Below are 243,588 nucleotides of genomic sequence, written 5' to 3'. Positions count from 1 at the left end.
CTCGCATGGTTGCTGACGAGTGGCGAAATTAGGAAATAACCGGAAATAACCGTTTTTGGAAAATAACACCGTCACTTATATGATTTAAAACACTATAGAAAACCTGTGATTTAAAAGTATGTTTTGATGCGATTATAAATTTTCCGTTTTTGCAATAATTTTACAAACCATTTCATTATCTCGAACTACAGGTCTGTAGGTATATTTAAATTTATACAATCACTAGCGGTTCGCCCCGGCTAGGGCTTCACCTGTGGTACCTACATGTTTACGTTTTTTTTCATAAAAACTATCCTATCTCTCAAGCTGGATCGAATTGCACATGGTGTGCGAATTTTATTATAATTGGTTAAGCGGTTTAGGCTCAGATCATTAAGTAAGTTACCTAGTGATCTAAGGGTTTAGGAGTACATATTTGAGGACAAACAGATGAAATCATAAATTCATCACTCATGCACTCACAGTTCACACATGTACTACATGTTTCCTAAGAATTATAAGATCACATAATTATGATCACATAAAAACTTTAAAAGTCTCTGTAACAAACTTAGATAGGTTGTGATTTAGGTACATCAGTAGAAGATTTTTGCAAGAAGCTTATATCTAATACACTGGAGACCTCAGTATGAACCCTAACCTGTTACAAGAAAATATGACCTTGAATGACGCCTGTATGTTCCTTCATCCCTTTCACACCAACTTGCCAAGTTAGGTGTGAAAGGGACAAAAACATACAGGCGTCATTCAAGGTCATACCTTCCCGTGACAAGTCAACGTTCATAGTGCAATCTCCAGTGTATTAGATAAGCTTCTTGGATTTTTGCGTAAGCCAATTTGTCATCCAACGGGCAAAATCACGGCAAAATAAAATCCGATTGGTTTAGGTTTAATTATGTAATTCAGTACATAATATGTTGCATTAAACGATTAAAGACATCACCCAATATGTATTCAAATAAATAAACAAAATACTGTGTTCTACACGCGGTTGTTATTTTTTCCGTCTAACGACCCAAAATCATGATTTCGTTCGAAGTTCGTTCGTAAATTATATCTATCAAGAACAGTCTGTGGATTTAACTGAGTCTGTGCTTCTTCCATTTTTCTATTGACTGTGACAGTTACAACTGACAATCAAACGCGGTGTATTTTGACAGCTTTTCTCAATCCTCATTCCTCGCATTTAAATTAATTTTCCCGATCCTTGTTCTTTGATCTTTCTAATTGATTTAAAACTTTTCTATGATTTAATGAATATTTCTATATTATTTTATTCAAGAATAATTCTTGACACTTCAAGTCAATGACCTGATACAAAAACAAGTATAGAATCAGCTGAAAATGAAAGAGAAATGGAATTGTATTTTGTATCTTATCTGGTTCTCCTATTTAATTATTGCCGGGATATTAATGTTTGGGCACGGATTTCTACTATCACGAAAAACTCTTGATGATGTATCACAATGTGTATCTTATGAAAAAGTTGGTTGTGATGGGCAAGAAAGTTTAACCGCGCCAGTCGATTGTAAATCTGATAATTTTGAACTTTTATTGAATAATCCTGGTGCGCCCTTAATATGCTCTTCATTGCGGAACAGAGTTGTGCTTATATTAGTTGACTCGTTACGGTACGACTTCACAGAGTACGACGAAAATCTAGAAAGCCCTTTGTATTATCAAAATCGGTTGCCTGTTATATATAAAACCCTAAAGAAATGGCCGGAAAGATCCAGGCTATACCGCTTTATGGCAGATCCACCTACAACTACGTTTCAGAGAGTTAAGGCCCTTGTAACCGGGTCTCTTCCTACATTTGTTGATGCAAGTTCAAATTTTGCAGCATTAGAGCTACATGAGGACAATATCATAGACCAGGTATGATATAATATGTCATCATTATTATTGTATCATGAGATGTCTTATATATATAAAAAAAATTATAGTCTAAAGATTGTAATTTTCATTTCTCTTGTAAGGTGGTTAAAAGTAATGGTCATGCTGTTCTCCTTGGTGATGATACATGGTCCAGGTTGCTGCCAGGGCGCTGGCTTCGATCACACGCTATGTATTCATTTCATACTTGGGATTTGGATACTGTCGATACAGGTAAAGTGTGTGTGTACTGTAAAGAGGATCTTTTCTAACAAAAGTCTTAGAAATATATTTGAACTATTTAAAAGTTACTGAAGGTATATATAAAGGATATGGAACAACATAATTATTCAAAGAGAGATTTGAAAGCCGATTTATTTCTTTAAAATGGAAATAATCATACTGTTAAAATATTTTAAGCCAATATTTAATAATTAGTCTTAAAATATACTGTAAGCATTTAATTTCAGAGGTTGATTCAAAAATCTATGATGAGTTAAAGCAAGATGACTGGACGCTACTACTAGCACATTATTTGGGAGTAGACCATGCCGGTCACAGATATGGACCAAACCATCCAGAAATGACGAGAAAACTGAATGAAACAAATAATAGACTGGAGAAGATAATTGATGCACTGCCATCTGATGCTATTTTGTACGTCATTGGTGATCATGGAATGACTGAAACAGGTATTTTCTATTCATTATATACTTCAACATGCAACTTGTTGAAAATTTTAATAAAAAAAAAGTAGATAAATCTTATGTTCTTTAAATTGATCTAGTTTTTAAGAATTCACATCTATAAAATTTTAATCAGTAATACTCCATATTTGGCTGTTATTTTCGTCCTATGTAAAAAAAATGTAACCTTTGTTTTTCTTTGGTCTTCCAAAATTGTGAAAAAAGCATATTGTAGTTTAATTTTTCATCAAAGATTAACTAACAATGATTAATAAATCTTTTACATGCTGACGAAGGCGCAGGTAATACCACATCAATCCTTAATTTTATTCCACGAACATTTATCCATATTGTAACGTCAAACATTATTCAGGTGACCACGGTGGTGAGACGAAAGCAGAGCGAACTGCAGCTTTATTCGCGTATTACAAAGGTGGTCTAGCTGGTGAAGGCAGTGACATTGAAATCGGTAGAGAGATACAGCAAACTGACTTGGCTCCTACGGTCACTGCGGTTATAGGGAGTGCGCCGCCAGCTCCGTCCTTAGGCAATGTGTTGATGCCGCTACTGCCAAAGATGTCGAAGACTAATACGTTGTTGCATTTGAGCAATAATTTGAAACAAGTGAGTATTTTAAATTGTTTTTGTGCTAAAGCTAAAAGTTGTTAAAAAAGTTTGTATGTATAAGAGTAAGTGAAAATGCTTATTTCTTAAGTGGATGACATATTTTAAGTTGTTTAGCGAGAAAAATATGTGGTAAAATTTGGATGGCTTTAATAATTTATTTTATAGTGAGGAAACTTGAACAATCTTTCTTTATTGCTAAAAATGTTATCGTGCTTAAAAATCGTCAAGTGTAGCTATATTGTATTTTCAAAAAAAAGTAGGGTAGTAAAATATATTATGGTTTGCAGGGACTCGATTGCATGACATTGCTTGGAATGCCGCAATTACTTATTTATTTATATTGAAATATTAAAATTATTTCCTTTGTTTTAGATATCACAATATTTAGTGAGATATGGAGAAGAATCTCAGCAAGTGTCCCTAGATAGATTGGCTGAACTGATTAATTCTACAAGAGACCAAATAGAAAAAACTTTTAATGTGAAGACACAAGAAGACCTTAAAACTTATGTAGCTGATGTCAGGTAATAATATTATTGATAATTTGATATCTCAGTATCTTCAAAATTTGAAGAGTGTGTGATAAACTGATTTATGTTTTATCTTCTAATGTAAAAATGACTTTTTCTGAGCATTGTTTATATTCAAAAAAATGTAAATCAAAATCTTGAATCTACGATTTATTTTTTTGATTTAATTTTGTAGGTACATAGGGCATTTTCTAAAAGAAAAATTATTCTTTTAACTCTAAGTATATTCTTATCTGATGATTAGAAATGTTGACGCAATTCATTGCAGTATAGTGATAAAAAAACTATGACGTACATTGAATATGTACTACTTACAGTTTAATATATTTTTGAATTAATTTTAGAAATTTGAGCAATCGTTTTTTTTATATCATAAAATTTTCGTCATTTCCTTCTTTTAGAGTTCCATATTTATTCTTTCTAATCTCATGAAACAACATAATAATTTCTATGTAAATAATTACCTATGAAAGTAAAACAGCTTAAAAATTAATGTTATTTAAAACTAGCTGCGCTTCGCGGCTCACGTGGCTCCGCTCCTGTTGGTCTTAGCGTAATACAGCTTTCAGCCTTCCTCAATAAATGGGCTATCTAACACCGAAAGAATTTTTCAAATCGTACCAGTAGTTCCTGAGATTAGCACGTTCAAACAAACAAACTCTTCAGCTTTATAATATTAGTATTAGTATAGATTAAAGTCTATTTCCTACAACAAACTATTCTTTTTACATTGTTTCAGGACCCTAATAGATACCATAAGGAACGTATTCAGAGAAGTGTGGGTTGAATTCGATTCGCTATCAATGTTAAGGGCTCTTCTTTTGCTCCTTTTAGCAATATTTTTCAATTGGATCATAGCTGAAGGAATCCCAGTGGAACGAATTCCTCATGTATTTGCCAGTTCCTTTGTCCCTACTGGTATAATATCCAATGCAGTGTGCATTTCATTGGTGTACACTGGATATTATTTCGAATTATATGAAGATCTGGAAAGTGCAATTATTCTGACGACTGGGTTAGTTTCTGGGGCAATAACTTGTGCGTTGGCTATGCTCCATTGGGATGGAATTACTCAGAAATGGTACGAAGGTCGTACGCAGTTTTACGAGCGATTCGCGCGTTCTGCTTTATTCGCATCTGCAGCTGTTTTAGCATCCAACAGCTATATAATAGAAGAAGGTTCGGTACTATCGTACCTCTCTTTGAGCGTTTTGGGCGTAATTGCCTGGAATATTAGTAATTTGAAAGCGTTAGGTTTATGGGCGGGGTGTGGGGCAGTTTTAGCTTTATCTAGGTCGTATAGAGGTTGTAGGGAGGAACAAGGGGATTGTTGGACGTCCGGGGGAAATTTGCCAACTGGGCAAGCGTCTAGGGCAGCGTTAGTTATAGCGTTAGGTTCGGTAGCAGCTGTTGTAGCGGTTGCTAGGCGACACGTGGCTTGGCGAGGATATGGGATAGTTATAGCGGGTATATTTACTTGTGCTCATTGGGCGGTGGGGTGGGGTTCACTTGGGTCGCCAACTCGTTCTAGATTATTGGCAAGAGTCGCTTGGCTGTTCATTGTGACTATGTTTGGACTTCTTTTGAAGAAAGATCGCAATGGTCCGACGATTCCTTTAGTAGTGGTTGGATTGCTGTTTTACTTGGCGAACTGTTTGGTGCTTGGCGCCTCGTATGCGCCTGCGGCTGCATTCGCGTTGTTGACGGGATTTTTGGTTCTGAACATCGTCGCTTTGATGAAGATTGAAGGATCTACGAAATATTGTAAGTAATTTGGAATCTAACTCAATAAAATGATAAATAACATTCATTCTTTAAATTTTAACTAATGTAACCTACATATTAAAGACATAATGTTTTTACGTAATTTAAGTCTATTTTTTTTTCATCTAGCTTTTCTATCATATAAATAATATTATACATAATATTTTTGCAATTCCAGTTTTGTAATAAACTAAAGTGTATTTTCCAGCTTTATCCTCCCGGTGCAGTTCAAGCCTAGCCTGTATATGGGCACTACTAGCATCCTACCACTTCTATGGGGCTGGTCACCATCCCACGTTGAGCCATATTCGTTGGACAGCTGTCTTTCACGCTGGTGACCCTAATTACCTGCCGTTTGGACATGTTATATCGTTTGTGTTGATGACTGTCAGTTTGTTTGGTGAGTTGAAGGGATTTTTATATGGGTTGATGGTTATCGAAGTTTCCAGAACGTTTATTTATGCGTAAAACACGTTAATTGTCAACGGAACGATTATATTTATTTAATATTCGCTTTTTTTGAAGTCACCTAATTGTAAATTAAATAAAAAGAGCGTGTGTGCTGACCGCACGTGTCAGAAGTGAAAGTTCTTGTGATTCAAAGATACCAAAATAATCGCTATCCATGACGTGACGGTATTGCCATGTTGCGACCTTGAAATTTTACTCTCAACGCGCCTAAAGATGTTGCAGTTCAAAAAATAATTTGGGTTTATCGCATCTTTCATATTTTAAATTAGGAAATTACGGCATTAAGGCTAATATTTATAAATGCAAAGTTACTATGGTATTTAAATAATTCTGAGCAAACAAAATACATCAAACATTTTTTGAATTTCATACTTTCTTATCACAGTTTGCGTTTAAAGCAAAATCTCAGTTCTACTTTTTAATTATTTACTTAAACTTACTATGACACTATTAGATAATGCTTATCTTGATCAAATACCTACATTGAAAAATATGTATGCTTACTGAATTCCTTGGGATGTAACTTGTATTAAAATAGGACAGGTCTTAATTTGCATTACATGTATATATTATGAAAAATGATTTCTGTCCGATGTTCTAAACGCAATAAGAAACGTAAGATAAAATAACTATGAGTCAGCTATTGGGTTATAATTCTTTCCGCGCTTAGTTTTATGTACAAAGACATTGAAATGGATGTATTCTTGTCTTTTATAAATGGGATTGGGAAGAAATAATAGATTTTTGATAACATGTAAAATCTTTATTAAAATTTATATCTGCTATTTATGTAACTCTACGTTACACAAAAATTTATCGAGCTGTTACACAAATAACGTGATAGGAAATGTTTATATAAGGGGGATATTTTTTGAATGATGTTAAATAAAGCAATCATTAAAATCAGTTCAAAAGTTTTTGAGTTATAAGTGCTAACAGTTTACACCACTTTCTTATGTTCTTATTCAAATTATGTATTTAAATATTTATTTTCCCAGGTATGCCAATGATGTACGGTGCGACGGTGCCTCTATTAGCACTCTGGGGCCGCAATGGCACTTCATTGGGCCCCCGCTCGCAGTTGGCGGCCGTTTTCGCGCTTTGCCTCAAGTTTTCACTTTGTTTTGCTATCAGGGTAAGTTATTGCAGAATGAGGTCCTAGTTTTATGTATAGAATTTTCGTCAGTGTAGTAAAATTTTGAATTCTCTCAGCTGCATATGTATATCATTCGATTCCATGAAGACATGATTCTAATTTTTAATGAATAAATCATTTTATATTTCTCAACAAAATATTATCCTGTGTGGTTTCATAAATCTAGTCTATCTATTATCACTTATGTAAATTTAATTGCCGATAAATGATTTAAAAAAAGTTATATAAATTTACTTTATTGCACACAAAAACATTATTTTTAATTTTTTTTTTTTACTTTTTGCAGGTATTCGCATGCGCACTATCAGCCACGATCCATTGTCGGCACCTAATGATATGGGGCGTGTTCACACCGAAACTAATTTTCGAAGCCGGTGCCTGCGCATCGGCACTTTTCGGCACTTTACTCGGCGCGGCACTTAGCGCGTGGCACTTGCCAGCACATAATAGAAACAGTTGACAAAAACGGAACAATGCTTGATAGACTGATTTATTTTTTGATAATGCAATAATTAGGAGGTTGATGTGCTAAATAAATTGTGCAAGTGGTTTGACAGGTAGGTGACTGTGCCGTTTTTTGAGTTATCTGTGGATTTTTTTTTATTATTTTCAGGTTTTTTATGGGTACAAATGCAACAAATTGTAGGTAATAAGAATCGAGCCAGCCGTTTTTAGGTTGTTACTTGTAAAAGAATGATATCCTAAAAGAAAAGTGCAAGATTATATCCTTGTCTTTTTCTAATAAAATCCTTCATATTAACAATGTGAGTCACAAAATATTTAAACTATTTATACAAATCTATCTGAAAATATTTAGTTATGCGGCCCTAATAAAAAGAAAAGTTTTTTAATGAGATGTTACTTACCATTAAAAAGTAACAAAGTGACTAGTGACTACTGTTATAAATACAAAAACAAAATATATATTCACCGCTTGTTTTCATTGCAAAAGAAACAATATTATCTTTTTACTACGTTTTATACAACCTTTGGCTGTATTGCATTAAACCCTCGTCTGTCGGAACACAGATCTGTGCCAAAAATTTTGTACCCGTAGTCTGTCGGGGCACAGATCTGTGCCAAATCACCGCCGGTTGGAAATTGGCTCATTGTAACGCAAATATAGTTCAAATCTGCATAAACGACTATTTAGTTGATAGCTTATGAATTACTGAATATTTAAAGTCCATCCAATAATAATTTGACCGATAAATATTCGAAATATAACAGTAATTATGTCATACTTTAGTCGAGTAACTTTTAACTTTTAAAGTTTTACAAAATGTAAAATTTTGCGGAAAGTTGAAAAACGGTAATTATTTATTGGTCTTTTTATTATTATTGACTATATAACCTAATGTTTATGTGCCGAAATAATGAAAATTACCAACAATTATACCATAAATAATGGTTTCAAATATGTATCTATCACTTAACTGTACGTTGCTTAGTTTTTGACCCCTGGTAAATCATATTTTTTTTTACATATTGTATTTGTTCTTTACATCATTTTACGAGAAATTTTATGAAGATTTTAATGATATAATTCAAAATTTGATGCTGTGTTCCATTTTAGAGATATTTCGTTTTCAAATCAAAACCGACAATAATTTCCCCGTAAAATCCGCATACAGGATGTTCACAAATTCAACGTCACTATTTTTTAAATTTCGTCTTCAATTAAATTTTTCATTTTCATACAAAATAAAATGTACATGATAATATGTTTTGTTTATATTGAAAGGTATCGTTTTTGTGGTATTTATAATTGTCCTCAGGTTAAAAACGATATACTTACATAATCAACTACATTACATATGGACATTATAGTCCGTAACCTGCTTACGAAAAAATTCCAGAGACACATTTTCTTTCTTAATTCTTTTAGTTTTAGTATATTATGGTTAAAAGTGTATATATGCTGGAAAAATAGTAAAAAAACCTACATGGGGAACAATGGTTTTCACTATGACCTATATATAGGACAAAGTGATACTATGTAATTTGTGTAGGACAAACTCAAAAAGAAATTTAACACTTTAATTGTACAACATATTCTTACCTTCATACAAATACAACATATTATTATTTATTGGGGAACCTTAAGTTTCAGAAAAAATAAAAAGCCGGCCAAGTGCGAGTCGGACTCGCGCACCGAGGGCTTCGTACAAACTTATTTTTTTATTATGCTGTAGGTATGAGGTATCTTTTAAATTGTAAATCTGAGTTTTAAATGTGAATATCAAGTTAATACACGTAGGCGTTCATATTAGTTGAAAGTTGAAATTATTAAGTACTTTTTTTATTTGTAAATGGCAATTAAAAAATCATGTTCTTTGCAATTATTCTTATATCTGTTTAAAACATTGCTTTTTACCAAATTTAAAGATTTTATGTACTTGGGAAGTACCCTGTCGGTTTTGATTGCCTTGCAAATGTCAAAATTTGCTAAAAATTGCAGTATTAACGGCTGCATCCCAAAGGGTTTGGTTTTTAAGGGTCCAGAACCCTAATAAGATTACGTCTGTCCATCCCATCTGCCCATCTGTCTGTCTGTCTGTCAAGACCCATTTTATAAGGAGCGCGTAATGTGACATTTAGCTGAAATTTATATTGATTACTTGAGTCGATTGAAGCTGCGAAAAAATCAAACTTATAAACCAACGCAATCAAAAGATACAGCCGTTTATGCTGCAAATTTTCGCAAATTTCGACATTAGCAAGGGAATCGACACCTACAGGGTACTTCCCGTGTACGTAGAGTTTTGAAATTGGGGTAAAATAAGCTCTTATAGCGCAGATTGAGGAATAATTTCGAAAATCATAAAATTTTAGAGTTACAACATAATAAAAAGTTGGTTTGTTCGGAGCCCTCGGTGTGCGAGTTTTTTATTCTTATGCACTATATGTAGTACATTCGTAGGCAGAACGTTATAGATGTAGATCGCTTTCTGAAGACGATTATTTTTGCATTCATGACTTTAAATAGCCTTGGAACATTACAGATTTAATAAAACGAATTAAATGCATCATTTGAAGTACGCCTGAAAATATAAATCTATCCTCTCATTTTGTAAATGACTAGCGATAACAATTATTGTATTTTTGGTGTCAAAACTGCTTCTATTACCCAGAAGAAGAATGCAATTTTTTTATTTGAAGATATCACATTGCTGTCTAAAACTACATAATCAATAATTACTTATTTGTTAGGTAACCCTAAATAAACTTCCACCTTGATATTTTAATTTTCATTTGAAGATAAAAATATCTAAGTAACTATTTGATAGGATTACCTTTTTCCGATTCGTAAGCATTTGAGTATCAATAAAAGAGAATTCAAATGGAACAACGATCCTTGTGGCAATGGAAGACAAGACACTCCAAGGCTTACTTTAACAATAGGACGTAACAGTATTTGAAATCAAGAAAATATAACTCTGTATACTTTGTCAAATGAACAGATAATAATACTTACACGATCAGTGTCTGGGAATTTGCAGCTTTTAATTCCTGATACCAGGATTCTTCATGAAATTCTACACATTACGTTTTATTTTATTCCAATCAAAATATTTTTAAGTTCCATGCCGTTTGTGTACTACGGACTTAGTAGTTAGGACTAAACTATACTGAACCGATTTTAATACAATTTTACCGATTAGTTTATATCTTAATTACAATATGCTTGGAAATACTGCATGTATTGAAGTAAAATAAAAACTAGATTGGATAGCTTTCATCACTTTCCTGATCAAATTCAAGTGGAACCTCGTGGTAATAAATCGTCGTCTCAAGGCGATCGTTGTGTTCGATATATTACAAGAAATAATGAACAGAAGTTCGTTCTGTTCGACGTTATTTGTGCAAATATTGAATTGCAAATATTCCTATTAATTGGCCAATGTTGGCGTCAACATCACACATTACAACCACATGAGTATATAAATAGTACAGACACTAAGCTTCATAACAATTTTTTATAGTGCTATCAGTTAAATAAAATTTATTTAAGTATAATTATATTTTTTTAAGAATCTCTGTACTATTTATTTACTCATAAGCTAATTTAGCCCACGGACAAAATTATTTGAGTAACGCGTGGCTAAGTTATATATGCATAAATAGGATTGGGAGCGTTAATTTTATTAAGGCATAACGTTCATTTTTTTAATAAAACAATAATATGATACGATTCTTTCTTCTATACAACTAGGGACATAATATAATGATTTTCATTTTGTATGTTTTCTGATTCCTATTATTTGTTGATTTTTAGAATTATAAGTATAACATTTAGATGTATAATATCATTTATATGTAATTGTTTATTTATTATGAATCTTTAAGTTTATTGATTTTTATCCTTTACATAAGCTGTATTTTATAAAAAATGTTTCAAACTCAAATTTCCGTAAATTTTTGATATATAAATTAAATGTAACGGTTTATAATTAAGTTATGGTATAATTAAATGTAGATTTCACATTTGTACAGCTTAGACATTTTTCTGAATGGATACAGTGCCTTTCGATTTGTAGTTGGACAACATTTCATATTATACGATTACTAGCTTCCGCCCGCGACTCCGTCCGCACGGAAAAAATTAAGATTTTTTTCTACGTATTTTTCCGGGATAAAAAGTATCCTATTTTACGCCCAGGATAATAAGGTATAATTATACCAAGTTTCATCGAAACCGAAACCTTAGTTTTCACGTGATGCCTTCACATACAGACAGACAGACAGACAATAATTTTTTTAATCACATATTTGGGCTTGGTATCGATCCAGTAACACCCCCTGCTATTTATATTTTCAATATTTTCAATGTACAGAATTGACCCTTCTACAGATTTATTATATGTATAGATAATAATTAAAAGCATGAAAGAAAAAAAAGCATTTCTTCATAATGCTATTGTTACCACAAAAAATATTTTCTTAAATGCAAATTTTAAGAGAAAATAAATTAGACATGTGGAGACGTTATACATACAGACGTTCGAACAAAGCCCACTATAAGAATAACGTCATTTAGGAATAAGACTTTTTTTAAACATTAATATAAACCTAAATATTTCCAAAAAGTAAAAATTACTGTTAGTTTTTATCTAGTTTTGATTAAAATAAAAATAAAAACAAGTAGCAAAAAATTTTGAAATGTTGTCATTTTGGAGCACCCTGTAAAGTCTGTATTTGTATGAACATGATTGGAGATCGCGCCCGCTTATGCTCATGCGTAAACGATGATATTCATAATCAACTTTCTCGAATTTTTATTAAATAAACCTATGTTTTTGTTATATTCACTCAAAAGATTGTCTATTCTAGTATGAAAATACAAAAATAAAAATCTAAAATACCTTGATATTATTTTTTTATGAGTATTTTTCTTTACAATGTAACATTTATTCAAAATGTGTGGGAAAAAATGCTTCTAATAAGTAAAATAAGCATGCCAGGGAGTAAGTAAGGTAACTAATATAAAGTTTGGTTATCTAGTTAGCATCAAAATTTACAAGAGTCTCACAGGTTAAAGTTTATATCACAAATTTTAATATCGAAAAAAATCGGCAAATCAGCGCCGAAAGCTCGAATTTGCCCGACAGACAGCACCTTTTTGAGGCGGCGCGCCGCGACAGCTGAGGGGTTAATTACATTTGAACTTTATTAGAGCAAATGTGTGAGATTATTGCTTATTTATTTTTATGGAATGTTAATATTTGAGTGAACTGTGTGATGTCTAGATTTCGAATACAAACGATTTTTCGAAACCAGTTAGACATAATATTTTACTATATCTAATATGATTTCATTGAGATAATATTTCTACGTATGGAGGAGACACCACGAACAAAATCTGTGCGCCATTTTTTTGCTCTAACTAAGTTTTAAAAATTATTATCTAGTTAGGTACTTACCGATGAAAGTTATTCCTTTGCACTTTTCCGTATTATTTGTGCAATATCGTAACACACACGAAGGCATATTTGATGCGTTTCACTTTAACGCGAGGTATTTCAACGCGAGGCAAGATTGGAGGTGAGGTGTGCGGGGCCGTTCGCGTGACACGCGCTCCTCGCGCTCCTCGCGTCGTTTGTTTTTCGTAACGTTAGCGCTATGCCACAGTGTAAAATACTTATATCAAAAGTAAATTGTGATCAATTTTTATTATGTAAGCAATGTAAAAGTGTTTGTGTCAGATTGTAAATATAAAAGTAAATAAAGAAATCATTTACAACTTTATAAACTGAGATAAGTAGGTACTAGGAATTTATTAATTAGCACAACATAATTATGGAAGTACTTGGTGTAACTAATAAATATTACTTGCTGCTACCAGTAGAAGCTTAGAGTATTATATTAGAATAGTATAGAGCGCGTGTATTACAATATAACTACAATACTACAACAATCTACAAAAATGGTCTGATATTATTTCTTCGTAAAATTATAAAAAAAAAAAGTTTTATTGAAAAATATAAATATCGCTAATTTCTGAACATTTTCACTCATAACATTTTTATTTATAGTTCTATGACAAAAAGTTACTGGACCAAAATTGTAGAAAATTTAATTTGCAACAAATAATGTTGACAATTTTTTTTTATCAGATTAATAGTTTAAGAGATATATCATAAAAACCATATTAAGCGCTATTTTTAAGATGGCGGCCGTGGGACAAGGGTGGCGACCCCACAAACTTGGTGATAGCTTCACACTAACCCCCCCTACACATCAAAAAAATAAAATGCGTCCTCCTAAAAAACGCAACCCCAAATGTAACTTTTCAATGAACTATAATAACAATGATTATGAACTAACTATTATCATCTATTATACAGTAAAAGTTCCTTATTCGCGCTTCCTTTATTCGCGTTTTCACTATTCGGGAATTAAAAAAATGCGACCCAATTTCTATATTCGCGACTAAAAATTTTTTTATTCGCGGATTTAATAAGTACATACATAATAATAAAATTATTCCAATAGGTATCTAACACAATATCCTTGTCAAATGGACTAATAAGAAAGTAAAATAGATCTTATTACAAGTTAGCCTAAAGTACATAATATTATGTTGTTAATTAATGATATCGCCGAGGCCTTTGACCCAAGCCGCCTTTGTCGCAAGCCGCCTTTGCCGCGATTGATGTTTTTGAGAATGTAAATAAACAGAATGGAAGCAACCTTATAACTCAATAAATAAAGTATATTTTTAAATGTAGTTCCGTTTATAGTAAAAGCCGCTTTGCGTGTTTTATAGGTTTCGTCTTTCACATTCGTTACAAAAATAATTGTGATCGAGTAACGTCTACTGCACTCTTCCTAGTTTATAAATTTATAATGTCAACTAAAAAAAATGAGACACGAAAAAAATCTCAATCGTCACCTAGGAACGTATAACGTAGAACCTATAATCCCATATAATAATTACCATTCCGTATTCACGGTTTCTGTATTCGAGGCATATATTTTATGGAACATATACCCCGCCAATAAGGAACTTTTACTGTAGTGATTAATAATTATTATTAGTCAATAATCATTATTATTTGACTATTATCAATTATTTTTTAACAAATAATCATTATTGTTTTTTTCCTTAAAATAAACAACTGTAATTAATAATTATACCCCAAAATTATGCAAATAATACACCAATTACGTAATAATAATCCATACTAATATTATAAATGCGAACGTAACTCTGTCTGTCTGTCTGTTACTCAATCACGCCTCAACTACTGAACCAATTTGCATGAAATTTGGTATAGAGATATTTTGATACCCGAGAAAAGGCATAGGCTACCTTTTATTGCGAAATATGTACCACGGGCGAAGCCGGGGCGGACCACTAGTATTATATATATAAAACAAATTATTATAAACTAAACTCTTATTTCACAGTAACGCAGCTTTTATCGTTTTGAAATAAAAGCATACGAGGTGAAACTTTATGACCAACTGATATTTTTATTCTGTGGCATCAAGTAACTACGTTTTTATCATATTACTCAATTTACATACTAGTTCTCTTTTCCTGTCCTTTTTTGTGATACTGACACTGCTTTCTTCCGAATTTTGTTTGTTTTGTTACCCATTTTCAATAATTTATCTTTACTCAAAACTTAAAATCGAGCGGAGATAATTTGACACAGGTCCTACGTTAGCAAGCGCCTGATCAGGACTGGCGGGGTAGCGGGCAGCGCGGTTTGTAAAGAAAACGCTGGGCAACGTTAAGTTCTGAGATATAATATGTATTTAATAATTACAGGGCTTCAGTAGAAAACCAAAATTTAGCACGTTTTCTGCAGTACATCAAAATACATATCCTTATATAAAAATTATTTCCAAAATCAGAAATTTCATTAATAAATAATTCGTTTTCGATCTTTATTTTAGCCTATTTTTATGATTTTATATGATCGAACAAAATACACGTGGTTGTGTAACAAATTAGCACACTTTTTAGGAAATATCTTGAAGTGTATTGATTATTTTTTCTAGAAGCGTCATATAATTGCAAATACATGAAAAATTTGATCTTGCAAACCAATTTTACTCCGCTTCGCTGAAAGGACTCCCCTTAAAACAAATAAAAAATGAGCGTGCAGTTACGCCTTATGGCGTATGTTGAGCGGAACATAAGTGATGTAGGCGGTGTCGTCTCCATATGTATATCTCAATGTATGATTTGTATAAAAATAGAAAATTGAACCAATTATTTTTGTCGCGGATAGTTAAAATGCTAAAAGAAGGTAAATTTTTAGTGTATGTTTCAAAAAATCCCAGTGTTATTTTTTATCTATAACACCTAGTAGATATTAGTTACCGGTTTCTTGGCATTTCTTATGCATTTAGAGCATGCCGCGTATTTTTATTATTATAATATTATGTTAAAAACACAATAAATAGTTAATATTTACTTAGCAAGGTTTGTGACTCCAAATGTATTAAAGAATTATGATGTATGGAACAGATTTGTAAGTTTATTATAACACGCTTAATAATGTTATAAGCCTGATTAAGATATAAAAGCCCTCCTTGGCTAACAGCGACACTATACAAAAAAAAAAAAAAAGAGTTGAGTGACGGAGATGCGAAATATATTTTCGTATATCTATCCCTTTCACTCGTTTTATGTAATACCTACTATGGTTCTAAAAAGGTCCGTTTGTAATATTCTACATAATATTAAATTGTACCTTAAAAAATATTGTTATAATCATATACAACTAATGCAAGTTACAGATATATGAAATGGCAGCAAACAGGTATTTCAACATGTAAATTTAATAACAATATATAAAATAATGTTTACTTTCAGTATTGTAATATTTTACACAAAAGACATGACCAAATTAAACGAAAATTGTGAGTAATTTTAAATAAAATAATAGGTATCTTAGGTATATTGTAGTTTTTAAAACGTCCTTGTTAAAGTATTATTTTATTTATTTTTACAATAATTGTTATAATAAGTAGATTTCTTAAACAGATCAATATTTTGCTTTTCAATACAAATTTCTAGTCTTATGTAAAGTGCAATTCAAATGTTTGTGAAAAATATGATTTATGTATGTGCTATAAGTATATGTATAAAATAAATATCACTGCCGTATTGCAAGCTATAAATTAGTTGTTGTTTTACAATGAAATAATGTTGTTAATTTTATAGTTTTTGAAATTTAGAATATATAAATAAATTAACATGAAATTTCTTTTATTTTAAATAAACCCATGTTTGATAAAATGTTTCTCTACAGACCAATGACCTATTATACTAGTAGCACAGACTAATAATAATATACTACGTATACTAGTAGACGCGGCATACGCCAACATCATTGCACTAAAAAACAGCGTAATTAATACATACCTACTTACTAACGCATTATCACCAATACAGTTGTTCTCTCTTTCACTCTCACGCACGAGACATAATACATGTCTCACTCATGTACTTCGTAATAACAACTGCCGATTAAAATACAAAAAGAACGTCCAGCCACGACGCTGAATGGTGCGTGACTAAGTGAAACTCGGGCACTTACCTGAGTTTTTTCTTGCCAAAATAGAGAGCGGGTAACGTATCTAGCTCTTTTATATATCATAGCTACAGACAAAACATGTTTGGAAAAAAAATTCTGTTAAAAAAGAGTTAGTGGAAAATAAAACAAACTTATAACAATTATAATTTATTTCAGTATGTATACAAAGTCTTTTAATATATATTACACTTTGATATTCTCCTAATTATTACTAGCAGAGACACCTGATATACATTTTACAATTATTAGGTCAATGTAATACAAAAAGAACATCACGCATTGTTAATCTTTCACCTTCAATTAAATAATTTAAAATAAACTTAATAAATAATTCAGAAGTCTTGGATCGAATTGAATTGGCACCAATAAAAGCGGCACAAATCATGTGGGCTTGAACCAATTATAGTAATTTATATAGGTATCGTAATTTGTATACATATTAACAAAACGAATCAAGTTCTATAATTATATTGTATTTTTACTAGGTATGTTTGGAACCCCAAAAAACCTAAAACCTCATTCCTGCTTTCAGCAAAAAATGGAATTCGAAGAATCGCAAAAGAGGATTAGCCTATATTCTTATAAACATAAGACAAAATGCTTGTCATGAATGAATAATAATATTATGATAAAGTTCATGACTCATGTAGTTTTTACTTATGAATAAAAATGTTTTATGATAGTATAGTATTGGTAATTCTATAAATCCTATAGCTTTAAAACTACATGTTATAAAAATATATCTGATAGTATTATTATCTTTACAAATGGCAGTGCTGCGGCACGAAAATCTTTTGTATGCTTTTAAAATTAATATTATAGGCTATAGCCAGACAAAAAGTGTATATCATTTTCTTCAGATACATTTTTTTCATTAAATATGTATCGATTTTATGCAATAACATCTGCCCTATATTAAAAAATGAAAAGGAAGTACTAAATAGTAATTCCTTATTATGTAATATAATTGATTTGTTAAATTTCTCTGTAGTAATTCAAATTCATAATCATTTTTATTCATAAGAACAACTCAACACTTCTATGACGTCGCGGGTGGTGGTGGTACATATGGTTTGAGCAAAAATTCAGAAAACGAGTTCACAGCCGACGCACCTCGCACTTCTTTATCTAGCAGCGGTAATTTGGTCACATGGAAGTCTTCATACAAGTCTGCAATTTGTTCTAGATACTTCTCTTGCACTTTATGCCTCGCGGCGCATAGTTCACAAGGCGCTGACGTTTTCATCAACAACTGGTTGACTATAATGTTATGTGTGTCGATTCCACACCTCGTCAGTTCTTGTACAAGCCTCTCAGTTTCGTATAGCGAGAGGAATTCCGCGATACAAACACAAACAAATGTCGTCTGATTGGGATCTTTGAACTGTGTGTTCACTTGACGAATGACTGACAACATTTCATCCATTTTGTTACTGAACATGTCCGAGTTGAAGTCAGCGAGGCCAAAGAGTGAAGCGATTTGGTTGATGAATGGCGCGACCTGTGTAAGAAAATATAATTACTGGTACCAAGTATTTGTTTTTTAGATGAAATTATATAAAGAAAATGTACAGGAGTTGAGAGATATCATGGAGTTATGGATTTGTTAAATTTGTGTGGTTTTAGATATTTACAATTCGAATTTTCAGAGCAATGTGCTTGTGTTCACTTTTGGGTCATTGCGCCTTCCAGTAAGTAATGTGCTTGTAATACAACATAATATTATCAGCTAAAAAGTTTCAAGCAATATACTAAAATGATAAATATGATAAATACAACAAAATTATAGTGTTCAATAAACTATAACCAATGTTTGATTATCTTACCTTAGATTTCAAGCGCATCAGTTTACCAAGTCCCTTCTCTACAACCTGCGGGAATGAGAGCAAACGCAATGTGTGCCCAGTGGGGGCTGTGTCAAACACCACTGCACTGAAATTCATGCCTTTCACTAGTTTCATTACCTGAGAAATTATAAGAAAAACATTTTTTAACTATACATGAAGTCAGTTAAAAAAAAACTTGCACTTGCTGAATTTGAGACAATTGTAACAATATTTTATTAATTTTATTTTGAAATTTATAGGAAAAGAATATTTTGTAAATCATGGTGTTAATTGGTGATTTGAAATATTTGTTGTGGAATTAAGTGAAGGAACAATATTCAAGAAAGTCAAGAAACAATATTCAGTCGATAATCAACAATCAAAACTTGGAACACATTGCAATTGTATAAACGTAACTAGCAAGATTAATTACATAAATTAAATTATGTATGCATTAGCCTGTTATTTCCATTTCAGAGCATTGTTGATTTCAAACATACTATATCCAATTATTTCTTTATTTCTTTATTTCTTTATTTTTCAACACAAGTAATTTACAGGTATGTATACCCAAAACATTACAAGGCAGTTACTTAACTAAAATTACATCATTTTTTATGACTAAGAAAGAACAAAATAATATTTTTAAATTTATATAAACTTAAATAAAATATATCGCATTCATTGCTGTGAGCGAGCATGTCATTGAGCAGCTTTATTCCTCGTATAAGGGGAGCATTCCTACCACTCTTCGTTCGCCCTCCCGACTGGACGGTGAACAAATCGCGAAGGCGTCGCAGGCCCACGTCCAGAGGACCCGCCACGCTGTACATGATCTTAGGCGGAACGTTTAAACAGATCTGCTCTAGTGCGTCTGGGTTGTCCACGCCCCCGTGTAACAGTTGGTACATATGTATTAGCATATAATATTTGCGTCGCGACTCCAGTGACATAAAGCCTGTCATGCCATAAACAAATAAGGAGGGATAAATGTATGGATAGTATCCGTACATCTTTTTATAAATAAATCTGCAAAATTTCTTTTGTACTTTTTCGAGCTTTAAAATATATTTATGTTCATAGGGGTCCCATATAGTACAATTATACTCGAGGCTGCTTCTTACATATGCGGTATAAAGAGAGATGGCACATTTAATATTATCAAAATTATGACTAGTACGGATTATAAATCCTAGCGTTTTTAGGGATTTGTTACACAAGTTAATTATATGCTCTTTAAAATCTAAGCGAGATGTAAAGGTGACACCTAAATCTTTTATATTTGAAACGCGCTGCAAATTTAAATTATTTAGTTTGTAATTGAAGTTTTGTTGCACTAGAATGCGCGAAAAGCTCATTATTTTGCACTTTTCAGTGTTGAAAAGCAAACTATTTTCTACACCCCACCGGGCAACAGAATTTATATCGTTTTGAAGCAACTGGTGATCAGTAAAGTTATTAACTGTCAAGTATAACTTGAGGTCATCAGCAAACATCAGACATCTAGCGGTGCTGACTACATTTGGCAAATCGTTTATTAAAATTAAAAACTGGGTTGGCCCTAAATTCGAGCCTTGACTTATACCCGATCTCGTGTAATACATATATGATTTATAATTTCCTAACTGTACATACTGTTTCCTATCTTTTAGGTAATTAGCGAAAAATTGTAAAAGCTTCGGATTGAAGCCAAATAGAGCAAATTTATGTAATAGTATGTCGTTGTCTATTTTATCAAAAGCTTTTTGATAATCAAAATAGGCGACGTCAACTTGTTTCTTTTCATCCATACGTGCGTTTACATAGCTTACAAAATTTGTGAGATTAGTTGTTGTCGATCGCTTGGATCTAAACCCATGTTGACAATCACTCAAATGAGGTTCAATTTGTCGTTTAATTCGATTATTAAGTAGCATCTCAAATAACTTACCAAATGTCGACAACACGGCTATGGGTCTATAGTTAGTTATATCACAGTTATCACTATTTTTTTGTATGGGAGTCACACGGGAAATTTTCCATACAGCGGGGTATAATGACTGCTCTATGGATAAATTATATATGTGTAACAAGGGACTCAGAAAAACCGATATACAATCCTTAACTACGAAAGGCGGGATACCGTCCGGTCCGGCGGCAGAATGCGACTTTAATTTTTTACTGACCTGTTTTAACTCAGAAGGTTTAAATTTATCAATTTGTACATATGAAGAATCATTAAAGTTTGAATCAGAAATTTGTAAAGCTTCTTCGACGTTTAAGCGGGGAGAATTTTGCAAAAATACAGAACTAAAATATTCAGCGAACGAATTTACAGCATCTTGTCCAACTAAGGTTTTATTGTTATAATTATATGAACCCGTAGCGCATCTGCTTTTACGAAGTTCCTTGACAAATTTCCAAAAATTTGCAGGATTATTACAAATCTCACTACCAATCCTATTAGTGTAATCTTGGTACGCTTTGTTAATCAATTTCTTGACTAAGGCACGATAATATTTAAAAAGTTCAAAGTTAACTAAATTACCACTTGTTTTGTATGTTTTGTGGTGATAATATTTATTTTTAATATTATAAATAATCTCCGCCGTATACCAAGTAGGATAAATGTAACGACTAGCAGGCTTGTTAACATTTTTTAAAGGTACGCAATAGCTTAAACTTTTGCAAATTTTAGAATAAAGAAAGTCGACGGCTTCATTTGCATCTTTTATAGCATAAAGATCAGACCAATCTATATTCTCAAAAATAGAATATAACAAACTAAAATCAGCTTTCCGAAAATTCCAGTCACAAAAATATTGATAAGATTCATTTATAGATTCCTGGGATGAAGGGGGTTCCTCATCCTTACTAACGAGGGCTGTACCTCGCCTACACTTTATTGTTATTTCGAGTGGTGGATGATGTGCATCCATGGGTACGAGAGGTGGTATATCACCGCTCACAGATACGCATTGCAATGACATGCTGCTCAAAACAAGATCTAACATTCTATCCGATTTATTTAAAACAGTATTATGTTGATTTAGTTTGCAAAAGGCTGTAAAACAATTAAATATCTCGTTTGAGTGCCTGCTCATGGAATACAAATTAAAATCTCCTAAAATGAGTACATCCATAGGTGAAAATTTACATACTGCATTTTCTAACACATATAAAATATTGGAAAATTGGTTATCATTATAACTCGGGGGAATATACACAACAGCACACAAATACCTAATATTTTTATATGATAACAAAGCGAGGATTATTTCTTTATCATTTGAAAGACCATCTACATCGTATATACGTTTCACTGAATACTCACTGCGTACCGCTAATAAAACACCACCATAACCTGTGTCATTTGCACGATCCTTCCTTATAACTGTATAATTATTGGGAAATAACTCCGAATCACACATAGAATCGTTCAAAAATGTTTCTGTCAATGCGAAGATATGTGATGAAGAATTAAACACCGACTTTCTAAACTCCGTTGTTTTACTGCGTAAACCTCTGCAATTTTGATAGGTAATAGTCAGATAACAAAACTTATTGATCACTACTTTGTTTACGAAAGTTATTGCGCCACGGCTTTATACAAACATCCTCCGGCCAATTGTTGACATCCATTATCAGCTGAGATACTTTTGCAAGTACGCCAATCTTAAACGACGAATAATTACCTCGCGATTTTAATACTTCAACGGTGCAGTTATCGATTTTACAAGTTTTCATTATATGTTCAGTGATTTTTTCGGCAGCGGTTCCCGCCTTTACGTAAAACAAATGATAGTATTTCCATCTTTCAGAAGCTTCGATCATAGAATTGCCGGGGGCTGCACTCCCGCGCATTACATTTTTTGGTCGTTTATGTTTAACTTGAATCCAGTTATTATTGTCCGTTGATTGTACGGCGTTTGCGTCGATGACAGTGTTCGCGTTCTGCATAGGTGCAAGGGAGTTAGCACAGTCGTCCTCGCTCGCACTCATCGCGGAAGCGGCGTCGCTCGCTGACGCAGCGCCCTGCAGCACATCACGTTTCTTGCGCACGTCGTTGGCGACCAATGGTACACGAAGTCTAGCGGCTCGGATTGGTCTATTTCTTAATGACACCTCATTGTTTTCTTGCAACTTGGAGGTACTTGAATCCGTTGCTTGCTGCTTTGTTAACTTCGATATTGAATCCGCCTGAGATTTAATAAAAGTATTTTGCTCGTTTATTATAGTTTCCAACGATTCCACCTTTTTCGTGAGCTCGACGATGGATTTGTGCAGCTCAGAAACCACTTTTTCGAGCTTAGACTGCGACATTTTGCGAAAATTGTATTAAAATTTACGGAGCGCAATGACTCGCGTTCAACAGACTTGATTCGATTAGATTACATTTATATTAAAAAATGTGTAACATACTATTTTGGTTATTCTCAGAACAACAATAATCAGCAATCCATAACAAATAATCTTAACATAACCTCACAATTGGGAATTTTGTACCACAAAGGCTTAAATACTATTTACTTATTAGGATATTATTACCTCTGCATAACTCATAGCCTCATCAATACCAGGGAATGCACCAACAATCTCCTGCATCACACCTTTACCGAGTCTCATGGCTTCAGCCTCTCCCTCGAAGTATTCTTCTGGTAACTCTGTTAGACCAACATTAGGATCTATTTCCATAGCAAATAAATTGTCAAAACCTTTCACTTTGGTTGGCACCTGCAATATAAACATTTATCAATGAATATATTCTTATTGGGGAAAAATGAGAAATAATGGTCATAATTACGCCATCTTTTATATTTGTTGTAGCAAAAAAGAAATGAGCGTAAACAATTTACCTTTGAAAATTTTTGATCAAATGCATCTGAAATATTGTGTGCAGGGTCTGTAGATATAATTAATACAGACTCCCGCACTTTCGAAAGCTGAACAGCCAAACTGCAACTGAAATTATTAATAATATCTTAGTACGTAACTAAACGTTGACATGATTTATTAAAGAGTGCGTGTTTAATTAAAATTTCTCACCTGCATGTTGTTTTTCCAACACCACCCTTACCACCAACAAAAATCCAACGTAAAGATTTCTGTTCTACTACATTCTTTAGAGAAGGCTCCAAAGGCTCAAAATCAACATTGTCACCCATACTTGAAATAATTTTCTGTATCTTTTTGCAAAAGCCGAGAAGAAAATTAAAATCTTGAACGATATTACAAAAGTAGGTGAACAATCAATGAAAAGTCAAATTTGAAGAGTCAAATTGACATTTGACTGATGAGTTTACTGTTTACTCACTTATTGCATAGATAATTTATTTCCAAGAATTATTGTCTGATCATAGATAACCACCTGAGACGCGTTTTGTCTTTGTGAACAAGTTAAAGTTATCGTGGCTTTGATTTAATTTTAATTTCTTTCTTTATACTGCTTATATAAAAATTGAGAAAAATAAGTTTTTAGTAGCAGAAGATGTTCTAGCATTTCAAGATCCACAAACCAATAACAACGTCCACTGGACACAAAATATACGAATAAAAAAATCAAAATGTCTGAAATGTCAAAATGTCTAATAAATATCAATATGTCAATGGTTGAACGAGTCGACGAGATTGTTTTTATTTTTAATTGCTTTGAATTAAAAATAAAATTGTAAAATATTATAATATGATTGAAATAATAAAATCTCAAAATGAGATTGATATTAAATCGGTTGTTCCGAGGTCGTTTTTCATTGAAAGTTTACATTTTTATAATCGGTGCAATAATAATTTGCGGATACCTTTTGCCGCATTATAAGCTTTATCCCATAGCTCCTGTGACTATAGCTCCCGTATTGGCTCAATCACGAATAACAAAGCACTTAGCTAAATTGGTTACAGTGGTGTTTCGTCAGTTCGAAGATTTTGAGAATGATGTTGCTGAAAGTGTTCAATCTTTCGTGGCTGCATATCCAAATATACCAGTGTTGATTCTCAGCCAGGGCCCGCAGTACCCGCCTTTCCAATTTTCCGCCTCTAATAATACACTGCGTAATGTAAAAATCGTGTCCTTAGAGCTTAAACTCGATTCTTCTCCAAAAGAATTGAAACCTTTATCTTATATTTCAACAGAGTTCACATTGTTCGTACCTGATTCAACGAGGGTCTCTCGTCGTTTATTACAGCAATTACTTACGGCTGCTACAAGCAACCCATCTCAAGGTATAGCTGTGGCAGTTGGTAATTCGCACACAGTTTGTCAACAAGTGAAATGGAATTTTGTTGATTGGACCTTACAATATAGAAAAGATGCATCAAAGAAATTATGTGATGCTGTGCAAGGACAACATGCTGTTATATTCAAAACATCTTTACTTCAAACACTGCCTGACCCATTTGTGCTGCCCTTTCCTGAATCTCTTTACCTTCAGACAACTGTTAAAAATATTAAAGTGAGTACAAATTATGACTTATCTGATAATAACTTAATATCAATTTTAGATACAAATGTGGGAGAATATAATATAACTATTGGGACATAATAGGCTTGAATTGTCTAATTTTTATTGGAAAATAGTAGTATATAAAAGTGGTTATATAGTGTTTTAATTATATTCCTTATTTTTAATGACTAATAAATTAATGTTAATGTAATTTTCCAGATACAAATATTAGATGGTAAACTCGCTGCTGGCAGGAGTGTATTAAAGACGCCTGTTGCAAAACAAAAGGCTTCAAGACGGATGAGAGATTACAGGATGGCTCTCTACAAGCAACTAGGTGTGAAGACTGTAATAAGGGATGATGGAAGGGTACAGTGGTATGGCTGTAAACGGGAATCTCAGGTAACTTCATATTTTGAGAATTTTTTCCAGCTTGTCTTGATAATTTTTTTTGGAGACTCTTTTGTGTCAGGGCTATAGGAGGCTACAGTTATGCTAATTACACTTGGGATTGAACATAACTAATTGCGTTAAATAAATAATTTATTTATAATAATGCATTAGTTAAAGACATTCTTGTTTCGTCTTGTTAAGATTTCAGAGAGAGTGTAAACTTTATCATGTTCATTTCATGAATTTGATATTTGAACAGACATAAATTGTTACTACAGATATTTGTTTATTTCAGCGATGTTTCCCACCCGTGCAAGGCACTCCATCATACATTCTAGCAGGGAGGAACACGCCGCCTTGTTGCAGAAGGAACATAAGACGCACTGCTGCACATGTCCTCAGGGCTTTGTTGCAAGCTGGAGCAAGGTGTTGGTTAGAAACCACATCACTGCTAGGCGCTGTTGCTAGGTAACTATATAGTGTTGATTGTGTGTATTATACTGTGTCTAGATTATTTCTTTGTTATTATCATCTTGTCTTTGAAAATATATGATAAAATTTATTGAAGTATATATATAAAAAAACCATAGGTTGGTATGATTTTCATTTATGCGTATACATTTTTTTCCATAGAGCCCAGATCCGTATTTTAATATGATAAGAGAAATGTATGGAAAATGTTGTATTAATCTTTCTTATATGGTATATAACAAATTGTTTCAGGGGTGACCTTCTGCCATGGGCAGAGTATGCCGAAATAGGCATTCACGCGGCAGATCTATCTCGAGTATCCTGGCTTCAGCGAGGAGGGGCTGATAACGACGGGTTCATATGGGAAAGAGCGACTAAAGGCCATTACTATAGAGTCGCTTATTCCGCGACGAACCGGGTGTATGTGTTGATACTGCCCTTTAATCCAAAGAATGGGACTATGTGGCCAGCGGATTGGGTGATGGCTCATCAACGGGAGTTCCCTGAACGACATTTGCATCCACTTGCTCAGGTATTTTAATAAAATATACAAAATATAAGCTATTAATTGAAGTTACTTGTATGAATCATAAAAAACTATACTTTTTTATTCTATGGCACTCACGTTAAAAACATTGTGTTCTTCATCAGTTTACTTATAATAGTATTTATTTTATGATACGATATTTTTTTATAATTATTTAATAATTGTAACCTCCTTTCAGATACAATTCGCGGGTCGCCAAGCACCGGCACCGAACGACGCGCGCGCTTTTCTTGACTTAAAATTAGGCGCCAATTCTCTTGAGAGATGTCAAAAAATCGGCCCTAAACTTATCTATCCATAAGAATGGCTTTTTAATACCAAAAAATGGGGAAAATAATATAGCATCGGACTATATTTGATAATTTTTAATTTAGTCCTTAAGCTACGCTTTGTATTTTTTACAGATTATCTTTTTTTTTACACATTTTTGTATTAATTTACCAAAGATTAGCACTTAGAAAAATAATACGGAATTTCTAAAATTTACCGTTTCATTTGAAGATATGTAAGTACATTTAGATTTGTTTTTTTGTTGGTTTATTATTTTGTGATATCTCAGTATTAATTAAATAGGTAATAAGTAGACAGCTATGTTTTTATGCCGAGGCATGACACGGTCGCGACACGGTGTAGTCACGGAGTGCTTCATCCTTTATAGTGTAATGATAATGCTATTTGAGGCTAAACATTTAATTAAATTAATATTTATCTAATAAATAAATAATAGTACATGTCATATTTTCATGTAAATTGTGTAAACTCAAATTGACGTGAATGTAACTAAGGAAAGGTGTTAAAATGTTGTTAATCTTATACATAAAATTCTCGTGTCACAATGTTAGTCTGCATACTCCTCCGAAACGGCTGGACCGATTCTCATGAAATTTTCTGTACATTTCGGGTAAGTCTGAGAATCGGCCAACATCTATTTTTCATATGTACCACGGGCGAAGCCGGGGCGGACCGCTAGTATTAATATATAATTAACCGTTTCTATATTCAATGGATTCTTTATTCCGTAAATGATGAAATAGTTATCATTATAAAATTTCCTAGAATATACCATACTATACCTATAATTCCTCAAATATTTTTACTTAAATGTCGGTTGAATATAGAAATTTGGTTAATTGCATAAATATGTATCTCTATCTAGTCAGTTAAGTTTAACTTCTAAATGTTAGCAGCCATTTAAAATGGTCTTGTTTTGTTTTTAGAGTTTATGAGATTATGATGTTTTGAAATTTAAAATTAACACAGCTACAATCACTGCATCTATCTTCTTTTGACAATAAATTTACTAGCCACCACTTATAAAATAAATATATGCTTCGTATATTCACTATACAATAAATATTCAAATTGCATTGTCTTATTAAGGATATTTTGATGCTTTATTAGAATAAAACGATAAAATGAATGTGTTCTTTTATTTATTATAATAATATAACATTAAAACTAAATAACACTAGGAATTATTAATAGTAATCAGTCATCATCGAATTTTTCGTCGACTACACCAGTTTGGAAGGGCGGGTCGCGAACCAAACTCAGCAGTTTGTCTAGTTTCATTATCTGAAAATATGAAAAAAAAAACATTATTATTTTTCACATAAAATAAAAACATCATAGGATGAGTTATATGTGAGGAAGTTACATAACAAGTTACTACACTATTTATCTTTGATATGTATAAAAAGAATGGTACGGTATAATTATTTTTACAGAGTTAAATTAGATTATTCAGAAGAAAATTGTTAGCAAAAAATGAAATTGGCATCATGATTCATGAAGGGCATGTGAGAGGTAAACTATTTAGTTACTCTGTCTACGACTAATATAGTATTATATTATCTGTGCTGGTATCACAGATAAAATAATTCTATACCTAGTTAACAATTATTAATAATAGCAAATATTGGATTTATATAATAAAAGTATAACCTGTAGAGTTCGTTGGTCAACGCCCTGAGCCTTTTTAGGTGGTTTGCACATAACCCTTAAATTTGGAGAAAGTTTCACCACGTGACAAGTTCCCCTGAAATAATATACTTATAGATTGTAGAAGTTAAATATATTAACAAGTTTCTTATAATATATTTTTCATACCATACTTTAGACCAAAATAATAAGCAATAATGAATTATTTATCATAGACGATCTGATAAAAGAAAAAAAAATGATCATATTCCTTAACATATTATATAAGTATATAGGAAAGCATTTTATTCTAAGGAAAGCATTTTATTCTATGCTTATATATTTTATGCTTTTATATGAATAGGTATTTTTGGCCTTATTGTTATCATAATATGTGGTAATCTAAAGTAATAAACAGCAACAAATATCTTTAGGTTATTTTTCATAAAAGTGATACATATTAAGTAACAACGATGAAAACTTTAAAAAATATTGAAATCAACACAAAATAAAAAAATAAAAAAGATAATTCCATGTCAATGCCCCCAGAGAGATTTGAACTCTCGACCCCTGGTTTACAAGACCAGTGCTCTAACCCCTGAGCTATGGAGGCGATGAATGCTGGAGCGAAATATTAGAATATAAACAGCGCAGAAATATTACTATACAATACACTTTTTTTCGTAACATATTACATAATTCTTTTCTCATACTACTTAATCAAATATTTATTTAAAATATTGAAACAATTGTTAGCATTCAATAATAATAATGTACTGTGAAACAAATGTTTTACTTTGTCATTGGATATTATGACTAATGAGCAAACTAAAATATTATTGATACAATGGATTATTGACTCTACCAATACTTATTTAAGGTCATTTAACATTTTTTTGTAATTAGATATATACCTAACATATAAATACATTGTATTTATTACTTTTCAAATGACAGTTATAGTCAATACATAATATAGAAATAAAACATATGGCTGGTGGGATTTTACCATCTAACGCAGTCTGTAAAAAGTAAAAACTAATAAATATTAATTGTTATAATTATTATTATCTTAGTTAACGTACTTGGTATCTCCACACACTAGAACCGGAAGCCGTGCATTGAAGTCAATTCTCGTCAACTTTTTGGTCTTCTTAGAAACGACCGCTTGTACACAAATCGGCCGGTATTTGTTCACATTCAAATCGTATACGTAGACCTAAAATTATATTTACTCTACAACAAGAACTATTTAAAAATGAAATACAAATTTTAGTTATGATGAACATATTAATACATTTTAGTAGATTATATTACTTTTGACTGCGCCTTTTAAGAATATTTTATCAAATGCATGACTCCTTACAAAAAAGTAGCAACATAAAGGAAGATGCGACTTGACAAAAGTATGTTAAAAGAAATTCTTTACTTAATCGAATATCATGTAGTTATAATATAATGTCTTACCTTTCCATCAGCGGTACAAGCCGCAAAGACTGTGCTAGAGTATGGTGCCCATTTCACGTCACCAACGGGTGAGCCCAGCTCGAACATGAATAAGGGCTCGCTAAATAAATTAAATAACTTGATGTAATCTATACTAATATGTATTATAAAGCTGAAGAGTTTTTTTGTTTGTATGTTTGTTTGTTTGAACGCGCTAATCTCGGGAACTACTGGTCCGATTTGAAAAATTCTTTCGGTGTTAGATAGCCCATTTATCGAGGAAGGCTATATATATCATCACGCTACGACCAACAGGAGTGGAAGCCGGGGGTGAAACCGCGCGGAGCAGCTAGTATAATATAATAATATCACTTTCAACTCTATTATTTTGTGAAGAGCTGCGTGATAATTACTTACGTATAAATAAATTGTTAAACATTCTTATGTACATATTTATATTTTAAATAGCTATCACCTATGCCCCGCGGTTTCGCCCATGTCATACATAATGTTTTATAATCTAGTCTTCCTCAATAAAGGGACTATTAATCAAAACAAAATTAATAATTTTTCAATTCTAAACAGTAGGTAGGTAGTTAGTTACCTAGTTCCTGACATAACGCGATCAAAAAAACCAACTCTTCAGAATAACATTATTGATTTTATTACAGACTAAAACTAACAATAATCATTTCTTTAAATAGTCTTTCAGTTATTTAGTTATTCGAATAACAACACTTGATATTTAAATATTTCTCTACAAAGCTACTTACAAATTAATTTCAAACGACTTGTTTAAAAAAATACCCAGAAATACTTACTCCCGTCCATCCTCCCATATCTTAACCCTCCAGTCACCCGAGCAGGACGCATAAATACTATTATTGAAGTAATTATAATGTATCCTGTACACCGGCATATGGTGGCCTTGTACTGAACGCACGTAGTTACGATTGTACTTGAGCGAACAAGTGTGGATCATACCATCCTCTGTGCCCACCATGAAAATATCCGCCTTTTCCGGGTGGAAGCAGATGCAACTGCCGCAACCTGGTTTGGGGGGCTTAGGTTTAGAGGAAATTCAAAAAATAAGACTTATGAAACTCTTGGGACTATAGCTAAGTTTTCCTGTTGAAGCATAGTTCTGTATAATTGTCAACAGAATATAATATGTCTATTTTAACGTTCTGTTATCAATATAAGTCTGTCTTGTATAGGTCTGTTGTCAGAATGAAGTAATGTTTATGCGAGGGATCTTTTCGTGAAAATAGATTTATTAGTAAAAATGTGATGTATAGTACTGTGATAGTACCTAGTAGTTACATGACTTGAGCCACCTATAACTTTAATAATTGAGGATATGTAATCAGAAAGACAAAAAAGGCTATAAAGGAACTCGTCTTACATATACTACAATGTCTACCCTTAAATACTTACTATTAACAGTGAGCAAAGTGCCATCCGGCCCCGGTATGGGCGGCACACTGGACTGCAACGTTATTATTGTCGTGGCTTGTAACTCGCCTGGCATTACTGCCCATTGGACTACACGACCATCCCCGGATATTGAGAAGAATGATGCTTCGCCATCTATTAGACGAGCGCCCCAGCGTATCTGTGCTTGGAGACAATATTCCGTCAGAAATATATCGTTTTGTAAGGCAAATCAAAAAATAGTCTTGTAAAGGCGATTTTCTTCATTTTAAAAGCTTCGATACAATGTTTTTTTGTATACTAAATATCAGGTATACATTATGGTAGTGGCTTGTAACTCGCCGGACATCACTGCCCATTCGACCATTCTACCATCTCTGGATATCGAGAAGAAAGATGTTTCCCATGTAAGCCCAGGATATCTTAAAAAATATTTTGCTCTAGGCAATTTCGAATGAAAAAATAGTTTTTTTAAGCCTATTACGAGTCAAAAGTAGTCTTGTTAGGCCATTTTATTATAGACGTTTAAAGCATAGAAGTAAACAACTACGTACCTCCCAAACAATATTGCTGTGTTTGTCTCTCACAGAATCTGATTTATACTGGTAGGAAGATTCCAGTGTGAGTTGAGCGTTATACACGCATACATTACCATCGTACCTGCCTGTTATACATATTGTTAATAATATCTCATAATATACAGGGTTACAGGTAAAGTCGATGTAGATCCGTTAAGGGCATGTAGTACACATCATTTCTGAATGATTTCACTATGTAACCTCCCATCCTAAACTTAACCGTTTTCGAGATATTCGAGTTTTAATTTTTTTTATGAAAATGCCCAATTTTTCGGCTATTCAATTGAATATTTTGATTTTTTTTTTACTCTTATGATTATTTTTTTGGTTTTTTACATGAAGAATGAAATGCTTAATTACCTCAATGACTAAAATTGCACGTAAGTTAACTAAATAGGTCATAGTAGACGATCGAAACTTAAGAAAATAAGTACAAATTATAAAAATATATTTTTCTTTTCTGGATATCTCAAAAAATTATTATGGCACTTGCTCTGCAGATGTGCTTAAAAACATCTACATTTTATCAGCTATCCAAGGAGGTATAACACTCTAGGGTATTTATTAACCTCAAAGGTGAAACTTAGTTTCTAAGGCTACATGGCAGTCAGAATAAATAGCCCTTATTTAATCTTATTAATTTGACTTAAGTTCAGCATCATCATTTCAGCCTACTGGCTTCCACTATTGAACATAGGCCTCCCTCGGCTAGGTACAACCTTCATGCATCCATCGATATCCCGCTATCCTGACCTAGGAGATCATTCAGTTTTATAGCATTTTTTTTGTTCACATCGTCGATCGTACAAATAATGACCGTACGCCAACTATTACTTGAGCGTAAGTGACTAGTTACTGGCTATTGTTTGGAAAATAACGTAATCGGTGCGTTGTTAACGCTAGTTGGCATACAAAGTCACTCACGCTCAACTCATAGTTGGCGTACAGATCGTCGGTGATTGTAGTAAGCTAAATGAAACAATAAATCAGTTCAAAATAACATTTATTCACCTAATGTTTTTGAATAAAATTTTATCGTTCATGTTCTACGTGTCCACCTCTATTTCGCACACATTTTCTCATTCCTTCACGTGGTCCACTTTTCACTACACCATGTGGTTAATGTTCTTCTTATGTCGTTAGCAGCATTTCAACAGCACACAAGCAGCATCCTTTCTTTGAGAACTTCCACTAACGATATGGGGTTGGGCTCACTGTAAACGAGGCTCTTCATGTGCCCCCATACATAAAAATCAATGGGGGTCAGGTCGGGACATCTGGGTGGCCAGGGTAAAGGCCAACCTCGTCCAATCCATTTGTTAGGATAGTTACGTGTCCAACCATTCGCTAACGCTTCTTCTGAAATGAGCAGAGCAGCCATCATGTTGAAACCACATGTCCCGCAGTAATTGTAATGGGAGATCATTAGTAGGTCACCTGAGTCACACACATAAGTCGTGTGGGAATCCGAAAGCACAATAATTCGCATCTACCATGGACGAATCGCATGAGCAGACTAAAATGGATGGCAAGCAAACAAACGACCAAATACAAAACAATGGGCATGTTGTATCCCCAAACTTGTTTTTGCACATTATTTTTCTCACTCTCATTTGCATAAATCGTAAGTTTTCTCGCTCACACGCACCGGATTAACTTGAAGGACAATAGCCGAGGGACCCGTTAGACCTACTACCTGAACCTTTTCAACTGTGTTTTTCTCTATGAGTTTAAATACAACCATAGGTTGTTATACCTCGTTGGATAGCTGATAAAATGTAGATGTTTTTAAGCACATCTGCAGAGCAAGTGCCATAATAATTTTTTGAGATATCCAGAAAAGAAAAATATATTTTTATAATTTGTACTTATTTTCTTAAGTTTCGATCGTCTACAATGACCTATTTAGTAAACTTACGTGCAATTTTAGTCATTGAGGTAATTAAGCATCTCATTCTTCATGTAAAAAACCAAAAAAATAATCATAAGAGTCAAAAAAATTCAAAATATTCAATTGAATAGCCGAAAAATTGGGCATTTTCATAAAAAAAATTAAAACTCGAATATCTCGAAAACGGTTAAGTTTAGGATGGGAGGTTACATAGTGAAATCATTCAGAAATGATGTGTACTACATGCCCTTAACGGATCTACATCGACTTTTCCTGTAACCCTGTATACGTAATTAAAAAACACTTAGATACCACTTAAATATTTAAAAAAAATTAGTGTGCAGGATATATTATGGTTCGTTACAGTACCTAATAAATTTATCGTACGTTGCAATCTTTTTCGTTACCTATATTATTTTTATGATACGAAAAAGATTGCTCTTTTGAGTTTTTACATACTACAACAGTTTTATTTTATTTTATTTCAATAAGTACCTACATAGTTTTATTTATTTTTAGAAACTTATTAAAAACATACGTACCAACACATATAAGATACGGAGTCTCGTGATAGACGTCTAAGCAAATTATTGGCGATTCAGTTATAACTGCGTACTCTGGGTACGCTGGATTCTTTATACTGTATAGGCAGAGACATCCGTTCTTTTGCTGTTGTGTAAAATCCACTAGAAAAAAATAATGGAAAAATTAAATATTAATTAGAGTCTGTTGTCCGTCCGATCTAGAAGGCAGTAGAAATTAACTAGATATTTTTATAAAACTATGTATACCTAGTTAATTATTGAATTAAAGTTTGCTGTTGTCTACTGTACCTAATTTCTACTGCAAAAATAAAACTTCAACAAAAATCGCATAGCATAGCATAAATCAGTAAGAAGAAAGTTTCATAAAGAAGCATATGTACAGATAATAATTTTTAAATTTGACATTTCCTAACCGAGATACAAAATTATACAATAAAAACACATTATACAATTAAATCCCTAATAAAAACAACTCATATATATGTTACATAAATATGTTATTTATCATATTTACTTACAAGATCCATAAGCAACAGCAAACAGATCCTGATAGTGTGGGTTCCATTGAACCTCACACACCGCATGACTCCTCATGGGTTCGAATTGGAACTTCCATAGCGGTAGTAAGGAGCCCATGCCTTCGCGGAATTCGTCGGACGGATCGTCCCAGTATCGGTAGTCTTGGGCTAAAGTTATGTGTTATTCCAATAAGTGAAAATATATAAAAAAGAGTGAGCACACATATCAGAAGTGAAACTTCTTTGGCAAGATATAAAAATCATCGCCTTATGATATGACGGTATTGGCATGAAGCGATCTTGAAATTTTACTCTCAACGCGCCTAAAGAAGTTTCACTTAAAACATCTTTGATATTTGCTAAAGTTTTAACTTTATACGAATATGAATGAAGAAAATAAACTTACCAATATCATCATAAATGTTCTGATTGACGAGTCTCTCGAGAATGGTCCAAGCCTCCCGTATTCTTTGCGCCAGTTGTTCGTCGTGAATTTGTTGCGCTGATTTCGCATGTTTCGCTGCTTTTTTGCGCAGCTATAGAAAAAATTATATTTATTTAATTCTTCTTTTCTTTTAGATAAAAAATAATAGACTGTGCAATGTACCAATTATGTATCATTAAATAATGTTTCCATTTATTTTAACATAATATTTTAACTTTTTTTTAATCTTACCCTTTTAGGCTTCTCGTCTTCTTTTTCTTTCATCTTTCGAGCGTAGTCTTCTTGGTAGAAATCAAAGATGATAGACTGCAGACAAGTTGATCCATAGTTCGCTCTCGGCGGTGGTATCGTTTGTGTGTCCACGGACTATTATTTGTAAGATAACTTTTTATTATATTACATAAGGTCTTATAAATTTCATCTGCTGGTCCGATTTGAAAAATTCTTTCGGTGTTAGATAGCCCATTTATCGAGGAAGGCTATCCATACTTATATTATAAATGCGAAAGTAACTCTGTCTGTCTGTCTGTTACTCAATCACGCCTAAACTACTGAACCAATTTTCATGAAATTTGGTATGGAGATATTTTGATACTAGAGAAAGTGTCTGTTGGGCGCATGCAAATTACGATGATAATGAATAATGATTAGTTACTTATTCAAGGCCGAAATGTGAAAGAGCACACTTGGAAATTTGCGTAAAGTCATGGGAGAGAGGTTTGAAAATATTTAATATCAAATAAATGCAAAAATATTTGCAAGTAAGTGCAATGTAGAGCACATATTTTTATTTTAACTAAGAAAATAATATGTATAATACTAACTCTTCTCGGGTTATTGTATGTCAGGGCAGCTCTTTCGCAGAAGTTGAACTGGTTAGCCAATTTCTTGACCCGGGGCTTTATTGTAATCACTTCTTCGATGAGAGGTTCTTCTCCTTCTGTAAGGTTTTATTTTAAAGCTATAGATAATTTTATTGAAGTTGGTATATTATGTACCTGTATCGTAACCACTTTAAGGAAAACATTTCGTCTTCATAGAAACTGCTTTCCGAATCGATGGTTAATGGTAAAACTATGACGATCAAAAGTGCTTCTAGAAAAAGCCTAATGAATAAATAAATGTTATTGAGTTTCATCTTACTCTCTTCCGGCGCGGCTTCTTCCCCACCCTCCTCTCCCACCTCAGCCTCTTCACCAACAGCCGCTTCATCAACTGGCGCTTCCACTTCTTCAGGTGCCGCTGGCTTCTCTTCTTCTTGAACTGCATCCTCTGTCATAAAGTATAAAAAATAATACTTTTACTGTAACAAAAAAATAATATTTTAATCACTCTGTAACAATGAGTATTTCCCTCTTTAATTCCATAAGTTGCATCAGGAACATTTAATGTATTATCTATAGCTTATGGTACTTTAACCACACTGATAAAATCGCGGGTAATGCTAGTAAAGCCTTTTATACCTTCTCCCTTAGCCTCCTCTGCTGGTGCTGCAGGCTCGGGTTCTGGTTCTTCTTCCTCTTCTTCTTCAGCCGCAGATTTCTTCACTTTGGCTCGCTTGGGACCAGCATCGTCGAAGCCGACCATTCCTGTTTCAATATAATTTGATATCAGAATCTATACAACAAAATACAATAAATAAATAAAGGACTCACTTACCTACATATATAAATCGCAAAGCCTTACTATTTTTTTTATTGATAAAATAATTTGATAAACCAGCTAGAGCTAGAATGAAATTAATTTTCATACCATAACCAGCAGCTATTTGCGCCTTCGCTTCTTCAGAGTCCTTCCGTATGGCTGTTCCTTGGTATATGTACAAAGGATACGCCTTTCCAAATGTCGGTTTTGGCTTAAGTACAAATTTTCCCTGTCCATAATGATAGGCTACTTCATCCGCCACCCATTGAGGGTTGATAGTAGTGAGAACACGCCCAACCTCCTCTTCAAGATCCTGCCAATATTATTAACTTATAGTGCATAAGAATTAAAATTGTTAATGATAGAAATTGTGTCCGCATTAGGTTAAAACAAAAACCGCAGTGCGTATATATAGCAGCAAGAATTTACTAACCGCCTCAGGAACATCTTCTTGATCGTCAGGTTTTATGAGCGTGCGTGGCTTAAGCCAGTCTAATGCTTCATCTTCCGCTAAGTTCGCGCGGGATTTATTACCTTCCTTCTGCTAAATATACAAAAAATAACGCTTATTTACTTTCACATAATATCACTAATTATTATCAAGCATAAGCTATTAAAGGTGCCTACATCAAATTTTGATAACGTTTTAGTCAAAAGCACTGTCTCCTCATCTATTTTCAACGCCCTCTTGACCATAGCTTTCAGCATTTTTATTAATTAACAGAACGGATTGCCTTCCCAAAAACACAAGCACGCAAGCTTACCGCAAATCAAGAACTGCTCAGTCTTCTAAACGTTTAAGCACCACTTTGATTTACGAGTAAATATTCCAGATTTGCATAATATTTTATGTTAGAATTTTATTGGTCGTGATCATGTAACAGGATTGTAAATAATACTTCCATTTTTAGTTCAGCGAAAGCAAGCGTAAACAAACTTTTAAAGATCATTGCGTGCCTTAAGCATTTGAAATGGATTTGTAATTTTTAATTCGTGGTAAGCTTGTTATTCATGAACACGCAACAAAGTGCGGGAAAAGCGGTACTCACGTCGCTGTCATCGTCGGACGACATAATATTTTGGATTTTATTTAATAGAGTATTTGAATTTACCCGATTTGTACAAGACTATGCCTCTAACTGCAGTATCCTTAGTAAGGAAGGAACAGTACAATTATTACAGGTGTAAACTGCATTGCATTGATTTATAATCACGATAGTGCTAGTTCAGTATCAGATACCAGAATAACCTTTATTATATTCAAGAAGTAGATTTCATCAAGGAATTTTTATATTTTTTATAGCGTCTATTTATAATTGAGTGTGTTTTAGTCTTTCAGCCAAAAGTTTTTATTTGTTACAGGCTAATGTTTAAATTTAGTTTCATTCTATGTGACCTAACTACAGTTAGCAAAATAGTTCAGTTTTTTTTTCATTTTGCGTGATCTAAGTGTTCAAGTACGAAAATACTTTGACTTTCTTTCGCACATTCCATCTACGAGGGCGATTCAATAAATACTTAGCCTAGAAAAAGTATACGAAAATTTTGGAAAAGTAGCAATTTATTTTTCAACATAGTCTCCTTTTAGTTCAATATACTTAGTCCAGCGATGCTCCAACTTTTTTAACCCGTCCGAAAAATATGTTTTCTCAAACTCTGTAAAATAGGCCTCCGTGGCAGCTATAACCTCCTCATTTGATCCATATCTATTCCCGACGAGGGATTTTTTCAGATTAGGAAACAGAAAGAAGTCACCAGGGGCTAAATCTGGAGAATACGGTGGATAAAGCAGTAATTCGTAGCATAATTCGACCAATTTGGCCATGGCAACGGCAGACGTGTAAACCAGTGCGTTGTCGTGGTGTAACAGCACCTTTTTCTTAGCCAGTTGGGGTCGTTTTTTCTTTAATTCGGCGTCGAATCGGTCCAATAAATTGGCATAGTAAAGCCCTGTAATTGGTTTACCCTTCTCGAGGTAATCGATGTAGACAACTCCTTGTGAATCCCAGAAAATGGTGGCCATAACTTTTGTGGCCGATTTTACAGTTTTCGCCTTCTTTGGAGTACGTTCCCCGGTCTGGATCCATTGTTTTGATTGCTTCTTGGTCTCTGGTGTGTACCAGTGAATCCAGGTTTCATCGACTGTCACAAAACGACGCAAAAACTCCCCTGGATTCCGCTTAAACAACGCCAAACACGTCTCCGACGTGGGCTCACTGTTGCGCTTGTTTTCCGGTGTGAGTAAATGCGGCACCCATCGCGCCGACAGCTTTCTCATGCCGAGTTCCTCGTGAAGATTATGATTGACTGTTCCTTCTGAAATGCCTACAGTCTCAGCTAGCTCCCGAACCTTCAATCGGCGATTTGTCAATACGAGATCATGGATTTTTTTAATGTTTTCCTCCGTAGCAGCTGTTTTTGGTGCACCTGGACGTGGTTCATCAAAAACCGACGTACGGCCACGTGCAAACTCGTTGAACCAATTCTTGAGGGTGGCTATCGATGGAGAAGAGTCACCGTACACAGCATCCAAGCGGCCTTTGATTTCGATACGCTCTTTCCCGTCCAAAAATAGGAATCAAATCACCGAACGATATTGCTCTTTTTCCATTTTTGTAAAACCGATCGATACGTTCGCTTCCATAGGTTGTCAAATTAAAACAAATGAAGGGATTGGGATGAAAATTAAAAAAAATACTTAAAAAAGAATGAGCTACATTGTGGTAAACCTATTTTGAAACAATAGCGCCCCCTGGTGATGAGGCTAGGTACTTATTGAATGCACCAGGTAAGTTTCACAAAACGGTTGATGATATTATAAATTTTATTTTATATGTGTGAAGGTTTGTGATAAAGTAATATTATACAGCACAGATAAAGCTTTTTCTATGTATTTAACTATAGTAAAATAGGATTACAACATATTATAGTGACAGAAAACTGAAAGGATCTTTAGGTATTCAAAATCTCATCGAGGATAGAGTTGTTATTTTGTACATTTAAAGTATTTAATGGCGTTTTCAAATAATTTAACTTTTTAGTCCCCAAAATATGTAAATCATTTAATGACAATGGAAACAAACACATTTCCGGCGAGCGTGTCACCAAATTCTAATTAGCGCCGGTGTCTGGCATTAGCTTGCACAGACGACAAGACAGTTTTATGCCAGTGCTATTTGTAACCCCTTTTTAAGGATGGATCATACAAAAAGCTATACTGTAATCAATCTTAATTATAAAGCTATCCGGCGATCAAGTAAGAATATGTTATCATGGTCATTAATAAAATTTATTGATAATGCTAATATGCTTCTACATGTGAATTTCCACGTCCCCTAGTAGGATATCGGGTAGATTCTTTTTTTTTGATCGATTTTCTTGACGGATAATATGCCGCTCAACCGAGACTTTTTTTTTTAGTCTCCACCGGGGAATCGAACCCAGGAATCTGCAGTTCTATGATTGCACATTTCGGTTAATACACCTTTTTTCATGTTTTTCACAAGGGGCTTTGGTGAACTATAAATTCGAAAACATTCGCTTTCGATGTGTATACAACTTTGTAACTGCGCACAATTTAAGCCTTCAAAACGACCTGCATTTAGTCTTCTGCGGTTCGACAGTATCATCGCGTTTGGAAAATGAGTTCACGAGTTAAAATTAAAAGCACATTGAGCATTGCGATTTACAGTGGGAACTATTGCACCATTTACAGTAGGCATTTCTTTGAGGCTAGAAATATTTTCAGAGATGGTTAAAATAAAATTATCTATCTCGTTATTAGGACTTTTGCTAATGGAAAGAAAAATAATATTATCAAAACTTTCGAATTTGATACGGAATTTACCATTTTATTTATTTGAATTCACAAAAAAAGACCGTTAAAATTTTGTGTGAATTTTTTATGATGTACCTATCCTTTTTTTAATATTTAGGAGAACAATTTGAAGGAGTAAAAATAAACATAAACACATAAACAGGAAAGATGTCAGGGTGCCGCGAAGAAGATTGGCATGTGAAGTTATAAAGTAGGTAAGTTCAGGTAATTTCATTTTTTTTTTGTATAACACTAACCTAATTTAAGGAGATCAGTAATTGTGATTTAAAAAATTTTTCTTAATCATTTATAGATACCATACCATACCATGTTGGATGGATGGCGCTAATATCTAAATTCTAATGTAATTAAAAGCTCGTAATTATTATATTACATACAATATTTAGAATACGAATGTCTTGAATATCGATTGGAAACAAGTTAATAACGGCAATAAACCCGTTTATGTTGACATTTCCTTTTTCCCGTTGCGTGATGGGCGTTAAAACCATATTGCCATTTGATCGACAATATTACTGTTATTATGAACCTTATCACAATAACGTTGATAAGCACACAATCGATTTATAAAATTCAATACAAAATTTCTGATAACTTTGTTAGAGAATGGATGGTAGGTACTAATTTAATTTATAGGCTTTTTGGGAGCCAAGTTAATGTTGAGTCGGTAGTTGTCGAGTTGGTAGTATGGTAATTAATATTAATAATTATGGTAATGCTTAACATGTAGCCTGGAAAACCGTATATTCATTGATCATATAAATGAAATGTTGTAATTTAAAATGAGAGAAGATAAGAAAGTTCGAGCTTTAACACTCTATCTCTATCTCGAAGTTCTTATGTTCTCTTGTCTTGGATGGTGTCATGATTGTGTTAACAATAGTTACAAAAACGTACGTATACGTAGTAAACTCTAGTCATAATTTCACTAATATGGTAGTTCAGAAAAACCAATTAATGATATTAATATGGAGGACTAAACTGTATTTAGAGAACTTATCAAACTCCGCTTTCGGAAGTTTGACTTATATAAATTCACCTACCTACTGCACTTTATTACTTTATTAGCAAATTCTTTGGAAATATCAATTTAAATTAACTATAAAATATGATTTGCGAGCAGCGAAGCGATATCATATCTAAGCTTTGAAGTACATGATTCGAAAAATCAAACACAGAAAAAGTTATTGTTATTTTCATAGCAGAAGATAATATATAAAATCATAAAAAAACACATGTAAGTATCGCGTAGTTCTAAATTATGGTAATACACAAAATTTGCATTTGCGTAAGCTTTTTGAAGACATGCGTAGACGATAACACAAGACTCTTCTATTCATATCGGTATCTTAGTGGTTTTGATATTTTGTGTTAAAAATAACTATACGTATTTTTTTTCAATACTATATATTTCGTTGTACATAAAGCCCCTTATTCATGGTAAACATTTATTTATCACACGTTGTGTGTGTTGCTTTAAAGATATTGATAGTAAAACTGCGTGTGGTAGAGTTAATTACGCATTTTGAAAAGTTACCCCAGAAGCTACCAACTCTAAACATTTTCTAGAAATATTGTTGATCAACCGTTACAGCATTTCAATTTGCAACAAATATTTTCCTGGCTGGCTGGTAATGAATACGAGGCTTTTTGGCTAGTACTTATTACAATATCACTTACAAGTAGGTATCTTTCCTCGATATAATTATCTAGTATACCGGTATGAATATAGGAGTCAAAACCCAGGACAACGGACACACACACAGATTGCCAAGGTCATATTTACAGTGAGATTTTCTTACACCTATTAGTACTTACTCTAAGGCGTTTAAGTAACAACCCAATTGATTTTTCTGTTGACTTACTGCGCCACAAGTCGGGTAGACGCACTGGCTTTGCCATTTCTTTCAGGCTAGGAATCTAAGTGGCAAAATCTTCTTTAGAATTGTAAGATCTTGGTTGTGCTGAGAGACACTGTAGTAATGACGTACTTTACCAGAATCATATCAAACATACCACATTTAATGTGCCATTCTTGTGTTATTGAGGTTCAAATTTACTTTGATTTTCATTAGCCTTTGAATTTACCTACATACACGAATGCTTTTAACAGCACTAATATAATGAGTGTGTGTCACATCAATCAAGTACCTAAATAAAGATTGGTCTCTTGAAATAATTAGCCTAGTAGATAGTAAAAACCAAGTATTCTTTTAGAGAGATTGAGCTTTCAAGCTATTAATTCGTATAAAACATTTTCGGTGACAACTATCCAAAAAAAAATCAAAATACAGCTTTATTAAAAGATTCGGAAGTTAATAGATTTTTCTTAAAGCTAATATTTAAAAACACAAATAATTTGTGGAAACGATGTCACTTGCCAATCTATTCTATACATATAATAAATCTGTAGAAGGGTCAATTCTGTACATTGAAAATATTGAAAAAATAAATACCAGGGGGTGTTACTGGATCGATACCAAACCCAAATATGTGATTAAAAAAATTTTTGTCTGTCTGTCTGTCTGTCTGTCTGTCTGTCTGTCTGTATGTGAAGGCATCACGTGAAAACTAGCGGTTCGATTTCGATGAAACTTGGTATAATTATACCTTATTATCCTGGGCGTAAAATAGGATACTTTTTATCTTAATTTTTCAGTTTTATCCATAGACGTTGTTCCGTAGAACCGCGAACACACGTTGCGTATTATTATAGGCCTAACCGTATTTGGGAATTGGGTCCAATAGATATTTATAAGATGTTATTGTCAGAGGTCTCAAAATGGAGAAATAAACCATCCACGCGAAGAACGACATCCGCGCGGACGGAGACGCGGGCGGAAGCTAGTCTAAAATAAATTTAGGGTCTGATTTTAATGAACAGGGAAAATATCATTAGTTATACGAAGCTTCACATATAAATGAATGAAGATTTAAGAGTACTTGAAGCAGTGTGTGACCGTTGTTATAAGTTATTTAGTTGTAGTCTTTATAGAATGCTAGCTGTCCCGGCAAACGTTGTTCTGCCTTACTCTTATCACAGAGGTGTGAAAAATAGATGTTGGCCGATTCTCAGACCTACCCGATATGCACAGAAAATTTCATGAAAATCGTTCCAGCCGTTTCGGAGGAGTATGGTAACTAACATTGTGACACGAGAATTTTATATATTAGATATTTATGAATTAATAATTCGCCTCCCTAGGAACTCTATTTATAGCTTAGAAAACGAATACTTATGACGTCGAATTGGTGTTTTCTTTATTGTTCATAAGTATTAACTGAATCTTCTAAGTTACGTGGTAGAGTTTTCAAGCATTACATTTATTTTAAGTATATAATATTATATACCTAACCATCACTCCACTTATATACCGTAGTTTATAACACGTTATAATATGCATGGTGTATCGCTTGTAATTATATTGAGCGTTGGCGCATTATTTATAAAAAAAAAGAACTATAGCCCACAGTTTTCCTTATGTGAAAAGATATCTTATAGGTACCTAATTCTCGTAAGATTAATCGGATAATTTCTTTGTGAAAGAACAATAAAAAACTTTCACAGTTTTCCACTTAAACTTTCCGATTTATACAAGTTACTACGAAACTGAATAAGTAACTTTTAGACAAAGTAATATGTACCTACATCTTAATTATTAAATAATCGCGTAACTATATTTACTATCGAGGAACTAAAACCTAAAATCAGTTAATTATACTGTAAAAGAAGGTTATAAAATAAAAGTATATGTTTGTACATATATGTAGGTACATATTTGAGATTATGTATATGTATCGCTGTCGATCTGTAGCAACGCATGTTAGATCAATGATTTTGTAAAATTGCATAATACTAATCAAATTTTTTTAAATGTTACGTGCTTGGTAGAGAAGCCTTTTTTGTATGAAACAACTACCCGTTAAACTAAGTTTATTTTTATATACGTAAATAATAATTCTAATATAGAGGAAATTTTCGTATGTATGAGTAAATGAAAACTAAAATACCTACCTTCTTGGGCGCCATATCAAGGCTCTACGCCTAACAAACACACCACAGCATGATGGTTCAAATTAATTATTTATTTTATAACTCGATGAAAAACTTTGATAATAAATAAATGTGACGAAACGTCTGATTTGAATTGAGAGTTTCTATTGCGCGCGCACGTGCCCGTTACCATGGCAACGCGGGGCGGGCGGCCAGGCAGCGCCGGATTTTCGTGAACTCCGTGGAGGTTCCATAACGTGTTTGCTGCCAGTGACATATTATTATTTTGTGTATTCAAGGTCCTGTAAGCATCAGGTAATTATTTTTCTTGTTTATTATGGAATTCTAAATTCATTTACTGCGTTTACTTATGTATTAAATGCGAATTGTATGTACCTAATATCCTTTAACCTTTAGAATTTATCAGTGACATTTAATTATAAGGCTGTGCAATTTGCCATTTACCTAGAAAAGTCGAATTGCATTTTATTGATTGATAAATTTCACAAATTACATCATTCGTCTTAATACATCGTTGCTAAATTATTGATGAAAATCTAATAGGAAATATAAATAATACATTTTATCGAGATGTTAGGTTTCAAGGTCCAAAATATCTATTTTCAATACCTTATGGTATCTAGGAATACGAACAATCTATATTATAGATAGGGAGGCGAGGTAGCTACATGACGTAATTCAACGGCGTCGTCGAGACTTATCAAAATCGAAAGAGAAAATAATTTCGAAAAGAAAAGCTTCTATGGTAAAAACCATTTTAGCGGTGGGTTTGGCGTGTACGGATTTTCAAAAATGTAAAAAAAAACAGTTACTTGGGCATTCTCGAGCGCGTCAGATATTCATACTACGTATGCCCCAAGTCCCTCTGATAACAACGGTATATTAATCTGCCGGTTTGCGTGGTGGGGCTAGGCATAAAAATTCGTCAAAAATGCACAAAAAAAAAATTTACTCGAGCGCGTCAGATTTTCGGAAGGGGTGTTAAGTAGGCCCCAAGGAAGCTCCCCTTAAAAAAACTGACGATTACGACATGACGATAAGTTATGATGAATTTTTGAAAATGCAGAAAAAAAGAGTCCTTTTGAAATACTCGAGCGCGTCAGATTTTCATAGGGGAGGTTTATCTCGGTATCCTGAAAGCATATTTTCTTAATCTGACAAAAATGTTGGTGGGTTCTCTTAATCTGACCGAAAAAGGTTTGTGGGTTTCTTTTTTTTAATCATCGTTATTTCATATCAATTTTTCTTAACTCCCTCAGTTTTCGAGATATACACAAAAAACCGGGAGTTTGACTTTTTACGATGCTTCAAGTAAAAAAAGTTTTAACTTTGGACAAAAATGAAAAGAGACCTTTTTTTGTAAAATAAAATTACCTTTTTTGTTTATTTAAACTTTTTTTTTTTTGAACAAGTAAAGTTCGCGACTTATATGCTGCAACGCGTTTTTCGGAAGATGAAATGGCTCCTCCAGACTTCCGGTCATGCGGAAACCAGATTTTGTATTTTTAGTAAGTTTTAGATTATATTCTTCAAAATAAAAATAAAAACAATCGCGCTCGAGAATGCCGGATTAACGTTTTTTTTTACAAGTTCGCGACCCTATAACTCGGCGGCGTCAAGGACTTATGGTCAGATTAGTTAAATTTAGTCTTAAAACACTAAAATCAACCCCCAATATCTTAATCTGACGCGCTCGAGTATTTCAGACTATCGATTTTTTTTTACTAATATCAGATTAGTATATCTATCGTCTATCCTAGGCGCGCGTCACTACATATAGAGCTAAATAGTTAACAAGGTTGTTCTATTAGGTCTAAGGTATCTCTCATATCTTAAACTGCCACGCTCGAGTATTACAGAAAATTCCCCTCTTCGCCTCCCTATCTATTAGCTTATCCTGACTTTTCTTGAGCTGAAAAAATTGTTAATTCTTGATGTAGATAGAGTATTTATTAAACAGATAGCGAGACAAATAAGTTGACATTAAAAAAAGGAGAGATTTCATACTATATTATAACTTATCAATTTTTGCTTATATATAAAGTTTTAGACTAATCAAACGATTAAAAAAAAGTAAGAGGTTCTCAATAAGAATCAATTTTTTTTTCGGATTTATTTTCTCAATACTCTCTTCTGGGTGAACATGGGGTGAACCTATCATGATTCTTTTTGAAGTGAAACTTCTTTACAATTAAAATTTAAAGGTCGTGTTATGGCAATACCGTCACGACATGGAGTAAGTTACGATTTTGTTATCTTTGAATATTGCTAAAGAAGTTTCACTTCTGACACGTATGCTCGGCCAACACGCTCTTTTTTATTTGAAAGCTAGTACCTTTTCAATTTTGTCGTGTCGAGAGAAATAATCCATTATAATAAGAATTCAATATATTATTGAAGTTATTCATTTTATCATTTTCATAACAATAATTATACATCATGTTTCAGATAGAATAAACCATGGCTGTTGATGAGTTACTACCACTTCGGCTGAATGAGCTTGATGACAGCGGCATCGACAGCGATGACGACAGGGTGGCTCGTGCTAGACTTGCGGAACTTAACGTAATATATTATATTGTATTATTATATTTAATAGTTTTGACCGCAGCTTCCCTCGCATTTACAGGAATAATTTAGTTTGCCTTACTTCGAATTGTAAATTCACACAGTAATCCACCTTACGGTGTGCGGGAAAAGGGGTAAAGAAAACGATATTATATGTCAACACGAGTGCTTTATTAAGACTGAACTTATATACTAATCCTTATAAACTATACAAATCATACCTGAAGATACAAAAAATTTCATTAAAATCGGTCCTGCCGCTTAGCAGGAATTCAGTGACAAACGTGAAGTGGCATGAAAAAAAGGGAGATAGACAGTTTACTTTCGCGTTCATATACAATCTTATCAAAATATGTACTAAATCGATTCGTTCTAGACAGTTTTTAATTTGTACTTAGGTAATGTAATTAACAAAATCTCAAATTGGCTCTATCATACATTATTGTTTAGTTCCTGTATCCATTAAGATAAATTGGGCAGTAAAGAAATTCCTTCTATATAATAATAACCCTTATTTACAACAGGATGAATCCAGCAGTAGCGAAGAGGAGCCAAATGAAAACGATGTCAATGATCCTTTACTAGAATCCATTACTGATGACTTTGAGAAACTGGTAAGACTATTTTGAAGCTATTCACATTTAGAATAAATAGAAGACCTAGTCCGATTCCTTGCTCAGGCATAGTATAATTAGTCTATAGAAAATTGGATGTTGGAATTTTGTGTTTGAACAATGCGTATAAGCACTTTTCTTCACTAACTAGAAAATAAGGAATAAACTAATGAAAATGATTGATATTTTGAGACACATACAAATAGGACAAGGAAATGTTTGGAATGAAACCAATAATTTAAATGGAAATGTAAAAGCGAACTATAAGAATACTACTATAATTAATTATATATATTATTATATTATTTTATTATATTATATATATATATTATTTATTTACTATAAGTACCTAGGTGTGCAAGTTTGTATGCAATATTTGAATACAATGGCTTAATAATTTTCTGTATGCATATTTACATTATCCCTGTGTATATACTATTTAGGTACTCATTTTATACTTCAGAGCAAATATGTTCATTTCACTTCCTTTATAATTGTAAAAAAACGCTAATGTGTAGGACGTTAAATTTCCATATGTGTCATTCAAAGCAGTATACTATAATATGCTTTTGGCACAGAATACATAATAGTAGCTAAACTTTTGGCTTACAAAAGTTTTATTTAATCCCTATTACCCATATTAGTTCCAGTTAGAAATTCGGGTTAAAACACGAATTAATTTGTTCCAGAAAATGATGTCTCTACGCAGTGCAGAGCGTTACGCTGACTGCGAAATAGACCGCTCCTCACCCCAGTTGTTCGAAGTCGAGTTAACAGCGTCAGAGGAAGATGAAGACAGCTCTGTACTCGAGCTGGTGATACCATTACAATCTACGCGGTATAAGAGAGTGCCAAAAAGCTCTCCATGGTTCTGGCTTGATATCTTTCTGTGCTACTGCTGCCTTCGATTGTCTTAAATATGATTGAATCTTGGAGATCGGTGTCAATTCTTCTAGTCATTTATTTTGTATTTCATACTATTTATATTGAAACTGTCTTTAATACGAATTATGTAAGACTTTTATTTGTATATACTTAGATGTGTAGCACAGAGTTTAATTTGACTATGGTCATACATTTATAATATTATTAAAGTAATTTGATTTATTACTTTCGTTACATATTAAAAAGTTTATAATAATTAAAAGCTTTTATATGATTTCCATTCTCAATAATGTATTATTGGATTCTATTTATTGATTATAACCTGAAAAAAATAAAAATATAATAATGAATAAAAACCCTTTAATTATAGTATGTAAGCTACTTCGTATTTTATAAATGTTTTTAGGTTATCAATTAACCCCTTGATGTTAATATCTATAATTGTAAGAATTACAATTAATATTGTTAAAAACTGTCTTTTAATGTATGAAGTATGTATTATATAAGGAATAAATATGAATTATAATTAAATAATTGATTCAAATTAATTTGAATTAAAAATAGATTATATTGTCAATTACGATAGTAAATTGTTATCAATTATTAACCTTTCCCTTTGGCTTTGTTATCGCACATAATATGTGTAATATGAAAGAATTTATTTTATAATGCAATCACATTTTTATATTTTATATTGTACTGTATTAAAATTAAGCATAATATGTGTATTATAATGTAAAAAGGACCTATTATTTGGCGATAAAAAGAGTTGTGTGTACATTTTAAATATATTGCCTGAATATAATTTAGGTAGCTTTTGTAATAGAAATGTGTACGAATTTTTTTTGAAGGCTTGTTTATTTCAATAAAGATTTTTCATTTAATCGTCTTTTTTCTTAACCCAGCTTTATGATAGTTACATTCAAAACCATTTGCTATACATTTACCTTCGCTAATAATTTCTAGAGCGCATCGGCCGAACCTTCTTATTTACGATAGTTATTCATGTTTTCCATATAAAATTATTGAGTAACAACTCAATGTATGAAATTCAGACCAACTATAGTCTATAGTAACGGGACTTCAACATAATTGGAGTAATTTGCATGCACTACGTTGACATCTAGTTTTCTCTTTGAATAATGTAAGCCAAATGTTTGCCTTGTCGTCTACTCGACAATAGATGGCGTTGTTATAAATATATGAAAATAAATATTAATAACACGAAATCGAAACTGCTAATCTTAAAAACGTTTCTGTTTTATTATATTATTACATAAAGAGTTATTTATTGTCGCAATATCGTAACAAAACGAAACATTTAATTTTTGTAGAGATTTAAGTTACGTCACAAGATGGCGCGGAAATATAGGTAAAATAATCAACAAACACAATATTATGTTCAGCGATCAATATGAAACACCCACACTGATGTCATGAAGTGATATGAGAGATAAGCGTTGCAACATTTCTCAGTATGCGAGTATAGAATTCTATTAAGAAGATTTATTAAAATTCTGTTAAGGCAAATTAAGTGACGCACGTGTACATGTCTTTAACATAGTTGGACGTACAATCTCGGAATGTCTTTTTTGACTTTCAACTTATACGCATAAAGACTTTTTATGAATTGATGTTTCTTCAAGGTTCTTAATATTGGTAGAGCAAGAGCATTTTATTATCTCTATGGGGACTCAATTAATAAAAAAAGACGTATACTTAGATGATACTTAGATAATAATTGTAGAATAAAAACTGAAAGCTATTTATTTCAATTGTCTTATTTAAAGGTTTTTTTTATAATTTACTGTAAAAAATAAGTGAAATTAATTTGATTAAATTGAATGATAATTGAAAGTTCAAATATAAAGTTCTTTTCTATATGAATGAGCGTAATATTATGTTCTATATATGCATTTATTTTGGCACGCGCTGTAGCGAAAATAGTTTGATGGATTTTCAGCTTGAGAGATTTCGTTAGATTTTTTAATGGCATGAATGTTACTCCATCTATATAATAAAAATGAATCGCCAAATGAGTTTGTAAGCGCAAAACTCGACAACGGCAGAACCGATTTGGTTAATTATTTTTTTATAATATTCCTTGATCTACGAGGATGGTTCTTATGGAGAGAAAACGAAAACATGTACCACGGGCGAAGTCGGGGTGGACCGCTAGTTTGAATTATTCATTCATTATTTATTAACTAGCTGTGCTCCGCGGTTTCACCCGCAGTGCTCCGCTCCTGTTAGTCTCAGCGAGATGATATAATATTATAGCCTACTGCCTATTCCTCGATAAATGGGCTATCTAACACCGAAAGATATTTCAAATCCCGAGATTAGCGCGTTCAAACAAAGAAACAAACAAACTCTTCAGCTTTATAATATTAGTATAGATTTGCAATTTGCAAACGCTTTGTTTTCTCGGACCTTTTTTTTCTGGTAGTTATCATTTTTAATCCATAAAAATTGCGTTTTTTTTATTTTATATAAAAAAATCTTAAATTGAATTAAAAATAGTTTCCATCATATCATGCAATCCCATCTAAACTAAATCCGATTGGCAATGGCAACGCATTTGCAAATAGATAGGTGCTTTGAAACAATGCTTTGTGACAAGTGCAATCCAACTTCAATCAAATAAAACTTCATGAATAAGAACATTAATGTAGTTATTCTTTTTGTTGTTTCTTTCTAAGAGTTCTTTAGTTATTGAGTCTTTTCATAGTTTAAACTTTAAAGTATAAAGTGGATGTATTTGAGAAGTTTAAAAAAAATCGATTTTGAGGCGCTGGGATTTGAAAGTATTTCTCGCAATATAGAGACAAAATTTTTCTTATGTTTAAGATTTATAGGATAAAAAATAGGAATTGATGTGTTTCTTAATAATTCGAGATAAGGTAGAAGAGGTAATTAACGCCCGCCTAACAAAAATCTAATTTATTATTTATTAAAACTACTTTAAAGCACATAAACAGACGACGAGTAGGTTTGATATTTCTTTCTAAACCGAAAAATACCAATTAAAACGTGAAACTATTTATGTTTCATGACATAAAGACATCTTTTTAAAAACCTTTTCTTGGGCGTTTATAGAAATACTGTGTTAAATAGCGCCCGTTTATGAAAGAAAATTGTGTATGCCTAAAATTATACGTTCTTATAGAATTTCTGCTAAGTAAAATATAAAAAGCACGTTATAAAATTTCTTTATTCAAAATAAAAGAAGCTCAAGAAAGAAAATTTAGTATTAAAACTATAAAATTCGTAACTCACATAAAGTGACTTGTTTCTTCAAGTTGTAACGATTTTATACTTTTTTATTTTAGTTTAACTAATCAACGTTAATATTAGTAATCTTCTATCATACTTTAAACAAAAAAAAAACTAATTTAACGCCCCAAGGTCCGTTTACTGGGCGTTAATACGCGACTGGGCGTTATTGACATTTTTTTTAAATTTTGAAGTAATTAAGTAAATCATTTTGAAAATATTTACAGAATATGAAGTGTGGTTATGTATATTACTGCCAAAGTATAAAATAATCCAAGAAAAAAACTCAAAAACAACTGAAAACTTATAGTTTCGTTAGAAGAAATTTTTATAACAGCCAGTGCACGTCTAACGCTCTTGAAACGAAAGCTGCTACTGGCAAAGATGGCGACTCCAGACTTACGCAACCGCGCTAGGCGCGTTCCTATTGGTGCAATTCATTTGTGCGTGAGGTACGATGCGGGTCTATTGAATATAAGTGGGTTTTTTGAAGTTCGGGCGTTATTTAACAGAGGGCGTTAATTGACATACATACCTTATATGTATAAGAGTCTGTGTAGAAAAAAAATGTAGTTGTTAATTAAAGTTCAATCACATAAATAAAAGATTTTCCTTCCCTCTAACTAATAGTCCAATGAACTGAATATACATATTCTTATTTTTGTATGACGTTTTTAGTTGATCACAAATATATTTCAAATATATTTTTGTTAGTCTTGTGAATTAATGTATATGTAATAACTAATATGTATTAAGTTTGTCAATGTAAAACTATCGAATCTTTGTTTTCTATGTTGTCGGCGCTGGCGCGCGGTAAATCTCTAAAAATTATGTTTGCACTACTTTTAATAAATAAATATAATGAATTGTATTAAGTATTGTATTAAATAAATAAACTCGCTAAACAATTCAACATCTATTAAAGTTATGGTTTGTTTTCTTACAATTTTCTTGTACTATTCAATGTGTATTAATAGTTTATAGAAGATTAATGAAGCATTCACATGAAATAATGAATATTTATACACACAAGCATATTTAAAGGCGTCATTTCTTCTCTTTTATGTTCTACCACGTACATACATGTTCTTTATAACAAACTTCGTTGTTTCATCTTACCGTCGAATATTGATTCAGAAAATGAGAATATAAAACAAATTTCAGGAACGAATGTTATCTTAAAGTCGTTATGTTTTATTAGTTTTCAGAAAACAACGCTATCTTGAAGTAATTATTCTGTACGTGGAATTATTTTCATAATTTTAATAATATTTAATATTAAGTGGAAAAGCGTAACTAGACTTGAGGGTTGTTATTTGCCGAAAAATTAGTGCTTAAATAAGTATTTGCATACAATTTATTAATATTTTTATGCTCCATACCTTTCATCTTATGAAAAAGAATATTATGTTAAGATATTAAGATAATGAGGTATTAATGTTTGTAACTGCTGGCGCGTAAATTGGTAGGTAGAGTCAAGAAAGAAACTAAATAATATATTACGCGAACACCAAAACAGTTTTATAATCACGCATGTTATTTTTCTGTATACATTTTATATTAAAAGTAGCTTATAAAATTGAAAACCCTTACAGCATTCCTGTGCTATAAATATGAATGAAACCTACACACATCGACGTGTATGCCGCCCATTGATATTGTATACGATTAAATAAGTTGCAAATTCTTTACATACAAATACAGGCTATATTTTTACCCAACTACGCCAGAAGATGAGTAACATTACGTTGAGTGCAGATTGAGTGCGAATTTTGATTCCATTTTTTTTCCTATTTGAATATAGATACTATAAATATAAATCTGAAAAGTTTGTGGGTATGACTCTACATCGACTTATAACATAAAGTAAACATTAAGGACTTTCAATGGTTAGGTTATTTTATAAGAGCTAGGTTAGGTTAGATTTACTTTGGAAATATAATTATGCAAAAAATATGTCCTGAAGTCGCGGGCGCCAACCACTGTTTAGAGAAAACTTAAGGACATATTTATATTGTTCAATAAAATCATAAATAGAGTATAAATTATACAATTTTTATGTAAGAAATGTTTATTTATTATGTAATATCCATACTTTAAGTTTTATTATGGTACCTAACTACATTTTTAGTCCGATCACAATAAAATATCAATATAATAAAATGAAACAAATATGTAATAAAATGAAACAAATACTTAGTAAAAAAAATAGGTACATAATCTACTTGAAGTCTGTTGAAAAATCTGTAAGAACGAATTTATAAACGCCTTTTAAGTTTAATATGTTTTTTTTTCTTACTCTACATAACAGTCAAACAAATCGGTCGGGACAGATCACTTTAAAGCTCAGATCACCTTTTCACAACCTCAGATACTTATCTGCAGCTTTCTTCAATTCATCTTTTAGCTTTTATTTGCTCTGTAAAATATCCATTCACTGATACCCTTAAGTGCATACACTTATAAACGTAGGAATATTAAGCTTATCGTACTTATATTCTGTCAAAGTTCCAAAGCTCTCGAGATATGAAATGGCCGCTTGAAGGATGTATTAAAATCCTTGAATCGGAGCGTAGTTAAGGTTTATTAGCCTCGTATTCTAAAGCGTTCGCATACGTGAAGGCTATTTAATCGTCTGGGTGGTATCGCCCAGCGTGGTTCAATGGGCGGCGACGCCCGAACGGTCTCAGTCGCCAGTCGCGCTCCATGCCCCAGAGGGGCTGCACGTGTCCTCGCTGTCTCTCGCGACTTATGTAACCATCCGCACGGTGAGTCCGCAGCCTCCGAGCCCCTTCCACCCTCGCCTCCATCGACCCCGCGACTCCGACCCGCTAATTCATTCCGCCGCGACGTGCGAACGCTCGCTCTGCCGCCTGTTCCACACGATAAACTCAAAACTTCGCTTGACCCTTACGTTCTATGCCAGCTGAGTGGTGACATAATCGATGCAGTAAGTACCGGTGTTCGAATATCCGCGGATGAACGTGTGTTATATAACGGGACCGTGTTTGATCGAGCGCGGAAGAATAAGTCATGCGAAGGACCGCTCCGAGAAGAATTTCAAATGTTCTGGCCGCTGGTCGATCACTGATAAGTATTTCTTAGAAGGCAACTTGGCACACGGGTCTCGCATACCTAAACTATTTTTATTCCTCGTAAGTTTGACGTCTTAGAATAACAATAATCGTTCATATAAGACGATGAAGGACAAAACAAGCTCTATGTTCAGTTATTGCAAAAATACATAATGTAGAGTTATTTATTCTAGTCATTAAAATGGAAAACAAAAGAGTTCGTAAGGGCTGTTTAAGTTATAGTCGAATTCCATTCATAATTGGAAAGCCCAATTCATGAAACTCACCTATTTGTGGAGAGATGCAACTTTTCGGCTGTAAAAAGTGGAATAATAAGAACGAATCAACTCATTCAACATTCATAACTGTTTTTGTTATTATTAAGTGGCTTATGGTGTCCATTGTTCTCGTCTTTTGTTTTAGTTTTATCGATGTTCGGTTGCCGAATGTTTTTGTTTGTATCCAAAAATGCTTGGCAAATAATATTCACTATACAATTTTTGTTCATTAGAATTATTTTCTAAGTCACATTACATTCATTTTTCGTACGTGTGTTAGTGCTTAACCTCTGTCTTAATGTTTGATAGAGTTTAAATGTACTTCTAATTGAAGTCATTATTTTATTATTGTAATAAACGATACTTGAAAATTTTAATTTAGTCATTATGCGATTCAAGACAAGGATTACTTTAATGAACTTCTTCGGTTGAGGCTCCAATATTTCCTTATAGAGTCCTACGTATTTACCTTTATTTGCAAATTTTAACTATTGTTTGATTTTATTTTGAATATATCTAATAATATGTATCTCAGTAAATTAAATGTAAATAATTTCTTATAATGTCTTTACAATGTTCATTTTGAGCACTATCTTTACAATATAACGATCCTAAAATTTTACCCTTTCGGTACGCAACCCAAAAAAATGGTCTGCGATGCCACCAATTCTTTATTACCTATTTTAAATTCCTCGCGAATATGGTTTTAAAAAAACCTCAAGGAGCTTCTCCCAACCATATTGGAGATTTTATTGAAAAACTTGTTTTGTCCTCAATAAAGGACATCGAACTTCAGGGCGTCAGTTTGTTAAGTTCATTATTGTTATTGTTCACACAGATTGTTTAAGTTTTAAGTCTTGTGTAAGTTATATTTAAAACAATTTATAAAACCATTAGAGGAGAGTATATAGATTTATTTTTATGATGCGCAAATTAATCTGTTGTTTAAGAAAAAGTATGTGGTATCCCTTTGTTTATGTTTGATTTGACACGCTCAGAAATTTGACGGACATTTAAACGATGCACTACATGTATATTATAATTATTAGATATATAATTTAAGAAACAATGCACCATATTTTAATTCTAATGATTTTCAATTAAAAGAATATTATAGAATAGAATATACATTTTGGAAAATAATAAATATAAATAAATAAATAAATTCTTTATTTGACAACAAAAAAATATACATGTACATGCAATTATGGGATAACTTACATATACGTAAAACATAAACTAGTAGCTGTAGGTACAATTAATTGCAATATTTGAACAATGTCTCCTATGCTAGGAAATGTCCTGTGTTACAGGAGACATTTATCCATCCGTTGATACAAGTTATATACCTGAATATTATAACTATTCTATACTATGCAAGTATCACTTTAGCCAAAAATTTGAAGAAATTAAAAAAAAAAAAAAAACTCTTTACAAAAACTGAAAAGCTCAACAAATTGGGTCTAGCATAGTTATTATTAACGGTTCACTTTTAAAAAGGCCCTGGCGGCATCAATCATATTATTGTTTAATTTCTAAGTACGAGATATCTTAATAAAAATTATGGATATGTTTGTCTACAATACTAATGAAGTGATATAAATCGAATGTGAAAATTTCCTCGTATTTTTTCAAATAAGTTGAAGGCGACGAAGCTTTCATGTGTCATAAGCATAAATTTCTATAGCGCAAAATAAATTCATCCTAGGAAATCACTTCTTATTAGAATGTAAAACAGCTGTACTTTGTAGAATGCACACTAAGTTTAATTATTCAATCCTATTTAGATACCGTCTGTAATTGACAAATCCATTGAAGAATAAACTGGAATCTTGAACGAGTTTAAAAGTACTTCTATATATAGAATGCTATAAGTGTCTTCAAATTAAATAAGAAGCACAAAACGCAACCAAGAGATGCCAATATTTCTCTTTATGTTAAATGAAATGTGCTTCTCATAGTGCATCTAGTAAATGTGATAATTTGTAGACACATTTTACGCAGGATATTTGCGTTTAAAAATAATTCTTTTCACTTAACTATGTTTTTCATGACACCTACGTAGAGAGCAAAAAAGCATCTCATTTAGAATGCATGACTTTATAATCGTTTATTAAGTCTGTCACTTTGCAATATTGTTATACTAATCGAATACTATCATGTGGGATTGGATTGTCGAGAAGTAATTTAGATGATATTACCGCTAAATATATTATAGTCAATGGATATTGTTTTTATTTCTTTTAAAGCTGTGGAGGAAGGAAGGTGGAATTCCTCCATCGAAAAAGGGAGGATCCTCGACCAGTCTACTCGACTGGCCGGCCGTGAAGGCCCCAATGGATGATGTCGGAAAGTTGTATATAGCTCTGTAGCGAAACATTTCGCTTGCGCGATTCAGAGCGAGGTGTCGCTACAGGACTCCCCTCCGAGACCGGAGGTCGTAGTACGAATTGCCTTGCCAATGCCAGGTATGTTCCAGTGAGTCGGAACAGGAAGCCGCTAGTTCACGGTGAGTCGGAACTGAGTGCGGTGATGCTGCGTGTAATGCTCCAGTGAGTCGGAGTGTGCAATGAGGATGGCTGTGGAGCTGACCAAGCATGCGCGATCGCACATGTTAGTGGACAGTACTCCATTTGAAGCCGAGTGCGCTGGCTGGCGGGCGGTAATCGTGGGCGGGGAAGGGATAGGTGAGCATGGACATCATGGATGGACAGAAGGAGTTGTGAACTGTCAGGGGTCACCACTGTGGAGGAAGGAAGGTGGAATTCCTCCATCGAAAAAGGGAGGATCCTCGACCAGTCTACTCGACTGGCCGGCCGTGAAGGCCCCAATGGATGATGTCGGAAAGTTGTATATAGTTCTGTAGCGAAACATTTCGCTGGCGCGATTCAGAGCGAGGTGTCGCTACAAAAGCTTTTTATAATATGCATTATAAAGGTTGATAGATAACGAGGGGATACATAGTATCATGTTTTACCATTTGCCATAAAATGTGATTTTTTTATGTAACCTATTTATCAGTATTTCACTGCATAGTATAAAACAAAGTTACTGACGCTGTCTGTTCGTCCCTGTATACATAGGCTTAAATATGATATTTATGGTTTTATGGCATTCAAATGCTGTATAATGGCTTAATTAATCCTTAAAATACAACGGAAACGGTTTTCTTTTAGTATATAATATGTAGAGTGCTTCAAGAAGGTTTATTATATAATTTGTTAAGGTGGGTCCGCGCGGGCGAAGTCGCGGGCGGAAAGTGAGTTAAATATTTATTAAATAAACATAAAATACTGAATTTATACAAACTTTAAAAAATATTGAAGTACCTACGCGAGTTTTGAAGTGGAGCATGAGTTGAAATATATAGCATAATATGACGTGTTCTATTAAGTACTTCAACTGATTGATTGATTTTTGCTCGTTAGTGATATTAGAGATTAAAAATATCTTCGAATTTTTGCGCATAAAGAGTTATATATAATTATAGCGCAGTGATTCATAAATACCCAAGGTCTACAAAGGCTATTTGCAGATTTTTGCATATCATTATCTAAACAGTTAAGCGGAAAGAATTGATTGAAGATGTTTTTGTTTGTGATGCCACTCGCCAGTCTATGTATTTATGTAATTGATATGGCTTAGCGCGACACGCTTACGATTCCTTTAATTTAATCATAAGCAAAAAATAACTGGCAAAATTACCTGTAAAATACATGGTTAAATTTTAAACAGAGTACCTTAGACGGTATAGAGTTCTTTTTAAGGAAATTAATAAGGCAGCTATACTATGAGTAAAAAAATACCCGATGTTTTGAATGATGCGCCTCACCGAATTTTTGAAAATTGTCCTTGAAATTTTTGACTCAATCCTTCCTTAGTTTGAATCTTATATACCTCAATTATGTCTATATTTAACACAACATTATATCGTTCCAGATATTTGCCACACTTGTCAACCTGTGAATGGCTATAAAATGGTATCTTTTGTTGGGGTCTCTTTGAGCCCAAATGGGTGTATACAGCACCCGTCAAAATTGACATGCTTAGACTGAAAATGATTTATTATGTCGCTAAATGTTGAAGACTGTAATATTTCTCGCGTCTGAAATACGCAATACAAGTTTAGGGAAATTAAACTATGCGTGTTGGTTAATATATTGTACTTTTGTAAAGTATTTTTTATACTGAAATAGTTAATTAATATAGTTAAAAAAAGAACAATAGAGCACACTTAAACTCGTTTATTTAACTGATCCTTGTTATTTTTTTTTGCGAGCGATCACCACCGCCCATGATGAGGGCTCATGGGCGGTGGTGATCGCATCAAGAGAAGTTTGAATTAAATTTGTCCGTTTAAAGTGGGTCAAAATCGAGTCTAAAGGAGACGGTTACATACAAGCTTGTCGGTTACATACAAACACACAAACCATACCATATAGATATTTATTACATGTAATATTTTAATAGATTTGAATGTTAAGTTCTTTATCCATGATATTTTATATCGAATGACATATTATTTCTAGTCTACATTTATTATTATCGTTATGTACGTTTAAAAGTTCAAAATATTTCATACTAGCCAATTGGCGTGGCGTGGTTTTCCCGGTTCAGACGGTAATGGAAATAAATATAGAGCACTAGTCTAGTTTTTCAGTAAAATGTACGTATTCCTGATAAAATAACTTTTAACATTAGTCTTGTAGTTTTTGACATTAATTTTTTCACGTTTTCTAGACAAAAAAAACCTTTCCTATCCCTTTATATTATGTCTCTAAAATAATATTTGTTTAGGTAAATACACAATTATGTATTCGATACATTCATGTAGTTTCGTCTATTTTCGATAAATCATCCAACCAAATCATTCAGCTGTTTTCATGTGCATGTATTATGATCAATGCTCTCTGTTTAGTGATGTGCATATTTGCGTATTCGAATCGTGTAATTTCAACAGATTGTTGTTAATACAGAATTATAGGAACTATCTACAAATATTTTGTTTGGTTTTGAATGCTTTCAAATGTTAATATATGTATTATGTGGGATGTAGAGCAGTTTATCGTTGCGCTTGTTAAAAACGATGTTGGTAAGCGTCTGATCAATGGTTAGGGAATAGTTATTTTTACTTCAATTTTATTTGTGGCAGTTTTAAATAGCAATTTCTTCTGCGAATGTGAATTAAAAGAACAAATAAACTGAATTTAGCTAGAAAACCGATTATATGACGTTTTTTTCAACGATATTCACTGCAGGTACACTACAACGATATATAAATAGTTATATTTATAAACTAATGTGTGTGTGGAGTAAAATAAACGATTCCACAACGACACAACGGACGTGTACCGACTGCTGAAATGAGCGGAGATAGCAGTAACGCGTTATTAGATTATTGATTGGTACCGGTATTGGTTCATTGATAACGGTATTGATAGCGTTAATTAAATGGGTTTGGTATTCGGTTTTTATTGTATTCTGCCCTGTTCCTTATTCATGTTATTCTCTATTTCTCACCTCGATAGCGCTTTGTTGTTATTACCTAAAAATTAAACAGAGCTTTTCGTGTGAACTAAGTTGCAACTTTATATACAAATATGATCTTTACGAATATTTTATTATCGCACCTTACACGCTAGTTTTAAGTGTTGTTTAGGTTATTTATCTATTTTTTAGTTTTAAGTGTTTTAGGAGATGAAAATCTTTATTTTTTTTCCATTTCAACCTAAAAATTAACTCATATCAGAAAATATGACATTACTTTTTATCACATTTTTATTATTTTCACCCGTATGTTTGTAAATAATCAACTATTTAAAACTAATTTTGACCCACTTTAAATTGACTGATTGAATTCACACTTTGTATACTTATCAAGTCGGGGCAATATAATAATTTCATAAGCTTAAGCGTGTTTTTTGGATTTTTAAAAGTATAATAATTATTTATTACATTTATTTTATGGAAACGTGTAATGACTAGGCTGTTAACACGTTAACTGCCATGTCGGACAACGCTGCCCGCCATCAAAATTTCCTCTCAGGCCAACGAAAAATTACAGTTCTGATAAAATTTTGCCAATTTTTTTTATTTTATTAAAATAAAAAGTATTGTGAAAAATTCCTGAACAAGATTTAAACACATTATCTATTTAGATAAGCAACCTTATCTATTCCCTAATTAGATCTAGAGTGATTCCTTCGTTAGACACGCGAAGGCAATAATCGTAGTAATTTAACAAGTATTTAGTGTACAGCCATACAGAGTAACAAAATTAGCTAATAAACTTTTATGGCGCGATTCGGCTCGATTACACTTGTTACAATCATGCTTATTTGTAATAATATAACCTTTATTGCCATTTGTGGTACATACATTGCAATATAACTCTGATTTGGATTAAAAATAATGTTATTATTGTAGTTGTTAATTCTTGAGTGAACGTTGCTTTTACGTTATATGATGAAACTTGTGTCAATATGTATATGTATAACATTCACGAATGTTTGTATATTACTACATTGATTTTATTGATACAGATTTATCATCTAAATTAACGTGTATCCAAATTGATAAAACGCGTTGAAGGTTGAATTTTAGAAATCGTATCGATCTAAAAGTTAGACTAGTGACTTCTATAAGCAGAAAAATTATGGGATTTCTACAAATACATACTGTATTTAACCTCAGAATAAAGTCAAACAAGCAGTGTTTACCAAGTATCTAATTTGGTTACATTATATACCAATTAACGTCCGGTACTTTATTACATCTCGAATCACAATCGCAGGTTTGATTTGCAATATTGTATCCAGAATGGCCTTATGATGAATTCTTAAAACCTACGATAACCCGAGCACGCAGCATAAAGTAATATTTTTCCCCTTGTTACAGAAATGTATTTCGGACTATTATTAGCTATATATAATTGCAACAATTCAAAGTTTGTACATTTATGTCAAGAATTTTCATTAATTACGACCGACAAAGCGAAATGAATGGCATATTATTTGGATTTATAATACCTATTGTGTAGAGTGTAAAAATCATAATTTTATTTGCCACCCATTATAACGAAATGGCTGGAGGGCTGTTTAAATTCCAATGTGTTAAAATTCGTTTAAAACGGTACCGAGGTTCGTTAAAAAGGGTTTAATGGGTTAATCTGGGAGACTTTTTTAAAATGTAGATTATGCGTCGTGTTTTCAAATACGTCATTTTATAACATATTGTTTTTATCTGATTGAGTGAGGGCTATAAAATGTATATTATGTTTTGTCCGTTTCTGCGGAAAAATATGCTTGAATGATTTTTAATAAGGCATAATTATGTTATGTTATAAGTAAGAAATAAAAGACGAACCATATATTTTAAACATTTATTTAGTAATCAAGATAAATGCGGTATACACGGAGTAGATACAAATGACGATAATATAGTATAAATGAAAAGTAGCGTATTGAATTAAATCTATGTCAAGAAACTAGTGCATTGAGAAAATTGAGTTTTCATTCGACAGTAGGAGATAGATAAACCGAATAAATAGGTTATCGAAAATTCTAATTTGAATTGAATTTGATCGCAATATAATTATATGTTTTGCGGTTTTTGAAGTTATACTTCTTTTGGCGCGATGGAGAAAAATGATGAGAATGGATTTTTATGATGCGCGCGCACACCGACACATAAATTTAACAATTAACAGCATGAAGTTAGTTCTAGATGGTATGTAACTATGTTCAAGTTGTATATTCTAGTATTTTTTTTTCCATACGCCAAAGAAGTATAACTTCTAACGCGTGTGCATAAGTACACACACTCTTTTTTATGATATAATTTATATCCCTGTCAGACATGTATTCTGTTTACTACTATAGATATGCATCCCTATTATCTACATTATTTAAAAGATCATTCATTAAATACCTTGGATTTGATGATATCGATCGATTAGGTAGAGTTCTTTGGTAGAGTAGAAGCTATCATTTTAACGAGATATAAACGATGTAAACATCTTAGATTAACGTTTTACTGCGGTGATATTGTTCTATTTCAAGCTATACAATATACATTACCGAAACGTTTCCTTTGTCTACGTCTCTGTTCTTTGTTTTTAAAGTAATAAATTTCTTAGTTACACCGCACGCTACCAAACATTCACAGTGGTTTAAATTCGCATCATATATCCTTGAATATTCTTCACTATTTTATACCATTATTTCCAAAAACATTTCAGGTTTAACGACACATTTGTTGTCATTGTTATTCTTATGTATGTTGTGTTGCTTTTGTTATTTTGAAAGATATAACTGGAAAATTAAAACAACAATTCAAGAATTTAATGAACTGTATGCAGTAACCATTTGTAAATAAGACGTTATCTTGCTATACGTGCTTCCACATACATATTATGCTAGGTTACTTTGCCCTTTTCTTTTCAAACCAGACAATAAATTTCCAGTTAATTGTTAGGTAGAAACACGTCTAATCGTTTAACCCATGGAAAGAACCTGAAAAAGGTACAATACGGTATTGTGATCAGTATCTCTCGACAAAGTGAGCATCGCAGTGAAATGATGCAAGAATGAGCGCTTGTTGTACTCTCGAGTCTAGACAGCCCAGTAATTATACGTGCTGTAAGTCAGAAGCAGAATATTAAATAACTTTTTTAATACCGTTTTTACGTTTAACACATGCCGCATCACCCGTGATAGGAAAGCGTTGACAAGCCTTTATGAAATGTGTTAATCATGTGTTCTGCTTTCGTTTTATATGTTAGCTTCTCATATTAAATATTAGCTTTTTCATTTGACTTCGTCTATATTTTGTTTTGTCTCTAAGATACTAATGTCATGAAAGAAGTTTTTGCTGAAGTCTTAAATATCTTCTTAGAGTTATAAATATAAATAAAAAATTAAAATAATTTCTCAAAATTAGTTGAAAATATACCAATATGGCAATAGAATGAACTTCTATTAGATTAATATATTGGTTTATGTTTCTATTAGACAACAATTGAATGACACGGAGACTTGGGAAGTAACAATTTCCATAAAGTGAGAAATGTAACGGAGTTTCCTCGATGAATATATCAGAAGATTTCTTTCAATTACATTCATTAATCCTTACTAATAAATGGGCAAGTGTGTTTGCTTTTTTATCTTTATTTCACGTCGTAATGGAGCGATTTCATGGTATGATTTTTGGGCCTGAAGTTAGTTAGGAGACTAGAGAGACGTAGGCTATATACTTTTTATCATACTGAAACATTTAATTCGCATGGAAATTTCCATCGACCACGCGGGTGAATTCGCAACGGAAAGCTATTCGCTGCCATATCTTATGTGGTGCTGCAAATGCATTTGTTGTGTGGGAGAAAATAAATTATTATTTGATATCAGGTGTCATGTTTCTGGGCGAATATCTCTACCAACCCAGTGAAATAATATTGCTCCAAGCTTTCTTACAATGATATCACGTTTGTCCTTTTATGATGGCATTATTCAGTCACAAATCACAATGCAATTGTTTCTTGTATTCTTTTAATACAATTCTTTATAATATGTCGGGTTTCTGTCAGGTTTTTGAATATAAGTCTCTCATACATTAAGATGTACCTATATAATTACCAATTTTTTCGTTAGGTAAGACATTGTGCCTGTATTTAAAAAAGAGAAGAGAATACAATAAAAAGTACCTATAATTTAAAATTTAATTTATGCGAAATAAAATAAAGCTTTATAGATAAAAACTAAAATAGAACCATTTCCAATTCATTATAACCGTTGATAATTACTTTTCTATTGTTTCATTGTTCTAAAAATCTAAATAATACAATAAAATACACATATTATAAGAGACAATATGAACAATTTTTATTATCATATCAAACTGATACACACATTAACTTAGGTACTACGATTACCATCCACGTTTCTAATCCTAAAGTAATATAAATTTCAAATGTAGGTAATAAAGTGATTACCTTAATTCGACAGTACCCAAAGGCTTATCCATTAAAAGGTAGTCAGCGTATCTGAGTGAGGTCTGCTCGTAAGATTAATGGCTGCCACACAATGGAATTGTATGTGTTAATAGTTTTTATAAGCCCTTGTAATTATCTGAACACGCTTTTTGTTAAGGAAGTACAAGGAATAAGACGACTAGATTGTGCCGCGGTTTTACGTTGCGAATTTACGAAATTTTATTCGAAAAGAATTAGTGTATAGATAACCATATTATATATATTGTGTTTGGGGTAGTAGGAAGGGGGAAGGAACATAATTGGGAAAATTGAGAAGGAAGGGGAAAATGATAGAGCCGTTTTTTGGTTAAAATGATTTCTCTTATGATAGGAATTATGACAATTATGTCAGATATTTTAATGATAGAATATGAAGTGCAATAAAAAGGACTGAGTAGTGTTTTTAATATAGTAGACTAGATTTCCGCCCGCGGCTTCGCCCGCGTTTGCAAAGGAAAACCCGCATAGTTCCCGTTCCCGTGGGATTTCCGGGATAAAAACTATCCTATGTGTTAATTTTGGATTACCCTCTATATGTGTGCTAAATTTCATTGTAATCGGTTCAGTAGTTTTTACGTGAAAGAGTAACAAACATCCATACATCCATACTTACAAACTTTCGCCTTTATAATATATCTTTTTAAGATAATATCTTTTTATTTCCCTTGGTCAATAAATTCAATACGAGATACGTTTATTTCTCTATAACCTAATTATTAACACAAATGACGTATGGGAATAAATGAAGCTTGAATTTCAGAATAAAAACATGATTCAATATATTCAGTTCCAATTTCATTAATGGAAATACAAAAACAAAGTTTCCGTATCTCAGTATCAGTGCATAAATTTATTATTGAAACGGGAATTTTACCTTATAGCTAAGTACAAATACAATGCTTTGGTTCGTTGAACTTAGCATACAGTAAATATTGTAAATCCTACAATAAGCATACTACGTGCTTTATAATCGAAGTATATAATTATAGTCGAATCAATACTAACTAGTTAATATATTAACGTGTATACTTCATTTGGTATCATTTCCTTATTATTAAGCTATGAAAGTTTAATTCATTTATTACTTTCAAGTAGCGCTTGATTTATTTAAAAAATGTACCAGCTGATTTCTATTTTCTCTATTTATGCGTATTAATACCACATTTATATTGTCAATTACGAAAGAAAATAAGCCATGTTTTAGACGAACTTTACCGCAAATCCGTCAATAAAGACTATATTTCAAAGGTATACAATTCGTGTAAATACAAACATACTAATTAATGAACAGCAAACATTGAAGAGAGTTAGGATTCAAATAGTTTCAATGTACAAATAGCGTGTCTGTTACATGCGCGTAATTGTTGATTTAGTTATATGATACGATAGTTACTTCTATGTTTTTTGCTCCTGGTAATAATTTAGAACAGGAATAAAATATATAGAGCTTTTTCTCTACTAACGAACCGTTTTCCGCTTCGACTTCCCAAACTACGTAACAACGACAACTCAATTGCATTGAGCGTGATTAGTGAGCCAAATTCTCACAGATAAAATAACATTCAGTGTACATACAGACGCTCGAAAAGTTCTGTTAAATGATCTGATATATTCTATTTTAACAAAAAACAAAAAACTAGTAAATCCAAACTGAATTTAAATTGGACCACATGGCACCAAATTTCTTATAAAAAATAATTATAAAAATCGGTTCCCTCATCACTCATTAAAAAAGTTGAGGTAAAAGACCCAAAAAAATCCAATGTAGAGCCTCCACTTTTTTGTAGTCCGTTGAAAATAATAAGCAACATACATATAGAAGGTCTACAAAATTGTTATATGGTTTGTCTGTTACTGTGCGCTAATAATATTAAATCATACCTATTGTAGTTTGAAGGACGGTGGATTCGTGACCGGTTATTAAGTCAAGAATGGAGAAGGATGGGACGTCTCGTGGGTTGTCACGCGAAAGATTAATGAGCTCTGTAAGCGTTTTATGTAGGGCTGCCCCTTTTGGGTATTAATATTTTATTCCGATCGGACGATCAAGACTGTTTGATTTGTTATGAGTAAGCAAAAATACAAGGCTAATAATATACGTTATATAACTTGGATAAGGAATAAAAAAATTTGAATATTGTTTTCTTAATGTGCAGGAAAATGTAACAATGGAAGTCTTCCTCCTTTTAAGCTTACTCATTTCATAGTTATTACTAGTGAAATGCAGACATTTTATAGGTTAGGATAGATTTGGATCTACAACCTCATAATACTTTACATTTTGTTTACTGTTATTGCAGAAACAGGTACAGTAGAAGTCTATATTTTATAATATAGCCCCACAGGCTAAAGTTAGTTTCAATAATTGATATTGTTTGCATGTAATTGTATAGTCATTAGCAGTTACGAACACATTCTTAACTTCTAAATCAAATATATTTTTCCAAATATTATTTTACCTATTTTATATTCATAACCTTCGTGCCTGAATTATTTCGTAGCATAAGTACTAGAAACCATTGAAGGTGATTAGCCGGCTTATTAGTATCGGAACACTAGGCTGGGGGATAATTTCCGTCTTTCGCCTCGACGACCATGATTTAGTCTATTAACATACTTAAGTGCGAAACCGTCGTTCGATAAGCCGTAGCAATGTCTTGGCACTGCAATATAAAACCTCATTCCTTTGTGAGCAGCAGGGTGTCGTCTTGATGGTTAACCCGGTATTAGTTTCATAGCCGATAAAATAAGCTGAAAAACGTGAGCGAAGATGATCACGCTTGTAATATCGGGGAGGTAGAACGTAGACAGGGTTGCGTAGTACACCCACATAGCACACTTATCTATGTATAGAATGGGCATATTGGACTCTAAATTCAGATTCTATTCTAGTAACACCTTTACGTGAGGTAAAGAGAATGAGAACTCTATACAGTATACTAAGTAGATAATGTTACTGCAGATATGACTGTCCATTCAGATTACGAAATAAAAGTAAACAAGCTGCAATGTTTTTTAGGAATGTCAAATTCAACGTAACTACACCAATTAAATTGCGTTGTAAATACAGTAATTTAATATTGAAAATATCCATTAACTTTTCATTGTTAACCTTTATTTCACCCGAAATGCTGTTCTCTAGACAAACCAACCGCAATAGTGCGGCGTGGTTTTTTATGAGTGATAGGCCTTATTATGAGCAATAATTCTATGCTTGTCACAAGCCGCACTTTTGCGTTTTTAGGGAGAAAAAAAAAAAACTAAAATCTGAAAAAAATATATTTCTCGTTATTCGGAGGTAGTTTTCCAAAAATAAAAACTGGATAATATGCACCCAAGGATGCTTTATAAGTCTATATTTATTTGAAATAAATATCTTAGACAGTTACGATTCCAGAATACATTTCAATATTTTTCATGAAAAATTCACCTAAAGTTTGCCATTTTTTCAAAAAAATAGTATAAGAAATTGACACGTGGGTGTTCTACTCTTACATTTTAAATACATCCCTTGATCGATAAATACAATAAACAGCACAGGGAAATTTTTTTGATCTAATGAAACAGTGTGCAACGCCCGCCTCCATACATTAGTAGTTCCACTAATCAAATTTTAACATTCATATCTCCAAAACTGAAACACAAAGTAATGATAAAAGAAAGTAAGACGATATTTTATACAAAATTAAAAAGACAAAAATGTGCAGGTATGTGTTTGTGAGAGAGTGTGAGAATGTTATGTGTGTGAGTATGTTATGTGTGTGAGTATGCGAGAGTGAGATTATGTGAGTTTGTGAGGTTGAGTGAGAAATGTAGAAGTTAGTTTAATATGTATATCTATGTATCTGATATTGCCGACCGTTTGTATTTCAATACATCTAAATAATTTTAGATTTTTCCTTTGATCCTTTCATGATTTGAATATAACTAGAGCGGCATGGAAAACCATTACGAACCTTATTTTATAAAAGATAAGTTTCCAACTTGTGTTTTAATTAGCGTTGAAAAATATAACAATGCACTTTAAAATAGAAATATAACTGGATTCTGAGGACGTATTCATACAAAACAAATTTGCTTTTCAGTCATTCATGTTTCTCTAGTGAGGAGCGACTTACAATCCCATTGCATGTTAATCTCATTACGCGTGTTTATTGTTTTGTTTGTACTTGTAGATCTATATGCTTTGGAATAACAGGCTTAGTGTCTGTGTTTATATTGAGTCAAGACGTTGTTTTTGGATCTTTTTGTGGGGTAGTTGTCAAGAAGATAAATCTGATTTTGATTTAAAATAAGTTTCATAAAAATTATTTAATAAAAAGAAGAGTTATTCTTTATTTTTAGACTTTATTGGATTTTTAACTATTTCTCTACGTACCGTTTGAATTTTTTTTAAACAATACATTCTTCTCATAGTATGTTTATAGCATAGCATTTTCATTATCAGAATATATTTTTGTCTATTTTAGTGTAGAATCATTTCATATGTAACATATTAAAACAATATCATGCAAAAGCTGATTTAAATACATAGAGGCTATAAATAAGCAATCGAAACGTATCCAGCCTGAACTAATTCAGGAAACCCAGTTCATACCGCCAATTCATGCCGATATCTATATTAAGGCGTAGTGTGGTTCTAACAAGAATTTGACCTATTTCATAAATTCGTGAGAGGTCAGTGTAACATTGTAAGAAATTAGATTACAAGCATCAAAGGATTATATGGACTTGCTCACCGGTCATTTCATTAACGTGAAACATTAACGTGAAAAGTGAAAGGGACCAATGCCTTCTTGTCGTATAGAGCAAAAATAATTCGCGACTTAATTAAACAAGCGTCAGCTTACATCAAACATTGAATTCATAATGAATGAGGTTTTCCTGTTGCCAAATTGTTTATCTTCACGTGTATTTTGTGTGATTTAAAATGAAGGAAGATATTATTTTGTGCGATATAGAATTACATTCAATGTTGATTTTAATAATTGTAGAGCAAGTTGTGTTAAAATAATAGTCTATATGTTTATTGTTTAACCAACGAATACGAATAAATAACACACATTTCTTTGTTTCAGATTCGACGATACGAAGCACCAATAGGACGATAACAAATTATTTACACAGTGTAATCGACGAAGCGCCTTAAACAATTATATCAATTAATAGCTAGCTGATAGATAGTCTTATAGTGTACACAAGTGCCAAGCCGTGCGCGGTATAGTATAGACATATACACATATATAAAGCTACGTTCGCATGAGTCGGTCGGTGTAGTGTCTCGGTGTTAAGGCCGTGCGGTTCGCCAAGATTGAGGTGGTCGGGTGCGGGTGGGGCAGGCGCGCGCGCGTGCGTCCCTTGCGCGCGAGCGGCATGTTGGCGTCGCAGCGCTCGCAGTCGTGCAACGAGGAAGGCGCGTTCTTCGGCGCGCGCGCGCTCCGCCGGCCGCGCGGGAAGGGCAGCGGCAGCCCGCCCTGCTAGGGGTACGCCATGTCGCTGCGCAGCCTGCACCGGAGGCTCTCCTCCGTTAATAACACGTGAGTGCATTTCCTTTTCTTATTTAAGCTATTGGATAGATAAAGATAAGTTCAGGATGATTAAGTAATAAGTTATGGTTTAACATTCGTCATTACGACTTAAGCGTCGGATTTCTATCACCTTGAATAATACAAGAAGAGTAAATTCAAAACGCAGTGATATGGCGTAAGCAGCGGCAGCCCTCTCTGCTAGGAGTACGCCATTACGCTGCGCAGCCTGCAACGGAGTTTTTCCTCCGCTAATAACACGTCAGTGACTTTTCATTTATTATTTAAGCTATTGAAAGAAGGAAATAATTATTTATTTTGCCAAAGGCTACATACAAAAATAAATAGAACAGAACTAAAAAAGAGCTCTACATAAAGAAAAACAAAAGCTCTTTCACAAAAAGGGAACTAACTCAGTATTTTGCTGTGCCTTCAACAGCACAGCACTGATTTTCAGTGGCCCCTATTTAATAGATTAGATGGATTGATTAAGTTATGGTTTAACATTCGACTGTATCACGATTTTGGTGCGATTGGTATTTGATCACTACGACTTAAGCGTAGGATTTCAATAATCTTAAACACAAGAAGTAAATTCATCAACAAATTATCTTTTAGTGTGTGCAATGGGTGGGTTTCCCTGTACGTTACATTTTTAATCAACGTTCATCCTTAAAATTTGTGTTGGTTGGTTTGGTTTAAAATAACAAGTAAAATTATATTAGAAACTTCTTTAAAATTATGTTAATCGATACGAAGACGTAAAAAATAAATAAAAAATGTACTTAAGTGTTTTGGTATTCATATACATAAATTATTGTAATTGACAAAAATTGGTTGAAAAAACTATTAAGAAATATTAAGATAATATTACTTCGTATGGAGGAGACACCACGAACAAAATCTGTGCGGCATTTTTTTGCTCTAACTATCGTAACACACACGAAGGCATATTTGATGCGCTTCACTTTAAAACAAATAAAAAATGAGCGTGCAGTTACGCCATATGGCGTATGTTGAGCGGAACATAAGTGATTTAGGCGGTGTCGTCTCCATATGTATATCTCAATGTTTAGAAATTAAAATGTATAGGTAATTTTGTTGGATGATATAATTCAATGAGCGATGAAAAGCGAAGCGTCGATCGATCAAATAAGAATCTAATAAAAAATCCTTTTACTGTAAATGGATAAATGTTTGTTTACTCGAAAACACGAAATAATAAACTCATATCGTTTATACGATTATCATATTCCGCATTGTGTTGAAAGCTTCGTCATTTCGTATTATACTTTTAAATAAATCCTGCTATGTTATATAGCTATGTTAGTCCTAATATATAGAATAAAGGTACCCGTAGGTAATACAAGATTTTAAGAGAAACCTTGTCAAAATTAATGAACACAATGTTGTATAGCTAAAGATGTACCCCTTACATGCGATCTAATTACGTGTATAAAATAATAGAGCGTACATATAATATTAAATTGAAAAATAAACTTTTTGATTTATTTATTTTATCATAGTGTACATTAACGAATGTTTTTTTTCTGCTGGAATGTGACTACGAAAGTTTCGTTAAAATTAACAATGATCCGAAAACACTTCACAATAACTAGGAGATAATATACACACAATTCACATTAAAATTCACGCTCCACGCTCGTTTAAAATCAGCGAACATCTTCAGTAATTTCGTTCAATTTGACGTCCAATCTAAATCTGAAGTATCAGCGTTCCTAGCGAGACGCGATCCGCCACGGCAGTGAACAAATGTGAGTCGAGGTGTGAATATTCGATTACTGGCAGTCAGGTGCAGAGCAAAAACAATCGGCGATCGATAAAAAGTTTTGTTCTGGCGCGTTGGTAATTTTTAAAGCGCTGCAGCTGGTTTTGGAACTACAAAAAATCTAGGGGAATTCATGTGGACGCTCATGTAGATGATGAAAAAGGGTGTGATTTTGAATTTTCAAGATTATTGAACTATGTAACATAAAAGAAGTGTTAAAGCGGCTCTATTTTTATGAATTATCAATTCGTTGTTTTTGTTTTTTATAGACATTTTTAATGGAATACTCTATAGTCTATTATGATTTAAAATAAAGCGATAGTTGTTATATTTTGTAACTTAGGAACCAGCTAGTTTTAAGCAGCGGCTTATTTAAAAAAAACCCATCAAACTATCCTCATATTGAACATAATGTTACAATAATATTGTTCTCAACGCTATTGTTCACATGAATATGTAATTATGTACACAATTTACTAAGTCATGGTTAATAACTGCGATTCTCAATCAGCGATATAAATCATATTGATTGATGTATCACTTGGCAAGGTCGGCTGATTGTTGATATTGAAACTTAGATCGCACCTCGATAGTCACGCTATCAGCGACGCCATTTTCTTTGCGATTTTATACATTTCGCAAGGGCAGTTGTATAATCCAAAGGTTGTAGGAATTTGAATTCTTTACAATTGGTAATTTAGGCCTTCATGTTTGTATAACATTTATTTCAATGTGTTTATGATTGTTACGAAACAAAGATAATCGTCGTAATACCGATAAGTAAGTTTTAATAATTTAACACGATTTATATTTTGTAAGGGTCAATATTCATAACTATGACTATAGACCCGCGTATTCATTCGTTGTGCATCAATCAAATACGGATTGCGGAAAATTTGAGCATTCAGTGATTTGATCAAATTGATGTTAACTACTTAAGAATAATGCATAATAACCTCATCACCCACAGAACAAGTCATACCTATACTTTAATTACTGAGACACTTAGACAAATAAAATCTTATGAATTATAATATAAACCTATTCAAACAGTTTTGATTCGCCGATGCTATAGGATACATTAAAGATTAGGTTAAAACTGTATCAGACAACCTAGCCTTAGGAGTGTATAAATTCCCATTTTTAAGTACCCAATTGAATTAATATTTTTAGTAGGATACACTAAGTCTGACTAAGTACTTTATAACATTTATATATAACATTTGAAACCCCATAACTCAAAGAAAAATAGTACCCGATACGTACTGCATGCGCAGGCCTAACTTCGATATCCGTACGTTCGCTTCTATTTGCTATGTGTATACTCAACATTGGAATTGAACCTAAAGCACAAACAGTTGGAAGAACTATTCTGGAACAGTTATTTATTTACTTTATTTTCAGATCTGTTCAAGCTTGAATGAAATTTTATACCCAGGGTTTCGTATCTAAATACATTTTGCAAATTAAAAGATATTTTCTGTGCTTAACAACTTGTTTTTCTTTAATTCCTGACTTAGCTCTGGTTCCTGTGAAATCTGCTACTAATTACAGTATCATACGATCCATTCATAAAATCTTGTCAAGAGTTTATTTCAAAGCGTTAAAAATTATATAAAAGCTTATTCTACTATATGCAATTATAATATGCACTAAGAATCGTATTCTTATTCAAATAGGTAGGTCTACGTACATTGTGCACAAAAAACCCTACCAAGGCGAAAAGCAAGACCAAAGAGCATGAGCGTGCATAAAAGATCAATTTCACGTGCCGGATTATAAATGTTTTGTTTTACATCACCTGTCGGATAATATATTGGAGTCCAGCCAAGAAAATATAACCAGTGCTTTGTCCAATATCAGATTTGCCTTGATTGAATTGCACTGCAAAAGTTATGCCCTTGTGTATGTAATGAAAATGGTTTCCACACGGAAACGCTGATAATGTGATATTTTAATAAATGTAAAATGAATGGATTTGCAGAATTTCTGGTATATTCTCCGGGAATGTGCTGTTTCGCTCTACGACTCGATATTTAATGTCGTATTGCATTTCAGGTGAATTGAAAATGTATTTCAAGAGGTACATTGCCTCGTGGGCGTATAGTAATGGCTTCTATAAGTAATATGAAAGTAACGTCGTCATAACTGTATCGTGGAATGGATTTGGATGTTTTTTGATGTTGAGAAAGATTGGGTATAACAAGTCTTTCTCCGACAACAATACGAAGGATAAAAAAAATAGGATGCAATTCGTAGGGCCTGCCCTTTCTCAGTTATTGAATGTTAGCTACCAATAAAGTCTTAAAGGAATAAAATAAAATGTATCATTTACACGATCAGAAGATGGGTGGTTTTGCACTGTTGCAAAAGATACCGGCCAATTTGGCTTTGCTTCCAGGCATCTACTTGAGATGCCTGGAAGCAGACGCAGCCAACTAATCACTTTTTATTGAAATATTTCGCGAATGAAATCAGTAGCCTAAATTAAAGAAATCTAGATTAGGTTTGGACAATCAATAATCCACGTGTCCAAATTATCTACAAACTTTTATACTTACTAGATATGAATTTATAAACTCAGCGAGAAACAAAGTTATTCAACCATCTACATAAGACGGATAAAATTGCAAACGAAAACTAACACGGGAATATTGTTCCACAGAAATGTAGGTAGTTGCAACTCCTTAGTTCACATCTAGGAAACTGCTCTCTTCCGGGATAATGGACTGAAACACACTACGATAAGGTTTAAATTTGTTCATTAGGTTCGGAAGGTCTTTGGCCAGAGTACAAGGGTCACACCGCAAAGTGGATTTGAAACCGCACAGAATGTATTTCCGGACTACGAATATGTAAAGGACGATGTTTGGATAAAACTGAATGAGAAGATTCCATGAATATACCTTGCGATTTATGTCTGAATATTCTAGAGTCACATATTAATGCTTTCAAGTTAATTAACTAGGTATTTAATGGAATATGCTTTGCCAAACTGGGTTACCGCACTTTGAAGCAAACAACTTTTTTTTCAGGACGTGATAATAAATACAGTTTCTTTGTTTTCGCTAAATAACAAAATAACGCAATATTTCAAAGTAATAACGAATCGAATGTAAATGTTTTCACTATTTCAAAATATTACAAAAAGTACACTCAGGTTTCGATATTATTTTAGAAAAGAGCAACATTTTTTTCACTAAATCTAACAACGAGATTTGTATTTGAGACTTTATTTAGTAATACCACAGTATAAATATATTTTCATACAGTAAGACGACGCCTTTGATCTCTGGAAAAATGCCGACAAAGTCTAGACAATGCTAGGGTTGTCACAAGTAAACAATATTTATGAAATTATTTATTTATTGCAGATCAACATGGTTTGCAATATTATAATTAAAACAATATTATAACATAATACAAGAATGTACACAATTTTAAACCCGCTCTTTACTGCATGTTTTATTCAGAAGTTGAGTATGACAATAAAAAATGCAGTGAGGCGTATACAAAGAGATTTATGAACTGCAGACATGGATTGAAGAATTCGACACTTGTAGGTAATCTGAACCTCGGTAGCTCTGTTGTAAGAGCGTCGGGTGTACTAGATGCGAAGGACGCAGGTACAAATCTCGCTCGCGGTTCGATTTTTTATTTCCATAGATAATCTTTGAAATTCGCGACGCATGCGTTAATGCGTATAATATTTAAAAATATTAAGTGTAGTCAATGAAAAAGAAATATTTTAGGAGTTATAATTACTAGCCATTTAATACACGATGAAACCGCAAATCTTTATTTATAAATGATGACGACTTGCAATCTTTCACAGCACACGTCGTATTCACCATTTTAAATAAAACAAATATAACACAAATACGCGTTAGCCCTGATGATACCTCCCGAACTACTAACATCGTTTTGTTAGCAGTTCGGGAGCGGCTTTCCCGCGTCTCGCCCCTCACACCCCGCACGATTGCCCTGTCTAGACGGCTTCGTCGGACGACTGTAGGATTATATAGACTGTGGTAATACTATGAAACTTATTCGAATCGGAGTAAAAATAAATCATACAACTCCATATACAAATATATGAGCTATAATTTATAAGATCTTAGCAGTAAAAACTAATGTATATGCAAGACAGAACAATGAGTTAATAAAACCTACATTATGTCGTATTATTCCATTGAACATATATCATATACATATTTGTCCCATTGTTCTTTAACACGAAGATAATTTATCGTTCGAAACATTGTAAGAATAATAAAATAATTATATTATCCTCTGATACATCTGTCTAGAAATCTTCGCGGCGGGAAACAAAAGCCGGAGGTTATAATTAGTATCTTTATTGTTCCCACGATCCCTTCTCGTTATTACCTGTATTTCTAGAATAAAATACATTATCTTATGATGTGATATCTTTTTAGAATATTGGAGAAAATGATATTAGAGATATGGCTTAAAATTATTATATTACATGACAATTTAATTTTGATTTGTGAGGTTCAGTTAACCTTCCGTTTGCGAAAAAGAATGCTACCTTCACAATTATTAAATCAATAAATGCTAGCAGTAGATTATTTTATATATAAATAGTAATTTACGCATTAATTAGCATAGCACCTTAATGAATAAATTCATTGCAAATTACATATAATTTGTGGGACAGTATGTTTGATAATTATGTCGAGTGTCGACTTATTTAATTTAATTACTTATTTAATTATATCAAAACCCCCTCTTTTAGAGCCTTTTAAAAATTGTAAGGGCCTGAATAAATTGTCTGTTAGTCAATAAGTCAAATGTTTATTGTAACTCTTCCATACACTGAACACAAAAACGCAATACTTACCAAAAACGCATACCATAAAATGTAAATCGCATAGCAACATCTTTCCGATATATCTGTTTATCACTGCAAATACCGTACAAATATATAGCTTAGGTAACTATTGGAAGTGTAGAAGGACCTCCCGAGAGGCAAAGAACCTCCACGAAGCGATGCCTCCCAGACCCCAGTATTGGATATTTCCATACGATATTTGTAGTTTCATCCATGTATTTATCCCGCGTAATTATAGAATTCTATTAAAAGTGACATGAATATTATAATATTCGCGGTTTTAAATAAACCAATGGACAATAATTAGTGGCTTTACAGATTTAAATGGTTTTGTATCGTGTTAAATTAATAAATTCGATACTGAAAATGGTTTTTCCATTACTTGTTATATATTTTCTGTGCGTTTCAATTTGGCGTTGAAAATGTTTCTATCGATTGTAAAATTTATTTCAGTTTTCAATGTTATTAAATAAGTTTTTATGTAATTAAAAAATACCTGCTGAGTAAATATAATTAAAATGCAAGCGTATTCTTTTAATGTGATAATAACATTTATTATGTTTGACCTTGTTTATCTTGCTATTAAGTGATAGATATATATATTAATTTCAAACATCGTTTAAAATCCGTCAAAACTCATTTATTTCACCAAAGCGTTTAGACATAATTCGTTAATACGCTAACGTAATTAATTTTACCAAAATATCACAGCCATTCATAACCAATACTATTAGGAGAAGCACAACTAAATGTTAGATAATCCAATATTAGTGCTTAGATAGAACTCGATACAGAGAATTCAAGGTTGATGTGACGAGATTCAATGACGTCAAACCATTCTTAGACGATCTATTCTCGCCTGCATCTTTTAGATATTTTAAAAGTGCATAAAATTCATGTCACCAGACCGCTATGTGGTGGCGTTTTAATATAAGTTATTGTGAAGGTATTACAATATAACTATAGAATATAATATACTAATATATCGCAGTAGTTATTTTTGGATTTATATCGATTATAATAGAGGTATACATTTGTAATCGACTCTTTATTATAGACATTGTTTTAAATCAATACGAAAAGAGTAGGTAAATTGTTTTCTAATTCACATAAGTTTCCTGTATAGCTTCAAGATCTTCAAATTTTATGTTATTGCTCTGATAAGCCCTAGTTTTTAACCTTAACGAAATCTGAAACTCACAATTTTAAATATAGTACTGAAATTTATAAATCACCTATGGAATTATTACTGCAATTGACTCTTAAAACTAAAAAAGGTACCTGTCCACGAGCAGTGAAGTCCATGTCGCCACAAATATCAAGGTATTTGGGTCAACGAGGCTTCTTAACGTTAAAAAGAATAAATGAAATCATAATGAAATGAATGGGACAAAAGAAATGTATAAAGTTTAACAAAGGTCGGTTAGGAGAGGGCAGGCGCGTGACTTTTCACGCCGTGCCGAAGTAGGTTAATGAAATAATTACGTTATTGTAAGGAGGATAAATTGTTATTTAATAAGAGATTTTGAAAGACATGTTTCTATAGATCATATTTTAAAGACGAACTAGACTGAATAGCATTTGCTTTTTCCGTAATTTTCTTACGGTGTGAAGTCGAACTCTGCAGCTATGAACTTATTAATATTTAAGAATATGCTACAAACAAAAATACTATTCTAACTAGCTTTTTGCTTCTAGGAAATTTAAGAAGGACTGCTTCGTCTTCTTTTGTCTTACTTCAATTTACACGCAATATAGTTCGTAGCGTTGAAGAACTAACGTCTGCTAACAAAAAACATATTCAGAATTCGTCGTTATATTTTAAATTTTACTGTTATCATTCTAAAATGTACGTTCCAAGTTAAATTTAATTTGTATAGAAAAACCACATCTACCGCGCATTTTGTTTATTATTTTTTTATAATAATACTGATGTTAAAAGCGGTTCTAGCATGTTCATACGATAAGACTGTGTAATGCTGACTGGATATCTGCCAACTATTAATAAATCAATACTTAGTTGTGTTGCCAGTAGGAAAATGTGATATTGACTCTCTTTAATGAATGGCCGTATCATTTTATAAATCTATTGAGGAATCAGTTGGTGACTCATGTTGAAGACTGAATAAGACTATATTTATGGAACGTCTATACGGATATTTAGTTCTAGGATAGCATGTAGGTACGTGCTTTTTACCCATGGCAATATTCCTAATTCAGTTTTGAATACGTTATGTACTTTAGCTTTTGTGATAGAAGAAAGACAACGTGAAACTAAACACAAAATTGTAAAGAGTGTCTGTTCACGGAGGTCATTATGAATTTTCGTATTCATTTAGAAAATGCATATTATCATGAGTATCAACCGCAATGCAACTATTAAAAAGGTTTGTGGTTAGACACTATTTTCATTTGCATTTATGACAGGAATTAAATTTCATTGCAAATACTTCTTTTGATTTTTGAATCGTTGGATGAAAAGTGTTGAACAAATATTATATTGTTTTGATTTGTGGCTAAGTAGATGTGCCTGCTTATTGTATCTGCTTGAATCGTATAAATTGAAAAGATACGAAATAATTGCGTGACCAAAATTATAACAAAAAATTTAATGTACTTAAATTTTTTGGCATATCTAAAAAAATGGAAACTTTATCACATATTGAGCTTTCAACTATATTTCCATCAACTTTTACATTATTTTTAAACATCAGTAATATTTGGCGTTGCAGAAAATATATGAATGGCTCAAAGTATTTTATTACCGTATAAAATATCGCGGATCAGTACAAGAATTATCCGGCCCTCACGCACGAAACAATAAAGCCTTTTAAATGTTTTCACATTTAAAAAATATATCGAACGCTCCAGATGGCAGCACTTGGCGTGGCGCCAAAATGTTTGTATCAACCGACCCTCGACTGATATAATAGCGTTTCCAATTTTCGCTTTTTTAATTATCATGACTTTGACGCCGAGGGACTGCATCGCGTTCATTAAATTTTTCACCGATACCCTTGACACAAATGCATAAACAACCACAACAAAATGTTTCCAATAATTCAAGGTCCTTGTTGCTTTCAAACAAATTCCTACGCGTAGTTTGAAAGTTTAACTGCAATTTCTTTTCAATTATTTACCAAAACGTCTCTTATATTCCTTCCCATTATTGTTAAAGGTTTCTAGGTAAAGTGTTCCAAGGAGAAATAAAATTTAATAGTTCACCTTTATACGTCTTTGCATTATGTATCAGCGCTAAAGAATTTCTTTCCGAACCGTTTCCTTTTATTCTCTTTTCTACAAATTCTTGCGATCGTAATATATAAAACGTTAAGCATATATGTCATAAACCCTTATTATAATTAATGTTTCAGTTCTATTAATTATAGCTTTCGTATAAATAAAATACGTAGGTTATATGAAAAAGTTTTCTACGATTTCAATTATATTAATCCCGGTTAAGTAATTGGAAGCGAAACCACTTACGATCGGTCGATGCAATTAGCGGGAAATAAAAACTGTACGAGATACAAATACTTTTATACTCAATCATTTCGATACCAGATTTATATTTCTTGGTAAAATTATTTTAGTACTTTGATTGATTTGTAAATTAATACGCTCTTATAAAATCACTGTCATTATTTTATCGTATCTATTATTTTGAGTTGCTTTTTCTTCGTTAATAAGGGCTCGTTATCTAGTTCCATTTCTGAGCATGTGGTTGATATAATTTGAAGAGAACTTATCTGAAACTAGATTCAGAATAAAAACCTATTGTTACGTATCATTTGCGAATGAGTAAGCGAACTTGAGTTCTATATAAAACTTAGGCCATATTCGTGGTTTAATTTGGCTGAATTTCATGTCTCCCCAAGCAAGTAGGGCGCTATAAAAGAGAAACGTAGGTACTCAAATGTATGTTAAAGAAGTTATCCAGGACACACTGGCGTACCGAGTGTGCTAGGTCAAGTTTTTATACACGTAATGCGCTGGATGGAAGCCAGACGGTATGATTCCTAAGTTATAGCCGTCAAACTAGTTAGCGAGTTTGCAAGTATCGACTTGACTATAGAATATCGATATTCGAACCGAGTTTTCGGTACAACATCGACTGAAACTGTATTGGAGCATCTTTCATTATCACAAAATTAAACAACAACGGGGTTGTAATAAAGATACTCACTTGAAACTTGTTCAATATTCTCGGTATCTAGATTGCATGCTGTTAGAGTATCTGGTTTCAATCTATGGTATTCTTAGAAAAATATTTATTATATTGAGATACTGTATAATCGATTATGATGTACATGAATTGAATAAAGGGAAAAAAACCACTAATTGATAAACAAAACCCATGTCCGTGAGATTTATTTCAGAACTTTCTGATATCTGCTTCTCATTATGCTCTCTAATTTACGAATTTATTTCCTAAATTTCTTATACGCTCAAATGCATATTTTTTATATTTAGAATAACATTAAGCAATGATTATGCTGTGATAAAGGCATGCTTGAAACTTGTATAGTTAATGTTCTTGGCGGTCGCATCTACATTGCATATTAAGCGAACCATTTCTTATGAAGAAAATGGGTCATGTGTCAGACGCATATTTGCGTGAATTTTTTCTGTTATACCGTTGGGTAGATAAAACTGTAGTGATATTGTTTTGAATTTACGTATCCCGAATATGATGATAAATTTCATGAACTATATAATATTTATAAAATACGGTTTATTTCAATGCTGATTTATTAAAATACATTTACTTATAGAATATAGTTATTAGAATATTTTCTCAAATACCAAAATCAGGCATCTCTATAACATTCATGACTCAATTAAAACCATTCTATTAATTAAAAATATGTGGATCTTGACGAGTTTGTTAATTGCAAATGAATGGAAATAAATTATAAATAGGAAAACACTGAATAGATTTTAAAAGCGCCACGTTTAAATGCTATTTATCCTGTAAACGTCTAGTGGTTTTAGCTGACCTTAACTATCAATGAAAAGCTAAAAAGTGCAACCGTAATTTGTGAAAATGTTTCCGCTCTGCGAAGTAAAATTAAACCTTGCTTAGCAGATAATTTCGTATTTCAATGCAATTAAAACTTAAAATTGTTATTGTCAGTATTAAATTCAATAGCAAAACAATGCAGAATTTCTTTATTCAGTTGAAATACATTTATCTAAAAATGGAAAAGCCGCTATAATTCACGTCATTTATTTTCTCTCAAATCAAAGTTCTTTGTCGCTTTTATTTACGTAATATCACTAAGTACTTCTCTAACGCTAAAGAAACCTTTAGATTTGCTCTTTATAAAGTTTACAATGCAGGAACTAGTTGTACAATACAAGTTTCTTAGAACGTTAACTCGTGTTATTTGCATCGATACACAAACTGGGAATCCTTTGCAAACTTGATGCGTTTATGTCCACTACGAAATACAATGTTTTAAATATTTACGGCATCAACGGTCCCATTGTATTGTTCTAAATCCGTTATTACTGGGACACTTCGCTCGTTTACGATGTATAAATCTGTCACTTGCTCTAAACTTATGTGACTTTATTTCAGGCGAATAAAAGGAGATAATTTAAGAGTTTTTATTGTGGTGTGGTCATTTAGTTCTGTGAGGGAGAAACTTGGAGAGCTTGGTAAATGCTCTGTCAAAGTTTGTACTTAAGCTGTGGGATGTTTTACTTTTAGATTATTAGTTAAGTTACTCAACGAATGAAAATCAGCATAAATTTTAATTGTGATTGTAGATAAATCCGCTTCCCGCTTCGGGGTTTAAAAATCTTGTGAGACAACACTTTCTCTCCGCTGTTGATCCGGATCAGTAACATTCTTTTATTATTTTACATGTATGTAGTAGTATATGTGGTATTTATGTATAGATATGCATGGCATCAATATATTTATTTCATTTAATATCGGTGTGTTTCCTTCAGAATATAATATATTATATTTATGTATATATATAATTGGTACATATATATACCTATTTATTTTATTTATGTATGTCTATGTAGATTTATATTTATTATCTTTATATATATATGTATGTAAGTATATGATATTATATATATTTAGATATGTATTAGTTTATGTAGATACATGTTTGTATGATAAAACCTCTTCTTTTTCTTGATTTTTCATGCAATTATTATTCTTTTTTTCTGTTCTCGTCCCGCCAATATGTGACCTTTTTGCTCGTTACCTTTTACCGTGGTTGCCTGGTATAGATCACTACTTAGTGATAAGGCCGCCAAGTTAGTTGTACTCTGTTTTTAGTAATTCTAAGGTTTCTGTTTGTATAACTAATAAAGCGTTAAATAAATAAATAAATAAATAAATAAATAAAGTGTTTTAGCGGAATGGATATAATATTATTGCCTATTTCTTTAAGTTTAGTGGTCACACACTGATCTTTAAATGTATTCGAAGTCTGTAGTAAAAGTATGTGTCTATAATATTTTAAGAGGGATGAAATTTGCCTAATATCATGTCTGAATTCTGGCAATAGAACTTCCTCATAAAAATGGGACTTACATATAGAGAACTAATTAATAGATATATTACTAATAATAGACCCTACTTATAGCTTCGCTGGAATGCAGTTTGATGGGATACTATATTCTATTTCCTTTTGCCTAAACATGCGTTATTTCAATTGTATTGTATAATTGCAAGTCGAAGAGGTTCGGAATGATGCAGTGTTTAATGTTTATGTCTTGTTTCCGAGAACAGATTTGCTCGTCTGGCTGGTCTATCTCTGGAGCTTAATGGAGTAGTAAAATATTTATTGACACGTTGTTCGCAAACATTTGCTATGTTGCGGTGGTCGGCAAACGCTTGCAAACGAGCAAAATGTATGTGTCCGTTCATGCATCATTAGTTTCCTCTATACGTCAATATTATTTATTTATAAATGATTTGTATCAATTTGTATGGATAGGTTCTGGTGATGAATGATTTAGTGTAAGCAAACACGTTGTAGGAAGGTCAGCAACGAAGCTTATTTAGTGATAAAGTTCATGTATTATGACGTAGTTCATAACTATACTTATTGTATAATATATTGTAATACCGTGGTATTAAATAATATTGGTATTTGTTCGAGTTTCAATATACCTACATCCTCTTTTATACTCCAATGAAATTCTTCTCATCATACTATGATATCCTTACGTTAGGGGACACCATTATGTTACACCATATTATGTTATGACTCTTGTATATGAACCCATATTGAATCCATAAGACAATCCTGAACTTAATATACATTATTTATATATTCAAGAGGTACGTTCTAAAAGTATTACCGTTTCTGTCATAATATCCCAGCCGGCAATCAATTAATTATTTCACTTCATTACTCGACTGATCCGACTCATCAGGACTTTTGTTTATTTCGCCGTTTGCAGGTAAAAAACGAGGTAATCTATTTAAATTTGCAACGTTTGTAGGAGTTATTTCGGTTACGATTGCGAGTTTTGCTTTCAACGGCTGAATTATGTTTAGCAATTGGACGGGTTCACGGCTTATCTGGAGTATTTATGTATATGGTATTTTAATTGTAGCCTCGTATTTTATTGTGTTCAGTGTGATTAAAGTTATACATTCTATTTTATATAATTGCATAATGTGTTTCATTAAATCTTTAGTTTGTAGCATGTGATGACCAATCTCCCATTGAATTAAGTTAAGTAAACTAATATATTGTCTTGCTAATGGTTCCTTTCGTTTACTTTCTTTTCCGTTGCAATCTCATCCACTACTAACTAATCTTTGTCTTACTGTTATTACCAATTATCAGTCATTATTAAATATACACACGTACTTCAAAAAGCTCTATCATGTATTTAAACATCAAAGGTTATGTTACATTTGAAATATCTCTGCTAGCACGAAATATAATATCACAATGATTAATATTATTACGCGGTCCAGTGTTACGTGATCGAGGTGATTAGCGCAAATTAATCCTGATCAAACATAATTATCTATTGGTATTATGCGTGGATAACATTGACAAATATCTGATTCAACTGAAACAAGAGTTTATAATTTATCAAATTTAAACGCACAATTTTAAATTTGATATTTGTTGGTGTTGGTAAAGCTGTACATTTTTTAACATGTCAGTGCAAACAGTTTTAAATATGAATAGCTATGGCTTCGTGCTATGTGACATAAACCACTTATGGAATTTTTTTAAAGTTAAATCTTGTAGTACAATGGGCTAAAGTGTCGGATGAATTTTGGCTTTTTGGTTAATGTCACGTACCTAAGCTATTATTGTTTAGCCCAAATAATACTCAATTATATTTCAATTTCTTATGTAGGAAATTATTTATACAGGGTGTAATCGTTAAGTGTGCACAGACGATTATTCCGTAACTATTGCGTATATCAAAAAATTTTATACTGACATCGAAAGCCCTTTACATAATGAGTAAAATGACATTAATAACTTTTAAAAAATAAAACGGGAAATATACAAAAAAGGGACATTCAACACTCCCATACATTGAATTTTCTATACATTTTGTGTTCAAAGCAAATGTTCGAAATAATCGCTTGTGCACACTTAACGATTACACCCTGTAAAGATATAGACTAAAAAGTTTCGAAAAATAGTCCTTCAGATTTAACACTGCCGACGCGGACGTCCTTATTCTTAATTTTAACTGACAGTTTTTCCGATCAAACAAATCCCATAATACTACATATCACAAGCAGAATTGTAACCTCGTATTAGTTCCACAGACCAAATAAAATATTCTTCAAGCATATGAATATTTAAATGTATACCCCGAACTTAATATTAGCTGAAACAAAACTTTCCCACTACTGAATTAAAAACCATTGTTTTAAACTGTAAAATGTGACATACACTTACTAAAATGCCTGTTTTATAAATGTTTACTTAGTGTATATGTTTAGTTCACCTGCGTTATGTAAACATAAGGGATGGAGTGGTTTGACCTACTTTAGAATTCCTTTTGCTACTAACCCGGTTATAACGGAGTGCGTTTTATTATGTCATCCCACATTGTAACTTTTGTTTTGGATTGCCCGGTTTGAAAGGCTATTCAACATTTTTATACTTTTTGCATAACAAGCTAATATTATGTCAACTGAAAATAAGGAATATATTATTTATATCGTATGTAAGGATTCACAAAAATGTATGTACGTATAATGAACTAATTATACTTAGGTGACGTTCTAACTTTATGATTAAGCTGTAACGTTAACTTTTATTTCATAAACGGTAGTGAAAGCATTTTCTTGAGTATTTATTTATTTATTAATAAACTTCAAGTGTAACAGTAGGTACTATCAGATTTGATTTGCGCAGGGAACATTCGTAGTCTGCGAAGGGGTCTTAACATACATATATTCATTGACCTTCAAATCTATGAGAATTAAGAGATTTAATTTTAATAACACTTTATTATGTAATTAATAAATTATTTATTAATAAAAAATATTTATCGATCTTCTGAATGTTGGGTAACTGTAATAAACAGTACTTCACGTTGAGTCTGACCCAATTTATACGGTTGAAATTTGTATCCGATATCTTACAAGTTACAGGTAAATGTCACAGGAAGGTACATCATCACAATCTTGTCATATCTTACCTCCTTAGAGGTGGAACTTTAGGGGCATAGTTGTGGGTTTTGAGAATGAAAAATTGGTCTGTGAAAAGGTTAATGAATAAGGCCATTCCAAACCCATCGTTAACAGTATACTCTAGGTGTTCAGGACACACTTTTGCTCCAGTAACTAGTTGTATTTTGATTATTAAAATAGTATAATTCATTATCAATACACACTTCTTCAAATTAAGATTAAATGTAATAATTATAGCGAGAGCCGAGAGAGTAGATTTTCAACCCTTTACCGTGTAATTAAAAATAACGATTAAAAATGTTCATACAGATAAAAATAAAAGGATAAAAACATTGTTTTAAAATTAACGTTAAAAGATCAGTTTGCTCCGCGTCGTAAAATACTTTCCGCTTACTTAATTTGTTTTATGATCAAACAGGAGGCGTCACGGGCGGGAATTAATAGGATAACTTTATTGTAGCATATAATAATATGTACGAGACCATGACTGGGTTAAAATAATATGTGCTAGTAGTTGTTCCAGCTCTAGCTTCGAGCTGAGACAGATAATTAGCTTTGAATGACAAGGAACTACTGCTTAAATTAGGCAATATGCAATGTAAATAATAATGTAATGTTTGTGTATCATTTTATTGAATGTATTTTTTATATAATTAAAAATAAGCATGTGTGTGTAAGAGTATATATTTTGAAAATACATAAAACAAATTACATGTTTATGTGTGAGAAATGGAGTAAAATATTCTTAAATAAATAATTCTTCTTCCTTAATTCGCTATAGTTTTAGATATTTAATTAAATTATTTTAAAAACATATTTTTACTCCAGATAGTAGGTATATTATCAAACTATCAAAATACATACTCTATTGTTTATTCAAGACACAATAGCAAACACTTTACCATCAAAATACTGTAACTAAAAATAGTTGACACAACTGACAATAATTATAGACCGGGAGATACTGACACAAAATTTCGAGTCATTTGTAACAGGATGGCGATTCTACAGGGGTCAACACAAAAATTTTAGAATTTACCGACGACGAGTTCGACTAACGCCCACGCGACTAAGCCGCCGGTACCAGCGTTCACACCATCGTTTTTCTTTTTGTCATTGCGTACTAAGACCCCTGTAGAACCGCCATCCTGTTAAAAATGACTCGAAATTTTGTGTCAGTATCTCCCGGTCTATTATAACTACGTCTTTGGTAGCAATTAATATAATGAAAGGTTCTATAAATAGAAAGAAAACACGATCGCTATATTAATTACTGGTGTTAACAATTCGCTAGCTCAATCATCGTATTAACGAATTAATGAATTAACATTAATTTACACAGCGCACGAATTCGATGCAAATTCTACTAATGAGAAATCGATTCAGCAATTTCAACTCGTAATTCGTATTGCACACATTATCTTCAATCATATGATGGCTTTGCGCTTCCATTTCATATTGATTATTGAAATATCTCGTTGCAACGAATTGGCTCATTGGTTTATATCTAAGTTTGGTGCTACAAACCACACTACAAACTACGCTAGTACTCGTTATTGTATTATGCTCTAAACGTTGGAATTGCTCCTACGAATATCGCATATTTCGGTTGACATAATTTATACGAAAATTGTGTATAATTTTTCAACAATCGTTATTAAATTGTACCGTTGTATTGTGTTGCAATTTTGAACTGAGAGCTATAATTTGAAATTAGAATATTCAATTACTTAATTTTAAAAGCATATAATATGATTACCAAGCACGGTTGTGCATAACCTGAAAAACATCAAACATGTCACACTTTCTATGAAAATTAAAGCTAATAATCTATGACTAGCTTTAAATTCCTAAGTTATGATTATGAACACGATACGAGCTTATCGCACAGAACCGCAGAAATCAGTTTAATTAGCCATAATGCAGCTGTGGAAGCGGATAGTAATTAGAAGATGGATTAAGGGACAGCATACTTATTTTCCTCCAAAAATGGGTCGAGAGACCCTCACTGTATATCTTTAGTACATATCTATGGAGTAAATGCCACCTTTGTTTATAAAGGTGACCCATAGACACTTTTAAGTTCAAAATTTATATAAATAAAGTTAATTTATTCATTCTGGTTTAAGGCATTGTATACTTGAAAGTAATTTTTCTCGATTACAGTAATAGAATTGATTAAAATAAATAATTTTAACTAAATACACAAAGTACTTATCATAAAATCATGTTATTTATGGTCTAATTCATAAATATAATATCCTTTGTTTTATCACGCTGTAAATAAAGTCCACAGACGCATATTAAACAAGAAATATTACGATTAACAACAGTAAAACGAGTTATTACGAAGAATTAAACATAAAACGCGGCGTCGCGACTGCATTTCCCGAGCTAGAAGTAACAGCGTCGAATATAATTTATTTTACAGTGCGAAAATGTAATAACAGGAAATGAAAAGGCGATTACATGGCAGATGAAGTGATTATTATACTTTATTGCAATTTTTATTGTATTTCTATCGTATATACAGTGGATTTTAGTAGGTATAAAAAGTGAAGTCCCGTGTCCCCTAGTGGGGTAAGGGGCAGATGTATATATTATGCATACATCTGTTTCACTGATCGATTTTCTTTAGGGACAAGTAGGTGATCAGCCTTCTGTGTCCTACCAAGCCGAGTTTTTTTTTCTTCGTCTCCACCAGGAATCGAACCCAGGACCCCTCGGTTCTACGCTCACGCGTTAACCACTGTACCAAGGCGGCGGTTAGTAGGTATATAGCACTGAAGAAATTTTAGCTGGCCTAAAGTAGCGGTATTGTGCTTTTTTTAAGTGGGGAAATCTTGCATAGACACCCACGGCGAAGGGGCCGTGGGTTATGTTGGATTTCTACCGACCAAAACCCCACTGTTTTCCATCTAGTGGTATCAACGACTAGACATGGTATGGTAGAATTCGTCCGTGATTGCGCCGCGCCATTGTGCTTGAGGTGCTATGTTCATAACTGAACCTATTGCTTAATGTTAAACTGAAAGATATTATGCATGGGATACTGATAGCCAAAAAGTATTGGCTTGAAAGGTTAATTAGTTTTGCCATATAGGTTAGACAATATAAATAGTTCTATATAGGTTATGGTTTGATAATTAAGGAGCGGAAGTACCTAAGTATTTTAAAAGTGCTATCTTTACAGTCGATCTCTTTTTATTTATGTATGGTTACCTCAGGAACATAATTAGAATACAAATTATTTTATAGGTACTTTATAAATTATCCGAAAATTAAGCTTTGTGACTTTTATTCTAAGTTCTATCCAATAATTCCAGTAAAATCAACTATCCAAAGCAATTTGAAATTAAATCTACATCCGAAACGAGTGTGCTAATTGAAGAATAAATGAAAATCGAAATGTCAGTGTGAACTGGTAAATTTTGTTTGCATGTGCGTTTTATTCAGTTAAAATGTTCATAATACAGTGTTGGGGAAATATAAAACTTTTGTTGTTGCAAGATAAGCGGATTTGCTACATCGAATTTATTGCGTGCTAATTTTTATCCTGTTAGTCTTTATTGGTACCAACAGAGATTGAATGTGCGTTTTAAATAGATGTTAAATAAGTAAAAGCGAAGAAATTGTTAGGTATATATTATATTTTGTTGAGGTTTTCATTGCGCTACGAAGTGCTACGAGGAATACAATATTCACCGATGAAATTTTTTTTATTTACATTATTACTTATAAAAAAGAATGCCTAAATCTTTTTTAAAGCATTTTAGGTATTTACTAACAACCAAAAAGTACAGCAATTGAAAAGCGTAAACTACCTCATTATCTGCTTTTTAGTCATAATAATAAGCACTAGTTCATTAAAACTCCGAAACTGGCAACGCTTAAAATGGCTGGCCTTGATAGCGTTACTTCACAATATTTTAACATTTAATTTTTGATGAATTTTGTGTGTTGTTGAATTACCTACTCTGCAATTGTAAATACTGCATTTCGCTTGCGGTTTTTTGTTTACGTGCATTGTTTTTTCTTTTTATACAAGCCATTCATTTTGTTTATTTGTGATATTTTGTAGCTATGCTCACGGAATAGGTGACAAAAATTTACTATAATATTATAACAAAAGCGTTATGAACCTTTTTAAAATGTTAAATTTAGATTTAAACATATTTTGGCGTTAAAGTAGTCAAGCTTGCATTGGAGACGTTCCTACAACGTTACAGAATATTAGCATAGTGTATATTTTGAACGTGCATAATGTATCAATTTCTTATTGTAGTATCTATATTATTTATTATGGATTCATATTATGGACTACCTACGTATAATTTCAAATTTTTGTTAGGTATATAAAATATGAAGCCAATTCACAAACTAATTGTGGTTATTCAATTACTAAGCCAAACTACCCCATGATTCAATATTTTGTAAACCTATTACGTTTCGTTTCTATTTGAACTTTGTAAATAGGGAGGGAAATAAACGAGCGGCGGCTCTATAGCCTTCTATAGCCACATGTGTTGTCAACCAAAGCCATTGACCTATGGAGTTATTGTTCAGTGTCCTTGTCTATCGATTTTGTTAACCTTGGAAGGTACTATGAACTATTAAGACCCTAATTTAAGAACACTGATAATGTATTAAAAATAAATAGAGGCATTCAACGTTTGTTGTTACATGTCTTTCATGCGATGCGTAAAAGTATTTATAAATTCCGATTTAGGATATAATATAAAATTAAAATATAGATTTGCAAATCGTCGTGAAGTAGAGACATCCACAGCACATTTAAAATAAGTAGGTATTTAAGTACCTACTTACTTCAAAAATAATAAGTACGTACGATTAGACATCTAGGCTGGTTGCAGAGCTTGACCGACCGTCAGTGCGTACGTCAGTCGCGCTTGTCATATGTATGGAAATTCATAAAACCGTTCATAGCTAGACTGACCATACGCACGCGTATTGTCATGCGCATTAGTGTCATAGTCATACAATTGTTGATGCGTATCGTCAGGACCGACGGTACGCACTGACGGTCGGTCAAGCTCTGCAACCAGCCTAATAATACTTCTGAAAATAAGGCCTTGCCCTAGACAATAGAAGAAGAAACCACCTTTCTAAAACTTAATAAAGGTCGTTGTTTTAATTCAACATAAAGGCTACATGCCATATCCTGTTATCTATATCTATGTAAAATTGTCGTATCTAAATGTATATTTTACCCTACACACAAAATACATGTAAACGTTAATCTTTCAGCTTAGTCGGATAATTTTCGACAATCAAATCGAAAGTCAGAGTATTCATTAGAACCGTTACTCTGAAATTAATCTCCCCAAGCGCCCTTTGTGCAATCCCTTCTAACAAAGACTTCTGGATACGGAATCATATGGGAATTGATATTCGATACGAGTCATCAGATATTGTCTTGTTTCAATGTTGAAAATGATATATTAAAGATACGCTTTTTGTGTGAAGCGGGTGCAGTTTATGTCTCTGCTTATTTATTTTTAGATTTAACTCATTTCTTGGATTCGGTGTTTTATTGAAGACGTTTTTATTTGATATGTTTTATTAAGGATTCTGTTGAAGCCTATTTTACTCCTGTGTATCGAAAGATTGTAATTTTTTCCCCTCGATTTTCGATAGCTAATTTTAAATGATAATAATTTACCTTTGTTAATTAAGGTTTGCTTTTTTGCCGATGCTAGAAAGTTATAATTATATTTCAAATTGACTCTATCCTTTATTTGTTCGTAAATTGTCGTAGAAAGCGTAATTTGTAAGAGGATTTTATGAATAGAGATGAAATTATGTTCTTGAATTATTGCATTTAATTTCCGAGCTTCCACGTGTATAGCTTTTTCAGTGTATATTGTAACAATTTTGTTAAACTGTTTTATTTTTCATATAATGCAACGAGCACAACGAGTTTGTAGTTTTATGTACAATCTCAACCTCATTTTAGTAAGGAATAGACAACTGATTATTCCATAATTATTGAAGCAAATAATCACAACCGCGTAATGAAGTTAGTTAAAACAATACAACGATTTATAATTGAAATTCATTAAGCCATTATAAGTTTTAATTAATACTTGGAGATAATCGCAAGCCCACAGAAAAATTTATGAAGATTTACATTTTTCGCACGAACTTTTTCGTCTTGGAAGGATCTTTTTCGGAAATTAAAACAGGATTTAATTATAACAGACCTGCGTCGACTTAATTGTTCGTAATTTCTATTTCAAATTATATTTTAAATTATGACCGTGTGTATTGTTTAATTAATTTTAACATACCTTTATTTTAATTATTTTATGAAGATTGTTTTGCGGAGTATTAGCACAGATTATTGAATTCGTAAGTACCTAGTCTGTAAATATAAGTTAGTTTTAATATGAACCTAATCGTTAAATTATTAAACCAGTATAATAATTTTTATTACTTAACTTTTTTAATTACGAATAGAACATTTTTTTTCGAATGAACTGTTTTTTTATCGACATTGAATTTTTATAGAAACTTTATTGAGAGAAAACTATACAGAACCCACAGGTTGGCGGGAGAAGCTTACCGTCGATCCAATAATAAATTCAAAATGCATAGAACACATTGACAGAAAGGGATGGCAATACGTGGATATTCTATGTATCCCGGTATACATTCGTTTCCCTCCCTATTTGCCTAATGCTCTTTCAACAGAAGCTCGCCTCATTGCAGGGGATTGCCAATGCATTGTCAATACATGCATGTTTCATGAAGGCTGCTAGAAATAACGATTTAGACGTAGGTATGTTAAGCGGGTTATTTGGAAAATTCATATTGTTTTATTGCTGGATAAACGTTTATAGATAGATTGTATTTTTTGTGTGCCAGCAAATGCTGTTTAGAAAATTATTGCTTTTTTTACACGCTTTAATTAGCCTCTCCTCTATATTTGTTTGTAACTCACTTTTTTCTGCTCATACAACGAATTAAAAACACAAAATCACCGTTTAAGGTTGTCAACGCGGTCTTTAATTCATTCATATTTTAACAGGATAAACGGGATTACCACATCATATAAACAAAGCGGTACTTCATCTAAACAGATAGGACGATTATACTAAAATTGGTCGAACAGCAGACTCCTTGTTTGTAATTTGTGAAGCACATGATTGGCTGGAGCAATAAAACGATCGAGCCTTCCAACTTAATTACTACGTAGAATGTCGTATGCCAGTTAGTTGATTATTAGTTCGAGTTTACACCACAAATATCACATGTTTAATAAATAGGAACGCATATATAAATGGGCTGCTCGATATCAAACATTATTGATGTAGGATTTTGAAGAAGTTATTGTTCATCCGTAAGTTTGTCCGTAACGAATTCTGCATGAAAGTAAAACTGTAAAGCTTTTATGTTTTATTTAGAATATTTCAAAAACATAATGAAATAAAAGGGAAATTTTTGTTGTCACTGTGTCCTGAAACACAGCGAAAGCTTATTAGGAGTCTGGGATCCATATACTGTGTAATGTGTATTTGTTTAATAAATGATTTGTATTTAATTTAATTTGTAGTACATGGAGAATAAAGGACTACGTAAAATGCTATTATATTATAAATAAGATATAGATATGTGGATTATCAATGTGGTAAACAATTAATAAGAACCCTTCTCATTTCAAGCACGGTCAACTTTTTGCCTTACTTATATTGTTTTACAAGCGGTCTTGTATTAATGTGTTTGTTGTTTATGGTTAACTGACTCAGTAATTAATATATTCAGGAAGCTTTGATGATTCTCTTTGATAACGCTATTTATCTATATCATAGGAATGTAAACAATTTTCATTAGCCGTAAGTGTGGAACAATGTAATACATAGGTACTATAATAATATGTATTATGAGCAAGCGATAAAGGCTTAAAGGCTTAAAGGGTGTTTTTTATTGCTTGGTTAGAAATTATTGATTTGAGGTTTTATAGGCGTTTTTTAATATGTGAGACTATTAGAGTAGTACAGTTTTATATTATCTGCGATTAGAAGGACATTCAAACGAGGATTAACTTAGAAACGCAAAGAAATATACGTACTTTAAGTCGCTCGTTTGGTCCTTGGATTAAAAGTAGCTTTTATTCCAGACTAAGTGTCAAATATATTTCAGATTCATTCAACTGTTTTAGATGGACCGATGATTACGTAACAAGCTACCATCCATGCAAACTTTCTCATTTATAAGATTAGTTAGTTACGAGGATAGTAGGATAATAAAGTTGTTCCAGTAAACCTGCAGGTTTTTTAAAAGTGCATTTTCAGTTCTTATTGTATGTAAGCTTTCGTATAGTATATCCTAGCTTTCCGCCTGCGGTTTTGCTCACTTTGGCTAAAACCTTCCTCTTGAATCACTCTATCTATTAAAGAAAACCGCATCAAACTCAAACTCAAACTTAAACATTGTGACTACAAAATATTATATAAATAGCTTTATAGAATTAATTTATAATTCCCAAAAAAAAAATATTTGTACAACTAAATTATGACCACTCATAATAAATTTTTATATTACTTAATAATGTTAGTAACACTTGTACATTATTGCCTAAAAAATATTTGCTTTTCTAACTTCAAATAAAATTCAGCATTACAAATTCTACAAAGACGAGTACTCAGAACAACCATGATATCAGATCATCAAAAGCTTTGAAAAAAACGAAATTATACGATCAAATCTTTATTTTAATTAATCCAGTGTCATTAATTCAAGTGCTTCTAAAGTGATTTGAATTTGTTTTTTACCCAGTCGCTTGTCTTTGAAATCGTTGACCTAATTAAAGCAGATATTTAAAAGATGTGCGCGAATCTTTAATAAAGCTTAGCCATATTTATATTTTGACCCTCAAAACAAGGACAGGTATATTATATTGTATATCTGTGGTATATGAATTCAACTGCCAAACGTATGAATTAATTTTAAGTTCAGTTTTATCATTGAAAAGTCTGTCAGTCAAGACGGTATTAACTACTTATTAATAGAAATAAAGGCGCTTTCAAGTCTATAAAGTAATAATCTTTAGTAAACTTCCGTAAATAGATAAGATTTCAGTAGCACAGCCCTTTGGTACCTATACTCATTTTTAATCGTGTTTTCGTTACCCTAAAATAAAATACACATAATATTGCTTTCTATATATATAAAAAAAAAGATTTTTGTAATAACTACTGGTAATGTTTTTAATTGCTACCTGTAAAATGTAAGTTTTAAAACCTCTATGCAATATTCGTAATTCTCAAAGGTTTGTATATTCTCTGTGAAAACCTATTTGTAAACGTGTCGTTATTTCTGATAAAAAAATTAAACTGTATTTTTATTTCAGTTTTATCAATTATTTTTAAATCCAAAACTGGAAAATGTTTCAACTTTACAAATTGTAAAACGTTTCCATTTAAACTATATCATCCGTTTTATATTTGTGCCCAAGACAAGCGATTAAACTCAGTCTGATTTCGAAGCGTAATAGAGACGGCTAGAGAAAGATAAATGTGCAAAAAGACGGCGTCGGAATGAAGAAAAATAACGTTCGCGGATCGTGGATGTGGAAGGAATGAATGAACTGTTATATCGCTAATGTGGGGAACGAATTGTTTCGCTCGGCTTCCTTGTTTGACTAGATGGAGCAAAACATATGTAGCATAGAGATAGATAGAGCAACATGTAGCTTATGCATACGTATCGTCGAAGACGACGACGACAAATTTTGTTGCTAAAAATCTTAATAATTTGAAAAATCTGCATCACGATATAACTAAAAAGTTAAATCTGATGTACGGACTTGCATAACAAATAAATTATTTGATTTGATAATTCGCATAGGTTTTGTTTCTGTCACAGTGCACCGTGATGAACACAGACTGACTTCAAACATAATTTTAATTAGAATATTGTAAAGAAAAGGGTTATAGAATCTTCTCGATGAAGAAAAGGGTTATAGATATAGAATCTTCTCAATGAATGAGGAAATTTTTTAAATGTAGATCTATATCGCCTTCGCTCGACACATGTAACAGCATTTCAAATACATATATATTTTTACAACAATGACGCTAATATTCACCAGCTCTGAACGTATAGTGAATATTCTATATCTCTTTTATAAATTACACATGTCTATTGTCTACTAATTAAGCTAATAGAACATCACTACTAGGATAGAATTAGTGTTATTACGAACTTTGCGTTCAAAAACTAATTCAAGAATCCGGTTACCAGACAGAATGCTACATACTTTCCGTGGGAAAAGAGTTCAACTTCTATCAGACGTTTTAAGTTTCCAAAAAATATTAGTGATTTTACTCATTTTCTACTGTCTATTGTCTATTGTGAATAAGATTTTGGAATATTGTAGTTGTATTTAAATTGAACGTCTGGTACAATGCTATATAATGTTTATTAGTTTCATTGATAAATTGCAATCTAAAATCTTAATTAATTCATTTTCAACTGAATGCCTGATTGTTATAATTTTATAAAACAAAGATTGTCTAAAAATACATAAAAAAGTGGGCGGCATATGCTGTGCATGTACCTATGCATATACATATAGAGCACAACAACATTTGACCTAACTAGAAGTTTTGTGGAAATACGTGCCTACTAAAATTCAGCTTTAGTTTGAAGTTGGATTAAAAGCCTAGAATTTTCAAAAATATAATACAGTTGGTAAAAAAAATACTCTGCCAATTCACGTTTTTTTAAACGTATATTAAAATTAATATAATTTCAAATGCGACACATCAAAGTAGATAATAGTTGTAACATTTCACAATGTCAAAGTATAGGTATGATCTTATCTATTCAAACTTAACATTATATTTTAAAATTTCTCAAATGGTAATGTATTTTTTATAAAACCGAACATAATTCATGACCAATCGAAATAATATACATGTCAAAGGGAAAAGATCGAAACAAAGTGGATCTTATCATAATTTTATCACCAAATCCGAACATAAACAGAGAGAATCTCGTATTTTGCCAATGCTAAAAAATAACTTGTATTCCGTGGTGCGAAAGTTTCTCCAAAGCTCATATTTACAAATTGAAATGTATTTTCAAGGCAAATTTGTAGCAGTCACTTCGATGTGCCATAAACGAGTCCCGAGACTTACGTGCCATGAATAAATTCGTAGGAAAGAAAACCAGTGACTCTATAAGCGTATTATTTATTGACTAGCGACTTGCCCGGACGTCGGTTGAGTTTGTTCTATGACGCTTCCTTCTTTCATCTTCTTTATATCGATAATTCAGGAAATTAATTGTAGTAAGTTATATTACTGGCTGCGCAGTAAAATTTTAAGGTTTTATCTCGAGTGTTATTACATTATTGTTTTAATATTTGATAAAATTTTCCACATTGTTCTATTTTCTTCCATAGCAAAATTTAATGTCTAATAATAATCTGGCATACCTAATTATTAATTAGTTTAAGCTCTACCGCATGGCAGTAATGTACTTATCCTCTTTTCAATTAACAATTTTTAGAACTAGATTATTTTAGTATTGACTGAATGTAATTCGTATGCTAAATAAGCAATATGCAAATTAAAAAAAAAAATAACTTTTCTAGAAAAAAATAACTTTTCCAATCGAAAACGGACACATTAATTTAAGCTTTGTTATTTCACGCATCTGCAATTTATTCTTGCTACTTTACCCGTAAATAATGAAGAAAAATATACAGCACAATGGTCTGTATAATTAAACATTAACACAACATCATCATCAAAAAAATCTTATCTCTTACCACATTAAAGGTCCGCGTGTCGTCACTCAAAACATGTTGTTAACATGTCTTTTATAGTCTGTAACTGGTAACCGGGGTCTCAATTATTCTGAAAGGCGGAGTTGTTCTTTTATACGTAGTTACATAGCCGTATGAGGTTTACCCCTGGGAAGGGCTGTGAGCCGTTGCTTGAAAACACTTTCGTTTTAAAACTTCTCAGCTTCAGGCTTTGTGCATTTTCTTAAGTTGTTGTCAACGTTTTTGGGCCGTTAATCATTTTAGTCTCAAGACGTCTAGACTTGGCAATGTAAGTCTCGCTTAAATTTTGAAAAGCCGGTTCATATTTCAGAGTAGAGTTGATGAAGGTGTGTGGATGTTTTACATATAAAATTACTTCAAATTAATACACTGCATTGTTGTAAAATGGTATGCTTTAGAGGTTTGGAAGGAAATGGGAGAAGAAAACAAATAGGTAAATTCTTGGAAGTGTTATGTTTGGAAATTAACTGCAAACTCATTTTTGTACTGTAATTTAAGAATTCTCATTTGAATAATGTTTGAAGTTAGAGCATAATTGTCGTTTCATATTTCAACACAAAGTGGAAATTTGATTTTAAATTCCCAATCATTTCAGTTTGTAATTGTTCTTAATGCAATTAATCCAGAACCGTTTTTAGCATTGTGACCCAACTTACTTCCATTCTATTCATCTCGTTTTACTGATAAAAATATGCCTTGTCGATTTTCAAATACATTCAGTTAAATGAATGTTTGTGAAAAGGCAATTATTTGAGCAGACGTCGGCTCTTTCCCGACCCACGTTAAGTACTAGCAAATATGAATTTTAACTACGCGTGTTCTTTTGTAGATTTTTCATTATATTAATCCATACTAATATTATAAATGCGAAAGTAACTCTGTCTGTCTGTTACTCAATCACGCCTAAACTACTGAACCAATTTGCATGAAATTTGGTATGGAGATATTTTGATACCCGAGAAAGGACATAGGCTACTTTTTATTGCGAAATATGTACCACGGGCGAAGCCGGGGCGGACCGCTAGTTTTGTATATTTTGATTTTCAAACAAACTAAATTATGTTTCAAGAAATATATTCCATTAGGAATTTTGCCATATTTTATTTATGATAAGCATATAGACATAATATGTCCGTTTTCGATCAAAATAACAATATTATATTGTCATAAACTATAGTATTCTTGTTAAATATATCCAAATTAAAAATATCTGAGCAACCGTTCTGCCTAATTTCCCTTGCGATATCGAGACGAAATGACGCTTCGATTCTACGTGAATTTATTTAATACTAGCTTCCGCCCGCGACTCCGTCCGCGCTGATGTCGGTCTTCGCGTGGATGGTTTATTTCTCCATTTTGAGTAACTCTGACAATGACATTTTTGATTTTATAAATATCTATTGGACCCAAATACGGCTAGGCCTATAATAATACGCAACGTGTGTTCGCGTTTCTACAGAACAACGTCTATGGATAAAACTGAAAAATTAAGATTAATTTTTTTCTACGTATTTTTCCAGGATAAAAAGTATCCTATTTTACGCCCAGGATAATAAGGTATAATTATACCAAGTTTCATCGAAATCGAACCGTTAGTTTTCACGTGATGTCTTCACATACAGACAGACAGACAAACAGACAAAAATTTTTTTAATCACATATTTGGGTTTGGTATCGATCCAGTAACACCCCCTGCTATTTATTTTTTCAATATTTTCAATGTACAGAATTGACCCTTCTACAGATTTATTATAATACTTATATTATATGTATAGATATATGTATAAATTATTTTATACCCGTGACATAGAAATATCTCGGTATTATAATTAAAGCAAATAAGAAGCATATAGATTATATATTGCTGCCGAACAATAATTCGTTATATTTCGTCGTTATTAAGAAATAGGCAAAATCACTTTTATTTAAACTTCATAAACTCATATAGAATTTAACAAAGAGTAGGTATTGCATTTTCATTTACTACTAACTATATTATGTTTCAAAATTGCTACTCAATTTAATTCATCTGAAATAATAAATAACTTATTAATTTGATAGTGTACTTGTAATAAGCGCGTAAAACCAATTATCGGAAAATTCATCATAGAAATTCATTCAACGAGTTTCACTGTAGGCTTCATTGAATAATTTTATGTAATAGCTACGTAATTTTCTCTAAGCATAGATTGTAAAATAGACTTTTTTGAAGAAAATTCTATTAAAAAAATTGTAAAGGTTAAACATTATATATTGTTTGTCATAGTTTATTTCATTTGTATTATATATTTTTTTCAAATTTCGCGTTTTTTATATGAAACAATTATTTTTATGAAAATGTTATTACCAACTTCATAAAAAGGTGTTCAATAAATGGTAAAAATATAAAAAGCTAAGCGTGTGGTAAGTATAACTATTAACTACAGATTACTAAAGATTTACGTATAAAAAAAATATTTATATTTATAGTGGCTCTATACAACGGTTAATGTACTCTGCGCCATCGTTTAGGACGAAAATCCTTGAGCACTTCAATCCTGTTACGGGATATTAAATTTCCTTTTAGATTTTCTTTGATACGGCTAGTTGGGAACTCCCTCGAGCTATAGCAACTACGAAACCTACTCTGTAAAGTTTCAATCGTTTTAGATAATGAATAAGTAAAGTAGTTCGTGATTTAACTTAATACATAATGTGAAGCGCATAAATTTTTAATTAAAATACACATTCGCTTAGATGTCACTAATTAAACTAAGACATAGTCCTTCTTAGTATAAATTAATTTTCCTATTGCTTATAAAAAATAATAATTAATAATACTAATACTACAAAATATAGCAATTGAAGTAGCAATAGTGAAAAAAGAGCCATACAGTCCTTTTTAATCATGTTCATTACCTATTCCATGCTTTATAGTTTGAAGGGAATTACCATTACGAATCGTAATACCTTTTTTTTTTAGTGGGGAAATCTTGCATAGATACCCACGGCCTCCGGGGAAGAGGCCGTGGGTTATGTCGGATTCCTACCGACACGAATCGTAATACCTATAAGATCTAATCAAGCTGATATAAAATTGCATGACGATTTATATAACAGTGTTGTAAAAATAATAGCAGATACATTTGTAGAGTAGTACTTAAAGAAGCCTAGCTTTAAAGAACACTTATTGATTTTTAATTGACGTGTCTTCGTAACTACTGTTTCAACCAAACTCACAAGCTACTAGTTATTAAGCTGTGTCGTAATAACTAGTAGCTTAAGTGAGAAAGAAGAAAGAAGGTAGAAAAATAATAAAAAATGATTTGCAGTTACTTGATAGAGTAGTAATAAAAAAATCAATCAATCATTTTAAATCGAAAAAAGTCTATACCTACCTGAATGTTATTTATTTTACAAATTATTTAATAAAATTAACTATTAGTCCACGCATTTTTCGGGACTAAGAATTGTTAATTTTAATTTAGGAATTCAAAACGACTGTTAGTTTGTCCTGTCCCAATATAAGATACGGCGTTTACGAAAAAACGGTAGGCACATACCAGGCAACAAGAACGGCCGAGCATTTTCTTCTGTTGTTTAATTAAAACCCCGTACCTCCGCACACGTTATTGTAGTCATTACTTAAAAAATAATGAATTTAATAAACTGAATACCGCAGTGAGGCGCATTGGCCTTTTTAATGAGGGCGTAGAGGCCATTATACTGCACCGTATCGATGGCCCTTGGGCTTCCATCATTATACTTTTTTCGAGAGCCTGACGGAACGCCTGTATGACTCTTTTGTTTTTTAAGAGCACGGCTGTTTGGGATTTGTTCTTGGTATACTGTCGCTGTTGGCAAAGCTTTGATTTGTGATACGCTCTTGTGTGCGGTATGATACCGCCGCGGCCGGTATCATTGATGTGTCACTTAATGTGAATACGCTCGTGTTTTCTCTTATTTTTTAGATAGGAAATGTGTTGTATTGTTAAGTTTATGCGTAAGATGTTAGATATGATATATAAACCAATCTCCTCCTAATTTTTTAATATAATATGTAATATATGTGGGAATTTAAAAAAAAACACGTTTTACCATTAAACAAGATAAACACAATACTTATTCTATAAAGTTATATCGTGTATCATTGTTAAAGAAATTACTATTTTAAACTGTTTATTTTACATAAAATATAACCAATTAACTCGTAAAACAATCATTGTTTCAGGTAAGTTCCCGTCAGATGCACGCATGCTTGAAGCGAATAGAGGCATGTATGGCAACATTTCTTTGTGCTAACTACAAAGCGTATGAAGATATAGGTATATTATATTTGCAGATATCTATGGACATAGGTGCATATATCACTGCAATACAATTTACTGAATCTCAAAGAAACTCGCGTTGTGTATTACACGCTTTTATTAGCTTCATTTAATACAGATGTCAGATACACACTTTCATCAAACAATGTTTGTTATTTAGTTTGTTTATAATAATATGTTGGCTATATATACTTTTCTTTCAACTAGTTTCAAATCACTTTGATGTTTTACACTTTTACTTGACGATGTAGCTGTTGTTAAATATGAAATTTGCACGTATAGCCTGTAAATGTTAGTCCATAAAACATTGTCTTGCAATGCTTTATTCTGATCTTTTTTTAAAATTCATCTTATATGTAATTAAATTTTATGAATTAATGAGGTAATTAATTCATAGAATACGACATTCTATGCCGTCTCTATAAATAACTTAGTTATTTATGAATACGAAAATATAATAGCCCGTAAAATGAAAATTTAGGAGGCAAATTTTATACTTTTCAAGAGATAATACGATCTCTTGAACCGGAGAATGAATGAACAGTTTTGTATAGCAGTTGTCAAACAAGAGGGCAATAAACAAAGTAAAAATAGCACCTTGAATTTTAAGACCAGCGAAAATAACTATGAATGGAAGCAGTCGTCACTTTACGAAACAATTGGAAAGTTGAGTAAGTATGCACGATTCGAATTTCTCGCTACCTCAAACTTCTCTGAATATTTACGTTTCCTAAAGCTTTTTGTAAAATTTAACAAGACCGACATCTGCAGTTTTATTGCGAAGTATACTACTTAATTCTTTTAGAGAAATTTAAAATGCATTCGGAAGTAAGACTGGAAATGGTCTCGTACAAGAATTGCTCTGTGCTACATTTTTAAAATTAAATTTCGTAGATTGTGATTGATTTTCGAGATTGTTTCTTCTTAAAAATATTAATGTAATATGAATGTAATGTATACGTAATGTCTAATATGTAACATTTAACCTCATATTATGTACGATAATATTCTACGATTCATGAATATATTAAATACGTAGCAAGATGGATGCTAACTAATTCATAACATAACAAAATAAACATGCTGATAATATAATTTAACAAGTGCGCTCAGTCTCTATTTAATATGTAATTAATTTACTTCCAAAGCTTTTATTTTATCTTGTGTTCGCGGAATATCCACCCACGTGATACCCACATTCTTTGAAATTATCATTGTTTATTTGCAGTTATAAAACAATCTGACTTCTTAACATAATATGAATGGAATTATACGTGATAACAAGTGAAGAATTTTGATTAAATTTAGGCTCATAAAGTGTAATTTTAATATTCTAAGAAAAAATGCTAGTTTATCAATAAAAATAATAGAGTTTTTAACTACCTATGAACGAAATATTTGGGATGTTGGTTAGGAATTTTTATGTTGTTTGAATTCTATGGGACCTTTTATGGATATTGTTTATATAAAATTGGTCCAGTTCTAGCTTTGTTATAGATTGAACAGTATTTTCTTCATCACTTGATTGCTTTTAAATACATTTTAAATATTTATTTTTTTATGCTTTTATGCTTCACCTGTGTGTTTGTATGTAACCGAATCCTTTAGAGTCTATTTTGGCCCACTTTGGTTATAACTCTAGTATTCTCTATCAATCATAAGGTTTTTTCTCTTTTATCAAAATTACGAATCATCTACCTCCCAATGAATCTTCGAATCTCATCTACCCTATTCATTCCCTGTCCCATTGGAGACAGTCCAAATCAACCCGCAGTATTTTGTATCGTAGCTAATTCAATGGAAATAAACCTCCTTACATTTTAAGCCCATTCATTTATCTCAATACTTTAATTTATTGTGATCGAACGTAAAGTATGTTTAGATTTTTAAAACACGCAAAGGTAACTTTTTTTGTAGTTTAATATAAAATATCTCAATAACTTCAATAATATCAGAAATATCAATTATAATTGTATAGATTAAAACGTTCATCACTTAAAAATATGGGCACCAATAAGCGTGTTTTGTTAAAATTTTAAGAAAAGCGGTTAAAATAAATATTTCGTTAAACCGAAGTTCTAAGAAAGACGTACACTGCAGTACAATATTAATTTCTGTAACAGTACTAAAGCAAACCGTTGCGCAGTAACTTAACACCGAAATAAATCAACGGAATGTGTTTTTATATTTGTTCTTGAAACGAGAACCTAAAGGAAATTGTGGTTGGAGACATTATGCAAGCGGGAATTTGAAAACTGAGATGTTCATCTAAAATTGTGCAATATAATACACTTGGCACTGAAATACATCGTGGGGTTTCAAAATAATAGCATGGACAGAGACAGAGTGCGCTGCGGGCCTGCTATCATATGATACGTACCTACATCTTACCTTAACAAATTGAGTTTGAAGCGAAGTTTGTGTGTAACAAGCTATGTAATTAATGCATTGAGTGTCTATCAACATTTCTGCCCATTTGACTCTAAACATTTGAATATTCTGTTGATAGTCTAACAGACTGAGAAATAAATAAATGCCTAAAAGAGCGTGTGTGCCGAACACACGTCTTATCAGAAGTGAAACTTCTTTGGCAAGATTCACAGATACCAAAATGCGATTGACATTAATTCTCAACACGCCTAAAGAAGTTTCATTTCAAAAAATGTGTAATCACAAGCGAATATAAATTTTAACTTTAATATTTATAGTGAAAACATTGCAAGTGTACAAACCTTGTTCCATGAATTCCAATGTTATATAAGTATGTTCATTATTTTACCATTGTGTATACGCGTGGTATATTAAAAAAGGTTCCAACAAGTCATCGTACAAGCGGTTGCCAGTGCTGTATTTGTTCAAAGCTAGTTAGCGCCCCGGTTTTCCTCGAGATTGCAGTTAGGGAGTGGATAAATTGGTAATATGTAATATATAGTCGAGCGTGCTTTGGCAAGTATGCTTGTAACGGAGTAGCGTTAAGTTTCTGAAACAGAGGACAATTTAAAATTAAATGTTTATAGTATGTGACTTGTTGTCCCGGTGCTTATTAATAAAAGTATTGTTTGGTACAACATTTACCTAGGCAAAACATAATACAGTTTTATAAATTTTCAACACTTATTGCCTGTAAGAAAATAAAAGTACCTAGATAAAACTGTTTCAGTTAAACTTTATTTTGGGATTATTTATAGACGAACACGTTACCATTAACTAGTTGGTATTATTTGTAACTGTTTTTTCATTTACATTCACGCATATATTTTAATTATAGCCTTTTCCTAACTTAAATACAATCTAAAGTAGCATTCCATTAATCCCTTTTCATAAACTCACAATCATAATATAAATTAATTACAACCATAAAACATGTTATAAACTTCATACAAACGGCCATACCTTTGATGTAAATTGTCTGCGAAAACTTCAAACATGGGTATTAACAACAAAAACAGAATATGGCGCCCTAAATGAAATTAATGCAGCCCTGTCTACTCGTGTTCATTGTCGAAATAATTACCGCCACTTAGTTGCCCGTGGGTTTACGGGAAACTGGATTTTTTCTCGTATATTCATACGAATACGTTTTCTTGTATTGTATTTCTACCAACATAATTAATTGCATTTAATAGCCTACTTAGTACTAGCAATGTTGTTTAACGAGTGTAATGTTGTGAATTTTTAGTTTTACATCGGCATTAGTTTGTAGTGAAAGAAAAATATGTTTAACAATAATATTATGTAAATAAAACTTTCTCACCAATTTTATATTACGATTTGCGCTGCAATTATTGTTCAACGAAATGATCAGGCGAAGATACGGATAAATAGATCCAACCTAATGATTGGCTTTACAATACACTGTCAATTTTCACAGATACTTTATAAAAACACTTTTATACGAATATAATAAAAAAGTATTCAAAAAAAATTCTTTTCACATGTTTTATAATATTATGTTAAACAACTACCACACAACTACATTATCCGACGTATTTTCTAATTCGAATTCCTCGAAAAAAACATTTAAAAATCGAATCAATTCTCCCGCCATTACCTACATTCCCGCGCAGTCCCGACAAAGCGACTCGTTGCGGTACAAAGTGCACCCGACATCATTACTACAATGGATCATTGAGCAGCTTGAAAACCAATTTTATCTAGTTCTAATTATTAACACCAGTGGCGAGTAATTTTTTAATTCGTTCATTATTTAACGCAAAAGAATATCTGTCATAGAAACTAATATATTGTATAATCTGTGGCAGAACTAAGATGTTAGGTAGGTATGATTCAACACGAGTTTGTAATTGCATTCTATACTAATGTATTTTGGTATAGGTAATTATTATTTTCCATTCACTATTATTGCATCACATGGGGTAACTCATCGAGTCGCAAGAGGTAAAACAATGGGTAAAACAGAGATTTTTTCAATGGATAATAATTGCATCGTTTATTGTTATCTCAGTCAATATTAAAAAAAATGTTGTTATATATTGTATGCTGGTGAATATATTGTATTATTAATATTTATTTTAATTATTGTAATAATTATTTTATTAGATAATATAGTAGATAGTAAACTCTCCGGAAATTGTAATATTTACTTTACCAAAATTTATACTCAAAGGAGTACTTAAATTCTTGTTGATTTTTACCTACGTGCTAGAACAAGCGGCAAAGTCTCCATAACAAACACAAAAGGTTGCGTAAATAAAGCACACGCGACCGTTTGTCGTGACGACCTGCACGCAACTGATGCATGTATTATGAGCGGCTAAGTTAGGGTTGGATAGAAATTATATTATGAGAACTGCAATTGAATTATATAAAGGTGAATAAGGCTTAGCTTTAATATTGAATTAGATATAAATTTGGATTGGAAGATAAACACGGGCCGATGTTGTGCATGTGCACGCACTCGTGGAGATGTTAAATTAATTATTCTTACCACATATAAAATAATACTATAGTTCTTACTTTATTTATTTGTATTAAATATAAGAAAAGTTATTATAAATGGTTATCATATTCTATACATTAAAATAGTGATCGTATATTTATCTAGGCAAATAAATAGTACGCTACGCGGCGAAACTAGAATAGTTCTACAAATTGTTGAGACAATTTGATAGCACTTCTAGGAAATTCCATACCAGTACTTGATGAATGGTATTTCTTTTACTAATTTATATAAAAAAACCACCAAAAACTGCAATCTTAACCGCACGAATTAGACTTTAGAGTGTCGTAGTGGTCGTATTTCATCATAGATTTCATATCAAACAGGCTGACAGACATATCCAGGATTATATAGTAGTGTGTGTACATATTTAGATAGTATATTTTATGAAAGACGCTTAAAGTAAACACACATGAACGATACACTCTCCCCTCGTTCATGTAATTAAGTCATTAGCAACGAAAAATTCCACACTGGAAGTTTTTCATGTGAGTCCATCAGATGTTACATAATGCAAACGTTTTGTGTAAATGTTGCTAATTAAACAATGTACAGAACAAATAGTTGTATATGCATTCAATTTATACTGCTATATATGCTTAACATTTACCTACTATAAAAATATATATAGTTTTTAACAAGGGTTGGATAAAAATGTATAAAATGAAAGAAAAGGAATATAGGTTGGTAATTGAAGTTATGAACTATAGAGATAAATACGACAATGCAACTTAAAAACATATTTTAAACTTTGCTTAGGATTATGAAGTTTAATACAGCAAAGTGTTATAATTAAACCTACCTAAGCGTTTTCTTTTAACCATTAGGTGTGCCTTTTTTTAAAACTAGATAAAGATAATATGTGTCACCAAAAAAGAGAAATCAACAGCATGAATGATAAAAATAACCAATAATCGTTTTAGTAACGATTTAGAATTCGATTTAGAATCGATTCAAGTTATAATGTTACATTATATAATATTATGTTCGATGTATAGGTACGCAACAAAAATTATAAGACCTGAACCAAAAAGTTACTCTCTTGTTTAAGGTCTTCTTGTTTATTTTTATTAATAACTATTGTATTGATTTTCACTGCCACATGTGCATGGCTCGAGCAATAAAAATATTTCAAATAGGGTACCTAATTATTAAAAGACAAGCCTAATAACATCTACTCTACACTATCCATTGCACTACTTGAGTAGTCATTCAATTCATGTAAAGATTCATAGCCATCAAATCTTCGTTACAAGTAGTTTCGAATACGTCTGATATCAATTCTGAAGTCGATTTCGACTGAATATAATTCGGTGTTATAACAAGCGCTTTTCCTTTCAATTGCTACGAGCGATTCGGATCGAAATAAGGTGAAATGTCAGGCTTGGATGTGATTTAAAGCTTCTCTTCGCGTTAAGGCGAAAATCGTTTTATGTTGAAATTCTGATGTTAATTTATTGTTAAATTGCTCTTGTATTAGTCGCATCATTGGAGTGTGGGTTATTTTCTAATCTATCTATGAAACTTCATTAGATAAAAAATTACCATTGATTTACACCTCAATTTTATATTAAAAATGTATCTACCCTAAGGTACCTAACATTTTATATTACGTCTAAATTTTAGCTAACGTTTTATGGCTAGAGTTAATAAAATTAATGTATGAATTAAATTTATTATCTATTCGGCACCTTAAAAAAGAAAAACCACAGCCTGCTCATGTTCTCATTCTATATGAAAGAAAGAATACGCGGAACTTCAGCAAAGCTTAACAATACGGTATAATTGAGGACATTAATTATCAATTGTTCCTCCCAGATGATGAAAACGAGGGTTATATTAAATAATTAAACCGTCCGGGAAAACCTGAGCTATTAAGTGTAAGCAGTTGTGTCACTTGATGCTTAATTAGACGATTTATTGCCTTACAAATCAGCAAATGTAGGACAAATAGGGGTCAAAGGGAAGCCATCAATAGTCAAATGTAGAACAGGTGTGCGTAAAGGACGCGCCCTTGCAGATCCCCGGTTTACTAGCGATTTAATTTTTGATAAACGTAGTAGAAGGGTAGATTTGTTTGAATTTGTTCTTCCTGTGGGAATTTAGTGTCTTTAAATTGACTTTATTCTAAGAGATTAACGTTTATACTGGCTGAAGAATTTTATTGTACAAGTTGTTTGGTTTACAGATAGGGTATTTCTTAGGGTGTTTAGGTAGCTGCTTAATGCTTTAGTGTTATAAATAAACAGTTTCATTGACACTGATTTATATTTAATTGAGGCTATAATAAACATAGGGACTCAAAGTTCAGTGTGCTTAATATTAACAAAATATCAAGGAAAACTTTACTATTTACGTGAATAGTTCACATTTTATTTTTATTTTTGCACACAATATATTCTCTACCCACATTCGTATGCACATAACAGTCCACTTGATTCCGTAGATTTTTGAAATTGCACATCACAGTTACCTATATCCGAAAAATCCGAAATACTTAGTTATTGGATTTAAGATTTCGTAGCAATCACAACAACATTGAACGTTATTAGATTTAGGGCCGATTTTTCAATCCTTGGTTACAATTTATTTATCCATCCAATAAAGTATTAGAGCCAGCGCGCACGAGCAACTTTGTCTCCGCAACTATTTTGTCTCTCCCATCAATTTGTATGGGGAGTTGCGTCGCTACGTGCGCGCACTTTCATACTAGTCCATGGGTGGGAGAGACAAAATAGTTGCGGAGACAAAAAAGTTGCGGAGACAAAGTTGCTCGTGCGCGCTGGCTCTTACACGAACATTTTAAAATGTCACCTGTAAACTGTCAAATACGGACAATTAGATTACATTTTTGAAATGGTAGTTTAATACGTTATTCGATGAATAAGTTTTAACCAACGATTGAAAAATCAGCCCTTAAAGAATCAGTTTTCATACATATATTTAACAGATAGAATATGTAGATAGTATCAGTTTTAATACATACATTGAAATCATAAAGCCAAAGCCCAGTTTCCCTAACACATTAAAGTTTATACCATGTCCAGAGCGTTAGGTTAAATACATCAAGATTATTTACTTTGCTAGCCTTAAGGGATTTCCGCCTTATATCGACTTTGCTCGCTTAGCGAACTTTGTTTTCAATCAAAACGTGATGTTTCTCACGCTCGGAGTCTCAAGAAATACCTATATAATATAGAACGTATCTTTACTGGAAACTAAGTTAATTAAGAATTGTATACCGTGTGGGGACGTGTTGATAATACGATCAACCGTTTAATACTAAAATTTTAATCAGTGTGGTTGTTTTTAATTGGAAGTTTAGATAACGACAGTCTTGTTTTATAAATTTTAAACTAAAGTCGTGAAATTCTGTTCATTAAATTCGGCATAATAATCTTTATTTTGTACCCGTGAATTTTTCAATAATAAACCTTAAAAACACCATTCAATAAAATGCCATTTCTAAAAGTGTTAAAATACTTAATTCTTATAAATCATTAGATTCAATTAAAAAGGATCACCAAAATTTTTAATTAGGTAAAATTGAAAAGGATGAAAAAGTAATTCCACAAGCTTATAAAAATATAACTAAAAATATAAATATTGTTGAATTTACTGCTGGTTCATTAAAAGCTTCATACAAATAAAGCTTTGTTCTTAACAAGAACAAATACCACTCTTAAAATTTAAATAAGCTCAAAATACTTGTATGAGTTTTCAGAACAAATTCTTGGAAGCAGTAGCCTCTCTGTGGAACCCTCTCAGTTATTACAAAATTAAGCTGATATGATGCTGAGTCTTATCTTATTATATACAAGCACATATAAGTACGTTTTAATGATTAAAATTTACAACAGCAGTATTTTTTAATATTATTATTAACACACAGCATAAGAATAACTTATCTTAACAATTTATAAAAGATGTTTCAACACACACTTTATAAAGTAAGAATATTACAATTGACGGTTTCGTATTAAAAATTTTCCTTGCGCTCAATGCAATCTAACTGCTCGTGCATATTTCTCTTCCGCTCAATATATAGAATAGTTTGCAGCTACCAAAATCTTCTTCGGAAATCATCTATCATCAGCAAATACCCCCAAAACGAGGGGACGTGAGCATTGCATAATACCCACATTTCTGAGACGCGCCACTGCTATCTTTTGTTGTTAAAATCGGCCGCTTACTCTCTCGACTCCGAAATGTAAAGACCCATTGTTCTAGATTGTCTGTGAAATAATAAAAAGTGCGCAAAATCAGACCGTGTTCTTGAGAACACACCTCACCTAATACTTGACCTTCCAGTAAGTGCATTTTAATTAAGAAGGCGTGCGGCGGTTCGTGAAATTCTATAATACTTTGTTCGACGAATTTCAAATTGTACGAGGAAAAAACAGCGCGTTTATAGCAAAAAACATGCGATAATGGTTATGGCGTCTTGAAAAAATATAATGAAACCGTGCTCACAGGTGTTGTGGATAAAGGATAAAAAAGGTTCTTTATTGGCCGTTTGAGTTGAGTGTAGAGTTCTATAAAAGTAAATTACTTATTCAACAGTCGCTGTTTTAAGAACGTGTAAAGCCAAATAGTTTAATAACCTAAAAATAATACAAAACATATAATTAAGAACACATATGCCTAAATAACATTTGCATTACCCACTTAAGAGTAAGTAGGTACATACGAACAAAATAAAGGAAAACATTTTAATCCTCATTCCGTTAATCCAAAAAAACGCTGTTAAAGCTTAGTGTTCTTTTTGTATGTGAGTGGCAAGCAAGTGAAGTCTTACAAGTGCACTCGCGTCAAGAGGCCCCTAATTACAGTGGCGTGGCTTGGCGACTTTCTTTTGTATTTTTTTTAAAGAATGTGCCAGAATACATAGACGGCGAGTTAGGTTTTTATGACCCATATATTTTTCATATGTAACTAGCTGTGTCTCGCGGTTTCACCCGCATTGCTCCGCTCCTGTTGGTCTTAGCGTGATGATATAATATAGCGTATAGCCTTCCTCGATAAATGGGATATCTAACACCGAAAGAATTTTTCAAATCGGACCAGTAGTTCCCGAGATTAGCGTGTTCAAACAAACAAACTCTTCAGCTTTATAATATTAGTATAGATGCCACAGACAGTTTTTAAGAGAAAAATTAGAGAGAAGCGTTGGTTAGGTTAGGTTGTAGAATATAGATACTATCGTATTCAAAAAGTCTAAAACGATCAAAATTTCATATTTTTGTAAAGTACTAACTGTATCTAAATTGACAGCATCAGCTAGTCTAATCTATGGTACCTATCAGCCAAGGTAAATTAGTCCTTGATTGTAAGTATATTGACATTTTCTTATTCAAAAACACAACGCCTACATAACTAAAAGAACCTTACCCTTTCAATGAAACTGAGAGATTTTAAATAGGTAGAAACATTTGTCTAGCTATTTTATTACACGATTGCCGAAAGCGAGTGTCTTTATGCGACAATAACTTTTCGATGCCTGAAAAGATTTCGGCATATCGTTTTCAGCTATACCTATAGTATTATATAATCTGTGTTATTTAATTTGTAGTTATATTTTTCGGTAAGTGGAACAGTATGTTGTGTGATGTGTCTCTTGTTTATGAATAATTATGTTTAGTATGATATATTATATAGCTTATATTATAATATTACTAGCTGCTCCGCGCGTATTAACAGTTGGTCGTAGCGTGATGTTATATACCCTATAGCCTTCCTCGATAAATGAGCTATCTAACACCGAAAGAATTTTTAAAATCGGACCAGTAGTTCCCGAGATTAGCGCGTTCAAACAAACAAACAAACAAGCTTTATAATATTAGTATAGATAAATAACCAGGTGATTGGTTAACGTGTAGATATTATTTAGTTTTGACACTGAAATATATTGGTTATTGATTTTTTTTCCAAAGTACCTACCTACAGTATAAGTATATCTTTAAAACATAAACTAACCAAAATCTCTGTTTTTTTTGTAATTACCATTATTTTATATTTGTATGTATATATTTATTTCTGCTCTACTCTACTCCTATCCTTTATTTAATATCTCTCTGTACAGCCTGTTGTTGGTTGTCTGGAAGAAATCGCTGTTTAGCGATAAGGAGATAGTTTGTTACAATGTATCCTAAGTAATTTATCTAGAGCAATAAAGATTAACTAAATAAAATAATAAATAAACCGCCTCCTCGGTACAGTGGTTGACGCGTGAGCGTAACACCGAGGGGTCCTGGGTTCGATTCCCGGTGGAGACGAAGAAAAAAAAAATGTCTTGGTCTGGTAGGACACAGAAGGCTGATCAGTGATCACCTACTTGTCCCTAAAGAAAATCGATCAGTGAAACAGATGTATAATGCATCTGCCCCTTACCCCACTAGGGGACACGGGAATTCACAATAAAGATTAAATAAATAAATATATTACCTTCCACCCGTAGCATTGCCTACGTGTATCGCTAATAGCCGCTATTAATAGATATACAGTTTAACTCCCTATTAGACTTCCTTATAGATAAATAATGGATTTTATGGAAATAAAACCAGTCATATTATTTCGTGGAAGTTCCGTTTATCTCAACTGAAATTGATTCAGCGGCTTATTTTTGAATACGTAAAAGCCTGATAAATTAACTTCATATTTGTAATATTAAATTAGAAGTTAATGAAAATTGTCGAATTATCAGTTATAAAGACTTGCTTGAAGCCATAAGCCCTTTGCATTTTTAATGTAAAACTTGTATTTTCTGTTTTTGTATGCAATAAAATTATAGATAAAATAAAAACTGATATAGTGTTAAAAAAAATAATTTGATTCATTCCATTCTTATTCTACTCAATGTACATAAGCTCTGTTGAAACTGAGACGAGTGTGAACTGACCAATATCAATCTTGGTCTTTGCAATTTGCTTGTACTTATATAAAAATAGCCAACTTGGTCTAGCCTTTATATATAGTTTATATTCAAGATTTGAATATTCAAATGTGTAACCTATGTAACCTATATTATATACATAGGACAACTTAATCAAAAAGTCAATAAAATAGCTTAATTCATTATATTCGTTATATGTTTACTCTTATTATGTAGTGGTAAAAGCTGAATAAGCAAGATATTAGATCTAACAATAAAATAATAGTTATAAACATTTATAAATATTATTTCTTCAACCTTATAATAAGCGTATGTCTGTGCCTTGGACGTTTTTGTTATACAAAAACTAATTCATTCCGCTGATAGTCAAGGTTATATTGAAATTTGGGGATTCAGCAGCCGTGCCAAGTTTCAGTCTCGAATAACAAGTTTAAGTGGTAGAAAAATATCGATGTCAGGTCGAAAATCTAGTCTGTTGCCAAAATAAATAATAAAATGTTATAAATCGCTGCATTTTGTGCTATTTTAGGCTATAACCTGCCCTTGTAACCAAAGCCTAATTTTTTGATGCAAAATTGAAAGAAATAAGAATATAAAATACTAGTTTAACGCCCGCGGCTTCGCCCGCTTTGTCTAAAAAATAATAGGTAAATTATATACTAAAACCTTCCTGTTGAATCACTCTATCTATTATATATCTTTGTTTTATACTATGTAGTGATACTTATCATTTAATAGTGGCAGTAATTGGGCAAATTATTCCAGTTATAGCATTCTTAGAGCTGAATGTTCCGGATAAGATTAGTCCCATTTTCTTACGAGGTCAAGGCCAAGTGTAGCATTTATTTTAATGGCAACATGGTTTTTGAAAGCTTATTATTGCCGTACATAAAATAATATAGGTATCTAATGTAATATTATAAAAAAACTAAAAGAATTTTAAAATAAAATAAATATGACTTATTATGTTTTAAGATTTTACAGATAGATTTTAAGAAGATATTTTATAAGTTATTCATATCTATGAAAATGCCTTTTGATTCTACAGGAATATTCAATTTTTTAAGAAACCTTCATTCCTTAAAAGTACTTTTCAAAATATCGACCACTTTACCACAGAATACTTAATAGTCTAACGCTAACTTTACTACCAGAAAGATGACGACAGAATCTGAACAACTCGAAAATTCCCAATGAGACTCGTGTTTCTAATGATTACATTATGAAAGTTTGATCAATATTATCTTTCAAATTCTATCTAGAAAGAGAAAAATATTCGTGTTTAGTGTGAATAGGTAATGGCTATACATACCTACATAAAATATAATATGTAATATAATATAACTCTACTATAAAAGTAGGTGTTACTTAGCATGAGACCGCCTCCTTGGTACAGTGGTTGACGCGTGAGCGTAGAACCGAGGGGTCCTGGGTTCGATTCCCGGTGGAGACGACGAAAAAAAAAAATGTCTCGGTCTGGTAGGGCACAGAAGGCTGATCACCTACTTGTCCCTAAAGAAAAATCGATCAGTGAAACAGATGTATGCATAATGCATCTGCCCTTTACCCCACTACGGGGACATGGGACTTCACTTTTTACTTAGCATGAAATATATAAGAATATCTTCTATCGTCATATCGCCGTAGAAGGTGTTTTATTTATTAATAATAATAATAAATAAATCATTTATTTGTTTTATCAAAGTGTAGTACAATAAAATTGATTACAGTAAGAATTGCGTATAAAAATAATGGGCACGTAATAAAGATACCCTAGTCCCCACACTAGGATACCCTGTGTTGTGGGAAACTAGTCTCTTCCGATGGTACATAAATATATTTTGATTTTACAAAATTGAGACTATTATTTATTGCAGTGTAAGAAGTACAAAGAAACAAAAAATAAAATACTTAACAAACTCCAGTGTATGAGTGTGTGTGTGTGTGTGTGTGTGTGTGTGTGTGTGTGTGTGTGTGAGAGTGTGTGTGTGTGTGTGTGTGTGTTTTAATTTTCACTAACAAGCAAAGCTTCAGTTTCAGTATAATTTAAGTTGAGTAAAAGTTGCTCTAATTTCTTTTTAAAAATATATATTGATGAATTTATGATATTTACATTTAATCTTTTAATAAACTTATTGTAGAGGAAAGGGCCCCTATAACTATAAAAACGTTTGACAAAATGGGTATTACATTTCGGAAGCGTGAAATTGACTCGTCTTGGGGCTCTTGATATTGGTGTAAAGGTTTGCTTTGACATTTTGTGAAACTTTTGAGCGGTAGCCAGAATGTAAAGTTGACGGACTGACAGGACTTTTGCGTCGGTGTATAGTGCAGTAGTAGCGTACCGAAAAGGTTTCTTGTAAGCAACTTTGAGTATTGCCCGTTGAGCGCGCTCAATTTTAAGCATCAGGGTGAGACCACCGCCTCCCCAGACTGAAATGCAATAAGAAATAATGGATTCGCAGAGTGCTTTGTAAACTAGTTTTATTGTATGGGCATCGGCAACTGAACGTAATTTTTTAAATATGTGTATAAGCTTTCTAATCCTGGAGGACAGTGTGTTTATCTGAGGTTCCCAGGAAAGTTTGGAATCAATAATGACTCCTAAATATTTGATTTCGTTAACTTCTACAATTGATGGACATACACAAGAAGAAGAGTTTGTACACGAATGGATTCGAAGATCTAGCGGCGAAGGTGGGACAGAGCGACTCGTTATACTGAAGCTAATGAATTTAGTTTTGTCAATATTCAAGGTTAAAAGGTTGTCCTGTAACCAAGAAGCGACAGTGAAAAGACCATTTTGTGCTACAGCTTTTACTTCATTCCAAGAGTCAGAATAAAATACGAGAGCTGTGTCATCTGCAAAAGAGAATAAATTAGTATAAAGAAGGGAAATGGAGCAAAGATCGTTCATGTACATTAAAAATAATGTAGGAGCGAGCACGCTGCCTTGAGGTAAGCCATATGGGATGTTCATTAGAGTGCTATGTTGATTATTTATGCATACTCTTTGACGACGATCAGTAAGGTAAGAAGTGAACCATTGCAGAGCGATGCCTCGAACTCCGTACAGTTCCATCTTACGTAAAAGAATGGGCCGCGAGACAGTATCGAAAGCTTTCGCCAGATCCAGGAATACCGCGATGCATTTCTGTCCCGAGTCTAATTTGTTGCTAATGCAATCAACAAGGGAGGAAACCGCACCATCAGTAGACCTGTTCTGGCGAAAGCCAAATTGGTTGCAAGCAAGTAGCGATTCTTTTTCCAGATAGGAAAGAAGTCTTTTGTTAATGACTTTTTCCAAAATTTTGGACAGCGTCGGCAGAAGAGATATGGGTCGATAATTAGAGAACATTAATTTGCAACCAGATTTATGAATTGGGATGACATTTGCAATTTTCCAGTCATCTGGGAATGTACCCGTAGTAATACTGAGATTACATAAGTAAGTAATCGGGGCAGCAAGGCAGGTTTTTGACATTATAATCATTTTACTAGGAATGTTATCCCATCCACAGCTGGCAGAGGGTTTGAGGCTACTAATTAAATTGGCAATTTCGAGTTCGTCGGTCGGTGTTATGAAAAAAGAATTTGTAAAATTTGGTATAGATAATTTATCGGCAAGAAGATTCTCAGAGGTATTGAGTTTTTGTAGTGTTTTATTTGCAAGATTTTTACCTATGCTAGTAAAATACTCATTAGTGTTATATAGTGACTCGTCGATAGAGTCAGAACATTTTAATAAATCATCAGAATTAGAGTTGGGCGAGTTTAAGCAACATATATTTTTAACAGTCGACCATAAGCGCTTTGAATTGCCTTTATTTTTCTTTAAATTCTCACTATCATGAAGGTTTTTAAGATTTTGAAGAATATTATTACAATAGTTACGGTAACGTATGTATTTTTCTTGCAGTACGACATCCTTAGGGCGCTTCCTAGCAATATTGTGGAGACGATCTCTTCGTCTAACGCAACGAAGTAGACCTGGTGTAATCCATTGTTTTCTAATGGCTTTAGAATTTGGAATAGTACAACAGCTTGTATTGTTTTCGATCGCTGTGTGAAGTGGATTAACAAAAGCTGCCACTGCTTCGTTGATGTTGTCGATGCTGTATAAGAATTTCCAGTCTATATTTTGTACATCATTGCGAAGATTATCAAAATGGATTTTTTTATATTTCTGTGAAGGAGGGGATGGTTCAGAATTTTTGAAAGTAACACCCACTAAAACAGCGTCATGGTCAGAAACTGATGAAGGACAAACAGCAACCCGGCAAGAGAATTGGCTTTTTATTTGAGCATGGTCTAAGCAACTGTCACCCCGTGTCGGCAGATTATGACCTGAAGTTATTCCATAGTAAGCCAAGAGATCAAGATATTTATGGACTCTGGTATCAGAACCGGAGTTTCTTATATCGATATTGAGATCCTCTACGATAAATATGGACTTGTTTTGGTACGATATGATCAACCGTTCCAGTGATATTAAAAACTCGTCAATATTGTGAACAGACGGGGATCTATATATCGACACAATGACCATGTTGCTATTCAAAACGGTAACCGTGCAGTTGGCATCAGTAAACGAAGGTTCGTGATTCTCAACTTGTAAACTCGATTTGAACAACAGAACAATGCCATCACTTTTATTTAAGAAATTGTTTGATTTAAATAGAGAGTAGCCAGCCAGATTAAAATAAGTAAAGGATTCATCAATCCAACATTCAGTTAGGACTATGAGGTCAGGAGCAAAATTGAGTCTATTCAGGAATAAGGAAAAACTGTCAAAATTCTTACGAATGCTTCTTATATTTTGGCTTACGATGGTTAGATGACAGGAATAAAAGTAGTTGGAACAGCTTTCAGGACATGGCAAAAGAACATTTTGAATAAGCGGCGTGTTATCAATATTATTAATTAGATTTAAGTTATCGAATGTTAAAAATTATTTTAATATAGGGTACTTCGAATATGTTTGCATAAAAAGAAAAAGTATGTAAACAGATGTGAGATAATATTATAAAATTTATTCTCAATATAGTTAATTTAGTAGTGATAAGTAATGGTGAAAGATAATTATTTGTGAATGAGATTGTGAATATAATGTGAAGTGTGTAAGGAATGTTAATATTAAGTTGTAATTCAATCAACAAGCTGGAGTTTGTACTGTTATTAAATTTATAATACGAATGCAAAGAGATGAATAGTTTATAAAAGCGATTATTTCTTACTTCTAGTCATTTATTGGTTTGAAGAGATTTAAGATGGTTTTCGTTTTTCACCAAGATGTAGGGGGCCCCATCGTATTTTCTTAGATAGATATTCCCATTCGATATCCAGCAATATTTGTATTCATCTATTTTTGCGAAGTCACGAGCAAGGTAGAAGAGACGTTTGGCATTAGGCGTAAGCATTTCAGAAATATAAATAGGGGTGGGGGAACCCTCGATACCCAGGTGGTTACAGTTTAATTGGCGGGTCTTGTTTTCTTTATTAAAGTTTCGTGCAGCGTTTAAGATGTTAGTTTTGTGTAAAGTATTTGAAAACTCAATAAATAGGTTGGACATAGATTTATCTTTCCTATTCGTCATACGAAAAACATCTCTTAAATCATTCGGTTGTATAACAATCTTTAGGGTTGAACAAAGCTTATATACGTAGTCATATAGCATGGATTTTGAAGTTTGATCTTTTTTGGGGACATTACGTATTTCTAAGATAGTTTTATTTAATGACCTTGCCAAGGTTTCATGTTGTTCCTCGAGAGCTGCAACTTGGAGGCTAACAGTTTTCCACTTAGCTTGCAAACCATCTATCTTATTTTCCACGTCATGAATTCTCTCCGAGATGAAATCCACAGCTTTTTCAATATCCTGAGTTGTGGTGGAAATTGACGAGATATTCGCTGATATTTCACTTATATATCTTTCCATGGAATCTAGCCTGGTGTTTTGTTGGTTGCGAAAAGTATCAAGTTGTTGATTTTGTTCTCGCTGGAAATCTTTCAACCATTCTTTCATCTCGTTTCTGAAAGTAATAAACTCATCGTCCTCGGGTCTTGCCATCGCGCGCTTTTTATTCCGTGCAACAACATGCTTGTCGCTATCACTGTCGTGCGACGGGGCTGTATTGCGATTAGTTACATTACGAGATTTGCTTTCCATCGGGGAATACGGCATTATACGTACGCAATAAGGTTCCTTTTGGCACTTAGGACGAATAAAAATCAGTCGAAGATAATATGAATTATTAGCACAGATATGAATAAGGTGCTAATTAGTAGTTTTAATAATGGTCACCAGTGATTGGAGAATTCAAGGTCACACGAGATGCGGTGCGAAACGGACGAACTATTTGTATTCTTTACTACGTACGTACTAGATCGCGGTACTAGGCGCACATGAACACTCAGAGATTGTCACTGCTTACACGGGTCACTACGCACTTATGTTCTCCTATTATTATAAAACTATTTACGCAGTTATTTTTTTATATTTTCGGACATAAATAATTATTATAGACATCCGAGAGGGAAGTGGAGAATGGAGATATATCGCTGTCCCGCGTCGATCAATGATTCATCGAATGATTGTGCGAATGAGTACGAAATATTTCTTCTTGCATAAATATGTCTCTCAAAATAAAACAAACTTAATACTTGCAGTCCTCGATGTACTAGGATAACATAGGTGTGGTGGAGATATATTGCTGTCCCGCGTCGATCTATGGAATCAGTGATGATTGCGCGAATGAGTACGCAATATTTCTTCTTCTTGCACTTATTAGTTTATTAATTAATTAAGAGAAACTGAATACTTGCAGTCCACGTTGTACTAGGATAGCATAGGTGTGTTGGAGATATATCGCTGTCCCGCGTCGATTAATGCGATATGTGCGCGTACGCAACACCTCTTCATGAACTATGTTCTCCTATTTTATTTGTTCGATTATTTATCACTATTATATTTATTATTGGATTTATTTTTTATAGAAGGTATCACGAAGCTAAGCTGACTATTGTCAGGGGGTTCTTATCACTTAGGGCTATAAAAACTAGTTTACGACCTATTCTTAGATCTAAAGAATATACACAAAAATCGGAGGAGTTTGGTTACTAACACATTAGAATTTTATTATTTAAAATACTCCTGTGCGACTAATTAGTTGTTATTTAGTTTTAAACTGTATTGGAGGTTAGCGAAACTTCTACGTGTAAACAATTAAAATTAAATTAAATAATCAATTTCATACTTGTTACCTTCATGTCTACTGATACCTACATGTTACTTATAACTAGCTGCTCTTATAATAATGCTACAACACACAAACATATAGCTTATAAACAATATATTACCTCGTTGAGAATGCGTATAATATATCAAAGCAAGAGCATTCCCCATCACTATGTACTACATATTATAGTATATGCATCTGTTTTCGTCTCCACATGTGTATTATACATTAAAAGTATAAAATTGAATGCAAATAAATTTCAGCAAAGCAGCTATTTCATAAAATGCTAATCATCGTTCAAGGCGGCATATCATTACTTATTCAATTGGGTCAGACTGAGGGTTACCGCGTCGTATCGTTACTGGATTTATAGCCCGATAGATACATTAATAGTATTATAAAGAGGTTTGTGGCCTATTTGCATACTTGTGTCTTTAATTTATAGCAAGTTATACGAGTTATCATTAACATATAACGCAATGTAGCTTTGCAGCTTTTGTTATTAACAAGATGTTACTGATTTTACAGGAAATTTTCAGTTTTCAGTAACATTTTGTTTTTTTCTGACATTTCTGACATTTTCAGTTTTCAGTAAAATTTTCAGTTTTCAGTAACATTTTTTTTATTCAATTCTTTAAGAAACCTTCATTCCTTAAAAGTGCTCTTCAAAATATTGACCACTTTACCACAGAATACTTAATAGTCTAACGCTAACTTTACTACCAGAAAGACGACGACAGAATCTGAACAACTGGAAAATTCCCAATGAGCCTCGTGTTTCTAATAATTACATTACGAAAGTTTGATCAATATTATATTTCGAATCCCTACGTAAATATACATTATATAAACACAACAACAACGTACCAAAAATAAAGGGTTTAAATTATAACAGCGTCGCAGCTTCACAGCAATCAATCGAAACTGACAAATGCTGGCATTCAGCAGACAGCTATCACGCAGGTTAATAGCTCATTGTGACCGCATGCCCGAAATACAATGTTGTTTCAAATTCTACATTGTCTGATCGGTCAGGCCATGAATAATTCTGAATGAGGGCTCAATGAATCTAATTTTAGATGAAACTGATGAATTTTGATGTGTGTTCTAATTATTGCTGCTGTGCACCTGTAATATCTATCTATCTAGTGTATTTGTAAATGGGTGTTGTCATTTTGAAACAATGTTGAATTTTGGGTTCATTGCATTGTTCAATTATTATTAATCATATTCGATCTATTTATAATTGCAAATTGATGTTTGAATTTCAGTTATAACAAAGGGACATAATATGGTGTTATTAAATAAATCATTTTATTCGACAACCAAGAATCGAATTTTATCACTAGATTCCGCCCGCGACTCCGTCCGCGCGGAAAAATTAAGAAAAATTACGATTTTTTTTTCTACGTATTTTTCCGGGATAAAAAGTATCCTATTTTATGCCCAAGATAATAAGGTATAAATTTTATACCAAGTTTCATCGAAATCGAACCGTTAGTTTTCACGTGATGCCTGAACATACAGACAGACAGACAGACAAAATTTTTTTTAATCACATATTTGGGCTTGGTATCGATCCAGAAACACCCCCTTCTATTTATATTTTCAATATTTTCAATGTACAGAATTGACCCTTCTACAGATTTATTATATGTATAATTGTATAGATACTACGGAGCTACGGAGCGTAGTTCTAAGCCTATAAAATAAAAAAAACGATATACTTGCTTTACATACGTCACGTGTGCTTAAAATGTTTCAAAAATTTTCGCTCCAATTATTTCCGCCAGCCATCAAGAACATAATACATCTTAAATGCAAACAGCTGAAGTTAAAACTTCTCATATTTATCACCTAGTGTGCAGTCAAATGGACAAAGTGAAAATAGAAATCTCCGGAGCATACATAACTTTACACTTTCAGCCGACGAAAGTTTAAGCTTTAAAAATGAAATATAAAAATTTCAACAAAACGACTGAAAGACGCTCTGTTGTATTTGTTAAAATTATTTCATGGAATATTCGTTTATATAAGTTTCGGTTTAACCAACCATGGTTTAACCACATCGAGATGTGTAAAATAAATGTGGTACATGTGAAAATAAAGCGTGATTTCGAGGAGACACCACGAATAAAATCTGTGCGCCAAGCGCGGCGGCGCGGGGCGCATTTTTTTGCTCTAACCAAGTTTTAAAAATTATTATCTAGTGAGGTACTTTTCCATATTATTTGTTTTTTTTTTGTGCAATATCGTAACACACACGAAGGCGTATTATTTGATGCGTTTCACTTTAAAACAAATAAAAAATGAGCGTGCAGTTAAGCCATATGGCTTATGGTGAGCGGAACATAAGTGATGTAGACGGTGTCTTCTCCATATGTATATCTCAATGGATTTTAGTAACTTTTTCCTCAGAGATTTCGCACCTGAAGGAGTCCGTTTTCTTTGATTTTTTACCATAGTTTTTATTCCTCCTGAATTACACTGGGACGCTCACAATATGAAAGATAATTCTTAGAGAAGAATGATTATGTCATTGAAACATTTTTTATGTTATAATGGTACCTTAAAGGACACGCAACTGTGTTATTAAGTTGTGTTATTAAGTCTCGTTAATTTTGGTATTTTAATAACATTTTAAACAAGGATTTCTAACGAAAATATTACTTATTTAATATGTTATTTTTGTAGGCATGTATTTATAATAACGGAAACATGTTCCAAATAACACGATCAATGAACAAAAAGGCTGTTATTAGATTCAATACCCTATATTTATATAGGATTAAAAAACGAAGTTCGAAGTAAACATCGTCAATATGAGGTAAAACAAAAGGAAAAATTCGAGGAAGGGGTAAATGATTGATGAACTCCTGATGAGCTCGGGTTACAATAACCTTATATAAATCTATTTTATTGTTGTCTTTAACGACATTGGTGAGATAACCCCTTGGTTCGTATTTTCTTTTTTCTTAAGGGCTTCGAATATATATTTGCAAAAAATTTTAAAAATTATAAAGATATATAATAGGATAATGAAAAAAAATCAATCTTTGTTCACTATCTGTTTTTTTATGCAAGTATTATTAACGCGAAAGTTTATGAGCATAAATGATATATGGATGTGTAGAACTCTATCAAACTGAACATTTATAAAAAAATTGAAAACCTTTCCTTATAAGGCCTTAAGCTTTGATCAAGATATAAATGTTATTGGTTAAGACAGAAAAATAACTCATATTTGGATAACGTTGCGTCTAACTGAATTAGTTTAGTTCTCAAGGGCTCAAACTTCTGTAGAAGGATCCCATTTTTTCCTTGTTTTTATTCTCCATTGTATTTATTCCATATATTATTATTTCAGGGTAATTATTATAGGATAAAATAATATGTCTACTACTAGAGACTACCTACATGCATTATTGAATTAAAGAGAAATGTTATAACGTGATTTTATCGAACCTAACCTAAATAATTGATGTTCATACACACATCACAAAAAATATCTTTAACAGCCCGTTATAAGCTTCGTACAAAATATTCTAACAAAGCTGATCATTATTATCTAAAATTACGTTAACAATAGTATAGAAGGACCAAACTAAACACAACTAGAACCTTTGTGCCTTATTTGCTGCGATTTTCCCCCACACTACGTTTGTGAACATAACAAAGCATTTGAAGCGATTATATAGAAATGTGCGGATTTATTTCTATCGATCAAAGTTTTAAAGTAGGCCGACACTTCAATTGATTGTACGTAACTCTTCTACTACTCTTTAGTGTTGGTATTGCATTACCGAGAGTGGATTTAGAATTTTAGATCTACTTAAATTTTCTAGTATTTGATTTTACGGGAGTATTTTACATTTAGAAATTAAAGATTTTTAACGGATTTCAAACGCGATTTATTCATTATATTATTTAACCAACGTTTCGCACACTTTGCAGCGAGCGTGGTCACGGGGAGACTCCCCAATAATGAATAAATCGCGTTTAAAATCCGTTCAAAATCTTTAATCTCTACATAAATTACTAAATTCTTGATTGTATGGTAAACTAGTACAGTTTTTGTTCGAACGCTCTGATTGGGACAAATGAAAATTGCTTTTCGGTTTAAGCCGTACTCTGGGAAATTATCTGTGGTTCACCTCGTTTGTCGTATTTGTAAATGCATCGAGTTCCACATGCACGAAGCAAGAATTGCGCTGTACAAATTTTACTGCCGCGTATCTAACATGCATTTCCTCTCCCCCTTTAGACTTTGCTTTTATCTTATCATTTGAAGGTAACATTACTTTTGCATCATTATCTACACAACTTTATGTATCTAACGTCCAAGCTAACGTATCATAATACTTCCAAGATTATTTTCTACTTATCAAGATTGAATTAGGAACAGTCAAGAAAATATGATGCCGGAAGATAAATGCTTCGAGAAACAAAAAGGCTATTTGAAATAATGTTACTGTGTATGCAATTATATATTCGGGAAAGACGATTTTTACTTTTAGTATGGCTGTTACTAGTTGCCAATATGCTCAAATATTATGGACCCTCTTTCAATTCGCAAGAAGAATCTGTCAAAACAAAAATTCCCAAATAAAATGTGAACGTAGGAATGTCAACAAATTATGCCGTTACGTAGAAATGGGTTGGCCTACTTTCTATCAGATTGTACGAGACTGCACTGTTTTGTTTACGAAAACGGTCGAATTTATAGGAAATTACTTTGGGCGCAGGTGGGGTTCTATTCTTAGCTTCTTACATAAATAGTTTGAGTTTGGGTCGAACTGATTGAGTCGGCAAACAAGATTGAAACTCGTGTTAGGTCGTACAAATTAACTTTGTGAATTGTCTCTTATCTGATGCCCTTTTTAATGAGTTTATAATTAACCGGGTTTGTATGTTATATTTCCCATTTCGAGAATAGTTCAGGATCCATCGCCCATTTTTGCAAGTGACTACTATCAAGCTAATTTTCCGTGAGTAGCTTTATTTTGATGAGACGCCCAATAATTCGTGTACGAAACTCTCTGTAGTGGTAGCTAACAGAGGTAACAAGGATAAAATTTTTTGATTTGATGGTTCTCAAATATTTATTACTAACTGAATATTATTTTGTTCAATCTCAAGATAATTATCTAAATTATTCGAAAAAATATTTGTCCTACAAAATCTATGGTTTGATCAAAGAGTCCCCTCTTTCCAATGTGTATCAATAACGAGGTCATCATAAATGATTACTAACCAGCTGATTTTTTTATTTTCACTTAGTTAATGTTTATATAATTCAACAGACATATTGTCCTACAAATTGCGTAGTAAATATTAGAGAAGCATCAAATCAAAAAATTTTATCCTTGTTACCTCTGTTAGTTACTCACAATCGAGAGTTTCGTATACGAAATTATTGGGCGTCTCATCAAAATAAAGCTACTCACGGAAAATTAGCTTGATAGTAGTTACTTGCAAAAATGGGCGATGGATCCTGAACTAGAACAATAGTAGTCAGATGTTTTCAAATAAATTAAATAAATGTTAAATTTTTAGAAAAAAAAATAATATCTATTATTTATGATACAATTTGTTTGATAAAAAGACTATGTTTATACATGGTTTATACAAATAATTAAAAATTAGTTAGGGATAATCAGGGGATATCTATCAGAACTCAGAAGTAATTAAAATATGAAAACGATTCCTGAAGAAGCAGGAGCGGAATAACGACTCGTCATTACAAAGTAATTTATAGCATAGGTATCATCCTTAAACCGAAGACCCTTTAAAAACAGATTTTCATATACATGTACAGGCTCTTCACTGTAGTTAAATATACTTACAATTTGTCTCTGAATATTTCTTGTTCTCCATTGTAATTAAGTAAGTAAAATAATCAGTCACAGTCTTGAAAAATAAGTTAAGGTACAACGTTAAGTTATTTTCGTGTAGTAGCCCTCTATATTTATTTCCGACCTGTAACATCGCATTCTGAAAACACACGGTAACCTTTATAGTTCCTCCACTTGCCGCTAGATGGCACTCATCCAAATAGTACATTTTCATTCAACAATTTTGACGCGTTTTCCTGTTATTGAATGTTGTCTTTTTATGATAATATAATGATAATATCCCATATGTACTTACTTAAAGGGGATTAAATAATTTAAAAATAAAAGAGACAAAATGTAAACGACGAAATCACCACAATCTGTAATAACATTTTCAATTTTGCTGATAATAATTTGTAGCAAATCGCTGAAGAGAGGAAATAATGTAAATTTTCAATTAGAATGTGTACTATTTATCAAAAGCATCAAAAATCATAATATAATTAGATACAAACAATCTGGCATTTCTATTAAAAGCGTATTGCTAGACACCTAAAATACGTTAACGAAGTTAAGTCGGAAAAATTGAAAGGTATTACGTTAGCAGGTTGAGCGTACGTAGGTTCGGGCGGGCGCGGGTGGCGGGCGAGTGAAAGCGGAGGGGGGAGCGGAGCCAAGCGCGAGTCGCACTCTCCAAGCAGTGCTAGCCCGGCTCCTAACTTACGCGCATGTCCTTTGCGCCCTTCAAGTCCCAAACCGATCCGTTACATAACAATCCCCACGGGCATTAAATTATAGTGTTAAGGCTTATTTCTGTGATCGATACCTTTTTGCACGTTTACAACTAGATAAGTTTAGCGTTACGTAAGCCGCCGTCCACGTAGCTTCGCTTGCCACCGCTTTTGTGATACTAGGTTGTGATATTAGGCAAGCTTCTAGCTTTAAGTGTTAGGCCCGTGGGGAGATCCTGTCACTTGTTGATCCACTTTGATCCTGGTGGTTCCGTGTGCGAGCTCGGGCGTAGCTTGGGACTTGTTGAACGCGGTTGATATGCGCGTGGAGCGCTGTTGAGCGTGGCTCGTCACGGCTTCGCGCGACTTGTGGCAGCGCGCCACGCCATCTGGCGGCTGCGACGTTCGGGCTCCCAGCCGAATCACAGCAATGACCACGAACAAACCAACCATCTGTATGTCTCTTCTATCTCTTCACTTTGCTTCTGTCCTCATGTATCACTTCATCCGACACTGGATTTCATTTCGCTTGACAACTTTCACTTTTACCTGCGATGTTTTTGGTAAATGTCAAAGAGGTCAAATGTGTCAATAAATAAATTAAAGGCCTTTTAAAATCCAGTGCTCTAAAAGTCTCATTCATATTTCTTTGCGTGCCATCTGGCATATTAACCTGCTATAACCTCATTTCATGTCCTATTTCCTACCTCAGATGTCGCATTGTGAATTGAAAGATCATTAATAAATGTTATCCCGAAAATGTGTTTTATTTGCGCTTCGATGTCAATCACCCAAATGTTCGGCAGTTAAATGTTTGTAGTTTGATGTTTAGACGTGCTCTTTTATGTAACGACGTACAATGCTTTATGTGGTTATCAAATGCAAGTTCATATTACACACCCACTCATACACTACTCGCTATTCATCATGATTATGCAATGAATGTATTTTTGTACATGTGTAGCAACATCGTCGTTGGTAGCAACGATTAAATTACGGTAAACAAGGTTCTTAAAATGAATTTTGTAATAAAATCCGCAACCTTTTTGCTGTCTTTCATATTTGATATTTACACATTTAAAATTTTAATTCATTCATCAAACAGAGCACGTGAATGAAAAAGGAAATTGTGTTACATAACGCTTCTGTTAAACGACCTTTTCACACTTGACATTTATTGATTTTATCCACTACCTGCATTTACAAATTATTAAAAAGCAGTAAAGTTACACAGTGCATACAAACAAATATTAATACCTATTATAAACTTATTTTAAGATCAATTGTATAGTTTTACCTATACTCCATGTGTAAAGTAAATCTATATTAAATGGACATAAAGACATTATTTTATAATAATAACAAATAAAGCCGCCTTGTAATTTGAACTTAATTATACTTTGTTAGAATTTTATATACAATAGGTATATTATTTTCAATGACAATTTTAATGTACGTTCAAATAATATGAAATACTTTTCTCGTACAAAATATTGCTAAGAATTGCTGCCAAAGATCCTCCGTCGAGGTTTCTTAGAGCTTGGCAAAACATAATAGCAATCTTTCTAGGCCAAGGTACTCAAGCTTCCTTATTGAAATACCCGAATATGGGGCATAATGAATATTTCGGCTTCCCAATTCATTACCCTTACACCAAAACGAGTTTATTGCTGAATGGGACGAAATTTTCATATTTATTGGAATTTATTACGCCCTATACAGTGTCGTGTTCCTGCTTCATGTATGAATAAATTGGTATTGTTATTTCGATTTTCGTTATTCCTTTTTATGGGTGATAAAAATGTAGTAAACTATAACTGTTTTAATGGAGTTACAGCCTCCTTTAGTATTGTCACGAATAGTGTAGGTATTGAATAATTAAGATTCTAAATAAAGAACAAATTTAGTTTTATGACATTCTTGGTAATGAAAAGGTATAAACTATTAACTCTGGAGGTAACTTCAATTATTCTCGCTACTGCAATAAATTATTAATTTCAAAGTGAAACTTTTATTACATCGTCTCAAACTTTTTGGTCTGTGTAGCGCATGTCGCGTGACGCACGATACGTACGATAATTATCGTACAAATAGGATAATTTTTAGTTAAATGTCTATAGTGTGAAGAAAAGTTTCACTTTTACCGTGGTTTCATAAAACCACACAACATTTTTTACTTATAATTAATTATTAATTATTATAAGATTGATTATTTAGTTATTTTAATATTTCTATATGATAAAAACATAAGTTACCAGTTCTATAGCGTAAATATTGAAGGGAAAATAAACTACATGTTTAATCATAATTTCCATAACAATAAGCGATTCAGACATGAAATCATTCCTCGTAATTAACGACCTTTCACAAATATACCCACAGTTTCAGCGATTCCTAGAACGGCCTTATTCGTTTGACAAATGAAGGCTGCGGCAGAGGCGTGAGAATGCTTTATGAGGTCATGCAAAACTTAGAACGGCTTAGAGGGTAAAAAAATCCATAGACGAAGCAATAATTGATTTTATGTAGACCTCTACAATGTTTACAATAATTTATTGTAGTGCCTACATTTACTATTTTACTATGAAGATAGAACTCTTTTTTATGGTATAGATCAAACAAAGTAACGCCCAAAACATGTAGCATCATAATTATTATATTCACAGAGAAGGAAAACTCGCAGATATTTATACAAATGCTATAACGTAATCCGTGCTATCAAACTGAATAGTTAAGCAATGCTTTCATTCGTTTCCATACGATTGAATTACACGGCTTCACATTCCTATTCAGATTTATAACACAGTAGATGACAAACGACAAACCGGAGCGACAATCGAAAAGGATTAATAGCCGTCAAACGGGATTCTGAATAATTGTTTGAACTCAGAACAATTCACGATAGGCTGTTGTTTGCGAGAACCCTATGTTAGTTATCTATACTAATATTATAAAGCTGAAGAGTTTGTTTGTTTAAACGCGATAATCTCAAGAACTACTGGTCTGATTTGAACAATGATTTCGGTGTTGGATAGCCCAATTTATCGAGGATTAATTTATGGCCTATGTCCGGCAGTGGAAAAATGTAGGCTGATAATGATAATAATGATGAAGGCTATATATCATGACGCTAAGACCAACAGAAGCGGAGTCACGCGGGTCGAACCGCAGAGTGCAGCTAGTATAAGATAGGTTGGCCAAGGGTACAAAAATAACTTTATTATTTTCATCACCTCCCACGCATTTATTAGAACGCCTGAAGAACAAGGTTCCTTTTTTTACTAAGCTAACATATTGGTCTCGGGAGTTCTAAAATGTTTATATTATTATTCTGAGCACGTCCAAACCTCGATCACGTTGAGACTTCGGCGCCCATGATGAAAACATATTACAGAGCTATTTCAGTTGTACGTAAAATGTCGGATAATATCAAGATCGATCTAGACCAAGAATATGTCATAAATTTTTTGTAATATTACCGTAATGTTGGAAATATGGAGCGATTCAGTTCGCCCAAGTCATTTTTTACCGAAGGCTTCACTACATAGTATAAAACAAAGTCACTTTCTCTGTCCCTATGTCCCTTTGTATGCTTAAATCTTTAAAAGAAAAAGCGTAAGACGGATTTTTTTTAGCCCTTATATTCCATGCGTAAGACGGATACCATTCCAAAATATCAAACATGCTGAACGTTAATAATCAAGTTTTCACTTCTACCGGCACTTCCGGAGTGCAACCCGTCTTTTTTTAATTGATAGAGTTATTCAAGAGGAAGGATTTAATATATAATTTATTAGGTTTTAGACAAAGCGGATGAAGCCGCGGGTGGTAAGCTAGTTATATTATAACTTGGATAAAGTAAAAGTATTTTTTTTCCTTTCAAATAGATACTATTTATTACACGTAAAACACATTTGTATATTTTAATATTCTATATGGCGTTGATAAGAAATAAATTGTTTAGGTGACATAAATCGAATTATAACTAAGTCTAGTCATAAATCTTCATTTAGGTACCCTACAAAGTCATCAGGCAACCTGTGAACACGTCGCCTTATAACACAATAAATATCAATATATTACGTAAATCATGTTCGTGTACGGCGAAGAAAGTTTATAAACATCTCGAGAAAATGTTAACGAAGTATTTTATATTTACGTAATCGAAGCGTAGCACAGTTATACTATAGCTGTGAGAGCGAGGAGCGATCGTAGCAGATTTTCGTAGAGTCATGTCACGTAGCAAGCTGCATCGGCTACGACGCAACGCTGAAACTCCCTGTCTTTATCTAGTTGAATTTATGCCCCAGTTTTCATATCCTTTGGATCCCCGTTAGAAAATGTTACAAAAAGATATTATATCATATAGCTCAAACAGCCGCCCACACATATTTGACGACTAGAAATGCATTTAAAGCGCCTACGCGTTGGCTCAATATGTACAAAGTTTTAACTTACATGAGATACGTAGAACTTTGTAGTTTTATAATTTGTTATGAGACTCGTCATTCTACATTACTTATAGTATAGAAAAAATAAATTCGAGAATTATTTACTTCATATTAAAAATCAATTTGAATTGTGCACAGGAAACCTTTTTTCATTGCTACGTACTTATACATAAACATGTATCAATAATAATTAAGTAACAGCTCTGCTTTTACCTCTTTGTCGATAGGTAATGACAAAGCAGTTTCAAATAAAAGCTTTTTATAATCCGTATATAATTTGGTGACAAATTTTGCCATCTCATGATGTCAAGGCCACATAAATTCGATTTTGGCGACGCCCAATATGATTAAAGTGTAAGGTGAAGGTCGGAAAAAGCTGATGTCTTCAGCCAATTTTATTATTAGTATCGTATGTAGTAACTAATTTTAATTTTTTAAGTCTACAAATATGTGCTCGAGAGGAAAATTATGCATGCTGGTGCATTAACACAATAGATTATAGACAAGGAATTCATAGTTTCAATTATGAAAAATCATGTATTTGATGATGTACACGATTTATGATAGTTCAAGTTATTTTTTCAATCAGCACTAAAGTATGATTTATCACATATTAAAAAGCAAAAATAATTGTCTCACAGTTCTCGTATTCAATTATTATCTCATGTATTTTTGTTTGCATCAAATGTCTTGTAGAGCATTCATTTATTAAATCTTAAGACTTTATAATAATTGAATATATGTATAGTTTTTGTTCCTCTTAATGGAAGAAGACCCAAAATTTAAATTTTTGTTTCAATCCTCCAAACAATTTTGATTTCTAATTGTTTGGAGGATTGAAACAAAAATTTAAATTTTGGGTCTTCTTCCATTCACAGAAACAAAAACTATAGATATACGCGAAGCTCAAAAGTTAATTAAGAGCAAACAGTATATTGGCACACACGGCGCAAACTCAATGTGCCTGACCTATCTTACATAACCACAATGCTTGCGAAAATCCCTCCATACAGACTTTAAACGCATATTAGAAAATATAAGGTTGCCTATGCACGAAGCTTGTAACAGCAGAGCACTAAAACTATTCTATAACTTGTGAGCAATTAAATGAAATAAACTGTGAACAAGAAATAGATGAAGAAGTAAAAACGTTACATTTTAATTACTTTTGTTGATTCCATCCAACACATTATACACATCTTACGCTCATTGAATACTTTTCAGACACTAACACCGTTCGTCACTTATGAAACTGTTCTTTAATATACCTATATGTTTTAATACCGGATACATCTCCTTAGAACTTACAACAACAAAAAATAAGATTGGAGCCTTTATTTATTGTAGGCATCATCATAAAGCCGTACCTACTGCAAAAAAATACGGCGTTTCTACCGTTCATGTATTGAGAGCCATAGAGTTGCGATTCGGTAGACACGGCGCCGCCGGCCGCGGCGAACTCCTATATTGACCCGTCTATATTTAGCACAAATTCCGTTTACGAGTTTCATCGCAGTTATTGTGAATCGATTTGCTTGACAATTTTAATGGTGTTTTTTTGCATACGTATGAAAGGTTATGCATATGTTTAATCAATATGCATTAGTGTTAAAATGCTTAACAATTTATCCAATACTCTTAAGTCTTAAATCAATATTGAATATTTCATATTAACGCTTATTTATTGAATACTGTTTTTAGACAGTATTAAAAAATTAGCAGACATAATAATTAATTATCTAACAATATCTAGGTTTGTTTTTATGTTGTGTCATATTATTATTTTGTAGTAATTTATCATGTAAATTATAAATTCTTAATTTTAAAATAATATTAAATATTCCACGAAAAAAATTTTTCACTGAAAAGCGCTCAAGTAGGAGCAGCTTTGTTGTTCTAATGCTACGTATAGATGGCGCGCAAACGAAACACACACAACATTCATACTATTCGACACTAGATGGTGCTCTTTTAATCCGAATAATTTACAGGAAATTTTCAATTGTTTGGCTTGTACTATCACGATTTATGATATTATATAAACACTAAGATAATAAAGATAATAATATATTCCATTCTGCTTGAACATGGAATAAGCATGGAGATTTCTTCTTTTATTTATTTACCTTCATCTATTTTAATTATAAATTTTATTTGAATTTATTTATAGGTAGTCCTGATAGCTCTTTAACATTATGTTTAACCTTAATACCTAATTAATATCTACAATAATTTCTCCAGTAAGCTACTTGCAATCTACGCACAAACCATTTATCTCTACAAAGATTGCAACAGTTAGCTTCTTGCACTGTTCGTATTAAGTGCTCTCTAAGAAAACAAACATGTACAGGAGCAAAATCAAAATATTACGATACGTAGTTATCTTACGACTTTAACCCTAACTTGTATAGTATAATCAATCCTTCGATTTCTTTCTCCTTCATTACCTACTATATGAATTACTGTAAAATAATCCATATCACTACTTAATGAGTACAAATATAAGAAATCTAATACACACATGAACAATACAGCAACCTTTAAAGCTCTACCGACATTGCCGCCCCTGACACGACCACGCGATCGCGTGATCCGCACCATCAGGGTTACAACTTGGAAATACTGGTCTTTTCTTGCTATTTTAGTATTTTCTATAGGCGAATAATGGTGGTGATGACGTGGTATACACATTTTTAGTTTCTGTTCTACTAAATAAATAAATTTAATACATGAGAAAAATTGTTTCATGGAATAACGGCAAGATGGCGCCCTATTTTCAGTTTTAATTTCTTATAGGAAAAATCACGGATTTCTCATTTAAGTTATAATTATTAAAAATACAAGTATTTTATAATTAAATTAAAATAACTAGTTGATCCTATTTTATAAATCTAAATAAGGATTATAGCTGTGTAGTAAGTAGACTAGATGAGATTGTTGTAAATTATTTCAGGCATGGAAAAGGAAAATACAAAAAGGTTGATACACTTATTAATATTGACTTTTATTAATTGCAAAATAAATAAAAACTTAATATGATCTGCGATATTCTTGTGAAATATTATATAAATTCCATACATTTCAAAATTTTCTGCATTCGGCAAAAAGAGAAATGCTTTTTATTTATTCCGTTGAAATGTATCTCTGCGGAAAATAAGATAATAAAGTTTTCATGTAGGATTTATTTAAAAGTGAAATATAAATGAGATTTCGTTTTATATTGATGAATGCCACGGGTATCTTAAAAAAATAAAACCATTGACTGTAATTGCAAATTGTTGGGTTTATGCTTACTGTTTTTTTTTATTAAAATACTTTGGCATGCTTCATAATATATGAAATTTTTTTTTTTCAAAACTGTATAGTGATTCAAAGAAAAATAAACTTGTCGATTAATTATAAAAGGAATCGGATATTTTAATTCGATAGCTTAATAAAAATTCAAATTAAAAAGAAAAGTTCTATGGTATGGTTTTAAGACTAGGGTTAATTTCTGGAGTACAAGTGTTCTCAAGAAAATTAAAGTTTAAAAATATTTACAAACATTTTGCAACGGTCTCCGATTCTAGACATTTTAAAGCTAAATTAAGATGAACATTTAAAAGTACTAGAGAATATTTAAAGGAGATTCATGGCCGCTGAGCAATTCTAATGAAATAATTCCGCCCTATCCAATTTGAAGTTTTTAATTGACTTTTCAGATTGGCAGCCGGCCATTTCTTAATGTTGCTCGTGTGTTTCGAACTCATTGCGTTTTAAACTTTCAAAACCCTTATTACAGAGATTTTGAATCAAAGTTAAATTAGACAGTATTTAGGTTTGTTACTTCTGCGTTATTTGGAATTAATTTATATTTTGTGTAAACTTTCCTAATTTGAACGGACGATGCCGCGGCAATCACTGTGTGAATAAAAAGCTTAATCTGTCTTTCAATTAATAGCCTAGTCTCTTGATTAAACAGCGCCATTCAACGGCCTGAATGTTATAACTCTGTGAATGCCTATAAGCACTACTATAAGTATCCATATCTACCTACTTATTATCTGGCGACTTTCAATATTAGGTACTATAAGCTCTTTCCTAAAAAGATTATATATGTACTTATTATCTTCTAGCGACCCTAAGTTTCGAGCAAGCTCTTAAAAATATACTACAATTAAAACTCCAAACACTTCAAGCGCTATTCCCGAAAAGATTAAGCGAAAAAGCGCTCACAATCCGCTTCACTGTCAGCAGTATGACAGGCGAGTTGTCCGACTCCATACTACACTGACATATTATGTGTCACTGACGTACGAGATTAGATGGAATTCTAGTTCCAAATGGAAATGGATCAGCGCCTAATCCGCTATTTATGAAATTTTAATGATCACTTGGTTTTTAAGGAATTCGTTCTTGGATTGTGGAATATAGATTAATTTTCTTTTATTGGGCCGGCCATTATTTAATAAACTTTTCTTTACTATCTTTCTATTAAGTACATAACCAATAACCATTCTCTGTGACCTGTGCTTACACTATTTAATCCTATATAGATATAATTTCAGTTAATCGACTCATTCGTCATTTATTTATATTCATAACTTCCATACATACCTATAAACAAGGCAATTTTTATCAAGGCTAATCTCATTTCATTCTTTATGAAACCATTAAAAGCACGTCACGAGACTTCCCCTCAACACAAAAGCAACGCCGAATTTCGGTAGCAGCGAATAAAACATGTACCTACCTACGTAATTTTATTCCATGTTCACATTGTCAGGAAAAATAGAACAGCGGTGAATTAGCGCCCGAAAGCGTTCACCTTCCCAGCTTAATTTGTCTGCATGTTGCGAACTCTTTCCAATTAAAATTGTTCAGCAAAAAATAATAAATGAGAGGACTGTGGCGTAGCTGCGGCTGGGCGGCCATTTATTCGATGAATTAGACTTGCTTAACTGAACTTGAGTTCTTCACCAAGTCGTAAAGGAAAACGAGCAGACTCATTACTTCTTTCTATAATCATTTATAATGCGGTTCTTGTTTTGTAGGTATAATATCATCATATATTTCACCTTTTTTCTCAATTTTACTGCCTAAACAGTCTGCTAGACTTAAATTCTCTTATTCATAAAGTTTCAGCAATTAATTAAAATGATCAAGGCAAGACACTCGTAGAAGTAGGGTCATGATTCAAAAATTAATTACAATTTTTATATATTACTCGCAAGTAGTAGTTCAATACTACTTATCTCGTTTCTTATTCGTTTCAATACATATCTATAAATTGTACCTTCATCTATAATTTATGTTCGTACCAGAGCATTTTAATAGATTCCACATGACACGGCCTTATCTAGCTTAAGACTTTTGGTCATCAATCATGTGACATATCGAAGATATTTCTCAGTTTCATATGACACGGTTGACCTTGTAACGTATAAAAACATTATCCGTCTGGGGATGGCTCAAATTTCGTGTCTTATCGCAGTTCACGTGAAGTTTGTAACGATATATAGACTGATATGCAAATATACTAAGAGCCTAAGGAACTCTGCTCGAATGTGGTCTTGTTTCTATTTTATAGCAACATGAGATATGATACTTTTTATAACATAAGTCGTTAGCGCTTAAGATGAATTATGTTACTTCATGATGATAGAATATTAGAAGAGCAGTAATTAATATATAGATTTCGTGTACTCAGGTAAATCTTCGCTGTAGGGTATATTATATGTATAGATACTTTAAGCGCAACACAGTTGTTAATTATACAACGGTACTCGCAATTATTTACATAGGTTTGCAATTAGATCAAGCTAGTACATGTATTTTAATAAGTAGGTACAAGAAAGAGCATATTATATCTATGAATAAGTTTTAATCGGGGAAGTCCAGTTCTCTACATATATTACGCAATAATTTTAAAAGTTTTCCACAAATTCTCATGAATACTCACGCTCGCCGTTCCTTTTCATTTTTATCCAGCACATTTTAATACATCGCGATCGTAGGTAGGTATATAGAGTTAACAAAAGTACAACCGCACGTACCTTGGATCGTGGAAAAGTTCACACTTCGCAGATTACTTGTACGTGTTAAATTTTTAAGATTCTTTTGTGCGAGGAACAAAGAGGAAATAAAAATAACCTCTATAGCGTCAGCACAATTGACGCCCTCTCGGCGGAGGGCGCGTCCGCCTCTCTTCATGAGGTCAAGATGGAATGGTTGCTCAAGAACCAGTATCGAGTCGTTAGATGTACGTCATTGGCGTGACCACGCATGCCTGGGTGGCTTTGACGGGTACAGATCACTTTGAGATGCATACAGTTACCTAAATAACCTAATATTCACTTGGTTAAACCCCTGCTCAATCGATAATAATCATCTATTCATTTGGTGAAACCACTCTTCCATCGATAAAACAAGCCATTATTTCAATGTCATATATTTGTCCCAAACACACGGTATAACCCCAAATAAAACAAAAGAACACGTGTGTCATAGAAGAATGACCGTATTTTACCCCAAGGAAAACCTCAATCAGTGAAACAGATGGGAAATGGATCTACCACTCCTCGGGGAAAAGCATCAGTTTAACTTCTAAATTAGCCAATTGAACAACAGAAAATGTTTTTCTTATTATCCGGGTTAAAGCAATAGCATAATTTGTTCATTAAATATCGAAGATTTGTCTGAAAAAATAAACTATATTAAATGATACAATTCGTTCAATTCCTATCTACGTACGTGTATTTTTTTATACCTATACGATCTTGTCCCAGATGCCGCCCCGATTATATTTTAAGAAAAAGTTAAAAACCCAAAACAATTAATATCTGTGTCCTAAAACACAAAGGCATTCTTGTGATATTCTAGTGCACAAGTAATACAAGGCCAATTTTGTACAAAATCCGATACAGGGATCGTCTGGAAATGGTTTTTTGACTCGGAGCAGGATCGAAATAACCATTCTACAAGCCCCCAGGGGCAGCTAAAGTGGCTTGAAATATTTCATGCGGATCTAATACTGTCGAGCGATGTGATTTTTTCCGAGAAATTCTGTTAGTTTATACATAATATTGTCTTCCATATTCCAGGAAGGCAAAGCATTGTCAAACAAAGCATACATACATACGTGTATTTGTTGTTATACATTTAGGCTGAATCATTGTCCTATATTTTATACTTTTCCCAAAGGTAGCAACAAATATACTGTACCGGGTACAAGCTAATATTTCCAAAACTTATGTGCTTTTTTCAGTACATAAGCTGTTCAGTAGTTTTCATGCGATTGAGCAATAACTCTTGACACGTTTAAATAGTAAACATCAACACATCTATTTAAATTTCCAACCATTTATAATATTAGTATAGTACTGAAATAATGCTACCAATTTCTCCAATTTTAAGAGTGTGATTCCCCGTAGCATAATAATATATTTTATTGAGGCAGCTTGCCCGATTCTCATAACATAACCTTCCTATAATACGATGTTTTTGTGTTTATTATTGTTTCCTTAACATATAATATTGGTAATTAGGATTTCTCTTGTTATGTTTGACCTCACACAAGTTCATAGACCTAAACATATTATACCTTCATAATAATAAGATAGAGGTATACGCCTCTCTTCACTGTTACTTGTATATTTTATTATTTCTATTCTATGTGGCTTTCTAAGAAATAGCGTAAATAGCATTTTTGTATAAATTTCATATTTAGAATACGGATTATACCAAGAATTAGGTCTCTACGCGACAGTTACGTAATACAGCGGGTTTTACTCATGTGGAAAATTACTAATTTTTAGGGGAGAGCGGGGATGAAAGTCACATTTTTTTCTTTTTTTATGTAACTTCCAAAATACGTTGTTTAGGAATGATATTTGTATACCAAAGGATAGTGTAATTATTCTGGTACAAAATAAATAAACGTATTTTTGTATAATAATATCAGTTGTAGAAATATTTTGTATTTTCACTCCAAAGAAAAATGTGACTTATAACCCAGGGTCAGGGATGGTTGTCACAATGCCTAGGGTAGGTAGTCACATACTAAATAACAGGCAATTTATAAATAGAAAGTCACTTTTTGGTCTTATAACTTTACGGAATAGTTTTTAATTAAGAACTCTTAACCTAATGAATCCGTAGACAGTCTTTATTTCAGTCTGAACATTAAGAACAACAATTTTAGCAAATGTTATTTAGTAGACCAAATGTGCATGTTTCGTGAGCCCAAAATCCTGGCGTACCCAAACTTCTCTAGATTTGCTTGCTGAGTATGGCGACAAACAGACTAAGCAGAAATCTTAATTCTCTGTCTCTTCTTCACTGTTGTCAGATTTCTTCTTGTTTTTATTAGATTTAGAAACCTTCTTCTCTTATTCTTCTCACTCAATAAACGTTTTGGTATCGCTAGGGGCTCCCGGGTTCTTACTCCACTTGGACCTGGTATCACCAGGAGCTCATTGGGAACTTGATTTTACAAAGATTCCTCTAGCATCGGACAATCTATAAAATTTTCTGGCGTTATTGCTAAGACCCCTAAGGTATAATATTATAATATTCATGAGTCATCAGTCAATATAGAGTCATCGAGGAAAGATGGACTTCCATCAGGTTCGTTAGGGTGATTTTCCGGTGTTGATTGAAAATTGACGGCTGAAAAAAACAACCTCAAAACGCAAAAAAGCCAGCTCGCATACAGTCTCATGTGACAACCAGCCTCCGAAAATTTGTGACAACGAGCCCCATAACACGTTTTATAAAAATAACATTGAAAATAAATTCCGATCAATGAATATCTAAAAAACTATGCTACGATATTATAAAACACATTTCATCATCATCAAATGAACTGAAAGATTATTACTGTAAAACAAGAACGTATACTTACGAGGTTCGACACAGCAGCACAAAAATTTACTTTTGCTGTGCGAAAACAATAAACACGCGTGGGGCCCTCACGGCAGATCGGGGCAGTCTGACGCGAAGTGGGGACAGTGTTTTCAACAGACTTATTCGATAGTTCAGTTTTGTGTTAAGACCGCTGTGACAACCAACCCGTGAGACAACCAAACCCGGTCTCCCCTACGTACTTTCTTATTTTATAAAAAAACGGCAAAAATTCTATCGTGTATTTGCCTTAATCTCTGTAGGAAAACAAGTTGACAATATTTTCCCTTAATTAGATCTACGTAGAAACTGCCCCGAAGGCTTTGTTCGCACAAATATTGTACAAGTTATACCTAAGTGTGCTTGAATTTTCGGGAAACTAGGACAAAGCTATTCTTAGCCGGTGTATATGAAGAAAATTTTCGGGAGCATTCATAAATTCTACTTGAAATATGAGTCTTAGTATATTATATAGAGATGTTATTTTTTTTCATTCTAGTTGGATTTTCTATAGGTATTAAATAGATTACTGTATGTAATAACTTTGTGTTATGTATGTAATAACTAATAAGCTATTGATGATGAGCTTTCAAGTATATATTTAGTTTTTAACAGAAAATAATGGCATGTTATGGGCATGTTCTTATGATAATAAATAACGTGTCTCTGTCGTAAGTCGTTTTTCAACTTTTTAATTGTAAAGTATACATTCATGTGTAGGTAAATAATAATTTTATTAGTAGCTCAGATCATAATATTAATATTTTGACGATTTAGTTTAAAAATTCACTGGTAATCAATGAAGACAAACGTCTCGATATTTTGTGAAGTCTTACGATTATCCCTGTACGTTACAATAAGTCAATCAAACCGGAACCAACCAAGCTATTTCCATACAAATTTTCTTACAAATAAATTCAACCTTCGTTCGGCATTTCGGCCAGCTAGATTACGCAAATTGCGTCACGAATAGCCTTTTTATACCCAGTAATGTAGCTAAGGGTGATCGGAATTATGCCTGGAATTTGTAAATTGCTACTGTCAAATGCCTTTTTTATAACCGCATGCGGAAATACGCTATAAAAGATTTACTTTTGTAATTACAGCTAATGTAGGTGCTAATGTATGAAATGTTTTCCGTGAATACGTGAATATTTGAAGCGTAAACGAATGTTTTCTCCTGGAACAGGAAAAGTTTATGAGATAGACATTAAGAAAAACAATAAAGCTATTATTTACGTTTTAAAAACGTGTGTTGCAATAAATTACACAAAGGCTACCGAAATTGTGAGGATTCCTTGATGAAATATAAGAAAAAAGTCGTTTTGTAACATCCGGGTTTTATATAGGTACCAACATTAATTCATTAGAATATCCCTTACACAACAGTACAGTACCTAGTTCATTTTTAATTCAGTTTAAGGATTAATCGACTACGAGTTAGATTTCATTTTGTCGATAATATCACACGAAAAATATTTGTATAACTTGAATTCACCAAAAGTACAATAAAAACAGAGCTTTAGGTAAACCAGGAGATTATCCTTACATAAATTAATATCAATATCCGATACACAGTATAATAAATAAATTCAGTATAAAACGAAACAGAAGGGACGCGATTTACTTATTACCACTCAGCGATACATTATAACCAAGTACTATATTTATGAGCATGATGTACAGGATCATTTGTTCATATATATTTCACATCCACATTTAGTCATTATATCATAGATTAGATATGTCAGGGAAGATTCATCATATAAAACTATTAGGCTTATCAAGGTAAAGTAAAGAAGCTATAGTTTTAATTCTAAGACCAGAAAAGATCACAGATCATAAGATACCGGAAAAATAAGAGTCGTATCTTTACTGTAGTAATAAAAGTGTACGTAGGTGAAATGCCGTAACTATCGCGGCTCGTCTATATTGTATAAGTTTACACTAAAATGAGAAATCCGTAACTTTCGATTGGCTTAATCTTAATAAAAAACGACATAAAATAAAGAGATTTAATAAATCTGTTGGTGATAGATTTGTAGTTTTTTTTTTAATGAAACCTTGTTACAATAATTATATCTCATTATTTACCAACTTTTACAATTTAGCAACTGATGAAAGTACGATTACCTACTCATTTTTTTCTCAATTTCTTTAGTAAGTATAATACGAACTTATACTTACTTAGTATCTAATTTAATTCGTGTTAAGTGTACTATCGTAGTCATGTCTTGAGTAGAAGTCTCTAATAGAAAACGGAGAACAATAATTTTTTCGTCCGTTTGATTCCTCTCTATTATATCATTAGCACGTAGGTGGCTACTGGTCATGAAATTCAATACCCGTTGTATCTTAACGAGATTGACTCATACAATATTATTTACGTGACTGCAATGCTAAAAGAAGAACTGCTTTATCCACCAACAGTTTTAGATATTAAAAAATGTCGTTAAATCACCTTTTCAAAGTCAAAAATGAAGTTACTTGCAATACCTCTAGATTTTGTAATAAGCTTAGGTATACATTTATTTCATGACCTTAAATACATTATCAGAAAATAAGCGACGTATGTCTCACACAATGTTATCACTATAAATACTACAAACTGCTTAATCCTAGTTCCAGATGTTCTGTTCTAAATTAAATCGCGGTAAAACAGTTACGACAGAAACAACAAAAAATCATCCTGTATCCATTTATTTCACACACAAAAACTGTTAAATGCCATAACCATCTATACCACGGTTTAACCTGAGTCTGTTGGAACATTCCCTTATACGTATACCTACTACCGCTGTTTGACACTTGGGAAATATATACGTATATATTTCCTTCTACGCATACGTTTAAGCCAATGCCATCTATCTGTACCATTGTTTAACCCAATTCATTCTCTCCAGATGCGATGACGGTGGAGGCGGCGCGGCGGCAGGTACAGGAGGGCGCACGGCGTCACTACGGCTGGCCAACGGCCGGGTTTCGACGCAGTCAGCCGAGCATCTACCGCACTCGCCGGCTGACTGCGCCTCCGTGCGCATCTCCATGGACAACACCAACACGTGCTGCACGGACTCGCTCGTCACCGCCCTTGACGACGAGACCCTGCTTCTAGGTGAGTTAACTGGAACTCCTACAGCAGCAGATCCATAAACAGTTGATTCTACTGGAATGAATACTTCTTCTACAGCAGCAGTTCGTATTAGTAGATCATTAGACGCTGGATGTTAAGCTCTGCGTAGTTGTTTAATACAAACTAAACAATTAAGTTGCGTTTTATAAAAGCTTGGACACTCCTAAGCAAAGTACAGTAGCATATGCATCTAAAGAAATAGTACCTACGTATTGATGATGTAAGATGATGAGTTAGATGAAGTCGACCAAATTTTACTATACATGTTAAAACAATCTCCTCCCAATACGATATTGATAATAATCAAAGAAGTTTTTAGCTGACAGGTCTTTCCACTGTCTCAATAGTCAGCAAAACCCATTTTTTTGTACTACGGCCTGTACAACTGCAGTCAAATAAACATTAAACGGTTGAAATGATATGATGAAAGTTCTCTTCTTACAATACTTACATTCGTCACAATAAAGAAGGGAACAGGAATTTTATAACAGAATGTATAACAGAATAATAAATAGCACAGCAACATGGTAAATGTTTAACTTTATTCTTCAGAATCTTACACTACGATCTCTTTGCATATGCCTTGTTACATTTGTAACAAGGAACCGCAATATTGACTCAAGGAAGTCAAACAATCTGATGCAAAGCGCGAAACATACAGATTTTCTCTTGCATTCATTCAATGACTTTTTTATCTTATATAGAAATACTACATTGCTCCATTAATGCATGGAAAAAGTTAATTAAGAAATAGAAAAAAAAATAACTACTCAAATAGCTTGAAATAAGAGCAAATAAAATTCAGGCGCATCTCGCGCTCTCATCATCAAAATACTTATAATTATATGGCTTGCCGGAACAAGCCATTTTTTTTCAAACGAATCACAATTCTTCGAGTAGAATAACCAATATGGAAGATTACATTTCAATTTTATTTATTATATTATGTTAAAATGATGTTTTATTCAGGCATTCACGATTCAATGGTTATGAAATTAGGTACACAATAAATTGATTTATCATGCATAACTTTAAAAGATTGATCAAACCACTAACGGTAGTTACACAGTTTAAAGGATATACGTCTCGTATCAAAAGATTACTGGAATCGATAACGGCTTTTGAAATTGAAATTGATATAGCGAATAAGTACTTTAAGCCGATCTACCGTTTAGATCTCCAGGAATCTGTAAGCTTTAAAATTTCCGTCTAGAACACGCAGACAACTTAAAAAGCTGACTTTTCCAATATTATTTAAAGTAAAATATTGAATATTACAAGCATACACGATAAATGTGTAGTTCAGCTAAATTTGAATTATATTGCATAACGTCTCAATGCCGTTTGAATAATTATACTTGTATACGTAGTATATTATTATTAGTCTGTGATTATACTGAAGTATAATATGTCCCTTGTGGGCATACCCCAGATGTGTATGCAGATACATTTCACATTTGTATCTCTTGATCGATTCTTTGCCTAGAATTCGATCAGCAGTTTTGTTTTGTACTAAAGGACGCCCGTTTGGTCCAATTCTACAATATTATAAATATAAAAATGTGATTATTTTGGTTAGCTATCTACAAAATGTTGTCTGGCAAAAGCATCCCCTTTTTAATGAGACACTTAATTCGCCTTTCAGTAATACAGAACAGTATGAAATATAAGTAAAAAACCCGAATGTATCTTCATTAGCGATCCACACATATCCATACTCTGACCCGCGGCTGACACGTGTTCATTATAATAAAATTAATCCCACTTTTATCCACTCAGTTCCTTGAAAGTTCGAGCTATTTCTAGACGTTAACTGGTGATTACCGCCCCTATAAAATGTAGCCGTATTTTGTTTTATTCTTTTCTCTTTTTATAACACCGTCAAGAGTCATCGTGTTTCGTAAAGAGACGATTTTATAAGACTCCTTAAATTTAAATAGCAGAATGTTTCAGTGACGCTCGGCTTAACCCTGACCTGTAACAACGTCATTATATATTTTCCACTTGCAACCGCATACTCCTTGTGCTGGAGTAAATATACATGGTAAATATACATTTTTAATGTGAAACTAGCCTAGTTTTAGATGTGTATCTTTTTAGGTATAAGGGTCAGAGCAGATGTGTCAATTTACATAATTCTCATAAATTCTAATTGCTGGATAATTAATGAGATAAAAATGGTTTTACGTATGTTCAGAAGCTAATAACTCAATTGCTATTAGATTTCACTTTTTTAATGTACTGAAGCATTGCAAGGAAATGTGTAGCATAAACATTGCAACTTTTCAAGTACTTGTGAATTCTATAAAGTGGTGTCATTCACTATTTACCGGTACGATAACTATAAAATTAAGTATTATATTAATGGTAGTAAAACTTTATACAAATATAATGGGTTTTACAAGACCCCCTCTATGACTCATGATAAAAACTATTAAATAAATTTCTAAGAAACGCATACATACATATTACGCATAAAAACATAAAACTTATATGACGAATTACCAAGTAACATGCATTGTACTAAAAACATAACATATAAAATGTTCAGCGCATCCAACATCACAAGGAGGCGGGATGATTTTGCAAAACATCGGGTCTGTAAAACCCACTGCCTCGTCAATTAGGACGTCGCATTAACATTGTATACTCTTGCAAATTCCAAGCCAAACGTTATAAGCCCATTTCCATTTAATTATGTATTTAGTCTGCTATTTACTGACTTATAACTTGTAAGGCTACTTAAGTTTCATAAGATTAAATAAGGACTGGGACGCATAACAATGAGCTTATCAAAATTGTTTTGGAAATTCATTACATATGAATCAAGTTTCCAAGTTTCAATGTTTAAGGTTTTTAGTTATAAAATTTTTGTTTTGGAAATTCATTACATATGAATCAAGTTTCCAAGTTTCAATGTTTAAGGTTTTTAGTTATAAAATTTCTCGGTAAGGCGGTGTATATATTGGTCAGGAATGTTGAAGTTATATTTTCTGTGATAAAAATATAAAAAAATTGACAGAAGAAGCTTATCTATTAATTTGTTGAAAGTCATAAAAACTACAGCATTCACACATTTCGCGTTACAATTTTATTATATATCGACAGGCTTTAGTATAAAATAACGATTTTTAAAAAGACCTCTAATTTGTGGATTACAGTAGTCAGGTAAAATATATTAGAGTGCGCGTTTCCCACCTGATAATTATTAACTAAGTACAAGGTAATGTAAGGTAAACAGTTGAATGAATGACGTCTTGTTTATTTTGTTTAATCCAATAGCATTTTACTATATAATATAATGTATTATAGCTTCTTCCTATTCTTCCTGTTACCTGTATTTAAATCGTATAAATATAGAGCAATATTAACAATTATATGGTTCTGGTATTTGATATCAAATGGCACTTCTCCCATTTTATTTTCTTTTAAATAATAAATACACTTTTAAATTAAATCATAGAAAGTAAACCAAGCAGGCGGTAATAGTGTTTACTGTTTATATTGCCTTTCCTTACAACTACTATTTACTTTAAAAGGTCAAAAGTAGAAAGATTTCTCCGTATTATGTATTAGTCATTTATGAATCACGTTAGGTACATATGTTCTACGAGATAAATCAGTTTTCGACATTCTCATACAGTTAGCTCTGTGAATACATTGATTTATCATCGATGTGTGTTCAAAATATGACAAGCTTAGTTCGTACATGATAAAATGCGTAAAAATGTAAAACCAGTGTACATATGATGTATATTGGTACAATGATTAGGTAGAGCGCTAAAATAGTCAGCTATTGTGTAAACCTAATAGAAAAGCATAATATTCAGAATATCCTTCGTTTTTTTTTACAATGTCGGTTAAAAGGACCGACAATGTGTATATTGAATGCTTTTTGTTCATAAAATACCAAAGTTATGTTACCTCACTAAAATCGTAATAAACAAATAATTAAATCGTTCCCTTTTATTTTTTTAATAAGAATAGAAAAATTCAAACCAAACAGAAGAAAAGCTAGCTGAAACAAAAATGTATCTCCTGAAAAAAAATTTAAGACACGTTTAAACATACCATATGCACGGACGGATGATGGCTAAAACAAATAAAAAAAATATTTTTCTTTAATTGCTCCCTTATTAAATCTTAACGTTTGCGTGAATCTTTATACAATTAATATTCGAATGAAAATATATTTTTATACCTACTTGAAAAATTAAGCAGTGTTAACGGCACGTGCTATATCTTTCCGCCTATCAAATTATATAACTCGTGACTTGGATTTTTAATTTAGTGAAACATTTTGTAGAAAAATGTACATTAAAACTTCTAGAGTCACAAAAGGTATAATACAGCTTTCCCAATAATTAACATCTCTTACAAACACATATTTTATGTTACTAATGTAAGAAAAATAAAGAAAACTCTGCAGTGATAACTACTCTTCTACAGCTTGCACATTAAAATATTATAAAAATTTGTCTTTGTCATTGAAAAATTGCCAATATAGAAAACTTGAAAGTGGAAAACTTTAAATGAGTCCCAATTCGAAATTGGTAATTAATAATATCCATTCATAATCAGTATAAAATAGTTACAATCCAACCAATCAGCACTAATTATATAAAATAACCATTGACCTACACCTCCGAAGTACTGCAGTAAGTCTTGAAACTTATTAAAATTATTTAGATACTTTCCAACCGTGAAAAGCTGAGTGTCAATTGACATGCACTGTAGGTGTAGTCTTATAATTAACGAGCTGGGGTTACCATGATGTCTTGTTGCAGTATTATTTTATTTATTTATCATACTTTTTTGCTTTGAAAATACATAAATACATATAACAAAGACAATAGTAGTAGTTGTTGTTTCTGTAGAGAAACAGCAAAGGGCGGCCTTATCGCTAGGTAGCGATCTCTACCAGGCAACCCAACAATCAGAGGAAATTTAACAATATGATGTGGGTGAGCAAAAATAAGGCAATACTAACACATTGAAAAATGTGTTATTTATTATATTTTTCAGTGTGAAAGTGATGGCGCTAGACGACTTATATACTATATAGTGCTGTTTCTTTTCCACACTGGCAATAATACTGAAAAAAAAATTGGTTGTCTGTAAAGTCGCTTTACTGACGATAGTTGTACGTGACAACGATTGTGCTTCTTTGTCGCTCGTTCCGCGGTCTCGCTTGCGCTGGAACGCCTCAGAGCGAGGTAACGCCGCATGAGTCATGTTTTTTCAGGCGTGCAGCCGTTGTCACGTCAAAATGAAAAATTATTTATTTCGACCCACATTATAACAAGGTTTACATATACATAAGACACGACAATCGCCTAAACTAGGTACTAACCTGTGGTTTATGCGATTCCACACCATAGACACAGTGCCATTATGCAAGTGTGTGTGTGTGTGTGTGTGTGTGTGTGTGTGTGGGTGTGTGTGCGAGTATTTGAGTGTGACTGTGTTTGTGTGTGTAAGTGTGTACGAGGGTGCGTGCATAAGAAAATAATAGTTTAAAAAGGTTTAAAAACATCATGTCAATACTGCTTTAAAACATCATGGTACGAGGTTGAGCACTCTCGTAGCGGGAATTGCATTTGTAAAACATTCTGGCGATCATTATTGTCGTCATTAATGGAACTGATTTGTAGATGATCTTGTTATTTTAGGTCAGGATACTTGAAGCGGTTAGTTTTTATTTAAATTCGTTTCGCGTTTGATGGTACAATAAAGATATATAAAACTTTGTCTGGAATATTATTACGATACTATTTTGATTTTGTTATAATTGTTTATTTCTATAATCGAACACCGAAGTATTACGTTCGGAAAACTAGTGTATTAGAAATGTTTCATTTATTCGTAAGAAATAAGTTTGGATATTTTGATAGCCATAAGATTAATTAATTAAAGTTGAATTAAACTTAACGTTTGTTTTGAATTCTAATGAAATCTAATCAGAATGCGAATTAGAGGTGGTTGGATCCAAAACTACATCAAAGACCTGTCCTTACTGTAAAACTGTAAAACTAACAGATTAAAAGAAACTAATCTAATCTCTTAGGTGTCAATGTATAATTCCATTATTTTTCTCTGAAATGGGAGCGAATGAAGGGCGGATGAATAGTTGAATAATGGTACCTTGTACATCTGAGTTTGTTTTTCCTTACTTTTAATGCAAAATTTTACGCACGCAGATGCATTTAATCTGAAATAACCTCAGTGGTTCAATAAATATCTCATTTAAGACAAGAAAAAAAAATAGAAGATTTATTATCTGGTATGTAACGATCATTAATAAGCATGGGAAAAAAACAATTAATTGCTACTAAAACTTTTCAGAGCAACACACCGCAGATAATAATCAATATTAAAACTAAAAACCTATTAGATAAGAGGTTAGTGTAGTATACTGGTACAAAGACAAACCCCATGAAAAATAAATGACTCAATGTTGCGACTCTATATAATTATTTCGATCTATTGAAACACTGATATATCTTGTACATTACACGGGTTTAGACAACATACAATTAAACTATTTAGACTGTTTTGTGAATATATAACTAAAAGTACCTCGAAAATATAATAACAAAACATGAACAGATTAGTTAGTTGAAATGTACATGTATTCAGCAACTGCCCTACCTGAAAATTTTCACCCGAAGCGAAATCTCTACATCAGCATTCAGCTGCATTGTTCTGACAACAAAGAAGATTCTCACCACCTCGACAAAGTAAACCACGACAGCACGAACCGAAGACCAGGAACCAGGTAGTAAAGCGCGTTAACATTGACCATGATTACGCTGGAAGCGCGTAGTGACAAGGCGCATGGCTCTCCAGTCAGTCGACAAACGTGCAGTGTACCGCCGCCCACCACTGCGAGCAGACATACCCATGTCTTTCCTGATCGCGTTTGAAATATAACGTCGCGTGTGCTTGTATAAAGAAGAAAACAGTGCACAAAAATGTTCCGACAACGATTGCGGCGTGACGTTCGTACATAATTATTTTCAGGGTGTCAAGCTTTTGTGTTGTCCGGAAATTCTAACAATGTGTGAAATCTAAATTCATTGTGGTATACATATTTTTTTGTGTTTTAACATCCGTTTAATTGATTCGACGTTGTCGCTTTATTTTGTGAATCACGGCGCGGTGGTGATTTTTCAGATTTGGGTTACGGAGATATTGAAACTGAAATTGCCAAAATAAACATCATTCATTATTTTTGACTAATGCATCTGTGATAACTAATAAATATCTGTATATTGTTCTGTATATACTCGAAACTACTTTACAAGTATTAAAAAGTAACAATAATGTTAATCTATTTAAAATTAAATAAACAAAACAATCTATTTTTAGATCAACACTACAGATAGAGCTATTTCTAATTTTATAAATAATCGAATTTTAATGACAGTTCCACTCAAAACGGAAGACATAACTACCACTTATCATTTAGCGTTGCTTAAATTCGTTATCAAAGTAGCCAATTAATGGCGCTCCAACATAAACAAATCAATTATTATTACATATTACGACATTGAAACTGTAATATCCGTAACTCCTTCATTGGTCTGATCCAACGTATTGGTTACAGCCACTTGGTTGATCACAATATCATTTACCATACGATCACGTGGTCAAGACGACGATTAATTCATGTTTATTAAACAAATTAACTGTACGAGTGTGATATTGGATACCTAATTGTAGGCCAGATACGACACCTCCGTCGCGATCTTCAATTTACAGAGATCGTAAGGGATATCATACTATATATCATACTAGCTGTGCTCCGCAGTTTTACACGCAGTGCTCTGCTCCTGTTGGTTTTAGCGTGATGATATATAGCCTATACCTTCCTTGATAAATGGGCTATCTAACACCGAAAGAATTTTTCAAATCGGACCATTGATTCTAGAGATTAGCGCGTTCAAACAAACAAACAAACTCTTAAGCTTAATAATATTAGTAGCTATATAGACTTGTATAAGAATATTACACGGACAGATCTCAGTGAATATTTTATGCACATTGTATCTGGAGCGGCCGAATTTTGGGTCAGTGCAAGTGTTAAATGTGAAATGCGTAGGAACGAATGTTTCGTATTTATATTTCAAGAGGCAATTGGCTAAAAATATGTATAAACATAGAATTAGGCGTCAGAATCAGATTATAATAAAATTATTTTAAATTAACCTGATAAAATATGTATAATTTTTTGAAGTGAACTTCTTTATCGGCGTTTTTTCGTTACGCGTGACATTTTTCCGTTACGCGCCATCTTGTTCTTATCCCTACCACGTGTGATTTGACGTATTTCTGTAAAGTTGCATATAGTAAATTATTTTTTGAAAAATAAGGTCATAAAGTAGTTTCACGTCTTACGTGTGTACACTAGTACACGCACACATTTTTTATTTTTGTGTAGATCAGATTAATGTGTAAATTAGGAAAAGGAGACTGTGTAGTGTGTACCCGAGCGTTTATCTTCCCTAAAGGACTGGAAAAATAATTTCTGTAAATATGTATTATTAAAACACGAAGGAAAGCGTAGCGTTCGTAGCTACAGTAGATCAACTTGGGAACAATTAGATATGTAAACGTCAAAAACTATATGTAATTCTACAACTTTATGTTATGTTATATATGCTATAAGTATTTCTACCTATAGGTATATTTAAAGACATAATAATACAATTGAGATAAGGAAAGTAATACATTAGATATAATGAGTTGCAGGAATCAATAAATAAATTGGAATGATGCATGTCTAGGTAAAACAAACCAGTACCTGCTATATACTATTGAATCGATATGTGAATAGAAAGAAATAGTTAATACATATAGGTAATGAATTTATGAAAAATCCTAATACTAATAATAATTTTTACACACAACATTACTCACAACATGCCTAATACAATCTTAAAATACAATTATTTGCTGAAAACATTATGAAAAAGAAAGAATAAAGATATCGTGACTATGTAATTTGTATTGGAAATATTTAACACCTCCCCGGAGGCCATTTTGGTTGCAAAACTAACATCAATCGTCTTAATTCCTCTTCCATTTAAACGCAATAGATTATCTAAGTCATTTTTCATAATAACAACTTGAATTTAGTTTAGTTGCGTTCATTAATCAATGTACCACTAATGTCTTGTAGGAAGTGGCTTAGGGTTTAAAAACTCGGATTATAGTTCCGCTTTATATTCTATAACGGTGCATTTACATCAAACGAGCGAATGCTCTTTCTAACGTCAAATACTTTTAATGTAAGCAGCGTAGAGCATTCCTTAGTTGTTCTTAGTGCGTTCGATATTCAAAATATTCTACCTATGCAATGTTCTAATACTGAACAACACTGATTACGAATTTTCGTTTACACTAAAAGATAAAGAAGAAAGAATGCTCTTGTTCTAGCTCTAGCTCTATGTTCCTTCGATGTAAATGCACCGTAAGAATACTACTAATACGTCACTGCAGCTTTAAAATAAATATTGTTATAAATTTATAAATGCCTTTACATGCATCAAGCAACTCTTTCGCATTTGAGGATAACAACATTCATCTTCCTGAAATATTCAAATAATAATTATTATTTTGCTTGAACACAATATATGCTTCAACATGAGTGTTATTTGCCCGCATATTTAGAAAAAAGAAGACAAATTAAACGAATAGCATAAATTTTAAAAACTATCATAATATTTAAGTTTAATGTATTCACTGAGGCTACCTCATCACTACATAGTATAAAACAAAGTCGCTTTCTCTGTCCCTATGTCCCTTTGTATGCTTAAATCTTTAAAACTACGCAACGGATTTGAATGCGGTTTTTTTAATAGATAGAGTGATTCAAGAGGAAGGTTTTAGTATATAATTTATTATGTTTTAGACAAAGCGGGCGAAGCCGCGGGCGGTAAGCTAGTTAAATATAAACCTTAAAGCTCTCTATGTAATTTTTCTCTACTAAGTATAATAATAAACATTAACTTTACTATGCCAAAATTAAACAGTAGCCTAATTGGTAATGCGTCAATAATACATAATGGTGCTCTTAATCAGAAACATAGATAGCATAATAGCTATACATTAAAACTAAAGATAAACATTTACAAATTGATTCATGAATAAAGATAATACGAATTAATTACGATTGATTTGGTTCCCATCTTCTTTATACTATAAAAATGAATCGCAAAATGTGTTGGTAAGCGCATAACTCGAGAACGGCTGAACCGATTTCGTTAATTCTTTTTTTATAATATTCCTTGAAGTACGAGGATGGTTCTTATGTAGAGAAAACGTAAATATGTACCACGTGCGAAGCAGGGGCGGACCGCTAGTTGATAATATAAATATATTTATATAATAAAAATGAAGTGAGATTTTATATACCTGAAGCGGTTGAAGCCTGGTTTTGACGTTAAGTGTGGTATCAATTTCAATAATATGAGGTTTCGATTTAATTGGAAAATGAAAAACATATACACTTGAAACCACGAAAATGATAATTGACTCAATTTCGCGATAATTGTTATAGTTATTGGATCATTTTGTATTAACCTCGAAGTCACAGCTTTTAATGCTGTCTACCAACGTTAAAATAAAATATTTAAACATAAGGGAACAAAATAAATTCCTAAATGTTGTCTTCTGTCGTTTTAACAAGTATATACCTATGTACGTATATATCTGTCAACTGTGGTATTGGGTTACGACAAAAACAATTGAATATCTTAAATGGTATGAATAACTTTTATACAAAGATTTTGTTAATTTAGTTTAATAGAAGTTTATTTAAAATTTACCGTCGTATTCAAATTATATCAATAGGAAGGAAGATCGTTAGAGATGCACAAAAATAAAATTAAATGTTTTTTATTCATAATTATAATGAGCGTATTTCATACATTTTACAAAAGTTCATACAATTTCCACCAAGTACTGTATTATGAATAGCTTTTTGTATGCATTCTTGCAAAGGCCTTCACCTTGACAATGAATTATACAGGGATAGCAAACTGCACAAAAACATAGAGTCAATGTCGTAGCTGTTTCTTTTAGACCGGAAATACTGTAATAGTATATTTTTTTTGTATTTGATTTGAACGAGTTTAACGTTTTTTATGCTTAATTTTGTCGGGTTCTTTTCAATCTATACTAATATTATAAAGCTGAAGAGTTTGTTTGTTTGAACGCGCTATTCTCGGGAACTACTGGTCCGATTTGAAAAATTCTTTCGTTGTTAGATAGCCCATTTATCGAGGAAGGCAGAGGCTATCTGTGGAGACTATAATATGTCATCTCGCTAAGACCAACAGGAGCGGAGCACTGCTAATCTATACATATAATAAATCTGTAGAAGGGTCAATTCTGTACATTGAAAATATTGAAAAAATAAATAGCAGGGGGTGTTACTGGATCGATACCAAACCCAAATATGTGATTAAAAAAATTTTTGTCTGTCTGTCTGTCTGTCTGTCTGTCTGTCTGTCTGTATGTGAAGGCATCACGTGAAAACTAGCGGTTCGATTTCGATGAAACTTGGTATAGTTATACCTTATTACTACGTTGGGTATTATTATAGGCCTAGCCGTATTTGGGAATTGGGTCCAATAGATATTTATAAGATGTTATTGACAGAGGTACTCAAAATGGAGAAATAACCATCCACGCGAAGACCGACATCCGCGCGGACGGAGTCGCGGGCGGAAGCTAGTATTAAATATTCGTGGATATTATGCTTAAATGCGATACATAAAAGGCTAATAAAACATCCTGTCGTTAAATTAAAAATATTAAAATAGTTAAAAATGGTACCTACGTGAAAATTTTAAAATCATAAACCGACTGTTATTGCGTATTTCTCGAAACTTTATGTTGGCATCTGTATTTAACACTCGAATAATATCGTTTTGCGTCATTATAATTTAATTTGATAGTTTGTTTTGCGGTTACTATGTAAAACTATTACTCTGTTTATTAATTCCATATATTTTAACTACCATGAATATCCCAGATAAACAAAAATTTAAACAAAATTATTTATTAGCGAAGAAGTAGAGCAGAGCGCTTAATATTATGAATTTATCTTCAATCTTTGTATTATGCTTGTTATAATATTATATATAAGAAGTGGTTATATCCACTAATTTTTAAGATAAGTTTAAAGTGAATAGTGAGCTTTAAAATATTTTGAATAGTGAAGTTATTAAATGCGGTCAACTACGACGGGAACGGGACTTAACTTTTTCTGTCAAATCTGTAAAAACTGATCCTTTTTTCTTACCCATAAAAACAAGGCCACAACTCGATGTTTATTTTTATAAGAGACCCGAAGGGATCTCCAATATTATCTATAAAGTATAAACTACAACATGTACCCAGCTTTTTGTGATATCAAATGAAAACTAACATATGAGAAGATGGATAAAGCTATATAATAAATAAAGTCAAAATAATATTGAAATAATAAAACTCTTATGACTAAACATATTTGTCTGTGTCTAAGTATCTAGTCTGTCTGCTAATTATAACTAACCTTTTCAATAGGTTTTAAACGAAAATCAAGAATCTATACTTATAATAAATCTGTAGAAGGGTCAATTCTGTACATTGAAAATATTGAAAAAATAAATATCTACTGGATCGATACCAAGCCCAAATATGTGATTAAAATTTTTTTTGTCTGTCTGTCTGTCTGTCTGTATGTTCAGGCATCACGTGAAAACTAACGGTTTGATTTCGATGAAACTTGGTTTAATTATACCTTATTATCCTGGGCATAAAATAGAATACTTTTTATCTCGGAAAAATACGCAGAAAAAAATTATATTAATTTTTGAGTTTTATCCATAGACGTTGTTCTGTAGAACCGCGAACACACGTTGCGTATTAATATAGGCCTAGCCGTATTTGGGTTCAATAGATAGATATTTATAAGATGTCATTGTCAGAGTTAGGTACTCAAAATGGAGAAATAAACCATCCACGCGAAGACCAGCATCCGCGCGGACGGAGTCGCGGGCGGAAGCTAGTAAAGAATATAGGTAAGGGAAATAAAGAAGACTCAAAATAAAGAATTGTGTTTCTAACATACGTATTACGTACAGAAGAGATATGTAGAGTGTAGACTCCATGTAGTTTACAAGAAGTAGTAATTTATTCATTAATTAACATTTATAAATTGTTAAGTTCAACTCCGGATAAATGATCAGGAATTCGTATTAATTTTGCAGTTCTTGTTTATCAATGGTCGAACTTTAATCCGTACCTACTCAATCAATTAATGTCACAAACTTTAAAAAAAAGCATAAAAAAACTTGTCTACAACGTGAGTAATCTCGAAAGCAATAATACATGCATTAATTATATGAATAATATACAATATGTATTGCATATAATTATGTAAGAATATTAGTAGTAATAAAAAATAAACCTATTCTTAGTTGGTGCTTTGTATTCACACTAGAATGTTGTGTTCATTGGAATTACGTGCTCAAATGCATACAAACTATATTAGTTATTGATTATGGGATATTTTTAAAGTGAAATAACAGCAAATATGTTGAGGCGAACGTTGTTGTGTTTTAAGAAAAATGTTGCTCAAACAGAGGAATACAATTTAAGTGAGTTTTGTTTGATGAATCAAATTTAAAAAGGTTTTTATTAACCTTCGATTAAACCTAAAATCACAGTTACGTCTGAATATATAGGTAGTTAGCTCCCAAACTAGGTAAGAATTAATGCGGTAGATTAGTTGAATACACAAATAATAGGTAAGTATTATATGTATTTAAAAGTCAAATAAAAAAAAAATAACATTGTTAACTTTATGCCACAACTTAATCACGCTCTAGCTGTTTTGCAAAGATTCCATTTATTTTTTACCTCAATTCATGAATGCGGATAATATAAGTTAAGTTAAGTTAAGCATTGGAAATTTGTGTGGATAATAATGAACACATTAGTTATGAAAAATGAACACATAAGAGTTCATTTTTTTTCTAGAGTCGTAAGTAATATTCAACAGTAGATGTGCCAAAATAATGTACAATTTCGGGTTACTGAATGCTTACAAACTTTACTATAGGAATATTATAAAATTACAACAAAGATATACATCAAAGCGAAATAGACGATCGTAAAGTAGGAGTTTTATGCTCGCATCATCGCGTATTATAACGTTGTTGTCTTATTTTATTTAGTAATTTAAATAAATTATGAAGACTTGATGCATTGTCTTATAAAGCCGGCTACTCACGTAACTGCCGCAGGGGCAATATTGGAACAATCTCGGTTGTTCGGCGGTCGTAGCAATTTCAGTTGTTCTCTAAATTTCCAATGCTTGCCTATACATGTCACAATTAAGAGTACAATAAAATTCTAATATTGCCCCTGCTGCAGGTAGGTGAGTAGCCGGTTTAAGTTTGTTATTATGTCACTTCTCTTTTATTACTTCGTCAAATGAAGCGGGCAATATGTACATCACGCGTATCAGTCTCCGTGGAAGACTAATTATGATTGTTAATTATTGTAATTATTCGTTTAAACTTAACCGATAAATAATTATAATAAATTGAGCAAGCAAAATGCATTGTCTATAAATTGCACGAAGCGATTTTGAATTGAAGATATTCATACCATATGAATTTGTTCAATGTGATTTTTATAGTTCTAACAATTATCTTCTCTATTATTATTTTCATGGTAATTAAAAATCACCGTTTTTTGTTTAATCGTTAGATCGTTATTAATTACCTGCTAGCTGCTGTCCACCTTTTCACACGCGTGGCTCCGCTCTTGTTGGTCTTAGCGTGATGATATTATATAGCCTTCCTCGATGAATATATGCTATCTAACACCGAAATAATTTTTCAAATCGGATCAGTAGTTCCTGAGATAAGCGCGTTCAAAGAAACTCTTCATCTTTATAATATGAAGTATAGATTTTAATATGATTCAACAGTGAACACAGTCAGGTTAAATTACGAAAGACTTGCAATGTTAGGAACATTGCCTTTACATTATTACAACTCTGATTTTCATTGACGAAGGAAAACAAACTATACTCTATTTTTAACCAACTATACGTTCCTACTCGAATCGTAGCGATATTTTTGACTTTAAAACGTGTAGAGTCGGCTCTTCCATTCGTAGTCACTTTATTTATTTAAAAAACTCGATTGAACCCAGTTTGTTAACAAAAAAAATAATACTTCAATACATGAACATCGAAACATAATTTTAGCAAATAACGGTATATCATTTAAACAGATTATTTTAAAGGTGAAATGAACTTGAAACTTTTACAAATCACGTTTTTGTTAACAAGTCGACGTTTTTACGGTGTATCTGTGACGAGGTTCGCAAATAATAAGAGTGAAACATCTGTTGTTGAAAAAATCTTAAGCGTCGGAAGAGAAGGAATTTAAATAATAAAATTTTGTTCATAAAACATCGTAGATATGAAACAAATGTTAATTTATCAAACGGATTGTACGTTTTTATTTCTAGTAAAAAATATATTATTGTTTTGTTTTATGAGCGAAAATTGTTTTTTAATGATTATCGGATATTTAGCACTATAGCAGAAAGTGACATTACATTAAAAAGACGTTTTCATAAACTGTTGTTTATGAAAACTTGTTGAAAAAAACAAACAAAAAACGACTACAAATATTACCGTAAATTATCGACTATTGGCACCAATTTTTTTTATTAACAATGTCTCTCTCACGACTAAGAAGAAACTATTGATACAACTTAAATAAAAATATGAGAAACCATTTAGGCTCTATGGCGTGCCAAAAAAACAACATAAAATAAAAACATAGTTAGCACAGACATATACTCGAAAAACATAAACCTCTTTATGTCGCAGTGGGGTAAAAAACAATAGGCTGCAGAATATGATATATTTTATACAACTTTTTAATATTAAGTTTCAAAGAAATTGAATTTGTAAAAGTAACCTAACCTAACATTAATATTTATTATTATTAACGACATGATAGTAAAATATTGCCTTCCATATCGTCAAACAAACTTTACTTACCTATCGTCCTAGTTTTTAGGATTTTTCTCGTAAGCAAAGTAACTATATTACGTCCATAAATATAAACAAATCTAATATACCACGCGAAATTTATTATTGTGCGCGTAAATATATATAGAATGTTTTATAATTCATTAAATACGTCATCACACGTGTGTTTCAATGTATATTAACAATGCAAAGTTTTGATTAGTATCGTCTAGAGACCCTTACGCAAGAATGTGTAATCTTTAATACGAACAGACGGTTCGACCTACTTTATATATTAATTGATGTTAGAAGTTTTTACATAGGTGCTAACTACTAGTATAGAATAACAAAAACATTAACTTTTATAATTAGAACACTTGATCGTATTGTCTAAGCCCTAAGGCCTTATTTTGTATTATCTGAAACATAGGTATAAAGAAAACATTTTTTCTAGAAGTTTTTATAGATATACTGACATAAGTCCACATGTTTACGTGTGACTAAAATAACAAACCCAATACAATTTTCTTGTTATATTGATATTCCCAAAAATAGAGATGAGCGTAAAATAACCAACCTCGAAAATATAAACTAAACATTCTCTAACCAAGATCAATGAAATCAAGCTTAACCAGAAGAATAACTATCGTATAAGTTTTATCGCGCTGCTAATAAATCATATTACAATGCCTTTTAAATAAAGCTCAAAGCTATTATAAGCACGTACTCTTTGTTGTTGATTAAACATTATGAAAGAATGTTATTACATTACAATTTATTTAAATTAAAATTTAAAGATTAAACACGTAGTTGAATTAAGTAATATCAAGTATGTAATGTCGAGTGAATATGTACATTTACGATTACACGATTCAAAATACGACTCTTCTTATATTTAGGTAGGTACATATTCTAAAACATTTTCTAGATACGGTCAATACCGTTCACAGCTATAGTTACTATATTATAAATGCGAAAGTAACTCTGTCTGTCTGTCTGTTACTCAATCACGCCTAAACTACTGAACCAATTTGCATGAAATTTGGTATAGAGATATTTTGATACCCGAGAAAGGACATAGGCTACTTTTTACCCCGGGAAATAAGATAGGTTTTATCCCAGAAATTCCAAGGGAACGGGAACTATGCGGGTTTTTCTTTGACTGCGCGGGCGAAGCTGCGGGTGGAAAGCTTGTAGGTATGTCGATAAAAATCCTGGTTTGCCTGAAAGAGATTTCAGAACAACGATCGGGGTGTTTGTTTCTTTATATGTATTTTTGACTTAACTATTTGTTTAACATACTTATATGTTATATCGCATCAAGTTCCTATGTCCTATACGATAATATTATGTACTGCATTTAATGAGGTGTTTATTACATTATCGTCAGAATTATCTGAGTTACGAAAATGGCAACATTATTGATTATTAAAGTGAAACTTTTATTACATCGTCTCAAACTTTTTGGTCTGTGTAGCGTATGTCGCGTGACGCACGATACGTACGATAATTATCGTACAAATACGATAATTTTTAGTTAAATGTCTATAGTGTGAAACAAGTAATAACTGCGTTAAAAACAACCGACTTCAAACTTGCACTTGCAAAATTCACAAATACCTACAGACAAAAATGCTCATAAAATAAAAACTACTGGGCCTATCCGAATAAAATTTTTATGTGACCAATTCGACACCATCCCGCATCGAACAAAAAAAGAATCACGTAAATCGGTTCAGAAACCTCGGAGTAATCGGTGTACATACATAAAAAAAAACATACCGGCCGAATTGATAACCTCCTCCTTTTTTTTGAAGTCGGTTAAAAAAGTTTCACTTTTACCGTGGTTTCATAAAACCACACAACATTTTATTATAATATATCTTAAATAATTAACTTTTATAATATAAAATTAAATATTCTGCTGTCTGCCATTAAATATAAAGCGTATTTATGATAATTGACAGTAATGCAATTTTATAATTTAACACAACGGGTTTTCCATAAATAATAAAACTTATGTAATCTAGGATATTGTTAAATCATATTTCCACGTACATGTTAGTTATAATTTTGACTTGTAATAAACACAAATATTCTGCCAAGAATTTCAAGAATATGATACAAATGCAAACAATGTACGATTGGTTGTATAATTGTCAATATTATTCTCTAGGAAGCGATGCTGTAAAAATATTGGACTAAGGCTCAGGCGACAAAATAAATAATAACACGCTTCCTCAAAAAATATAGTTATTTTTTCTACGATTTCATAGATAAATCGGTATTAAGTTTCTTGAAAATATACTGAAATAAGAAATAGTTTTAATACGAAAGATTTGAAAAACCGTGAGTAAACATATTGATCAATTGACGGGGTTGTATTTACCTACGTTTTTTCGTTCTTTGTAATTTGGAAAATATATTTTATAAATTGCATTTTTAAAACAAAAATACTTTTAGTAACAAAGTTGCGGCTTTGCTCTTTGTTATTTTTTCAAAACCCATTTGCATAACAAATATTAGTCCGATCGCTTAACTAGTTTTTGTTAAAAAAAGCTTCCATGTTCATGTTATATTTCAAACTATCCAATTTCTATTGTTTTTTTTTTTTTTATATAAGGTGGACACCTAATATAATATACTAGCGGTCAGTTTTAGCTTCTATAGCCTATGTCATTTTTTTAATTCGGTTTATTGGTTGTTGAGATTAGCGCAATCAAACAAACTCCGCTTTATGTAGTAAAGATTCCATGAAATACTTACCCATAACCTTTGAAATCGAATAAACAATAACTGACCCTTTTCATTCAGTATTAATTAAAGTTTCTCACAGTTAATTGGTCATCAGGATATTTTGATTAACAAATAAATTACTTTTACTCGCAGTATGATCTCATACACATTAATTTAAATGTAAGGGCATTCGTAAGGGTCAGGATAATCTTCGACCAACGTCCTACGGCATTGTAAACATATCCACGATTATTATTAAGCTATAATGTAGGTAGTATCTACGCATATTATATTATGTATTAATGTATCAAATCAAAGTTATTGTGGTTATATTATGACACGAGTTTGAAGTAAGTATGTTATATTTATTCTTAATCACACAAATTAAATTTATTTCATTGACGGAATAAAATTATCAAAACAATAACTGAATAGACCTACTTCTATGAAGGAGCACCTATTAATTTAGAATGGATGCTTTCTTCATCCTCCGAGTCTGATCGTCTTTATGCAATAAGGAGGTCTAATTTTTCAAGCCATAAACCATTAGGTTTTAAGGCCATTATGTCCTTCATCCTTTTCTCTCAAAAGATCTCTTTCTCAATAAATATGAAACATCTATGTACAAAGATTTGCACACTGTATTATTTATGCTAGCAATACATTTACGAATACCAATATTGTAACATCTTAACACCATGTTTAAGCAAATAAAGTGGCCACATTAGGTAATACATTATAAATCGAAAACCTGGCGGTCTTTAAAAATAACATTCCTGCGAGTTTTTCTTATTTAACATCTGTACAACTACACACAAGTTTCCGACAATATTTGAAAACCCAAAACCAAATAATCCGTGCTAATTTTATTGTGTTGCAAATAAGCTGACAGACGTATCTAATTCCGTCAAGCATTTCGTTCCACGTGACATTTTTGAGCTGATATAATTGTTCATTAACACAATCATTAGAGTTAAACTTGAGTTAAACGTAGTAAGTAATAATTAGTTATATTATTATGAGTATTAGATGAATCTCCATTTAGACTTGTTATCTAGTAACTTTTAAACTAACAATGTAGGTATAGCGGTGAAATTGCGCAATGAATTGAATCATGCAATTACAAATTATAATTTAGAAATGCCGATTTTATGCATATAATGCATACCTATATTAGGCAATTCACAACTAAATTACTAAACATTTACAATGAAAAGAGATAAATCTGCCTTGAAATGTGTAGAAAATTCGTTCAGAAAAAATAGTCATAAAATTATTGCTCATAAAAAATATGAGCAAAAACGGAAATCATGACAGGATATCGTGTATACTAAGTACACGCAATAACTGGATAGATGTTTGTGAATCATACAAACGAACAGACATGTTAAGTTTCCTACCCACACACATAAACGTGTGTGACGTCATATATTAACATGTATAAATATAAATGTATGTATCTGAGACCTTTGCAATGACCCGTGACGTCGTCTTATCGTTTAGTCATTGCAATGGTCTATAAGTATGCAAAATTTTATCACAATCTGTTAAGGTGCTTAATAATGAGTTGCAAACACTGTTGCTTTAAATGGTCGTGTTTTTGAGATTAAAATCTAACCACAAAATTGGCGGGTGCTTTAATCAATATCAGTCAATCTAGGTTTTAGTTTTTGTTTGTAAATGGAAACTTCATTGATCTCCATTGTTACCTTAATGGATGCTGCAATTTAAAATTATCAATATGCTAGTGGTCCGCCCCGGCTTCGCCCGTAATACATGTTTCGCAATAAAAGGTAGCCTATGTCCTTTCTCGGGTATCAAAATATCTCCATACCAAATTTCATGCAAATTGGTTCAGTAGTTTAGGCGTGATTGAGTAACTGACAGACAGACAGACAGAGTTACTTTCGCATTTATAATATTAGTATGGATTGTTTCCACTTACAAGAGGGAAATCCAGATCTTTTGAATTTGCATTTACATGAAACGAAAATAGAGCTAGAGCAAATGCATTATTTCGTCATCTTGTCTCTATCTTGTCGGTCCCTCATGTCTGAGGATCGTGGATCGTGTCATCAGGGTTGTATCTGTATCGGATGATTTGTCTCCATTGGTCTCTGTCCATGGCGTCTCTTACGACCGTGTAAAAATTAGTGGCAGATGAGTTTTTGACTCGGTCTGTCTATCGTGTTGGTGAACGACCACGCGATCTTTTTCCCTACGTGTTCCCAACCACTATCAGTCTCTCCAGATTTTCATCGCCTCTGCGTATCGTTTGGCCGAAGCCCGAAGTGTGACAAGATACGTTGTTGACCTATGGTGGATAACCTGGTTTTTCGTCATCTTTTATTGTAAACAAAAACTCGTATTCAGTTTTGTTCAGTATTAGTTTTATTTAGCGAAAGAATGCTCTACGCCTGTTTATACTAAAAGAATTTGACATAGTGAGGTTAGAATAAGCATTCGCTCGAATAATGTAAATGCAATGTTATAAGAAGATAATACCTATACTTATTATTCTGTAACATGGTTGATTTCTTATCTATGTATAAGTATTGCAATATAACTTATGGTTTCCTGTTCTGTGGAAATTAATAAACTTATTAAGACCTTAGTCTCATTAAAATCTACTATCGATAAAATATGCATTTACTATCTCAGAAATACGGAAATGTGGTAGTGTAGTAATAACGTTTGATTAATTAGAGCGTGTTTAATCTGTTTATATGACAGTTATTCCTATGGGTTTGACATATCAAGACCACAACCATGCCAGTACTAGCAATCTACTTTATTATATAAGTGTAAGTAACTATTGCTTTATGATCTAACATAACCAGTGTGGAAAGACCTCTGTGTCGTATAATTTTGAATACGTAGTGAAGACCATGTTAAAATAGTCATTTCCTTTATATGGCTGTTTTAAAATAAAGTTACTATAAATTCCCTACAAAAGTAATAAAAGCGTTGTGTTGTATTTCAATTTGTGTACTTCCTAATGATACACTCCATAAAAATCAATATGAGTTTGTTATATTTAACGAAGAAACAGGAAAAATACATTAGAATTTTTATAAACATGAGCTTTTCAGTTCCAACAAATATAACGATTATTATACGTATCAATGACGCAAATGCAATATTTATCAGTTTTGTAAACAGGACGGTGCTATTTCTATTAAAATCAATAGCTAATCAAATAATTGTCCGTATTTATGCAAAATGGAACCACTCGACAAATTTGCTTTTTTTGGTTTCTTGAAGAATACTCATTTAAAAGTGGTCTAAATTCTTATACAAACAAGAACCACATGATTTTTACATTGGAAACAAGGTATACTAAAAGCAGAAAGGAACCACCAGCAACAACGAATAATACATATGAAGCAAAACCGAACCACAGCACCACAGGACTGCTTTGTTCAAACAAATAAACGATATTACTATCATGTCATTTTATACAAAACAGATCCGCACATACTTGGTACCATTATACATTACACATATTTCTATTAATAACAATTATTTTTAATACACAAAATGGAACCAGGTTTCTGTGGTATGGTTATGCGTAAAATAAATTCATAATTTAATTGTAATTTTTTATTGCAAAATAAAACCACAAGCATTCGGTTCATCATCGCTATACGGTACCAAATGCCTTGACTTGTGCACAATGCAGAATGCTTCTCATCTTCAAACAACGTAATTCATTACGTCTTAAATAGCTCAAAGTGCAATACTCCAATTTTTAAAGTAAAACGTCGAACATCTGTCAATATAGGTGACATTCAGCGAAGTATTTCGAATACGTGACGGCCGTTTTTTTTCTCCGCGAAGTAAGTTCTATTGTTTTTGTTAATTACCTTTAAAATTAAACGTGAAAATGTTTAGTAATAAATAAATAAGGAAGCAATTGGTAAGAAAAGCATTGGAGACGAACACCGAAGATAATATAATGAAGATACAACGGGTAAGTTGCATTTAAGTACTTATTGAATCTATGAGATGCAGGTATGTACGCTTTATCCACTTTTGATTCATTCGCGATTGTGGAGTGATTTTAAAAATATAGTTCATTAATTAGTAAGTACAAGAGGAATCCTGTGTGGATTTACGTATTTTAACGACACTGTTATTGATCACGAAGGCGAGTCAAATTATTATGAGTCATTTTGTTACGATTCATCTGTCATTGTGAGATGAAACTACTAAACCCTGTTTTAAAAACAACCGTCGATGATCTAGGTACCTACCTACTATTTTGGTAAAATACGTTTAGATTCAGATTCAGTACAGTACATTCAGTGCATTTAATTATTTGTTTGATTTTAAAAGTCGCGCTGCCACTGTTTTGACCGGAGCAAGGCCCTAGCCCGCGAAATTGAAAATTTTAACAAGTTTATTTAATTTTTTGCTAGGTTTGGTCACTGTTGCGTGTGATTTCTAGGATTACGTACCCAAAAGGTAAAACGAGACCCTATTACTAAGACTCCGCTGTCCGTCTGTCTGTCTGTCCCTCTGTCTCATGAACTGTGATAGTTAGACAGTCAAAATTTTCATAGATGATATATTTCTGATGCCGCTGTAACAACAAATACTAAAAAAACGGAATAAAATAAATATTTAAGAGGCTCCCATACAATAAACTGTGATTTTTTTGCCGTTTTTATAGATAATGGTACGGAACTCTTCGTTGCGCGAGTCCGACTCGCACTTAGCCAGTTTTTTGTACATGGCGCATGTACCTACAACATACTTAGTCGTCTAGTAGGGACACGGCTTTATAAGAACTAATAATATTTTGCTGTCGCCATATATCTACGTATAAAAGCCACGCGGCTTTATTGTTTTGATTTAAAGCTTTTTTCTTTTTATTACAGAAGATAACGAAGAACCTTATACGTCGATGCCTGTGGAGAAGCTTTCTTCACCTTCCAGCGATATTCAGGCCATATTACATCTCATTCCACAATATGCACAGAGTTTTAATAACAATCTTATTAGTGATGATGCAATAGAAGACCACATAGATGGACTAGACATGGTGGATTTCGAAATCCAATTTGATGATAACGTCGAATAAACGTCCTCTATATGTATTATTTTATATATCTTTTTAATTAAAGCTTTATTACGATATTATAAATACATAGTTTCATTTATATCATTAAATCCCTGGGTTGTGGTTCTTTTTTGTATAAGAGAAAACCTATCAATTGATAAATGTTAAAAGGAACCACATGCACATTTTCTTAATTATCTAGAAAGTTTAAGAGTATTCAGAACAAATTTATATACACATACTTAAATAAGTAAATTATCAATGAATTTAAATAAAATAAATATTAATTTTACTTCATCTAACAGAGCTGCAAATGTTTTTGTAAATCCTTTGATATCTCAGAAGTGCGTGTTTGCTGGGTGGTTCCTTTTTGCTTAAATACGGACAATTGATATTAATGTTACCAATTACTTACTAGCTGCGCTTCACGGTTTCACCCGCGTGGTTCCGCTCCTGTTGGTCTAAGCGTATAGCCTTCCTCAATAAATGGGCTACATAACACCGAAATAATTTTTCAAATCGGACCAGTAATTCCTGAGATTAGCGCGTTCAAAAAAACAAACAAACTCTTCAGCTTTATAATATTAGTATAGATTACTACTGCACGAACTACGACTTTCCATAGCAAGTTTTTGAACTTTTCTAAGTTCATAATGCTTTCAATACACGTATGTTTTTTGTATGTAAATATAAAACATGGATATTGTATTTTTACACGGCAGCGTAACACGCTTACGGTATGAGGGGACTTGCAAAGGTCATTTAAATAAGATCACTCTGTAAGGTCGGTATTAAAATAGAACTGTAGCTATGTAGGTCTTTAAGTGCATTGTATACAGTTTTTTGATATACACTGTTTCTTAAATTTAATGATACACACAGTATTGAATATAATGATATATTTCTATTGAGGAAAGAAAATATTTTGTATGTACCAACTATGCTCTGATACTATTGGATTTAAGACTATAATAATTAAGGTCCCTTCGAATTCTATTGAGAATATAACCACATATTATCTATTAATAACAAGCTTTGGTGAAATAAACTTTAATACATATCTAACAGATTCTGGAGTACAATAGAGTGCTAATAATACTACTGAAATAACAATTTTAACTCCTTACAAAATAATTATATTAGAACTTATTTAACTAGTTACAAGTTAATTGCGTAATTAAGAATTACCATAAGCATATTTGAATAAATTAAAATCATGTGAAGCCGCGTGAATACAGGTCGTTTAATAAATGCGGTTCAAACTTTTGCAGCTACATACATATTATATTTCTTTCGAGGCGTCAAGCTGTCTACTTTGCAGTTTTATATTTTATCGACAAAACTTTAAAATATTTTATACAGTAAAAGCATTAATATAATCAATTACTCCTTTTTATAAAATAAAGGATTGGGTTTGAAGGGCTATTTAAACATGCAGCTACCTTTAAGTGACATAAACGTAAATAAATTAGTAAAAGAATTATCCATTTAAAATATTTAATCTATTGTATGTATTGTTTCTGGTTGGTAAAACAGTACGTATATTGAATTAATAAGAAACATCTGGGTTCGCTGTAAACGACTAAACATTATGAACTTTCTTATCCCCAAGTCCCCGAGTCTCATTTCTTGTAAGCTGCAAAATACATGACTATACTTTTTAATTGTTTGTTCAATTTTTGATGTAACTACTATTGATAAATAATTGATTATTTCAAAAAAGGGAATGTTTTGATGATAATGATGTTTTCCCTAAAAAAATATTTTAATAAAAATGAGTTGCGTTAACGTTATTTGGAGGAAGTAGTTTTTCTGATCGAAATTCAGATTATGATCAAGAATAAATTTAGTTTATTTTGAATTATTTAGTGCGGAGTCTTAAGGTTTCATACACCTATGTCAACAAACAATAGAAGTTAAAAATTAATTAATCAAAAATTTTCTAAAAATCCTTTTGTGTTTCATATAATTTTTAAATAGTCAAATCATAATAACTTGTAATTAAGTTCTCCAAACGAAACCCGACCTAATTTGTTGTAGCCACGGCCTGACAAGGATATAATTAATGACCCTGATAAAACCGCACATAGGTAATTAATTTGGGATGCTTTTTGCTCAGGTATTTTAATAGGACCTATTTTTTGGTGAATAAACACCCATTATGTAATTTTTTTCGTTATTTCGATGTTTTGTTTTACATTGTGTGAAAAGTTTTAATTAATGAAATATAAGATGGTTTGTGAAGGGTTGTTGGAAGATGGAGCGCCTGATGTATCTTTGTAATGCAGTTTTCGTAGATAAATATTTCTCTAAATAATGCCCAAAAGTACTCACATAGTAATCTTCTATAATATAAAAATGAATCCCAAAATGTGTTGGTAAGCGCATAACTTTAGAACAGCTGAACCAATTTCTTTAATTCTTTTTAATTTTTTATACCTTGAAGTACGAGGATGGTTCTTATGTAGAGAAAACGTGAATATGTACCACGGGCGAAGCCGGGGCGGACCGCTAGTTTTAATATATAAAAAGAATAATCAGATTTTAACAGATTAAAGGTAGTTTATAATAATATAGTACTCAGGATATCAAGTTATAAGAAATTAAAAAGAACACATAAAGACAATTCAAAAAACTCGTTTATACATCGGAAGTAAATAAAGTTTACTTTCTGTGTTACAAGGTAAAACAACAAACAAGGTTTCAATGAATCTGATACAGATTGCTCACGTTTTCTCAATGGTTTTATATGAATGCCAGTATGTAATAATTGCCTATAATTTGCACAATTTGCATATATAAATGAGGCTAAACGTCTAGAAAACTTGATCGTTTTCTACGACATTACGCTATGAAAATGCACAACGGGGCAGTATGTTTTTCTAATGCATTTTAGATGTCGTTTTGTAAACAAAAAGTCTAGAAGAATTCCTTTATATTTATAGATTAAAAGCTCTTAAAAGCTCTTATTTGAACAGGTCATTGTGTCGGGTTCTTATTTTATGAGTTATGAGTTTCGAAATCGTTCTTCAGTCTTATTTAAAATATTCTATATGTACTTCATTTATACTATTTCCTCGTCACATTTATACAAAATCAAACAAATATTAGGAAAAGCTAATGTACCAAGCAGTATGTATGTAGGTATTTTCATTTATAGGGCAAACTAAAAAAATCTACCAATCTCAATCAATTACAATTCTGACTTTACTTAATAACGCCACTGTTTACTAAATTCAGTGGTCTATGAATTTGTGAGTTTATGTAAGTATATTATACAGTAGAGTGCGAGCAAACTTCTACATAAAAATAAAACCAAATTATTTCCCAACTCCAAGCCAAAAGCTAGCAGTGTATGAAACCGTATTCATGCCGGTACCTTGAATATTTATAAGTTTCGAGTTCAGTCAGTAGTCTCAGAGTTATAAGCCTGAATATTTAATGGGATATCGGGCAACAATGCCTGTACGATACAAACCATTTTACAAAATCTATTATAAAGTTACAGATGATAAGGCTTTTTGCAGGAGTTTGGATATTGATCTCGGTCATTGTAAAATTTAATACAAAGCAGTTTTAACAATGACGGTATTGAAATTTATGTAGCGTTTTACTTAGGGTCGTGCCTTTAGAAGTCATTGTAAATTTAAAGATTTGACGTAATACCTGTTTTTTATCTGTGATAATACTTATGAATTGATGTTCCGACACATAGACTAGATAAAGTTAACTTCCATAGAGACTCTAAGTGATATAATAAATAATAAAACCGGCCAAGTGCGAGTCGGGCTCGCGCACAAAGGGTTCCGTAGCAGCAAATATAATAAATTACAGTTAAATCAACCTATCTCAAAAACTATAAGAGATACTTTGATCAAACCAAAAATCGTTGAAAGAGTTAATTAGCATGCATCACCTCTATTTTTTTTAGAATTTTATACCCCGTAGTTATAAAAATAGAGGGGGGGGGGACATACTTTTTACGACTTTGAGAGCTGATATCTCAAAAACCGTTCACTTTAAGAAAAATGTTTTTTAGAAAACTTTATATCATTTTAAAAGACCTTTCCATTGATACCCCACACGGGTATGTACATCGAAAAAAAAATTTCATCCCTCAGTTACATGTATGGGGGGCCCCACCCCCAATTCTTTTTTTTACTATTTAGTGTCATATTTTTGTAGCGGTTCATACAACACATATTCCCATCAAATTTCATCACTGTAGTACTTATAGTTTCCGAGTAAATCGGCTGTGACAGACGGACAGACGGACAGACGGACAGACGGACATGACGAAACTATAAGGGTTCCGTTTTTGCCATTTTGGCTACGGAACCCTAAAAACGACAAGAGCAACTAATAGGGTTTACTATAATTTATGAATTATATGAAGCATTCACAAAGAGACGAACATAAAACTAATTGATTATTGATACTTTTTATAATTACTTGAAAAAATAAGTTAATTATTAGGATCTTGTATAATTGCATAATATATATCGTCTTATAACGTCCAATCGATGTTTACAAGCGTGTGCCCAATAGACGCAGTAAACTAAAATATAATGTATTTAAAAATATTATAAAACAATATTCTTCTATTAAGAGCGTGGTTACATGTTTAACTGCCAACATCTGTAGTCCATCTGATATCCTAAAACCATTAATTAGTATAGAGATCAATCACCGAAACTGTATTACGTGGGTCAAAATACGGGCCCATTTCGTCACGAACAAAAAATGTTGAAAGGCCACGGTCAGAAACACAAGGCCGAATTCCCTTTTCATTACATCCGCTTAAACCGTTCATACTTTTTGCGAATTTAACACTTAAACGATTGATTATATTGAGATAGGTATCAAATAAATGGGTTTACAGTTGGTGGGAAAATCGGTGAATAGAAAGAAAGAAAAAACATTTAATTTACGTAAAAATATGTAAAACAAGAAATATTGTTTTTGTATTCAATTAAATGAATAAATGCTTAGTATTTTTTTGGAATTCCAATATGTACCTATTTATTGTTTGTGTTTTCCTATAAAAATAATGTGTTAAAAATGCAAAATTTGTTGTATTGGAGTTATTTACGCACTACGTAATCGTATAAAAACACATCAACAGCCAATTATTAAAACATATATAAGTCAATATTAATCATATTACTCGATATTCATGATTATATACTTAAATAAATCAATATAAATGTACTATACCTAGGTAGTTAAACGGTTTATACAATCTCGAAGCTTGTCCCAAAGGACACAGTCTGCATGCTGCAGTCACGTGCTCCCATTGATGCATGTATAATTTAAAATATGCATACTTTAATCGAATATTATTATTGAGTTCGAGAAAATGCTTTATTTTCCTTTTATATCTAAATTCTAAATAAATTATAATAGATGAACAGATGAAGGAAATAGCTTTAAAAATGAAGAATTTATTTTTCGCAGGGAGTACTTTCAACTTGCAATTTTACATATTCATAAGATTTTAATCATATATATCCATACAAAATAAATCATTGAATACAGGAAAATACCCAAAACGTGAGCCGAATCGAGTATTGCATTAGAATGGAAACATTGATGATAGTGGAAAAGCATAATATAGAGTAAATTTAAATTTACTATAAGGATAAAATGAAAATTACAATTGGTTCATTGAGGATAAAGGAAAAGAAAAGACTTAACCAAATAAATGCAACATGATTATAAAATAAAAATTTTAATGTTTCACGGGTAAAACCCGATATTCGATTCAGTCATATAATTTCGTAGTATTTTGTGGTGGGTCAAATGTTTCAAAATTGTAACGCATATTAATATGATGAAATGTGTTATTCTTTTATTAATATTTGATAAAAACCACGAACTAAAATCCACTCGATCTGTTGACTGAAATTTGGCATAAGTATTACGTATATACAATATACATAGCCACTATGATGAAGGCATACTTAAGCTAAAAAAGGATTTCGAGTCGAGGCAATATTTTAAACTATGAACATTTAGACACAGGCAAATCTGCAGGCAACAGCTAGTTGTTAATATGACTCAAACAAAATTATTGTGTGCTATTTTAATTAAATCTGAATTTGTATGAAGAAAATTAGTTTACATACACAACAGAGAGTTTGTCACGAACAAAGTTCAATCAATCTAAGTCAACTCCTCTGAAATATATTAAGAAAATTATGTTCTAGAACTTTGAATAGAACTAGTAATAAAGAGCGGCTTTTCTCGCAAAAGCTTTGGAATTTCAAAAACTCGTAAAATTCACACAATTTGTTTCAATAGATTTTGACGTAAGTGAAAGTAAAATTATACTAGCATATTATCCTTAAATAAAAAATAGAATATTATCGTTATAATATTATAACCCATAAGTCAATAACAGCCATTGCAGAACCAACAATAGAAACTATTTCTAGAACGTTCTAACCTCTGCATGCAAGGAGAGTTCCATGAACCAAAAAGCTCGATTCCTTTAAACTCGCGGAAACGATAAAACAAAACATTTTATAGCTACTATCAAACACATCTCGTATGTACAGTCACGCTTAAAAGTGTACTAAACTACTAACGTTCAGAAATTGCATTTCACATTTTATTTAAATTTGCTTGTCTAAACAGCAATTTCAAGTTTCAGTTGTTTGTTTTTGATACAGCTGCAGCACTAATCCAATATTGTATATAAAGATTTGTCCCAGAAATCTCTATAATTTTAGAGGAAGGAAGAAGTAAATGACAAGCGTTAGACAAACCGAGCATAGAATAAACGTCTTATATTACAATATCTAAATGCTGGTTACACTCTTCATTATGAAGATAAATGAACCTCTATGAGTCTTATATGATTATTTTATAGCTATATGCATTTTTACAACTGTTAGGAACTGCAGCGTCACGGTTAGATAAGAGCATGAAAATAATACAAATATTCGGAGCATTGAAAATAAATGAGAATAGTGGAAACCCAAGAGCTTATAAATGACTTCCTCTGCGATATGACGCCACGCCTCTTATCTTATAATAAGTAATTTTCGTTTTAATAAAAGGTACGACTCTGTCTCCTGCAAAGGATTCGGTATAATGAGAAATGTTAATCAATTATCACTTCCGTTATTAACACGACGTTCTTGGTATATTTTTATTCATGTTTCGCAATTCACAAGAACACTGTACTTACATGGTATGGATAAACAAAATTCCACCTACAACCCAACACTTCAATTGTTCTACGACAATATAATTGAACAATAGCGACAACATTGGCTGTCAATTGAAAACATCATTAATTAATAGTTTCTGCCATTACGTGAATTATTCTTACTAATTAATAGCCGATATCAACGTATACGTGTAGAATAACAAATTGGTTTGCAATTATAAGATATATCTATACTAATATTATAAAGAGGAAAGGTTTATAATTATGTGTGTATGTATGGTTTTCACGCATCAACTACAGGACCGATTTCAAAAATTCTTTCACCATTAGAAAGCTGCATCTTCACTGAGCACGTTATTATGAACATAGGCTAGGTTTTATCCCAGAAATCCCACGGGAACGGGAACTATGAGGGTTTTTCTTTGAAAACCCTCATAGTTCCCGTGCATAATAACGTGTAAATCCTATTGTTACTGTTTTATGTGAATGATACATATGTAACAACTGGTGATGAACTTTTTTAATAAATAAATAAAACGCGGGCGAGGCCGCAGGCGGAAAGCTAGTATTTAGAATTGAGATAAAATACTAAATATTGTGTTTTGAAGTGTTTCCATTCTGAAATAAAATTATTACGTACCTAGTAAGTGTTAGTCCAAAAGCACTTTTTATTTATGACAGACTAGAAATAAACAAAATGATTCATCATGCAACGAGGATTTTGTAAATAATGTAAAAAATTAAACAATTATAAACCACAGTAAATTCACTCTCACAAAATATAAACATAACAATCATAATGAAAATTATGATAAATCTACAGTATTGTTTACAGCTCAAACATTAGGAAATCATAATTAGCCAGCGGCGGGCGTTATTACCGCAAACTCTGTGATTACGTTGCGACCATTAAAACTACTATCTGGTCCATTAGCCTAGTTAAAACATCATAAACTGACTATTAATGTTTTACGATATTGGCCGAAAGTGGCCGATTAATCAGTACAAAATCACAATAAATTGTTTCATAACAAATGGCGGTCGTACATCATGTTGAGATACGTGAAATAATACAATTCTGCTCAACAAATGGATATAATTTTTTAAATAACCACGGGACGCGAACGAGGTGTTTCAGACCAACTGCATTTTAAACTTGTTAGCTTTCCCCCGGAATGGCGCGAAAGGATGCGGGTTCGAGTCCCGCCTCGTGGTCGAATTTTTTCTATTCTTTATAAATTGATATTTGTTAGCTTTCATTTATAAGTTCATAGTTATAATACGATATGGAGATGAAAATCACAATTAAATAGGGTGGGAGTTGGAGATATTATGCTATATTGGTTGTTCATAATATTAGAAAATGTGACGAAATCTGCTCTCAGGATGTGGATTTTATCTATAGCAGTGAGATAAGTATCCTACGCGAGCATAATCTAATTCCGCCAAAATATTATCAAAGCTTCCTCTATTTATTCCAAAATGTATGTAGCGTTGTGCCTGCGTGGGCTTTTATTAATACGTATATGTAGATAAAGCAGATATCTGCTTTATCTCGGAATTATATTTTAATTATATTTATAATTAATTATAAATTAATTACATTTATAATTTCGAGATTTTGTACTAATAACATTATTTTTTGTATTAATTAAAACCACCAAAATCAATCTAACATAGAATAAAATTAAAGCTCTAGTTGGTTGCGTGCGTGCTTTTAAAGTTTTTCCGCGCATTATTTTTCAAATTATCATAATCCATACTATTAATATTATAAATGCGAAAGTAACTCTGTCTGTCTGTCTGTTACTCAATCACGCCTTAACTACTGAACCAATTTGCATGAAATTTGGTACAGAGATATTTTGATACCCGAGAAATAACATATGCTACATTTTTTACACCGAGATATAGGATAGGTTGTATCCCGGAAATCCCACGGGAACGGGAACTGTGCGGGTTTTTCTTTGACTGCGCGGGTAATGCGGCGTGTGGAAAGCTAGTTATTAATAAAATGTTTTAATAAGAAATAACATTAACATTATAGGACGCTTTTTGAAAACTATTTTGTATGAAATGTCATAAAACAAAACAATTTAAGTATTACGAATCTGTCATTCACGGTACCTAATGAAAACATTGGAAGTACGTTCAAATGAATGTTGAACATTGAATGGTAATGATTATGATAACATCCTTCTTATTACATTATTGTTAAAGTTATGTGGCTTTGACGTAATTCGTTATGATTGTCTCGTATTTCTTTTTATATAAAATTGCATAAACGCATAACAGCGTCTCATAGTAAAAACTAAAAACATAGACGAGAAAAATCTTCGATTTTTCAACATTTGAATTAGGTAGGTATTTTATTAATTTTTGTGTGCACTCAACATGATGGGCCAAGTGCGGTTTAGAATACGTCCTATTTTGCAGAAATGTTTTAAATTTTTTTGTTCATGACATCTTTAATTTCGTGCACTTAGGTAATAATAATATGTGTGTGGGAAATGTGAATACTGTTACGTGCACGTGCACGTGCTATTAGCAAATGTACATAAGGACTCAAATGTAACTCTTTCTATATATAATCGTTTTTAAGTTTAAAAGCTCCTTTGGAATAATTCATAATCGCAAGTTCCTATTCCACCCTGCGCACTTCAATCTCAAAGTATGACATAAAAATAAACACAAGTCTCAAAACCTTAATCAAATTACATTACTCAATGATCCTTAATAGAAGAGAAATGTGAATGGCATTGCTTTTCCCTTAACTGTCATGTAATGAGATACTAAAATGACCAACAGTAGCCTGTTTAATGGGGCAGGGACCAATAAAAATGGCCTCGTAAACTGCGCCGGGTACACGATTAAATTAATCATTCAATACTTCGAATGGACCTCATTAGCCGGTGCGATTTTCGATTATCAAGGGATTAAAAACGTTATTGTAATGACAATGCATTATTATGTATTTCTGTATTCATATTACATACACTTTTTTATAGGTACATCAAGCTAATGTGGTATAAAAAGTGTTCTTAGATATGATAGATAGTTTGATATTTTACTAATATAGCTATAGCAAATAAGATTACTAAATAATTTTGTTTACATAAAAATGAACTTACAATTTAATGAAATTTCAATCATTTGCGCTCCATTAAGGTAAATAGATGACGTTTGAAAAACCCAGACCTTAACATAAGTTAAAAATAACTTTCGTTTCATTAAGTTCCATGTAGGTATAATATCTTTCAAATGATTAAATTAATTGAGTATCATTTAGAATAAAATGTACAGTTGTAGGTTTTTCTCTTTTTATAATATCTTCATTGAGTAATCAGTGTATGAATCGGTTATGAATAGTACCTACCTAGGTACCTACTTTAAAAAATATAATATTAATGCGCTCACAATATCTCAATGTCATTTGCATATTTTTAAACTTATTCATAATAGACTTTAGATGTGAATGAATCACGAGTAATTTAAGCATTACTTATCAATGAAATAAAACCGATAGTTCTTAACAATCACATTTTAATTGTACTGTTATGCCATGCCACACATAAATCACAATTAGAGTGCGCATTTTGACATTTCAACCGAAATCTTGAAGCAAGTGTTTTCAAGGGGCCTTTAGAATGCAATTGTATGAAGTAGACATTATAAAGTTCAGTGTATAATTTTCGGGGCGCTGGTCCACCCGTGGCGCGCAATTCACGCAGCAGAGCGAGCTGTCAATCGTTCATTAGTATGTGAGCGCGTCGGACGCGCGCGCCGATACACCCGACGCGTGCGCAAACACAAACCTAACAAAAATGACGTTTTAAATAACTTGACGTTCCCAATACAGTTCCAAAACATTCAAAATGTGCTGTGCGAGAATCACAAATTACCTCTTCCACAAACTAAGGAAGTACACATGTGGACTGAGCCGCGAAAGTAAGTAGCGTGTGAATCACCCCTAAACGTGATGCCGATTGTAGTACATTTATTTACAAAACTATCGGTCTATTTATAGCTGGACCTTCTAGACGCGTTGAGATCGTTAACGATCCTTGCGCTTTATATTACCGAGTATTAACTGCACTCGCAATCACTTGACCCGTCGCAACTTTCTAGAATCGGTTCTAGGAAATAAGCACTTTCATTTAAGGTCGTTATACAAACAATCTCAGTTTATGGTCGGTCGAGTTATCGATGTATAATGTTATCTGGTTAATGGGAGTCGTTATATTTTAAGAGAGGAACACAAAACGGCTTCTAATTAGCAGGCTAAATCATTATCCAACGTTATTCAGCGCTGCTCGAGCGATAAGCACAATGTTTTGCATTGTGTATTCGATATTGCGCTCCGAATGCTGTTTTTGTTTATACCTAGTAAGTACACGCTGACAATATGCGTGGTCATTACAATTTAACCCAAAATAAATTCGTCATAATAAAACGAACATAAAGAGGTCATCTTTCAAGCTTTTATTATTAAGATTCATGAGATGAAATGCATTTCATTTTTATTAAATAATGTAGTTTTAAAAGAACAATAAATAGGTACCTAGATGATTATTATTACGGTTTTACTATAACAACGTCATACAGAAATATATTTAAACTTTACTTCATAAAAAAGCATTGAAATTTAAAATTGCATCCGAATCCATTCAAATTTGGTGAGAAGAGCAAAAACAATACCTAACACAAAGTTCACATCTCATTAATAATTTTAGTACCTATTATACACATCTCATAGAAATACGTTATTACTAAGACTACCTACCTATATTATATATTAGTCAATTCCGCAAGTAGTTTACTGCATCCCATTTTCACGGCTTAAGTTTTTCCTTTGCCTGAAGTGTTGCCTGGCAGAGATCATTTTAAGTTATAGGGCGCCTCATTGCATGACCTCTCTCATGCTTTGTGTTGTTATTATTATAAAAAGGTAAACACATGATCACATAGTTCAGACCTTCAGTACAATGGTACTCAGAAATGTCTATGTTTAAGAAAAATAATAAGTTTTAGCTATAAAGATCCAGAAGGAAAGAATTCCTTCAATAACGCTTCAACAAACTGCTACCTTAGGTCGTTGAAATAAGTTATTACTTATAGATTAGGTACCTAATTGGTCCTAGCAGTTTCCTGACGTGACATAATAGCTAATCAGATACCTAGTACTTTTATGTAACCTACACAAGTACCTACTACAAGGATCGAGTTATTGCTTTTATTAGATACTGTGATGAAGTATGAACTGAAATTAAGGCTTTTCTACCGGCAACATTACAATAAACACAAAAATGATATTTAATACTTTTTCAACAATCATATTTTATGATATTGTTAAACTTTCTCATGTTACTATACTTAGATTACGTTTTTATAGAAAAACTGCAAAATAATTAACCATTTATTTAATCAGTGAAACCCTAAAAATACTACGTTCATCATAAAATTACTAGACATGGTTGCAACCCTACATAATAGATTCCTACCCATAAATCAACAACTATTCACGCACGCCAGTTTCTGATCTTTGTTTCAAATACTCGCCAATAATACAGATGTAGTAACAGACACATTTCCTGTTGTTTATAAATATAACCCAGAACTAAACCAGATGTTGCAAGTAATTCATAAAGCAGAGATTTTGGGGCATTCTAACGATTTCTTAAAAGGCAATAATTGTTCGACCTACTTATCGTAAATTTTCGAGAAGTGACATATCCAGCATATGTATCTATGAGAAGTGACAAAGAATATTTATTTTTAAAACCATTATTATGGTTTCCATGACATAAGGTTAGATTTAAAGGTAAAAAAAAATATTTGCTGAACTAGATTTACACTTTTCATATTATACAGTAGGATGGAAAACGGAGCATTATAGGTATAATATTCATTTGTACTCGTATCTGACCAGAATATTTTTTTTTAAATATAAATATCTATATATATAAAACTCAAAGGTGACTGATATAGTGATCTATCAACGAACAGCCCAAACCACTGGACGTATCGGGCTGAAATTTGGCATGCAGGTAGATGTTAGGACGAAGGCATCCGCTAAGAAAGGATTTCCCAAAATTCTTGCGGGAAGGGGAAAAGCGGGAATGCATGTAGAAAGTCGTGGGCGGAAGCTAGTTACTTATGATAGATTTTCTAAAAAAATCCCTTGACTTCACTTATTACATAATTTACATGCATTTACGCAACAAGTTATAACCACAAATATTACATATATATTACAAAATATCCTGTAAATTTTTGGTCCTTGTAGTCATTTTAATAATGAATATCTTGTTAATTTTTGTTTGAAAACAGTGACAGATTAATTATTCTTAATCCATACTAATATTATAAATGCGAAAGTAACTCTGTCTGTCTGTCTGTTACTCAATCACGCCTAAACTACTGAACTAATTTTCATGAAATTTGGTATGGAGATATTTTGATACCCGAGAAAGGACATAGGCTACTTTTTATTCCGGAAAAATGACGCAATCCCGGAAATCCCACGGGAACGGGAAATATGCGGGTTTTTCTTTGACTGCGCGGGCGTAGCCGCGGGCGGAAACCTAGTTATATCTAAAATCTAATTAAATTGCATGATCTTTAGATAGGTTTTTGCATAATATACGAGCCCAATTACGTATTCTGACTTATAAAGCAATTAAATTTGTTCCATTTATTACAAATGAATATTAATAAATTGAGTCACTTGTACATAAAGCTTTTAATTGTAATAAGAGTTATTTTCCTTGTGTTTCATAACCGGCCTTAAAACCACATTTTGTTATTTGATACAGACAAACGTGTAACTCTAAAGGATTGCGGCAAATTGTTTTTTGTATTTTACTATATACAGATGAATCTATACTAATATTATAAAGCTGAAGAATTTGTTTGTTTGAAAGCGCTAATCTTAGGAAGTACTGGTCTGATTTCCAAAATTCTTCCAGTGTTAGATAGCCCTGCATTTATCGAAGAAGGCTATAGGCTATATATCATCAGGTTAAATATAGTGTTATACGCTCTCTTAATATAATTGCCTTTTATTTATTTATTTATTTATTTATTTATTTATTTATTTATTTATAATAAGGTACCTTACAGCTAGTGATACAATTTTTGAGATGAATAAATACTAAGCTACGCCAATTAAAAGGTACACCAATAGGTAGTGAAATAATATACGTATGTGAACAAAGACTAATATAAGAATTTTACAAAATATGATATCCCACCAAAAACATTTTCATGTAAAATGTTGCCAAGACGAGTCCATATGACTCGCACTGTCAAAAAGTTATCAGATCTCATGTAGAGCCAAGCTTCTAACACTACACGCCCTAACTCTACAAGGCCTAACTTCACAAACTCTACACCTTAGTCAAAATATGTGGCTTGGCCATTTCGCTACATTCACATCGGCGTAAGGTGAAAAATTTATTCACTGTTCATTACTTTTGTGTTATACAATAGTTTTTGTAGTAACGAATGGCCAAGCCACATATTTTGACTAAGGTGTAGAGTTTGTGAAGTTAGGCCTTGTAGAGTTAGGGCGTGTAGTGTTAGAAGCTTGGCTCTACATGAGATCTGATAACTTTTTGACAGTGCGAGTCATATGGACTCGTCTTGGCAACATTTTACATGAAAATGTTTTTGGTGGGATTTCATTTCTTTTTGTAAGTTGTTTGTTGTACAAAATTTTATATGTCGATTAAATTTTTTTTTTAACAAGGAGTACCTATACATATATTTATATCTAGGGGAACCAAGTTTTAGATTATTAGACCTCTAGCGTGATCAAAATTTAATTTAAAATTACAGGTCTCATACAAACTCCCATCCCCTAGTTTAAGGGGTTGGGGGATGAAAGTTACAAGTTTTATAATTTTTTTGTTCGTTGTGTGCTAATACTAGCTTACATACAAAATTTCAGCTTTCTTGGACATTAGGAAATACCTTAAGAATTTTGATGATCATCAGTGAGTCAGTGACGAAATTAGCGTTTTTTAGATATAAATAAAATCTGAAGTATAAAAGCTAATGTAATTTAAACTTAAAATGTTCAATAAGTCCGCTATTGACAATATATCCCGAAAATTTTGTTGATCTAGCATAATCCAAACCCAAGTTATGAGGGTTCAAAAAAACGTCGAAGCGCTTCGAGAAAAGGTAGGTAGTGCCCGTGCGCTTCGCTTGTTCGCTTGGCTCGTCTTGGCGGGGGCATTACCGTGCCCCCAGATTACTTACAGAGAAGGGATTTTAATTTTTTGAAGGTAAGCATTGATCAAGCCCAATAAGTATTTATAAAGAAAGAAAATGTTATAAATCTACAAATTCATAATAAATTAAAACCAATTTAATGTAATATTAAGTAAGACCTGGTAAGTAGGATGTGATTGTGTGTGTGAGTGTGTGAGTGTGTGTGTGACAGTGCATGTATGAGAATGTGTGAGTGTAATAGCAGTGAGTGTAAAATGCTAATTTATTATATTATTATGTGAGCTGAGCTTCTGTATTGATTAATTGTAAGATTTGCTTTTTAAAACTAGTACGTGACAAATAGAAGGGATCCACAGAAGAGAATTTTTTATTATAAATGTCCGGGAGCCTGTAGAACGGTGACATTTTTAGATAATTAGTTGATGTAGCCGGCACGTGGAATAGGCGTGTGTGGCGAGTACGCTGTGTGGGTACAAGATACTTTATATTTTCCAACGCTGTGGAATAGTCAAACTTGTTGTTCACAATATCATATAACAACATAATATCTATTATATCTCTCCTATCCTCCAAAGTATTTAACCCATAGTGGGAGCAAGACTGTTCATAATTCAACGAATATTGTTTTGTTTTATAATTCATTTTGTTCACAAAAATTTTTTGTATTGCTTCCAATCTTTTAATGTGACATTTATATTGCGGTCGCCAGATCACACTTGCAAATTCGAGAACACTACGTACGTAGGCAAAATAAAGAACTTTCAAGCAAGTAATGTCTTTAAATGGATCAGCTTGTCGCAAGATGAAACCAAGATTTTTGTAGGCTTTATGAACAATAAAATCCACGTGCGTACGATATGCTAGTTTAACGTCCAGAATCACACCTAGGTCCCTTGCTGAAGTAACAGCTGGTATACTTTCACTATTAATTTTATAATCAAAACTAATAATAATATATTTTTATTACGGGTAAAACTTATTTTTTGGCATTTTTTTATATTAATTGATATTTTATTTAATTTATAATAGTCACTTAATCTATTAAGATCATCTTGAAGACATTGACAATCGTAAAAGGAAGTGACTTTTCTGAATATTTTTTTATCGTCAGCATAAAGTAAGAAATTAGAATTTACAAAGCAGTTACTAATGTCGAATAAGTAGATGTTATACAATAAGGGACCGAGATGCGATCCCTGCGGGACGCCCGAAGTAATATCAACAAAATCTGATTTAAACCCTCCTAGAATCACCGATTGACTGCGGTTCCTGATATAAGACTCTATCCATCTGAGAAGATCTCCCCTGATACCCACTGCATAAAGCTTACGGATAAGAACATTATGACTTACTCTATCAAATGCCTTCTCAAAATCTGTGTAAATAACATCAACCTGTACTCCTTCACTCATGTTGTTATTTATGTAATGTGTTAAATCTAATAAGTTAGTGGTAACGTTCCGTGATTTAATAAAACCGTGTTGTTCAGTTGGAATACATTTAAGTGTATGAGTGTAGATTCTTTGGTATACTAGTTTTTCCAGCATTTTAGCAAATATATTAAGAAGAGATATACCCCTATAGTTAGTTATATCTTTCTTGGAGTCTTTTTTATGTATGGGCACAATTAAAGCCTTTTTCCATAAGTCTGGAAAAATTCCTTCGGTTATGGAACGTTGGAAGAGTATGCGTAAAGGTGTTCTAAGACTAGTTCCACAGTTTTTAATGAAGACAGCCGGAATGCCATCGGAGCCGGCTCCCTTTCTATAGTCCAAATCCCGAAAGAGCTTCATAATCTCTTGATCTTTAATTGTGATTGAGCAAAGGCTATCAGCAAGCTCAAAATCGTCTACAGTAGTTATTGGGTCAGTATTATCATCGGATTGAAAAACGGACAAAAAGAATTCACTAAACGCTGAACAAATGTCGTTACCATCAGTAAGGTTGCGTTCGCGGAAAATCATACTGCATGGGTAACAAGAGTTATTTCGTTTGTTTTTGATATACGTCCAGAATTCTTTAGGCGTAGTTTTAATAGATTTTTGACAGCGTAAAATGTATTTTAAGTACGCTTCGTCCTGAAGTTTTTTTACTCTAGTTCTAAGCAGTGAAAAAGATGCGTAATCGTTTGGATTTTTGTATTTCTTCCAACGAAAGTGAAACTTAATTATATTTTTCTTTTATTAAATTAATTAATGCAGGCGTATACCATTTCGGATATTGACGGCGAGATGAAATCCTAACAGAAGGTACGTATCTCTCTATTATAGAATTTAAAACATTATAAAATTTATCGATGGAAATATTAATTGATGCGGAATTTAAAACGTCAGTCCAATTTATTTTACTAATTTCACGATTAATTGTAGTATAATCAGCCTTATAGAATTTTTTTATTTTTGAAAACTGGGAACGTAACGGTAGGATATAAATATCTTTTATTTTAATTAAAAATGGTTGATGGTATCGATCAATGTTGACTAGGGAATCGGAGGAAATAATATCATTACAATCAATAGATAAATTCGAGAACACGAGATCTAAAATATTACCACAACAGTTAGGTGATTGGTTGTACTGATAAGCCCCCATTAATGTTGTTAAATTCATTAGGTCCAGAGAGGCATCTAAAAGATCATTGGTACAGGGATCTGTAATAATAAAAGAATGATCCTTCAACCAAGTGATAAACGGCAAATTAAAATCGCCCACTATCAAATATTTGTTATTAGGGTAACTTTCATACAAGGACAGTAACGCTGCGTTTAAAGATCTTAATTTACCAGGTAAATCAGCATTAGGAGGCAAGTATACAGCAACAATGTGAAGGTCACCTTGACTTTTACCGAATTGACGGTTAAAAGACTTACCAGGTATAGTTAGCCAGACACTTTCCGCGTTACCGCACACAATATTTTGAGTTAAGTAACCACAAAACGCTTTTTTAACGCATATAACAACTCCTCCGCCTTTCATTTTATGTTTCCTATCAAATCTAAAAACGTCATAGCGAGAATCACAAATCTCTGAGTCAAGAATTCCATCACACAACCAACTTTCCGTTAAGATAATAATATCATAATTGCTTAATTCGATATTTTTATGCAGTTCCGGTAGTTTAGTTCGCAAGCCGCGAGTGTTTTGGTAGTATATGTTAATAAAATTACGTTTGGAAGTCATTGAGAAAAATTATAAAACAATTTAAATGTTAAGTAAAGTACAATAGCAAAGTAATCGATTAAATCGAAATAATATTATAAACTTACAAGTTAAATTAAGTATTATCGCGGCAATACATACACCTATCTTAAGTTTTTTTATTAATATTACACTATTCACATGAATATAATTATAGAATAAAACTATCGGAACGCGACAAAAATTGTTCAAAATATTGCGGGCAGTTCTGAAAAAAGTAATACAGTACAGAGGAGCGGAACCTTTTATAATGCAGTCGTAATAATAATTATTTTTAAATGAAATTGACGTAAAATAATTTACTGAGAGCTCACGTATAATGAAAATTAAAATGTATTTATATTGTGTAGTGTATAAGTGTGTTAGAAAATTGTAAGTGGAAGATACTGAAGATATAAAAACGTAAATAATATGTAGGGCATGATCAAGACTAAAAATTAATAACATAACTAAAAGAAGTGAATTGCTATTGAAATAACTGGTTAAGGGCAGGTATCTAAAAAATTCTTCAGGTCTTCATCCGAAGCTATGACCTTCGCCGGCGCTTTCTCATGTGCGCGTAAATATATGGTGCAATTCCTGATCCAAACGAACTTAATGTTTCTTTCTTTGGCACGTTGCTTGCAGTTGTTAAGTAATAATTTATTAGCGATTGTAAGATGTTCATTAATAAATATCTTCAGGGAGTTACCCGTGAAACCAAGGTCATGAGATGTTATGCCTTTTACTTTGTTAGACTTTTTAAAGTTATTAATCAAAGTATCCTTTGTGGCTTTGTCTTTTAGTTTGACTATTATCTTACGTGGGCTGTCCTTCTTGTCTCTGAATGATTGAACTCTTGTAATGAATTCAACATCTTCCTTGTTGAGGTTACAGCTAATAGCGGAGGCTAGACGAAGGAATACTTTTTGTAAATTTTCATTTGATTCTTCAGGCACACCGATAATTTCCACATTTAAAAATCTATTCTTTTGTTCTGTGCGACCTTGTTCAAGTTCCAGGGCAGAGATTTTCGCTAGAAGAGTATTTATAGTGTTACGACTCTTAGCTGCTTCAACTTCAGACCTTTGAAAGCGTTCTCCAAATCCCTTCATATCCGACTTTAACTTTTTCATATCTTCGTTTAGACTGTCAACTATGGATAACTTGCAGTCTATATCTTCCAGTCTTTTGTATAAATCTTCAATCACATTTGCATTTATTTTGCTCGTTAAGTCGTTCAGATCACTCCTTAACTTTTCAACCTTTTCCGGCAAAGTAGAGAGCGGTGATAGCATTTCCTCAATCCTATTCAAAGATGACTGATAGGAATTAGGCTCAGTACAAGGTTTAACGGCTTCACCGGAAGAGGCAGAGTTTCTACAGTCAGGACAGCACCAAGAATTTTGTCGTTCAGTGCCAAGTCTCCGCCAGCCGATTTCAGATAGGCTCGCACAGTGGAAGTGGTAAGTGTTACGGCAGCTCGAACAAAGAGCACCATCAGATACTTTTTCGCTGCAGCGCTTACGATTGTTCATACCGAAGGTTGGGGACACCACACAAATCTTATACGACGTACGTAGATAAGCGTTCACGTATTTCGCGCGGAGTCTCTTAGCATAAATAGCTGCGCTGACGTAGGGTCGGACTGTTGAATTAGAAGTCCGAGTTCCAATCCACACGGGCGCAATGAGCAAAAACTTTAATTTTAAAAATTTTTAAACACTTCAAACAATAATTTAGGAGTATGTCCAGTCACATACGACACCAGATCGTTACTGATTGTTGCTGTTATAAATTATTAACATAAGGATGAGATGGCTTCCCTCAGCTAAGGAGCATCTATGTAGTTTGAACTCTGAATAACAAATGAGCCTGATCATTGCCGTTTTATGTTCTGAATCCTTTATCTTAATTGAAAGTTATTTACTTTAGTTATTTCTGATCTTATTGAGCTTAATCGCTTTAATTAGCCGTTAAATTTTTCTATTACTACAATATTGTAAAGCCTGTTGAAATGTTTTCGTATAAAATCTCTTTGCTATGCCTTGTGTAACCGTAAACACTGAATGGGTGACAAAATCGACGTATTAAAAACCTGCGTCTTTCATTTCGTTCATACCATCTACAGGATTAAGTACATCCAATTAATATAAATAGACAATAATAAATCAAGAATACATCAATTTTTCTCCTCAATTGACGTTGACCTTGACATGACCAAACATTATCCTTTTGTCTCAATTGGCTGGTAATTGTCGGACGTCTTCAACTCTATTCAGAGACACAATTTGCACTTAACTCTTCGTTAAATTACACCTCGGCTGGGGGATATGTTATTTATAAACAGCATAATATCAGGGTTAATCATCAAATAAAATCGAACGTATTGATATCTGATACATTGGTTGGATATTGGCGGGAAATTCTCTATTCACTTTGTGTGAGTGAAGATTTTTTTAATCCAAAATTAGACATAATAAGTCTATGTGCGACATTTTCAAATTAACACGACGAATCTGGAAATAACATAATTTTTCACAAAGAACATTCGGACAAAATATTTATGTTAAGTTAATAGACGAATCACAAATGGTTACTTCAGTTTTAAAATAAATATTGGTCAATGCTCTTATGCGACGTAACGAAAGCTTCACACAAACAAGCTATTAAGGAGCTTTTAATAGAGCGACAACGTCAAATCACTTAAAATTCGTGTGGTCTTATATCTAATGTACAAATTATTTTTCAGCCAAATCCAAAGCCAAAACTTAGTCAACTAGGAATAGAATTTATAGTACAAATAAGAAAGTAGAGCGTATTTGTGTGAAACTAATCTGTGGTTTATATGTCGGTGCTGTCTGTGTTTTTGTTAGTCTATGCGATGTCCGCATGAGATGTTATATTTAACCTGGCTGTAAATAAAACCAATCACCACGGCTTCATTTAAAAGAAAATTTAAACGAACACCATCCAAAATGCCTAAAGGTAAGTTTTTGTTGTAATAATCCTGGCATGCAACAGCATCATTAAAAAATATCTGCAATTTTTTTTAATTATGAACTACCACATGAACTACATTATGTCATATCATCATGTGAAATGCAATTTACCAGTAACACTTTCTCTACAACTTCTCTACAATATAAAATATTTTTCATGAATCTACTAACTAGACTCTATATGTATAACTAGAATATATATTTTTTTTTTCTCATAAGTACCTACCTAATATGTAAACAAAACGATGCTATATAAATAAAAATGCAAATTTTCGATTAAGTAATTTTTTTTTTCGTGTAACGTTCAGTACTTACACACTACATTCTATATTTAACTAAAGTATGAAAAAAACAAATATGACAAATTGCAATTTATTACGCAAACTGTTAATCAAAATTCTATAAGCGATAGCCATGGAATGTTAACTCTTAGCATTCCTCGTTATTGCATATTTTCCTCTGAGAGGAAAATGCGTTGATAAATCACAATTTTATACGCCTTGTGGCTATTATAACATGACTAATTTCTGAACCGATTCCTAATGCGTTACGTAATTGTTTCAAAATAAAAACGCCATATTTTGCAAACACATATCGATGTACATAACATGTTTTCATGTATTTCTCTTAAGTTTAAAAGCAAAAATGTTTTAATGTTTTTGGAAAATTATTGTGTCGCTACCGCAGTCCGGAAGGGATGCAAAACTCTGATAAGCTTAATCGACTTTAAATGAATAGCTTTAAATCATAATAGCAGTGTTAATGTGTACTTACTTGAATTTAACATTCTACTCAATATTCCTTAACAAACTTATCCTTTATCTATTTTTAACAGTCTTATAATTGACTGCAGATGTCTATTTTCTCCCTGTTAGATAATGTTTATTGAGAGGAGTATAAAGGTTGGTATTTTATTTCACAAAATATCCCAAAGTCCTCTACAAAAAATCTCCATTATTCTCCCCGTCTAACGAAAACTGAAGAAAAGTTATAATTCAAAGCAATGCTAAAAAGTTTGTTACGTCGTCATTTAGTTATTTAGTGCATTAAATGACATGAAAATATTTTTTACTGAGAAATCTGCCTTAGCTTAATTGTATGATTGACTAATTTGATAATTTCTCGCTTTAATTATAACTTGCTCTTCCCTTCTAAGGCTATATTAAGTACAAATAAACACCACTGATTTGTCATTCCTACAACAATCACGTGGCCATATCTCGTGACACATCCTAAGGAACTAATTAACTTGGACACTACAACGCTATAACATTGAGAGAATAAATCTTCTTAGAGTAGTCACAGGTATAGTGAACAAATATTAATATGAGTTGATATGGTTTTTACATTGTTTACATTGCTTATTCATATTTTTACAATCAGCATGAAAGTTTAACATCATTATTCTTCTTTTTCCACTCTGCTATAGTCTTAAAATATATTTTTTTTAATTGTTCCGATTCACATTTGAATAGTTCTTGAAAATATGGAATGAGTTCGAAAATATATACTCTTTTTAAAATATTGATTCATGTCTGTAATTTAAATTATAAGGACTTTAAAATTTATAACCTCAAACATTGAGCTTGGCTTAAAATTTATTACTTGTAGGTGTTAAGCTGAAATAAGGTAGGTAATCTGTTTCGATATAAACTGTCACGCCAGTAAAAACACGTTTTATATTTTCAGCGTTTAATTTATGCATAGACACGGATAGACAGCGCTAACTATAGATTTTTAATCCATCAAAACCTTGTTGTGTATAACGAACTAAAAATGTTTTATCTGTAACATTGGCTTTTTATGGAATAAATTAACGTTAAGTCTATAGCTGAAAGATCACTACATAGTATTATAAAACAAAGTCGCTTTCTCTGCCCCTATGTCCCTATGTATGCTTAAATCTTTAAAACTACGCAACGGATTTTGATGCGTTTTTTTTAATAGTGATTCAAGAGGATGGTTTTAGTTTTATATATTAGTTTTAGACAAAGCGGACGAAGCCGCGAGCGGAAAGCTAGTAAATTTATAAGTTACATCTATAGCTGAAAAATAAACTTATTTGTATGTAACTTAAGGTTTAGAAATAATCAAATAAGCCAAGATAATTCAGCACCACAGTTCTCATTGCCATCCTCGAATTACATTAAACACTTGTATCAATGAAGTGTCGCTGGCTCATTGTTGATCGTGTTTTATCAGCTGTTATGCCAAGTCCACGGTATAACTGTCCTAGACAATCAAATGAATGCCTTAAGTTTGTTCTACGTCTATGGTTCATTTTCGCTTTCACTAATGAAAAGATTAAGGGCCAGTTTACTTACTGATAATAATCAAGTTCTATTTGACCCTTAATGAGATTTATACTGTGATTTTTATGTGACGATAGTTTTGAAATAGCTTTTTCTAACTGTAGACAACATCAACTGAATGAATGAACAAACTCAAACTATAAAATTCATGTAATAAGTATTCAATTTCAGTAAATTCTGCGATATACAATCCAATATGTACACAAAAACACATCAATTTCTATAGTTTCATTCATCATTAAGCTATCACATTTAAAAATTGCATCGAAAACGAACAAAAAATATCCATTCAAATTCCATCCTAAGAACATTTTGCAAGTCATTAAAACGTTAATGCACGTGTTAAAATTTTGCGTGGTTTAAAATCTTTAAATAGAATAAGCACTATGATTTAGTTTCCACATTTAGCGCCATGCACTGTTGTGTATCAAATGTCGTCATCACATTCATCAACTTTACGCCAGATCATGTGTACTGAAGCTTGATTAATTTATATCAAACTTTATTGAACTACGTACATTTTTCATACGTCATTGTTTTTTTTATACACGCTACAATATACTGTTTTGTTTTAAGATCAAAGTCTAGAAATATAACACTTTATGATTTCGTAGAAACATTCTAAAACTACGAAAGACGAATATTTAACAATATATTATTATCTTTTGTTACATTGATACAAGGTAATTACAAATTAAAGTTATTTGCTTGCATCAAACGATGCATATTAGTGACAGGATATTAAGCGTTTTAAACATAGGTATTATAATGTATCATCATACCAAGAATATCATTATAAATTAAATATTTTTTACTCGTGTTTAAACAATATGGTAGTATGACAGAAATTCAATTAAGTATTTAAGTTAATAAACAATAGCTGGTAAAAGATTTTGTTGTTTATCGCATGTTCATAGATTAATGGTGTTGTAAATGCGCAATTACTTACAATAATTTCCTCTTTCATATTTTAGAAATTTTATATAAGGAACAAAATCCAGATATTTTTCATTAAAATAATTTTTTTCGCTCTCACTCGTCGTCTAACTTTCATTAGGAACTTTTAATTTTATACGCTCGTAATCTTCGTTTACATTCACATCACATTTTATTAGTACCCATTTTTTTAGTCTTATCGAACTAAATAAAATTAATTTTCTGACAACATTTTCTTTATTTCTTTCTTATTTAAAAAAGAAACATTTCTCTCCGTTGCATTTCACTTCCATAAAATCTGCAATAACATTTTACCGATCAGCTTTCAGCCATTTAATTTTTTTACACCGGAACACTTACAGGTATTACGCTTGTGTTCGTATTGTTCAAACAGGAAGCATTTTATACTAAACACGGTCGAACTAAACGCACACATTGGAAAGAACAATAACCATTTGCCTTGATTGCCGCTCCTCAGCCATTGTGCCTCAATGCCCTTACAGCGATTGGTTTCGGCTGCATATGCTATTGTGGAACGGTCATTGAATTCATTCAATCTTCTTGCTGAACTAGATTAATAAACGTTTGTGAGGATGCAATGAAATCTGTAACGCGTTGATAGTTTACAGCTTTTGTATTGTATCCTATGTTGTAACAGGCTTATGGTATACAAGGGACTTGTTAGCTTGCTATGTATCGTAATTTGTTAATATTTTTCTGTTAAGTACCTATTTTTTACGCTTTACGCTCTTAGGTGGTTCTTGCAATGGGGAATATTCATGTTTTTCTTTTTTGTCTTAAATTAATAGTTTACTATTTTATAACGTAGAAAAAAATATTAATGGGCTTCAAAATACTCTAGATATTTTTAAAAATGAAATTTAAAACTTTAAAAAAATGTAAGCAGTTCAAACGCCGCCATTGTGCGCGCGCTTTGCGTGACGTCACATGGCACGTCCAGTGGGTTTTTGGCCCAGTTTACTATGGAGTATGGAGTGATGATTCATACAATGTCGTGTCAAATGACGTCACATTTCGTTCGACCAGTGGTGGCGCGTTCTGGCAGTTTGAATTTCGCTCACTTATTTTGCACTTTTTGAATATTATTTTAGGGGTTTAAATAAAAAGTAAATAAAAAAAAATCCTTTTCATTATAATATTACGATAATAAGTATTCAAGAAAAAAATATTTTAGGCCATTTAAAATTTTATGCATATTCCCTATTAGCTTGGTGAACCTACCGCCGACCGAACGAATCTTATATTTTAGTTCAGTTTTTTTTTTTCAGTTTTTACTCGATTTTCGCCTAAATATTAACGGAAGTTAAGTAATTTGATGGGTAATTTAATTTGATATTCAAAACTACCTTTATCAACACAATGGGTGCATAAACACATATTGTTCAAGCGCGCTTGAAATTATTAATCAATGACTGTAGTTTTAATAACTAGACGGAGTCACTAATTAAATCGAGTCTCCTTGGCGTCCGTGTTATTAACGTGGAAATCAACTTCATGGTTGGAATCTCGCATTTATTTATTTATTTATTTATTTATTTATAACACTTTATTGCACAAACAAAAATTAGGACAAAATAACATTAAAATACAAAAAAAAGGCATAGTTTGTACAAGAGGCGGCCTTATTGCTGAGCAGCAATCTCTACCAGGCAACCTGATGGGAAAGGAAATGTATGAAGTTAATGGGATAGTGCAAAGAGAAGAGAAAAAAAAAAAAATGATAATAATTATACCTAATAAATAAATAAAATTATTTAAGTATCAAAGATACCTACTATATAAATGCATAAATTATAATACAAATAAATAAAATACATAATATATACATACATATGATAATGTTATAAACTATACATACATATTATTATATAAATAGAATACATAAACATAAATATATTATAGCACAAAGACAATAAATTTATACAAAAAAAAAACAATGTTTGATGACGTCAGCAAGCAAAACAAAAAGTAAGGAAAAAAAAAAGAATGATAATAAAATCTATAGCAAGGAAAAGTAGTGGTCTTTTAGCAACACTAACATTTATGAAATACTTTCCTATACCAATATTTTTTAAACATTTATTTAAAATTTGCTGTTGCAACAAATAAATACTTTCAACAAGATTCATATAAGTCGACAAAGAAATCAGTCTTACAGTAATCTATAGTTAAATCTTTTTTAATCGGCGTTACTTCTTCCAATACCTACATCACTTGATTAACGCTAAGATTCTTCTCAAGTTCAGACTTAAATAAACATACCAAATCGATTACATCATATCCAAACGATAACAGGCCTTATCATTCCGCAACATATTCAACCAACTGTTACATATAAAATATATGAAACCACAGACACTCATTATATCAATGTACATATCATCTTTTTTGTTCTTATCTTAATTCATATTCATAAAGAGCGTTGTCTGTTGCCAAAAAGATGAGATATTATGATACCATTAAGCTCGTACTCAGTAAATTTGTGAAGCCAAGCTAATCATAAGTATCGCCTTCTTTTATCATTACTGTGTCTGTTTTTCATAATCTTTATGCCGTTTACTAAATATTATGCAGAGAATATATCTTATCTGTCTCTTTTTCTATTTCTTAATACACTATTACGCAGGCATTATGCATACAGAACTGTTATTTGGCTTACCCACTCATCCTTAAACGACCAACGAATAATAAATTTCTTCTGCTCTATTCATCTGCATACGAACTATGAAAATCTACTAAGATATCTATTACTTACATCCACAATATTTTTCCTTATATTATCTAGTCTTTCTGTAATTTCGAACGAACTTTTTTTTTCAAAAGAAGGACTAGATTACGAGCAACCTGATATTGAACAATTTAAACCAAAACGTTTCTATATATTTTCGAAAATTACAATTATAAAGTATCTAACACATCATTTTACTTACAGGCGACGCCGATATGTCGCTGAAACAAGGCAGCGGCACCGGCAAAGTCCATTTCGGTGGCTTGGACGATGTGTCATTGTACGGCACACCCGTGGAGCCAGCGCCCCCAGCCCCAGACGCCAAGCAGGGCTTCCTCAGAAACCAGCTACAGGCGCTCTTCCAACCCACCGACAACAAACTCGCCATGAAGCTGTTCGGCTCGAAGAAGGCGCTGATGAAAGAACGCATCAGGCAGAAGGCGGCTGGCCACTGGGTTATACACCCGTGCAGTAGTTTCAGGTATGTACTTTAAGTAGTAAGTATTGTAATAGACGTATTGTAAGAGCATCGAACTTAGATGTGGAAAGAGAAATAGGTTAGTAGGATGTAGAACTTCTTGTGGCCATTAATTTTTCTAATGTAGAGGTTATTTTAGAATTCGTAGGAGATGTTAATCCTAAATATTAGATAATCAACATTCCAATCTTTTTTGATATACTTTTCTTAGGAAATTGAAATTGAACAATTGCCAAAAAGGTGGAATTTATTCAGGTAGTTATAATATTATGCAAAGAAAATAAATACCAAGAATATCGTCACCTACCCATAGATTACTCATCACTTAAATACATTTTTGAAATGGAGATGTAATAAATGGCTACTATGTACAATTTACGACTCAGGTCGTAACTTCAAATTGGATCTCACGTAATTCCTCTTGCAGGAAATAAGACGGAATCGTAGGGATATCTATCAATTTTATGCACGTCTGTGACAAGGTAATAAAATAGATGTTATCGCTAATAGATAAATGTTCTTTGATCATTGTACGTCAGGGTAACCATTTTTAACAGAGAGTTCTAGAATTGAATATTGGATGGAGCACATGTATGGGATACTTATTAATAGTTCTTGTATCTGATCTGTCTGAAGCAGTAACAGTCTTCCATCGTAGTCGGTATTCGGACTATAGGAATGATGGAATAGAGAATATTATTGTGTCTACAGTTTACGAACAATATACATACTTGTGCATCACTACATAGTATAAAACAAATTCGCTTTCTCTGTCCCTATGTCCCTTTGTATGCTTAAATCTTTAAAACTACGCAACAGATTTTGATGCGGTTGTTTTTAATAGATAGAGTGATTCAAGAGGAAGGTTTAAGCATATAATTTATTAGGTTTTAGACAAAGTGGGCGAAGCCGCGGGCGGTAAGCTAGTTGGATTATATCTTCCACATGTTCGTGTTAGTCGAAATTGACCGCCGCGGCCGTGGTGGAAATTTGGTTAGCACTACAACATTCATGATTCAGCAGTACTCACTACTCAGTAAAGATCTATGAAACGACCACGATCCTCTTATTGGACTGAATTAATTACAACTAACGTAACACTTAGTCTGCTTGTAGTTACGTAAATAGTAAATACTATTGAGAGTATTTCTAGCCGCAGTGCTGTAATACGGCCGACAATTATTTTATGAAAAGTACCTAAGTTTACATTAAAATTTGTTATCAATTATAAGTTAGAAATGTACGTATATTGAAGTCTTCGTATTTTATGTATAATGCAATTGTTTATATTGACACAAAATTATATTATTTGTATTTGTTTTATCGACTTTTTTGGTTAAAATAAATGAAAAAGGTACATACTGATCCCTCTCATATTAGTGGCCCTTTTTAAACTGTAAGCTTAGAAATGGATAATTTAATGTTTTAGGAATTAATCAAATAGATGATAATGAAGTCTCAAGGAGGTAATAGAGGTGACGCAAGGTCTGTCTACCAAACTACTTACATAACAAATGTTTGCCAGTCTCATTAAATGTATCGCCTCCTACAAAATGCTATGAATACACAATTTTAATTAGATTTAAGTCCCTTGGAGTTACTTAACCCAGCTAAATAACTTGAGGGTACGTTCTGAGATTCAAGTAAAATAAACTTTATATTTTCCTTCCAAACTCGTAAGTTAATGTGGAAATGTAAATAAAATTCATTCTAAGTTTTAATTTTATCTCTAAAATTGTATTTAAATTATTATTTTCGTATTTAATGAAATACCTAAGTATTTTCATTGGTTTTTAGAAGAAAAACATGCAAATAAGTGGGGTATATGATTGCTTTTCAAATGAGAAATTTAATTAATGAGAATGTTTGGTAATTAGTTATAACACGAAGGATGTCGATCTATTTTCATATTACTTTTTACACATAATAAACCTAAATTGTATAAAATTTTACGTCGTTTTTATTGACAAGCAATAATGAATTATAAGCACATAACATTCTTAACAGTCTATCAAACATGGTCATTACATTTAAAGTTAATTTGCGTTGCAGCGAGCTCCATTAAGCCAACTTTATCCAGGTTATTTAAAAAGGCACTCAGGACCGCATTTCAGCTTTCATACGTGAATATACTTGATTGCAAAATAGGTACTAAAGACTTTACTAATTATATACTGAAATTTTTCAATGGCAGCATTTAGGAAAATGAAAAATATCTTTTGTTGGTTATAAATTATAATAGTCACTGTCATTCGTTGTTACTTCATTAGATAAATTAAGTATCCTACATATCGTATCGTACGTCCTATGTATGATATACATTATTGAAGTAGTTAAAAATACATTAGGTGAGAAAAACAAATAAACGTTTATAAGGTGCATTGAATAATGTCATTTGAATAAAAACCAATTGAAAGCAATAGTTATTAAAGGAAATGGTGCTGGAATTCGTAAACAATGTTCGACCGAGGTAAACAATGTCGTGGACGAATGATACATTCTTATTGGATTCTTTTTTATTCCTTTGTGGATTATTTATTTTCCGTGATGCAGCTGGTACTTTTTTCATAAATTTGAATGCAATCATTTTGATAAATTTTGCAGTGATTTTAAATTGGCACTTGCTTGATGTGATATTTAAACATTAACACATATGTAATTCATTCATTTTGTCAAATCAGTTGTCCATAATTATTAGTAGATTCCTATTGTAATATCTATAGACTATATTCACAAATAAAATCACATCTACATAATATAACAGAAGCCAACAAAATCATCGCAAATTCTGCTCCACATTAAAAATTACAATCACCAACTCCCATGTTACACGTTCTAATCGTTTGTAATTTCCCAACGTTCACTTATCTAATGGTATCAGAATGCTTCCGCGATCACTCGATTAGACACAGATGTCGGGCAATCGATCGAGGGCTGTGATTCGATACATTAATGCGCAATGAATTGATCACATATCGAGATGAGTTACATAGTTCGTTTTTTTTTGTTTATAGAACTTTTTTAAAACCAGTTTCAAGACGTATGTTTTTTATTTAGGCTATACCTATGTCAGTTAGTATGACATGATTTGAATTCTTGGTCCAAAAGTGTTGAATGAGCTAGCGCGTAAGAGCAACGCAACTACCGGGAGACTTTTTTATTAGCCCATAGAGTTGATAGGAGAGACAAAATAGTTGCCGAGACAAAAGTTGCTCTTGCGCGCTAGCTCTAAGCAATGGAACTGGCCCTTAAATAAATAAAAAATAAAAGAAGGGAGTGTGTGATTTTAAAAATGGAACAGGTACATATTTTGACAATTGGAGAGGAATTGACGGAACTAAACGCTCGTTTTGCAATACATATTTTTAAGGTTAGTTTGATATATAATAGAGTTCGTGAAAGGTCAAGGGTTCGAGTACAGACGAGTGTGCAAAAATTAAATTCAATTTTATATCAACTTCAATTCATCAATATCTACTCCAATTAGTAAAGAATCGTGATTAAATCGAAATGTTTTAGAACCAAAAAGTTATAACATCTTCTATCCCTCGGAAATCCGTATTTGTCCAGCGTGGTGAATTCAATGAAAAGTAAAAACGATAGAAGGCCTGCAGTGAAAGCACTAAAAATTATATCACTAACAAAGCTGAAAAAGCTGCTGCTAAAGTTATTGTTAAAATAAAACGGAGTTTTATAAAATCGAGAAATAAAAACACTAGCAATTTAATACACAACAAAATTCCATCGTCAGTTGGTATTTCTCTGTTAAAATAACAAAGATTTTTATAATTTAATATGAACTGCTATCAATCAGAGTCTATTTCAACTACTTACATATAAATTCTTACAGCATTTTATATAATATAAAAAAGACAACACAATAAACGATCAATCACAGTTCTTTAGTACTTTATGATGAAGCAGTAAAATCGAGGCAAGACTCGACTTTATTTTACTTTACGAGAGAAAATTCTCTATTTTCACCTTCATAAAAGAGAATCCGTGTTACCGGGATTTATGGCTGTCTGCGGTAAATAATTTGAAACTTTTGAACGTGCACTTTTAAACCGAGGTTAACTCTTTTGTTAGAGTCAGATACCTGCGCCTTAATTAAATTTAAAAGCACTTTGATCTCGCCTTAAATCTTCAAATGTAAGTGTACTTTCATGAAAGTGTGAAAATGAAGTTTTGCATAAGTTATTATTATATTTTTAACAAGATTAATGTGTTTTTTTTTCTGTTAACACTGATTTCCTAACAATATTTCTCTACATATCTAATGTATATTATACATTTATATACCTAGCCGAGAATAGCTATCCAATTTTCCACAGTCATGTTATCCACGTCTTGATATACCTAAAGGATTTGTGGGAATATAAACGATTACCTATTTATTATATTTATATTTTTTCATTGAAAAATTGTTACCTATGTCTTGTTTATATTACTCGAACTTGAGCTTGGAATTCACTCATTTCAAGTACAATAATTAGCTATTGTTATTTTATAATTAATGCGGGCTTTATCTTAACGAAAATGTGAACAATTATACGAGTCTTATATGTATATAATATATATATTATGTTCTTTAATAAAAAAAGTATTTGAACATGTTTAAGAAGACAATATGACATTAAAATATTAGTAGCAAAAATAAAAAATACATTAATGTTACGACTATAATTTGTACCTGGATTTCAAATCATCATTTTCTTGAAGCTAAAGCCTTCTATAATGCCTCGCTATGCTCCTTCTACTATCCAATTATTCATTTTTCTTCATACTTTTCCTATATCCTAAGGTTGCCTGGAAGATATCGCTTCTTGGCGATAAGGCCGCCTATTTGTACCGCTTCATTGTTTGTGTATTATTTTTGTTTGATTTTGTTTTGTTTTGTGTGTGCAATAAAGTGTTTTTTATTATTTTTTATTTATCATCAATTAATCAAGTTGATTATTTTGCTTGTTTGTTTCTAATTTATTACTTTATTATTGTCTCTGTATATCTTATTTCCGTGCTATCTATTTTCAATTATATCTCAGTATGTAATATAGCGAAGTTAGTCATTCTTGAATAATGGTATTCCCCCAGCCAAAACTTCGAAACAAATGACGAAATGTGGTCACTTCAAAGAACTAGCGTGATATTAATGACATTGTCGTGCCATTAACATGATTATGATCGGGTGTAAAATCAAAATGCGCATAGAAAAACTAGACTGCAACAAGTAGCAATTAGGTTATTTCTAAAACGCTCATCAAAGGTATTGTGGGGACAATACTGCTGATGGACCGTACTGTAATCATTGAACAATGAACACCGTTACACACGTATGTTTTTATTCATCGTAGTTTTTGCTATATAATAACACGATGGTTAGTATCGAATTTTTTATTAGACAGATTTTACAAATTAAATTTATCGATATTGTTCGGAACGTATCCCGAAATACGTATAATAATATACAGTTGTTTGTTAATAACTTGAAACTTTAATAAAGTTATTAAGAATATTATACGTATATTTTATTAAGCAGAACGTCCAGACCCTATCCTGATCTATCACAATACACAAACACTAGAAATACAGTTATTTAATTACCAAATTAAATTAAGAAAAAAAAGAACTGGTTGTAAATGCCGCTACATGTCAGAATATTTGTAAACATTGACACTGCTTACATAATTACGGTAAACATTCGAACGAGTTACCAAATCAGCAGTTAATTTATTTGTGTATGTAATGAGAACTTTAATTCGTCACTACATTCAATGACATTCGATGTCCGAATACAGGAAGACATTTATCGAGTGGAGATAGAACCGGTAATCATAAATGGACATAAATCTGTGTCCAATGTCAAGGGTCGTGATTACCAGGGCATTAGGAACACTTAGCAGTCAGCTCTGATGCGGTTCTAACCGAAACTCTTCCGTGTTCGCTTGCTGATTGTCGATTTACGGCTTGCAGAGGATAACAAGTTTATGACACAGGCACATTACCTATTAGTTTAACTAGCGTCTTCGCTTGTCTATACCTCATATTAACGCGTAATAGTTGTTCCTCATACACATTTTTTCATTCCCTTCAATATTCCCACGGGCCAATAACTGTATACCAAAAACAAATTTCAAATAGTCATTCAGCTATTTTAACTTCATTAGCTACCAAACATTCATACAAAGTTTCCGGAGCAATTCCATATAAATAGAATCTAAATTTAAGTACAAATAACGTGCAATACCGATACGAATTGCACCAGTGAATAAACACCAATTTCATATTTCACGCATGTGCCCAATTTTCTGAATCGTTAAACAATCTGGATGAATAATCGATACCAGCTCGGGCCTTCGTATTAGGTCTCTATCGGATTTGCTTACATTTTGTAAATACAATTTTTGATTGATGTACGTAATCGGCTTTAGAATTTACACTCAATTTACTACTATATGTATTGTCGGTTAGTATTCTAAGGCCCTGCGCAGACGACAGACTATCCGTGACGCACTTTTTAGTCTGTGAAAATAGAACCTATGCAATTATATGCAGTAACGCACAAGACGCGCAAAAAGTCCGGCGCACAAAAAATCCGTGTAATTCGGGCAGACCGCACCGCGCCGCGGCGCGCCGCTCCGCACAAAAAGTGTGTGAAAAAAATTGAACGTTTGCTTCAACACGCGCTAACGCAGACGGCGCACACTTTAGTCGGCAATCTGCATTTGCTAGGGATGTACGTAACGCACGCGATCTATTATCATGGCGCCAGAGATCTATTATCTAGACCAGTGCACCTCCTCGTTGTTTTTTCTGAATGAGTCAAAGCAGGTCACAAAATAAATAGCAACTCATCAAATGTAGTAACAGACATTTTATAAAATTTGAAAAAAATTGCCATATGTTGTTTCAGAATTGAATGTTTAGTATGGAACTGTCCCTTCAGTAATCTTTTCGAAAGTATAGGATGTACCCAAAATTCTCTATTTCTTCTTCTTTTTCTGTACTTCATGTACAAAATAATACTTCGTGATCTCTGCACGATTTCGATAGCGTCTACGTCCCTACAGATCTGCCGACAAAATGATGGAAGATGTGCGTCGTGTGCCTTGAGTCTGTGAAAAATCCGCGACCGACTTTTTGCGCGCCATGCAGACTTTTTGTGCGCCGCAGACTCGATCGCACAAAAAGTGTGCCGTCTGCGCAGGGCCTAAGGGCTGATTTTTACCCGACTACGGCAAAGCAAAAGGAGTGTTATGATTTTGACAGGCTATGTATGTATGTATGTATGTATGTATGTATGTATGTATGTATGTATGTATGTATGTATGTATGTATGTATGTTCATCTGTTCCCTCGTAACGTCTAAACTACTTATCAGAATTTGACAAATGACATATCATTAGAAGCGTCTTAATTGTCCGCTGGTTATAGGCTATATGGGGTTTCACAAAATCTAATGTGGCGTCCTCTATCGGACAAAACATACAGAGTAAAAAAATAAAGTTAAGATAAATATCCCGTGTTTGGTATCATTTGAAAGCGCTTTCCTTGTACATTTTGAATATATATATATTACTAGCATTTGCTCGTGACTTTACCTGTATTCATGGGCTGATTGCATATAATTCACATCTTTTCGTCCATAGCTTCTTTATTAGTTCATCAGTTTAACTTTTGTTAATATTATGCCCCCAAATACACTTTAACACCAAAATAGTACAAATAATATAAAGTGAAAAAACTAAAACCCAACTACGACAATAACCGGCGCTGAAAAAGTATAAAACAAGATTTCAGAATACTGAACTGAACAAAGTTGCTAATGTAGTTGCAAGTAAATGGACACAGTAGACTCTACCAAGATGCCTTCGTTGTAAATTGACAATAATGTCATACAATACTATTCTGAAGTATGCAATATTCCACTATGTAAAGATAAATTTTCATGTTTGGAAAGGCGTACTAGTCACACGTTGTTGAAGTGCTACGGTAGATAGGTATATTATGTAACGTGTGACTACGCCTTTCCAAACATTAAAATTTATCTTTACATAGTGGAATATTGCATACTTCAGAATAGTATTGTATGACATTATTGTCAATTTACAACGAAGGCATCTTGGTAGAGTCTACTGTGTCCATTTACTTGCAACTACATTAGCAACTTTGTTCAGTTCAGTATTCTGAAATCTTGTTTTATACTTTTTCAGCGCCGGTTATTGTCGTAGTTGGGTTTTAGTTTTTTCACTTTATATTATTCAATCTTTGGTTAAAACTTATTCATCGAATAACGTATTCAACTACCATTTAAAAAATGTATTGTAATTGTCCGTATTTGACAGTTTACAGGTGACATTTTAAAATGTTCGTGTAATACTTTATTGGACGGATAAATTTTAACCAAGGATTGAAAAATCGGCCCTAAATGATTTGGTACACGCGATTTAATTTTGAACAAGGGATTGAATTTTAAAACTTAGCCATAATTTACGAATATTCTACGTAATTCTGTCATCAAAAAATGTTTGCCACCAATTTGCCACATCAATATGAAACCAAGATAATATATGTTGTAAACGATCATAATATGAAATAAGGTTATACCGTAAAATAAATATATCAATAGTTCCTTAATGACATCATAATCTACATTTAAATCGTGTGAGATTTGCTTTAGAAAACAGGAAACATTATTAATTATTTAAATACTAAAGTATGTTATTGTTTCCTTCCTTGGATTGCTTCTGTATTAGTGCTATTAATTCTTCACAAGTATGTTACCATTAATATGTAGGTTAGGAGGATAAAATATTAAATAAATATTTGTAACTCTAAGAAAGCTTTTAAATAAAACATTACAACAGAAATTTCAAAGTTATATATAGAAAAGGTAAGTTTATAATAACAATCGATGTTTCTCTCTTATGGTCTTTAGGTCAAAATAATGATCAGAATTCAGAATCAGTATAAGCTATGAAAAATCGTAAAACATCTTTGCTCTAAATGTTCTTATAATAAACAATCAACAAAAAAATAAAGCTCATTGTATACGAGAACATAGCTAGTTTCTAATACATATCAGAAACTATTAAAATGTCCTCTTTCCTCAGTTTTATTTTGAACCCGTATTATAAGACGTGAGATTTCTCAATCAAGTCGTCATTGCGTAAACACTATTCGCGTCTCCGCTGGAATCTTGTTCCATTTTCGCGGTCATGTGATTCATACCAACATAGACTTGAGGCTAGCGGCTATGTGCAAGGTTTTAGACTGGCTGTCACCGCTTTTTTTCGTGTTTTTTATTTATGGTTTGTATTTCTCTGTTAATATTCAGTCTTATGAAAAATTCTTTTTCCAGAGCTTTAGTGCTCTATCTTATACTATCCTTCTATCGTTAGTAATTCATCTTGAAATAAGTATCGAATATGAACGTCAAATTGAAGTAAATGTAAAAAAGTACAAGTAGACATCTTTATATTATGACTAGCTTTCCGCCCGCAGCTTCGCCCGCGTTTTCAGAGAAAACCCCGCATAGTTCCCTTTCCCGTGGGATTTCCGGAATAAAACCTATCCTATCTCTCAAGTTGGATCGAACTGCACATGGTGTGCGAATTTTATTATAATCGGTTAAGTGGTTTAGGAGTCCATTGAGGACAAACATTGTGACACGAGATTTATATATATTAAGAAGATAGGTACAGAATCATAATATTATTGCCATGATTTACAGCCATGTTTGAGAGTTTATCGTTGTTTTTGGCTTTGCAATAAAACCTTTATTATGAGGAGAATACCAGAAAGGGTTTAAATGCTTTGTATATTATGCACATAGCGAAAGATAGAAAGTACCTAGGTACCTAATTTAAACTTGGGTAGTTATAACAACTTCCAAATACTACGTAAATTAGCAGTTAAAATATCCATAAGCTTTCATTAGATAGCAAGGTTACTACACTATCAATAAGTATATAAGCCTATAAATCTAATCAACATCTCGATATTACTTCCCCTCTCGTAATTTATTTCAAATCTAATATTCACTGAGTTAATTACGTTTATGGATCGATGAACAAATTTTACAAATATGTTATGAATTTTACATATCAATGTTTTTTTATTCTTCAACTGAAACGTCGATGGAATAGCTGAAAAACTTTTTGATTTATGACGATGTCTTTAATTTATTATCCACGGACGAAAGTTACTCTCTTTTTGTATCATTTTACGTCCGTGCCGTAACCATTCGATTTGTACATTTTTTTCAATAAATGTTGATTTGGGTAGGTAACTGAAATGAAGCAAGACATGGCTTATTTTGTGGCTGTAGCAAATCTTGAAGAGGGTGAAATACGAGGTGGAAATATGAGTAGGAAAAGGTTATGTGCGAAAAGGTAAAGCTACGCAAGAAACTGACCATTATACTTCTTATTGAGTATGTAAAAGTCATAACGTAAAACTACATAAAAAGATGTTATTTTTTCAAGACGCGGTTATACCACGTTATTTTTTACAACTCTTCATGGATGCTACGCTTCTAGTGGTCTAAAGTGATATATAGTATTATAAAACTGCTATAATTTTTTAGTTAAAAAAGCTTGCTACTCATACAATAACTTTCAATCCGAATCAGTATTGCTGACATTATGGCATTCAACTACACCACCAGCAAAACTTTATGAAACATATAGATATATAACGCATGTAATAAAGTTGATATAAAGACTCTCGTACACTTATTACAGAGGGAAGTAATTTATTTGATGGGACAAGAACAAATTTCCTGAAATTCACCAAATCTTCAAGTCCTTCTGACAATACCAGCGCGTGGTAACAAATTTTCTGACATTAGTTTTCCTCTGTTGTGGGTTGATTCTTATAGCTAGTGCAGTCCAAATGTTATTCGATTAATTTCTTTAGGTTTTCATATGGTACTAATAAGCTTAGAAGTATACTTATGCATAACCCCAATTACCATGTAATTATGAATGCAAACGTACTTCTTATTTTAAATGGTAAAATTTGTTTGAATTTTATTTTTATTCGCCCGCCTTTAACGTTCCAGCGTAGTAATCGATTGAAGAAATTACATTTAAGTGCTTAATGATATGCCATATCATGAAATTAACAGAAATAGTAGTATCCAGAAATTGTGCACTGTAAATAACAACACGCTCTCTTTATATTAAAGAGCAAAATATGTAAGTAAGCACTACGTCGTACGTAATGCACTAGAAGTTTGCGTTAATAACATAAGATTTTCCTTCTATCCAGTTCTGAATCTTTAGGCATTAAAAATCAAATATTCTACAGTTACAGTATCCCTCACTACAAATCGTCCTTAATATGAGTTCTCGGGAACAATTGCGCGTTTAAATAGGGTATTACATACATATATCTTTAGTTGACTAGATGTTTACGAGCGGGTCAATTAATATGATTGAAACTATATCTAACTACAAAGTCCATGCCTAGATAGAGAATAGATGCACTTCTGCAATGAGCAATGAACGGTCAATTTTTTGTATTAACTTTTTCTTCGCTAAAAGCAATAACTAAATCCATGAGAATGTTCAAAAAACTTACAAACTCCTTAAAATGTCAAATTATTTTATTTCATTAATTAATTATTAGATATCTATATATTTGCCGTGGGGTGCCACACGTCTACACACTTCGCTAGCACACGTTTTTGACAGTCTTTTCCTTATTAGTTTTTATTCATGTTGTTATGTAAACATTCAATTTATTACGAAACTCTCATATTTATTAAACATAGAGCAATATCGGCGAAAGTCATCCATGTAATATGAAAACGTAAAGTTCAAGTAGCGTTGTAGCAGTTATACATAAGTTTGGTATTGAATATTGTACGAGTCTTTTATATTGACTTTCCTTTGCGAACATTGTACCTCTTGGGCATATCCGTTGTCGAATGTTTTCAGTTTGCTTTCTCAGTTTTACTTGCAGCTAAATTTTAAAATTAAACTGAGAATAAGATTGAGTATGTGTTCAAACAAAATTAACTGAGCACTTCGTGTTGTTATATGATATTAACAAGTTTTGCAATATCATATTGAATTCTTAGAATAGCGTTTTTACTCGAGCTCAACACGAAAGAAAGCGCAAACTTTTACATTTAATTATTGGGTACATTTTTAAGACAAAATATGTAAGGTTGCCATTTCTCATTCTATTGAAAATACTTTAAATTATTTCCTCCTACGTACTATAAGCTAATAATAACTAAATACGCAGGCTGATATTACATAAAGCGACACAAAAATCAATTTTTACAAGAACAGTATTGTATCCAGACGACACATATTGTCCCATAGCTAATGTAGTGAACCGGGAAAGTTTTAATTAAATACACGAATGTAGTTGCTAAGCAGTTTACTGAGGATCGTTCGGCGAGTTATTTTTTGTCTCGATTGTTCTTGATAACTATATTATTACACAAATCTAATGGTAGTACCTCTTCAGTTAGAATAGGTATATGAGATTTAAGCAGCCGCTTTGTTATTGTAGAAGGATACTTTCCATTTAACAATAACAAATGATATATTTAAATGATGTAGCCTGTAGGTTTGAGAGTCTTTACGAAAAGGAGAAATCATAATGCCCATTCAATCTTTTTCATCAAAAATGATAAATGAAATTTCATATTTGTTTTGCTTATACAATATAAGAATTCTCCCATTGAGTACTTTTTTGTAATCGTGTATGATGCTTGCTTTGATGATACCGTAAGTAACCCTTTTATCGTATTCCCTTCAGGTTTCACGTCTTGTAGCTTCAGCGAATATTCAAAAAGACTCATGAATAAAATAATTTCAATTTAACCTACATTCACCGACGTTTCCCGTTTTAATAAATATTTAAAATTGTTAAAAGCCACTACAGCGGCAGGTACTTATAAAATATCTTCTACGCGAATTATAAAGAATATATTTTAATTCAATGCTAAAATAATACTGAAATTATTATTTTTTATGCATGATTTATATGAATTTCATAGTAAAAATAGTTAACGCATCGTTGATCACATCATAAGTCGGGTCACCGCGTGCGAACTGTGTTGAAATGAGAAATATTTTTTTAGCCTCTAATAATTTTTTCATGAGAAGCATCTCTAACTTTATTCGTTGGCAAGAGATTTGATGAAAATATTCAGGGAATTTATTTTTTGAAACTATAATTTTATTAAAAATATAACTAAAATGTCATATTCAAAAAACAAACTACCTACTCGAATATCTAATGATATTGTTAAATCAGTCACCAAACTTAAAAGCTTGAATGTCTCCTTAGCTGAGACATGGTTTGACAGTTAAAATACCATCGATTTTAGAAGTTCCTTAATTTAGTCTTAATTGATGTTTAGTTAATAAACATTAAATCTGTCAACTAACATCACGTCGCGTCGGTATGCAAATAAAACAGTAGCCGTCTTTGAAAGTGGCTTTGAAATAAGTTTTTATCCTAAAAATATTAACAGTCTCCAGCGATGTGCTATTTTATAATAACATGCTCTTTAATTTATTATGAAATTGAATATAATCGGTGATTCCGTGAACGAAACATTTGAAATATATATGACTATGAGTATATTATATTGTTGGAAGAGATTGCTTCTGAGCAATAATGCCGCCTTTCGTACCTACATATCTCCCTGTACTATTTGTTTGCCCTGGTATGTACAATAAAGCATAAATAAATCAATCAATCAAAAATACTATTAATAAAAAGCTAATTAGCCGCCTCTACATTTGGTATTAATTGTAACATAATCGTCATAGAGATAGCACGTAAATTTGCAACAATACAAAAAACTATTTAAATGCATGTTTCGAACAGCATTTATTAACACGGAAATGTTGTTCAGATCCTGTAATTATTGCGCTTTTATATAAAAACTTTATACAATAGTCTTAGTAGAGTAGGTGGTTAGTTTTGTAAAATAGCCAATTTGGATTGTGTTAGTTTTGTAAAATAGATTAGATTCGAAATAAGGAATGCAATTAGAATTAGTATTATGTCAAATGTATATTATGTTCCAGTTACTTTTTAATTATTTCGATTTAACAATTATTTTTTGAATAAATGAGATGTTCAAAGGAAACCATAATTTGTTTCAATAAATATGACTATTAAAATCCACATCAATACCGTAAAGTTAAGCCAATTTTTTATCATGCGTGACGCAATTAATTACACACTTGATTTTGTTTTCCCAGAATTGGCGTGTTATGCCCAATTCTGAGGTTTCTAATTAACCATATGAAAAGCATCGTTATACGTTTAATATGTTCATAATTTGCGTGGCCATTGTAAAATCATGATATCGAACCGCTAACTCTATTGTGTTCAGGATAAACACCAAGGTCACTTGAATAATGCGATAATAATGGTCTACAGTGCTTTTAAAGTATGTATTATTATTGATTGTACAGTCGAAATTGTTATAATAACGCACGCTTATAATTAACTGTATAGTTGTAATTTGGTGAATTAGCATTACGATTTATGTCTGTGTAACTAACTATGAGAACAGTGAAGGAACTTTTAGCGAAGCAAATTAAAATTAAGCATAATTAAAATTATTACTAGTAGAAACTTTATTGGTACTTATTATTATAAGTAAGTGTCTATAATTAATATTATATTCACACAAGTTTAAGACTCTCTTCGCGACTCTGTGCATTCTATTATTATGCTATGAATTAAAAAATAATCGAGTTTACTATAACACTATTTCCTTCATTTACATTGTATATTTGGTTCATTTAGCAACATGTTTGTTTTTAACATTTTTTGCAAATAAATAGTCCATTCGTTTCAACGGTTCTTTAAGAAGAAAAATTAGTGGCAACTTGACTATATTGTACATTTAATGGGAAACAAAAGAAAACAACAGACCAACAGGAACAATACCACAGAAACATAATAAAAATATACAAAATGAAATGTTGTTCTATAGAAACGAATATTAGGCTTTATTTCGTAACATAAACCGTAGGTAATATTATATTTATACTATGCCGTAATTTGAACTTTATTTTTTGTGTAGTGTTTACGATTAATCAAACATTAAAATAATATACCTACATATATATAAAAGGTAAATAACTGCATGTAAATATATCAAAATACATTGTATTTCTTCAAAGGGTCGCGTTATGTTACTTTTTATACAATTAATTGACAGTAGGTACCTAATTGAAACACCTACTTAATTTCCATTCAAAAATTACCACATTAAGAATGAACACCTCAAAAACGTATTGTACATAAGATAGGAATATAATTTATTTTTATTTCGGAAGTGTTTTATCAACGGTTTCCTGGTTGTTTTCATTTTCTCTTATCGCAAGTAAAAATGGCTTGAACGTGATCTGATGCTCCTCATTGTAATTTTGTTTATAAATTAAAATTCGCTTATCGTTTATGAATGATTCAATAAAGTACGTTACTGAATGGTTTTTTGAATTATCACATATAACACCGTGGTTCCGCTTGTATAAAGCAGTTATGGAAAAAACTAGACGGGCGAACAGAGAAGCAATAGAGTCCAGTTTTACCCTTTGGGTTCAGAACCCTAAAAAAACTTACGTAACTTATCGCATAATATCAAAATTTCTCATATATTTTTTTTAAACTTGAAAAAAAATCTATAACTTCAGTCTTGCTTCAAATTCAAAACTTCTTGCTTAAAATACGTACATATTCACGTTACTATCAAAACAAATCACAAAACATTTTTTCATTCACTGAGTACTTCCGTTATAACGCTAATCAAAACATTATAGAATTATTTATTTTTCATATAAACCCGGATTCTTTTTACATTGAGAGGAACCTCGTCCGTTAATTTGTTAAATCATAGTACCTAAGTACGGTGTCACGACAAACGTGACGATTTTGCTACAAGTTATTTAGATAAACAACATTGTAAACAGTTTTTGTATTGTTTCTTATATATTTTCAGTTAACTATGTAAAGGGTTAAGAGGTACGTAGGTTGAGGGGCGATGGCGAAATTGCTTGCAATCGTTTATTATAATAGTATGCTTTGTTTTAATTGGTTTCTTCTTTATAATCTAGAAAATTGAATAAAGTCAACGTGATTTTAAGAATATATTTTCTATAGTGCCACAAACTTATCTGACCCGGTGACAAAAACTGGAACTACGTGCCGCCATTTTGAAATGTCACATTTTCACAGACTTTTCATACGGAATATTTTGTTTAAATAAAAAGAAAGCGACATCAGTGACACTGTCACCGGGTCAGATAAGTTTGTGGCACTATAAATGCATTACTAAGAAATTTATAACTATAGATAAATAATTTTGTCTGTTATTCAATAGCACCTTAAATGGATGGATAAATTTTTGGAATTTCAACTAGCAGATAAACCAGGTTATCACAATAAGAATATTATAGAATGTGAAAAGGGCAAAATCTGCGCGATATCTTTTTAACAACAAGCAAGAAACAACCCATAAAATATAAAACCTAACAATGTACCACAGATAAGATAGAACACAGTACATCTAATTTAATACGTTCACGGTCTTGATTAAATAACCTTTAACCGAACAATGGATCAAACCGTACATACAAAGAGCACTGTATACATTCAGGCGTACCTATGTACTTGAAGTACTCTTAAGCCCACTCAAACCAAAGCCAACGTCGCTTTTTGCATTTTCTCGCCCTTGAATTTGACCTACAACTACACTACATCAGATCATGAATTTGATTTGATGATTGGAAAATCGATACAGGTCCATTCAGTTAAAACATAATGAAAATCATGTCTAGCACAGCTGAAACTCTGTTCACGCATCGTAGTAACCGCGTCCGCGTTAAAATGTAGAAGCCCTTCTGGCTAACATTGAGAAACACCACACAAAAAAAAAAAAAAAAAAGCATCGTAGTAATTGTAAAATTTCTTAAAATATGATTAAGATCTAAAAAACCTTAAAGATCTATGTGTCTTTCTTTTCGCTCATGTAGGGAGAAGAGGGTAGTTACAATGCCTTCTAAAGATTTTACAACCCATTATTTAATATCGAAACGCCTAATAATGCCTTCCAACAACAATATAACACTACTGCTCCTTCATTCCTTGCTAAAACTATTAATATAAAATTAATGTAAACAACAATGAGTAGGTACAAATACCCAAACAAACAATAACTGTAGAACACAACACAATAATAGAATAGGTATGTAGCCCTTATAATACTCAGAATTACCTCCAAAGGGTTAAATTTCAAAGGCGCTGCGTTATCAACAAGAATGGTCTTAGCATATTTCACATAGGTACAAGATTAGGGTCATTTTATCCAACTTAATTGTTCCTTTTTATTACCATAACCCATACAATTTCATCCAACTCAATTTCAGCTCTATATTACTTACACAAAAATATCAATAAATAATATGCTATGCTCAGTTATTTTTAAAATCTTTTGTTGTTTTTAACATCTATAAATAAAATCTCATTCAACGTAGTGTCAATACAATACAAGCCCCAACTGTAAATACATGCAAACAGATAGAAAAAGATACCACTGTCGGAAGCGTCCACAAATGTGTTTTATTTAACTTTTGCTCCAGATCTTCAGTACTTTTCATTCTTTTCAATTTAACTTTACTACTTTGAATGCATTTATGTTCGCAATATGTTTTTATTTGCGGAGGTTTAATGTAACAATGTGTTGTCTAATAAAACATTGTATTTTATACGTAGGAAGACAAAACAAAACTGTTCAGAAAGTTATAGTGTTTTCGTTTATTTCTAGAGCTGACTCTAACATGATTTTGCACGTTCTTATTTGCCTTGCATTTTACTAAAATTCTGCTTTTTGATTATTTGCGAAAATTTTTGTGTAGAACTCCTGCTCCATTTCATATAGAATATTTTTATGCATTATTTTATGATGCAGCCTCTAAACACAAAGGCATTCTTTAAATAATTAAATATTAACATACCCGGAAAGTATCTTAATAAAATCAGAATACTGGTAAGAATAATACGTAAAGCTTAGACAAGTTCTACATCAAACCTAACAGACGATCCTTAATCGTAACGTTAATCTTCAAACAGATTATATTCAATCATATTTCACTACATACATTACTGAATATTCCAGAATGATCTTGAAGCACCCTTCGAGAATTTTCTTTAAATTCATGTCCATTATAGAGTGCCTACCCTAATTCAAAGTCAAGTATTGTAGATAATCTTTTTGTTGAAAGCAGAACGTAGTCGTCTCTGTCAAAGAGAGTCGAGGACCATCGGCGGACCGATGATGCAGATAGGTGAAAATTAAAACACAAGTACCCGCATAATGGCTGTATACATTTTTAAACACGTCGCAAATTATAATCTTGAGACATTGAAGCTTTTGATGATTGAGACACGTTCATACGTATTTATAATTAGATAGTTGAGAGCATTTTTCATGGACGTACTTATGGAGATTTATAGCACACAAGCTGTGCCCTGCGGTTTTACCCGCTTTGCTCCGCTCCTGTTGGTCTTAGCGTGATGATATATAGCCTATAGCCTTCCTCGATAAATGGGCTATCTAACACCGAAAAAATTTATCAAATCGGACCAGTAGTTGCAGAGATTAGCGCGTTTAAACATACAAACAAATAATATATAAGTATAGATTTCTGATTTATACATGATTATATACATAGTTAAATACATATATCATTAAAATGCTTTTACTGCAATGATGATTTTTCAAAGATGCTGTCACAAGTCCTTAAATTGCTAATTTTTTCTGATCATCCGACATTCCTGGGTTTTTTCTAGTGCCCTTTCGGCCCTTGAACATCGAACCTCGTCAACATGACTAATAACCAAACTTTGTATAATGCGTCGTCTGTTACCAATAATACACTATTTTACATTTTGAGGTTAGTTCTCGTGAGCGTATAATCTGCACCTGATTTCCCAAAGGACACATCAATCAAATATATGACCCGGGATTCGTATAATAATTGTGCTTATGAACTGATAAACTGACGTTGTTTTATAATGTTTTATATGACAAAGTGAATTGTATTAACTGTAGTATCGTGGCAGTAATTCCATTTTATGCAATATTTGCAAGTCGAAGTCTAGAAATTATAATTAAAATATTTACTATAACTTATTTTAAAAAGATCAACTCTTAAGTAAAAATATCCGAGGTATTAAGTTACAATTTTTTATACTTACAGTTAATAATTATGTTTATTTATATATATTTTTTAAATTAAATGTTCATTTATGTAAAATAGGTAATAAAGGCATTCCCAAAACAAACTTAATCATTACAAACTACTAAAATTTTTTTTTATATAAATTCACCATACCTACCTACACCAAATCAATGTTGGAACTCCACTGCAGGAAAACTCAAAGAATTAGCGCGAGCATAGTAACTAACGAGGCAAATACTTGTATACTAACAGTTACAAGTGTGAATACTAATTTTCATAAAAATATCGTTCACAATTTTCGTTTTACAATAGCTAAACATTCTAAAGACGCTACGTAAGACGGCTTTTCAACCAGCATTCATCTCTTGAAATTAATTGGAGACGCTCCACTAGCAGTAGGTACTTGCTTTGTACCTAACGTTTTCCATGGCGCGAATTGTCGACTAGATTCGTTTTTATTCTTTTTACGATACAAATTTGGTCTAGCAATTGCGCGCCTTATTTGGGGGTTTTGAGCTAAGTTTTTAACAACGCAATTACTGAATGAGATACGCTTGTTTTGTGCTGTTAATTATCTGTAATAGTAGGTTTAGAACTAATTCGAACAATTTTCAATGGATATTAAGAAAGGTAAAAGGCTATTAGAGGCTAGTTTAAAGTTCCAAACTTGAATGCCGTATATGAAAAGTCCCGTGTATGTATCGTTAAAATAATGAAAATACAATTTCAAATTAATGAAATAGCTTTTACCCATCAACTCTGTATAAAGAGTTCAACATGCGACCTACTGTTCTGGAATACAACAAAAGTATACATTAATCTAATAGAAAAGACCTATTTAATTTGTAAAGCATTTGTGAAAGGCTGTTTGGAGCGTATTGTAATTGTTTTGTTATGCAAAATTGCTGACTGCGTTAGTTCTGCTAACTAAATTTTCGTTACAGTGGCCAATATGCACACAGAGACTATTATTACATTAGCCTAACGTATTCACCACTAGTGATTATCCGACTTGGCATTCGAATATTGTTTGCTCATTTCGATTGCCACAAAACCACAGATTTAATAATTAGGTACTGTCTAATACTATTAGGCCATTTATTTGAATATCAAATTCTGTAATCAAAATTATATACCTAATATATAATTTACAAAATGTGAAGAATTGTATTGTATTAATGATGCTCTTTTATTATTATTAAGATGGGTAATGGTATTTCTATAAAAAAGGAAACACAGGCAATGTTATAATTACCAACCCTTTTTAAATTGCAATATCGTTTAAAAATTGACTAAGCCGGTTTAAATTATGATTATTATAATTTATTTACCCTTCCAGAAACGAGACGAACGACAAACAGCTGCATAAACAATACTGAGGCTGATACAACCAGCGCTAAACATCCATTTAACTGTAATAGGGATTAAATCGTTGCTTAACACAAGCCCAGGCTCGGTGCTTTGTCCGAGAATTTTCGCAACAATTCAGTTTACACTAAACAGGGTATTCGGGCTCACTTCATCCCTCGAATTCAATCTGTGAGCACGTTTCTTCTCGAATTTCATCGTCAGGCGTAGGATTGAGGTCGAGCGAGAGCAATTTAAAATAAAAATTGTTAACAATTTTTCCCTAACCCCCTTGGTAGTTTGAATAAGTTTTTATAACTGGCTGAATTATTCCGTGCGGAACTGGTGAATATTTTAGCCGGCAATTTGTCAACATTTGTAACTGGGACGGTGATTTTTGTTCGCAAAGGTCAGCAATTCCTCCTTGACATTACGTCGATAGTGAGGGAGGATCAGCTCTTTTGTTATGGTTACATTCCGTTTTGGGCACACTATAAATCGACGATATCATGGTAAAAAACTGGGCCATTGGCAGTTTTATATGGTTTTTGTTAAAAAAAATCTCTATTTTAACTGTATCGTAAAAATTGCGAGTCGCGCGCACGTAAATGTTTTTTTTAAGTATCGATTTGTACTGCGCCTTTTATTTCGGATAAGAGTTTTTTCCGTGGTATTTGTAATTGTACTGTTTACTTTTTGTACCTTATCGACATTTTTAAGTAAAGTAAAGTACATGTAGGTAACCAGCTTAGGTTCACAGGTCACCTGTAAATATAAAACTTTGCTTACATTGAAAAACATAGACCATTGTTAATTTTCTTCATCATCATTCTATCGTGTCTTAAATATATTTTTAATAGCGGAAGCAAAATAAATATGTATGCATTTATCCCAAAACATTTATCCCAGCGATGCAGTCTGTCAGCAGTTTCAGCCAATTTTTGCTTCCTGCTGCACTCACCTTGTCCTTGCTGAGATAAAGATTTTAATGAACATTTATGACATTTCGTGACTTCGCCATTATCCTTAACACTGATTGATTGAAGTTAGGTTAGATCATGACATGACATATAAAACAATCTATATATCTTGACATGGTAACATATTATAAAATAATCTATGTATAAATAAAATTTCGTCGTGCCGCAATATCCGCTGATCTGTTAAACGTAGTGAATGATTTTAAATTCTTAGTTTAAACCTTTAGTTCTACATATTTAAAGCTTCACCTAGGCGAGGCGGGTTACCTAGGTGTAGTTACTCCAGTGCTTTTAACCGTTAGACCAAAACAAAAGCAACATTCAGAACATTATTGTTGATGTGCCTATTCACCTTGGCTAAGCTAACACGTTGTTACCGCGTTGATAAGAACGGCCTAGTGCTTCACATTATAAATGAGCTGGCATTCCGCACCGTTCCTCAGTTTTATTTAAATGCAGGTCATATTTTAATTATGAAAGTCAGAAATCTTTACAACACAGCCCGGGTCTTTATCTTAAACGGACAGTTGAGCCGTGTTGTTTATTTTTGTGCGCAATGCATGTTTATATTTTAGCTTCAGAAGTTTTGATGGAATATCCATACATATTTTTAATAAAAGTCATTGACTTGATTAAAACAAACAATGAGTTTTAATTCAGGGCGGAATGACCACATGAAGGGACAGGTTAACATATTTATTTATAGGCTATAGCACAACGATTGATTGATGGATGATCCTGAATGTCGCGGACACATGTTTGATTTTTTACATGATTTTGCAGGCTAGTGACGAGATAACCACCTACTGGGAGATACTAATAACGATTTATTCTACAGTCGATAGTCAAGTTTAACTATAAAAGAGGAAATAAAAAATGTTACCTCTCAAATTGTTTTTCCCTTTCTCATTACATAAATGATTATATTCCTGAATTTAAAGAACTCGAATGGAACATTGCTCTCAATACCAGCATTAACACAACAATCATTTAGATCCATCATTGTACTTAAAATAGCTGAAGAAGCTTACGTGTTCGAGTTACCGACGCTATTATCTCCTCGTGTTGCGTGACCCATCTGCTTGGTGTAATGATACGAATTTCTTTTCTTATTTTTTGCCAACATTTAGTTTTTGGAGCTAATGGACCTGATGATGCATAGAAATAGATTATTAAAGTTTTCAAAGGTTTTCTTAAAAACGCATTAAAGCTGTTTTCAGATTAATACCTACGCACTTAAATCATGTTTTTCTTATCTGGATATAGATATCTTCTTATTTCTATACAACTTTGCCTGTACGTGTACTGATGATTCTTTCTCATGTCTATTTCTTGTCCAGAAATTTGCCTTGGGTTAAATTTTTTCGTTTGATATATAACGTAACAGATTATAACCGAACCAAGTGTGAAGTGATAGGCAAAAAAGATTGCCTTTAGCACAAACTCACATTTTCAGTTGGCAGTGTTTGTTCAATAGATAATAATAACTACAGTATGTATCCGACATTAAAAATTGCACTCCATTAAATATTGAAGCACACTTATCCTGCAATGATGGATGCAAAAGTGCAGCAAGCGTAACATCATGAATGTTTAGTCACCATTATGCTAAATTATGTTGTTATTACCGACATGTCACCGTTTACACTGTTTAACGATTATTTTGCCGGAGAGACGGTAATTATTTTTATATACACGAGGCTTTTGCAATAGAAATTCATAATTTCGTATTACTAGATATTATATATACAATTTTATGCTAGTAAGTATTAAGCTAGTGATGATTGATCGTCTTTAATCGTCAATTTAGCATAGTATTAGTAACGTCCGTTTTGGGCCCTTGGTTATGTAAAAATCATATTTCTAAACACGGATAAAAAGCTCTATAACATAGCGTACCTAAATATTGTCCAAAAATTTATTGCGTATAAACCATCAATATCTTTATATTGATGTTTGAATGCTATAAAACCAAAAATATCAAATTCTATAAACATCAATTTATGAATATAATTTCTTGGAAGTAAGTATGCCGTATGCGTCATATTAAAGTAATTAATGTACTAACAAAGAAGTTTATATACTAATTTCACGGTTTAAGCACAAAGGGTTAAGTTTATATAAACAGCCGGAAGATATTGTCAGGACTACTACAGCCGCGAACAAAATTGTGTTTACAGAAACTTTACATGAAAATTATTTTCCTGTGTCATATTTTATTTGTTTAATTATAATTTGAACACACGTCATTTGTCTTAATTTTATTAATACAATGTTTAATTTAAGTGAAGATTCATTATTCATTCATCTGTTTCACTGATCGAATTTCTGTAAAATTAGGTGATCAGCCTTCTGTGTCCTGCCAGACCGAGAGTTTTTTTTTCGTCTCTACCGGAAAACGAACCCAGGAACCCAGCGTAGACTGTAGGTACCAAGAAGGCGGTCACAAGTTACTTCTTCAGATAAATTCAATCGAAGCTTATGAATTAATCATAACACCAAGTACTTAAGTGTGAAACAATATACCAAATCGTATCAATTAATTATGCATGACCTAAATTTCGAATTCGAATTAATCATGTTATTCATTTAGAAAATTAATTAGCGAGTGCACATTGGATTATAATAATATATTGTTTACATCAATCATTTACGTCAATACATTAATTAGGATTTAACAAAGATTATCTAATTATTCAGTTCATTTGCGGGTCAAATCATGATAATATATTAAACGCAATAATGCATCTGAGTGCTTTGGAGCGGCACTAATCAGTTCTATTTGTAACTCAAATATATAACTGTTCTTATAATATATATTTATGTTATCATAATACATATATCAATGGTTATTTAAACCAGGGTATTTTTATTATAAAATATTAGTCCTAAATCTATATTAGTGTAGATAATAAAGTTGAAAAGTTGGGTTTATGGTTGAAAGCGCTAATCTCCTTCATATACCAAGTAATTTTTATAATTTCAGGTTTAAGGCGTATTTGGTTCCTCAAAGATCATTTCAGTATTTGTTTCTTTAACTAGACTTAAAAGTAAAGCTTTAAGCTTTTAATTTAAATTCCCTGTGTAGATTCAGGTACATAAAGGTTCATTTGTTAGACCACGAATCCCCAACGTCCCATTATAAAAATCGATTGCGAAACCAACACATCTGCTTCATCTCATCATGCCCACTGTAGTTAGATGTAAAAGGGGTTTAGCCGGTCTCTAATAGAGATGAACTCTTTGTTATAATTTCACAATACAATGTCATTTTACTGGTCGCAATTGGCAAATATGGAAATTATTCCTAATATAAAATTACATTTTAATGCAAAATAAAGTTAGACAGAAATTTTCTTTCTCTGAAGTTTTGAATCAATGGGAACTATGCTTAATTAAGTATATACAGTTGAATTCACATATTTGAAAAAAAATGCGTCTGAAATTTTATACGTATTTTTTACGAACTCAGCGTATGCAAAACTATAACCTCCTTTGAGCTTTGTATACCAACACCGACATATTTACGTACCTATTACAGGTATAGCTGATAACTGAAACAATAATAGACCACTGCTGCAATAGCGAGGACAATTTCTAACTGCACTGTCTTTAAAACTAATAATCATGATCTATTTGACTTGTCTAACATTATTATGAATGATTCCATCATCTGGTCGTCATATCTGAGAATTGATGATCACAAGAACTGACTATAAATGTTTTACGGTTATTAGATTTGGCTCATTTCCCTTTACGATGGCTTCTATTTCATTTTATGCGTGTTCGGAAATGCCAAACAAAACATGTGTTTCATTTTTAATATCGGGGAACTACGTGAGCGTATATTATGATGAAACTTTCTGGAAATTGATACAGTCATGATTAGTTTTGAAATGAATTTTGCGAATGATTTATGTAACTCTACCTTGAAAGAAATGACTAAGGTTTATTATTTCATTCATGTAGTAAGAGGAATCGTCAATTATTGTGTCTTTACCGAGCGAAAAGCAATGTGCATTCGAAAGCGAATACTAGGCGAGATGCAATAATACCTATTTGAAAATTTAAGACTAGTGCTATTCAGTATATGACAAGTTTATTTATTTATTTAAAATCAAGGGTATTGGTACTGTAAAATACTTAGATCATTATTGATTATATAATTGGATACGTGCTTATCTATCTTCTATAATATAAAAATGAATCCCAAAATGTGTTGGTAAGCGCATAACTTGAGAACGGCTTAACCGATTTCGTTAATTATTTTTTTATAATATTCCTTGAAGTTCGAGGATGGTTCTTATGTAGAGAAAACGGACCGCTAGTTTGCCAATAAAAACAAATTTACAGCTTCTACACTTATATACTTTTAATACTTTTTTTAATTTGATACGTCTTAATTAATGTAAGTATTATACAGATTTAGTTTGTCAAAAGATCAATGAAACAAAATAGGTAGTTGCACTTCAGAACGCTGGCGCCGCTTTGCTAGTTGCTAGTACCGGCAATCGTTTCAAATACCAATATTGCTATATTTGCAAACATCAGTCATTGCTAAATTTAGTAAAGGGGTTAACGAGTTTCGAATCGTTTTTCCGTCTTTAAGAGTTGAGTTTGGAACACATTTAATAGCAATTATAAATCTGTAGATACTTCACTGAATGCAAAATCGAAGTATCCTATTTTTGAAGTGAAAACTTCTTTAGCGACGTTGGGTATAAAATCTTAAACTCGCGTCAGGACACGTGGCCTGATCGAAAAAGCGTAAGATGGATTTTTTTTAGCTCTTATGCCTCCTCCACACTACTCGCGAAGTTGAACGAGGTTAGACGAATAGAATAATGTAGAGAGGCACTTCGGCTTACTTCGTCCAACTTTACCTCGCCTCGGCCGACTTCCGTTTGTTGTCGGTTTTTGCGCCCGAGTCAAAGGGCACGAAGTTACCTGAAGTTCGTTCTGAATATGAACGTATGCGCTCCTCGCGAAGTTGAACGAGTGTGTAGTGTAGCACCGCGGACTTCAGTCAACTTCGGCCGAGTACTTCGCCGAGGAACTTCGCGAGTAGTGTGGAGGAGGCATTATATTCCATGCGTAAGGCTGGTTGCAGAGCTTGACCGACCGTCAGTGCGTACCGTCCTGACGATACGCATCAACAATGTGTATGAATATGACACTAATACGCATGACAATACGCGTGCCGCGTATGGTCGGTCTAGCTATGAACGGTTTTATGAATTTCCATACATATGACAAGCGCGACTGACGTACGCACTGATGGTCGGTCAAGCTCTGCAACCAGCCTAAGACGGATACCATTCCAAAATATCAAACATACTCAACGTTAATAATCAAGTTTTCACTTCTGCCGGCACTCCCGGAGTGCAACCCGTCTTTTTTTTTATTTAACGTATCTACCTAGGTATAGGTATTGTTTTTAATTGCAATTAATTACATATAATAGGTATGAATTTTACTATTCACTAATAATGTCTATGCAACGATAAATACATAAAATGTGCTGCCAAACACGAATTATCAAGGAAGCCTTGTAAAACCACGAAATACGCACTTAATTTGTCATAAACCTCGTCTTCATAGAATTTCGTGAATTAAATCGGTATTTTATATACCTAGCTAATACCCATTTTTAACGACTATTTACTAGTATATACTTCTATTCGATCATAAACTATTTCCTAGGTAAAGATTAAGTATTAGACATTATTCAGGTACTAGGTAATGAATGAAACTCTCAATGCACTAAATCAGCTAACAGTGTTGACAGAAGCTTAGTGCCGTACTTAGGCCTGATTTAGGGCACTGCACTTTGCTCTAATTAGCAAGTCTGTACCATGTCGTTAGTTGCACCTAAGGTGTTAATATTGTTAGCCATTTTTGCTTCATTGTGCTCGTTTACTTAGTGAACAGCTTATTTATGGCAATATTAAGGAGGGAATACTTTAGTTTTTGGAGTAGGTAAACGTGTAGGTAATGTGTTTTCTACTGAAATAAAAGTACATTAAATCGAGTAGGTACCTAATTGGTAGATTCAGTAAAAACTTCACCTCATTTATGTTTCATACTTCGTTTGTTTAACAGATTAATGATTTACAAAATGTAATCCTTAACATTATTATAATATCATAATATTCTAAATTCTTCCTTTCTTGACTCTCGAGGTAGGTATTTAAAAACCGTTCATTAAGGTTACCGTGTACTAATTTAATTCAATATTAAATTTTAATTAGTAAATCTAGTACTAATTTCATCCAACCAACTTTATCCATTACCCTACTGAAAGATGTTTTTAACGTTTTTAATCAAATTACGGGCGCAGCTTCCGTCAGCATTTCCCAGTCTCAGTGAGGATTTTTAACAACGTTTCGTACGCTGATTAAACAATTTAACATTAATTGTCAAAATTAAATCTTTAGTTTACGGGCGAAATTTATTATTGTTCTACTCTATAAAGCTCAACTGTGTTTTGTCTCTCTGACTCGGCTAATTCAGTTGAAACTTGGTTGAAACCGATTTTGACGTCACCGTGATTGCTATTAGAGACTATTGAAGCGATTTACTCTCATGGCGGGCAAAAACCGGGGCAAGCTCTCAAATTATTGTATATATAATTTGAAATGTAAAGCTTTCAATAGGTTTTTAATTATTATCGTACTGCTACCTGGCGGTAATTGTGGTGAATACGCAATAAGAATTTCGTTCATCACAACTTCTAGTCTATAACTTCCTAAATAAAAATGATTTGTAGAAACGTATTATGTCATTTCACATTACACAAGTCTTAGATCATCGCAGAAGTCAGAACTACCACTTAAGATGCGACACGCAGTGGGGAAAGTACAAATTTATCGTCTATTGAATTGTTGCTTTATTACAAAATACAACACTTTCTGCGAAATGAAGGTTAAGGAAAGAATTGCAAATGCAACTGAATAAATGAATGGTAATAATCTTAAAACTTCCTCATCATACATCAAAAATAACCTTAAAAGTAGTAGGTAGGTAACCTAATTAGTATATTTTCTTGAATAATAAAACTGCACTACAAGCAAGGTAATCCGTATTTAACATAACAAATAGTACAGAAGCAAGAGAACAGTAGTAGGTATTACATTGACAAACACAACCTTTACCTTTGATATTCATGAAAATTAATTGGCCGGAATATACATACTAGCTATATATTTCGAACAAACGAATTAAACTAGTCTCTTCATCTCTTGGGAACATCAGGTGCAAGATTAGACAGATGAGATCATTTCACGTACAATTACCAGCTAAATCGCCACTTTATTGGATAATTTGTATGTACATGTCACCAATCAGCTCGTTCATTGACCATTAGTGCTCAAGACGAATAATGCTTTTCCTCACTTGAGTGCTAAACCGTTTATCAGGTTTAACATGTTAAAGTGAATTATGTTACCCGTGCGGTCATCCCTCCGTGAAACGTGACTTTTTAATGCCAATTTGATGATTCAAAGAACCTCTTTCATGAAAGGAACAGATAATGAATCGAATAATTATCTACGTTTATATTAGACAATCATGACAAAAAAATTAATCCCGCCTTTTTTTTCTTTGGTTTGTTATCACGGTTATGCATCAATAAATCGTTTTTCTTCATATACTTAGAATAAATGATTATACCTGTTGGTTTTTTTATAGAATAATAGATGATAAAAATATGACTGAGTCTTTCATTTCCATTTTCCACCCAATATAAAGATCTTAAGAAGTACAGAATGTCTAGTTAGGTTGAGCTGATAAAAATGTATAATGTCATATTCTACGTAAAGCGAGTTTATATTAATAAGATAAATCTCTTGTTTCAGATTTTACTGGGACCTCTGCATGCTGCTCTTGTTAGTCGCCAACCTGATCATTCTGCCTGTTGCCATCTCCTTCTTCAACGACGACCTCAGCACTCGGTGGATAGCCTTCAATTGTTTATCGGATACTATATTCCTTATAGATATCGTTGTTAATTTTAGAACAGGTAAATATCGATAAAAATCAATTTATAAATATTTTAATTTATGTATAATTTATGTCACAAAGTTAGGCACATAGGTTTCAAACATCGCACTACATTTTAGTCTATAATATCAGATAAACAACTGTGTTCAGTATCTTAAAATATTATTGGTATTAAAAAATAAAAAAGAATGTCAACAGACCTACTTATAATTTCGCTAAAAAGCGTGATTAAGTTTAACTTTGACAAATTACGATAAGCAGTTTAATCGATAAAGTAATTAATTTTTAAAGATAAAATAGTCAAGAACCTTGAGCAAATGTAACTAAAATCTTTATAAATATCAAGAACATAATAATTAACATTGTTTCAAACTAGAATCGGTGAGCTGTTCACAATCCATTGAACGTACTCAATCATGTTACTATTATTATGCATTTCGAATACAAAACACTTGAATAGCACTATAGCCACTAGTGCTCTCTATAGTTCAAACACTACTTGTTTAACAAACAAGCTTAATAATAGATAATACGGTAGATGAACTGAAATAAAGATTTATTGTACCTTTTCGATATAACACATTGTATTAAGAACTCAAATTGCTTACTGTATGCCGACGATAACAAAATTTTCCGTAAAGTAACTTGTGCCGCCGATTGTAATCTACTCCAATCTGATCTAGATAATCTCGGAGAATATTTTAAAATTAATAACATCGGCGTAAATATTCAAAAATGCCAAACCATAAGCTTTTCTCGTAAACGTAACGTTTTTTTATTTGAATATAGTATCAATAATCAGTTAATTAATAGAACAACTTCAGTAATGGATCTCGGCATCCTTCTGGACGATAAATGTTTCTTCGACGCCCATATTGAGTACATGTCCAGTAAAGCTTACAAATCCCTTGGTTTCATCCTAAGAACAAGTCAACCTTTTAAAAACTCTCAGTGTTTAAAAATGCTATATAATAGTTACGTCAGAAGCATATTAGAATATGGAAGCATAATATGGCGACCATTTTTTAAAAAATATATAGACAAAATAGAAAAAATACAAAAGATATTTATGAAGCATCTTAGCTTTAAAGCAAAACGTAACTTTAAGGACTACAAAGAATCCTGCATTTTCTTTAAAATGAATACTCTCGAAGACAGACGTACTCTTTCAGATATTATGTTTCTTTATGATCTCCTGAACAACAAACTAGACTGCCCCCAAATAACAGAAAATATATATTTTAACACCCCTCTAACTCGAACACGTAATACTCCTTTATTATTTATACCACGTACAAAAAATCAATATATGAAGAACTCACTCTTTAATCGCCTACCTTCGATATACAATGAAAAATTTTCTACTCTTGACATATTTAACAGTCCTCGCAATCGTTTTAAATCCAATGTAACTAAAATATTATCAAACGTACCTAACACATTTTAATCATCCACACGCACACACATACATACACACAAACACACCCAAACGCACTCACCCACACACACAACTCACCACTCTTTAATAAGTTACTGTTTTGAATATACATATAATTGGTAATAATTGTAAAACTCGTAATTGGCGTATTGTATCATAGATATAAGTAGATTAAGTCAAACTGTAAGCTGTGTAGTTTTCGAATAAATAAATAAATAAATAAATTGTGCTTTATTATTTCTTCGGATTTATAACGCGGAATTACGTTTAACTTATCTGTGCTGGTATTAATAAATTCATGCACATGCATTTTGTATATGAGAGGTAAATAGTTCGTCTGTTTAACTCTATTTACTTTTTAATTTCAGGAATAATGCAGCAAGACAATGCAGAACAAGTGATATTAGATCCCAAGTTAATAGCAAAGCACTATTTAAGGACGTGGTTCTTCCTGGACCTCATCTCTAGTATACCACTAGATTATATATTCTTGATCTTCAATCAGGTAAACGTACGTTGCAATTTGGCCGTGTTCCTATTATTATAGAGTTAATCTATCTTTTATGTTGTTGATATTCTGTTTCAGCTTGGGTGTAATTTGTTTTATAGCAAACATTATTTGTTTTTATTTTGTTTATTCGTTTCTCATTGTCAATATACGCAACTGCCATGAGAACGTGCAACGCGTCGTGTTTTAGATCTAATACTTACAAGGTTTATTTGGAACCTCGAAAGGTTTGGTTGCACCGAATAAGACTTCTCTTCGAACATGTGAACTATATTTTACAATAAAACCTTGTGTATCTGCACGTTTATATCCAATTTCAACTCACTCAATGATCTTCTTCGCTTATAAGCCTAATCTGTAGGTTATATTACTGAATTATTTGTGACTATCTTATGCACATTTAAACTCTGTGCACATCTATTAACTCTTCAAATGTCGCACCCTGTAGATATATAACTGCAAACTTACTTCGATGTACCTTTTCCTTTTATGTAAATCTATAATTACATAATTTTGTCAGCATGGTTATGCTTGTTTTTCATAGATTTTCTTTTTAATTTTATCTTTTTACCATAACACTTAAATTTTTCGCTAATTTCTTTCGTCTTTTTATTTATTTTAATATGCAACACGACCAAATTGTACTTTTTATTATTACTAACACTTAGAAATATAACGATATTAATGAAAATCGTTAGCATTTACATATTATATATTGAAGCTTAATAAATTATGTACAGCATTTTATCTTTATTCTTATCTTTTGACATGTACTAAGCTTTTATGATACTAATACGAAACCCAGTTTTCTAATGGAGAGTTTTAAGAAGTTTATAGCAATTTTAATATGTACAGTATATGCTTGGCACTTTTCTTTGGCCTGATAACTACTTACTCATGTAACCTAAATGCATGATTTTACACTTCGCATATTTAGGGCCTTCTCATGGTGCTGCTTAGAATCGTTCCAGTTCTTCGGAGCGCCACAGTAAATGCCAGATACTAATATATTATTGGTTGTGTTCACAGGATTTTAGTGAAAGCTTTCAAATTCTTCACGCCGGTCGTGCTTTAAGGATACTTCGGTTAGCAAAACTTCTATCTTTGGTTCGACTACTTCGACTTTCAAGACTCGTCCGATATGTATCGCAATGGGAGGAAGTATATGTAAGCCATCATCTTTCTTCTAGCCGACACTTTTACTTATTTTTACTTCCCCACTAACACTGCTCTAACACATTACGCTCACATCGACTAACATGAGATGAACACCTACTAACTTAAATATAATATTGGATTAAATGATTCTGGAATTGATGCATACCAAATACGTAATTATTGGCATATGTGTTTGTATATAATACGATGAAAATGTTTTATAACTATTATTAATATTGGTCTAAAATGTTCTAGATTGTAGTGATCCCAATAAGGTCTTATTGGAAGTGTGTTGTAATCCTGTATTATACCATTCCCCCACCCCCACTGAATGTGAGCCCGTCCCGCTCTGCACTTCTCTACTGCCTTTCTGCAAGCTTATTTCTGCCTGAGCACGCTCTCACTCGTAAACTATCCGTTTCAAATTTCCGAAGCCCGCGTCGCGCCGCGATAAATCGTCCAGACCGCAGACCCAAACCGTCCCACACTCACAGAGTCAATTATTTGCAAAACAATTCATATTATGTTGCTGCTTCTTCGAAGCCTTAGCATTATGCTGATGCGATATTATAAATCAGCTGCGCTTTGCATAACGATCGATACCATTTTAATTTTATTATAATCATCCACATAATATCAAACTGTTATACCTATATGTATTTAACGTAGTGTATAAAATTAAAAAAATCTCGATGACGTAACATAAAACAAAGTAAACAGCAACAATATAAATCACAAAGACGAGAAGCTAGGTTAGATAAGCAAACGGTAAACGGGGACAGTTCGTAAGAATGCGGAGAGTCAGTGAGAAGTAAAGGACGGGGAGGGTGGTGGTGTTGACGTGACAGTGACGGTGTGTGCAGATGAGCCCCGGCCCGCAACCGAGCGACGAGCCCGGCGGCCCCGATGGCGGAGGTTCCCGCGACCTCACCTCGCAGGTGCCGCATGAGACTCGCGCGTTCCTAGCTAGTGTAGGGGCCTAGCCCTTCCCGCTCGTGTCGGTGTTAGTGCCTGCTCGCACGCGCCCCCGCCCCGCTCCGCACACCCCGCGACGACCTCCGACCGCGCTCTCCCGGGCGCCTCGCTCTCTTCCTACTATCTCGTGTTTCTCGCTTGTTTTCTAGATCTTGCAGAATCTACAAAAAAAGCGCACGGAACGGAGGGGACGTCTCAGCTCCGACGTTGCCAAAAAGAAGGGTGACACGAAAAGCAATCTGATATTTAAGGTAACAGGGTCGGCGCGAGCCGGCGCGCATGTGCTCGTTCGCCCGCTTAGCATGTTGGCGCCGCCGGCGTCCTTTACACCGCTGCGTTCGCTTCGCTTCCTCTCTTTCGTTGGCGTGTCCGTTCCCCGATCCGCCGGCGGCCGCGCGGGCGGAGGCGCGTCGGGCCGCGGGCAGGTCGCGAGCCCGCGCGGCGGCTCCGGGCCCGCGATCTGCCCGCTCCGCCCGCCTGTAGCATGCTCGCTCGACAATCGCCTCACGCGTTCATACTTTTCTCTCACTGTGTACGAATTCATCGGTAGATGATCATCGCGATGCTTGACCTCGAGCGTCCTTGTCGCGCGCAGTCCGCACGGCTTCCTTTAGAGGCGACGTTCCCTTAATATACGATGCTAATCCTCGATGTTTCCTCCGCAGTTTCTCAACATGGCGTCCGTTTTCATGCGGATATTCAACTTAATCTGCATGATGTTATTAATCGGTCATTGGTCTGGATGTCTTCAATTCCTTGTGCCTATGCTGCAAGGATTTCCGCCTAATTCGTGGGTGGCAATAAACGAATTACAAGTAAGTGAATATAGTACTTACATATTTTTATTATTTTCATCACAAAAAAATATTCTGTAAACGTCACGTTATATGTATCTACCTATGCTCGCTCTTTCACATTAGTTCTTAAGAAAAATTATCAATTTACCCTGTTTTTAATAAATTTTTAATTAAAATTATATTCACTGTAGGTAATGATTTAAATGATGATGATGATGACGATTTGAACTTAATTTTCAGATTGATCCTTTTCCTATTTCCACTCGACTTTTGAATATAACTTACGCGTGTATTACTCGCTTTCAGGAAGCTTATTGGCTGGAGCAGTATTCATGGGCGCTGTTCAAAGCGATGTCTCACATGCTGTGCATCGGGTACGGCCGCTTCCCGCCGCAGTCGCTCACGGACATGTGGCTCACGATGCTCTCCATGATCTCTGGTGCTACATGCTATGCCCTCTTCCTGGGTCATGCAACTAACTTGATTCAGAGTCTTGACTCTTCGCGTAGGCAATATCGAGAAAAGGTACGAACTACTCCCTACAAGGCTTTACTTATTAATGTCACTAAAGCTGTTATGAACACATTAAAATATTAAATCTAAATAAATACCTCAATAAAATCCCCTATAAAATACCATAAATAAAAGTCATCAATTCAATCAGTCATGCTCCCATCCGTATAGTGTTTAACAAATAATTAACTGTCATAATTGCCTGTTTCAGAGATTAGACGTGAGTACAGAATGAATGTTCGTTAGTGGGTTATTGTTGTTGCAAATCACAAGATTATGCGTTTTTTCACACACTTAGGACTCATTTTCAAATTATATTAACCGGTGTTTTAATTGGGCGTAGTTTAAAAATGATTGTCGTTTGATAATCACTATAGTTTGTTTTTTGCACAGTCGTCTAAAACAGTTCAAGAATCTTAATTTGTCTACGGATATAATAATCCAGCTCCTTTCGCTTATTTATACCTGTTTTACTTCTCATTTAAAAATACGTCCAATTTATAGTCGTTCCATAAAATATCTAACATGTATAGACGTCAGTATTTCATTACAGTGTTCATGACAGTTTTCATTTCGAATCCATTCGTAACTAACATCAATGGTGTAGAGTAGAGCTATTATTATAATCAATATAAGCCAGAATAACTTCATCCTCATTTAGGCTGGTTGCAGAGCTTGACCGACCGTCAGTGCGTACCGTCGGTCCTGACGATACGCATCAACAATGTGTATGAATATGACACTAATACGCATGACAATACGCGTGCTTATGGTCGGTCTAGCTATGAACGGTTTTATGAATTTCCATACATATGACAAGCGCGACTGACGTACGCACTGATGGTCGGTCAAGCTCTGCAACCAGCCTATAAACGAAACTTTAGTTTGTAAACAGGAAAAGTGTTATAGTTAAACTTTTATTCTGGTTTAAATTTAAAATAACTTCACGATCGCACGATCATGTCTATATCTTTACAATAGTGTGAGCGTGAAAGCAAATACGTATAATAACAAAGGAAGTGTTTTGCAAGAGTCTTGCCTTTAAATATCTAATATAAATCCATTTTATTTCAGGTGAAACAAGTTGAAGAATACATGGCGTATCGCAAGTTACCGCGTGAGATGCGGCAGAGAATAACAGAGTACTTCGAGCATCGGTACCAAGGGAAGTTCTTCGATGAGGAGCTTATCCTTGGAGAGTTGAGTGAAAAGCTACGCGAAGACGTCATCAACTATAACTGCCGGTCGCTGGTCGCATCCGTGCCTTTCTTCGCAAACGCTGACTCCAACTTTGTTTCTGATGTCGTCACTAAATTGCGTTATGAAGTCTTCCAGCCTGGTAAATATTTGAGCATTTGTGTAAAAATTAGATGAATCAAAATATAGAGTCAAAATTTGATGTTTTTTTCTTACATAAAATAAAAACTTTAACATAATAACGGTTTTCTAAATAAATACCTACTGTAATCCTTATGTATTTTCTATAGTAAATAGAGGATGGAAAATTATTTCGGCATGGATTCATAATTGATTGATAAATTGATTTCCATTAAAATGATTACTTAATATCCATTTGAGTAAAGTTAGTTAGTAGTAGATAAATAATCCACTTAAAAAATTCATCAGATTTTTTTTTTTAAAGATTTACATGTAATGTTTTATTTTCTTTTCAGGTGATATTATCATAAAAGAAGGAACCATCGGAAATAAGATGTATTTTATACAAGAAGGCATAGTAGACATAGTGATGGCAAACGGCGAAGTAGCGACCAGTCTATCGGACGGGTCTTATTTCGGCGAGATCTGTCTACTGACGAATGCCCGACGAGTAGCCTCCGTCCGCGCCGAGACTTATTGCAATCTATTTTCCTTATCAGTGGACCACTTTAACGCTGTACTCGACCAATATCCACTAATGCGTCGCACGATGGAGAGCGTCGCGGCGGAGCGTCTCAACAAGATCGGCAAGAACCCCAACCTCGTCGCGCACCGGGAGGACGACACGACGTCGGAGGGGAACACCATCAACGCCGTGGTGAACGCGCTGGCCGCGGAGGCGGAGCACGTGAGCCTGTCGGACGACAGCGTGGCGCGGCTGTCGGAGCGCTCGCTGGGGCTGGCGCTGCAGCCGCTGCAGGCGGCGTCGTGCCGCATGGCGGGCGTGGCGCTGCCCGGGCTGGGCGTGGCGGCGGCGGCGCTGCCGCGGCCCAAGTCCGAGCACGACTTCAGCTCGGCGCAGGCGCAGCCGCCGGCGCTGGCGGGCGGCGCCAGCTTCCACAAGTCGGACGCCGGCATCGCCCCCTGACGCCGCACCCTCAGCTAGGCCGCGACGGCCGACCGATAGCAATACTAGGCTTAGTGCGAGCGCGCGGCGCCTCGCTAGGTGTAGCGTAGACGCGAGTATTAGCTGCGACTCTGCCGGGCGAACGCGCCCGCCGAATCTCATTTTGTGATCTTATACTTAATTCTCCTGTGTTATTTAGGTTAAATTTTATATCATCGACGCTGTGACGAATACGCGACGTATTCCGATTATACATATAGACACTGTGGCTAAACTGTACATTATAGGGCGTAGAGTTGAGAGTCGTAATTTTTTTTATGGTTAGCTATTGTCCTATGGAACCTAAATCTGAAATTTCACACCAAGGAAACTTTTAGTTTTTGAGTTACGAATTTTTGAAAATCGTAAAATTACTATAGAAAGTTACTCCATCTTGTTTTTGTTACGCATATTTATTGTTTTGTCAATGTCAACCTGACACACAGTACCTGCTTAGTGTGATTCATTTCAAGTACAACATTTCTAACCATTAAGTAGAGTAATTAATTTTGTTTAACTTTTTACGAAAAAAAAAAACGCTCCGAACTCGAAACAAGTTAGGTTAGGTTATGTTAGACTTTTTTTAAACAATCGAGCGGAGCGAGCGCAGCGAGCGGAGCGAGCGCAGCGAGCGGAGCGTCTCGAATTGTTTTACGTGAAATGCAAATGAATAGCCAAGTTTGACACTTAATTTATTATGTTTAACTTTTTACGAAAAAAAAAACTCTCCGAACTCGAAACAAGTTAGGTTAGGTTATGTTAGACTTTTTTTAAACAATCGAGCGGAGCGAGCGCAGCGAGCGGAGCGTCTCGAATTGTTTTACGCCAAATTTGACATTGACAAAATAATAAATATGCGTAACAAAAACAAGATGGAGTAACTTTCTATAGTAATGTTCCGATTTTCAAAAATTCGTAACTCAAAAACTAAAAGTTTCCTTGGTGTGAAATTTCAGATTTGGGTTCCATAGGACAATAGCTAACCACAAAAAAATTGTCGACTCTCAACTCCACGCCCTATAATGTACAGTTTTACCGACACTGTTATATATGAAACTATCGAGTCTTATAGTAATACCTTGCCACTAAAGAGAAAATTATGTAGACTAGACTGAAATGTAAAGATATCACTATTTTATGCTTTGTTGGCGTACGTGAACCTTCATTGTTGACGGTTGACGGACATTCGTTCGCGAGTGAACGTTCAGAGTTTATCGTTGCCGGTAGAGACGATAACGGAGATTATTATATATCTGAAGTTGTTGATAATTATTATTATTATTACTTATTATATAAACGTTGAAGCGTAGAGATGTGTAGAGTTGCGTGATGACTCGTTCGCCTCGCTTTATTTAGATATTCGTGTAACATGTCCTATTTTTGCACATAACCTACTATAATCTTGTGCCATATAAATTTATTTTTATATTTTTCGGTTAGGCATTTACACAGAATTGCAATCATATGTAACAAAAATATTTTTTAGATGTATTTAAGACTACTTTTATATTGTACGTGTCGTGTTTCCCAACAATATTTTAACTTAAAACAATTTTATTTATTTAACATATTTTAAGAACATACAACAAAAAAAATGGTTGGTTCAAAACAAACACACGTACAACTAGGTTTACTAGAAGTTTATTTATTCTATTTAGGTAATTAAATAGTATTTTTGTTAGTATTGTTAATATCATCTATCCACATATCGTAAGCCCAATGAATCCTAACCATATAAATGTAAAAGTAGAGTAATGATTTAATTTTATAGATTATTATTATATGCGGGCGAGCGAGTGTTGACGCAGCACGCAGTGCACAAGTGACGCACAACTTTAAAAGTCTCACGATTCAGTAGCACCGTCGCTTCCTTGTTTTAACATCTCATAGTCATATCTGCCTCATGGCATACTCTTTCTCTCGGTTTCCTAAGTAGATTCGAATCAGTAGCGCTTGAATCGTTTGTTTATGTAAATATTGTAAGTACGAGGATTCGCCTTTTAGTGTATTTTTTTATAGAAGTGATAAACGGACACGTGTGAGCGGTCCAGTCAATTAAACCGAAGCGCGCGGTACAGCGCAACAATTGATGCACACTACACTTGGTACCTTATTTTAATTGTAGGAAAATTAATTTATTATCGATAGTGATCATTTCGTAGGATTAAGTAGGCCCGAGCGGTAATAAATTCGGACGAATTACGTTGTGATAGTGCAGCTAGGCTGCTGTCTTGCCGCCGGCTCGGCGATACTCGACATCATAGCGTAAGACATAACAGCTCAACTGTGCATGGACGATGCTTATACTTCTTTCTATTTGACGTATTTAATTCTGCCTTCTTAGCTGATATTTTCATTGGCAGTGAGCCCTTAGACATTTCGCAAGTGCTTCTTGGAATCGTATTGACTAGCAACATTAGATGACCGCAACGAACCCCCTTGGTTAGAGTAGAGTAGTCGTTGAGCCGACCGCCGCCGGCGCCGCATCTTTGGCACGTTTCATCGTTGACTAATTATTCTTATAGTATCATAACAATTTGTAAAATAATTTTGCAAATGTTGACTTTTTAGCCAAAATATAGATAATGAATGACGAACCAATACGCAGTAGCTTACTAGTAGATGAATGCAGCCTAGTTTTCAGTTTTGGCGACTAACACCAATAGGTACTTTGTACTCTTAAGATATTTATACAATTGAGATCTTAGCAGAGTGACGTTCAGTCAATTTATCTACAGAGTAATAGTATATTACGTTTGATCCCCGAAAGCATTTATTTACTGTTGTTTTATCTGACATTGATGCTTTTTGTAAAGTATATAAATTTTATAGAAGAGATCTATTTTTATTGTGAAGTTGAGCTGCTGGTTATAACAGAGAAAACTATACGAAACAAGATTTTTTTTATCTGGACTGTTAATTAGTGTATAATTATTATAATTATATTATACTGATTTCTGGTATCTATTTTCACCAAAAGTGCTCATCGCTGTCAAGAAAATTAGAGAAAATGCATTAAAAGAATGATGAAAATCACTTCGTTGTTTTACTATTCTCCTATACCTGTAAAGCACATTATCTGTGAATCAAAAACATCTTTTATCCAACTGAACTCGAAATCACACAAGAAATTCATCAATCCAGGTCCAGCCTTCTTATCAAAGAGTTCAGTGACTGAACTTGAGTAACATGTGTAAAATTATTTATAAAGTAGTTATCATACAACAAGATTCACACACTTACAAATCAATCTTTTTAGCACTCAAGTTGTTAACCGTGGCTACGTCCGCGTGGTCAAAGGAAATTAAGAGAAATATAGCCATCTATCTGATTCATAAAATTTTGACCAATTAAAATACGCATCATAGTGTCAGATCATCGCATGATAATTAATTTTAGTTCCATAATGGCTGTTAAATTTTTAATATGTGGCTTACTACTACCTGTGCTACTACACTAAAGGGATGTGTGGACCAACTATAATAGGTAAGTACAAGGTGATTTGTTGGCGAGATACATAGTTAAGTGTAAAGTGTAGGTACATTATCTTTCACTGACCGATTTTTGAAATGCAAGTATCGGTCAGTGAAAGATATATTATCTTAACTGTTAAACTCTCAGACGTGTTTACTGTTTGCTATGGTAATTGGGAACTCCGAACTGCTAACCATTATTGAGTAAGTACCTACGAAATTAAACCAGGCAGAATATTTTTTCCCGCCTTGCCGATGAGAATCATACCTATTATTATAACATTCATAATGATTAGCAAAATTACGAAATAATCTTGAAACTATCTCTACAAATTAAATAAAAAGAATAAACTAGCATAAAGTTATAGAGCTATCGAAGTTACGTTATTATTAATTGAGATAGATTTTTCAGTCATTAATAATTAATATTAAGTATATTATACAGTTTAATGAGCTATAATCACAGAACAGTAAAAACAAATACATACAAGTGCTATAATGTCATAATTAGTATGTAATAAGTATGAAAACCACTGTCGCCAAACCCACACATTTAAACCGATAGCTAAACAGTACACACAAGTAAACTATGCCTTTTATTGGATTCGGCTATTCGACAACAGAGGGCGTTAATTTTCGATAGATATAACCAATAACTTTGAACCTCAAAATATAGAAATAAGGTTGAAATTTGTGTCACTATTCATTAATGACATAACTTGATGCTATGCCCTAAGTGGTGTTCGTATTGTTATCGATAATTCACAAATAGAGAATATATTGTAGTTGTTGCTTTTAATACAGTGATAGGCTCGTCTCGCCCGTGCCAAACTCTGGTGGGACTACGGAAGACCAAGGCCATGGTCGTGTGCCGCGGTTTTATTCTGAGTAAGATCGCATTTTTTCCAACTTGCAACACATAAGTAATTGAATGAAGGACCTGCGAAATGGCCGTTACACAGACGTGAGACGCATACGTTTCGCTAGTGATGTTTCGCATCCAAAGAATAAACTACTATCTATGTTCGTAATTCGCATCGCAAAGCGTCAGCTCGCATTTTGTCGATGAGGATAGATTTTCGCGCCATAGATGCCGAAATGCCGAAAATACTGAATTATTTTTGCATTCTATTCGAGATTATCCCGTATTATACGCAATTGGACACGCAGATTATAAAAATACGTACAAAAAGAGGTAGCATGGAGAAAACTTCAAACATGGAGAAAATTACAATGGCATAATATCATTGCGAAAAAGTTGCGAAAACATTGCTGTGTACTAACGTTACGCAGATATTTCGCTACGCAGTAGTTCCGCTGTCCGCAGAGACTCGCTGCCGCATACGAATGCGTAGTGTACTAAAGGCGTAAAGGCGTAAAAGGGCTGATAGACGTACGAGTAAGTACGCGAACTTGTGGCTCGACGACCTTTTTCGCTCGTGTGTCACCCCAAGTACGCGTATTTAAAAACCGTCGAGTAAGTTCGTTGACGATCCAACCTGTTTGAAATTTTACTCGTAGCCCGCCTTCGCTCGCACGTCTGTCACCGCCGCGAGCCGCGAGCCTAGCCTGTCTGCTATAATAGGTGTTACTAAGTGCAAAAGTTCATCATATAATGGCTCAGGCATCTTTAAATTATTACGCAAGTCTTCCTTCTACATCGTAGCTCCTTCACCAAAGTTACGTGGGATAAACGCTCTCTTTTTTAAGCCAGTTTTTCACCCACTTTTTCTGATTTCGTTTTCTTCTTTTAGTTTTATGAAAATAATTTAATATAATTAATATGAATGAATATAATATACATAATTGAATATTGGCGAAGGTATCTTTGAATCACGCCAAGGAAGTTTCACTCCTGACGCGTGGGCTCGGCGCACACGCTCTTTTTTTGTAAAGTATACCCTCAAAATATAAAAGTAAAAACGAAAATATCCTTCAATTTTTGAACATTTATTTTGTTAGAATGCTATTTACTTCAAAATAAGTGCTGGTTATTAAATTAAAAATGTCTATATTTAACTAGCTTCCGCCCACGACTTTGTACGTGCATCCCCGTTTTTCCCCGTTCCCGCAAGAATTTCGGGAAATCCTTTCTTAGGGGACGCCTACGTTATGACATCTACCTGCATGCCAAATTTCAGCCCGATATGTCCAGTGGTTTGGGCTGTGCGTTGATAGATCACTATATCAGTCACCTTTGAGTTTTATACAGGGTGGCCCGTTTACAGTGGTCCAAAAATTTTTTTCAGCTTGAGAGCATCATGAGTAATCATTTAAAACAAACTTTAGTTAAGCGAAAACTTATGGTTTAGAAATTATGAATTTTTTTTTAAATAATCCGAAGTTTCAATGTTTTTGACACAAAACTACTCTGTTATGAAAACTACTGGACCGAATTGAATGAAATTTGGTGTAGGTATAGCGCAATAACCTACCTATCGCGCTATAGGCTCATCTTGTGTAAATAGTTACACTGAATTTTTTTAATTTAACTTTTTCTGTAGTTTTTTGAATTTCTCGGCAAAATGTCGATTTTTCGAAAAACTCCTGTGAAAAAAAAATGTACCACCAAGGTTTTGCTGGTACTGCTAAAAACTTCCTTAATATAAGGTTATTCTTTACACAAAAAATCATAGTTGTCCTTCGATTGTAACATCTTCAAAAACAATATCATGTGCATTCAACACATGAAAATCGAAAAATTACGAAATTTACCAAAATTCAATTTTAATCATTTGGAACGGCCAATTTTTGGTTAAAGAACCATTTATTGCCATAAAAGTCGTTACAAATCAGTATTCACATGGCTATAAAAGTTAAAATGAATGAAATAATTTTTTTACCTACTAGCCAAGATAACTTTACTTTATTCTAATGTCAATTTATAGAGTTTTTTTTTTGTTATTTAGTTATTAGGTTTAAATCTTAATAAAAGGTTTGGAGAATCAATAAAACAACATAAATATTAATTAACATATTGTTTATTTTTTACAAAAGGTTTTCGAAATGCCGTCCGCCTTTCGCTAAACATAATCTGCATCTGCGTAAGAAAATTTATTCGCAGCCTATTAAATGGCTGCCGGCTTTCTTTAATGGCTGTTATAGCCACTTGAATTTTCCTCCAATTCTTGCTCCGATGTGCTCTCCCATGCGTACACAATCTCCTTAATGTATCCCCAAATGAAAAAATCAACGGGGTTCAAGTCGGGTGAACAGGCTGGCCAGTGGATGGTGCCACCGCGACCGATCCTCCTCTCCGGATAGGTATGAACCTATGGTATTAAATGGTATAATACCATAAACTGGTATACAAATGTACCTATGTATAATGAATTTATGGTTATTTATAGGCATAAATTCAAATGGCTATAACAGCCATTAAAGAAAGCCGGCAGCCATTTAATAGGCTGCGAAGAAATTTCTTACGCAGATGCAGATTATGTTTAGCGAAAGGCGGACGGCATTTCGAAAACCTTTTGTAAAAAATAAACAATATGTTAATTAATATTTATGTTGTTTTATTGATTCTCCAAACCTTTTATTAAGATTTAAACCTAAAAACTAAATAACAAAAAAAAACTCTATAAATTGACATTAGAATAAAGTAATCTTGGCTAGTAGGTAAAAAATTTATTTCATTCATTTTAACTTTTATAGCCATGTGAATACTGATGGCAATTACTTTTATGGCAATAAATGGTTCTTTAACCAAAAATTGGCCGTTCCAAATGATTAAAATTGAATTATGGTAAATTTCGTAATTTTTCGATTTTCATGTGTTAATGCACATGATATTGTTTTTGAAGATGTTACAATCGAAGGACAACTATGATTTTTTGTGTAAAGAATAACCTTATGTTAAGGAAGTTTTTAGCAGTACCAGCAAAACCTTGGTGGTACATTTTTTTTTCACAGGATTTTTTCGAAAAATCGACATTTTGCCGAGAAATTCAAAAAACTACAGAAAAAGTTAAATTAAAAAAATTCAGTGTAATTATTTACACAAGATGAGCCTATAGCGCGATAGGTAGGTTATTGCGCTATACCTATACCAAATTTCATTCAATTCGGTCCAGTAGTTTTCATAACAGAGTAGTTTTGTGTCAAAAACATTGAAACTTCGGATTATTTAAAAAAAAATTCATAATTTCTAAACCATAAGTTTTCGCTTATCTAAAGTTTGTTTTAAATGATTACTCATGATGCTCTCAAGCTGAAAAAAATTTTTGGACCACTGAAAACGGGCCACCCTGTATATATAGATTCCTGAATAATATTAAATTCCCTCTGTTGATGACATAGAGACATTCGATATTGGTGACACGCGAGAAGCTACTGACCAAGCTCTACGTGTGTCACCGACGTCGAGCCGAGTAAGTACGCGAACTTTAAAACCGCGACTTTAAAGTTCGTACGTCTATCAGCCCTTTAACTGTTCAGCAAATGATATCACGTAAAGTAATATCACGTAAAACGTATCAGCTACAGGTAAACGTTTAATCCATACTAATATTATAAAATGCGAATGTAACTCTGTCTGTCTGTCTGTTACTCAATCACGCCTAAACTACTGAACCAATTTGCATGAAATTTGGTATGGAGATATTTTGATACACGAGAAAGGACATAGGCATAGGACATAGGCTACTTTTTATTGCGAAATATGTACCACGGGCGAAGCCGGGGCGGACCACTAGTAATATAATCTGTGCAAAAACAACACGAATGGTGACATTCTGACATTGCAATGACAGAATTAATCAGTGTTGCCGCTAGCCAGTAGCCTTTTCCTTGCAAGTTGTGGCGAGTACACTCTGGCGAAGTTATATTAGAATTAATTATTCCAAGTTTTGAACTTTGTAAGTACCTATTTAGAAATATAGCCCATTCAAGAAAGTATAATTAAATAAATTGGAAATAATTTATTGTAACAGACGATACGATGGATAGACCGTCCATGCTTGTTTTATAATTTATTCATCGGGAAGTTTTAAAGAATAAAACGGCAGCACTGATTTTACTTTATTGCGT

The 243,588-nt window shown here is 32.7% G+C and overlaps 6 protein-coding genes and 1 non-coding gene across 16 annotated transcripts; 4 read left to right on the top strand and 3 right to left on the bottom strand.

Annotated features, from left to right (window-relative positions):
• Positions 1-1,158: 1,158 nt before the first annotated feature.
• LOC123699378 (GPI ethanolamine phosphate transferase 3) lies at positions 1,159-8,110 on the top strand. Its single transcript, XM_045646317.1, has 9 exons — positions 1,159-1,878; positions 1,980-2,109; positions 2,346-2,567; positions 2,935-3,185; positions 3,561-3,712; positions 4,458-5,482; positions 5,691-5,882; positions 6,952-7,088; positions 7,396-8,110. Exons 1-9 carry the CDS (start codon positions 1,345-1,347, stop codon positions 7,567-7,569), a joined length of 2,817 nt encoding a protein of 938 aa, XP_045502273.1. The 5' UTR covers positions 1,159-1,344; the 3' UTR covers positions 7,570-8,110.
• A 9,994-nt stretch (positions 8,111-18,104) lies between these two features.
• LOC123698872 (ATPase ASNA1 homolog) lies at positions 18,105-24,230 on the bottom strand. The gene is made up of 5 exons (XM_045645679.1): positions 24,019-24,230; positions 23,829-23,934; positions 23,521-23,706; positions 18,994-19,131; positions 18,105-18,668 (listed from the first exon to the last, which is right to left on the bottom strand). Exons 1-5 carry the CDS (start codon positions 24,135-24,137, stop codon positions 18,207-18,209), a joined length of 1,011 nt encoding a protein of 336 aa, XP_045501635.1. The 5' UTR covers positions 24,138-24,230; the 3' UTR covers positions 18,105-18,206.
• Positions 24,231-24,600: 370 nt separating this feature from the next.
• On the top strand, positions 24,601-27,630 carry LOC123698871 (fukutin-related protein). The gene is made up of 5 exons (XM_045645678.1): positions 24,601-25,421; positions 25,632-25,814; positions 26,101-26,273; positions 26,529-26,808; positions 27,002-27,630. Exons 1-5 carry the CDS (start codon positions 24,681-24,683, stop codon positions 27,122-27,124), a joined length of 1,500 nt encoding a protein of 499 aa, XP_045501634.1. The 5' UTR covers positions 24,601-24,680; the 3' UTR covers positions 27,125-27,630.
• A 615-nt stretch (positions 27,631-28,245) lies between these two features.
• Positions 28,246-38,317, bottom strand: LOC123699309 (dynein intermediate chain 2, ciliary). The gene is made up of 17 exons (XM_045646236.1): positions 38,294-38,317; positions 37,678-37,788; positions 37,353-37,557; positions 37,064-37,189; positions 36,744-36,872; positions 36,425-36,540; positions 35,832-35,966; positions 35,562-35,691; positions 35,156-35,323; positions 34,635-34,778; positions 32,178-32,287; positions 31,627-31,804; positions 31,011-31,239; positions 30,211-30,310; positions 29,829-29,962; positions 28,768-28,861; positions 28,246-28,398 (listed from the first exon to the last, which is right to left on the bottom strand). The coding sequence occupies exons 1-17, from the start codon at positions 38,315-38,317 to the stop codon at positions 28,312-28,314; spliced, it is 2,220 nt and encodes a 739-aa protein (XP_045502192.1). The 3' UTR covers positions 28,246-28,311.
• Trnat-ugu lies at positions 29,284-29,356 on the bottom strand. The gene has a single exon. It is a non-coding gene; the product is annotated as a tRNA-Thr (tRNA).
• Positions 38,318-45,317: 7,000 nt separating the features above from the next.
• LOC123699238 lies at positions 45,318-49,348 on the top strand. 2 transcript variants are annotated; one of them, XM_045646148.1, is made up of 4 exons: positions 45,318-45,391; positions 47,546-47,662; positions 48,190-48,279; positions 48,969-49,348. In XM_045646148.1, the coding sequence occupies exons 2-4, from the start codon at positions 47,558-47,560 to the stop codon at positions 49,194-49,196; spliced, it is 423 nt and encodes a 140-aa protein (XP_045502104.1). In that variant the 5' UTR covers positions 45,318-45,391; positions 47,546-47,557; the 3' UTR covers positions 49,197-49,348. The 2 variants fall into 2 exon arrangements, with proteins under 2 accessions (XP_045502104.1, XP_045502103.1); XM_045646147.1 differs by having other exon boundaries at positions 48,187-48,279.
• A 5,751-nt stretch (positions 49,349-55,099) lies between these two features.
• On the top strand, positions 55,100-235,300 carry LOC123698853 (potassium/sodium hyperpolarization-activated cyclic nucleotide-gated channel 2). Of its 9 annotated transcripts, none has more exons than XM_045645639.1 (12): positions 55,100-55,208; positions 70,898-71,356; positions 145,662-145,873; positions 197,539-197,815; positions 227,228-227,391; positions 229,179-229,321; positions 230,348-230,485; positions 231,601-231,702; positions 232,117-232,266; positions 232,555-232,773; positions 233,836-234,100; positions 234,435-235,300. In XM_045645639.1, exons 2-12 carry the CDS (start codon positions 71,310-71,312, stop codon positions 235,064-235,066), a joined length of 2,349 nt encoding a protein of 782 aa, XP_045501595.1. In that variant the 5' UTR covers positions 55,100-55,208; positions 70,898-71,309; the 3' UTR covers positions 235,067-235,300. The 9 variants fall into 9 exon arrangements, with proteins under 9 accessions (XP_045501595.1, XP_045501594.1, XP_045501596.1 ...); XM_045645638.1 differs by having other exon boundaries at positions 55,117-55,390; XM_045645640.1 differs by having other exon boundaries at positions 55,118-55,390; positions 229,179-229,315.
• The last annotated feature ends 8,288 nt before the right edge of the window (positions 235,301-243,588 follow it).

This window comes from Colias croceus, chromosome 17 (genome assembly GCF_905220415.1).
Source record: "Colias croceus chromosome 17, ilColCroc2.1".
NCBI classification, from domain to species: Eukaryota; Metazoa; Arthropoda; class Insecta; order Lepidoptera; family Pieridae; genus Colias; species Colias croceus.
This window is presented reverse-complemented; position numbering and strand designations above follow the sequence as displayed.

Bases quoted from the DNA above. Each gene is read 5' to 3' on its own strand.
- LOC123699309 (XM_045646236.1), bottom strand. From the start codon at position 38,317: ATGTCGTCCGACGATGACAGCGAC. The intron at 30,311-31,010 runs GTAAGTATTTCT...TAATTTATTTAG, and splicing joins ATATGGGAGGATGGACGGGA to CGAGCCCTTATTCATGTTCG. The intron at 28,399-28,767 runs GTTATACTTTTA...TCATATTTTCAG, and splicing joins TTGACCAACGAACTCTACAG to ATAATGAAACTAGACAAACT.
- LOC123698872 (XM_045645679.1), bottom strand. From the start codon at position 24,137: ATGGGTGACAATGTTGATTTTGAGCCTTTGGAGCCTTCTCTAAAGAAT. The intron at 23,935-24,018 runs GTGAGAAATTTT...TAATAATTTCAG, and splicing joins GTTGGAAAAACAACATGCAG to TTGCAGTTTGGCTGTTCAGC. The intron at 23,707-23,828 runs GTAAATTGTTTA...TTTATATTGCAG, and splicing joins TTGATCAAAAATTTTCAAAG to GTGCCAACCAAAGTGAAAGG.
- LOC123699238 (XM_045646147.1), top strand. From the start codon at position 47,558: ATGGCTGTTGATGAGTTACTACCACTTCGGCTGAATGAGCTTGATGAC. The intron at 47,663-48,186 runs GTAATATATTAT...CCTTATTTACAA, and splicing joins CTAGACTTGCGGAACTTAAC to CAGGATGAATCCAGCAGTAG. The intron at 48,280-48,968 runs GTAAGACTATTT...AATTTGTTCCAG, and splicing joins CTGATGACTTTGAGAAACTG to AAAATGATGTCTCTACGCAG.
- LOC123698853 (XM_045645639.1), top strand. From the start codon at position 71,310: ATGTCGCTGCGCAGCCTGCACCGGAGGCTCTCCTCCGTTAATAACAC. The intron at 227,392-229,178 runs GTAAATATCGAT...TTTTAATTTCAG, and splicing joins CGTTGTTAATTTTAGAACAG to GAATAATGCAGCAAGACAAT. The intron at 232,774-233,835 runs GTACGAACTACT...ATTTTATTTCAG, and splicing joins GTAGGCAATATCGAGAAAAG to GTGAAACAAGTTGAAGAATA.
- LOC123698871 (XM_045645678.1), top strand. From the start codon at position 24,681: ATGAGATTGATATTAAATCGGTTGTTCCGAGGTCGTTTTTCATTGAAA. The intron at 26,274-26,528 runs GTAACTATATAG...AAATTGTTTCAG, and splicing joins CTGCTAGGCGCTGTTGCTAG to GGGTGACCTTCTGCCATGGG. The intron at 26,809-27,001 runs GTATTTTAATAA...ACCTCCTTTCAG, and splicing joins ATTTGCATCCACTTGCTCAG to ATACAATTCGCGGGTCGCCA.
- LOC123699378 (XM_045646317.1), top strand. From the start codon at position 1,345: ATGAAAGAGAAATGGAATTGTATTTTGTATCTTATCTGGTTCTCCTAT. The intron at 3,186-3,560 runs GTGAGTATTTTA...CCTTTGTTTTAG, and splicing joins TGAGCAATAATTTGAAACAA to ATATCACAATATTTAGTGAG. The intron at 7,089-7,395 runs GTAAGTTATTGC...TACTTTTTGCAG, and splicing joins CACTTTGTTTTGCTATCAGG to GTATTCGCATGCGCACTATC.